The 288,358-nt window shown below is 39.8% G+C and overlaps 2 protein-coding genes and 1 long non-coding RNA gene across 3 annotated transcripts; 2 read left to right on the top strand and 1 right to left on the bottom strand.

The window, feature by feature from the left end:
* Positions 1-60,729: 60,729 nt before the first annotated feature.
* On the bottom strand, positions 60,730-187,361 carry NXPH2 (neurexophilin 2). Its single transcript, NM_174406.2, is given in 2 exon segments — positions 60,730-62,009; positions 187,276-187,361. Coding segments are annotated over 2 exon segments (795 nt in total). The 5' UTR covers positions 187,327-187,361; the 3' UTR covers positions 60,730-61,265.
* A 1,434-nt stretch (positions 187,362-188,795) lies between these two features.
* Positions 188,796-196,508, top strand: LOC107132265 (uncharacterized). The gene is made up of 3 exons (XR_001502297.3): positions 188,796-189,643; positions 191,593-191,723; positions 196,263-196,508. It is a non-coding gene; the product is annotated as an uncharacterized lncRNA (long non-coding RNA).
* A 19,599-nt stretch (positions 196,509-216,107) lies between these two features.
* On the top strand, positions 216,108-217,672 carry LOC101906569 (breast cancer metastasis-suppressor 1-like protein). The gene has a single exon (XM_005202523.5). The coding sequence runs from the start codon at positions 216,439-216,441 to the stop codon at positions 217,318-217,320; it is 882 nt and encodes a 293-aa protein (XP_005202580.2). The 5' UTR covers positions 216,108-216,438; the 3' UTR covers positions 217,321-217,672.
* Positions 217,673-288,358: the final 70,686 nt, after the last annotated feature.

Raw genomic sequence — 288,358 nt, 5'->3', positions numbered from 1 at the left:
TGATACTGCTTCTTCCAACCTCCCATCAGCTTGTTGTTTCCCTTGTAATTAGGAAGAGCCCTGTGCAGTCTTCCAGCAGCAGCAAGTCCTCCCAATCTGTTCCCGGGATCAAACTGTCTAACAAATCAAACTGGCATAGCCTGGGTTCATTCTTTCCAAATCTCTCCTTTTGGAAGGTGGCAATGTTGGCCAGCAGCTGCTCTCAATCTAGGAAGGATGGCTATCTTGATGCTCATTCATCTGGAGAACAGAACAGGCTTTTGGCACTATGACTGGTTCCACCAGATGCAATGGCTTGGCTTCTCTATGCTCTGGAGGCTGAGTCTCCAGGGCCATGTACCTGGCACTGATGTCAGAAGCAGCACTTTCAAAAGGACCCAGGTGTCAGCAGCTGCTTCTGTGGGTAACATGAGGTGTAATCAGTCACTTAGACACACAGATTAAGAGCTGATTAGGCCAATTTTATCCAGATCATTTTTCCCTATGAACAATGGCAGCTACAGAGCACATTTAGGAAAAAGGAAAAAAAAAAAAGATCTAGTCTAAAATAGGAAAAAAAAGATACTGTTTTTTCTTGTTCTTGGAAATGAGAAAATAGATTTGGGCTCAGCTCTTGAATGATTATTTTGTCTCCCTGGGTTTCAATAGGGAGCCTAATATTAACAGTGGGTAGAAAAGAAGCATTGTAGTCTGGAGGGAAGGAGTTTGTCCTCTCAACGAATTGACATCTCTTCTACTCTATATAACACTTGAGCTTGAATATGCAAATGGCCCTCTAGTAGAAATTATCATTAGTCATTCTTTCACAAAGAAATAAATGAAGAACACTGTGGAAGATGACAGATGGCATTAAGATTCACCAATGTTCAATTCTTCGATCTGTCAACTTGTCAGAAAGCAGATGTCTTCTTGGCCTGGCTATTCAAACATTGGACTCTTTCTCCTGGTGCACAGTTGAGTCACCTCTTATAATTTGCTTTGAAATGAACAAGACCTGGCAGCGTAACTCTTCTATTTAATGGGCAATATTACAAACAAGATAAAAAGAAATGGCTATAAAGCTGTTGTCTTTGTAACTTGGATTTGTCAAGAGCTTACTGGACATATTATCAGGACTGATCACTAAACTGGAGAATGACATCTTTTTTTTTTTTTCTTTATAAGTCTTAGTAAATATAGGGGAGATTTTATAATTCTAACACTAATAGTTACAGAGAGTCTAGGATGGATTTCAGCAAGAGATCATGTGGGCCTTCCCTGGCGGTCCAGTGGTGAAGATTCTGCCTGCTACTCTAGGGGGCACTGGTTTGATCCCTCTTCTGGGAAGATTGCACGTGCCGAGGGGCAACTGAAGCTGCATGCCACAATTACTAAAGACTGTGCCCCACAACTAGAAAGTAGCCCCAGCTTGCTGCAATTAGAGAGAGCCTGTAAGCAGCAACGAAGACCCAGCGCAGCCGAAAACAAACGCACACTGTGTGCCTGTGTGCTCAGCTGTGTTGGACTCTTTGCAACCCATGGACTGTAGCCCGCCAGGCTCTCTGACCATAGGGTTTTCCAGACAAGGATACTGGAGTGGGTTGCTGTTTCATCCTCCATGTTATCTTCCCAACCCAAGGAACGAACCCAAGTCTCCTGTGTCTCCTGCACAGCAGCCAATGAGCCACTTGGGAAGCCTGAAAATAAATAAATAATTAATTAAAGGAAAGAGAGATCATGTGATTCACTTTTAGAGGCATATAGAAGGAGTTCATTATTCAGTATAACTTTCAGTGTTAACTTTGATCTTTGATCTTTAAGGTGCAGTTGAGATGATGTTGGGGAATCCACAAATTTGAAAGATTTTAGGATTCTCTCTAATGCTAATGAGTTGCTATTTACTGAGTGGTTACTATGTGTCAGCTATTGTATTGAGTGTTTTCCATTTAATCCTCATAGTGATACAAGATGAATAAGACAGTTGTTTCCATTTTCAAACGAGTAATAGGAGAGTTTTGCTGTGGATGTGACTGGTGATAGAAGCAAGGTCCAATGCTGTAAAGAGCAATATTGCATAGGAACCTGGAATGTCAGGTCCATGAATCAAGGCAAATTGGAAGTGGTCAAACAGGAGATGGCAAGAATGAACGTTGACATTCTAAGAATCAGAGAACTAAAATGGACTGGAATGGCTGAATTTAACTCAGATGACCATTATATCTACTACTGTGGACAGGAGTCCCTTAGAAGAAATGGAGTAGCCATCATGGTCAACAAAAGAGTCTGAAATGCAGTACTTGGATGCAATCTCAAAAACGACAGAATGATCTCTGTTCATTTCCAAGGCAAACCATTCTATATCACAGTAATCTAAGTCTATGCCCCAAACAATAACACTGAAGCAGCTGAAGTTGAACGGTTCTATGAAGACCTACAAGATCTTTTAGAACTAACACCCAAAAAATATGTCCTTTTCATGATAGGGGACTGGAATGCAAAAGTAGGAAGTCAAGAAACACCTGGAGTAACAGGCAAATTTGGCCTTGGAATATGGAATGAAGCAGGGCAAAGGCTAATAGAATTTTGCCAAGAGAACGCACTGGTCATAGCAAACACCCTCTGCCTGCAACACAAGAGAAGACTCTACACATGGACATCACTAAATGGTTAACCCTGAAATCAGATTGATTATATTCTTTGCAGCCAAAGATGGAGAAGCTCTATACAGTCAGCAAGAACAAGACTGGGAGCTAACTGTGGCCCAGATCATGAACTCCTTATTGCCAAATTCAGACTTAAATTGAAGAAAGTAGGGAAAACGACTAGACCATTCAGGTATGACCTAAATCAAATCCCTTATGATTATACAGTGGAAGTGAGAAACAGACTTAAGGGACTAGATCTGATAGATAGAGTGGCTGATGAACTATGGATGCAGGTTCATGACATTGTACAGGAGACAGGGATCAAGACCATCCCCATGGAAAAGAAATGCAAAAAAGCAAAATGGCTGTCTGGGGAGGCCTTACAAATAGCTTTGAAAAGAAAAGAAGTGAAAAGCAAAGGAGAAAAGGAAAGATATAAGCATCTGAATGCAGAGTTCCAAAGAATAGCAAAGAGAGATAAGAAAGCCTTCCTCAGCGACCAATGCAAAGAAATAGAGGAAAACAACAGAATGGGAAAGACTAGAGATCTCTTCAAGAAAATTAGAGATACCAAGGGAACATTTCATGCAAAGATGGGCTCGATAAAGGACAGAAATGGTATTGACCTAACAGAAGCAGAAGATATTAAGAAGAGGTGGCAAAAATACACAGAAGAACTATACAAAGAACATCTTCATGATCAAGATAATCATGATGGTGTGATCACTCACCTAGAGCCAGACATCCTGGAATGTGAAGTCAAATGGGCCTTAGAAAGCATCACTATGAACAAAGCTAGTGGAGGTGATGGAATTCCAGTTGAGCTATTTCAAATCCTAAAAGATGATGCTGTGATAGTGCTGCACTCAATATGCCAGCAAGTTTGGAAAACTCAGCAGTGGCCACAGGACTGGAAAAGGTCTGTTTTCATTCCAATCCCAAAGAAAGGCAATGCCAAAGAATGCTCAGACTACCGCACAATTGCACTCATCTCACACACTAGAAAAGTAATGCTCAAAATTCTCCAAGCCAGGCTTCAGCAATACATGAACCGTGAACTTCCTGATGTTCAAGCTGGCTTTAGAAAAGGCAGAGGAAGCAGAGATCAAATTGCCAACATCCGCTGGATCATGGAAAAAGCAAGAGAGTTCCAGAAAAACATCTGTTTTATTGACTATGCCAAAGCCTTTGACTGTGTGGATCACAATAAACTGTGGGAAATTCTGAAAGAGATGGGAATACCAGACCACCTGACCTGTCTCTTGAGAAACCTGTATGCAGGTCAGGAAGCAACAGTTTGAACCGGACATGGAAAAACAGACTGGTTCCAAATAGGAAAAGGAGTATGTCAAGGCTGTATATTGTACCCTGCTTATTTAACTTCTATGCAGAGTACATCATGAGAAACACTGGGCTGGAAGAAGCACAGGCTGGAATCAAGACTGTCGGGAGAAATATCAATAACCTCATATGCAGATGACACCACCCTTATGGCAGAAAGTGAAGAGGAACTAAAAAGCCTCTTGATGAAAGTGAAAGAGGAGAGTGGAAAAAGTTGGCTTAAAGCTCAACATTCAGAAAACAAAGATCATGGCATCTGGTCCCATCACTTCATGGGAAATAGATGGGGAAACAGTGGAAACAGTGTCAGACTTTATTTTGGAGGGCTCCAAAATCACTGAAGATGGTGATTGCAGCCATGAAATTAAAAGACACTTACTCCTTGGAAGGAAAGTTATGACCAAACTAGATAGCATATTGAAAAGCAGAGACATTACTTTGCCAACAAAGGTCCATCTAGTCAAGGCTATGGTTTTTCAAGTGGTCATGTATAGATGTGAAAGTTGGACTGTAAAGAAAGCTAAGCGCCAAAGAACTGATGCTTTTGAACTGTGGTGTTGGAGAAGACTCTTGAGAGTCCCTTGGACTGCAAGGAGATCCAACCAGTCCATTCTAAAGGAGATCAGTCCTGGGTGTTTTTTGGAAGAAATGATGCTAAAGCTGAAACTCCAGTACTTTGGCCACCTCATGAGAAGAGTTGACTCATTGGAAAAGACTCTGATGCTGGCAGGGATTGGGGGCAGGAGGAGAAGGGGATGACAGAGGATGAGATGGCTGGATGGCATCACCGACTCGATGGACGTGAGTCTGAGTAAACTCCGGGAGATGGTGATGGACAGGGAGCCCTAGCGTGCTGCGATTCATGGGGTCACAAAGAGTAGGACACGACTGAGTGACTGAACTGAACTGAAACATTAACTTGCCCAAAACCAACACTAGAAAAGGTAGTCAGAATTCAACTCTGCCCACTTACCTAACTCTAGAGCCTGCAATTTTAGTCACAGGAGTTAATAACCTAGATCAGAAGAACATTGTGCAGGGAGAACTTCTGTTTAGGGAGCTGACTGAATCTCCTGATTCCCTTGGAGCCGTAACCTAATCTCGATCTCGGGTGAAACACAGCCCCGGGGGTAGACACACAGCGGGCACTTGGCTCTCATCATTGACACAGTCTCTCCCTTTTAGTTGCTGCTCTTTTTGGACAAATAGAAGTTCTGAACCTATGGAAGCACTGAACCTTCTCAAAATGGAAGTATTAGGTGCTTGAAACTGTGATTTATTTATTTGTTTTAAGGCACCTTATTTATTCATATATTTATTTGGTTGTGGCATGTGGGATCTAGTTCCCTGACCGGGAATCAAACCTGCATTGAGAACGCAGAGTCTTAAGGACTGGATCACCAGGAGAGTCTGAACACTGTGTGTGATATATATTAAGAAATATTTATTTGGCCTTCACCCCCTCTCCTGGCAGAGCTCCTAAAACTCTTGGAATTCCCATGTGAAAAGAGCAATAAAGGTATCTTAGTATTTATAACAAATCACTCACTTTCAACCACACCTGAACTTATGTTAATAAAATGGCTTTTAAAAAGGACCTGAGGAGGGGTGTAGTTGATTAGAGGCTTCAGTCCAACTCCAGACCTCTGCGGAGGGAAGGGGGCTGGAGGTTGAATCAGTTGTCAAGGCCAGTGATTTAATCGATCTTACCTACATAATGAAGTCTCTATAAAAAACCAAACAGAGAAGGAAATGACAACCCACTTCAGTATTCTTGCCTGGAGAATCCTGTAGACAGAGGAGCCTGGTGGGCTGCCGTCTATGGGGATGCAAAGAGTCAGATATGACTGAAACGACTTAGCATGCATGCATGCATAAAAAACCAAAAGGATGGCGCTCAGAGAAGTTCTGGGTTGGTCAATACAAGGAAATTTGGGAAGAGGGGTGCCTGAAGAGGGCCTGAAAACAGTGCAACCCTTCTCACACACCCTGCAATTATGCATCTCCTCCATCCAGCTGTTCTTGAGTTATATCCTTTTTATAAAAAACCTTCTTTAAAAAGATTTATTTATTTATGTATTTTATAACAAATAACCATTTGTTATTTGTTATGTATTTTGTTTGTTATGTATTTGTTATGTTATTTATTGTGTATTTTATAAAAAATATACTTTTTATAACAAAGTGAAGTGAAGTCACTCAGTCGTGTCCGACTCTTTGCGACCCCATGGACTGTAGCCCACCAGGCTCCTCCATCCATGGGATTCTCCAGGCAAGAATACTGGAGTGTGTTGCCATTTCCTTCTCCAGGGGCTCTTCCCAACCCAGGGATCGAACCTAGGTCTCCCGCATTGCAGGCAGACACTTTAACCTCTGAGCCACCAGGGAAGCCCTTTTATAACAAATCTTTTTTTTAAAAAAAATATTGATTTATGTATTTATTTAGCTGTCTTGGGTCTTAATTGCAGGACGTGGGATCTTTAGTTGCTGGAGCATGGAGTCTCTAGTTGTGGTGTGCAAACTCAGTAGCTGCAGCATGTAGGCTTAGCTGCTCCACTGCATGTGGGATCTTAGTTCCTGGAACAGGGATCAAACCTATATTCCTTGCCATTGCAAGGTGGTTTCTTAATCACTAGACCACCAACCAGGGAAGTCCCAACAAACCTGTAATCTTGTAAGTATAATGTTTCTCTGAGTTCTGGGAGCTGCCCAAGGATAGGGTTGTCAGAACTTCTAATCTATAGCCAGATACCCAGAATCACAGGTGACAACCTGGACCTGGCAATTGGCATCTGAGTGTGGGGGAACAGACCCATGGGACTGAGCCCTTACCCTCTGGAATCTAATGTTATCTCCTCTCCAAAGAGACAGCGTCAGAATCGATTTGAATTGTAGAAATGTGTCACACACAATAGTTTGTGTCAGAGAACTCCTGACACCATTGCTGGACCAAGTGCAGCCAAAAATAAATAAATAAATAAAGCAGTGTGTGCATGACCCCCCCACCCCCTGCCACCAAATTTTTTTAAAGAAAAAGCAAATGTTTGTTAGATTATCTTAAAGATGCATTTCAATATACATTTGGTGCAGACAAATACTGTTTGATTCACATATATGAGATTTCTAGAATAGTCAAATTCGTAGAATCAGAAAGCACACTGGTAGACATCAGGGGCGGAGTCAGAGGAAAGCGTATGGGTGGTTAGCAGTTAATGGGAACAGAGTTTCAGTTTAGGATAGTGAAAAATTTGAGAGTTGGATGATGGTGATTGTGAATATACTTAGTGCCCCTGAGCTGTACAGTTAAATATGGTTAAAGTAGTATGTTTTATATGATATGATTTTTACCACAAAAAAATTTTTTTAAGAAAAAAAAAAGCAAATACTTGAAAGGCAGAACCATCACTGCTCAAAGATATATGGTTGGTTAGAATGCATTGTAAACGTGTAAGTCAAAAGATGGATAAAGAATGCAGGGTTTGGGTGTGAATGCAGTGACACCTTTGGAGCCAGAGTACCTGATGATCAGCCTAGTTGGAGTACAGTCAAAGAAAACTTTGTTCAGCCTTATCCTAAGTGAATGTGCCCCCAAATTCCATAACGGATGTGATCCCTGGGAGTTCTCATCTATACCATGGTTATAATTCCCATCTACATCTCCATTTGAATCCTGTCTGGTCCTTTCACTTGAACAATATTCTTTGGTTTCTGATGCATAACAACTTCAACATCTCAGTTGTTTACAGCAATGCTCACAGGTCTTCAGATCAGCTGAACAAGGTGGCACTCAGCTGAGTCAGGCTGGATCCAGGCTTCAGGTTGTGTTCAGGTCAACTCCATATGGCTTCATTCTGGGGTTTAGACTGGAGGGCCAGGGGATCCCCAAAACATACTCTTTCATGTTAGATCAGAAGAACACAAGAAGTCAAGCCAAATGTGAAAGTATCTGTTTACAGCTTGTCCACCAAAATTATATTGATCAAAAAAAGTTACATGGCCAAGGCCAAGACCAATGAAAGAAATATGCTCCTCCTTCTGGGAGAGTCACTTCAAAGTTACATGGCAAAGGGCGTGAGTATAAAATCCTATTTCAGGGGAGTGAAGAAATAGGAATCTGCCACCAGTATGCTCCAGCCCCATCTATCCATCTACCTAATAGAGACAAATGCATTTGAATATTGTTAAGGCACTTATAAATTCAATGTGAGCAAAACCAAACCCTTGATCTGTCTTCTCCTAACCCTATCCATGCCCACAAGGCCCATTCCTCCTCCAGTGTTTGCTGTCCTGGTGAATGGCACACCAGCCATCCACCCACCCATGTAAGCCAAACCCCGGAAGTCATCCTTGGAGTCCCTCTCTCCATCACCCTCCCTAAGTCATCAATCACCTGATCCTGTTGACTGATCTAAATGTCTCTCAAGTCCATCCATTTTTCTCCATTTCTAATCCTTTTGCCTCTTCTTAATATCTTCTGTTTCTGTTTGGTCCATACCATTTCTGTCCTTTATTGAGCCCATCTTTGCATGAAATGTTCCCTTGGTATCACTAATTTTCTTGAAGAGATCTCTAGTCTTTCCCATTTTGTTGTTTTCCTCTATTTCTTTGCATTGATCATTGAGCAAGGCTTTTTTATCTCCCCTCGCTATTCTTTGGAACTCTGCATTCAAATGGGTATATCTTTTTTTTCTCCTTTGCCTTTCGCTTCTCTTCTTTTCTCAGCTCTTTGTAAAGCCTCCTCAGACAACCATTTTGGCTTTCTTTTTCTTGGGGATGATCTTGATCACCGCCTCCTGTACAATGTCACAAAGCTCCATCCATAGTTCTTCAGGCACTGGGTCTATCAGATCTAATCCTTTGCTCTTTGTCATTTCCACTGTATAATCGTAAGGGATTTGATTTAGCTCATACCTGAATGGTCTAATGGTTTTCCCTACTTTCTTCAATTTAAGTCTGAATTTTGCAATAAGGAGTTCATGATCTGAGACGGTGACTGTAGCCATGAAATCAAAAGACTCTTCCTCCTTGGAATAAAAGCTATGACCAACCTAGAAAATATATTAAAAAGCAGAGACGTTACTTTGCTGACAAAGGTCCATCTAGTCAAAGCTTTGGTTTTTCCAGTAGTCATGCATGGATGTGACACTTCTGAAACTATTGAACTTTTACTACAGAGCACCTCGTAGGGCACCTTCCTGGGCAGAATCTTCAGTCTTTGTATGATGTGGGGAGGGGGTGTTGAAAGAAGGCTTTTTATGGCTCAGATGATCATATCACTTTTCCTCAAGAAGACATTATTTTGTTGGACTAAGACTGTCTCTTAGTAACATACATACTTAAATGGACTCTTAGGAAGACACTGAGGATGCAAAAGATAAAATCACCCCTCAATGCCTGACACGCCAATGTTCTAGTACTTATAGCAAGAGTTGAAAACCAGTGACCAGCCATGAAAGCGTTAACCCAGATCTAGAATCTCAGAGCCTACAAAACCATTTGATCACCCTGTTACATTTCTCTTGTATCCCTTATCATCATCTGAAATTATTTTTTAATTAGTCTCCTTGGTTATTAACTGCTTCTTCCCTTAGCATGTAGCACCACAAGAACTAAGGAGTTGTCTGCATTCATCATTTATCTCCAGAGCCTAAAAGAGAGGCTGTCATAGAGTAGAGGCTCAATAGCATACTTGCTGAATGAATGAATGAGTGATACAGAAATGCCACTGTCCACAAACATGGGCACAGCATCTGGAGAACTCAAGGCTGGATGGTGTGGATGAAGAATGTCACCTGCCGAATACATAAGCAAAGGATGTTGGGGCCATGTAGCCAGCAGCACCTGAAGCCACCCCGGAATGTGCACCCTGAGGGGATTCTGGACCTAAAAAGCAGGTCCTGGCCCTAGAAAATTAAGGTGTGTATGAAAGGAATGATTTCAATGAACCTAGATTCCTGCATCTTTCCATATACTGAAAAGCTCTAAGTTCACTGACTTGTGATGTCTAGTTTTCTTTGATCAACAGTAATATTGATGTTCCAACAACCTGGTTTTTGTTGCAAAAATTCCTATATCCTGGCTTCTCTTTGGAGCAGTCCCTCAGAGCTATTTGAAAAGCTGTCTCCCTAGCTTGAGTCCTCAGCAAGTCCGTCAAATAAAGCATAATTCTCCCTTGTAAGTTGTGCATTTATTTTTCAGTCAACAATAGTTTTTTTAGTGTCCCATGTCTATAGATGCTACAAGAATTCATAAGTGTGCCATTTTGATGTATTGCTTTGGACTGTATTTTCATGAAAAGTAATACAGAAAATGTACCCAAATTTTTGTGAAGTAAAATAATCCCTGAAATACTTAAATATTGTGTTCTGAGCTGACACCTCTAAGCACCATTTACATTTCTTTTTTTAATAATTTTTAAGGCTTTAAAAATTTTTATCTATTTTTGGCTGCACTGGGTCTTCATTGCTGCACATGGGCTTTTGCTAGTTGTGGCTCACAGGCTTCTCACTGCGGTGGCTTCTCTTGGAGCACAGGCTCTAGGGTGTGTGGGCTTCAGTAGCTGTGGCACACTGGCTCAGTTGCCCAGTGGCATGTGGAATCACCCCAGACCAGGGATTGAACCTGTGTCCCCTGCATTGGCAGGCAGATTCTCAAGCACTGGACTACCAGGAAGTCCCACTTAAGTTCTTGGAAGCCTGGCCTTCCCATGAGGCTTCGGGGCACTAGGTTGGCCCCAGAGGCTGCTTGTGCTCCATCTCACTTCACACAGGTGTGACCTGACAGCTCTGCCCTGGCTGGGCTTCCTCCTGGCAGAGCCTGCGACGCTCAGGCAGGCACAGCTGCCAGTGATGGGGGTAAACACCAAACTCAGATGCAAACCTTTGACCAGTGAGAAATGGAAGTGGAGAAGCAGTACAGTCTTCTTCCTTTCTCCTGCATGTAGTGGACAATCTTGAATCTCCATCTTCTGAAACACTTCTTGGAAAAGTACCCTTGAGATGGAGCAGGTGGTGGCTGGCTTCTCCCCTCCACCCCACCCTTGTCTCTATTCCTGTTCCCTGGAGATTTTAATCTTTGATAAATATTAGTCCGTACATTTTGCCTCTGGCGCTATCACCTGGGAACCCAGGATAAAACACGGTCTAAACATTTTCTCCCAGAAATTATGATAAACATCAAAAGAAAAATATGGCTTGAAAGTTAAATATTTATTGTGTGCACATTTTTTTTCATGTTGATGCCAAATAGTATAAAGAAAGGTCAACTGCTTTGGGGAGCCTTTGGAAGTTCAGTGTAAATAAAGTCCACATTCCTGCCAGCAGAAGCACTCCCATGGATTTGGTAAATAAATATATGAAGAAGAAATTAATGCCTTTCATCAGTAAGTTTTATAGAATTTCAAAGCTCTTTCAGATTTTTATATATTTTAATAATTGTATAATGTAATATCTTTATATCTTTAAATAATTATCTCTTTATAGCTTTAAAAAACTTTTACACAAAGAGAAATGGAAAATGGGAGTTTTAATCAACATGTTTAAAGTGAAATAATAACGAAGAGCTGGAACAGGATATAAATAGTCTAAGTTTTCTCATCTTCAATAAAGCTTTCTTTCCCTGTACCTCCCTGCTTGCTTCTCCAGACCTAAGTCTGTTAAAGAGCACACGGAGAAGGCCCTCTCTGGTGGTCTGCTGGTTAAGACTCTGCCCGTACACTGCTTTCAAACTGGGGTGCTGGAGAAGACTCTTGAGAGCCCTTGGACAGCAAGGAGACAAAACCAGTCAATCCTAAAGGAAATCAACCCTGAATATTCATTTAAAGGACTGATGTTGAAGCTTCAGCTTCAGCTTCAATACTTTGGCCATGTGGTGCAAAGAGCCAACTCATTGGAAAAGACCCTGATGTTGGGAAAGATTGAAGGCAGGAGGAAAGGGAGGTGACAGAGGATGAGATGGTTGGATGGCATCATTGGCTCAATGGACATGAGTCTGAGCAAACTCCAGGAGATGGTGAAGGACAGGGAAGCCTGGCATGCTACAGCCCATGGAGTTGCAAAGGGTCAGACTGAACAATAACAAGCAACTGAACAATAACACGGAGCAGGCAATGGCACCCTACTCCAGTACTCTTGCCTGGAAAATCCCATGGATGGAGGAGCCTGGTGGGCTGCCGTCCGTGGGGTCACTAAGAGTCAGACACAACTGAGCGACTTCACTTTCACTTTTCACTTCCATGCATTGGAGAAGGAAATGGCAACCCACTCCAGTGTTCTTGCCTGGAGAATCCCAGGGACGGGGGAGCCTGGTGGGCTGCCGTCTATGGGGTCGCACAGAGTCAGACACGACTGAAGCGACTTAGCAGCAGCAGCAGCAGAACAATAACAAACATTTACTAATCAGGAGAGGGAGGGGATGCAGAGACAAGGGTGGGTGGGGCAGTCAAGAAACTCTAGTGCAGCCTCGGGAGCAGGGTCCTTGTTCTTCCTCAAGAGATATACATAACAATATCTTTGAGCTCTTTTGAAGAACTAAAACTCCCAACAAATGGAAGATGTTGGTTAACTGCTTACTGAAGCATTCTTCATTCCAGAAAGAATGTCATAGGTTTGGTAACCTCCAGAACCACAGAAGCTCACCAGGAGACCATCTGAGGCCAGGTTAAAGGAGTGCAGACCCTGCACATACCCCAATCTTTATCAGCAACCCCTCCTTGGAACCATTCCTGTAAATACTCACCAAATCCCCCCAGGACGGGGCATATAGATTTTGAGGGCAAGAGCTCCCTGTGTCCCCCTTTGCCTGGCAAAGCAACAAAGCTATTCTTTTCTACTTCACCCAAAACTGTCTCTGAGATTCAACTTGGCATTTCTGCACAGAGGCCGAGTTTTAGCATCAATCTCTTATGAATAATCGTTTAGATGAGAATTCACATGTATCTCTCAAGAACAAGCCACAGTTTCCAAGTACAGGACAATTCTATTCTTGCTTTAGGGTGAAGAATTTATTTAACAATTCAGGGACATTCTTTGCTAAAACATAGAATTTATTTTACTAGTCTGTTTGCTTAATATTTCAGTCTACATATATGCCTTGCTACATTCAAGGCTCTAGGGATCAAACCTGGATCTCTCACATTACAGGTAGATTCATTACCATTGGAGCCACCAGGAAAGCCCAACTTTTTTACTTAGTATTTCAGTCCACATACAAGCCTTGCTACATACAAGACTCTCCTAAAGAAACTATCTGGATACTCATCTGACATTTGCATGACAGAAAAGGGTCATTTCCAGAAAGAAAGAAGATAGGCCCCAAGGATAAAGATGGATTCTGGACCAATATAGCAGAAAAACTGTGAAGAACCAAAACATAACAGGTTTTCAGCTTTTAAAAAACCTGATGCTTCCGTCCCTTTGAGTATAACTCATGTTCACCCAAACAAGGGCATTGGGGAAACCTTCATTGTAGGTGGCTCAGGGTCTTTCCTTGTGGTCCAGTAGTTAAGATGCTGCCTTGCAATGTAAGGGATGCAGGTTCCATCCCTGGTCAGGGAACTAAGCTGCCATATGTCATGGGGTGTGGTCAAAAAACTAAAAACTAAAAAAAAAATAGATGGCTCAAAGGAATTGCTCCCTTTCCTTCACATCAGACCCTCAGAATAGCTCTAAGTTTGATGATTATTTTGGGTATCTACCCAGGTTGATATTTAATAATTTTATGCACCCAAATATTTAGTTGCTTATAGCATGGTTGATATTCCAGATGTTTTTCTAATTCTGACACTAAGTATAGAGCATATGCCAACTCTTTTTTTCCTCACTATTTAATTTCTGTTCCTTTTAGCTGCAGTAAAGATCCATGCAATTATGAAGAAGGAAGAGGTTTATGCTTCTATAGTACCTGTTTGGCAAAATGTCCCATCCAGCTGCCTGTTACTAAATGAATTTTGACAGGAAGTGGGTAACTTCCAAATTGAGCCTCATCTGAGAAATCTTCTCCCTATCTACAGGAAAAAATCAGCTGAGTTACTCTCTGATTTGTACAATTGGACATATCCCTCTGGCTATAGCAGTTAAGTATCAACTCTTTAACCTTTTTAAACTAATCTATGCGTCCCAGTGGTAATGAATCCACCTGCTAAGGCAAGAGTTGCAAGAGACACAGGTTCGAGGCCTGGGTGGGGAAGATCCCCTGGAGTAGGAAATGGCAACCCACTCCAGTATTCTTGCCTGGAAAATTCCATGGACAGGAGCCTGGTAGGCTACAGTCCATGGGATTGCAAAGAGTTGGACACAAATGAACACACACACACATGCCTGGGATACCATCTCTTCTGCTTCATGACATCAGTGAAAATCCTACACAACCAAGTTACCGTATACTTCTATTTCTCACTTTGCCACCCCTAAATTTTAAACTAGCTTTTCCAAAATAAATCTAGATGCCTCACATAGGAATCTCAAATGTATGTGTCCCACATCAAGGTCACTATTGTCCCTTACAAATGGGCTTCCTCTGATGCACTTATGTTACTTAAAGGTGAATTAATCCATTTACTCATCTGTCAAGTGTCCTAATGCCTCTGAGATCCATCTCCTTCACTACTCGTATTTACTGTATAGTCAAGGCCAGGTATTTCTCCTTGTTCCCTCTCTCTCTTGAGGCCCCCCCTATTAACCTAAAGAGTCCATGAAACCAAAGACCTTGTCCATCTTCCAGACCACTCCATGCTGGAGCCAGCCCAGAAGAATGTATGGTGAATAACAAGTGCTTAGTATTGTGGAACGAATAAGAATTCAATGTTATTATGTTATCCCTTCAATCTTTTCTCTTTTTTATTATAAAATAAAAATAAATTTATGAATTTTTATGAATTTTGTATGAATATTTATTTGAGGTTTTACTGGGTGCAATTATTTTTAGGACTTTTAAACAAAGTTAGCAAGACTTCAACACGCAGTTCTTTTATAAAAAAATTAATTTTTATGGAGTATAGTTGATTTACCATGCCATGTTAATTTCTGCTGTACAACAAAGTGAATCACTTACACATATACATATATCCCCTCTTTTTTAGATTCTTTTTCCATACAGGTCATTACCTTTTTTAGATCCTTTCTCTGTCTGGTTTATTTCACATGGTATCGTGACCTGTTGTCACAGAGCATGTAGGTTTTTCTAACTTCTTTTCCCCTTTGCTATGACTGAGCGACTTCACTTTCACTTTTCACTTTCCTGCATTGGAGAAGGAAATGGCAACCCACTCCAGTGTTCTTACCTGGAGAATCCCAGGGACGGGGGAGCCTGGTGGGCTGCCGTCTATGGGGTCGCACAGAGTTAGACACGACTGATTTGACTTAGCAGCAGCAGCAGCAGCTGGAGCCTAACTGTATCAGACAGGTGGAAAGAATGCAAGAGAAATAAGCCTTCCCTATTATAAGCCACTATGATTCTGGGGTTAGAAGGCAATGGCACCCCACTCCAGTACTCTTGCCTGGAAAATCCCATGAACAGAGGAGCCTGGTAGGCTGCAGTCCATGGGGTCGCAAAGAGTCGGACATAACTGAGCAACTTCACTTTCACTTTTCACTTTCATGCATTGGAGAAGGAAATGGCAACCCACTCCAGTGTTCTTGCCTGGAGAATCCCAGGGATGGGGGAGCCTGGTGGGCTGCCGTCTATGGGGTTGCACGGAGTCGGACACGACCGTAGCAACTTAGCAGCAGCAGCAGCAGCAGCAGCTTATCCTGGCTGACCATTCAGAAACACACACATGAATCTCTTGCATTCTATCAGCTGCAGACTAAGGGCATAATGTTCTTAGTAAAACATACAAGGATCTTTAAGATTTATCCATAGCTTACTTCCTCAATCTAATTCTGCCTGTCTGTCCTGAGACAGGACTCTGTGCTAATTCATACATAACTTTTAAACATCTCTTAAATATCAATCTGAAAATTGGTAGACCTGTTTCCACCTCTCTCTGAAGTCCTGTTTCTTCTTAGCAACTGAATTAGGAAAAGAAGAACTATCTCTTGACTCTAGTGATCTTAAAGCAGGATTCCTAGCTGATTGTTACATGGTTTACAGAATCACTGGGAGGATGCAGGGAACTCACTGTAGGCAAAGCTTCCAAAGAGACTCCCAAGGCCATAGTCCAGAATCAGGCTGACAAAGGAGTAGCTGGTCAACCACAATTATTAAACTGTCTTTCTCATCCAGAGGCTACCTCTCCAGCTGCTTGCTGCAAAACCAGGCCATTCCTGTAACAGCTGGCACCAGCAAAAACCAGGCTCTTCACTACAACCAAGCCCGCACTCAAGTCTCTCATAAATGTATGTGACTGGCAAAACCCAATCATACCAGACCACCGGTTGCAAGGTCATCTGAGGCATGTCATTTTTAACTTCTAGGCCCTACAGTAGACTAATGAATCCTAGAGAGGTTGGGATAAATGCTGATCAGATCATTCCACACTCTTTGACACATGGGTAATTTCTACAGTGCTTCGCCTTGAGTATGAACTCAATGTATCCCTGCTGTCCTTGCCCCGCCAGTTCGTACGTTGATGCCCTAACCACCAAAGTGATAATATTTAGAGTTGGGGCTGGGAATTTTCTGGTGGTGCAGTTGGCTTAATCACTCTATATTTAACCACTTAATCACTCCATGTTAAGTGGTTAAGCTTCCACTGCAGCGGTGAGGGTTTGATCCCTGGTTGGGGAACTAAGATCCTGCATGTGGGTGGCCAAAAAGTAAATAAATAAAAATAAACAAATTGAGCCAAGATACATTAAAAAAATATTATTAGAGATGGTGCCTTTGGGAGGTCATTAAATTTAGATGAGGTCATGAGGGTGAAGGCCCTATGATGGGATTAGTGTCCTTTTGGGAAAAAGAGGAGACCAGAACACGCACATTCTCTCTCCTTTGATGTGAGGGAATAGCAAAAAGGTGGCTTTCTGTAAGTCAGGAGGAGAGCCCTTACCAATAACTGAATCTGCCAATACCTTGATCTTGGACTTTCCAGGCTTTAGAACTGAAAAGAAATGAATGACTGTTGTTTAAGACACTGCCTTGTCTCCAGTATTTTGTTAGAGTCACAGGTGCCAAGACAACCTACAGAAATGAAACTTCTTGCATCTCATCTCATGGTGACCCCTTGAGCTTTGTAGAGCCAGTATCATTATTCCCATCTCTGAGACTAAGACAAGTCACACAGTCAAACCAAAGCCAGAACTCAGTTGTCCTAGATGCTGGTCCAATACGCCTCCCAAAACACTCAGGAATCTCAATTTTCACTAAGTCCTAGCATCTGAGAATTTGAAAACGAGAGTGGCCACTGTAGCTGCTGCTATTTCTCTGTGTGAGGCAGTATTATCAGTGATGCAGGAGCATTGCTGGAGGGAGAGCCCGCCTCTGACAGGGTTGGGGAGTCAGCTCCAGGAAAAATATCAATCATTAATCCTTGAGTCTCCTGATTTCTATTAGGATAGCGTCTCTCTCATTTGTTATCTATAAATGAAGTGAAGGGGGAACTATCAGAAAAGTGTGCTTCCTCCTCTGCTTGTTGGGAAATTGGGGGAAGCAAAAAATATTTTCCACGTTTTGATTTTCACTGGAAATTTTCACTGGGAAAGTAAGATTTTGTGGGCCATTCATATGCCTAGTAAATCCCACTTGCTGTTTTACAAGTCTGACCAGAAAAGAGAATGATTGATTTTCCTGGTAAATCATGAAAAGTTATTAAGGCCTTTATGCCTACGTGCATTTAGAGTGCCAGTATGCAATGGCACCCCACTCCAGTACTCTTGCCTGGAAAATCCCATGGACAGAGGAACCTGGTAGGCTGAAGTCCATGGGGTTGCTAAGAGTCAGACATGACTGAGCAACTTCACTTTCACTTTTCACTTTCATGCATTGGAGAAAGAAATGGCAACCCACTCCAGTGTTCTTGCCTGGAGAATCCCAGGGATGGGGGAGCCTGGTGGGCTGCTGTCTCTGGGGTCGCACAGAGTCAGACATGACTGAAGCGACTCAGCAGCAGCAGCAGCAGCAGCATGAATATATTATTCTCATAAATGGCACTTCTAGAAAATGATTCATTCCAAAGCCAAAGAAGAAACAGATTTGAAAATTCAGGGGTCTGAAATATTAATTTCATGTTCTCGAAGTCTAGAAATTACTGAATCTTAGAATGTTTGAGCCAGAAGAAATCTCAGAAATGATCTGTCTAGTACATTTTTACCAAATTTAGAGCAAGAAAAATTTTGTTCAAATGAGATGTTATGGGAAACTCCCAACAAGATACAAACAGAACTGTTTTGAATGAAATGAGGCAAGATCGCCAGGTCTGATGCATGTGGCCACTTTCTCACAATGCCCCCACCCACACCACATCTCCAAGGAAACCAAAGCTTCAGAGAACACATTTCAGAGGCCATGAAGATTGCCCAACTGAAGGTCAAGTAGATAGTGCCAGCACTGGAATTTGAACCTGGTCTTTCTGACTTCCGTATTCTTTCCTTGAAAATTCTTGGGACAACATTTTCTTTGTTGACATCTGCAGATTTCCCTTGATCACATTCTCAATCACCCACACTTGCTTCTCACAGCAGCTTAAGGGGCAGTCCCTTTGGTCAGTAGATGGGCTTCCCTGGTAGTGCTAGTGGTAAAGAACCAGCAGGCAGAAGTCGTAAGGGATATAGGTTTGATCCCTGAGTCAAGAAGATCCTCTAGAGAAGCACATGGCAACCCACTCCAGTATTCTTGTCTGGAGAATCCCATGGACAGAGGAGCCTGGTGGGTTACAGTCCATGGAGTTGCAAAGAATTGGACACTGAAGTGACTTAGCACTCACACATGGGATGACTCTGCTCCTGAGGATCTTATATTTCAGAACAAATACTGTGTAAGCCATCAGGGATGCACTGATTCTAAGACCTTGCCCCTGACCTTAAAGAGGAACAGTATGGGTTGTTAAAAGGGAAAGCCAAGAGAGAGCCAGAGGAACAAAAAGATAAAGACATGGATTTTGAGCAAATTCGAATTAATCTTGGAAACTCCTGGGACCTGACTCTTCTTCTAGGGATGGAGCCAGGACAAATCACACTTTCCTTTTCTACCCGTTTCTGTCTCCCTCACTCAAGCACTGCTCTGAATCCTTCAAGGCGATTGCTCTCAAACTAGTTCCAAGGTTGAATTCTAACAGCGATGTGCATTTGCATAAAAATTAATATAATTGATAGAATCTTCTCAAACTAAAGTTTATCTCTCAAAGTACTTTTTAAACTTTGGTGTCTACTGCTGCTGCTACTGCTGCTGAGTCACCTCAGTCGTGTCCGACTCTGTGCGACCCCATAGACGGCAGCCCACCAGGCTCCCCCATCTCTGGGATTCTCCAGGCAAGAACACCGGAGTGGGTTGCCATTTCCTTCTCCAATGCATGAAAGTGAAAAGTGAAAGGAAGTTGCTCCGTCGTGTCCGACTCTTCGAGACCCTACTGCTTGTCTATCACTGAGTGCTAACAGATGGCAAAATTAGATGATTTGGGAGAATGGCATTGAAATATGTATAATATCATATATGAAACGAGTTGCCTGTCCAGGTTCAATGCACGATACTGGATGCTTGGGGCTGGTGCACTGGGACAACCCAGAGGGATGGTATGGGGAGGGGGGAGGGAGGAGGGTTCAGGATGGGGAACACGTGTATGCCTGTGGTGGATTCATTTCGATATATGGCAGAACCAATACAATATTGTAACGTTTAAAAATAAAATAAAATTAAAAAAAAGAGAAGAAGAAGAAAAAAATAAACATATAGCAAAAGAATATTTATGCAAAACCTAGAAAGAACTGATTCTGCTCAGCTTAGCAGCTTCTTTCTTTGTAGACTCATGGGCTCACACCTTTATGCTATATCCATTCATATAGTAGAGGTTGTTGTACGTTTGGTGAAGATAATTGTTAACAATTCATGTAACAATAAGAATATCAATGTTTATGCTTACATATGCTCGGGATATCTGTGCATCATTGCCAAGAAGCGGGTCATGGTTGTGGTGTCTGAAAAGATAATAGATGTTGGACTAAGAGGTGGGAGGAGACTTACTTTTCATTCTCTATACTTTTTTATACATATAAATGTTTCTCATGTGCATCTTCTCAGTTTTCAAAGAAATTAAAACGGGAATATATGTGCTTTAAATGATCTGATGCTGGGGTCTCAACCTCACAGATCCTGATTTAATTGGTCTGGAGTGTGACCTGGGCATTGGGTTTTTAAAGAGCCCCCCAGGTAATTAGAATGTACAACCAAATTTAAGAACTACATCTCTAAGCTATTATCAGTTCTCTTACTGTCTTACGTTGATAACTGTAAATTATTTAAGGCAGGCATTCCTAGTTTTTTGAGCAGGGAAGTTTCACAGTTCCTCACACCACAGTTGACCCATTTTTTTGTATATGTTGTGAGAAAATATCGAATATGCAAAGTTACTAAGAATTAATCTCATTAAAATTGATATACATTTAAAAAGTAGTAGTAAGTGTACAAATGTAGGTGAGATGCAATACCAATGCTCTTTACAGGTAATTCTATTTAGGCATTCTTATATATTCTTATAGGATTTGCATATGTAGAAATTCCCTGGAGGTCCAGTGGTTAGGACTCCATGCTTTCACTGCTGAGATCCTGGGTTCAATCCCTGGTCAGGGAACTAGGATCCCACAAGTCATGTGGTGTGGCCAAAAAAAAAAAAAATTGCATATCTACAGGTATAAGGGTCCCTTGCAGGATCACTGGCTCCTTTGCAAAGGTTCATAGGAGTCACTGAACTTAGGAACTGCTTTTCCAGAACAGGGCTGTAGAGAGATATTTTGACCTCTTGAGCTATAGACAGCAAATAGCAAGTGTTGCCACAGCGTTGGCTTGAGATGAGCTTGTTTGTTACTCATCTGTTTAAATTTCTACCTCTGTCCTGATATTCTCTAAACACAAACTCCACCATTTGTATTCATATTTACAAGCTTTGCCTACACATGCACCAACCTTTTCTCTCTTGGTAGTTTGACTGGGGCCACTTGTTTTGTTGGGAACAGTAGCAGAGCCTGACACTGCTCTCTCTGACCCTTGCCTCCTCCAATATGGTGATGCCCTTGCTCAACCTAGCTTTCAGTGAAAACCTCTCTTCCAGTCTTTTGTTATCACTGTGAGGTAACTAGCCCTTCTGCTATTTCAAGCTCCCTGATGTTCCTCTTTGAAGGTGAAGGTTAGGAGGTCTGTTCCCTTGCTGGGTGTCAGAGGAGAAGCACTGTAAAGACTTTTCAGGGCTGCTGTTTGCTTTAGGGAGCCCAGGGAAGTTTTGGACCTCTTCTGTAAAATGAAGGTATGACAAAAGACCTTCATCTGAAGTTCATTCAAAAAAAAAAGAAGTTCATTCAAGGAAGGAATAGTGACCATCCTGAAAGCTCCATTTGATGTTACCCCACATTTTGTGGTCATGGATTACATTGACTCATTTAATCTTCAATCAACAATGAAGTTTTATGCAACCAAAATTAACATATGCTAATCTAAGGAGAACTATTCCATATATTGGATTTTTTTCTTAGATAGATTACCAAACTGTGGTACTTGGCATGGGTTTTGCTAAACCTTATATTCTTGTCAGTTCTGAAAACTATGGATTTTTTTCCTCCCTTGTGGATATCTGACTCTCCTTTAAAGTTAAAAATCATTAAAGAAATAGGAAAGCATTAGATTTATTATATGTGCAATAAATATATAATTCAAATCCTACCCATTTTGCAAGCAAGCAGGACTCCAACCATCAATCAATCTGTAGTCACTTTTATTTAATTGTATTTTAAAGGCAAATGAGATGACAGTAGGAGCTGGAAAAATCCTGTCTCCTCTAAGCTGCCACATCATAGTTAACTAATAGTGCAAGTGTTAGTTCTTGCACTAATTCTGCAAGGTTCTCCAGAATCTGCTTCCAAGTCCTCAGGAAGCCTGGATTGTTCTTTCATAGGTTTTCCTCTGTCTCTTCCTCATCATCTTTGTGAACTCCTGTCTTATAATGAAGTTCTTCCCTCTTTCTTTTTTTTTTTTTAATTTAATCATAAAAGTAATCCATGCTTAATTATAGAGCATTTTGGAAGAAAAACATGTATTAAAAAAATCTTTTAGATCACCATTACATCTTATCATTCAGAGATAACCACTCTTAACATCTGGTTACATTTCTTTTTCTCTTTTTTCTGTGTAAATGTGTGTGTGTGTTTATACATATATATACACAAATTTATAAGCAAAATAGGAGCATACGGTATGCATACACATGTTCGTCTTCTGCATTATTAGTACTTGTGGCCCTATTTCTCAGGTCTTTTCTTTTCTGTTCTCTTATTTGTTGCCTCAGTTCCAGATCTCAGATTCTTTCTTCCAGTTTATTTCAGTAGCCTCTCTCCTGGTCGTTTTCTTAGTCCTTACCTTCTTTCCCCGAAATCTATCCTCAGTGCTGCAGTCAGAGACATTTCTCTGCAGTCTGGTGCCAATCACATCACTCCTCTGTTTTAAAGCCTTTGATTGATCCTCTTTGCCCCATAGGGTAAATCCAGTATCAGTGTTAGTCGATAGTCACTCAGTCGTGTTGACTTTTTGTGACCCAATGGACTGCAGCCTGCTAGACTCCTCTGTCCATGGGTATTCTCCAGGCAAAAATTCTGGGATGGGTTGTCAAGCCCTCCTCCAGGGCATTTTCCCAAACCAGGGATGAAACCCATGTCTCCCGCATGTAAGGCAGATTCTTTACCATCTGAGCCACCAGGGACTTTACCATCTGAGTCACATAGGGACTTTTAAACAATGCAAAATCTTGTGTTACATCCTGAATCAGAAACTCTAAATATAGATCCAGGATGCTGTATTTTTAATAAGCTTTCCAAGTAATTTTTGAATACCTTATCACATGAAAACTTCTTTTCTAAAAGCTTCTAATAGAAAAAATGAAAATAGATTGTTTAAAGGCACTCTCCGTCAATTATATACCTCACTTGGTACTCATTGCCTTGCTCTTACATCCATTTTACTATTATGCTACTCATGCCACAGATGAGGAAACATACAGGTGAACCAAGGACTTGAAGAGATTCATCCAATGTACATAGCCAGTAAAGTCTGGAGATAACATTCAAGTCCACTCCTTTCAAATCTGAATCCCATGAGCTGTCCACCATACAACGCAGCTTCCTGCTTTGATCTGAGAAGACAGTGCTGTGTTTTATGTGCCTTTGGTGGATATGCTCACCCTCCAAGGTTGTAACAGACGTGGTAGGCGCCCTTACCATGCTCCCCCAGAACTCACCTTTCCAGTACAGATGGTCGATCAGCATTCTACTGCACTCACCTACGATTCTCTGCTGGCCCAAGCAAGAGGTGGAGACGTGCCAGGGAGTTAGAACTGCCAGCTGCCAATGATACAGGGTCTAGAGGTAAATACTCTGGCTTCCTTACCTGGAATGGGGTGCTGCTAAGCTAAGTCGCTTCAGTCGTGTCTGACTCTGTGCAACCCCACAGACGGCAGCCCACCAGGCTCCTCCGTCCCTGGGATTCTCCAGGCAAGAGTACTGGAGTGGGTTGCCATTTCCTTCTCCAATGCGTCAAAGTGAAAAGTGAAAGTGAAGTCGCTCAGTCGTGTCCAACCCTCAGTGACCCCATGGACTGCAGCCTACCAGGCTCCTCCATCCATGGGATCTTCCAGGCACTGTACTGGAGTGGGATGCCATTGCCTTCTCCAGGATCGGGGTAAGCAGACACTAGATGTGTTCTACAGAGAAGCCCAGATATGTTCACAGCGATGCACTGCTTCCTAAAGCAGACTTCCTTCTGCTTTTCAAATTTTGATATGTCATACATGCTATTAGCATAGCAATTAGTTCATTGATTTCATTCACCTTCTGTTTACAGTAGGACTAAGCTTAAACTAGCTGTTATTCTTGAATCTGAGCCTCAGGAAATCTCAGAGAGCTGACTGACTCCAAATTGGGGATCAGCATTGTTTCTTACTTACATCATAAGAAATGTCACGTCTCCTCCCCATATCCAAATGCCACCGCTGCCTATCCCCCTGCTCAGAAGTAGAGTGCTTTTCACTCCTTCAGATTATTTTAAAATCTATTCAACTCACTAATCTCACAACCCTGAGAGAAGTCTAAAGCAGTGCCCTGCATGTATGATTTGTGAACCTTTACTGATCCATGTAAGCTAAGTACAAAAATTGAGAATAAGAGGACAACAATTTGAAAAAGTAATTTCTTTTGTTTCTTTCATATTCTCCATTACTATTTATTATAGGATATTGAATTTCATTCCCTGCGCTATTCAGCAGGATCTTGTTTTTTATCTATTTTATATATAGTAGTTCATATCTGCTAATCCCAAACTCCTAATTTATCCCTCCCCCAATCCTTTTTCCCTTTGGTAACCATAGGTTTGTTTTCTGTGAGTCTGTTTCTATTTCGTAAAGAAGTTTATTTGTACCATATTTTAGATTCCACATATGAGCGATATCATATGGTATTTGAAAAGAGTAATTTTACATCTATTGAATCTAATAATAAAATATTGAGACTTTACTTTGTAGGTATTTTTATTTTTTCTATTCTTTTTTAGAGTTATAAATTATTTAATGAGGAATTTATGGCTTTTCATTTTGCAAACTGGTAAATTGCATAGACATAAAAAAAATTTGTTACTCCAAAATGAAAATATAACCTTTAAAAAAACATATAAACCTTCTGAGCTCCATGTAAGAAGGATATATTTGCTAGCACAGTAACAGAGTAAGGAATAATTTCAGTAAATTACAAAAGGTCAGGCGTGTTGGGTCTGGCCTCGTATTATTGGACTTTGATTTCTGCTCCTCCAACTTGTTAACTATGGTTTGTATAAATTACTTACTCTGTGCCTTTTTATTAACTATTCACTAATAATAATATAGTCATCATCATCATCAAATGCTTTATAGGATTTCTATGAGTATATGAAAATTGCTTGAAAGAAACTCTGGCATGCAGTAGGTAATAAAAGTGCTATTATTTAATAACTTTTAAAAAACAATTAGTCACAGCAAAAGGGCAATGCAATACCCAGATTCCCTTACATTAAAATGTTCCAATTATTTATTAGTATTAATTAGAAAATGACTTTTTCAGAGTCATGTTGATCTTTGCCACCCTGGATTCTATCCTAGTGCCTGGCATGTAAACATGCCTGCAGTGCTCCTCCCTGAGACCTACACCCACCAGTCTCTTCCTCCCATCAGATCTCAACTTTCAAATCCTTGCCTCAGAGATCCCCCTTCAGGGACCACCCAGTTAAAAGCAGCCCACCATGCTCTATCACTCTCTGACTCGTTACCTGGTATTTTCCCCCCACATCTCTTGTCACTATCCCAAATTATCATTTTCTTTATTAGTTTACTTATTTACTAATTCTTTTCTTCCCATTGGGGTATAAGGTTTATGGACTCAGGAAACGTCTTTGTGTTTTATTTGCTATTTCATCATATCAGTGCCCACAATAGTGTTACTGTTTTCATTCTTTTTGTTGTTTTTTGTTGTTGTGTATGTGTGTGTGTTCTTGTATTTCAAGGATGTTTCAATTCACAACCAATGGAAAATCATAAAGATGAAACAACATGTAAGACACTAACCTAGTCCTTCACCACAGACAGTTGAAAAGACACAGGTGTGATGAATCATATTTACCATTTCCATTTTCACACATATATAAACTGAGTCATAGGGCTGCTTAAAGGTCAACAGATGCTTAAATTATGGGACCCACTTGAAACTTGCATCCCAGGATTCTGGCCTTGAGTTCTTTGTTCTTCTCCTGTTGCAGAATCCCTTGCCTCTACCAGGATAATACACTGAGCTTCCATGGTTGTACAGGTGTGTGATTTGTTAAACCTCTTTTTTAAAAAACAAACAACCAAACCAACAAACAGCTGTATAGCACAGGTGGCACAGTTGCTAAAGAATCTGCCTGCTTGGGGCTGGTGCACTGGGACGACCCAGAGGGAGGGTATGGGGAGGGAGGAGGGAGGAGGGTTCAGGATGGGGAACACAGGTATACCTGTGGTGGATTCATTTCAATATTTGGCAAAACTAATAAATATTGTAAAGTTTAAAGATAAAATAAAATTAAAAATAAATAAATAAAAAAGAATCTGCCTGCCAATGCAGGAGACACAGAAACTCGGGTTTGGTCCCTGGGTCAGGAAGATCTCCCGGAGGAGGAAATGGCAACCCGCTCCAGTATTCTTGCCTGGGAAATTCCATGGACAGAGGAGCCTGGAGGGCTGCCATCCATGGGATTGTAAAAAGTCGGACATGACTGAGCACGCGCACACGCGTGTGCATGCACACACACACACACACACACACACACACAGGACAGAGAGCTCTACTCAGTGCTCTGTGGTGACCTAAATGCGAAGGAAATATAAAAAAGAGGGGATATATATACACATATAGCTGGACAATGTTGCTGTACAGCAGAAACTAACATGACACTGTAAAGCAACTATACTTTGGTAAAAAATAAAGTCAAGCTCAAAAAAATAATAATTTTTACTATTTTTTGGCTTCCCTGCAGGATATGCAAGATCTTTGTTCCCTAACCAGGGATTGAACCCATTCCCCCAGTGGAAGTGCAGAGTCTTAACCACTGGATTGCCAGGGAAGTCCCAGTTGTTAAACTTTTGATCACAGGTATCCAGCTCTGAATGCTTCCCCAGTTCTGTGCAACAGCTGACACCCCAAGAATTGTGCTCAGACAGTAGGGTTCTTTCCCTGATGCTTGAGCAAGGCCAGAATTTTCATTAGCCCTGGATTTGCCTTGCTAAGTAAACATGCTTATTTGGTTTTAATATATTAGGCTCTGCTGTTCAGAACTAGATTAAAGTGTCAATCACCTCCCTCATATTTCATATTGTTTCCTCTGGGTAGGGGCACGTGGAGTGTTACACATGTCTCACCAATAAAACAGCCCTCTGGATTGAAATCTGTTCAGGACATATAGTAAGATGTCAAATTAATTGTACCGAAATAATGAGTTAGCACCAAATGCTAATTAAATATTGATGAAAGTCATACTTTCAATTATCTTCATTATGGCCCCATGTTTTATGTAGGCATTAAATGGTTGCAGGACGGGTACGTCTGGTAATTAGCTGTGTACGATTAAAAAAAAGCCCGAGTTATGGCCCTCCATTTTAAAAGCACTTAGAAACCACTTAGAAAACGGAAACACTGAACAAAGGTTTTACTTTTTTTTTCCTGAAAATGTTTGAAATTCTATAAATTATGTACTTCCTGTTTGTAGTATTGTATTTTGTTGTTGTGTTGCTGTTTAGTTGCTAAGTTGTGTCTGACTCTTTGTGACTCCATGGACTGCAGCATGCTAGGCTCCTCTGTCCATGGGATTTCCCAGACAAGAATACTGGAGTGGGTTGCCATTTCCTTTCTCCAGGGGATCTTCTCAACCCAGGGATCCAACCTTTGTCTCAGAGCCATGGAGACCATGTGGACTTGGAGTCTGGAAGCCCTGGCCATATCTGATGAATCTTGACTCTACCATTTACTGGCTGTGTGACTTTATTTAAGATACTTAACTTCTCTGAGCCTCAGTGTCATCATCTGTAAAATAAAGGACTCTACTGCTGAGCCACCAGAGCCTCCTCTTTTTCTGACTAGGTGGATTAGAAGTAAGAAGGCTCTTTGAAATTTCTGCTAAGCTCTCTCAAGCTGACTTTTGACAGCCTCTTCTAAATACCTGAAATACCTTTTATACTTTTCCTGCCTGCAGTTGAAGTGGCTTCCTCTGGCAAATTTGACTATTATTACCATTTATTAAGCTGATTAAGATAGTTCTTGCAGTAGAATCACCTGGGTTACTACTTAATGTACAGATTCACCAGCACCCCCAAAGGTGCCCCAATAAAGAAGGAGGAGGTCAGAGATGTGGAGGATAAACTTTGACAATGAATACATAATTCAGTGTTTTTAATCCTGACTTCACAGCAGCATAGACTTGGAGTCTTTTAAAATTTAGTAATTTACCTGGTCTCAAGTAGGGCCATGGAACATATGTATATGTGTGGACACACGTGCACACACAGATGCACACACATCTGATTCAATTCTAAAATGAAGTGAAGGTGGGGACCCAGCATCACAGTCTTGAAACAGTACGTACCCTTGTTGTTCTTTCTGCTTGGAAATTTCGTCTCCCTTCTGTCCTTGAAAATATTCCTTTTCATTCATTGTTAGTGATGTACTTTGTTTTGAAATGTGAACATTCTGTGTGCTGGTCATTTGCCTGTTTTCAGATCCATTCTTTTCAATATAAAACACATGGAGGGGAAGAAACAGGTGCAGCTGGGTAGGTCTGTCAGGGAACCGTGGAGGCTGTGTCGACTTGGAGTCTGGAAGCCCTATCCACATCTGGTGAGGCTTGCCTCTACCATTTATGGGCTGTGTGACTTTACTTAAGATACTTAACTGCTCTGAGCCTCAGTTTCATAGTCTGTAAAATAAAGGTAATAAAATCCATCCAGTTCCTAGTTGTCATGAATTACCAAATGGTTGATCTCCAGTGAAGGCCTAATGAAAAGAGGCTGCTCTTGAACCACCTGTCACCTGTGAAAGGGCTTGGAAGATCATCAGAGCAAATGTTCCGTAAATGTCATTTAAAATAATTAATTGAGTTCTAGAGTTGTTCATATTCATTCACTGAATTGAAGTATAAATAGAAGAGAAAGAGAGCATTGGAGAGAGTTGGTTCTGAATGTTTGGTTGGTTCTGAATGTTTCTGCTTCCGGGCATAGGCTGAAATGTTCTGCGCCAAGAACGTAGCTCCTGTCACTCTCTGACTCACAGTACAATGTTTTCCTTCTTGCTTTGACACTCAGAGTAAAAGCCAGCTCCTCCCTCACGTGGTCTAGCATCCATTCCTACCACACTCAGCTGGGTTCCAGCCTCAGCAGTCTTTGAGCTGTTCCTAGAACAAGCCAAGTGAACGCACTTCAGGGTTTTTATGACTTTTTAGTCCCTCTGCCTACAACCCCCTTTCCTCATCACCATGTTTACGGCCATCATCTTCCTGACTCCACTCCTTGGCCATTCTATTCATACATGAAACAGCAGCCTGACATCTCTCCTCCTCACCCTGCTCTATTCATTTTCTTGCTGCTTAGCTAGAGTACTGTCTGTGTATTTTGTTGTCTGCCTACTCTTTTGGAAAGTAAACTCCACAAGAGCCGTGATTTTGTGGGTTCACTGATGTATCTAGAAGATTGCTTGGCATGTTTTGAATAATTAATGAAGGAAGGCTGGGAGTGAAAAGAGAAAGTTGAACATTTCCTCTACTGGGTCCTAAGCCAGGCTTCATAGTCACTCTTAAGGAAAGTAATGTCCTCACCATGGCACACGCGGGCTCACACTCTGTGGTTACAAAGTCACAATGTCCAAAGTCATAATCATGATCTTTCTCCTCAGCCTGCCTTGCTTCCAGAGAATCTTATCTCAGTGAAATGGCAGCAGCATCTTCCGAGTTGTTCAAATTAGAAAGTGAGGAGTCTTCCAGGGTGTACCTGCTCCTTCATTGCCTAGATCCAATCCATCACAACGTCTTACTGATTCTGCCTCCTAAATATCTCTCAAGTTCATCTGCCTCTCTCCATCTTTATTGTTAATGCTCTTGTCCAAGGAATTCTTATTTTTCACTTGGAATTTGCAATAGCTTCCTACATGGTTGACTCCCCTTTTCTATGCTTTTTCCTCTAACAATCCATGCTCTTCATGGAAACCTGAGTAATCATCATAAAATGCAGAACTGATTATACCCTGGCCTCCCTCTCTTGCTTAGGTATTGCAATGATTTCCCATTGTTCTTAGCATAACACCGATGTCTAACCTTGGCTCACCTGGTTGGGTACCATCTTGCCTCTCTTCATCACTTTCCACTCTGTTTACTGTGTGCTGGCCATTCAGGCTTGTGCCTTGTTTATTACACTGCAGGCGCCTTCCCAGCTCCACCCATGCACTCTCATCGTCCTTCTGCCTTGTTGCCTTGTGATTAATTTCTCATCCTTTAAGTTTCAGCCCAGTTATAGTTTGAAAATGTGTCCAGATCGCACAGACTACAGATTGATGTGAAGCATGGTATAACAAGTGACTTCTCTGTCAGGGACTGTGTGTCACAGTTAAAACCAAGGGATCGTGAAATTTTACCTATCTTTCCTACTAGATTATAAACTCCTTGAAATAGCATCCTATACATATTTTTAAAAATTTCACTGAACTTGTAGGAAATCATGTATTTATTATTTTGTTTATGCTTATAGAAAAGATAATACATTAAGTTAATTTTATTTTTTATTTTTGGTTGCACCACGTGGCATGTGGGCTCTTATTTCCCAGACCAGGGATTGAACCCATGCCCCTTGCAGTGGAAATGCAGAGTCTTAACCACTGGATTGCCAGGGAATTCCAAAATTTTTGTTTAAAATACTTGAGGCTATGAATTAATGACAATGAAGAAATAACATGTACCAACTCCTTTCACATGCTGTCATATTTAGTTCTTAAAGATGAATGAAGCTGGTTTCTTGCCCATTTTGTAGCCAGAGAAACTGAGCCTCAGAGGGGCTAAGTATCTTGCCCAAGATTCCTTATATACATTTACTTTATAGCTGTTTTTCCATCACTTAGAATCACACAGGGAGAAGGCAATGGCAACCCACTCAAGTACTATTGCCTGGAGAATCCCATGGACAGAGGAGCCTGGTAGGCTGCAGTCCATGGGGTCGCTAAGAGTTGGACACGACTGAGCGACTTCACTTTCACTTTTCACTTTCATGCATTGGAGAAGGAAATGGCAACCCACTCCAGTGTTCTTGCCTGGAGAATCCCAGGGACAGGGGAGCCTGGTGGGCTGCCATCTATGGGGTCTCACAGAGTCAGACACGACAGAAGTGACTTAGCAGCAGCAGAATCACACAGAGAAAGCACTCAGTAAAAATCATTGAATTAATGAATGTGACCTAATCTTGAATGGTGGACCTGATAAGGTTAGATCCTGGCTTTGAACCTGAGGCTGTCTGACCTATTCTCACCAACATTCTTTCCAAAAGTGTCCCAGTCCAAAGCCTACCAAGGGCCAGAGAGGAGAGGAGAGGAGGACTGGGGTTCTAGCAGACTGAAAAGTTCTGCCTGAAAGTAGAGGTTGGGAGGCAGCCACCTGTGGGGCCACTCTTGCTCCAGGTCCACAGAAGTGCTGTGTTCTCAGCCCTCATCGTCAGCCTCCAAGACTGGTTTCAGTTCTCCTTGTTGGAGCTTACATTTGATTTCTCACTTCCCTCAGCTTTTGAAGCCGTGACAGAATATCACCTTTCAGGAGGTGCACTGCCTCATTTGGAGCTGTTAAGATAAGCTTAATTGATGGGAGAGAGACAAGACAGGTGCTGTGGTACAGCTGAAAATGAGGTGTGAGGCAACTGGATCTACGGTGACAGCAGCAGCTCAAACAGGGCCATGCTGCTAAAAAGCAGGGAAAACCCAATCATTCATTCATCACTCATTCATTCACTAGCAGCATTCACCATTCAGTACTGATGGAGTTCTTACTGGAAGCAATGCACTGATCTAGCACAAGGTATACACAAGGTATCTCACAAAAAGTAAAGAAAATAAAAAAAAAAAAGAATAGCTGGCATTGTTCTAATGGGTCTTATATTTCAGTGTGAGAAGACAACAAACAAATAATAAATATATACCCACCTTAGCTCACGATATACACTTTGAAGAAAAGTAGTGTGTGGTAAGGGGATGGTAGACAGGGATGGAAGAGGGACTAGATTATTTTAGATGAATAATCATAAAAAGCAGACCTTTTGGAGTGGATGGCATTTAAATAAAGATCTAATCGATAGGCAGTATTAATACAGAAAGGTTTCAAGCAAAAGAAGTAAGTGACACAGCAAGAGGTTTGGTACCTAATTTAGTTAGGCGAGGACAATGCTTTAATAAATATCATTCACTCCCACCATGGAACCTCAGTGGTTTAATACAGGCTTGTGAAGTGAAGTGAAGTAGCTCAGTCGTGTCTGACTCTTTGTGACCCCATGGACTGTAGCCTACCAGGCTTCTCCTTCCATGGAATTCTCCAGGCAAGAATACTGGAGTGGGTTGCCATTTCCTTCTCCAGGGGATCTTCCTGACCCAGGGATCGAACCCAGGTCTCCCGCATTGCAGGCAGATGCTTTAACCTCTGAGCCACCAGGAAAGCCCACTAATACAGGCTTAGTGGTTTAAAATAGGCTTAGTTCTTGCTCATAGCAGAGGCTAGTGCGTATTTAAGGGATGTGCTTTCATATAGGGCTTCCCAGGTGGTGCAGTGGTAAAGAACCCACCTGCCAATGCAGGAGATGCAAGAGGTATGGAGTTGATCCCTGAGTTGCAAAGATCCCCTGGAGGAGGGCATGGCAATCCTCTCCAGCATCCTTGCCTGGAGAATCCCATGGACAGGAGAGCCTGGCAGGCTGCAGTTTATGGGGTCGCCAAAGAGTTGGACATGACTGAGACGACTTAGCACGCATGCACGCACACACTGTGCAGCACAGGGAACTGTGCTCAGTGTCATGTGGCAGCCTGGATGGAAGGGGCATTCGGGGCAGGATGGATACATGTATATGTATGGCTGAGTCCCTTTGCTGTTCACCTGAAACTATCACAACATTGTTAATTGGCTATACCCCAATACAAAACAAAAGTTAAAAAAATCTAAGTGTTAAAAAGAAGAAGTTATTAGATTAAATCCATATTTTTTCAGTGAAGGCATCAAGGTTCAAATGATTAAGTTGCTCATGTCAGATCCCATGATTTGTGCTGACAAATTAACTGACAGAATTAACTACTATCCAGATGTGGGGGCTGCTTCCCACTGCTTCTTCATCTATCTTATAATCAAAATAATAATTTTGTAATTATCCAGTAAAGGATAAAAGGAATCTATAAGATGAAAGAAAAAAAAGAGGGAAACAAAGTGTGTTGGATAATATTTTCCCCTCTATATTTGCTCTTCACCCTTCTAGTAGGTGCAGAGCACATTCTATGGAAAGGAAAAAGTATTCAATCATGTTTGTAATATTTCAACTAGGAAGGGACTGGGAGAGTCCTGAACAGTACCCAATACCATAGTATTGTGTCAAGAAACACATTTCAGATTGAATGGGGAAAGTAGGATGAGCTGTTGGAAGAAAATGAAGGAAAAACTCTACTTGTTATCCTTATATTGGGAAGCAGAAATTACTCTGGTTTTGCCTCTGCTTGAGAGCTCTAGACCTGGGCTAGACTTTGGCTGGAGGTGAGTGAAGGTGGCTTCCCTGGTGGCTCAGTGGTAAAGAATCTGCCTGCCAATGCAGGAGATGTGGATTCAGTCTCTGGGTCGGCAAGATCCCCTGGAGTAGGAAATGATAACCTACTCCATTATTCTTGCCTGGAAAATTCCTTGGACAGAGGAACCTGGTGGGCTACAGTCCATGGGGATTAAAAAGAGTTGGACGCAACTGAATGACCAAGTGCGCACGAGGAAGGGTACAAGAGGTCAAACCCACAGTGGAGGTGATGGATGTGGTGACAAAGGGTAAAAGCTTCAAGGGGCAAGTCCCATTTAACCAAAGTGTGAAGAGGTCAAATTCAGGGGCTGAAAAATAACTGTAGATGGTGGGGAAATAGACGGGACTGACCAAAAAAATCCATAATAATAAATAAGGTACATACAGTACCTTATTACAAGAGAAAGATGAACCTCACCAGAAGAGAGTAAGAACAGCTCATCTATCTGTCTATTTACCCAGTGGTGGAACCAGGCCATATGAGACAGAGATCTTCTAGCTCCATCATCCCTTTTGGATTTATGAACTGGCAATCTACTGTAGGGTGGAATTTTCTCTTTTCCTCCATTTATTGATTTGTTTGTATCAGCATGTACTCAATGCTTTCTATTTCACTCAAGGAGTTACAGTATGTTACAGTTATCAAGTTTATATTGAAATGGACATGGGCTTCACCAGTGGGAATCTATTTAAACCGATTCGTGTGCCCTTCTGATGTCTCCATCACCCTTCAGCAATTCATTACTTTCTGGCACAAAAGGTGTTAGTCATCTAATGCATTTTTCTTGCCCCAGTCCTGGAGAGAGCCATTTCTTCAAGAAGCCCAGGTTCCTTTTAATGGAAAATAATATTAACAAAGCAAGATCAGTTTTCAGAGTGTTGTTGCTTCCAGGGCCTCTGAATGTTTGTATCAATCATTGTATGTATGTACACACACGCATCTATACCTGTTTAATCCATTATCTACCTGCCTACCTACCTGTCTATCTATTACGGGTCAATTCAGGCCAGTCCAACAGTATGTGATTAACATTCCCATTTTCTTAATAGTAACTCCTTTATTCTATGATGAAAAACCGGAATCCCCTTATTCTCAATGCATTATTTGTTCAATCTCCTGACCACACCAGCTGAAAACTTGATGCTGGGCAACATGGTCCCTCCCATCACACTTCAGCCCCACCAAGCGCTCTAGCCAACAGCTTGGAGCCGATGAAGGGAAGGTAGTTCTCTGCCTCTTTCCACCTCTTGGCCCCAAGGCCCCTCAGCTTGAGCTCAGGGCTACCGGGTTCCACCAGCTTCTGGTTTTTACCCCTTATGTCTCCCCAATACTTCCATTACATAAACAGTCACATGAACAAAAGCAATTCTGTTTCTGGTCCTCCCATTTTGCCACAGAGACGCTAGCTTAGTTTCTTGGCTGAATGCAGTGTGATGGTTTTCTGTTCCTACTTTCTTGGCACCTCCTCAGACCTTTCTCATCTACTCCCCACTCTTCTAGCATTCAAATTTTACCCTCTTTTCTGAATAACAAAACATGCACCAACCGTATTGATGGGTATGAATATATCCAGTAGGAAAGAGGGTGGAGTGACATCAGATCCAGAGCTCAGTCCACCCCAGGTGCCCATCTCCCTGATCTGATGATCTCGTGCTGCTTTTAGCACCCCAAAGACAGGCTGACAGTGACACGGAAGGGAGGGCTTCTCACCTCCCATATCCAGCCAAGCCCTGTGGTACTTTGGAGAGAAAATACATTGCTCCAAAGCTGGGCCAGCCCTAAGCAACTCACACTACTATAGTGGGCCAGGCTGAATGGAGCAACAGAGTAACATCCCCAACAATGTGGGGATTGATGGGTCATGCTTGGATTACGCCATGAGGGTGGGTGGCTTCCAGGTCTATTCAGTTTAAGACACAGTTCTCAGTATGTCCTGCATTCCAGACATTGCTAATTGGCGAGGTTACAGGGTTGAATATTAGTATTAAAAATGACAAGAAATAGTCCTTTTGACTGACATGTACACATTGCTGTATTTAAAGTAGATAACTAACAAGGACCTGTGTAGCACAGGGACCGGAGCTCAACATTCTCTAACCTAAACAAGAAAAGATTTTGCAAAAGAATATATACAAGTATATGTATGATGGAATCACTTTGCTGTGCCCCTGAGACTAACACAATGGTGTGAATCAACTATTCAAATAATATTCAAATATTAAAAAAAATTTTTAAAGAAGCAAATAGTCCTTTTCCTCGAATGATTCACTACCTAGTTTAAGGGACAGGGAAATGAACAAATCATTGTAATGCATTGTATTTGGTGGGATGTCAGAGTATGATAGAAAGGTAGAACAGAGAGAAGCTGTCAGATTGGTGCGGATATGTGCTCTCCTCAAGTTCACTGTAAGGGGAGTAACAGGAGCCGGGCTGACTTTATAATAGAAACAAAGGCATGAAGTGACAGAGAACTTGACATTTGGTGGGTGGGAAGGGGACATGGGGTTTGTGTTAAACAAGAAAATTAGGAAACCAGCCCAGCCACACACTCAAGGTCTGCTGTAGAGTCCAAATTGGTATAATCTTCCCAGAGGACAATTTATATTTCAGCAGCCTTGGTCTTTGACCCATTAATCTCACCTTTATGAATTTATCCTAAGGAAATAACCAGAGAGGTAGGAAAATACTTAAGCACAAACTGTGTTTATCTCAGTATTATTTATAATAGCTATTATAATAGGTAAATAAAGTGCCCATGGTGAAAAGAAAGATGAACCTTGCAAAGGAAGAGACGGAGAATAATCGGTGAAATAATAATATTTCAAAACATTGGAAATGACTTCTTTGTCTAATAAATTATAGTGGCATATTCATGGGTTCTTAAAATGGAACATTACACTAAGGAGACTGTGAAGACATCAGATGCAATGTTTTAGCACATGATTACATGAGGTGGGGAAATGCTCACAGTTTATTATTGTAGAGATACAATACAGTAAGATGTGGTTTTCCAGGCATCCATGTCTCTGCTCCTTCTGCCAAAGTCGCTTGCTCTTTGATTTATAAAGTCAATCCTTCCCTAGGCAGAGCAGCCATGGAGTCTGGGGAGAAGAGACCCCACTCCCCAACTGCCCACTCCAGGATGGGTTCTCATGGATTCAAGTCCATCAGCTCACCCAATTTGTCACTTGGAGGACCACTTCCCCTCAGTGGGGCCTTGAGAATGAAACTATGGGCTTCTTCTTAATGATTCAGAGAGAAATCTTCTCTTGATTCCCTTCTGGATGGTGTGGAATATGAGTTCCAAGTTTGAAACAGAAATGGTTATTTTTGCTGCTATAAACAATGAAGTGAGCCTGAGAATGAAGCCAGCCCATGTGAATGGCAGAGGTGACCAAACTGCAGAAAAAGGGAGCTGGATTTCTAAAAAAGCCCTACATTGGGCATTTTCTATTATTGGAATAAAGAAATGTTTTTGATGGTTCCAGCCAGTCTGATTTGCAATTTTAATTACTTCAGGCTTCCCTGGTGGCTCAGAGGGTAAAGCATCTGCCTGCAATGCGGGAGACCCAGGTTCAATCCCTGGGTTGGGAAGATCCCCCGGAGAAGGAAATGGCAACCCACTCCAGTATTCTTGCCTGGAGAATCCCATGGATGGAGGAACCTGGTAGGCTACAGTCCACAGGGTCGCAGAGTCGGACATGACTGAGCAACTTCACTGTCACTTTCACATATGGAAACACCTTACCCGATACAATTAAGTGAAAATAGTAATAAATGAAGCTGCAAACACGCATAATTAATTTGCTATTTTTGTACCTAGTGTGTTCCCCAAGATGTTTTTAGAAGTCAAGTAATAGGAGGAGATGACATTTAAATGGATGCAGGAAGTTTTGATGTGAGTTGGTGGAGGGAAGTGCAGAGGAGGGAGTGTGTGGACAGATGTGGGTTAGAGACTTCTGATGGGAAAGAGAGGTGGAGCTCAGGAGAGAAGTACAACCAGTGTGGATGAGAGGAGGCGGTACAAAGACCGCCTGGGAAGTCTGGGAGGGTCACATCGAGCCAAAATTATCCTTTAAGTCAGGAGGAGTGTCAATTCTCAGAGCAAATGGAAAGTCAACAAAGATTTTAAAGGAAGTTTGGGTAGCAAAGACTGGGTGGGTCTTGAGAGAGGATCACATTTAGATTTTGAAGTGGAAAGAAGATTCTCTCTGTAGAGTAGAGAATAAATTCAAGTGGGGAGGTCAAGAAGAAATGAAATGATTATTTAGTACTCAGGTCAGTGCACACAGGAGTGGGTGATGGCTGTGTCATGGCATGGTGGGTGGATGATTTGGGAGTAAAATCAAGGAAACTTTCTCATCAAAGGAACATGGTGAGGTAAGAAGACTCAGTCTTGTGTGTACCATATTTAGTACTTATTATCGATACAGGCATACTGTTTTATTATGCTTCATAAAAATTGAGCTTTTTACAAATCTTCAATTTGTGGCAACCCTACTTTGAACATGTCTATGAGCCTTTTTTCAAAAGCATCTGTTCACTTTCCATCTCTGTGTCACATTTTGATGATTGTCACAATATTTCAAATGTTTTCATAACTACATTTGCTTTGATGATCTCTGATCAGTGATCTTTTATGTTACTGTTACTGTTGAAATCTACGATTTCAGCTTGCTGAAGGCTCCAATGATGGTTAACATTTTTTAACAATAAAGTTTATTTTTTATGGCTCAGTGGTAAACAATCTGCCTGCAATGCAGGAGATATGGGTTTGATCCCTGGGTGGGGAACATCCCCTGGAGAAGGAAATGGCAACCCATTCCAGTATTCTTCCCTGGGAAACCCCATGGACGGAGAAGCCTGGCAGGTTACAGTCCGTGGGGTCACAAAAGAGTTGGACACTACTTAGGGAAAAAGATTCAAAACATGAAACTACATGGCAGGATATGTTAGCAAAATTAATACACAGACTAGGGACAACACTGAAGCTGGAATGGGCTAGGAGCTGGAAGGGTGTGATAGGCTTTAATGACCAGAGTCTAGGGAGGAGGAGGGCCCTGAAGGAATAGAATAGTTCAGACGGGTGATGCAGCTGTGTTTAAAATGCTGAACTCTACTCAATGCTCTATGGTGATCTAAATGGGAAAGAAATCCAAGGAAGAGGGGATATATGTATACGTGTGGCTGATTCACTTTGCTGTATAGCAGAAACTAACACAACATTGTAAATCAAACATAATTACATTTAAAAATAAATTATTTAAATTGTTAAAATTTAATTTTAAAAATTAGTTAAAATGCTATTATACAATAATAAAATAAAAGCTTTTTCATGCTTAAATTAAAAAAAAAGTTGTAATGAACTTCTTGCTATCTCAAAGGGATCAGAGAGTGACTGAATATGAGACTGACTGCAAAAGCTATTGGATCAGTCTGAAATTTCATCCAGGGGCGAGAGAAGAAAACAGTTTGTAGAGCAGACTGGAAGGCAGTGAGAGCAAGCATGAAGCTGGTTTCTGCTTAGATTCTACTCTGTTGAGCGTATTCAAACACTGATGGCTTTTGGCAGAGCTAGTGACTTGTGGTAATCTATATCCCAGGATTAGTAACAAATTTGTTGGGATTTTATCTACAGCAGGGGTTGACAAGCCACAGTCCAAGAACCAAATCTGGTTCACAGCTGCTTTTGTAAATAGAGTTTCAGTGGCTTCCAGTCATACACTTTTGTTTAGTATTGTTACCAGTGCAGATTTAGCAACATGGTGGGAAGGTTGAGTACTTGTGACAGAGATCCTTTGGCCTGCAAAGCTAAACATATTTGGAACTTGACCTTAAAGAAAGACAGTGCTGATAGAAATGAGAAGGTCACTTCCTAAGGCAGCGTAATTTTAGAGAGAGATAGATATACTGATTTAAATGAAAAAATTTCAAACAGTTTTTATTAAAGAGTGTGAGAAGTCAAATAATACATTTAGAAAAAAAGAAGTGAGGTTTTATCCACATCACTACCACAGTCTTATTCTACTATTCATTCCATCTTTCATTCATCTAATAATTGTGTATCAAGTATATACTATGCGCCAGGCACACACAGCTGGCTGGGAAAAACCCCAGTCACATCAGAGCTTTATTCTTAAGAGTGGGGAAGGATTGATGGAAAGATAAAATAAAAATGAAAGTAAAAATGTGTAGAATGTTGATGGTGATGCATACTATGAAGAATAATAGAGCAGGAAAGGAGGAAAGTGAGGGTGGATGGGTATTTAAAATAGGGTGGTTAGGGAAAGCCTCGTTAAAATTTTTTTTTAAATCGATGTATAGTTGATTTACAGTGTCATGTTAGTTTCAGGTGTATAGCAGAGTAAATCGGTTATACACATACATATACCCACTCTTTTTAAGATTCTTTTGCCATATAGGCCATTACAGAGTACTGTATATAATTCCTTGTGCTATACAGTAGGTCCTTATTATTTATCTATTTTATAAGAGTAGTATGTATATGTCAATTGAAATCTCTTAATTTATCCCTCATCTCTCCCCTTATTTTACCCTCTAGTAACTGTTTTATTTTTTCTTTACGTCTGTGACTCTGTTTCTGTTTTGTAAATAAGTTCATTTGTACCATTTTTTTAGATTCCACATATAAACAATATCATATATTTTATATTTTTCTGTCTGACTATCGTCACTCAGTATGACAATCTCTCGGCCCATCCATGTTTCTGAAAATGACATTATTTCATTCTTTTCTATGGCTGAGTAATATTCCATTGTGTAAATGTACAATACCACATCTTCTTTATCCATTCATCTGTCAGTGGACATTTAGGTTGCTTCCATGTATTGGCTATTGCAAATAGTGCTACAATGAACACTGGGGTACATGAATGCTTTCTAATTCTTCCCAGGTGGTGCTAGTGGTAAAGAACCTGCCTGCCAATGCAGGAGACATAAGAGACATGGGTTCGATCCCTGGGTTGGGAAGATGTCCTGGAGAAGGACAAGGCAAACAACTCCAGTAATCTTGCCTAGAGAATCCCATGGACAGAGGAGCCTGCAGGGTTACAGTCCATAGGATCACAAAGAGTTGGATACAACTGAAGTGATTTAGCATGGCACAGCATGCTTTCAAATTATATGCCCAGGAGTGGGGTTGCAGGATCATATGGTAGCTCTATTTTTAGTTTTTAAAGGTACTTCCACACTGTTCTCCTTAGTAATTGTACTAACTTACATTCCCAATAAAAGTGAAGAAGAACTAAAGAGCCTCTTGATGAAAGTGAAAGAGGAGAGTGAAAAAGTTGGCTTAAAGCTCAACATTCAGAAAACTAAGATCATGGCATCCGGTCCCATCACTTCATGGCAAATAGATGGGGAAACAGTGGAAACAGTGGCTGACTTTATTTCTGGGGGCTTTGAAATCACTGCAGATGGTGATTGCAGCCATGAAATTAGAAGATGCTTACTCCTTGAAAGGAAAGTTATGACCAACCTAGACAGCATATTAAAAAGCAGAGACATTACTTTGTCAACAAAGGTCCATCTAGTCAAGGCTGTTTTTCCAGTGGTCATTTATGGATGTGAGAGTTGGACTATAAAGAAAGCTGAGCACCGAAGAATTGATGCTTTTGAACTGTGGTGTTGGAGAAGACTCTTGAGAGTGCCTTGGACTGCAAGGAGATCCAACCAGTCCATCCTAAAGGAGATCAGTCCTGGGTGTTCATTGGAATGACTGGTGTTGAAGCTGAAACTCCAGTACTTTGGCCACCTGATGCGAAGAGCTGACTCATTTGAAAAGACCCTGATGCTGGGAAAGATTGAGAGCAGGAGGAGAAGGGGATGACAGAGGATGAGATGGTTGGATTGAATCACTGACTCGATGGACATGGGTTTGGGTGGACTCCGGGAGTTGGTGATGGACAGGGAGGCCTGGTGTGCTGCGGTTCATGAGGTCGCAAAGAGTCGGACACGACTGAGCAACGGAACTGAACTGAACATTCCCACTAACTTGTAGGAGAATTCCCTTTTCTCCGTACCCTCTCCAGCCTTTATTGTTTGTAGATTTTTTGATGATGGCCATTTTAACCTGTGTGAGGTGATACCTAATTGTAATTATGATTTGTATTTCTCTAATAATTAGTGTTGTTGAACATCTTTTCATGTGCTTTTTGGCCATCTGTATGTCTTCTTTGGAGAAATGTCTATTTAGATCTGCCCACTTTTTTGATTGGGTTGTTTATTTTTTCATATTGAGCTGGATTAGCTGTTTGTATGTTAATCCCTTGTCAGGTACTTCATTTGCAAATATTCTTTTCCCATAGGAAAAGCCTCACTTGATAAGGAGACATTTGAATTGAGACCTGATGGAGGTGGAGGAAGACGGCAGTGTGGCTCTGAGGCTGAAGCCCCCATGGAGGGAGCCAGAGGGCAAATGAACATGCCTGCTGAGTTAGCAGAACCTGAGCAAGGAAGTGTGCCTGCAGTGGGGTAAATAAGGTGAGAGGAGAAATAGCAGTCAGATAATGAAAGACCATTGTAGAGACTTTGCTTTTTCTTTGAATGACAAGGTGGGACTTGCAAAGTTGTGGGCAAAAGAGTAGTATGACCTGACTTAATGTTTTAAAGCCTTTTTCTGCCTGTGACTTGAGAACAGACTGTCAGAGCCTGAATAGATGGAGGCTAGCCAGTTAGAAGGCAATAATCCAGGCCAGAGGTGATGTAATTTAGAGGTGATGTGATTTAGAATCCAGGCCAGAGGTGAGCAGTTGAATGGGCAGCTCTAACAAGATTTGCAATTGGGTTGGATATGAAGTATGAGAAAAATGCACAGCACAAGTATGACTTCAAGGTTTTGGGGATGAGTGATGGGAAAGATGATGGAAGTCTGTGGGAGAAGCCAATTTGGGTTGAAGATTAGGAGACTGAATTTGGACTTATTAAGACTGAGATGCCTATGGCATCCACATGGAGATGTCAAATAGATAGAGGAGGTGCATGTGTCTGGAGTTCAGGGGAGAGGTCCTTTTTTTTTAGTCCTGGATATAGCTGTTCCAAAAATTTAGGGAGACCACAGGTTTGAGAAGGGCAAGATGCTATTGAATATGATCAATTCAAAGACTTTCAGACTTAAGGTTAAATAAAATTTGACTTTAGACACCTAGAGGTAGAGATTTCTTTCTTTTAAAGGAACAGAATTTTGAAAATCATTTAAAACTGATTTTACCCAACTAATATGTCTCAATAAATATGATTTCAATATCCTATTGCTTGAGGATATTGAGGATATTATCCTTTCCTAAGAGGCCTTGTAGCTAAGAAGTTAAAGAAAAAAACAATCAAACAAGCAAACAAAAACCAAACCAATTGATGGCATTCAGGGCAAGCCATTCCCAAGTATACCACTTTGGCATTTTGATTATTTTGAATTAAAGTCACTTAAGAAACAGCTGGTGCAAGGATACTCTGAAGCTCCTTTGTCCCCTTGAAAGCAGAAGATAAATCTCTCATGTGAAGTGCATGCTCCTGTACCAGGGGAGAGGAATCATCCTTATCACCAGGGACAGGGAATTCAGGTCCTGGAGACTCCATAAACAAATTTTGTTACCTTCTCCCTAATTTATTACCCTAAGCTCAGACTTCTCTGTCTTACCAATTCTTCACAAATTTATTGTTCCTTTGTCTAAAAAGTATAAAAAAAAACTGCCCGCTTTGTCACTTCTTTGAGTCTCATATGTTTAATGTATATACAACATTAAATTAAGTTTGCTTTCTCCTGTTAATCTTTCTTTCATTATAGGGAGGGGGCGGTCTTCAGCCAAAAACCTAGAAGACAGAGGGGAAGTAATTTTTCCTCTCCTACACACCTAAGCAAAAACAAAACCAAAGTGCAGTCTAAAGGGTTTTTGCAAAACTTAAATCATGTTATAAATTTCTCTTTAAAATGCAGAGTAACAACTTGTAGAGAACCCAAGTTTAGTAGTCCTTTTTTTAAAGTGAAAAAGAGATGGTAATGCATGGTCTGGTGAGTAATGTTTAGAAAACCATACAAGATTGCTGTCCACCTGAAACTCATACCTTCCTCCCACCCTCTGTCTTGAATTAACTTCCTTCTTTCCTGCCCCCGTGCCTGCCTCTCTCCTTCCTTCCTTTGAATTGCAGGTTCATGTTCATGGCAGATGCTGTATTCTCCCCTTCATTTTTAGTGAAACAACTTCAGTTTTATTCAGGGCTCAATTTTATTCATTTTATTCAACTTCAATTTTATTCATCTGCCAAGTTAAACTACAACAACAGCAGTATCAGCAGTGGATTTCTCAGCCCATCGTGCATGTGCGGTCCTAGCTCAGGAGATGTGGATTCACTGGGAGGGGCTTCGAGGAAAGCCCTTTAAAATGGGGAAGATAAGCCAGCTTGTTACATTTGTTTTCTGGCTTTGCCCTGTCTTTTCTCCTCGTCCTCCCTGATGTACGAGTGCATTGCTGCAAGCCTTTTCACTGTGTGGTGAGGAGAGGAAGGACGCCTGCAAAGCAAGGCCCAGCAGGAAGAGTCTGGTCCCTATTGGTGAGATTACATCCTGATGCTTCCACAGCAGCTCCAGATTTCCCTACTTACCTTCAGACTAATTTTACACAAAAACAACAATATGTTTGCTTAAGCCATTCTAAGCCAGGTTTTTTTTTTTTTTTAGGTGCAGCTGATGATGTGTTCTCTGTCTCTAATTATGAAGACTACTGCTGCTACTGCTAAGTTGCTTCAGTCGTGTCCGACTCTGTGTGACCCCATAGACGGCAGCCCACCAGGCTCCCCCGTCCCTGGGATTCTCCAGGCAAGAACACTGGAGTGGGTTGCCGTTTCCTTCTCCAATGCGTGAAAGTGAAAAGTGAAAGTGAAGTCGCTCCGTCGTGTCCAACTCTTAGCGACCCCATGGACTGCAGCCTACCAGGCTCCTCCGTCCACGGGATTTTCCAGGCAAGAGTACTGGAGTGGGGTGCCATTGCCTTCTCCAATTATGAAGACTAGATTTTGGTTATTAATGTAGAAGAATTCTTTTGAGTTAAGAGGGTATAAATACTTATTTAGTGAATATTGCCAAATATTTTCTAGTTTCTCATTTCTTTAAATGTATTTTTGTATAGTCTGTTTTGATATTTTTAAAAATTCAATTATCAAATTTATCAGTTTTTTGTTTTATAGTTTCTGCCTTAGTGTTATATTTGGGGAAACTTTCTCCAGTACATGATTTATTTATTTACTTATGTTTTCATTTAAAACTTAAATTTCATTTTTTTAATGTAAAAAAGACTATGATGATATATCTGTTTTCCCTGCCACACTCATGACAAACATTGCTAATTGATTGTGTTACTTATTCTTAGTGAGCAGCAAGGCAGGCTGCAAATCCTTTTTAACACCATTTCCTGGGCCTTCACTACCAAACAATAAAATTTCATGTAGCATAAAAGTCATCTGTCATCTCTGATTTATAGAGATGACAGATTTTATATTTTGTATTAAAAAAAATATCTTTCCCTCTAAGCCACTTTAAATAATTTTTGGACAAGATGAAACATGAGTAAATAGACTGATTTACTAGTACTTTTAATAATGTTGGTCAAGCATCACTGAGGGCAGATGACCGGCTATTAATATTTCATAGACTAGAAAAGAAACAAAGAAGAAACATTAAGAAAAGTTATGTAGCTTCCAGTCTCAAAAGAAAGTCAATGCAATTCAAATGATGATATCCTTCAAATGATAAAATCCCTGATCTATCTAAAGAAATCAACAATTATTTAGATAGTTTTTTTTTTGCCTCTCTTCTAAAATATAGGCTAGTTTTTGGTATTCTAAGTGTTTGTGGGAGAGTCTAGGTTTCTGGGGTATTTAGAACAATGCCAGTTTAATGGGAGACTTAAGAGAAAGATGAACATCTTTGCACAATATCTCCAAAATAGGGAGTAGTAACTCAATAATTAGAAACAATAAATGCAAATCTTTAGGGAGCAAAAAGTTCTTCAGCAAGATTGGAGGAGCTAAAAGTAAGGGGAACATTGTCAGTGGACCCTAAAAATAAATTGTCAGAGACCTTTGGGAGTCATGGTGATTTTTCTTTGACCTTCAACTAGGCCCATTCCCTTCACACTCTCTCTTGGAACCTGCCTGCCTACTAACTAACAGAGAAGGTGCTGATACCTATTATGACTTTCCTTCTTGCTCTCTCCGCCAAATGCAAACCAAGGGGCACTGCGGATGTAGATGCATATAACATTGAAAGGAAATAATTCTTTAAAATATGCTTTCTGTAGTTCTTTCAGGGTTTAATTTATATTATTAGATGCTGAAAGGAAATGCCTAGACAGCCTCTAAAATCCTCCCTCTAGCTAGTGTCTGCCACAGAGCTACTAACTGAAGATGAGTGGCTGGCCGCTCTGAGGTTATCGATGGTGATACCACAGCATAAAGTAGGAAGAAATAAATGGGACCGGGCTTCATTGGTTTAACCTCTAGAAGAATCATGGAGCTAAGAAGAGAGGTTGTGGGAGGGGATCAATAGATGACAAATGAAAAGAGTCTCAGTCAGTTGGAAAGGGCATTTATTTTCCCATGATGTAGCAGAATAAATCACTTGTAGAATCCCACAACTCAGGATTGTCTTTTGCAAAATAACACTATTTTTTGTTACCTAAAATCTTTGAGAACCACAGCACAAAGTTTCTTTTTATTCTACATTAAATAATAGGGAAAACAGAAATACAGCTCTTTAAATTCATGCTGGAAGAGAAGCAAATCTATCATCATTGTCATTGTCCTGATCCAGTACTTATGTAATGTATAAATTATGGGTAACAACCTTAGGTACTGTAGAATCAGCTTAGATAAAATATGACTCCTCTTCCTATCAAGTTATTTCTTTTCAATAAAGTAACTTATAGCTTACTAGTAACCTATGGACTTTGAAGAAAGCTGAGTGCCAAAGAATTGATGCTTTTGAACTGTGGTGTTGGAGAAGACTCTTGAGAGTCCCTTGGACTGCAAGGAGATCCACCCGGTCCATCCTAAAGAAAATCAGTCCTGAATATTCATTGGAAGAACGGATGCTGAAGCTGAAACTTCAATTCTTTGGCCACCTGATGCAAAGAACTGACTCATTTGAAAAGACCCTGATGCTGGGAAAGACTGAAGGCAGAAGGAGATGACAGAGGATGAGATGGCTGGATGGCATCATCGACTTGATGGACATGAGTTTGAGTAGACTCTGGGAGTTGGTGATGGACAAGGAGGCCTGGTGTGCTGCGATTTATGGGGTCTCAAAGAGTTGGACATGACTGAGCGACTGAACTGAACTGATGGTCTCTAACTTCTTTTCTATTGAATGATCTCAAATCTTTATGTATCTCTCATTAATTCTTTGTGTAAGTAAAATTTATCTTTTACATTTGTAGGATTCTTGGCTCAGTTCAGTTCAGTTAGGTTCAGTCGCTCAGTCATGTCCGACTTTTGCGACCCTGTAAATTGCAGCATGCCAGGCCTCCCTGTCCATCACCAACTCCCGGAGTTCACTCAAACTCATGTCCATCGAGATGGTGATGCCATCCAGCCATCTCATCCTCTGTCATCCCCTTTTCCTCCTGCCCCCAATCCCTCCCAGCATGAGTTTTTCCAATGAGTCAACTCTTAGCATGAGGTGGCCAAAGTATTGGAGTTTCAGCTTTAGCATCAGTCTTTCCAATGAACACTCAGGACTGATCTCCTTTAGGATGGACTGGTTGGATCTCCTTGCAGTCCAAGGGACTCTCAAGAGTCTTCTCCAACACCACAGTTCAAAAGCATCAATTCTTCAGTGCTCAGCTTTCTTCACAGTCCAACTCTCACATCCATACATGACCACTGGAAAAACCATAGCCTTGACTAGACGGACCTTTGTTGGCAAAGTAATGTCTCTGCTTTTTAATATGCTCTCTGGGTTGGTCATAACTTTCCTTCCAAGGAGTAAGCATCTTTTAATTTCATGGCTGCAATCACCATCTGCAGTGATTTTGGAGCCCCCCAAAAATAAAGTCTGACACTGTTTCCACTGTTTCCCCATCTATTTCCCTTGGCTATGTGACACATAAATATGTTTGAGTGTTTCAGGAATTAATCTACACTTGTCCTTTTTGGTTTCCATCCTTTCACTGCCATTATGGCTAATGGCTAGTGTCTGCCATCTTGTGTTGCTCTATGCTCTGGGATGCTGAGCCCTCTGGACTTCTTTTCATGGGTCCTCTCGCTGAGTGACTTCTGGTTGACTTTGACAGTGGGAGATGCTGTCGAATATGAACAAGGATAAGAGGAGGGAGAGACCTGGATATTCGTTTCTTTCCTCTGCTCTTCTTTGAGCAGTGGCTACATGTCCTGGACCACAGCTTTTCCTGAGCTTTCCTCATTCCTGCAGCTTTCATTGGCTCTCAATATACTACTTCTTCCTTTATTTCTTAACCTAAGGTACTGAAAGCCTCCAGCTATTGTTCCTCGCTGTATTTATCAGTTTTTACTGTGGCAACAAACAACTGCAAAGTTTCAGTAGCTTAAAACCATTTGTTGTTGTTCCAGTCACTCAGTTTTGTCTAACTTTGCAACCCCATGGACTGCAGCATGCCAGGCTTCTGTGTCTTTCACCATCTCCCGGAGCTTGCTCAAACTCATGTACTAAGTTGTACATGTATGTACAACATGAGTTGTAGTTATGCTATACTAAGTTGCTTCAATCATGTCTGACTCTTTGCAACACTATGGACTGTAGTCCCCCAGGCTCCTCTGTCCATGGGATTCTCCAGGTGACAACACTAGAGTGTGTTGCCATGCCCTCCTCCAGCGGATCTTTCCAACCCATTGAGTCAGTGAAGCTTAAAACCATAGACACTTGTTTTTGGCTCATGTTAATGCAAGGTATGAGTCAGCTGTGGCTCAAATTCCAAGTGTCTTCTCATTTTAAATTCCAGATTGAAGGGGTATGATGCTTTCATGACAGAGGGTAGAAACTCCAAAGACAGCCAACACAGCCCCCACAATTACATGGAAAGCTTCTGCTTGGATAGGACAGAGGTCAAGTCTATTCACATTCAAGTGGCCAAAGCATGTAACATGGCCAAGCCTAAAGTCAAATAAGTCAGGACATTTACTTCTTCCTTAGGACCCTCAGATGATCTGATCTTTATTTCTTGCTATGACTCTGGATAATAGAGTTATCTAAAGGGGGGGAAAAGAACATTTATTCAAATGATACATAATCTCTCTGAACTCAAAGGCAAGGATTGCAGGTAGCCCCTGGGAATGAACTGGAATTCATTCCAGTTCAGACTAGTGTGCTGGCTATTTCTCATCTGTTTCTTTCTGTTTGCTTCCCTCTTTCTGTTTCTGTAAGATGGTTTCATTTGCTTCTTTACTTGCATGATGGGAACATCATGGCCAGCAGTCCCTAAGCGTCTCTAGGTCCTACCTTGTAAAGGTAGGACTTATGACAGGCTTAGAGTGCAACAGGTGCTCATTTCCAACACTATTGAAAGACTCCAACTGGCAAGACCACGTTGTAAAAAATAGCTGCTGGGATCCAGCAATGTAATTACATTGATTATAGCAAAGTAAAATTGATAGGAGATGGTGGGAGTGGCAAGACCATCCACTAGGTGCTCACTATACAGATAATGTTTTGGTCATAGGCTTTCCTTTAGTCATCAATATTTTGTTAAACAGCATTTATAAATAAGTAAAATCAATTTACTTTTGCTTTATCTTTTAGTTTAGTGAAATATCTATTCCCTACTTAAGAAATCTGGACTTTAAGAATTTAGCTGTCACTTGTTTTTAAAATCAACTTTCTCTGTGCAGGGCACCATGTCTAAATATTCAACTTCTCCTAAAGGAAGAAAAGAAACATCTTGGGTAGATATCTCTCTGAAGATGCCTGAGAAGTCCAACTACTTGTTTCCTGCATATATTACTTTAAGCCTGGTATTAAAGACATTTTCACTGATATACCAAGTACTTTGGAGGGAGAGATTTTGAATAAAAACAATGAAATATAATTAGTTACACAAGCTTTGTTATGACTGCATTTTATAAAAGTAATAGAAAATAATTAAAAGAATATTGTGCTTTAGGGTTCTTAACTCTCTGTTATGTTTCATAATTTATGTGAAATTTACTTTCACCTCAACACTGCTGTGAACCAGGTATTCTAACTCCATTTTGAAGATGAGAAAACTCAGAGAAGTTCAGCAAATGACTCAAAGTCATGCATGCATGCGTTTATGCGGTACTAAGTTACTTCAATCATGTCTGACTCTTTGCAACACTATGGACTGTAGTCCCCCAGGCTCCTCTGTCCATGGGATTCTCCAGGTGACAACACTAGAGTGGGTTGTCATGCCCTCCTCCAGGGGATCTTCCCAACCCAGGGACTGAACCCGTGTCTCTTATGTCTCCTGCATTGGTAGGCAGGTTCTTTGCCACTAGTGCCCACCAGGTTGCACAGCTATTAAATGGCAGGCTCAAGACACAAATCTAGGTTGAGCTGACTTCAAAGTTGGTACTTATTTGAAAAGTATCTAGGATGGTGTCAAACCCATGTGTCAAGTTGTGTTAGTCATGTCTGACTCTCTGTGATCCCATGTACTGTAGCCAGCCAGGCTCCTCTGTCCATGGGATTTCCCAGGCAAGAATACCAGACCCATAGTAAACATCAATAAACACTATCTCTCCTTTCCTATATAGACTCTTTCACTTTGTTATACTGTGATTTGAATGGTTCTTTCAAGAAACGAGTGGAGTGGGACTATGCTAATGATAGACTACATTTGCCTCATTAGTGCCAGCGGGGATCCAAGATTGAGCTGGCTTCCCAGATGCCATTGAGCTTAACTCTCTTAATGAGGGTTTGTAATTTCTCTTTGGCCAAATTCTGCAAAATTGTTTTATGTTTTGGGGACTAGAATTATTCCGTGGGACCTCTGTTTGTTATAGTGTGGATGACAAGAAAGAGAAAGTAGAGATGGTCCCATTACTCATACAATCCTGGGGTTATTCCATTTTTGAGGACATATTGAGCCATACAGCATTTCTCATATGATTTACCGAGGAAATGTATTTAGTGTCTTTATATTCCAGTAAAAAATTTTGTATATAAGATATAATGGCATATTTATCATGTTACCATACTGTACCTATTGCAATGACATAAAAACTGTGTATATATGCATGTATACACACATATCTTTATATATGGGTACAGATAAGAAAAATATATTTAATTTATTGGTGATGAGATTCTTATTATTATTTTAAGAATATTTTAAAATTAATACTTTTTGCATTAACAGTATTTAATATTTTTAAATTATATAGAATCTAGAAAGATGATTCTATTTGTAGGGCTGCAAAGGAGATGTAGACATAAAGGACAGAATTTTGGACACAGTATGGGATGACTTGAGAGAATAACATTGAAACATATACATTACCATAAGTAAAATAGATAGCCAGTGGGAATTTGCTGTATGATGCAGGGAATCCAAAGCTGGTGCTCTGTGACAACTTACAGGAGTGGGGTGTGGAGGGAGGTTCAAGAGGGAGGGGACATATATGTATGGATGACTGTTGATTCATGTTGATGTATGGCAGAAACCATCACAATATTATAAAGCAACTATCCTCCAATTAAAAATAAAAAGTAAATTAATAAATTTAAATTAAAAATACTTGATATTTGAAAGTGATTTGTTGAATTAAAGAAGGAAACAATAACAAATAAACATCATAAAGCTTCAACTAAACAAATGCACACAAAAGGGAGAATCTGGGGAAACTGAATAAAACATTTCGAATCATTTAAAACACTTCTGAACATATTCATTTATCTCTGCCAGGGTACACATGGTTTTTATACAATAGTTTTCCTTTGGAGAGGAAGCAGAGTGGTGGGAGTGAGTACTTCATTGTGTATCATATTGATACCTTTGGAATTATGAATCTATGTAAGCATGTCACTGACAAAAAACAAAGACAGGAAAGAAAAATATACTCTTCTTTCCTGTTTTATTAGGTGAAGTAGAATTAGCATAATTCTTAAAATGCTGTTTTATTATCTTTTAAGAATTCTCCATCTTTATTTTTTAATGAGTCATTAAAGCAAATGTTTTAAGTACATAATTTCCTATGTTAACTTTTAAAGCAGTATAACATCAGCTAGAAATTACTTAAAGGGCAATAACTTTATTTGGGCATTGTGGGACATTCCAAAAAAGTATAAAATATGATTATATTTATATATATATATATAATATATATATATATATTTTGGTGAACTTTGGTGAACTTACTCTTTTCTTCTTTGATGATGGAACACATGAAATATAAACAGTAAGGCAAGATAAAAGTTGTGTGTATGCAATTATTACTGTAATGCCTGAGAGACTGAAATAATTCAAATAGAGATCCAAGTGGGCACACAGATAGAGATCTTATGCACCATTTGTATTACTGTTACTGAAGAGAGTGTTATGTGTTGGTTCCTGCTGCTTTGCTGCTCAAAATCCCATAAATATTCATTGGTTAGCTCTAGTAATTTTCTTGTGGAGTCTTTAGGGTTTTCAATGTAGAGGATCATGTCATCTGCAAATAGTGAGAATTTTATTTCTTCTTTTCCAACCTGGATTCCTTTTATTTCTTTTTCTTCTCTGATTGCTGTGGCTAAAACTTCCAAAACTATGTTGAATAGTAGTGGTGAGAGTGGGCACCCTTGTCTTGTTCCTGACTTTAGGGGAAATGCTTTCAATTTTTCACCATTGAGGATAATGTTTGCTGTGGGTTTGTCATATATAGCTTTTATTAAGTTGAGGTATGTTCCTTCTAATCCTGCTTTCTGGAGGGTTTTTATCATAAATGGATGTTGAATTTTGGCAAAGGCTTTCTCTGCATCTATTGAGTTAATCATATGGTTTTTATCTTTCAACTTGTTAATGTGGTGTATTACATTGATTGATTTGTGGATATTGAAGAATCCTTTCATCCCTGGGATAAAGCCCACTTGGTCATGATGTATGACCTTTTTAATATGTTGTTGGATTCTGTTTGCTAGGATTTTGTTAAGGATTTTTGCATCTATGTTCATCAGTGATACTGGCCTGTAGTTTTCTTTTTTGTGTAGCATCTTTGTCTGGTTTTGGTATTAGGGTGATGGTGGCCTCATAGAATGAGTTTGGAAGTTTACCTTCCTCTGCAATTTTCTGGAAGAGTTTGAATAGGATAGGTGTTAGCTCTTCTCTAAATTTTTGGTAGAATTCAGCTGTGAAGCTGTCTGGTCCTGGGCTTTTGTGTGCTAGAAGATTTCTGATTACAGTTTTGATTTCCATGCCTATGATGGGTCTGTTAAGATTTTCAATTTCTTACTGGTTCAGTTTTGGAAAGTGATACTTTTCTAGGAATTTTTCCATTTCTTCCAAGTTGTCCATTTTATTGGCATATAGTTGCTGATAGTAGTTTCTTATGATCCTTTGTATTTCTGTGTTTTCTGTTGTGATTCCTCCATTTTCATTTCTAATTTTGTTGATTGATTCTTCTCCCTTTGTTTCTTGATGAGTCTGGCTAATGGTTTGTCTATTTTATTTATCTTCTCAAAGAACCAGCTTTTGGCTTTGTTGATTTTTGCTATGGTCTCTTTTGTTTCTTTTGCATTTATTTCTGCCCTAATTTTTATGATTTCTTTCCTACTAACCCTGGGGTTATGCATTTTTTCCTTTTCTAGTTGTAAGATATAAAATTAATACACAGAAATCCCTTTCATTCCTATACACTAACAATGAGAAAACAGAAAGAGAAATTAAGGAAACAATTCCATTTAGCATTGAAATGAAAAGAATAAAATACTTAGGAATAAATCTACCTAAAGAAACAAAAGACCTATATATAGAAAACTATAAAACATTGATGAAAGAAATCAAAGATGACACAAACAGATGGAGAAATATACCATGTTCATGGGTCAGAATGATCAATATAGTGAAAATGAGTATACAATCCAAAGCAATCTATAGATTCAGTGCAATCCCTATCAAGCTACCAACAATATTTTTTCACAGAACTAGAACAAATAATTTCACAATTTGTATGGAAATACATAAAACCTAGACTAGCCAAAGCAATCTTGAGAAAGAAGAATGCCTGACTTCAGGCTATACTACAAAGCTACAGTCATCAATACAGTATGGTACTGGCACAAAGACAGAAATATAGATCAATGGAACAAAATAGAAAGCCCAGAGATAAATCCATGCACCTATGGACACCTTATCTTTGACAAAGGAGGAAAGAATATACAATGAAGAAAAGACAATCTCTTTAACAAGTGGTGCTGGGAAAACTGGTCAACCATTTGTAAAAGAATGAAACTAGAACACTTTTGAACACCATACACAAAAATAAACTCAAAATGGATTAAAGATCTAAATGTAAGACCAGAAACTATAAAAATCCTAGTAGAAAACATAGGCAAAACACTCTTCAACATAAATCACAGCAGGATCCTCTATGACTCACCTCCAAGAGTAATGGAAAAAAAAAAAAAAACAAAACTCATGGGACCTAATTAATAAAAGCTTTTGCACAATGAAGGAAACTATAAGCAAGGTGAAAAGACAGCCTTCAGAATAAGAGAAAATAATAGCAAATGAAGCAACTGACAAAGAACTAATCTCAAAAATATACAAGCAGCTCCTGCTGCTCAATTCCAGAAAAAAAAAATGACCCAATCAAAAAACAGGCCAAATAACAGATATTTCCAAAGAAGACATACAATGGCTAACAAACACATGAAAAGATGCTCAACATCACTCATTATCAGAGGAATGCAAATCAAAACCGCAATGAGGTACCATCTCACGCTGGTAAAATACTGCTATCCAGAAGTCTACAAACAATAAATGCTGGAGAGGGTGTGGAGAAAAAGGAATCCTCTTACACTGTTGGTGGGAATGCAAACTAGTACAGCTACTATGGAGAATAGTGTGGAGATTCCTTAAAAGACTGGAAATAGAACTGCCATATGACCCAGAAATCCCACTGCTGGGCATACACACTGAGGAAACCAGAATTGAAAGAGACACATGTACCCCAATGTTCATTACAGCACTGTTTATAATAGCCAGAACATGGAAGCAACCTAGATGTCCATGGGCAAATGAATGGATAAGAAAACTGTGGTACTTACACACAATGGAATATTACTCAGCCATTAAAAAGAATATATTTGAATCAGTTCTAATGAGGTGGATGAAACTGGAGCCTATTATACAGAGTGAAGTAAGTCAGAAAGAAAAACACCAATACAGTATACTAATGCTTATATATGGAAGTTAGAAAGATGGTAATGGTGACCCTATATATGAGACAGCAAAAGAAACACAGATGTACAGAACAGTCTTTTGGACTCTGTGGGAGAAGGCAAGGGTGGGATGATTTGAGAGAATAGCATTGAAACATGTATATTATCATATGTGAAACAGATAACCAATCCAGGTTCCATGCGTGAGACAGGGTGCTCAGGGCTGGTGCACTGGGATGACCCTGAGGGATGGGATGGGGAGGGAGGTGGGAAGGGGGTTCAGAATGGGGAACACATGTATGCCCATGGCTGATTCAAGTCGATGTATAGCAAAAACCTCTACAATATTGTAAAGTAATTAGTCTCCAATTAAAAGAAATAAATTAAAAATTTTAAAAAGCCAATAAATAGGCCAGGTTGATGGAAAGGAAAGTTTGTTTTATTTCAGATGCTGGGAACATGAGGAGGAGGGTGGGGGACATATGTCCACCTGACTCTCCCCCCTGCCCACAAGCAAGGGGTGAAAGACATCTTGTGGGGCAGGGGCTACATAAAGAAACAGCAGATCATCTAACAGTCATCTTCAGATTGGTCATTAGTGGTCTGACCAGCATCATCTTGAATGTTTCAGGTACAGTTAATCTTCAGTTCCAGGGTCCAATTTTTCCCATTTCTTTGCGGTCAATTCTTGGAATTGTGGCAACTCAAGTCCTGGGCACAGTCTGGTCATCATGTAGTTAACTTCTCCACCTGAGGCTTTAGTATCCATAAGACAGCTCACAGAATATGGCTCAGAATATTATCTACAGCCCTTGAGAAAGAACTAAAGGTCTTTGCCAATGCTTAATGACTACATTATTATTATTTAGTCTCCTTTGACTGTTTTCCTTTGTTTCAGCATTTCTCACTTCTCAGATTAAACTTGTTCTTTGAAGTTTTCTACAGGCAAAAGGCAGGCAGAAGACACAGTGGGGGGGGGGGGGGGAGGGGCGGGCAGGGTGCAAGGACCATACAGTCCTGCTCCATTTTATTAGTTAATTCACGCTAAGATGCAGTAACAAATCCATCCCAGTAATTCAATGGCTTAAAGAATAATATACATGTTTATTTCTCCTGTAGAAGTCCAGGGTGGGCTTTTGGTTAGCTGGGTGGCTCTCCTTCATGGTTGGAAAGACACTCAGATGGACAGTTGCTTTGCCCTCTTTACTGGGCAGCATCTCAGGTCCTTTTAGTTATCTATCTGAAACAGTTGAAGGGACAATAGCATGGACAAGTCTGATGTGCTTTTACATAAATTGACACATCCCTTGCTCTCATATTCTACCAGCTCTAGCTCAGCAACCAGGCCACATACCTCACTGCTTTAGGGGTAGGGTTATGCAGTCTAGCAGGCTGGCCACACCCTTGACCCTCCCACTTCAATAGGAGAAGGCAGAAGCTCCATGCTGGTGGCCAGCTGACTGTAACACAAATACAGAACATCAGTAATTTGGAATAATAAAGAAGAGAAAGAATGGCTTTATCCAGGCAGGAAGAACAATATAAATAACCAGGCTGTTAAACCTCACCCGGTTCCCAATTCTTTCTTTTTTTTCTTTTTTTGTCCTCTGCTTCTTTCTTTTTAAAAAATGTTAATTAATTAATTAATTAATTGTTTGGCTACACTGCATGGCATGCAAGATAGATCCCTGAACAGGGATTGAACCCATGCCCCCTGCAGTGGAAGCACAGAGTCTCAACCACTGGACTGCCAGGGAAGTCTCTCCAATTATCTGATAAACAAAACCTATTCTAGATCACTTCCAAACATGTTTCCATCTTTTATATTTCTGTGGTTCTGGGAGCTAGCATTCAGTGAGTATCACATTAGGCTGGAGCAGTGTCTTCATCTTGGAATGGTGCAAGAAAATTCATGTTAGGTGGGTAAAGTGAGTCTTGAATAGTCACTGTTTTTTGTAGGAGATTTTTTAAAAATCAAGTGACAAATAATGATCAAGTACCTACTATATACCAGATACTTTGTCCTGTGCTGTAGAGGGCACAGTCAACTCATTCCTTCTGAGAAGAGATTACAGACTATTTATGGGGGAGCTGAGAGGGATAACAAAAAGGGAAGATTACAAATGAAGCATAATGGGATATGTTTCCAGGGTTCCAGACCTTGCAGTAGGGGTTAAGACATGAGGTGAATATTAAATGACTCCTGAATATATCTTACAAGATTTTTATGAAGGAAAAAAAAAACCTCTAGCAAGAGTTTGTTTGCCTGAAATTTGTCACTGACAATGGGAGACATGAAATTTCCATTCATTGAAAGTTCTGATTAACTTGAGGTCAACTATAGTTTTAACTGCAAATAAAAATGCATGATGCCACCCTCTATTTTATAGGCAATGAATTAATTTAAAATTCTTTATTAAGTAAAGTTGGACCTTTAGGCTATGGAGACATTCCACCCCATTTACCTATTTCTATGAAAATATATTCTCAGGTGTTAAAATCTGTTGAAAATTCTGTCAACTCCCATGCTCTACTGCTGTTAATTCTTAGCCAGTCATACCTCTAATACATCCTAGGATGCTCATCTTTGGACAAAATGACTTTATTCTGACTTTACTTTTGTGTAGTTTAAGCTTTAAAAAATTTGTTTTCATAGATGTATCACAATCTTGAGGATTTGCAGAGAGAATGTTTCCAGACTTTTTCATGTTTAGTTTTGGCTTCTGGGTTATGTCTTCTTATAAACTCACTGCAATTATTTTTTGTTTTGTTTTGAATACCTGCTTCAACTTACCTTTCTACTGTAACACAAGACCTGGGACAAGGAGGCAGGAGACTTGCATTTCAGTTGGCTTTGTCACTTACTCAGTGGTCATGTCCTTGACTCTGATGGGGCCCTGGTTTTGCTTATCTGTCAAATGAGAAGTCTGAACCAGAAGATAGTGTAGGCTGCACTCTCTTTGAAATACTATTCTTCTATACATTAATATTGGTTTACTTTTCTTTATTTTGTTATCAATCTACTCATTTAATTTTCATTTTTCAAAGGGTCTATTCCTTCAGCCATTTTCAAAAGTATTGTCAGAAGCCCATTTGAACCACGGTAACCAGTTTCTTAAGATGCAGATTTTTAATTCCTAATTTACTAACTCCATTTACTAAATCAGAGTTTCTAAGGAAGTACCTCTCTGTCTTTAATGTAAATACAAGTCATGTGGTGATCTTGTTAAAACGAAAACTCCAATTCAGTGTTGGAGGCAGGACCCGAGAGTGTATTTCTAACAGGCTTATAGGTAATACTGCTAATGTGACAACTGCACTTTGAGTATTTAAATATGGACTCCCTAAGCCATAATGGCAGCTCCCACCCAGCAGAACCATGTCTCTAATGGAGATAGGTTTAGCCAGTTGCAGAATGTTTAAGATGTAGTAGTTGTGCCTAAAATGTAGCATGTAGCATTTGGGTCATATAAAGTTCTTCAAATAAAGAAGAAAGGTGTTGCAGAATAACAGTGTTGGACAATAAAGATTACAGGATATAATATGCTATGAATCAGCTTCTCTTATGAACAGACATGTTAGAGGACCATACTCATTACTGCCGGGGTATTTTAGATCAGGAGAATGTGTTGAAATTTCAAGTACCAAGTAGAAGAATGAAGGAAAATTGTTTTCTTTTCACTGATTACTGCTGTGCTACATGGTGTCCAAAAGTTTTGTCTTTTTTATTTTTTAATTTCCCCTCCCCAGATTTTACAGCAGCTATGGGTGGTATGATCACCTTGTTCATAGTCATGGAAATACAGCCTCCTTCCTGATTCTGTGTGGTGATGAGTAATAAGATTGTTTCTGCAGAGGGGTGAAAAGGTCTTAAAACTAGTTTGCTTTCTCATATATAGAGAGATCCTGAGAAGATGCCTAACATCTCCCTGAAGATTAAATTTCTGCTAGTGTTTTAAAAAAATTTTTAAATTAATTTTTTATGGAGGCATAATTGACACACAACATTATATTGTTTTCAGGTGTTCACTCTATTAGTTTAAATCTCATTTTAAAAGGGTCTGTTTCTTTATATTTTGAACAGTTTGTGATTGGGCATAAAATTAGCTCACGTGAACATCCTTTTCCTCAACTGCAGTACTCTAAGGCAAAAGTGGCTTTGTAGGAATGTGTGCATTTGCATGTTTAAATGGGATCTGATTTATATTGTGCCAAGCACCATTACTGACAATTATGTAGGCTTTGAAATGAAATTATGTCTAAAAAATATATGTGGCATATGTTCTACGCCAATTAAAAAACATGCCTGAGGAACTTTCTTTCTTTATTTTTTAATCCCACAAATCCTGCTAAAATCTAAGAATTTTGCAAACCGATTTAGTTTTTTCTTTATATAGATATAGTGTTTATACCACTCAACTTTTGAACATTAGACAATTTAAAACCACCTTTCATTTGTAATAATAAATCTTAATGGAAGCTCACAGAATTCTTACCAGACACCAAGCTATGTGCCAAGTGGTTTGTATGGATTATTATTTTACTCTGCTTTATAATGTCCCTGGCCTTATTGCTCTGTTTAATATGAACATATGGAAGATCTGAACGCTCAGTTGATAATGCATACACACACGAGCACACGCACACTAAACCATTGTGAAGAAAAGAAACAAGAACAATCTTTAAAAAATCAAAAACTTAAAGTCATGTGACAGATTTAGGAAATTCTTTTTATTTACATAGAAATGTGTACACATACTTTCTCTGTACACAGGAGATCTAAGTGTATATACACATATGGTTCCCACATATTTTACAGTAAATAGTAGTTTAATCTTGTTCCTAGGTTAAAATAAAATGATGTCTCAAAGTATTTCACACCAACCACAAAATTACAAAAGCACCCGATGAACTCAGAGCAAAAATTTCAAGCCTGTATTACCACACACTAAGCCTAGTACAATTTTTACAAAAGACAAAAAACAAACACTGTGCAGGTATCACCAGGAAAAGGAAAGGACTAGAGATGCAAAATAGACGAGAGCTGTTGGCTTTTTGAACAACGTAGTAAGAGCATTTTACAGTAAGAGCATTTTGTTCTTCCTTCGGTTGTCAATCCAGTGTTTTACTTTGATATTTTACAGATAAGAAGGGGGAAAAACGTTGACAGCTATCGTAAAAGGAGTAACCATTCCATGAGTCTTCCAGGTTCTAGAAACACTTTTTTTACTGGCCAGCCAGATTCTCTCTCTATGCTAATTCAAAGATCATCCACTTCTATGACACAGATGACATTTGACCCCCTCAGAGAAGATGAAGAAGAGGTGGTTATGAGGCAACATTCATTAGAAGTTATCCCAAAAGCCTAGGGAGTCATGTGTCTTGGTTATTAGCATGATAATAACTAGCATTGTTTAAATAAACTCCTTATTTCCACAATTTGATCCTTAATTTAAATAGCTAAATGCAAGGAGAACTTAATCTAACAGGCTAGAAATAATGAATACATCATCCTGGAATTTCCTCCCAATTCCAATCTTTCTCCCATTCTAGCTAGCCTAGGAAACAATTGCTTTCTCTCAATTTCAAAGTTGTTCTACACAGGTATACAAAAATCATACCACCAAATGAATAGAATTAGGTTACAGGGGGAAAACAGAGTTGTGATATTTTTGACAATCTCACATCATTGAACCTGGCAAAGTAATCTAAAAACATCCTGATCGTCATCATTGTTGAACTGACTTACAATACATCCAGATTTGCTTTTTTAATATACCAATATTACTACTCAGATGAGAATCCTAAGGATGGTGACCAACCCAAGGGTAAGTGTTTAAATCCCACTCCACTCAACTCTAGCTCAGATAATAATGTGTTTCATTCCACTGGGGCATTGTAACTTCACACATGAGTTTTGAAGCAAATTTTACCCCTTCATCTCTCATATCACTAACAGCACAGACATGGGAAAAAAGACAGCAATAAAAAAGAATTCAATGTCAGAAATGTGATTCATCTATCAAATACAATCTTTTCAGTTACTTTACTGGATCTGCTATTTTTAAGGTAACTTTCCAAAACATACTTCAAAGGCAGGCCCATTTCAAGAGCAATGTTTATCACATGCATTATTTGGTTCTTTCCTGTTCCATGTTGCTACTACCATCAACTCTTAGAGAAATAAGAATAGCTGGAGGAGTCAGCCTTAGGAGAGAGATCTTATGAGAGAGTGATGGTTTCATACACAGTTTGACTGTTTAGATTAAGGTACTTATGATCATAACAAACACATTTCAACTTTTAAGATGTTTCTTTTTCTTTTTTAAATGTGAAAACCTTATAGGGAATGAAGGTTCACTGCCAGAAACAAAAGGGATCCTTTGCCATGGAGAGCTGAGCTTGGTTCTTGGTGGTTCTATTAATAATTGAGTATATATTTATCCTTCCTTTTATTGGCCATGTGAAGATTCAGCCAGAAGATAAGTAGGGAGTCTCGCTATGGTAATTGTAGTCAGGACAGACCTTTTGCACAAGTTTATAATCAACACTGTAAAAGGCAATGTAGATGCAAATGACCTTGAAGGGCTTGGAACACAACCAGGATACGTGGCTCTGAGTCTGCTCCTGGTAGCAGATCTTGGATGGGTCAAAATTGCATAGGGCGGTCTTCTTGGCCCGATCTGTTTTTTCATACTCAATGCGACAGTTGAAAGATTTGGATTCCTTGGTCTCCAAGGTAGACTGCGGGGAAACTTCAAACTCTACCACTTTGGAGGGGGGTACCAAGCTCACTGAAACGTTGCCCAGGCCGGTGGAATTATGTCGGAAATAAACACTGAAGGTTCCATTTCCATGGTCAACGATTTTCCCCGTGATGAGGAGGTTGAGTTTCACAGTTTTAATGTTGGAATGGAAGTCACCCCATCCAAACATTTTCTTAAATTTTCCTGTTTTCACTATTGGCCTCCTTTTAGTTCTTGCCAATGGCTCCTGAACTTCCGTGATGTTGGCCAGCCAATCCCAAAAGTTCTCCATGCTGTCCGCATAGGCCAAGTGTCCAGGCTTGGGGACTGGAGACTGTTTAACAAACAGGCGCAGAGGGTTGATGATCCGCGAGTGCACCACGTTACCCACCAGGGTCCCTGTGGCATCTTTGTCTTCCCAATCCAGTCCCTCCGTGGCATGCACCACCTTCTCACTGTCACAAAACAGCTGTTCGAAAGGAAGAAAGAAAAATATACTTTAGGTTGGGCTGAGAGTCCACACATACCAAAGCCAAAGCACTGGGGCAATTCTTGTAGTATTTCGCTTCCTGCTAAATACCATTTCACATACACAGTGGGGCTCTGCAGTGTAACAAGATGACCATGTCATTCAAGCAGTATAAATCTGTGAGTACAAACATGGAAATGATGTGATTAGGAAGAGAGGACAGTTGGTTTTTTGTATACGCAGGTTCTGAATCCACTGGATTCAACCAACACTGAATTGAAATTAAAACTAAACAAAAAGTCCCAACTGCCCCCAACTCAAACACAGAAATTTCCAAAAAGCAAAACTTGAATATGTCACATTCTGGCAACTATTCACATTGTATTAGGCATTATAAATAATCTAGAGATGGTTTAAAATATACAGAAGTATGTGCATAGGTTATATGCAAATACTAAACTATCTTATATAAGGAATTTAAACATCCCTGGATTTTGGTATCCAAGGGGATCTTGAAGCCAATCCCCCATGGATACCAAGAGATGACTGCATTTCATTTTAATGGGTTGATGTGGCTTTAGTCTCTGTCTCCTAATCTTTACAATTCTATCTTCCCAGACCGGGGGATATAGTATTTTTTGGTCTCTTATTTGACAAAAACATTCAATTTGTAAGGTCTTTTTTTTTTTAGGTAGAAAATAACTTTAGTAAGCTGAGATTTCTACCATGGAGCTAGAAGCCATCTGAATATAAGGTATTGATAAGACTCTTAAAATATATTTGTAGATAGCAAGCATATTATTATATTCAAAAGCTTATGTCATATAATTTCATAACTTGATATAATTCAATTTTAAATTCTGTAATTAAAAGTAGCATGAATAATAATATGAAGTTCTATAAAAGATTTAGTTGAAAAAATGTAATCTCAAATTATCTGCCTTTATAGAAGCAGAAATAAACTGGAGATGTATATTTTGAACTAGTTAATTGTTGATAAATACATTTTATTACAACTGAATAATACCCTGAAAGATAGAATTGCTAAGAAAGAATCATGTGCCTGTGTTTTATGGATTCCACAGTATTTTGATTCAAATCATTCCCCTTGAAACACAGCACTTTATTTGCATTTGATTTTCTTCTAATTCTCTTTGCAGTGTAAGAGTCCTCATGATTTCTAAAAATCATTTAGTTAAGTCAATATGAATTTTGAGAGACAGATTCATAATATATGAAACTGGTGCTTGGAGTGGATATTTATAGATGAATTATAAAGTCTGGAAAATAGAGGTTTCTAGTGGAAACACAGATAGCCTCTTATCTCTAATGGCACAAACCACTCTGGTAATGATTCTCTGGAAAACTGTCAGCGTGATGGAAAGGATGAGAAGGAAGTGGGGCTGTTTTTATATACTGTTTCCCCAACCCTTTCAAACTTGGTGAAGTACCTGGTAAAACCAGTCTCAGATTATTACAAGAATTATTGCTTTCAATTCAGTTTTGAGAAAAAAAAAAAAAACTGGCATAGCTTGGATTGTAAATTTTACACTTGACTCTATGGTAGAGTTTAATAATATGAGGTTATATTTTATACATTCATCAAAGTTTAAGTCCTAATAGAGTTTCATGAGAAGTGTTTTCACCTATAACTTGTCCCTGAACACTTTAGAGGAGGAATGCAAGGACTTAAATGTATGTGTGGATTTTTCTTTTTTGTTTTCTGCTTTGGTGGGGAGGGGGCACATAATATATATTGGTCCCATTGATTAATTCCCGAAGGCTTTTCCCACTCATGTCTAGTATTTCCCAAAATTCTCTTCTCTAAATTACTGAGGCTTGGCAGAAGGGCAAACTGATATTCTGCACATTCTTATTGTTTTGAAAACCTGAATTCATACTCTCTATTCCTAGGGTCTCGCACATCCTGAAGTCAATACTTCTTTCTCTCTCCTGGTGTTGAAGGACTGGCATAGTCACCAGAAAAAGAGGGATCATTACTCAGGATTTCTGGCTCAAAATATTCTGGGTATTTCTGATACTGTCACTAGTTTTCTGACTTTGAACACTCTTCATTACAATATGCACAGAGCCTCATTGAGATCAACTGGTCAGACAGCCCATGGAAGTCAGTACGGGCTACAGATAGGACTTGAGGTTGCTAAGAGCTAATGCAACCTGGTCCAGGTGACTTGTCTTGTCCTCTCTCCAAGGAGACAGTCAAGGACACATGGACAGATAAGAAACCCCTTGCTGATCAAGGTCCAGTTTCTCTTTTCTGTGATTATGATTCTTGCTATTATTTGTTTTCACCTTTTTCCAATATTTCATGAGATGTGCCTTGCTTGGTCAATGTTGACAGCCTCACCTACCAATCCTGAGAATGGCCGGTACTAAAGAACTTAATTTCCTGATCTCTATTCCCCAATTTGTCCAATTTCCTACCCTCTTCCTTCACTCCTGTCTTTCTTCCTATCTTTCACAAGATAAATCCCTTTTAGCTTGCTTAAAACAAAACAAAACAAACAAAAAAACCCCTCAATTCTTACTCATACATAATATGCTTGTGCTCAAGTGCTTAGTCGTGTCCAACTCTTTAGAGACCCCACAGATTAACATATAGACACTAGTGACAGTGACAGTCACTCGGTCATATCCGACTCTTTCTGATCCAAAGGACTGTATCCCAGCAGGGTCCTCTGTCCATGGGATGTCCCAGGCAAGAATACTGGAGCAGGTTGCTATTTTCTACTCCAGGGGATCTTCCTGACCCAGGAATCGAACTCCTATCTCTTGGGTCTCCTGCACTGGCAGGCGGATTCTTTACCACATTCTTTACCTCTGGGCAGTGTTCCCAATTAATACTGTGTTAGTAGAATAAAGATCCATTTTCCATTCAAAAATACTTTTTTTTACACAAGTATGACAACACTCTGTACTACCAGCACCAATATGCTCTTTTTATCTTAAAATGCTTGTTTCACATTGCACATTTTTCTGAGTTTTTTCTGCTTGGGTCATTTTTCTTGATGCTTTGCCTGATTTTCTCCTTTTTCTGTTATTGAAAACCTATCAGTGTTAAACTTATTGTACAGTGACAAGTTTTCAATCATGTAGAGTCTCAGGCTAACTGATATTGGTGCATTTTAAAATACAGGATGAGTTCTATCGTGAGATGGACATTATGAGATCCTTCTCTTATCTCTAGGACTTCTGATGTGATGGTTCTGAGATGACTCAATATTTACTCAAAAATTCACTTATTAATTTTCAAAAATACTACAGATTTTCATTGTAGTAACTGATGTTGTAACAATTTGACCCAAATATAGGTAACTCACCCTAAGAAAGTGAAAAAAAGAACACAAAACTTACCAAACAGATAAATTAGAGGTAATTATTTGCTTTTAGAAACACTCTTCTATTCTTCAGGAAAGATTCTACAGATGAGGATTGAAAACGAAATTTGATTCTTAAAAAGTATATTCTAACACAATACTCTTTAGGTTCAAATCTGCTCAAGTTGCCTTTGATTTAAGGTTTGCCTATGTAAAAATAATGCAATTTAACTCTTAAGCACAGATCTATAATTGTTCTCTGTTTCAGTGAAAACTGTCATTGAGGATTCCTTAGATAAAAAGTAGATGTATGCATCTTTTACTTTTTTTGCTTTACTATTAAACAAATTGAGAAAAGCTGGGTAATGGCAACCCACTCCAATATTCTTGCCTGGAAAATCCCATGGATGGAGAAACCCAGTAGGTTACAGTCCATGGGGTCGCAAAGAGTCAGACACGACTGAGTGACTTCACTTCACTTCTTCAACTTATTTATTACTCTAAAATGTATGGACAGTTCTTACAAGTACTGATTTCCAAATCTAAACTCAAATTTCAAAAAGCTATTTGATGATGATATATATAGGTAGAAGAGTATAATTAAAAAAACAAATATATGTCTAGTTGTCTTAAAAAGCTGCTAGTTGTACCTCTTCTCCCAACTTTCTCTCCCTGTGGTATAACTTGTTCAGTCTTCTCCCTAGAATGCTGCTTAAATGCGGGCATCACTACTGAGAAGACACCCTCTCCTAAACAGGTCTACATAGATAGTTGTGTGACCCAAGTTCCCAAGGCTGATGCTTAACCTCAAAAGACCTACTCAGGGATGACTGGGGTTTGAATGAACCACAACCCCATACACACTCATCCAATATACTCCTAATATGGAAGCAGCATGGTGGAAAAAGCATAGGATTTGCTGCCTGATGACCTCATTGTCCCTTGACATGAGCCCCAATTTTCACACCTATGCCTCCTTTGTTGGTTGATTGTAAGGACTAAATTTAAAAAATGGATGGAAATTACTGAGCCCAACCTCTGGCAAAAGGCACTCAGAGACTGATGGGTCTTACATTATCCAATGGATAGTTCCATGCCTCCTATTCAAAAATTGTCTTCAAAAGATGATATGGATTCTCAGGTCTCCAAGGAACTGATTAGTGATCAATCAAGCAACTTGTTCAATGCCATAGGATAAGTTAATGAGTAGAAATCAACCCTAGAGCATCAATCAAATGCTTCTTCGTGTTCCAGTCTCACTGACATCTGAGTCATATCCAGATCACAGGGACAGGTGAGCATTCTTTGCTAATAAAATGTGTTTGTGGATCTTTGATTTCAGCCTACCAAATGAGTCAGCAAAGGATCTGAAAGTGCAAAGTGTCTGGCAGGAACGCTCATTCCTCTGTAGACAATTTCAGTGATATGACATGCTGGGAGAGGACTGAAGTGGATCTGAACCTGTTGGCAAACCAGTCTGTTCAAGGCAAGGTTGTTAGATGTTATCTGCAAAACACAAGGCTGTATCCCCCATTGCTTTTGTACTTTCGGGGGTTCTCTATGCTACTATCAATATCACTGCTGTCTTTTGTCCCATCATATTACAATAATAATGCAAAAACATTTAACTGCTTGCACGAAATGGAGTTTAAAAAAGGGAGAAAAAGAGGAATTTCTGTGCTTTATCTGTTTGAACATTCCCTGATTTCAACACATTTATCAAAGCTTAAGTAATTTATGTCTTGGCAGGGTGTATCAATTTCACAAAGCACACACATTAGCTAGATACAATGATATCATATTAGCTTTTTCTGCATCTTACAGAGGAGCTCAAAAAGATTAATAAAAGCTCAAACCTTCATCAATTAAATGAAGCAGGTGGAAGGAAGGAAGTAAAGGAGGAAGACTGTATTTCATTTCATTTCTTTTGTTTTTAGGGAGAAAAAAAAGCTGACAGGTTCAAATCATTCATCATAACAAGCTGGAGTTGAATTTCACTGATAATTAAATGCATTTTTTTCCCCAAGAGACAGAGAAGCTGCAGTGAATTTTATAGTAGCAGATGTGAGAACTGTCACAAATTATGGAAATAATTTATAAACTAAAAAGCATCTTTCTCTGCAAATACTATATCAGAAGATCTTTTAAAAGTATATCTGTTATGTATTTTTCAGGAAAACATTTTACATTAGACTAGTTTTAGTTTGGAGAAGGCGATGGCACCCCACTCTAGTACTCTTGCCTGGAGAATCCCAGGGACGGGGGAGCCTGGTGGGCTGCCGTCTATGGGGTCGCATAGAGTCGCACATGACTGAAGCGACTTAGCAGCAGCAGCAGCAGCAGTTTTAGTTTACTGGACAGTTGTGTGGTACAGAGTTATAATGTATCCTGTACCTAGTTTCCTATATTATTAACATCTTATATATCTTACACGTGTTACAACTAAAGATCTAACACATGCGCTCATGCTCACTCACTCCAGTCGTGTCTGACTTTGTGACCCTATGGATGGTGGCCCGCCAGACTCTCAGTCCATGGGATTTTCCAGGCAAGGAGGCTGGAGTGGGCTGCCTTGCTCTCCTCCAGGGGATCTTCTGACCCAGGGATCAAACCTGTGTCTTATGTCTCCTGCATTGGCAGGCAGGTTCTTTACCACTAGTGTGACCTGAGAAGCCCAAAGATCCAATACTTACACCTTATTATTAACTAAAGTCCATGCTTTATTCAGATTTCCTTCATTTTTCCTTAATGTCCTTTATATGTTCCAAGATCCCATCTAGGATCCCACATTATATTTGATCATCATGAACTGTTAAGCTTGTTTTGGCCGTGACCATTTCTCAGTTGTTCCTTGTTTTTGGTGACCTTGAACATTTCAAGGAGCACTGGCTAGGCCTTTCAGTTTGAGTTTGTCTGATGTCTTTCTGATGATTAGAGTAGGCTTTGAGGAGGAAGAACACAGAAGTAAGGTGTCATTTTCATCCCTTCATCGAAAGGGTACGCTCTAGCAACAAGACTTAATCACTATTGATGTTAACCTCTGATTTAGGCAGAGAAGATCTTTTTAAGTTTCACTTACAGAATTCTCACAAGGCTTGTACATTTTTGTTACCATAAGCTTAGTCTAATTTACATTTAATTCAGTGGGACTTGGTTTAGGATTGATTTTTTGTTTTTAAAGTCAGGAATTCAAGCATTTCAATTTATAAGTCTTTACTGCATCACTGAATTCTCTCAAGTAACCTCAGAGTTGCTTAGGAATTCCTATACTATTTATTTATTTATTTTTTAAAATATAAATTTATTTATTTTAATTGGAGGCTAATTACTTTACAATATTGTAGTGGTTTTGCCATACATCAACATGAATCCGCCACAGGTGTACACGTTTCCCATCCTGAACCTCCCTCCACCTCCCTCCCCATACCATCCCTCTGGGTTATCCCAGTGCACCAGCCCCAAGCATCCTGTATCCTGCATTGAACCTGGACTCGCGATTCATTTCATATATGATATTATACATGTTTCAATGCCATTCTCCCAAATCATCCCACCCTCTCCCTCTCCCACAGAGTCCAAAAGACTGTTCTATACATCTGTGTCTCTTTTGCTGTCTCGCACACAGGTTATCATTACTATAACAGTAGTTACTTTCTAAACTATTTATACATTATTCTAGCACTATTACGTGCTATAAGTATGTCTGTCATCATCAATTATTATTGTTGTTATTTCACATTCATTTAGTATTTATTTCTTAAAAATGGTGCTCATTTAGATAATTGATAATTCAATAAAGAAGAGCTTCAGTTCAGTTCAGTTCAGTTGCTCAGTCATGTCCGACTCTTTGTGACCCCATGAATCGCAGTACACCAGGCCTCCCTGTCCATCACCATCTCCTGGAGTTCACTCAAACTCTTGTCCATCGATTCGGTGATGCCATCCAGCCATCTCATCCTCTGTGGTCCCCTTTTCCTCGTGACCCCAATCCCTCCCAGGATCAGAGTCTTTTCCAATGGGTCAACTCTTCGCATGAGGTGGCCAAAGTACTGGAATTTCAGCTTTAGCATCATGCCTTACAAATAGTTATGAAAAGAAGAGAAGCAAAAAGCAAAGGAGAAAAGGAAAGACATAAGCATCTGAATGCAGAGTTCCAAAGAATAGCAAGAAGAGATAAGAAAGCCTTCCTACGCAATCAGTGCAAAGAAATAGAGGAAAACAACAGAATGGGAAAGACTAGAGATCTCTTCAAGAAAATTAGAGATACCAAGGGAACATTTCATGCAAAGATGGGCTCGATAAAGGACAGAAATGGTATGGACCTAACAGAAGCAGAAGATATTAAGAAGAGATGGCAAGAATACACAGAAGAACTGTACAAAAAAGATCTTCACGACCCAGATAATCACGATGGTGTGATCACTCACCCAGAGCCAGACATCCTGGAATGTGAAGTCAAGTGGGCCTTAGAAAGCATCACTATGAACAAAGCTAGTGGAGTGATGGAATTCCAGTGGAGCTATTTCTAAAGAAGTGCTTAGTCTTTAAATATCTCACATGGAGTTGGAATTACCTGCTTAATGTATTAGATTCAGATATTCTTCTCAGTTTTGGATCAGGTCTATTGTACTTGACTCTATACATCCAATGAGTCAGTATCAACATTTACATGGGGCTTTCTTTGCAGGTCTGTTTACCAAGTGAATGAAGCTAAGGAAAGTCTCACAAAGCAGTGTTCTACCTTCACAGTAAGCTGTGTGCTGTGGGGCCATGACCATTACTAGGGTTCCCTTGGGATTGGAGACAGTCAGACTTTTGCCATAATTATGGGGTAATCATCTTCTACATGGGCTTCCCAGGTGGTGCAGTGGTAAAATCTGCCTGTGAATGCAGGACATGCAAGAGAAACAGGTTCGATTCCTGGGGTGGGAAGATCCCCTCGAGTAGGAAATGGCAATCCATTCCAGTATTCTTGCTGGGATAATCCTATGGTCAGAGATGTGGGCTACAGTCCATGGGGTCATAAAGACTCAGACATGACTGAGCATGCATGCTATGCTATGCTACATCTATATATCCATCACTGTGATAGCTTTGCTTCTTCTCTGTTGCTGCATGTGGGGATGGGTCCTAAACTGCATGTGATGGGGTGTGGGGGTGGGGAGAAAAGGAGGAGGAGATGATTTGTCTACACCTATGAGTAATACAAAGGAAGTGAAGGGCATTTAAAATGTGAGCTTCAGTTCAGTTCAGTTGAGTCGCTCAGTCGTGGACTCTTTGCGACCCCATGAATTGAAGCATGGCAGGCCTCCCTGTCCATCACCAACCCTCGGAGTTCACTCAGTCTCACGTCCATCGAGTCAGTGATGCCATCCAGCCATCTCATCCTCTGTCGTCCCCTTCTCCTCCTGCCCCCAATCCCTCCCAGCATCAGAGTCTTTTCCAATGAGTCAACTCTTCGCATGAGGTGGCCAAAGTACTGGAGTTTCAGCTTTAGCATCATTCCCTCCAAAGAAATCCAGGGGCTGATCTCCTTCAGAATGGACTGGTTGGATCTCCTTGCAGTCCAAGGGACTCTCAAGAGTCTTCTCCAACACCACAGTTCAAAAGCTTCAATTCTTCGGCGCTCAGTTTTGTTCACAGTCCAACTCTCACATCCATACATGACCACTGGAAAAACCATAGCCTTGACTAGACGGACCTTTGTTGGCAGTAATGTCTCTGCTTTTCAATATGCTTTGGTCATAACTTTTCTTCCAAGGAGTAAGCGTCTTTTAATTTCATGGCTGCAATCACTATCTGAAGTGATTTTGGAGGCCCCCAAAATAAAGTCTGACACTGTTTCCACTGTTTCCCCATCTATTTCCCATGAAGTGATGGGACCAGATACCATGATCTTCGTTTTCTGAATGTTGAGTTTTAAGCCAACTTTTCCGCTCTCCTCTTTCACCTTCATCAAGAGGCTTTTGAGTTCCTCTTCACTTTCTGACATAAGGGTGGTGTCATCTGCATATCTGAGGCTATTGATATTTCTCTTGGCAATCTTTATTCCAGCTTGTGCTTCTTCCAGCCCAGCGTTTCTCATGATGTACTCTGCATAGAAGTTAAATAAGCAGGGTGACAATATACAGCCTTGACCTATTCCTTTTCCTATTTGGAACCAGTCTGTTGTTCCATGTCTAGTTCTAACTGTTGCTTCCTGACCTGCACACAGGTTTCTCAAGAGGCAGGTCAGGTGGTCTGGTATTCCCATCTCTTTCAGAATTTTCCACAGTTTATTGTGATCCACACAGTCAAAGGCTTTGGCATAGTCAATAAAGCAGAAATAGATGTTTTTCTGCAACTCTCTTGCTTTTTTGATGATCCAACAGAAGTTGGCAATTTGGTCTCTGGTTCCTCTGTCTTTTCTAAAACCAGCTTGAACATCTGGAAGTTCATGCTTCACGTACTGCTGAAGCCTGGCTTGGAGAATTTTGAGCATTACTTTACTAGCATGTGAGATGAGTACAATTGTGCTGTAGTTTGAGCATTCTTTGGCATTGCCTTTCTTTGGGATTGGAATGAAAACTGACCTTTTCTAGTCCTGTGGCCACTGCTGAGTTTTCTAAATTTGCTGGCATATTGAGTGCAGCACTTTCAGAGCATCATCTTTCAGGATTTGAAATAGCTCAACTGGAATTCCCTCACCTCCACTAGCTTTGTGAGCTTATGGGGTTCAAATCCAGTTCAATGTACAGCGTGCCATTATCAGTTCAGGATACTCTATCCTACTGCAGTCCCAACAGGGGGTGTTTTTTATTATTTGAAGAAACACCTGTGGATGAAATAAGAAAACCAGTCTTGCTGTTCTAGTCCAGGGTTTATCAATTCTAACTGACACATTTTATTTAACCCCATTGACTCTTCACTTGCAAGGTTGGAGTTGCACTTTAAGGAGACAAAGGAGGCTTTGAGGTAGAAAGTGATCTAGAGTGAAGTGGTCCACGCACAGGAACACCTGTAACAAACATTGTGCAGTTTAGGGGAGAAGTGGGGGGCGGGTCAGGAACTTTGGTCACAAATTCATGTGTCCTCTTTTTTTGTTAAATTGAATTACAGTTGATTTACAATACTGTGTGGTTTCAAGTATTATAAAGTGATTCAGTTTTACATAATATATACATAATATATGTAATATATAATTTTTCAGATTCTTTTCCATTATAGAGTTATTGCATGCATGTGTGCATGCTCAGTTGCTTCAGTCATGTCTGACTCTTTGCAACTCTATGGTCTGTAGGCTCCAGGCTCCTCTGTCCATGGGATTCTCCAGGCAAGCATAGTGGAGTGGGTTGCCATGCACTCCCCCAGGGGATTTCCCAATCAAGGGATTCAACCTGTGTCTGCTGCATCTCCTGCACTACAGGTGGATTCTTTTACTGTTGAGCTGCCTGGGAAGCCCCATAGGTTTATTAAAATATATCAAATACAGTTCTCTCTACTCTACAGTAAGACCTTGTTATTTATCTCTTTTATATATAGTAGTGTGTATCTGTTAACCCCTCCCAACCTTCCACTTTGGTAACCATAGCATTGTTTTCTATGTCTGTGAGTCTGTATATATTGTAAAATAGTTCATCTGTGCTGTATTTTAGATTCCACTTGTAACTGATATGGTATTTGTTTTTTTTTTTACTTACTTCACTTAGTATGATAATCTCTAGATCCATCCATGTTGCTGAAAATGGTATTATTTCATTCTTTTTTATGGCTGAGTAATATGCCATTGTGTATGTATGTGTATACACACACACACACACACATATATATATATATGCATATTATATATATACCATATCTTCTTTATCCATTCATCTGTTGATGGAAATTTAGGTTGTTTTCATGCCTTGGCCACTGTGAATAGTGTTGCTATGAACATTAGGGTGTACATACCTTTTGAATGCATTCATCTTTAATCACTGATTTAACAGGTATCTATCACATGCCTTTTAGGTACAGCATCTGTGCTCTGCACACTGGGAACATACTGCTGAACAGGGCAGATAAAGTGCCTGCTTTAATGTGATTTACAGAAAATTAAGGAAAAGAACAACAAGACAGACAGGTCATGGTGGAGAGGTCTGACAGAATGTGGTCCACTGGAGAAGGGAATGGCAAACCACTTCAGTATTCTTGCCTTAAGAACCCCATGAACAGTATGAAAAGGCAAAAAGATAGGACACTGAAAGATGAACTCCCCAGGTTGGTAGGTGCCCAATATGCTACTGGAGATCAGTGGAGAAATACCTCCAGAAAGAATGAAGGGATGGAGGCAAAGCAAAAACAACACCCACTTGTGGATGTGACTAGTGATAGAAGCAAGGTCCAATGCTGTAAAGAGCAATATTGCATAGGACCTGGAATGCCAGGTCCACGAATCAAGGCAAATTGGAAGTGGTCAACAGGAGATGGCAAGAGTGAACATTCTAGGAATGCTCAAGTCAACATTCTAGGAATCAGTGAACTACAATGGACTGCAATGGGTGAATTTAACTCAGATGACCATTATATCCACCACTGTGGGCAGGAATCCCTTAGAAGAAATGGAGTAGCCATCATAGTCAACAAAAGAGTCTGAAATGCAGTACTTGGATGCAATCTGAAAAATGACAGAATGATCTCTGTTCGTTTCCAAGGCAAGTCATTCAATATCACAGTAATCCAAGCCTATGCCCCAACCAGTAACACTGAAGAAGCTGAAGTTGAACGGTTCTATGAAGACCTATGAGACCTTTTAGAACTAGCACCCAAAAAAGACATCCTTTACATTATTGGGGATTGGAATGCAAAAGTAGGAAGTCAAGAAACACCTGGAGTAACAGGCAAATTTGGCCTTGGAGTACAGAATGAAGCAAGACAAAGGCTAATAGAGTTTTGCCAAGAGAATGCACTGGTCATAGCAAATACTCTCCCAACAGCACAAGAGCAGACTCTACACATGGACATCACTAGATGGTCAATACCAAAATCAGATTGATTACATTCTTTGCAGCTAAAGATGGAGAAGCTCTATACAGTCAACAAAACAAGACTGGGAGCTGACTGTGGCTCAGATCATGAACTCCTTATTGCCAAATTCAGGCTTATATTGAAGAAAGTAGGGAAAACCACTAGACCATTCAGGTATGACCTAAATCAAATCCCTTATGATTATACAGTGGAAGTGAGAAATAGATTCAAGGGATTAGATCTGATAGACAGAGTGCCTAAAAAACTATGGACGGAGTTTTGTGACATTGTACAGGAGACATTGATCAAGACCATCCGCAAGAAAAAGAAATGCAAAAAAGCAAATGACTGTCTGAGGAGGCCTTACAAATAGCTGTGAAAAGAAGAGACGCAAAAAGCAAAGGAGAAAAGGAAAGATATACCCATTTGAATGCAGACTTCCAAAGAATAGCAAGGAGAGATAAGAAAGCCTTCCTCAGTGATCAGTGCAAAGAAATAGAAGAAAACAATAGAATGGGAAAGACTAGAGGTCTCTTCAAGAAAATTAAAGATACCAAGGGAACATTTCATGCAAAGATGGGCTCAATAAAGGACAGAAATGGGATGGACCTAACGGAAGCAGAAGATATTCAGAGGAAGTGGAAAGAAAACACAGAAGACCTATACAAAAAAGATCTTCATGACCCAGATAATCACGATGGTGTGATCACTCACCTAGAGCCAGACATCCTGGAATGTGAAGTCAAGTTGGCCTTAGGAAGCATCACTATTAACAAAGCTAGTGGAGGTGATGGAATTCCAATGGAGCTATTTCAAATCCTAAAAGATGATGGTGTGACAGTGTTGCACTCATATGCCAGCAAATTTGGAAAACTCACCAGTGGACTGGAAAAGGTCAGTTTTCATTCCAATCCCAAAGAAAGGCAATGCCAAAGAATGCTCAAACTACTGCACAATTGCACTCATCTCACACGCTAGTAAAGTAATGTTCAAAATTCTCCAAGCCAGGCTTCAGCAATATGTGAACCATGAACTTCCAGATGTTCAAGCTGGTTTTAGAAAAGGCAGAAGAACCAGAGATCAAATGGCCAACATCTGTTGGATTATCGAGAAAGCAAGAGAGTTCCAGAAAAATATCTACTTCTGCTTTATTGACTATGCCAAAGCCTTTGACTGTGTGGATCACAACAAACTCTGGAAAATTCTTAAAGAGATGGGAATACCAGATCACCTGACTTGCCTCCTGAGAAATCTGTATGCAGGTCAGGAAGCAACAGCTAAAATTGGACATGGAACAACAGACTGGGTTCCAAATTGGGAAAGGAGCACGTCAAGACTGTATATTGTCACCCTGCTTATTTAACTTCTATGCAGAGTACATCATGAGAAATGCTGGGCTGGAGGAAGCACAAGCTGGAATCAAGATTGCTGAGAGAAATATCAATAACCTTAGATGTGCAGATCACACCACCCTTATGGCAGAAAGCGAAGAAGAACTAAAGAGCCTCTTGATGAAAGTGAAAGAGGAGAGTGAAAAAGTTGGCTTAAAGCTCAACATTAAGAAAACTAAGATCATGGCATCTGTTCCCACCACTTCATGGCAAATAGATGGGGAAACAGTGACAGACTTATTTTTGTGGGCTCCAAAATCACTGCTAACTGTGACTGCAGCCATGAAATTAGAAGATGCTTACTCCTTGGAAGAAAAGTTATGACCAACCTAGATAGCATAATGAAAAGCAGAGACATTACTTTGCCAACAAAGGTCCGTCTAGTCAAAGCTATGGTTTTTCCGGTAGTCATGTATGGATGTGAGAGTTGGACTATAAAGAAAGCTGAGCACTGAAGAATTGATGCTTTTGAACTGTGGTGTTGCAGAAGACTCTTGAGATTCCCTTGGACTGCAGGGAGAGTCACCCAGTCCATCCTAAAGCAAATCAGTCCTGAATATTCATTGGAAGGATGGATGCTGAAGCTGAAACTTCAATTCTTTGGCCAACAGATGCAAGAACTAACTCATTTGAAAAGACCCTGATGCTGGGAAAGATTGAAGGCAGCAGAAGGGGACAACAGAGGATGAGATGGTTGGATGGTATCACCGACTCAATGGACATGAGTTTGAGTAAACTCTGGGAGTTGGTGATGCATAGGGAGGCCTGGTGTGCTGCAGTCCATGGGGTCGCAAAGAGTCAGACATGACTGAGCAACTGAACTGAACTAAAGGAAAACAAACATTACATAAATAGTCATAAATAATATCCTACTGACTTAAAGTTGTCATAAGCATCTGAAATATGTGTATATAATATATATATATATATATATATATATATATATGAATATAGATACATCAAGCAGGTGGCACTAGTCCTAAACAGGGAGGCAACAGAGCAAAGAGTGAGCAGAATTGAGTATGAAACGAGTTGCCAGTCCATGTTCAATGCACGATACTGGATGCTTGGGGCTACTGCACTGGGATGACCCAGAGGGATGGTATGGGGAGGGAGGAGGGAGGAGGGTTCAGGATGGGGAACACATGTATACCTGTGGCGGATTCATTTTGATATTTGGCAAAACTAATACAATTATGTAAAGTTTAAAAATAAAATAAAATAAAAAAAATACAAATTCAAAAAAAAATACAGTCAGAAAAAAAAAAGAATTGAGTAATTAATATCTTTATTTTGATGGTAAAAATAAAACCCAAGATGTATTCATTGATCATTGAAAATGAATGAATTCATGACAAGGAAATGAATTCATGACAAGGAAATGAATCGATCTTGGTATTTATATTCCTCCTTACCTAGTTCCAAATTGTATATTGATTTGTTTATAATTACTAATGAGTATGATAACATTATAAGACAGTAGTTATATTTTTCCTAGTAAAAGACTCATTTTTTCTTTTCTTTTCCAGCTTTATTGAGGTATAATTGACAAATAAAGTTGTAATATATTTAAACTGTACAACATGTTTACATTGTGAAAGCATTCCTATCATCAAGTAATTAAATTAACACACCCATCCCCTCACACTGTTACCCCCTCCTTTTTTGGGAGTGAGAATCCGTAAGAAAGGGTTCTTAGTAAATTTCAATCAGGACTTATTCATCTTTTGATGAATTGAAAGTACATGTACACCTCTCCTAATGATAAATAGGGTCCAAGGATCAGTCAGTGCTAAATTTCTGACTTGGAGGTCTTGTGCTCAGGGTGGCAACCCGAGCAGCCTTGTGTTTCACCCTTAAATCTCCTAAGAGCTTTTGAAGGTTATAACAGATATTTTTGGGCTCTGAGACAGTCAAACCTTTGTTATAATTGTGGTATAACTTTTTTCTATTATCTTATGTAATTATTACCATATATATTAATGTTTCCTGATAATGAACCACATATGTTCTAGGTTAAATTACATTTTGAATAATGTAGCTTGTCTGCATATTTATGGGTGTCTTATGATATGTTAATAGACAACAAATCTGGCTTTTGTCTATGATTTTCACAAGAACTGATGAATACTCTAAATGAAAGGTAAAACACAGCTGAATTTTGTTTTTCTTTCGGTAATCAGAGCACTGAAGAGGCATCTATACCTCAAGTGGATGTTTTCAGTTTTTCGTGTTTATACTGAATATAAGGTATTTATAGCCCAAACTAGTGTTCTGTGACATGCTTGCCATAATAGAAATAACTTACCAAGGACAGATTGAAAAGATCACCCACCATTAACAAGAAGGCCACACCCTTAACTATTCTATAGTACATCAAAAATATGTAGTCCTCTTCTGTCAAAGAAAAAATGTATGGTTTTCCAGGATCAAGCAGAATAAACTGAATGCTCCAAACTTGTGAATTTATATCAAGCTGGGAGGGTTTGCTTTTCCTTGATAACATGACTGGCAGATGCTACTAGACATAAATTGATACAGATATGTACAAATATTTTTAAAGATGGCTGTCTTGCTCCACTTGGATATCCTGAAAGGATTTATTAACTTTTTTTTTTCCACAGAGACAATCATTGCTAAGTGCCAGTTTGGAAGAATAACTGGTTTGTTTAATAGATCTGTTTATTGTGTTGTTCCTGATGAACTCTGGATAGTTAGCCATTAATTATTTCACTGAGGGTATCAGTTCAAGCTAAGAACCCCCAAAGTGACCACTGTTACAGTGTGGAGGTGGCCAGCAGATCCCATGCTAGCTGAACAACTATAGAACCAATAATGAAAAGTGATCTAAGGCTTCATTTATGCTGTGTGTGTGTGTATATATATATATATATATATATGTGTGTGTGTGTGTGTGTGTGTGTATGTATATATGTATGTGTGTATATATACATATATATCTTATATAATTGGACTGCTTTAACAATTCTGTCCTATATCCTGTAGTTAAAATAAAACAATGATCTGCTCAGCAGGAAGGAAAAAAAAAACTCTGTTATGATCAAACTTAGCTTCCCATTAAATTTTCTCCTTGTAAACAAATCTTGGAAAGCATTTTCTCTGGGTAGAAATTTTGCAGACTATCATCTCTGCTAACAAAAGAACACGTATTTCTGGACAACATAGAACACTGTATTGATGATTAGTAATATGGCTTGCCCTCAAATCATATTTCTGGGGCTCCATTACAGAACTGTCACAGCAGATTAAAAGAAGGATGATATAAAGGGGATGAAGAATGACAGAATCAAACATGTATCAATGTATTAATTGTACCTATTAATATTTTGTGTCATAATGTGGCAGTGTTTCAAAATTCATTTTGCAAGTTGAAAAACAAATGATTGCTTAGGAGAACAAAGCTAAACAATGGACAACCTTTGTGCTGAGAGCAGCAAATTCATTTTACCTTCCAGATATCCTTTAATAACTACCCTTTACATTTTTCTAAATTGATACAGGAACTAACAGGAAACATAAATGTGAAGACAGAAATCTTAGCAGTAAGAGCCAAAAAGCTAGATTGCAATGCTTGGCAGTAGTTTTATTGCTAAGGTTAAATATGGCAATTCTTATTTTATCTTGAAGACAGTAATCTGGAAAATCAATGACAAATGACATAACCTCTGCAAAAAATCTTACACACAAGCACACATCCTGACACGCAGAACTATCATGTGTAAAAATGCATGTGTGCATGCACATACCATAATTTCTATAAATATTTCAAAGAAATGGTGTGATACTAAGTGATGGAAGCCAGAGTGAGAAAGACAAATACAATATCACTTACATGTAGAATCCTAAAAAGTTGATACAAATGAACTTAACTCCAGAACAGAAACTGACCTACAGACATAGAAAACAAAGTTTTCTACAGTTACCAAAGTGGAGAGGAGGGGAGGAATAAATTAGGAGTTTGGGATTAACAGATGTACACTATTATATATAAAATAGATAACCAACAAGGACCTAATGTGTATATAGAACTATACTCAACACGTTGTAACAACTTATAACAAAAAAGAATCTGAAAAAGAATACATATTATATACATATTATATATAACTGAATCACTTTACTGTATACCTGAAACTAACACAAAATTGTAAATCAACTATATTTCAATAAAAAATTAAAAAAAGAAATGGTGTGAAAGAAGAAGATTTCATTTTGTATTTGCAAGCTGCATAAAAGGGGCTCTTTAACAAATTAGGAACAGATTAGAAGTAAATGGTAAAATGCCCTGTGGGAGGGGGCTGCTAAATGCTAGGCTACAGCCACAGGTCCCAAGTAAAACAGAGTCAGAGTGCAATCTCGTTTAACTTGAGTTTTGCAAAGTTAAAAAAGGTATTCTTTTGATCATCTAATTGAAACAATCCTTTCTCTGTTTAGGAATAAATGGCTCAGCATGGTAAGTGGCACTGGCTTTTTTCACCCCTTTGTCTTCGGACGCCCTGTCCAAGTCTTCAGTGAGAGAGAAGAGCTTTCCATGATAGGAACACAAAAATGATCCTGAAATATAACGGCCTGGGAGAGACAACATGCACCTGTTTCTTGACCCCTAAAAGTTGGCATTTGAAAAAGAAAGTTGCAACAGAAGAGCAGTGAATGGAGAAGTGGAAATGGCAGATACTGTACGACAGCTTAAGCAGCTTCAATGCAGGATGAGGAAACGTGGACAGATGGGAGGGTGGATGGGGCAGGGTTTTGGAGTGGTGCAGTGTGTATGACTTTGTACTTTACCATCATATCCATTTGATATTTCAATCTTCAAGTACTGATAACCTAGCAATTAGCACATACTGCCTGTGATGGGTAGTTTTAATTTCCAATTTGGAACACTAGTACTCAGTGTTCAAACTCTAGGTGCAAATGCCAGGTGCTGTGATGAAGATATTTTGTAGATATGGTAAATATTGCCCATCAGTTGATTTTTTTTTTCAGTTTAAAATGTCAGCACTTACTGATTACATCTTGCATCTAACATGAAATTCAGTAATTTTAAATATTTTTCAAATTGTCTTAGATATAGAGTGTGATATTTTACTTAAATGTAAACAATCATAGTCTTTTGGAGATTTTTACAGGCTCCTACATAAATGTGGTGCTTTATGATGACCCAATATAACTATGTTTTGTAAGATCAATATTCAGTTTTCCACACTATAAAACACTTTCTTAATAAAAAACCCAATGCATATTGCTTGTGTATATGAAACAGGTAATTGTGTCAAAATTATTTTTTGCAATAATCATTCCTGACATTTATACTGAGAATTACAGAGTCCCTGTAGCCTTATTGAAAAGCAGAGACATTACTTTGCCAACAAAGGTCCGTTTAGTCAAGGCTATGGTTTTTCCAGTGGTCATGTATGGATGTGAGAGTTGGACTGTGAACAAAGCTGAGAGCCGAAGAATTGATGCTTTTGAACTGTGGTTTTGGAGAAGACTCTTGAAGAGTCCCTCGGACTGCAAGGAGATCCAACCAGTCCATTCTGAAGGAGATCAGTCCTGGGTGTTCTTTGGAAGGAATGATGCTGAAGCTGAAACTCCAGTACTTTGGCCACCTCATGTGAAGAGTTGACTCACTGGAAAAGACTCTGATGCTGGGAGGGATTGGGGGCAGGAGGAGAAGGGGACGACAGAGGATGAGATGGCTGGATGGCATCACTGACTCGATGGATGTGAGTTTGAGTGAACTCCGGGAGTTGGTGACGGACAGGGAGGCCTGGCGTGCTGCGATTCATGGGGTCGCAGAGTCGGACAAGACTGAGGGACTGAACTGAACTGAACTGAGCTGTAGCCTTAGAGAATTTAAGAGACTTGTCCAAAGTCCAAACATTGAGAGGCAGCAAAAAGTTTTGCTTTTTGTATCAAAAATGATACAAAAAGGTCTTTTGTATCAAGTCACTGCTCTTTCCACACTAATACTGTAATATATCTGACACATAAAAAAGCTTGAGCAATGTAATATAAATAATAATACAATAAAAATAAAATAATATAAATAAAATTTTTTATCATTACAAGAGGAAGATTACTTTAGAAAATGAAGCTAAGAAAACTGAGGAAAATTAAAGTCAGTAGTTGCTAATATTTTAATATTTATTAATATTTCCTCCCTATGTAATACAAATAATATAGATCATATATTATCTTTATTTCTGAGGAAAATACTATATTGTATTTTGTATTGTATTTTGTTTGATGGCAGCTTCTGTATCTTCCTCAGCTTTATGTCTCCAACACTCATCATAGTGCTTGATTCACACGAAGTGTCTAGTAAAAACTGAATACATAAACCTGACTGGCACAAATGCATAGAGTCAGAAAGTACATTGGTAGATGCCAGGGGCCGGGGGCAGGGGCGGGTGGGGAGGCATATGAGAGTTACTGCTTCATGGGGACAGAGCTTCAGTTTAAGAAGGTGACAGACTGGGGAGATGGATGATGGTGAGAGTTGCACAATGTGAATGTACTTAGGGCCACTGAAATGTAGAGATAAATATGGTTAAAATAGAGTGTTTTATATTATGTGACTTTTACCATAATTAAAAAAAGCCTTAAAAAATCTGACTGGCAGTGTAGAGTATCCTGGACTTTTCACACCTTTTTATATCTTTAGGCTTCACTCAGGCCATTTTGGAAAATGTTTTACATCTCAAATAAAACGTGGTCAGTAAAGCAGTCAAGTAGGAAAGACAATGGAAATGGAGAATAAGGGGTTACAAGTTGGGGGGAATGGAACTAAATAATAAATAATGATAATTGGTTAAAAGAAAATGAACCTAAATCAAAACATTAAAAAATAATATTTGAAAAAGTAGCAATTATTAAAAGAACTAATGTATGCAATGTTATAAAAAAAAAAGACTGAATTGTCTTATTTTCAAGAGTTCTTCATTCTTATGACCTCGATCTAATACTTATAAGCTGATAAAAGTTCACAGGACCCCACCTTCAGCCCAGACTCTCTCTGAAGTTCACTACTCGTACATCTAGTTTCTTAACAGACAGGCTGACTTCAATTGAACCATGAAAAGTATACAGCACCAGTTCTGCATTTTGTAAAACATAAGGTGATGCCTTCGTGGGTTGGCAGTAGCAGTTAACAGTGAGGCTGGAAGAGGAGTCAAAAGACTTGAGTTCTTTGTTAGAACTCAACTGACCGCAACGCTTCCTCATCCGACCTTCGGGCTCACCTTCTGTCTGCACAACTCCTGGACCTGTACCTTGCTGACAACTGGCACAGCCAGGCATACATACTGGGGGCTCTCTTTCAGTCATCTGATACTTGGTTAGGATCAATTGTGGCTTCTTTCTTGGCATCTACCAGCATTTGCAAACAAGATCAAAATCAAAGTCTCCTCTGTTCCTCTCCCCTCAACTCCCCTGAGTACACTTGGTTCAGAAGTCCTGGGAAAGGTCGAACAGGACTGTCCTGGGATGAGAAGCTGGTTCAAACCACAGGCAGTGGGCCAGGCTCTGCCTTGCAAACCATTTCTTGTCGGACCATATCCATCAGATATCTGGCCTGGTGAATTTTTTAAGATCTGACTGTGAGTCTTTAAATAGCTTTTGATTACTCAGAGCTGTGTTTTCACACTTTCATCGATATGGAACCTTTTCCCCTTAAAGTAAGTTTTTGTAGAATCTTAATATGTAAAGAGACAATAATGCTATTTACATGCATTCTACAATTATACATGAATTCAAATGTGTTCCCACTATTATTTTAAGCTTCATGAGTGAGTGTAATATGAATCTGAAAACAAACATGAAATCAGTGGTAACAGATGATTGTTGCAGTCTTATCAGCCTCAAAATAGCTCATGCTAGCATCTCCTCCATAAAGTATCTGTGATGATCTGATGGACTTGGATGCTCTCCTTTTGGGCCCCCCACCATTATACTCCTAAAATAGCACCCAAAGTGGTTGGTCTCCCTTCATTAGGCTGACTTATTTGAAGATAGGGACATTTTCTTATCCTCTGTTGTATTCCCAAGGCTCACCACAGTGTCTAAAATAAAGTACATATACTTGGTAAACCTATGTTGCTAAAAAGGTGCAACCCTTCCCGTACAGCACTATCATTTCAGTGGGCTTCCCTGATGGCTCAGTGGTAAAGAACATGCTTGCCAATGCAGAAGACGTGGTTCAATCCTTGGGTCAGGAAGATTCCCTGGAGAAGGAAATAGCAATCACTCCAGTATTTTTGCCTGGTACATCCCATGGACAGAGGAGCCTGCTGGGCTACAGTCAATGGGGTTGCAAAAGAGTCGGTCACAACTTAGCAACTAAACAACAACACAACATAAATTTCAATACTGACTAAATGTCTTGGTTAAATTTCCCTTGAGATTTTTTTTGTTGCTTTTTGGATGGGGACCATTTTTTTAAGTCTTTATTGAATTTGTTACAATATCATTTGTTTTATGTTTCGTTTTTTGGCCGAGAGGCATGTGGGAATCTTAGCTGCCCAATCAGGAGTTAAACCTGCAACTCCTGCATTGGAAGGCAGTCTTAATCACTGGATCACCAGAGAAGCCCCCCTCCTCACTGAGATTTTATACATTGGAAAGTCATTCTTGGCTTGTACCCAAATAACCATACACAATTTTTAAATTATTGGGAATCAAATATGTCAAGTTTAATTGACTGTGGTTTCCATAGACAGCCTTCATAGAAAAGCCATGTTTTAGGAAAGAAAATATGGGCTGCTACAAGCAATTCCTGAGGTGTCCAGGCCACTCTGGCCCTTGGAGACTCAAACATAATCCCAGCCTCTGGGATCCAGAAGAGAAGGGACTTGGTTGGGGGCATGGTCAGATTCAGGAAGGGACCTGGCAAGCGGTGCTGTGGCTTACCCTATTTAAACAGGAAAAGGGAGAAGATTCCTGTGAAGGGTATCTTCCTGGGCATTGGGGGAGAATTAGTAGAAGATCCACTGAAGTATCAAGGAGCTTGTATGTGAGCTAAGTAGTGTCTGACTGTGACCCCATGGACTATAGCCGCCAGCCTGTTCTTGCCAGGAGGGGTTTCCAGGCAACCATACTGGATAGTGTTGCCATTTCCTTCTCCAGGGGATCTTCCCCACCCAGGGATCGAACTTGGGTCTCTTGCGTGTCCTGCATTGGCAGGTGATTCTTTGCCACTAATGCCACCCAGGAAGCACCCACTGAAGTAACAAGGAGAGAGCATACCATTTCTATCCTTTATTGAGCCCATCTTTGCATGAAATGTTCCCTTGGTATCTCTAATCAGCTCATTCTCTCTGTGTGAGCTTAAATGCCACCCCAGGTCAAAGTAAAGAACTAAGGAAGATATTATTCAGGTAAGTTACAGTGTTGTGGAAAGATCTGATGATTTCAGACTGAAAGTGATCTGAACCTCATTCATATATATCCCATTTCTCACTGTATTGTGCTTGGCTTTTGCAGACATATTTAACAACCCATTAAGTAAGGCAGAATACTTAATAAATCATGAAAACCTTTTCAATGTGTTACTAGGGAAGGAGGATCAATCAGGATTCACTAGATCTTTATGTGCAAAAACCTGTTGAGAACTTTTCAGTCTGTTGATTAACTTCAGTTCAGTTTGGTGCTTACTGAGCAACTAGGATGTGCAGACCACAGGGTAACAGCCCCTCCTCATGAACTTGCAGTGGAATCAATGGGGCTGCTCATGTGGGAAGGAGCTTGTGGGAGTGGCAGAGGGAGAAAGTGGTCAGAAAGTAAAGTTATCCAGAGGCTGAGAAACTCAATCCTCAACAATGTAAACTTATCCTGTAAACTTATCCTCAACAATGCCCATAACAGGACCAGTTACACTTATTTCCTTTCTGATTTTCCTCCTGCAAACATTTCCTGCCTTTGCCATTTCCTCACTTTGCCACTGAATCTCTCCATCTATTTATTCTCCATCCACTAGTCACTCATCCCAGCTCAGTTATTCTGAGCCCTTCCTTGTTCTCACCCTCCCACAGCTAATTCCACCACTCATTCCTATAGTGTATTCCTAAATCTATTTTAAGTCTGTCTACCTGTCTCCACTTCCACTGTCTCTTCCATCAACAATGAGATCTCTCTCCTGGACATCTTAGGAACCTTGTGTCCAATCTTGCCCCTTCCATGGCTCTCTGTGTTTGCCTAAAGAATGACCTTTAGGCAATCAGGCCATGCTCAAACTTGTCAGAGAATTTCATTGCGCTGAGAATAAAATTCAGACTCCTTAGATGGTGACTGAGGTCCTCTGGCTCTTCTCCTCCTGCCTTTCCAACAGCACTCCACTCACTCCCATGCAGTAAGTGACCTCTGCTACCTTCTTTAAATTCCTCTTGAAAACCATCAGACAACTTCATTTACAGTTTTCTAAGGGCACATGAACATTCTGCCTTCTTTTACCTCCTCTCCCTGGATTACAGGTGACTTGGGTCTCCTATCACTTCCATTATGCACATATTTTGGGGGTACTCCTGTGTTCCAGGCACTGGGATGCAGTGGTAGAAAAGAGAGTGACAACTCCTTCTTCACAGAGCGTAGAGTGGAGTGGAGGTGATGGACAGAACATGAGTAAACAAACACACTTACAAAATAAACACAAACTGTGGGGAGTGCAGACAGGAAAACCAGAAGATTCATCAGAGGAGAGGGTGAGTCACTTAAAAGTGGGTAGCACGAGGGGGTGGCATTTAAGCTCACACAGAGAGAATGAGCTGATTAGAGATACCAAGGGAACATTTCATGCAAAGATGGGCTCAATAAAGGATAGAAATGGTATGGACCTAACAGAAGCAGAAGATATTAAGAAGAGGTGGCAAGAAAACACAGAAGAATTGTACAAAAAAGATCTTCACAACCCAGATAATCATGATGGTGTGACCACTCACACTCACGTTGGGCCAGACATCCTGGAATGTGAAGTCAAGTGGGCCTTAGAAAGCATCACTACGAACAAAGCTAGTGGAGGTGATGGAATTCCAGTGGAGCTATTTCAAATCCTGAAAGATGATGCTGTGAAAGTGATGCACACAATATGCCAGCAAATTTGGAAAACTCAGCAGTGGCCACAGGACTGGAAAAGGTCAATTTTCATTCCAAACGCAAAGAAAGGCAATACCAAAGAATGCTCAAACTACTGCACAATTGCACTCATCTCACATGCTAGTAATGCTCAAAATTCTCCAAGCCAGGCTTCAGCAATACGTGAAGCATGAACTTCCTGATGTTCAAGATGATTTTAGAAAAGGCAGAGGAACCAGAGATCAAATTGCCAACATTCACTGGATCATTGAAAAAGCTAGAGAGTTCCAGAAAAACATCTATTTCTGCTTTATTGACTATGCCAAAGCCTTTGGCTGTGTGGATCACAATAAACTGTGGAAAATTCTGAAAGAGTTGCAAATACCAGACCATCTGACCTGCCTCTTGAGAAACCTGTACGCAGGTCAGGAAGCAATAGTTAGAACTGGACATGGAACAACGGACTGGTTCCAAATAGGAAAAGGAGTATGTCAAGGCTGTATATTGTCACTCTGCTTATTTAATTTATATGCAGAGTGCATCACGAGAAACGCTGGGCTGGAGGAAGCACAAGCTGGAATCAAGATTGCCAGGAGAAATATCAATAACCTCAGACATACAGATGATACCACCCTTATGGCAGAAAGTGAAGAAGAACTAAAGAGCCTCATGATGAAAGTGAAGGAGGAGAGTGAAAAAGTTGGCTTAAAGGTCAACATTCAGAAAACTAGGATCAGGGCATCTCGTCCCATCACTTCATGGCAAATAGATGGGGAAACAGTGGAAACAGTGGCTGACTTTATTTTTGGGGGCTCCAAAATCATTCCAGATGGTGATTGCAGCCATGAAATTAAAAGACACTTACTCCTTGGAAGGAAAGTTATGACCAACCTAGATAGCATGTTAAAAAGCAGAGACATTACTTTGTCAACAAAGGTCCATCTAGTCAAGGCTATGGTTTTTCCAGTGGTCATGTATGAGACTGTATGAGTTTTTCCAGTGGTCATGTATGAGACTCATCATGTAGATATGAGAGTTGGACTACAAAGAAACCTAAGCACTGAAGAATTGATGGTTTTGAACTATAGTGTTTGAGAAGACTCTTGAGAGTGCCTTGGACTGCAAGGAGATCCAACTAGTCCATCCTAAAGGAGATCAGTCCTGGGTGTTCATTGGAAGGACTGATGTTGAAGGTGAAACTCCAATATTTTGCCACCTGATGCAGAGAGCTGACTCATTTGAAAAGAGCCTGATGCTGGGAAAGATTGAGGGCAGGAGGAGAAGGGGATGACAGAGGATGAGACGGTTGGATGACATCACTGACTCAATGGACAGGGGATTGGGTAGACTCCGGGAGTTGGTGATGGGCAGGGAGGCCTGGTGTGCTGTGGTTCTTAGGGTCGCAAAGAGTCGGACACGACTGAGTGACTGAACTGAACTTATCTGTAGGGACAGTACAGAAGGGTGTTGTAGCACAGGGCAAGCATGTGAAAGATCAGAGAAAGCTCAGGGAATGGCAAGAATCAAATGAAGACAATTGGTGGGAGTAGGGTTGGGGTGCTGGATACAGGGTGAGAAGTAGGCAGAGGTCAGATCACACGGGCACCAAGTTGAGCATCTCCCTTATGGGAAGTGTTGAATAAATACTTGTTGAGTTTTCATGAGATGAATATACTCCAGCTGCAAACTTATACAGGTTAGGAAATTGAAGGCCTTAAAATGAAAAAAAATCTAGTACTGATACATTTTCCAGTTGAGTGCTCTTTCTAGTATCACTTGTCGTTCAGCCAATAACTGAAACATGAAGAAGCTGTGCAACTCTGTGAGGTGTCAGAGTAGCATCCATAATGTGCAGGTGCTAAAAAGACAATCATAACTTTGCCCAGGAGATGAGGCTGCACGTGAAGTGACTTGCAGAATCAACCTAGATGGTTCAGTCTTGAGCTGTTCTGATTTATGGATTCCACCTGAAGCCCTGGCTTCCCTGGTGGTTCAGCACGTAAAGAATCCATCTACAATGTAGGAGACACAGGTTTGATCTCTGGGTTGAGAAGATCCCCTGAGGGAGGGAATGGCAACCCACTTCAGTATTCTTGCCTGGAAAATCCTGTGGATGTGAATGCAGTCATGAAATTAAAAGACACTTACTCTTTGTAAAGAAAGCTATGACAAACCTAGACAGCATATTAACAAACAGAGACATCACTTTGCCAACAAAGGTCTGTATAGTCAAAGCTATGGTTTTTCCAGTAGTCATGTATGGATGTTAGTGTTGGACCATAAAGAAGGCTGAGTATGAAAGAATTGATGCTTTCGAATTGTGGTGCTGGAGAAGACTCTTGAGAGTCCCTTGGGCTGCAAGGAGATCAAGTCAGTCAATCGTAAATTAAATCAATTCAATATTATAGGAAGGATTGATGCTAAAGCTCCAATACATTGGCCATCTGATGTGGAGAGTCAACTCTCTGGAAAAGACTCTGATGCTGGGAAAGACTGAAGGCAAAAGGAGAAGGGGGTGGCAGAGGATGAGATGGTTAGATAGCATCACTGACTCAATGGACATGAATTTGAGCAAACTCAGGGAGATAGTGAAGGACAAGCCATGAGTGCTATAGTCCATGGGGTTGCAAAGAGTGGGACATGACTTGGTGACTGAACAAGAACAGAAAGCCCTGGGGTCTGCCTAAACTTTGCCTAAACTATGAAATAGTTTAGTCCTTGTTGAAGAAGGTTTTAAAAAGTCCAGACCCAATACCTGGGCTCTCCTGAACACAATGTCTGGAGTCCAGACTGCTGGTATGACTGCCACAAGATTCTAAGGTCATGGAACCAATGTTAGTTCTTCAGTGGCTACTGGTCAGTTTGTAGATTGCAACAAGATTCAAGATATGTGAAAGAGAAGCTTGTGTAACTATCCTCCAATGCTAAGTAACCATCTCTCTATTTTACTTTGCCTAATATTTCCTATGTCTTGGATCTTAACTGGGAAAATTCTTAAAGGTTAATTGACAGAAAAAGAAAAAAAAAATACCAACCAAGTACTGTTAAGCTAACAGAGAGCAGATGAAATTCATGATTGCTGGTTTCTATTTACTTAATAGTATACTCACAACCCTGGAGAAGGAAATGGAAACCCACTCCAGTATTCCTGCCTGGAGAATCCCATGGACAGAGGAGCCTGCCAGGCTACAGTCCATGGGGTTGCAAGAGTTGGATACGACTTAGCAACTAAACCACCACCACCACCACCATACTCACAAGCAACACCATTTTTTACACATAGCTTATATGATCATTAGCTATATCTCACTTCTCTTCTAGATATGACCTAATTCTAAAGTGTGGGTGCCTCAGAATACTTGGAGATCTGTAATTTTTTATAAGGGAATCATTTCAAGGACAAGAGAGGAGAAAACAATTAGAAGCAGTCTGATTTCTTAAGTCAGTTGTCAGAACCACAAGGCCTTTTTTTGAATAGATTAAATTTTTTTCCTTATTATACAGTGCATATAAGTTATATTTCCATTTCATGAATATTCTTTTCATAAGAAATTTCCAACAAGGAATTAATGATTAATAATACCTAACACCTTGCTTGCCTATTTTCCATATTACCTCCTTTTTAATAACTTTGGTTGATTTGCTTTCATGCTTTGCCTCATAAATGCACTTAAGCTTCTCAGGCTCTGTCTCTCATCATGGCTGAAACACTTAGGAGAGACCATCTGTTCTGGCCACCACAGTCAATTAAAAGAAGGATAAAAAATAGAAATGCTGATCACCCATTTCCTCACCAACTATGCACCTATAGGAGAAAACTCACTCTTACAAAGGTGTGACAGTTTATTACTAGCCTTTGCTCAGGCTAAAAGTGTAAGGTAAGGTCCATCCCTTCGAGTTTCCATATACTTTATGGATCCTTATTTGTGGCCATTTCTTGATTTTTGTTTTCATCAAAATGTGACTATCTCTAAACAGTGACCTATGAGAACTGTTTGTATCTGAAGGGTTGTCCAACAGAAGCCAGGTGAGACTTGTAGGGGTTTGTCCTGGGTATAAGGATGGAGACAAAAGGTAAGCAGACTGGGGGACTTCCCTGGTGGTCCAGTGGTTAAGAGTCTGGCTTCAACTGTATGGGACATGAGTTTAACCCCTGGTCAGGGAACTAAGATCCCACACGCCACAGGGTAACTAATTTGCTCCTCACTAGAAAAGACCCAGTAATGAAGACCTGTAAATGAATGAAGACCCAGTAAAGCTGAAGAAAGGGGGAAAAAAAAGGTTTGCAAACTATGGATGGTAGAAGGAAGTGGTATGAAGACTGCTCATCATTAGAACAGCCTACTCCTATAACAGTGTTATAAGTTGAGTTGTGTCTTCCTAAAAAGATATTCTGAAGTCCTAACCCATGGTACCTGGGACTATAACTGTTTAGAAAGAGTCTTTACAGATATAATCAAATTATGGTGATCTCATTAGAGTGGGTCCTAATTCAATAAGTCTGGGGTATTTACAGTCAGCAAAAATAAGACTGGGAGCTGACTGTGGCTCAGATCATGAACTCCTTAGTGCCAAATTCAGACTTAAACTGAAAGTGGGGAAAACCACCAGACCATTCAGGTATGACCTAAATCAAATCCCTTATTTGATTATACATGATTATACAGTGGAAGTGAGAAATAGATTTAAGGGCCTAGATCTGATAGATAGAGTGCCTGATGAACTATGGACTGAGGTTCATGACATTGTACAGGAGACAGGGATCAAGACCATCCCCATGGAAAAGAAATGCAAAAAAGCAAAATGGCTGTCTTAGGAGGCCTTACAAATAGCTGTGAAAAGAAGAGAAGTGAAAAGCAAAGGAGAAAAGGAAAGATATGAGCATCTGAATGCAGAGTTCCAAAGAATAGTAAGAAGAGATAAGAAAGCCTTCCTCAGTGATCAATGCAAAGAAATAGAGGAAAACAACAGAATGGGAAAGACTAGAGATCTCTTCAAGAAAATTAGAGATACCAAGGGAACATTTCATGCAAAGATGGGCTCAATAAAGGATAGAAATGGTATGGACCTAACAGAAGCAGAAGATATTAAGAAGAGGTGGCAAGAATACACAGAACTGTACAGAAAAGAGATTCACAACCCAGATAATCACAATGGTGTGATCTCTCACCTAAAGCCAGACATCCTGGAATGTGAAGTCAAGTGGGCCTTAGAAAGCATCACTACGAACAAAGCTAATGGATGTGATGGAATTCCAATTGAGCTATTTCAAATCCTGAAAGATGATGCTGTGAAAGTGATGCACTCAATATGCCAGCAAATTTGGAAAATTCAGCAGTGGCCACAGGACTGGAAAAGGTCAGTTTTCATTCCAATCCCAAAGAAAGGCAATGCCAAAGAATCCTCAAACTACTGCACAATTGCACTCATCTCACATGCTAGTAAAGTAATGCTCAAAATTCTCCAAGCCAGGCTTCAGCAGTACGTGAACTGTGAACTTCCAGATGTTCAAGCTGGATTTAGAAAAGTCAGAGGAACCAGAGATCAAATTGCCAAAATTCACTGGATCATGGAAAAAGCAAGAGAGTTCCAGAAAAACATCTGTTTCTGCTTTATTGACTGTGCCAAAGCCTTTGACTGTGGATCACAAGAAACTGTGGAAAATTCTGAAAGAGATGGGAATACCAGACCACCTGACCTGTCTCTTGAGAAACCTGTATGCAGGTCAGGAAGCAACAGTTAGAACTGGACATGGAACAACAGACTGGTTCCAAATAGGAAAAGGAGTATGTCAAGGCTGTATATTGTCACCAGGGTTATTTAACTTATATGTAGAGTACATCATGAGAAACACTGGGCTGGAGGAAGCACAAGGTGGAATCAAGATTGCCGGGAGAAATATCAATAACCTCAGATATGCAGATGACACCACCCTTATGGCAGAAAGTGAAGAAGAACTAAAGAGCCTCTTGATGAAAGAGGAGAGTGAAAAAGCTGGCTTAAAGGTCAACATTCAGAAAACTAGGATCAGGGCATCTCGTCCCATCACTTCATGGCAAATAGATGGGGAAACAGTGACAGACTTTATTTTCTTGGGCTCCAAAATCACTGCAGATGGTGACTGCAGCCATGAAATTAGAAGATGCTTACTCCTTGGAAGAAAAGTTAGAACCAACCTAGACAGCATATTAAAAAGCAGAGACATTACTTTGCCAACAAAGGTCTGTCTAGTCAAAGCTATGGTTTTTCCAGTAGTCATGTATGGATATGAGAGTCAGACTATAAAGAAAGCTGAGCGCCAAAGAATTGATGTTTTTGAACTGTGGTGTTGGAGAAAGACTCTTGAGAGTCCCTTGGACTGCAAGGAGATCCAACTAGTTCATCCTAAAGGAAATCAGTCCTGAATATTCATTGGAAGGACTGACATTGAAGCTGAAACTCCAATACTTTGGCCACCTGATGCAAAGAACTGACTCATTTGATAAGACCGTCGTGCTGGGAAAGATTGAAGGTGGGAGGAAAAGGAGATGACAGAGGATGAGATGGTTGTTTTGCATCAGAGATTCAGTGGTCATGAGTTTGAGTAAACTCTGGGAGTTGTTGATGGACAAGGAGGCCTGGCGTGGTGCAGTCTGTGGGGTCGCAAAGAGTCAGACACAACTGTGCGACTGAACTGAACTGAAATGAATCCTGTTGCAGAAGTTCTGACCAATTCCATAGGGCACAAAACAAAATAATCAGAAAAACTCCTGGCAATGAAATGACTAAAGTATTATTACCTGATAAGAAAAATATCTTGGATAAACAAGAAATCCAAGGAAATTAAATGAAAATGATTATAAATTTGTACCAGTCCAGCACAATGATTAGATATGAGATAAATAAGCAAAAATAAGCAGATTTCTATATTTTACTACTAATAATATTAGAATGTAATTTGAAGAAGATGCTGTTCATAGTAACAATATAAAGTTCACATATGTAGAGGTTGCCTAGGACTTCTATGAGTAAATTTACAGCACTCCACCAAAATAAAAAAAGGAAGTCTGCATTAAATGGAGATGTACCATGTGCTTGACTGGGAAGAATGGACAGTGTGAAGGTATTGCTATACTCAAATAAATGTATATATTTCATGTAATTTGATCTAAGAATTCAAACAAGATTTTTTGGAGAACATAAAAAGTCCATTCATAAATAAAATAATAAATGTTATACATCTCTTGATATTGGAATTCTGACTAATGAAATTAAAACGCAAACAAACTGATAAACTATTTGGAATAAATACATAGTACAAAAAAGCTTCATAACATTATTATGTGGGCTTCTTAGGTGCAGCTAGTGGTTAAGAACCTGCCTGCCAGTGCAGAAGATACAAGAGACATGGGTTCTATCCCTGGGTCGGGAAGATCCCCTGGAGGAGAGCATGGCAACCCATTCCAGCATTCTTGCCTGGAGAATCCCATGGGCAGAGGAGCCTGTAGGGTTACCAGTTGATAGGGTTGCAAAGAGTTGGACACCACTGAGGCAACTTAGCATGCATACACAACATTATTACATATAGAGATTTTACATATCACTAAGAAAAAGGTAAAAATCGCAATGAAAACATACACGAAGGATAAAAACATATAATTCACAGGACAAGACATACAAATAGGCAATAAATATTGTGATAAATACACAAATATCGATACACATATAAAAATATAAATGCCCATTTAAAATAATGACATAATATTTTCCACAAGTTAGGTTGGATTTCTTTTTAAGGGAAACAACTAACATTGAAGTTTGGGAAAGTGCCTGGAAAAATAAACAGATGCAATCTTTCTAGAGAGAAATTTAGGCACATGAATCTGTAACCTTAAAAACTATGGTAACCTCAGTTTATCACAGCTCAAACCCAATATTCCATGTTTTTGAATTTACCCTAAGGTAAAAGGATGCCCCTCCCTGAAACCTGGGATGCCCTAATTTTCTGACACATGGAAAGACAAACAGAGCAATGAAACAGAAGAGAATTCCCCCCAAAAAACTCATAAATATATGGTCAATTGATTTTTGATCAAAGTGCCCAACTAATTAAATGGGAAACAGTAGTGTTTTCAACAAATAGTGCCGAAGTAGCTCAATAGCCACGTGGAACAAACAAACCTCTTATACCATACATAGAATTAGTACATTTAACTGCTGGATCCAATGGATCTTAGGCCTAAATGTAAAATTCTAAACTATAAGACTTCTTGTTACAAAACAAAATAATTTTTAAGACCTTGGCATAAATAAAAATTTCTTAGATAGGACTTAAAGTGCAGGAACGATAAAAGACAAAAGGAAAATTGCATGTCATTAAAATGACATACAATAAAAATGTAAATATGTAAATAAAATATGTAAATAAAAATGTAAATAAAAGTAAAAATCTGCTCTTTGAAAGATGTTTTTGAGAAAATGAAGGACACAGACTGGGAAAACATATTCACAATACATTTATCTTACAAGGGTTGTATCCAGATTACAGTAAAGAACTCATTCAATTCAATAATAAGAAGACATAATTTCTTAAAAGAAGAAAAATAGTTGAGGAAAAGAGGATATATTTCACCAAAGGTATACAAATGTCCAATATACTCATTATAAAATACACGTTAGTCATTGGGAAGATTAAAATGAAATCCACATGAGATAGCACTACTTACCCACTAGAATGGGGATTCTCAGATGGTGCTAGTGGTAAAGAATATGCCTGCCAATGCAGGAGACTTAAAGACATGGGTTCAATCCCTGGGTCAGGAAGATCCCCTGGAGGAGGCCATGGCAACCCACTCCAGTATTCCTGCCTAGAGAATTCCATGGACAGAAGAACCTGGTGGGCTATAGTCTATGGGGTCGCAAATGGTCAGACACAACTGAAATGACTCAGCACGCACCCATGCACCCACTAGAATGGCTAAAATGAAAAAGACTGACAGTACCAAATGGTGGCGAAGCTGTGGATTAACTAAAACTCTTAAACACTGCTGATGGAAAAGGAAACCATAAAAGAGCAGTGAGAACAGATGAATAGGATTCAAGGTCTAAATAGGTTCAGGGAGCTAACCCAAAGAGGGGTGAGTAGGAAGGGAGATCTTGCCGAGCCCAGTTTCCAAGAGGGATAGATGCTACCAAGAGGGGCGTTTTCTGCTGGGATTAGATTGAGTCAGAGCTTTAATTGAGCAAGCATCCTACCTGATCCCAACCCCTCTCCTGTACTATGTTCTTATTAATAGTAACCTTTAATTCAAAATCTTTCAGGAGGTCAAAATATATTAAGATACAAATTAAGGCTCGTGTGCTAATATGTGCACCCTTGTGTAATAAATGTAATGCTGTTCCATTCCTGTGCGGGGTGTGTCCTCGCACTGGCCGTGCATTTTAAGGACATCAGCGAATTCTCTTTTTGCTATTTCCCAGTAAGCCAAGTAAGGGAAATAGTAATAATCTCATTTTGCAGATGAGAGATCAGAGTACAGAGAGTTTACACAACTAATCCAATGTCCCCAAGCAAGTGAGCCCTGGAAAGTAAACACAGACCAGCTCCCTTTTATTACCCCTACAGGGATGCCTTTAATTGTCCGTTTTAATCCAGCAGTCAGATGATTTTTTAAGCCTTTTCTTTTAATTGAGTAAGTTGTATAGTGTCCAAGTCCATAGTAAAATATATGGTTAGCATTATAAGATAATCAGGGCTTCCCTGGTGGCTCAGTCAGTAAAGAATCCACCTGTAATGCAGGAGACCTGAGTTCGATTATCCTTGCCTGGAGAATCCCATGGATGGAGGAGCCTGGTGGGCTACAATCTATGGAGTCACAAGAGTCTGACACAACTTAGTGACTAAACCACCACCATGATAAATGGTAACAACTTAACAAGCTTTCCCCCTACTCACATCTGGTTTCTAACATTTCTGTTTTGCTGAAACAGTTTATGATATTGCTAACAATTACTGTTGGGTATCAGACCACATAAATATTTAATGATGCCATTAATTACTGAAAGGAAAAAGGGAAACCTTGACATCAGGTTTAAATGAATGAGGAATTTATTTCCCTATTTTTGTGCTGATATTTAATTTGAGGTGCTGGGGTTGAAGCTTCAGATCTATGATTGATTAGAATTTGACATGGCCCTTTAGGTGTTTCTGTTCACCTTCAAACATGGACTTATCCCTGCCTGGTGCAGCACATAAGAACTGGACCATTCAGCTCTCCATCACATCAGCACCTGCTGACCATCCGTTTGCTGGATTTCTTAGTTAATGTCCTCTCTACTGCTCATTTCTTGAATGCCTGGGAGATTGCACTTTACATTTGCTAAGACTGGTTCATTAAAATACTAATTTTAAACTGTAATTATCTGTTGGTTCATATCGGCAGTTGAACCACAGTGGCGCTGATATCTTTAAACTGCAGGAGAATTTCACATCTGTTCTCATCCCCTGGAGCCTCCAGCAAGAGTTACCTTGGCACTCAAAAGAAAGCAGTTTGAAAGAGAGGGAGAGAGCCATGTTTCAAGAAAAGCAGCACAGGCAGGCAGGAAGAATTGTAAATATGGTTAATAGACTTGATTGTAAAACTATTCATGATAATACCTTCTGGGGAAAAACAAAAGCAATCAAATTGGAATCGTAGCAGGTAATAGCCCGGTTCAGGCTGGGAGGGTTTTAACTGTGCAACAGCTAATCTAATTCCTAGAGGGTCTACAATCTGCTGGCCCAATAGGTGGGAGCCAGGTGGGGGTAGGATGAGTTATTCTTTCTTCTTGGATAAAGGTCATTGATATCTTTAGCCTGGAACAGCATCAGCCAGACAAGGGAATGCCCTTTGGTTGGCAGAACTGAGCACAATTCTCAGACTTAGGGTATAAACATGTGCATGCGTGCTGAATTGGGATTAGCACTCTGTCCATCAGGATTCTCCAGGCAAGAATACTGGAGTGGGTTACCATGCCCTCCTCCAGGGGATCTTCCTAACCCAGGGATTGAAACCATGTCTCCTGCTCCCGCATTGGCAGGCAGGTTCTTTACCACTAGCATCACCTGGGAAGCCCATAAACATGTGAGAAAGGTGGGGAAAAGGCAAACTAAATGAAATAGAAAGTGTTTTAAATAGAAGAATAGGAATAAAAAGATGGATGGATAAAGCAAAGAGCAAGAGGAACATCCTAGAGAGCTGGGGCAGTAATTTTTGAACAAGAACTGCACATAAGGAGACAGGTTAAAGAGGACCATTCACTGAATGTTTGTGATATGCTTGGTGCTTTGGGCTTTTGGGTCAGATGGATATTATCTACATTATACAGATGAAGAAGCCTAGCTCAGGCTAGGAGAGATCAGAATCTGGGTTTGAGACCCTGCTTATCTAACTCTATATCTTTTCCATGATGAGACACTGTTCTTCAATATTTCAGAGAGGTACAGAAATAAGTAAGACAGGAATCATTCCTTCACAGAGCTCATGGCCTATGAGGCGTGCATGTGTGTTAAGTCACTCAGTCATGTCCAACTCTCTGTGACCCTGCAGACCGTAGCCTGCCAGGGTCCTCTGTCCATGGGATTCTCCAGGCAAAACTACCAGAGTGGGTTGCCATGCCCTCCTCCAGGGGATCTACCAGGCCCAGGGGTCTGTCTCCTGCACTGGCAGGTGGGTTCTTTACCACTAGTGCCATGTGGGAAGCCCACAGCCTATGATACAACCTGTAAAGCCAGTGTCGTTCATATACTACAGAAACTTGCCTCATTTAACCGAGGGCTCTGGCCTGCTTACATAGAATCTGTCCTAGGCACTCGGGGAGATTCACCTGATAGCCTTTCATTTCTGCGTGAATGTCACCCCTACACACGGGCAGTTTTTGTAAGGAGCAGGTCTCTGGCTGCCCATGATAGGAGAAGAGAAGCGAGGCAAGGTCTCTTTCTCTTGTGTAGGGCAAGGCAGGTGTGGAGGGATATTGGGAGAAATTTCCACGACATGGAAGCTCCTTTGTCATTTTCTACAGGATGTTTCTTTATCTTTTAATATACCCAGACTCAGGTCCTGATGAGTGAAACTATAAAGTTGGCCCATAGAGTCATATCACCTTCTGGTTCCCACCCACAACATCCACCACCAGAATTACAAGAGATTTAAAATTTTTCTTGAGCTACCTTCCAACTCTACCCCCTACACCCCCACATCCTCTGAATAAATTAACCTGAGGAAAAATGAATAATGATGGAAGCATAGCAACAATGCAGCTGCAGGGGCAGACGACTTTGACAGGGAACCCCCAGTGCTTCAAATCCAGTGCAAAATGCTGCTGCCTTTGTCTACAATTGAGAAGTCTCCAGGTGCTAAGAACAAAACAAGCAAAGGATCTTTTTAAATCTCTGAGCAGACAAATAAGAGCTGCAACAATGGCCAACCAAAGAGAAGATACAGAAGTTTAGGAGGACCAAAAAAAAACCTCTCCTTTGTTCTGAGTGTAGAAGAAGGTAAGGCAAGTGAGAGTTAAATCAAGGGATGCTCTATTGACAAATTAATTTGGAAATCATTTAAGAGAAATTGTGCTTCAGCTCTTATTTATATCTGCTGGAGAGAATGGGCTATGATCTCTCCCCTGTGTTAAATAACAAGCATTTAACCCAGGAACTCACAGTCCATTTTTCTTTTATATCTCTAGGACCCAGGGACTGTATTGTTAATAATTTAGCTAATTGAGTAAAACCTAATGCTTCAAATCTTGAAGCAGGGAAATAAAAATTCAAGATTTCCTGTAGATATGGGATGCATAATATTTAATGCTTCAGAGATCATTAGTAAAAGAAAATATTACAGCCATACACACCCTCTGAGAGTCTAATGAACGTCTCCCAGCTGCTGTTGAAAAATCATCAGCAGCATTGGTACCAATTTCAAGACAAAGCACAGCTGACAGATGTTTGAAGGGATAAATCAGGCTATACAAGGATTAAACTAATAAGTCCCCAGTGCCTTCTGAAGGCAGAGGTGCCTCAGCAGACTATTTTCAGCCACTTGAGTATGACTGAAAGATCCTAGGGGTCATTAGCTAGCAGTCCAGTAGGTGTCTGAGTGGTTTATTACTAAAACCCAGCACAGGTTCTAAGCACACATGATTTAAGTAAGAAAGCTTTTACTGTTACCTCTGTTTTAAAGGAGTCTCAAGGATTCTACTTCAGTTACAATGTTTGGGATTAAATATGAACCATCAGCCAATATAATAAAACAGGGAATTCCCTGGCGGTCCAGTAGTTAGGATTCTGTGCTCTTACTGCCAAGGGGCAGAGTTCAGTCCCTGGTCAGGGAACTAAGTTGCATAAGTTGCGTGGCATGGTCAAAATGTAAAGAATAAAATAGAATAAGAAATATATAATAAAACACAACTGACAGTGATTCTTTGTGTACATTGTTAATGATGCTTATCATGGTTATACAGCTATCATAAAAAAAAGGATGGTAAAGATGTAGTCTTAACTGAGAAATGTGTACTTGTTGGGAATCTATTGTATGTGTATTCCTATTTACTATTTATAAGGTGGGTTAGTGAGACTTTATAACAAATATAAACCGTTAGGGCTTCATTCCAAACTATGGAACACTTTAGAACTCCAGGCTTCTACAACAGCTCCCAGGATATGACTTTATTACACCATTTACTAAATTGCACTGTAGTGGTTTGAATGCAGGCTAGCTACATCCCCCTTGCCAGATTTGAGCCTCTTGAGGGCAAAACCTGGATCGGAATCACCTTCTGTCCCTCAGAGTCTTAGACAATGCCTGTAATACAACATATCTGATAAAAGCCTTAGTAGTTTTCTGTGTGTCATTGTGTGATGGTTAATTTTATGTTCTATTGGACTAACCCATGGACTGCTTGGACAATTGGTCAAATATTAATCTGGGTGTCTCTGTGAGAGTTTTTTGGGATGAGTTTAGCATTTAAATCAGTAGACTGAGTAAAGCAGATTGCTCCTCCTAAGGTGGGTGGGCCTTATCCAATCAGTTGAAGGCCTGAATAGAATAAGAAAATTGACCTTCCCTGAAAGTGAAAGTTGCTCTGTCGTGTCCAACTCTTTGTGACCCCATGGATTATACAGTCCATGGAATTCTCCAAGAAGAATATTGGAATGGGTAGCCTTTCCCTTCTCCAGGGTCCCTGAGTAAGACAGAATTTTTCCTGCCTGACAGCCTTCAAACTGGAACAATAGATTTCCTCTTTGCCTTCAAACTTGAACTGAAATACTGGCTCTTCCTAAGTCTCGAGACTGCTGGTCTTTGGACTGAAACCACATCAGCAGCTCCTCTCCTGGATCAGTAGTTTGCCAACTCACCCTGCAGACCTTGGAACTTGCCAGCCTCCATAATCATATGGCCCATTTATTGTAAGGAAACAATAAATGATCCTGGCTAAAAAATGTCTTCAGGCTATTAAAGTATAAAATATAAATAGTTACAAGGAAGGCAATGACTGACAGACAGTCCAGGCTCTCTAAGTCTGTGATTCATTACTCTGGCCTTGTATTAGAATCAGTGCTTCTCAGAGTATGATCCACAAACTGTCACCAATCCAAGATAAATACTTCTGTGCTTAGACACTTTTCTAGCAATTTGCCACTTGCAACAACATCCAATCATGTGGTTTTTCATTTTACCAAAGTATCAGATTGGAACTTGAAACAAGCAGCAGCAACAACTGCTCGTTTACACAGATGGTTTGAGAAACCCTGACCTAGGAAGCTTCTGCCACCTCAGACCAATTAAGTCAGAATGCAGGGTCTGTGGAGATTGAGCATCTCCTGGGCATTAACTTCTTCAGGGGATTCTAATCTGGTGATGGCCTCTGGGTCAGGTGCTCAGTAGTATCTGACTCTTTGTGACCCCATGGACTGTAGAGTCACAGGCTCCTCTGTCCATAAGATTTCCCAGGCAAGAATACTGGAGTGTGTTGCCATTTGCTTCCTCAGGAGATCTTCCTGACCCAGGGATTGAATCCGGGTCTCCTACATTGCAGGCAGATTTTTTACCATCTGAGCTACCATAAATAGAACTAACTGGCTCAGCACAGGTGCTAACCAATCAGAATGGTGGCCAGTTAGTGTCCACCAATCAGAACAGACACAGGCTATAACCAATCAGCACTATAGTACCAGCTGAAGAGCAGCCTTTCATGTTAAAGGGTCCAAATGGAATGAATCCCTTAATGAAGAAGTCTGGGTTAATCTGGATTGATGCAGTCACATGTGAAGGGAAGATATTTTTCTTATCCATATAGATGGGCTTTAAAGGGATTAAAATTGGAAATTTATGGGTACACACTGGCTGCAAAGTAGGGTAAAACTCCATGATGGAATGGAGCTAAGGTACAGCAGGGCTCAAATTATGTCCCTCAAAATGTGACAGCTCTCTTGAGTTACAGACTAACATAATGCAGTGTCTTGTCTTCTAATAAGAAAATAAAGAGATATCTATGCTATTAGATTGCTATCCTCTGACAGCTATAACCATGTCAAGTGGATTTTATTCAACAGGATAGAATATAGCACCATATTTTCAAAGTAAGCACTATTGAGCATAATCAACCTAATGTATTTCTTTTCTGATTTACGTCATTTTAAATTCACATAACAAATTTTTGTAGAGATGCAAAATAATCCTATCCCAGAAAATATTATTATTAATAATATTAATAAGATCTGTGTTCCTTTCTCCTTGATTTGAGATATGGAATGCTCATCCTGTAAGAGCCTCTCTCTCCATATATGTACACATATGTGTGTGTATATATATGTGTGTGTGTGTTAATACATATATATGGGCTTCCCTGGTGGCTTAGCAGTGAAGAATCCACCTGCGATGCAGGAGCTGCAGGATAAGTGGGTTCGATTTCTGGGTCAGGAGGATCCCCTGGAGGAGGGCCTGGCAACCCACTCCAGTATTCTTTCTTGGAGAATCCCAAGAACAGAGGAGCCTGGCGGGCTACACTCCATAGGGTCACAAAGAGTTGGACGCAACTGAAGTGATTTAGCATGCATGCATGCATACATATAGATGTTGTTGTTGCTGTTCAGTCACCAACATATATGTTCCCTGTCCCTCACATATGTGTCAAACATTAGATATCAGATGTTAGATATCAGACACCTTAATAATCATTATTCTAAAAAGAAAATGTTTTTTTTTTTTTAAAGTTAAATGAAGGAATGACACTTTAGACTGCCCTCATTTTGGCAATTTGATAGCCCAAGGAATGTCTTATGCCTAATTTTAGTAGATTTTCCTCAGTTACTGATTCCCCTGCTTTTTCATTACAATTTGAGAAGTTACCATTATCTAATTGAATTCCCCACTTTATTCTGAATGTGTTCTATACCAACACTGCCAAGTTGGTCAGCCTGCCTGTGTTCGAACATGTCCAGTGACAGCTATCTCCCAAGAGAGCCCAGGTCATATTTAAATTCTCTAATTAAATTCATACTGATATGAGCTGAACATTGCCTGCCTATAATGTTATTCAGTGGTCTGTGTTATCTCTCTTTCTCTCACATCTCTCTCTGGAGTCCTAGAGAAGCAGCTTGGTGAATCTATATAATAAATCTATTAATAACATCAGCAGACATTCATATCACTGAAGCAACCCCTCTTAAGACTAAATGCCTCCACTGGCCTCAATCATAAGCCACCCTTCAGTCCCCATAATCATCCTGGTGATTTTGTTCTTTTTGATCCTGTTTCACAGAACACTGACTGTTCACCACTAGTGGGCTCTTCTCCTGAGTTGTATGTGAAATAGCTGTTTGTCCTCATCCTGTTGATGCCTCTCATATTGGTCATTTTAATTATATAATTTAATACAATATTACATAAGCTGATGAAATATGAGTGAGAAAAGAGTTACTATTTATACGAAAATCAACTCGAATGCTTGAGAAACTTGCTGCAGATGAGTCTCTTAAAATATTTCTCTTGAAATAAGTGAGAGCAAGAAAACTGTAAAAGGAAAAAATGTAAAAATTCTAGGAAGATTTGAATTGATTGAGAGTTGTCTTTAGGTAATTGCTCCATTAAAAAGAAAGAAAGGTGGGAGGGGATATATGTATACATATAGTTGATTCATGTTGTTGAACAACAGAAACTAACACAACATTATAAAGCAATTATACTCCTTTTTTTTTTTTAAAGAAGCATCTAGAAATCTTAGATAATTAAGGATGGGTTTGTTTAAATGAGAAAATGAAAAACTCCAGTCAGGGGACCTAAACGCAGGAGGATGATATTCCAAATATTATTATAAACAATAGGAGCACACACCTAGCAAAAGAGAATGGAGACAAGCCACAAACCACAGCTATGGCCATATGAGGGCATTCTGATGGAAGGTCCGCTCCACTAGCACAGGAAAAGGCTTGACCCTACACCAACAGTTTTGTAAAGAATGAATATTTACAGCTCAAGTTAAAAGGTTTACTCTACTTTTGATAGTTTTAGGAATCACTTATTAAGAGTTGCTATGATAAGCTGGAAATGGGATCTGATAAATGGTTGTCTGACCCCAAAGACCATTTGTCTGACATCTGTGTATATTGCCTGCAAATGCTTTATGCTATCGCTTTTCTCTTACTAAATACCATGCTCTATTAACACAATCTAAGGTTGTATAAGCATTCTGGAAAACTTACGCACATTTGGAAAGCTGTCGCCATATTGGTGTGTCACAACTTTATTTCAACCAAAACTTTTTGTACTTGCTTACCATATATCCTTTATCCTCTGGTGGTGCTGTTCTTTTGTATCCAAGTGCCAGACCTCAAAGTGATGTCTTTGAACTTTCTTCTTTGTAGCTTTGGCCCATCATTCTAGCCTGCTGAGATCCTTTTGAATCCTGTCAACCAACATAGCCCGCCCCATCTCTCTGAGCCTCGTGTCATCAGCTAATTTAATAAGTAAGACTTGTGTCTGCCCTTTTAGAATCTGACCTTGTCAGAAGGCTCCCTGGGCAGTCAAGCTGATGTCTGTAGATACTTCTTCCATTTCTTTCTCACTGGAATCATTTGTGATTGCAGTCAGTACTCTGGCTGTCCCTAGATGCCAGGGCTGTCTGTCAGCAAAGCCTCATATGCATTGCTTTCCCCTTCTTGTCCACAATTGCATTTAGTCTAATACACAGAGCATTTAACTTATTTAGATCAGAGAATTTCATTCTATTTCTCTGGCACAGGATGATAAGGAAAGCCTGGCTGGAAAAATCAAAAACAAAAAGAGCTGCTACTTTCTCCGTCTATCATATATACAAACTGCTCCGAAGTGATCCCCAAAACCATGAAGCTAAACTTGGGAGAAGAATAAGCATCGACAAATTAAGATGTTTTAGAAACTCTCCGAACATAGAATTGAGCCAGCACTGTTTCTTACATCAGATCTGAATATTGCAAAAGACTGTATTGATGGCTGAAATCTAAAAATAATTTCATTAATGGAGGCAGATGTAATGTGATTTAATATGCAAATGATGCTGCATTCACTGAAAAATATTAAATAACCCCATTTAGCAATTTGATGGAAAATCACAAATAAAATTCAAGACAGCTTTGATTTCTCCCTTCACAATTTTACTAAAAACTCTTCAAAGACAATAAATGTGTCCTGAATATTCCACACAGAGTTCTAGAAATAGGCCCTAACTAATGTGAGGTAGAGCGCTTATTATTCTTTGACTGTTGTTCTAAATTAAGGAGACAAGTTGCAGAAAAGTTAACTGCTATGAACTGGAAAACCTCCAATTAAGTGGTTGGATTCCAACCTCTCCTTGACTCAAAGGCTGGAGGGCATTATCAATGCGTAGGGAAATCAAGATAGAAAATAAGGGCTGGTTTAGACAACAGAAAACTCTGATTCACTCTCTCCATGTTGACAAAACTCTTTATACCCACAAACCTAGGCTGTGTCCACATATACACATACCAATGAGAAACAAAAACAAGTGGGAGCGTTTAAATTTAGACCAATTATGACAGTAAAAGCTGTGTTTGCTGGCATTCTACCAAACTCAAAGCTGCAGAAACCAGCACTGGGCCCTGTGTGTGTTCTAGTGGCAGGACTGGTGGTGGAGCTAGTTCCAATCAACAACAAAGCTACTCAGATCCCAGAGGACTGACGGCGAGAGTCACAGGGGAAGCTGGGATCTGGGCTGGTAGTTCCAGTTGTGGTCTTGCAGCATCTCAGGAAGATAGTACAGGCCGTGGGGCCCAGCATCCCTGAAGAAGAGAGGGAGGGTCCCTTACGAATTGCATTTTACTCTCACTCTTAAATCCTACAAGCAACCTTTGCAGCTTCTCTCTTTTTTAAAATAACTTTATTTATTTATTCATTTATTTATGGCTGCACTGGGTCTTTGTCGCTTTGCATGGGCTTTCTCTAGTTGAGGAGAGTGGGGCTACTCTTTGTTGAGGGCTTCTCATTGCGGAGGCTTCTCTTGTGGCACACAGGCTCTAGGCTTCAGTAGTTGCGACTCCTGGGCTCTAGAGCACAGGCTCAGTAGCTGTGGTGCACGGGCTTAGCTGCTCCTCAGCATGTGGAATCTTCCTGGACCAGGGATCGAACCTGTGTCCCCTGAATTGGCAAGTGGATTCTTCTCCACCGTGCTACCTGGGACGTCCACAGCTTCTCTTTTTAAAAAAATATTTTAAAATTGTGGTAAAATATACATAACAAAATTTACTAGTGATTTTTAAGTGTACGATTCCGCAGCATTGAATACATTCACATTGCTGTCCAACCAATATCATTATCTATTTCCAAACCTTTTCATCACCTCAAACGGAAATTCTGAGGCCATCAGGCAATGAATCCCTATTCACTCCAAGGCCCTGGTAACTGACTTTCTGGCTCTATGGATTTGCTTCTTCTAAATATTGTGTATAAGCAGACTTAGAAAATATTTGTCCTTTTGTGTCTGACTCAATTTACTTAGCATAATGCTTTCAAGATTCATCCATGTTGTAGCATATATCTGAAATTCATTCTTTTTTATGGCTGGATAACATTCTATCATATGTGTGTAACATGCTTTGCTCATTCATTCATCTGGTGATGGATACTTGGTTTATTTTCACCTTTGGCTATTGTGAATAGATTCTTCAACGAACACTGGTAGATAAGTATCTGTTTGAGCCTCTATTTCCAATTCTTTTCAACTTTGTTTTTCAATATCTAGAAGTGGGATTGCTGGATCATATGATAATTCTATGTTTAGCTTTCTGAGGAACTGCCAAACTGATTTCCACAGTGAATCCATCATTTTACACTCCAACCAGCAGTGCACAAAAGTTCCAATTTGCAGCTTATCTTGAGACCCAAGCGGAGTGGTTAGTTCAGCTAATGATTACCTTGAGGTTACCTGGCATCCTGATTTTTACCTCAGAGTCTGTAAGATAAATTTTACTGCAAGCTATTACAGTTTACCAGTCCCAGACAGACGCCTGCCCTCTTGAGTTTCCTTCACCAACACCTTTTTTCCCATGCTTTAGTCTAATTACTCTCCCATTAACACAGCCTTCATTCACTCCCTCTCTGTCTCCCTCTCTGCTAAAACAGTCTAATCTATCTCTGACTTGACCTCATCTAAACCACCCAAGACTTACCGAAGTTGGCACCACCACCACCCATTCCTTAGCCTCTGCCTGACCCCACTTGGGGCCTTAGTATTTCCTGCTGATATCCTCCTTCCTCAGTGAACATTCATCTTGCTGCCATCTTCCGAGGGCTGAGTCTCTACTTACCAAGAAGAGGTGAGATGCTTTTAATTTAATGGAGTCTTATGACTGGCATTAATTGAATTCTATGAAAAACTCTTAGCCAGAGAAAGAAGGCTGACTAATTAATGGACGCTCCTATAGGAATTTGCTCCACTTTTTTCTAGCATTTACACTTTCCTTTCAGTCACCCATCTGCCTCCATCCCACTTGAGGCCATAGTTATCTCATGACAACAGCTTCCACACTCGTCTAAACTTGTCTCGCTGCCTCTAAATCGCACCTCAGTCAAATCCAGCTTGTCAACTGCAATCACAGTATAGTTCTAAAAACAGATTCTTTTACTCAAACCCTTTGACTGTTCCTTTGTTACTACTCAAGATGATTCAAACACCTGGTTCCAGCAGGTCAGACCTCGAATGATGGCCCAACCCACCTTTCCCACACTATCTCCCACTGTTTCCTAGAAGCTCTTGTTTGTGCACCTCCCTCTGCCTCTGGCTTAGGACTTGGCCTCTGGCTACTCGTTCACCAAGGCCCTTTGCCTAATAAACCTCTGTATTTGTTCAAGGATAGTTTCCATGATGACTCCAGCTAGGTGTGAAATGTATATGGGTATTGTGTAGTTTATGGCATTTGGTTTCTATTTTAGTCTGATCTGAGAAAGTATTCAGTGAGCTTGGGGTGTCATAGAAGAAGGCAGATCACTCAATCAAGTCACCTTGGGACAGGCTGTAATCCTTAAGCTGGTAGGGGGGAATCTGACTTTGAACAGAGTATGCTGGGCAGAATTTTTTCTAGGAATAGATACCCCATGACCTAAGCTCATGGAACTAGTGTGTGTGTGTGTGTGTGTGCGCGTGCATTGTAGGATGCCATGACATTAATTAATTTACAATGACGACTATAACCTACATGGATAGAAGAATGCATGTCACATGAGTAGAAGCATCTCTTCATGATGGATAGACTGAAACTAGAAGCCAATTGCTAACCAGAATATTAAGTGACTGTAGAATCACAACAAGTGGCTGGTTAATGACTCAGAGTGGAGACTCCTTTGTCTCAGGGTCTGAAAGGTTCATCTCCTTAGGCCAATAAGCACTTACTACTCTCTGGGCTGATAACCTTCTTTTGATTCAGTTTTATTTCAAACAGCCTGAATACAATTCACTACAATTTCTCCTCTCCTAGCCCTAGCATATTCTATGAGACATTCAGGCAGCTGTGAGTGGAGTTTTACTTTTCCCCAAATGTGCAGCAGCGCGGCGTCTGTGGTTTAGACCAAGTTCAACTGCTGTGAATCTAAATGTACCTTTCTAGTTTAACTCTTAGAAGGCAAATCACCCCCTACTCCCAACACAACTTTTTCTAAGTTCTTAGGAAGGACTTGCTGCTCTGCCTTGCACTGGTTATTCTGTGGCAATGAGGACTAATTTAATCCATAAGCACTACAAGTACTTGGACTCATCCTTTATTTCCACATCTGGATGGAAGACTCTTTGAAGACTAGTCCGATGTCTTGTAGGTCTGTCTATGCCTTCCATGGCTTACCACACAGCAAGTATTCAGCTAATATTACTGAGAAAAAGAGGGCTTCCCAGGTGGCACTAGTGGTAAAGAACCCGCCTGCCAAGGCAGGAGACGTAAGAGACACAGCTTCGATCCTTGGGTCGGGAAGAGCCTCTGGAGAGAGCATGGCAACCCAGTCCAATATTCTTACCTGGAGAATCCCATGGACAGAGGAGCCTAGCAGGCTACAGTCCATAGATTTGCAGAATTGGACACGACTGAAGGTACTTAGTATGCATGCATGCATTGAGAAAAGGAACAATCTTACAAATACTCTGTGATAAATTCCCTGCAACTCTTCCTTCTCTCAGCTGTGTATACTATTTGCGATTGTCTTGAGACAGTTTTATTTTTAAGAAAATTTATTTATTTTTTAATTGGAAGATAACTGCCTTACAATATTGTGTTGGTTTCTGCTGTATGAGACGAGCTTAAATGTTGGTTCTTCTGAAAATGCTCTGAATTAAAAAAAAAAAATTATTCAATGTTTCCAAGTCTTCAATAGTTAACTGTAGAGAAACAGTCTCTGCTAAGTTTAAAGGGCTTCTTTTGGGGAGAAAATTGGATTTGGAAGTTATTCCGGATCTGCTTCTGTAACCAAAAGTGGGGTCCAGCTGCTTGTTGCTCAAAAGTCATTAAAGAGGCCAGGTTGATGGAAAGGAAAGTTTGCTTTACTTTGGATGCTGGCGACTAGAGAGAGGGCAGATAGCTGTCTAAAGGCTGACTCCTCCCCACTCCCAACAATCAGGGGGCAAGAGCTTTTCTAGGCTGAAGGAGAGGGCAACATGCAGAAACATCATAGTCAGCTCTGACAGTCATCTTGAAATTGGTTATCAGTGGACTAACCAGCATCATTTTGGTTCTTTTAAGTACAGTTAATCTTCAGTTCCAATGGCAGTTTGTTCCAATTTTCTTGAGGCCAATTCTTGGAATTGTGAAGCTTATATCATGGCTACAGTCTGGGAATCATGTAATTCACTTCTCTACCTGGTGAGGGTTTTCATATCTATAAGACAGTTCGAAGGAAATGGAACAGCCCTTGAGGAGGAACTGAAGGTCCTTGATTATGCTTAATGACTAAACCATTATTTTGTCTGCTTTATTTTCCTTTGATTCTGCATTTTCTCACTTCTCTGATTAAACTTATTTTTGGCTAACTATTTTTCACAGGCAAAAGGCAGGATACAGACATGGGAGGCAAGGACCATGGGGTCCTGCTCCATTTCACTTCCATCCTCACAAGTGGTTCTTACTTGGAGCTGGGACTAGGCCCTTGACTGCTATTGTGAGAATCTGACCTCTGTCTGCAAGTCTCAGAGTTACAGGAGAACGTGGTGAATTTCTGTGGCTGTGTTGCTGACCCTAGCAGACTGAGAAGGAACCCCTCTTCATTGGGAGTAACAGGTATTTTTACCCCCTGCTATCTTTAGGTGCTTCAAAGGCAGGAAAGCAGAATACAAACAGAATGAACATGGCTCCCAGCTTTGCTGCCCGGTGCTGGGTCATCTGGGGTGCCAGGACTCATCTGCTGATGTCCATGAGGGAAAGGGAATGAATAGGAATGGAGAACATCAGAAACAGTTCCTTCTAAAGACTGAGTTTCCCTGCACTTAAACTGTAGAAACCTTTAAAAAAAAAAAAACCTGCAAAATTGCTGCAAGTAAAGTCTCCACTTGCCCATCTCCCAAGAGAAATGCATGTTCCACGATGAGGCGCTGGGCCAGACAATGGGCCTGGGACTGAACAGTGGGCACAGAGATGCTTGCCAGCCTTTTGTTTCACACAGAGGCACAATGGACCCATCAGGGGAACCCAATGTGTTCCTTATCGAGCCTTTCTGTTTTCAGTGTGAATTACCGAACAATCCTCCAGATACTGATTTTTATCTCCTCACAAGATAAATTTCAGCTTCTATTGACACATTCCTGTTCAGTGTGCTGTTCTCAAATTATGTTTTTTTTTTTTTTTAAACCCTACAGTTAGTGGAACAAAATAGGCCAGAAAAGTCAGTGAGAAGAGCTTCTTTCCTTTTTATTCTTGTTACAAACTGTAGGAGCTTAAATATATGTCCTAAAGTAAAAGATCACTCCTTTGGATTATAATTACTGGTTATTTCTGGCCTTAAAATCATACTGGAATAAATTAAATTTATTTTATATTCCTGCTTCTCTCTCTTTTGTGTATATATATGTGATGGGGGGGGAGCATATTAAATGAAAAAGCAAATAAAATCTCACCATTAGCTCACTTCTAGGATGATATCATTGGTTCCTTTTTTTAAAAGTATAGCCATTCATTTTTTTCATTTATTCAACAAATATTTATCAAGTGCCTGTCATGCATATACCTCATTTGATGCTGTTATACTCTCATTTGGCTGATCTTCCTATCCTTACATTTTCTGAATTCCTAGAAATGAAGTAACCCTTATCACATAAATATAAGACTTCCTTATTCTGAGCATGATAGGAAGCATGTTGGAGTCTTTTTGAAGATGATGTGCAAGGTGAATGCTAGATTCTTCTAAACACAGAAGAATCACTTGTATTCACTTCCCCACACACTGGAAATAACACACCTTGCTGTCAGTTAAAGGGAAAGTTGCTCAGTTGTGTCCGACTCTTTGTGACTCCATTTCATGGAATTCTCTAGGCCAGAATACAGGAGTGGGTAGCTTTCCCTTCTCCAGGGGATCTTCCCGACCCAGGAATCTAACTGGGGTTTCCTGCATTGCAAGCGGATTTTTGACCAGGTGAGCTACCAGGGAATGCTGCCAATGGCCAGATTAAAAAATTTGAGATGAATAGTGAAGAACTAGGTCAATCTCTGAGATACTGGTGTTAAGACATGAGAATTACTTTATTTATATCATGTTTTCTCCCACCACAGTATCTAATTTGTTTCAATGCTGCTGCTACTGCTAAGTTGCTTCAGTCCTGTCAGACTCTTGGAGACCCCACAGACAGCAGCCCACCAGGCTTCCCCATCCCTGGGATTCTCCAGGAAAGAGCACTGGAGCAGGTTGCCATTTCCTTCTCCAATGCATGAAAGTGAAAAGTGAAAGTGAAGTCTCTCAGTTGTGTCCGACTCTTAGCGACCCCGTGGACTGCAGCCCACCAGGCTCCTCCGTCCATGGGATTTGCCAGGCGAGAGTATACAAAATAGCATAAGAACAAGGTCTAAAGAAATTAGATCACATGCTAAAGCAAACTGCTGCTACTGCTAAGTCACTTCAGTCGTGTCTGACTCTGTGCGACCCCATAGATGGCAACCCACCAGGCTCCTCTGTCCCTGGGATTCTCCAGGCAAGAACACTGGAGTGGGTTGCCATTTCCTTCTCCAATGCATGAAAGTGAAAAAGTGTCCATAAGACTGATCTATATATCAGTGTCTCTTTTGCTGTCTCGTACACAGGGTTATTGTTACCATCTTTCTAAATTCCATATATATGCGTTAGTATACTGTATTGGTGTTTTTCTTTATGGCTTACTTCACTCTGTATAATAGGTTCCAGTTTCATCCATCTCATTAGAACTGATTCAAATGTATTCTTTTTAATGGCTGAGTAATATCCCCAAATTAGTGTAACTATATGAACATTAATCAATAAATTTTAATATGTAGAGCAAAAAAAAAAAAAAAGAAAGTGAAAAAGTGAAAGTGAAGTCGCTCAGTTGTGTACGACTCTTAGCGACCCCATGGACTGCAGCTTACCAGGCTCCTCCATCCATGGGATTTTCCAGGCAAGAGTACTGGAGTGGGGTGCCATTGCCTTCTCCATAAAGCAAACTACTTCATGCCAAATATTATAACCTCTAAAAGCAAATACATATACAAGATAAATAGATGCTGATACTTTTTTAAAATTGTTGCTGTTCATTAACATTAGCTCTGTGAATCCTTTATCCAGAAAAATAAAAAAAATCAGAGAAAGCTTGCTGCTGCTGCTGCTAAGTTGCTTCAGTCGTGTCCAACTCTGTGCGACCCAATAGACGGCAGCCCACCAGGCTCCTCTGTCCCTGGGATTCTCCAGGCAAGAACACTGGAGTGGGTTGCCATTTCCTTCTCCAGTGCGTGAAAGTGAAAAGTAAAAGTGAAGTTGCTCAGTCGTGTCCGACTCCTAGCGACCCCATGGACTGCAGCCTACCAGGCTCCTCCATCCATGGGATTTTCCAGGCAAGAGTACTGGAGTGGGGTGCCATTGCCTTCTCCAAGAGAAAGCTTACATATGTGCAATAGAGCCAGCAAAGTTACTTGCAAAGTTAGTTACAGGCTTATTAACACATTTTTCTCACACTTTTTAATGAAAATCCATAAAACACTGTGGCTAAGAAAATTAATTTAGGATTTAATTAGAGATGTTAGAAAATAGATTCTGGACTAATACAAAAGATATCAGAAAGAAACTTATTTTCACTGTATTAATATGATAACCAGCTGATTACAGTTTATCTGAACTAACCAAACAGACTGTTTCATCCTCTGCTCATTTACTTTTGATATAATCACTAATGGCTTCCCAAAACATTGCTAAAGCTATTTCATAATGTAACTGAACCAGTGTTGTTGTGAGGGCCTCTTCTGCTGTAGAAAACAACCTTGTGGGGGCATGCTTTCTGATTATAATAAAAACACAAACCATGAGATGCTCAGAACTAAGCGTAGAGGGAGGGTACAGGTTTGCCCTGAGGTCGGATGCTTACAGAAGTGCAGTAAGTTTGATATTGAACAGTGGGCCAACAACAGCACTGACAGGCTGAGCCTGACAATCCTATCTTAAATTGTGACTCTCAGAAGGATCAAATTGTCCTGATTGGTGCAGACTCTTACTTTACAGAAGAAGCAGAAACAAACACTCTTCCGAAGAAAGCATCCCCTTAGGATTCCACTGATGAAGAATAAATAAGATCCTCCAATTAAAAATGGAAAACAGGGACTTTCCTGGCAGTCTAGTGGTTAAGATTCATGCTTCCAATGGAGGAGGTATGGGTTTGGTCCCTGGTTGGGGAACTCAGATCCCACATGCCACAAGTTACAGCCAAGAAAAGAAAGAAAGAAATCCAAAAACCTTATTCAAAAATAAAAAGAAAATATCAACAAGCACAAGAGAAGGCCAGTTCCATGCGTGAGAGTCACAGAAATGACAAGGAATAGATCTGGGTCTTCAAGGATGCAGACACTGATACTGTCAGGTATAAAATAGTTACCTATTTTTTAAGAATTTAAAATTAAAATTAATTTAAAGAAATAATATAGAAACTAAAAATGCAAGCAAGAAACATATCTTTATCAGGAATGACCACATCAGTATGTAAAACATAAGCTTTCTATATAAAATCAGATATAAACTCTAAACATGGAAAATTTGGTGTAGGGGGGACATAAAAGGCAAAGTGCTGTTTGGGTAAAGCTAAAGAGGGCACCAGTGGACAGAAAGGTCTGATGAAAATACTATCAGAGGCAGATAAGAAGATGGAAACGTGAAAGTTTCAAAATATGGAGTGAGTGAAAGCGCTGCTGCTGCTGCTGCTAAGTCGCTTCAGTTGTGTCCGACTCTGTGCGACCCCATAGACGGCAGCCCACCAGGCTCCCCCGTCCCTGGGATTCTCCAGGCAAGAACAACAGAGTGGGTTGCCATTTCCTTCTCCGTGAAAGCGCTAGCATCTGTTTAATTAGAATCTCAGAAAGAGAGTAGAGAGAGGATGGAGAAGAAATTTTTGAAGAAGTAATGCCTGAGAATTTTCCAGAAATGGCATCAATCTAGAAATACTAATCCAAAGAGGACAAGTAAAACAATTCCATAAGTAGATACATTGAAATTCCTGAACACCAATGACAAAGAGGAGATGTGAAATTTGAAGCAAAATATAGATTATTCACGGATTACACTAGTGATGGAGATACTGGTGTTCTGTAGACTCTAGATACACTCATCTCAAGATGCTGAAAAGGATTCCATTGCATTGTAGGTTTGCTACAGGCACTTTGTTTTTTACTTGAGTCCCTGTACATTTATTATAATTGACTATAAGCTAATAGCTTTCTTGGGACAAAAGTTGTTATTAATCATGTTGATGTAGAATTTGATTTTTCATTCTAAACTCATTTTTAAAAGAGCAGAGATAATTTTATACTGTGCTGTGCTTAGTTGCTTGCTTGTGTCCAACTCTTTGTGACCCCTATGGACTGTAGCCTGCTAGGTTCCTCTGTCCATGGGGATTCTCCAGGCAAGAATACTGTAGTGGGTTGCCATGGCCTCCTCCAGGGGATCTTCCCAAGCCCAGAATCAAGCCCAGGTCTCCCGCATTGCAGGTGGATTCTTTATTGTCTGAGCCACCAGGGAAGCCCCACAATACTGGAATGGGTAGCCTAACCCTTCTCCAGGGGATCTTCCCTACCCAGGAATCTAACCAGGGTCTCCTGCATTGCAGGTGGATTCTTTTTACCAGCTGAACTACACAACTATTCAGTTTAGCTGTTCAGAGCAAGGTTTCTCAATCCTGGCTGCAAACTAGAATTACTTAGTGAGTTTTTTTTTTTTTTTTTTTTACACATTTATTTGGCTGTATCAAGTCTTGGCTGCAGTGTGAGGGCTTCTCTAGTTGCAGCACAAGGGCTCCAGAGTGCAAGGTCTCAGCAGTTTCGGTGTGTGAGCTTAGTTACCCCACTACATGTGGGATCCCAGTCCCCTGACCAGGGATCAAGGCTGTGTCCCTGCACTGAAAGGCAAGTTCTTAACCACTGGACCACAGGGAAATTCCCACTTGGCAAGCTTTTTTGACATATATAATATTGCACAAACTTTACATGCATAGATGGGTGAATTATAACAAAGTGACACACTTGGGGTGCAGGATGGTTTACCAAATGCTTTTTCTCCCAAATTACAGGGCAGAATTAATCAGTGACAGTGTTCTGGTCTGTTTACAGTTACATGCTGGTTTGGAGCAGACAGGATGCTGGGAAACCACAGCGGTCAAGGGAAGAAGCCCTTACTCTGGTGGTAGAGGGCTTTCCTGTTTTTATCCCTGGACAGAGAAGTCTCTTATATTTCCCTTCGCTCTTAAGTAGAGGTCTGCATGAGTGCATGCTAAGTCACTTCAGTCGTGTCCAACTCTGTGTGACCCTATGGACTGTAGCCCTCCAGGCTCCTCTGTCCATGGGATTCTTCAGGCAAGAATACTGGAGTGGGTTGCCATGCCCTCCTCTAGGGGATCTTCCTGACCCACAGATCAAACCCGCATCTCTTAAGTCTCCTGCAATGGCAGGTGGGCTCTTTACCACTAGCGCCACTTGGGAAGTAGAGGTCTAGGATTACCTAAATTTTCATTTCTTTTACTCTGCAGGTCCAGTACATTTTCTGGGGCCCTTTCCCTATCTCATTAACCATCTATTCATCAGAGAACCGGTCTTCGGTATTAAGGGCAAAATGTTCCCCAGCTAGCCTGTGGACTGGCTGTTCTAAATTTAGTTATCAACTTAAAAAATACTGGTGTTAATGCTACTCTCCTACTGTGACCCACCTTCCCCTTCTTCACTTGTGTCCACAAGTTAGTTCTCTACATCTGTGTCTCTACTGACACTATTCTGTGAAAAACAGCTAGTTAGTGGGAAGCTGCAGTATAGCACAGGTTGCTCAGCCCAGTGCTCTGTGATGACCTAGATGGGTAGGATGGAGAGGTGGGAGGAAGGCTCAATAGGGAGGGGATATACATATGCATGGGCTTCCCTGGTAGCTCAGCTGGTAAAGAACCCACCTGCAATGAAGGAGATCCTGGTTTGATTCCTGAGTTGGGAAGATCCCCTGGAGAAGGGTTAGGCTACTTGGGCTAACTCTAGTATTCTTGGGCTTCCCTGGTGGCTCTGATGGTAAAGAATCCTCCTGCAATGAGGGAAACCTGGGTTCAATCCCTGGGTTGGGAAGGTCTGCTACAGGAGGGCATGGCAACCCTCTCCAGTATACTTGCCTGGAGAATCCCCATGTACTGAGGAGTCTGGTTGGCTACAATCCATAACGTCACAAAGAGCTGGACACGACTGAGCGACTAAGCACAGCACAGCATATACGATACATACAGCTGATTCACTTTGTTGTACAGCAGAAACAATACAACATTGTAAAGCAATTATGGTGGTGCTGGTGGTGGCTTAGTTGCTCAGTATGTCCAACTCTTTGCAACCCCATGGACTGTAGCTCACCAGGCTCCTCTGTCCATGGGATTTTTCCCAGGCAAGAATAGTGGAGTAGATTGCCATTTCCTTCTCCAGGGGATCTTCCTGATCCCGGGATCAAACCCAGGTCTCCTGCATTGCAGATGGTTTCCTGCATTGCAGATGAGTTCTTTACTGACTGAGCCACCAGGGAGGTATAAAGCAATTATACTGCAATAAAAAAAATCTAAAGAAAATCTTGATGTTTGCCTGATGATCTACTCTTTCCTTTGTCCTAACTGTACTTGCAGTTTCTTTGGACACCGACTGGAGAACTGCTTATTTCTGGTGTTCCTGGCGGTCTCTCTCCAAAATTTCCTTAAATATTCTGGGCCACCACCAACTTCATTTTTATTTTGTTTTGCTTTATTTTCATATCGTTGTTGCATTGTCTCCATATGTATATATCTTTTAAAATTATTTCATGAGTCCATGGAAAATAGGAGGTAGCTATTTAGTCTTTTCCAGATACCAACTCATGATATAATGAATAATCTCTGGTAATCAGTTTCACCAAATCGCCAGACATAGCTGTAGTAGTTGTTAATAGGACACAGTGAAAGAAGTGTCATATACTAGAAAAAATGCAGGAGTGAGTGACACAAAGCACAAAGTTCCATTTTGCATACTGGCATAAACTTGTTAGGTGACTATGATCAAGTCATCTCACCTCTCTAGGGTTGTTTCCTCCTGTTTAAAATGGAACAACAATTTGTCAATATTTATCAAAATTGAAAACACATTTAACTTTTCAGCCAGGATTCCATCTTTAGAGAATTTATTTTGTAGGTGTATAAAATGATAGATAAGATTATTCATTGCAGCATTAAAGGAAAAATTCTTCTCCCTAATATCTGAAAAATTGCAAGAGTTTCACATCAATAGGGAAGTAATTAAATAACTATGGTACAGCTACACAACAGAATACTGTGAAGCCCTAACAAAGGAAATAGGTTTTTATACCCTGATAAGGATCTACAGGCCATGTTATTTGACTGAAGAAGACAAGGTAAAGAAGCACGTGCATAATCATTACCTCCACTGCCTGGTAGAATACTGCTGTGACTTTACTCCATATGAGAATCACCTGCAGACATTTTAACACCACTGATAGCATGGCACCTCGGGTCAGCCTACACAGTTCACAAATATGAACAAATAGCAGAATATCAACAGAAAGGTGAGGAAACAGAAAGGATCCCAAATGACCCTAAAAATTCTAAATATTATCTGTAGAAAAATTAGAGAGGCTATTACACCTTCCAAACAAACAAGAATTTTAAAACATGATTACTGAGATAAAAAATTCAATGGCTCACTACACATTATATAATAGAGTTAAAAACTAATTATTGATTTGGAAGCTCAAGCAAAGAAATTTGCAGCAGTCCAAAACAACAAACAAAAATGACATGAGAAATAAAAGACAAGATTTAAAAATACAGAGAATGAGTCCAAGAAACTCAATTGTTGACAAAAATAAGTTCCAAGAGAAAAAAAACAGATTTGAAGGCCAGGGGAATAATAAAAGAAACAGTAGAATAAAAATATTCCAGACTGAAGAAATAAGATCCTTCATATTGAAAGTCTCATTGAGACTAAGTGAAGTAGATGGGAAAAAAGATCCATACTGAAACATCCTCTGTTGAAATTTCTGGAAAGACAATTTAAATAATGTCCAAAATGAGAAAAAAAATGAAGTCATCTATAAAGGAAGGAGAATCAGATTAACGGCAGTTTTTCCATCAGCAATTCCTTTCATTTCAAAGGAATGAAAATTGTCGGAAACATTTGCTGGGATAATGACTCTAGATTTAGAATTCCATATTTAAACTATTATTTTATGTAACATTTTCAGTCATACCAGTTCTAAGAAAGTTTATCAACCTCACAAGCTGTCCATAGTATTACTCAATAAGGCTCTCCAGCAGATCAAACAAAACAAAAAAAAGATAAATTTAAAAAGACCTAATTAAACTTATAAGTTCTTGCACAGCAAAGGAAACTATAAACAAAATGGGAGAAAAATTTGCAAATGAATGGCCAATAAAGGATTAGTCTCCGAAACATACAAATAGCTCATATAGCTTTACGTCAAACAAACAACCCAATCAACAAATGAGCAGATCTAAATGGACATTTCCAAAGAATACATACAGATGGCCAAAAAGAACATGGAAAGGTGCTCAACATCACTAATTATCAGAAAAATGCAAATCACAATTATAATAAAGTATTACCTTATGTAGGTCAGAATGGTCATCATCAAAAAATCTATAAACAATAAATGCTGGAGAGGGTGTGAAGAAAAGGGAACCCTCCTATCATGTTGGTGGTAATGTAAATTGGTACAAACACTATGGAAAACAATATGGAGATTCCTTCAAAAAACAGAGATACTATATATGATCCAGGATCCAGCAACTCCACTCCTGGGCACATATCCTGAGAAAACCATAATTCAGAAATGTACAAGCACCACGATGTTCACTATAGCACTATTTACAAGAGCCAAGACATGGAAACAACCAAAATGTCCACTGATAGAAGAATGCATAAAGAAGATGTGGTGCAATATACAATGGACTATTACTCGACCATAAAAATGTTGTTTGCTGCAACATGGATGGACGTGGAGGTTTTCAGACTAAAGGAAGTAAGTCAGAAAGAGAAAGACAAGTATCATATAGTACCACTCATCAGTTCAGTTCAGTCACTCAGTCATGCCTGACTCTTTGCGATCCCATGGACTGCAGCACACCAGGCCTCCCTGCCCATCACAAACTCCCAGAGCTTGCTCAAACTCATGTCCATTAAGTCTGTGATGCCATCCAACCATCTCATCCTGTCGTCCCCTTCTTCTCCCACTTTCAATCTCTCCCAGCATCAGGGTCTTTTCAAACGAGTCAGCTCTTCGAATCAGGTAGCCAAAGTATTGGAGTTTCATCTTCAGCATCAGTCCTTCCAAAGAATATTCAGGACTGATTTCCTTTAGGATGGACTAGTTGGATCTCCTTGCAATCCAAGGGACTCTCAAGAGTCTTCTCCAACACCACAGTTCAAAAGCATCAATTCTTTTGCACTCAGCTTTCTTCACAGTCCAACTCTCACGTCCATATATGATTACTGGAAAAACTATAGCTTTGACTAGATGGACCTTTGTTGGCAAAGAAATTTCACTCATATGTATAAGTAATATCACTCATATGTGGAAGTAATATCACTCATATGTGGAAGTAATATCACTCATATGTGGAAAAGTAATATCACTCATATGTGTAAGTAATATCACTCATATGTGGAGTCAAAGTAGAGTACTATCACTCATATGTGGAATCTAAGTTTTTAAATGACATAAATGAACTTATTTACAAAACAGAATCAGACTTACAGATTTCAAAAACATGGTTACTAAAGATAAAGTGTGGAAGGGGGGAGGGATAAATTAGGAGTTTGGGATAGATAACCAACAAGGGCCTAATGTAAAAGCACAGGGAACTCTATTCAAATATTCTCTAATAACCTATATGGGAAAAGAATCTGAAAGAGAATGAAAATTTTATATGTATAAATGAGCCATTTTGCTGTACATCCAAAACTACCACAACATTGTAAATCAACTACATGACAATAAATTAAAAAAAAAAAAGTATACCATGAGCCTCAGGAATACCAGCTAAAATTACTTAAAGAAAAGAAGAAAACTCAAAAGAAATTGGAAGAGAAGCCACTACTGTCATGCTTGAAGCATCATCCTTTGAGTGGTTGGAGATTAGTGTCTTAACATTATATTTGTTTCTATCTAAATCCAATAACATAACTGGGTTGTGCAGTGAATATTTATAAGAGCAAAATCTTATTAAATCCTCTTAAACTGGGGTTAAAAGTTTTGCATTAACCTATGGACTAACCACGGAATACATAGTCATAGACACAGAACAGTAGATGTAGGGAACTAGAGGAGATAAGAGACACACTCTCATCAAATATACAATCTAATGAATGTATAATTTCCATACCAGGAAGTCAACAGCTACTCTATAAAACCGATCCCCCCCTCCAAAAAAAAGAAAAGAAAAATCTTATGTATTTATTCCTGGAGAAGAATATTTGAAATCTAGTAGAAGATATCCTCGGAGAAGGCAATGGCACCCCACTCCAGTGTTCTTGCCTGGAGAATCCCAGGGACGGGGGAGCCTGGTGGGCTGCCGTCTATGGGGTCGCTCAGAGTCGGACACGACTGAAGCAACTTAGCAGCAGCAGCATCAGAAGATATCCTGACTTTTCATTTTTGACTTTCTATATGATTTGACTTTTAAAAATACATTAAATATCTCCTTTATCAGAAAAGATTACTTAAAGAATTTGAAGTGGAATCATCTAGAGAAATACTGGATAGCATTTGGAAAGAATGAGATTTGTCAGTATATGTTTTTATACAAAGTTGTCCACAATTGCATGTTTTATGTAAAAAAAAGAAAGGAATTTTCAAAATAACATCATGTCACCCCCACTGAAGTAAAAAAAGAAAGTCTGTGAGCATGTATATTGAACACCGAAGAATTGATGCTTTTGAACTGTGGTGTTGGAGAAGATTCTTGAGAGTCCCTTGGACTGCAAGGAGATACAATGAGTCCATTCTAAAGGAGATCAGTCCTGGGTGTTCATTGGAAGGACTGATGCTGAAGCTGAAACTTCAATACTTTGGCCACCTCATTCGAAGAGTTGACTCATTGGAAAAGACTCTGATGTTGGGAGGGATTGCGGGCAGGAGGAGAAGGGGATGACAGAGGATGAGATGGCTGGATGGTATCACTGACTTGATGGATGGGAGTTTGAGTGAACTCTTGGAGTTGGTGATGGACAGGGAGGCCTGACAGGGAGGCCTGGTGTGCTGCGATTCATGGGGTCGAAAAGAGTCGGACACGACTGAGCGACTGAACTAAACTGAGCGTGTATATATGTAAATGTCAGGGAGGAGAGTCTATAAACTACTACTACTAGGGAAAGGAGGGAATCTTTCAATGTTCACTGTTAAAACTTCTGGACTGTTTTAATGTTAGGAATATGTAATCTATAATATGGAATATTAAATATTATTTATTACATTATATAAGGTATATACATAAGGTAATATGTATTATAACAAGCAAAATGTAAACATATAAATGTATAGTGTTCTTACTTTCTTCATCTAAAACCAAATTGTTTAAATATATCATAACATTCAAACTATTTTTTTGCTTTGATAGCCAAATACTGCCAACATTATTTATTAAATAAATTCTAATTCCCATGACATAGAAACACCCTCCTTATCATACAGTAACATTCTACATTTACTTATATATGTTTCTCAATTTGATTTTGTTCCCTGCTATGTTTGCTTTTTCTTGTGCAAAGAGCATTTTTTTTATTACATTAGCTTTAAAGTAAATTCCAGTACCTCATACTACTGTAGCACCTCATTATTCTTTCTCCCTCTTACATTCTTGAGAATTCTTGCATTTGTTTTTCCATATGAACTTTTAAATCATTCAGTTCAGTACAAAAAATAAATCTGTTGAATTTGCGGGAGATTACATGAAACATGCATTATAAGTGTAATAAGAAAAAGTTTTTAATAAAGCAAAAGTAGTATGGTTAAGTCAACGGAGGTCATCTCCCCCACAGGGAAGACAACGCAAAGCAGGTCTCCTACTGATTGTATGAAGAGTACAAGCAGTGATGTTAGAGGACCCCATCCTCACCCGTAAAATCCAGGCTAATAGAAAAGGTAAGTATGACTATAAACGTCCTTATTGGCAGAGAGCAACAACTCAGACGTGCATGTGGATGGCTGTAGTTACCTGAACTGAATGAGTAGACCTCAGTGAAGTACACAGCTTTTCTTAGCCAGCTTTGAATGAGTGGTGAGGGACAAGAGCACGTGGTTAGAGTAAGGGCTAACGGGTCTAAGACTGGTGCTGCAGACATAATTCCCAGACATGGTCTTTTACACAGACAATTAATCCTATTTATGTAACTGTTAAATTGATGACCCAGGTCACAGAGGCGCTACAGCTGCAAACAACAACAACAAAAGCTGTCACTGGAAAAGAAAAAAAAAAAACTCTGTCACTGGGGGGCTTGCCATATCTTAGGGGAAGATACTGTCACAAGGGTGGATGTGTGGTGCCCAGGAGAGTGGGAAAATGATGGTCAAAGGAGCCATTACAAGAAAGAATGACTCAGATGCCAGCTCTCCCACTGTGTAGTCATGGGGTCTTGGACTCTTTTAGTTTCAGTTCCTTTATCTGAAAAGGTGGACAGAAATGCTTGTGAGCAGGACTGTTTTAAGCATTAAACAATATATTAGGTTGGCAAAAAGTTGGCAAACCATCCATAAGATGGTTTGGAAAAAAGATGTACAAACTTTTTGGCCAATCCAATATAAAGCACCTTGAACACCACCCAGTGTGTGGGCTCTCAATAGATGCTAGATATAAAGGACAAGCAGAAATGTACAAGAGGCAAAAACTGGGCAGAAATGGCAATATTTCAGAGTGTCTGGAGCAGCAAAAAGTATTTAAATGTGAAGCTGAATAATGTATGTGAGGCATTATTAAATACTTCCACATTGTGAAATTAAAAGTTGCCAGAGGGGAGCACAGGAATTCAATTAGAAAGGGCCTCGTAGGCTTGCATGCCAGGTTGAGAAATCATGATTATACAGTATAACATAGCAGTTTGTCTTTTTCAAAATGGAGTGAAATAATAAGATTCATGTTTTATAAAGACCTTCTTGATAATAGTATAGAGGATGTGCTAGAGGAATTTAGAAGTAATGCTGGCAGTAACACTAAAGCCAGGAGGATCACATGATTTCAACAGAAGCACTGAACTTATTTTTTAAGTTGCAATGGGTGAGATATAATGTGAGTAGAAAAGAGCTTAAAAAAAAAAAAAGTACGTTGATACTAGAGAAGTGACACAAACTCCGGGAGTTAAGGAGCCCCTTGTTAAGTTCCATCTTGCTGTCTTACCTTTTTTCCTTCTGCTGCAAACCCAGGGATGACAGAAGCTTAAAATTCCCTATGCTGAGCAACCTTGTCAGCAAGCGGATAATGCCTGTAAGTTTGCAGGATTTAGATGCAGCAGGTAGATATGAGAGTGTAACTGAGCTCTGAGCATTCTGTCTTTACTGAATGTGTGGACCTGCAATAGCAATGGATGGAGCTTGGCTCTTTTTGCTCCAATCCCTGGTTGATTTAGCAGAGAGAGCAGGGGCAGCAGAGACAGTCGGACTGGAGGTTGTGGTCTAGTTACTCATTTACAGCATGGGTAAGTGAGTTAATTTCACCCAGAGACTCAGTCTCATCTGTTAGTGTGTCTCTCATGAAATCTGTGTACTAGTGGAAGCAGAGGTGACATCAATAAACAAATACATTCCAAAGATGGTATGGGTAGTAAAGAAGAACACAGCAGCGCCAGAGCATAAGAGAGTAACTTAAGCTTTTTTCTTAAGGTGAGCAATGAAGGTGTCCATGATAAGGTTTTGAGCACACACCTGCAGGAAGTGAGGGAGTAGCTTTGAAGATGTTGGAGAAAAAGAGAATTCTGGGCTTAGGATGCAGCAAGTACAATGGCTCTGATGCATAAATAAGCCGGGCACAGGGGAAGGCATGTCAAGGAGGCGGGTGTGGTGGGAGTAGAAAAGCGGTGGGGATGAGACCAGGGAGGTGGTGCAGGTCAGACAACAGTGGGATCTGTAGGCAGCGTGGAGACTCACCCAGGAAACACAGGTAGGCATCCAGACCAGCATCTCCTCTGAGTGCTCAGAGATGGGAAGGCAACCTGAGCAGAAGAGGAGGCACCACCTGACTTGCTTGAGCCTCACGGGTTTGCGGTGTTCAGTACAGACTGTAGGGAACGTCAGGAGCAAGATCATTCCCACAATGAGGAGATACTGTAAGGACCGTAGAGAAATGAAGAGGGTCTAGATTGGACTAGGAGGTAGAGTTGTGAAGTGGTTATACTCCGGATTTTTTAAGAGGGTGGTGCTTATAGGATTTGCTGATGGATGGCCAAAGTGTGATCTTTGGCTCAAGAATTTTTGGCTGGTATTATAAGAATGTGTTGTGAGTGCTATGTCGATTCAGTCATGTATGACTCTATGTGATCCTGCCAGTCTCCTGTGTCCATGAGATTCTCCAGGCAAGAATATCCACATAAGAATAAAGCAAAGTAAATACAATGCCTAGATTCTGATACAGGCTCAAAAACGTGAGTTCCCTTCCACCTTCCTTTGAGGTTCTTTACCCTCTCCAGCTGCTTGGCCTTTGAAGAACACAGTCCTGAGTGGCACAGGGGAAAATGGATAAAAGAACGGTATGAAAACCTGTATCAACCAGATCTGGGTTAAGATTTTTCATCAGAAGTTCCCTCCTTATCAGTAAATACCCAAATCATAAATGACATGGGAAAGGAGAATAAAATAGTTGTATAAGGTATTTCTCAGCTATTATCTACTGCTTCTGTGTCCTTGATTACTTGTTTTTTTGGTGAACAAAAAAGACAAAGTTAAGTGCCACATTATTTTATAGCTATGGCCAGGGCAAGCAGAGACAAGAACTCCTTGAAACGAGATATTTTCTTTCTCAGAACAGCACCGAGGAGATTCATTGTGGTTTTCACATTAAGGCAGAGCCAAGCAACAGAAATAAACACGCAAACTGTGTTTCTCAAGACTCAGTGCTTTACTCCAAGTTGCTTTAATGAAGCCTTGAAAAGCAACAATCAACAGTGGCAGAGAATTTAGCTGCAGCAGGAGCAAAGAAAAAAAAATTCATTGAGCATTATAAATATTGAAAAATGGAAAAAAAATGGATGGAAAACAACTATGGTTAAGTGTACTTACCAGAATACCTGGCATTTGAGGAGAAGCCAACCCCTTTGGCCCAAACCTGTTCTGGGAATCTAGTTTTCAATGATTAAGCTGTAAGACCTCTTTTTTTTCAAGTGAGGTTTTCATGTTAGGCCAAGTGTTAAGGGAGCAGCCTTGGTTTCTTGCTATCCTGTTTTTCTAGCTGACTCTGCACGTAAAACACTACCTTGTCTGTTCATTTCCTAGGGTCAGGCATCTAAGAGACTTAGGTTTCATATCATGAAGGGAAACCAGCTTTTATTGGTCTTTGGAACTTAGTTTAACTGTCTCAGTATTGCTCTGAGTTGATTATTGTTATTTCTAATTTTCACAGGTGGAACTTGAGACTAAGAGAGGCCAGGTCACTCACCCCAAACCCACAGGTGTGACATTATGGAGCTGCTATCTTACTGAGCTGAAACAGACGGCCAGGCCTCTCCTCCTTGGCTTCAGATGTCCTTATTTCTCACTGGCTAGTATTTACAGCTCCTGGATTATTTCATCGCTACTCCTAAACCATTCATTACATGGCTTATTAACCTTAGGTAGATAGAAAATTTTTATCTTTAGGGAGTATGGCAAGTCCCCTACATACAAATGAGTTCTGATCTGAGAGCATGTTCATAAGTTCAGTTTGTTCCTAAGCCCAACAAATTTAGCCTAGGTACCCAACTAACACAATCGGCTATATAGTACTGTATTGTAATAAGTTTATAATACTTTTTACAGAAATAATACATTAAAAAAATAATAAAGAAAATGTATTCAATCTTACGGTATAGTATCTTGAAAAGTACAGTAGTACAGTACAACAGCTGGCATACAGGGGCTAGCATGGAGTGAACAGACAAGAAGAGCTACTGCCTGGAGGAGGGAGATAAGGCGGGATGTGGTAGAGCTGAAGGATTGTCAGCAGCAGGAGATGGAGGGCAAGCTGCAATTTCAGTCACATCTGATGTGATTGGATATGTGAAGGTGTGAAGGTACATTCTCATCTCTGAAAGTTCACAACTTCAAGGTTCTTACGTAGGAGACTTACTGTACAGCATCACACGGCATGATGGTTTTCCTCCATGTCTTCAGAGTTGACGTAAGTGATGAGGCTATAGCAAGGAATGAACTCAAGTCAGACCTAATTTTACCAAACTACTGCTTATGCAATGGGCTGACTGTGTGTGTGTGTGTGTGTGTGTGTATACCTACAAACATTGTATGAAGCTTTCTATACAGCTTGATGGGCAGAGCTCAGATCATTGCTTACTGTTGGATACTTATCCCTTTCATCCTAACCATTTCCCCTCTTATATGATTTATTGTTATTTTTGCCTTTAAGGAAAGCACAGCCTCACCAAGAAGAAACACTGAGCAGCCATAATATATGACTGCTTCAGTACTAAGATAATTTGATGAAATAGTAAAATTCTACCAGATAATTGTGTGTGTGAGAGTGCTGTGTGTTTTGTCCAGATGAGTCTGTTAATGGCTTGAGAAGAGGAATATTATAATTGACAAATTAAACAAACAGCAACAGAGTGCTTATTACGCAGCAAACACTATGCTACATGCTTCCTTCAGAACTACACTGTCTGAACACAACAGGATCACACAGAGTTGAGAGTTAGTCTATGAGTGGAAGAGACACACTGACAGCAGTCACTGGGATCCCCACTGTTGTTATAACAGAGCCCTTCTTCTGGAGTTCCATGCATGGACAGCTCACTGTGTTTTGTGTTAACAAATGGCAGTGGTGAAAAAGATGAGCTAAGGCATAGCACGATTAAAATACAATTTGCATTTGCTTTGAAAATGTAGTCTGAAATATAAACATGGATTAGGTCAAATCCATAACAAAAGAGTGAAGAGGCCAGTTAATTATTGGAATATTTTATCCTACTACTTCAAACCTTTGTAAGTTTTAAAATGTGCAGGTATTTGAGGTAATGCACTACAAATATTTACTAAGTGGTTGATTTCTAAATTTTTCATTTGATGCTCTGCTAAAGGACTCTGCATCCCCAAATAAATAAGACAGGCTTGCATATTTACCCACCCTCTGATCTCAGATTTTACCTATTTACTAGTGTCCCAATCATTGATAAATATTAGGTCCTTGGGGGAGGATGGAGAAAAGAGATGGATCCACAAAGCTATGATTTCTTATGTGATAAGACTGTCTGATTCAGTAAATGCTTGTTCACTGAACACTTTTTCAAAGCATTTCCATTTTTTTATTTTTTAAATTTATTTTTATGTATTTTTAATTGAAGTATAGTTGATTTACAATATTGTGTTAGTTTCAGGTGCACAGCGGAATGATTCAGTTATATATCAATAATTTTTCAGATTATTTTTCATGGGCTTCCCAGATTCCCAGATTCAGTTAAGAATCTGCTTGCAATGCAGGAGACCCAGGTTCTATTCCTGGGTTGGGAAGATCCCCTGGAGAAGGAAATGGCAACCTACTCCGGGATTCTTGCCTGGAGAATCCCCTGGACAAAGGAGTGTAGCAGGCTACAGTCCATGGGTTCACAAGAGTCAGACTAGGCTTAGCGACTAAACCAACCATAGTTCCGTGTATGTGTGTGTGTGCATGCTCAGTTGCTGCAATTGTGTCCAACTCGTTGTGACCTTATGAGCTGTAGCCCACCAGGCTTCTCTGACCATGGGATTTTCCAGGCAAGAATCCTGGAGTGGGTTGCCATGCCCTCCTCCAGGGGATCTTATCAACCCAGGGATTGAACCCAAGTCTCCTACAGCTTCTGCATTGCAGGTGGATTCTTTATTGATGAGCCACTGGGGAAGCCCATAATTTTCTGGGTTATATAGTAACTCCTTGTTGATTATCTATCTTATGGATAGTAGTTTGCATCTGTTAATCCTATACTTCTAATTTATCCTTCCTTCCCTCCCTTGCCCCTTTGGTAACCATAAATTTATTTTCTACACTATTTACAATAGCCAAGACAGATGAACACTTGTTTATTGAAGGCAAAAAATTAATAAACACTAAATTGTGACTCTTTGTTTTAGGTAAATTTCATGCAAACTTTCTTTCACAGATAGTTTTAATTCATGATTATGACAACAGGATGTTACAGATATAACTTATGTTCCGCAATATTTGGCATTATAGACAAACTGCTTCTGATTCTTGAGTTTAACACACATTTCTTCCACCAAACTATGTATATAGTTGTTCTTTGTATTTCAAAATAGTCTTCTGACAATGAGTTGTATTTTCTAGCTTCAGTGATCAGTGGCTTTCTCTGACTGTCTGTGCCTTTTTTATTTTCCTGCATTAAAAAATTCATTTACTCTGTGTAGAGTTTTCCAGTGCACAGGTAAGAAGTATTATCATTGTTCCAGGATGCCTGCTTCTAGTATTTACTGCCATTCACATTATCTCCATTTATATTCTTCTTTCATAGATGTATGAGTTTTGTCTCTTCTGGGCTACAATTTCCTGACTATATCTTGATATTGTAACTATTTGCATATTGACTTTTCCTCCTCGGCACCATTCATAATATCTCTCTTGGTACCGCCAACTTAGAGTTTAATTAACATAATGCTGATATATTTCCCCCTAGATTACTAACCAAGATGTAGAAATCTCATTGCTGAAATTAACTACTATTATTACTGCAATACTTTCCTTAGGATTTCTAGAGATTAAAAATATTCAATCCATACTGAAGTAAGCTGCTTAATTTGTATCAATTTGAAATAAAGAAGAAACAGACATGCATAAAATATCTCTAACACAGCACCAAGACCAAATTTTATTGGTTGTGTATATGAGGCATGGTTTTATATTACTTGACCTAGATAAATTTCTGCCAACTGTATTTACTCCTAATTGTTGTGTACCCTGCCAAGGTTTCTGAAAGACAGACACAGATGTTACTACCATAAGGCTAAGTGAGTGAAAATATACGACTAGTTGGAAGCTCAACACTCTATAGTTAGGCAGCCTGGGTTCCAAACTTAGCTTGAGTATTTCCTGGGTATGAGACTCTGGTAAGTCCCTTCATACCTCCATTATGCCCCACATTCCCCCAGAATTCTAGGTTGAAGCTCTAACTCCACAATGTGACTGCATTTGTAGAAAGTGAAAATGAAAGTCACTCAGTCGTGTTTGATTCTTTGTGACCCCGTGGACTATACAGTCCATGAAATTTTCCAGGCCAGAATACTGGAGTGGGTAGCCGTTCCCACCTCCAGGGGATCTTCCAGACCCAGAAATCGAACTGGGGTCTACCTGTATTGCAGGTGGATTCTTTACCAGCTGAGCTACCAGGGAAGTTGTTGAAGCTACCCAGTCTGTGGTATTCCTTCTACTGGGGTTGAGGTGAGAAAGTAAGGGCTTGGGGGCTGGAGGTGATCTTCCTGGTATTCGTCTTCGATCGTTCCAGGTATTTCCTTCCACTCTGCTTTTGTTACATGAGAAAACTGTGGATAATAATTAGGAATCCTTTTTCATTTCTGTATTATTGTTATAGGGGAGATTTGCCAAACCTCATTTAAGGAAATTTCAGAAGATACTTGTTGGATCCAAAATACAACTTTTGATTTATTTTCCTCTTCCTGGCCCAATCTCTATATCCTTGGTTTTTCCAATCCTCAAATTTCACCCTTTGTTTCTCAAGCCAGTACCTGGTCAGATCAGATCAGATCAGTCGCTCAGTCGTGTCCGACTCTTTGCAACCCCATGAATCGCAGTACGCCAGGCCTCCCTGTCGTGTTCCCGGACATTCACTCAGACTCACGTCCATCAAGTCAGTGATGCCATCCAGCCATCTCAACCTGGTAGTGATCCTTTATTCCCTCAGTTCCCTCCATTAGCACATTCAGTTCTTCCTCAAATCTTGTCAGTTTCACTTAGAAACCCTACTTTGTGTCCATCCATCATCCTCTATCTTCACTGCCACCATCTTTGTCCAAGCCACCAGCTTCATTCACCAGACTGCTCAGTTAGCTTCAGAATCAGACATGCTACTTCTTCCTGTCCCCTTCCTTACAGTTACTTTAGTGCCTTTAAAAAATATAAACCAAAACATCATCTTCCCAATTAACCTTCTGAATCTTCCTGCTGCACTTAGGGCACACTCTGGATTCTTTGCATGGCTAAAACATCCTCAAATAGTGGATCCCCTGCCTACCTTCTGACTTGACTTCTCCTGTGGTGCCTTGTCCACTATGGCCTGGCCTCACTGGCCTTTTAGTCTCCCTAACTGCCAACTTTATTTCAACATGTCACAGTTTTAAAACATGGGTTCCATAAATTTGATAGTCCTGCCATGAAGAAGTGGGGTCCATGGCTTGCCAGTTTGACCCTGGGTGGGTTTGGGACTGCTCTGACTGATACATCAGAAGAAAATATCAGAATACATCAGAAGTGATGGTTTCTGATGTATGAGTATGCTCAGGCTGCTGTAACAAACATTATAGGCAGGGTGACTTAACCAACAGAAATATTTTCTCATAGTTCTAAGAGGCTGGAAGTCTAAGATGGTTTGCTCTAAGGCATCTGTCTGTTGCTTGAAGACAGCTATCTTCTTAATTGTGTCCTCACATGGTCATCCCTTTGTTTGTCCTAACTTCCTCTTACATGAACATTGGTCATATTGGAAAGGTGCACTCATAAGATCTCATTTAACCTTAATCACCACTTTAAATGTCCTACCTCCAAATACAGTCACATTCTAAGGTACTGAAAGATAGGACTCCAACATACGAATTTTGGGGGATACATTCATTCCAGGGTACACTTTAGGGCTTCCCTCGTGGCTTGGATGGTAAAGAATGCACCTGCAATGCAGGAGACCCAGGTTTGATCCCTGAGTCAGGAAGATTCTCTGGAGAAGGGAATGGCTACCCACTCCAGGATTCTTACCTGGCGAATTCCATGGACAGAGGAGTCTGGTGGGCTACAGTCCATGGAGTTACAAAGAGTCAGACATGACTGAGTGACTAATATAGGGTATATTTTATACCCTTCTGAGGCCAGGGTATAAATGGTTAGACATCATCCACGGTTCACTCTCCAGGCCCTGATCCACCAGGTAAGAAATGTGACTACTCTGGGGCACCATGCGAGGAGGAAGACCCAGCCACAGGCCAGGCCATATGTAGATGCTTGGGTTCGTGACCTTTTCATTTTTTATTGATGAGTAACTGATTTACAACCTTGTGTTACTTTCTGGTGTACAGCAAAGTGATTCAGTTATATGTTATTCTTTTCATATTCTTTTCCATTATGGTTTATTACAGGATATTGAATATAATTTCCTGTGCTATACAGCAGGATCTTCTTATCTATTTTATATATAGTATTTTGTCTCTGCTAATCCAAACACCTAATGTATTCCTCCCTCACTTCCCTTTGGTAGCCATAAGTTTGTCTTCTATATCTGTGAGTCTATCTTCTGAAAATATGTTTATTTGTATCATACTTTAGACTCCACAAATAAGTGATATCATATATTTGTCTGTCTCTTCCTGATTTACTTCCTTAGGATGATAATTTCTAGACCATTTATGTTGTTGCAAATAGCATTATTTCATTCTTTTTTATGACTAAGTAGTATTCCTATGTACCACATCTTCTTTACCCATTCATTTAGGGCTTCCCTTGTGGCTAAGCTGGTAAAGAATCTGCCTGCAATGCGGGAGACTGGCTTCAATCCCTGGGTTTGAAAGATCTGATGGAAAAGGGAAAGGCTAATCACTCTAGTATTCTGGCTTGGAGAATTCCATGGACTGTATAGTCTATGGGGTTGCAAAGAGTCGGACATTACTGAGTGACTTTCACTTCACTTCACTTCATTTAGGTTGCATCTATATCTTGGCTATTGTGCATAGTGCTGCTGTGAAAACAGCCTAGTGTTTGAGTCATGCTAGCATAAGGGTCAGACATGGGAGTGAAGTCTTAACAACTGACTGATTTCAGCCTCTAGAGATCCAGTTGTCCAGGTAGTTTGAGTCTTCTCAAGATGCTCCATACTTTGGGAGCAGAGACAAGCCACCCCACTGGACCTTATCCATATTACTGACCCATAGGACCCATGAGCACAGTAATTGGTGATGTCACTAATTTTGGGTTAGTTTTTATGCAGCAATAAGTAACTCTAACACCATCTTGGAGGGAGGGATTCACGTGGGCTCTTTTCTCTCCCTGGAGTGCTCTTCCCTCGGCTCTTTATCATCATCCTTTGATTCTTGCATTAAGTATCACCTCCTTAGAGAGGTCTCCTCTAACTACCAATGTAAAGCATCCCTTTTCATTTGTCTTAGAGTTCCCTGTTCTCCTCCTTCAGAGTTTCCATTAACAGTATCTAATTCTTAATTTTAATTTTTCAGTCTCTGTCTCCTCCGTGATACTACTTGCTTTTTAAGAGCAGAAACCCCTTTTCATTTATTCCCTGAGCATAAGATATGCTCTGTGTGCTCCTAATAAGAGGATGGAGAATATCTGTTGAATAGATAAATGACTATGTGTTCAGTTTTGCTCTGTTCTCTTTGAAAAAAAAAATCACTGAAAGTAAACTGATCAGATTTAGGAAGAGGCTTGGTTAAATTTAAGCAATATGCAAGCACCTGCTCTTGCTAGCTCTAATCTAGGAGCTGATGAAGCAGTGACGACCAAGGAAACTTACACGTTAAATAAATCCTGTAGGGGAGAGAACACTGTGGCAACTCACAAATAGTCTGCTTTTTGGCATAGTCTCTCCAGGGCTTTGGCAACTTAAGATAGAAGTCAAAGTGATGAGACTACTGGGCTAAAAATGCTCATCCCTATCTGTTCTTGGTTGGTGAAGTTGTTTCTACCCTGTCCCATAAATGCCAGGCTGAGACTTTAGAAGTCTGTGGACACTAAAGATGAAATATTTAAGCAAACTTGTAGAGAGATCTGTTAGAAACCAGGGAGGTCAACCCATGGTAGGGAACTGAAGCTTAGGGATCAAGGACAGGGCTGGAGCCTGGGATCCAAGATCAGCATTCTGGTCTACTGTGAGCAGAGTCATCAAACCATCACAAGGAGGAGGTGGCAGCGTAGCCCTGACAAGCCCAGCTTCACAGTTTCTAAAAGTCACTTCCTTTCAAAATGGGACCTCTTTTTTGCCCTAAAGTTTTACAGTTGTTTCTAGTTATTCCTCTAAGTTCTCATGAGTTATACGCTGCCTCAACCTGTGATCTGCGTGTGTGCACCTTTGCCAAAGTCTGAGCGTACTGTCTGCGTAGGCTGCTCCGAGTGGGCAGGTGTGGATGGAGACGAGGATTAAGAGGAAACAGAAATAAGACAAATGTGACTAATGTGGCAAAGTAGGTTAAGGAACTGGCTGATTGCTCTCAGAAATCTTGGTTTAAATCCGGAGTGTGTCAAATCGGAAAGAAGAAACAACAGACTGCACTGCTCTCCAAGTCTGCTGATCTCATACACGCTGTGTCAGAAAGGGGGGCTCTGGGATTAGGGGACGTAATCATCTCAGGCATCAAAAATATTTTTAGCATTCCGTAGAGAAGTCTGGTCCATTGAAGGTCATAGAGGAGAGGAGGGGGCGGGAAGCTCCTCAGGTGACCTGTCATGCAGACAGCACTGGAAGAAGAGGGGAAAAGGCACTATCATTCCAAAGTCCCCATGGGAGGAAGGGGACGTGTTTCACCAGAATTTCACGTAAAACTCTGTCAATGTTATACTGGAGTCTGAGGACCTCTTTCCTACACGAGGGGAGCTCCTCTGGCTCTCTCAGGTCTGGTGGGCCCACCTTCTGATTCCTGCCCCTCCAAGCTTCCTCATGTGGGCCTGACCTATTCGACTGCCTTGTCACCTTGGCTTTATCCTATGCTGTAATAATCTTTGACCTCCCTTTCTAAGCTTTGGGTCTTTTTAAAAATTCCATCTGCTGGTATACTGATTCTAGTTTGTGGTTTTAACCTTTCATTTGAAGTCCTAATAACCGACTCCCCATAATTCTGAATAATATGGCTCTTCCTGGTTCCATAGCTTATTCTTTTTATTTTACTTTTAGAGGTTTGCTCAATGCCATTGGACTGAAATTGCTTGTATACTAGTCAGTGTCTATAAAATAGTGACGTGATTTTCAGGCACAACTAACAAGTAGAGGACTTCTTTGAATTATTATGTGATGTGTCATCTTTGGAGAAGGAAATGGCAACCCATTCCAGTGTTCTTGCCCGGAGAATCTCAGGGACAGAGGACCCTGGTGGGCTGCCGTCTATGGGGTTGCACAGAGTCGGACACAACTGAAGCGATTTAGCAGCAGCGGCATCATATTTGAAAGACACTGTCAGTCTAATTTGTGAGGAATAAACAACCCAGGAATCAACACAAAGGAGGTATTCTATTGTCTTGTTAAATGGAACATCTTCATTCTCATATGTAGACATAGTCCGATAGAGATTGGTTAAGGTTTGGGTTCCAAGTCTGACTTAATTGCTTTCTGAAACTTTTCTTTATCTGTAAAACGTGAATGTTATGTAACTAATGGAACTGTTCTTATAATTAAATAAAATGAGGAAGAAACACACTCTTGGAATAATACAAAACATTTGGTGAAAAGTGAAAGTGTTAGTTGCTCAGTGGTGTCCCTGACTCTTGGCGACCCCATGGACTGTACCCTGCCAGGCTTCTCTGTCCATGGAATTCTCCAGGCAAGAATACTAGAATGGGGTGCCATTCTCTTCTCCAGGGGATCTTCCTGACCCAGGATCACACCCAGGTCTTCCGCAATGGAGGTAGAATCTTTACCTTCTGAGCCACCAGAAAATATCCCTAACATTTAGTGGACTCACCCCCAATATGGTAATTACTATTTCTAATTTTATTTTGGAAAACATTGTGTTCAGAAATCTTTATCTAGCCTTTAGAGATGTAACTTTTACTTTGGTCCACAAGGATGGATAAAAGACTAAGAAAAAAAATCACATTGTGGTTATTCAAAGGACAGTCATGACACTGATAAATCGGTTCTTTGTCCAATATAGATTTCCTCCATCACCTTGGTGCTCATTGTAGAAGCACCTCTGTCCTATTCTCTCTTTTTCAGTTTTGTTCCAACAATAAAGGAAATCAAAGCTCCCAAGTTCAATGCAATGCAGTGCAACTTTGATCTAACTACGTTGAAACAAAGAGTCAGAACCGAGGGGACTGTCTGAATTTGCTCCCCTTGCTCTGCCAGGCTAGTTCTGCTTAAGGGAAAATATGTTATCGCTCAAGGCATATGTTGTACAGCATCAAAGGGGAACAGAATCAGGTGAATTGGGAATTTTATCTCTCATCAGCTTTTTGGGGGGATGGACAGGCTTATAACATCATTCTCAGAAACCTTGTCTCCTTGCAGCTCATAGGCACTCTAGACAGTACAATGAAAGTTTGCAAACCCTGAAAGACATCTTAGCTCTAACAATTAATGAACTCCCGGGAAACAGCATCTATTTTTTTATTTTTTTAAGAGGAGTCCAATGCTTAGTTGCTCAGTTGTGTCCGACTCTTTGTGACCCCATGGACTGTAGCCCACCAGGCTCCTCTGTCCATGGGGATTCTCCAGTCAGGAATACTGGAGTGGGTTGCAATGACCTCTTCCATGGGATCTTCCCAACCCAAGGATTGAACCCAGGTCTCCTGTGTTGCAGGCAGATTCTTTATCATCTGGTCCACCAAGGAGGCCCTTTATAAGAGAAGAAACTTGTTACAACCACGGGTTTAAGTCCACATTGGATGTAGGATGGTGAATAAGACTGCAATTATCATTACCATGGGAGCGTTTTATAGCTTGAGGAGCAGAAACAACAAAGCACTGTATCAATGATAAAAATAAAATATCCACAATAATAACCATAATGACCACCACCATCATCATCGTCATGTGCTTTCATTCATACCACAAGTAACTAACTTCCATCTTAGAGTCCATACTACATTGCTTTGCTAGGTGGCTCTGGGAAGAAGGAGGACACTGCTCCTGGGTAATGAAGCAAGTGGACATATACGAACACCCACAATAATTGATGCCAAAATTTCATACACACACATATTCAGAAGATGGAAAAGTAATTACTGGTCATGATGATCAAGAAAGGCTTCAAATGGGAAACAGCAATGCCATGTGGAGAGGAATTATTTTGGAAATACTGAGATGAGCTAAGGCGCAGAGGGGGCACAAAGGAGGAGGAAGGGAACAGGTGAAGAAGGAAATGGCAAGTCCCAGGTGCCCACCACGTGCGGTGCCCACAGTGGGCTCATGCCAGGCAAGGTGGGAGGAATATGGTAGGAGCAGGCTACAGAGCGACCTGGATGCCAGGCTGAGGGACTGTGATTCTCTCCTGCAGTTTAGTTGATGGGAAGCCATCTGCTCTCCAGCAGGGAAATGACATGTGATCAAAGGTGTGACACAAGATGAACCCAGCAGTCGTGAAGCTGCCTTGGGACCTGTTGTGGAATAAGACAGGCTTCCTTAGTAGCTCAGATGGTAAAGAATCTGCCTGTAATGGGAGAGACCTGGGTTCAACCCCTGGGTCAGGAAGACTCCCCTGGAGAAGGGAATGGTTACCCACTCCAGTATTCTTGCCTGAAGAATTTCATGGACAGAGGAGCCTGGCAGGCTACAGTCCATGGGGTTGCAGAGAGTGGGACAAAACTGAGGGACCAGCACTTTCACTTTAATAAAGAAAGGAAACAAATATATATGTAAAATATAATGGCACTGTACAGAATGAATTATAACAAGAAGAGAAAAACAAACAGAAGCAAGGAGAACAGATAGGACGCAGATGGAAATATGTAGTTCTTGACTCTAGAATTATCTGGATGGACAGTGTCTCTGGTGTTTTTGTAATGACTATGGTATTTTTGCCCTAATCCATCTATAATCTTTGCTATAATTATCTTGTGTGAAATGCTACAATTTTGCACAATGGTAGTCCATATTCCCAGAACAGCATCATGCAGGCTCACGCTCAGGTCTTCGTTTTAGGATGCTTGTGGCACGAAGGAGCTGAGCAGTTGGAGATCAGCTGCAACGCTGCAGCAGAAGAGTGTGGGGGGCAATTCAGGAACCAGGGGAGCTGTTGGTAACTGGGTTCTAGTCACCTTAAGAAGATAGGGACCACAACCATGGAAGTCTTAGATGAAATCTGTCATTTGGGTTGCGGGGGAAAGAGTTACGAGCATGAGATAAAGTATTATTTTCAATTTTCCTGCTGTAAATGCTGTTTTTCCTGTTTCCTCCTTTACCCACTCCAGTATTCTTGCCTGGAAAATTCCACGGACAGAGGAGCCTGGTGGACTACAGTCCATGGGGTCGCAAAGAATTGGACATGATTGAGCGACTGAGCACGAGCACTCTTATTAAATATGCCACACAGGTGTCCAGTTGTTCCTGAACTTTGCTTGTTTGCTTTGAACACCTTTTCAGAAAATTATCAAAATGCGATGAGGGCTTCTAGTCATCCTGAAATAAATCAGCTAATTAAATTAATTTTATCTCGGGTATGCTGCTCAGTCCAATTAAGTTACTAAGCCAATCACATCAGAATAAATCAACCATATTGTTACATAATTCTTTTTAATAAACAGAGTTATAATTATATGGAAGCAATTCTGAGGATACCATATGCTACAAAGCAGGGAACCTAATTTATTTCCTTGATTTGGAGAGACAAACTCACTCATGTGTAATAACTTTTATCATCCAAATTTTAATTCTTATTGCATTATAAAGTTTAAAGTATCCTGCTTGCTTAATGGATCACAGTAAGGATTTTGTTCATGATGGGGCTTGAGGGGAAAAGGGAGGCTATGTTATAGAGCTGAAATGATGTGCCTAACTGCATGCTGCAAACTCTGTTAAAACAGTGTTGGAAAGAGCACTGGTTTCTCCTGCACTTTAGAACAGCCAATACAACTCGAGCTGTGAGTAGGGGGCTGGGTGGGAAAAATACCTCTTGAAATAGATCCTTAAAGTGAAGAGCCATGTTGGGACAACTCTCTTACTTCTCGCTCCCTGTGGGTCCCCCCTCCCCCGCCATTTTCCTGGCAAGTCACATGCACTATATTCACTCCTGGTGAAAATGACTGATTTTTAAAATAGAACAGAAATCCACTTTAACAGATCAGAGAAAGGGAATGAAAACACCTTTGTTTGACCACTTGGCCGGACTCTCCATGAATACTGTGGATGTTTCAGCTTTGTTGCTCATGGGGACGAGTGAAGCTGGTGGAGGAATCAGTCCACAGAAGCATGATGTTCACAGGCAGTTACTGTCTCAGGCCAAGAGAGTGTTGTCTGAGTCCTGGACACCTGTGGTCCAAGAGATGGATGGCCTGCACAACCTCGAACACATTCATCCAGCCACTGAGACAGGGATGGACAGGTGAAGTCCAGAAATGGTAGAAGATTAAGTGATTTTCAAAAATACTAGAAAGATAGGAGGTCATCCCCAACTCCCCTTGCCCATATTTCTCATTAATGAAATTCTGAAATTGTAGGATCTAAATCCTAGTGATTTCTGGAAGAGATAAACAAATAACCTGATTTCTCAATTGGGGATAGCCCTTAACTAATTTCCTTGTCTGCAGAAACAGTACCACTCATAAGGTTCTTGGAGTCTTAAGATGAAATAAACTAGACACAAAGCAGAGTACCAACTACTATGGCAAAATGAAATAAACTAGACACCAACATCCAAATTTAACTGGATAAAAATCTAGATTAAAGTAATATACACTGACTTGAAACCAAGGTACTTGGTGTATTATGTACTTTCTGCAGTGATTGCACCTCACGCTACCCTGCATTGCTGCTAGCCTGTGTGTGCTAAGTCTCTTTAGTCATGTCTGAGTCTTTGCGGCCTGTGGACTGTGGCCCACCAGGCTCCTCTGTCCATAGTATTCTCCAGGCAAGAATACTGGAGTGGGTTGCCATGCCCTCCTCCAGGGGATCTTCCTGACCCAGGGATCAAACCCAGGTCTCCTGCATCTTCTGCATTGCAGGTAGATTCTTTACCGCTGAGCCACAGGGGAAGGCCGTATCAACCACATTCACTTCTATTTCCTTCTGCCCTTATATAATTAACTGGATGCAGAACAGATAGAAAAAGAGGATCTCCAAAGCAGAGAAAGCCCGGTACTGGGCTTGATTTGGGCATTAACAGGGAGAATGATGTCATGGTAAAATAAAATGTATTATTGCTAATTCATGGTTACACCTTCCACAGAATCTTAGAGTGCTTGCAAAGTCAATCCCGTGCCATCATTTGCCCATAATTCTGGCCAACAATCAGTATTCCAAGTGAAAGAGGTCAGCATAAAATTTGGCTCAAATTGAACCAGTTCATTACTGAGGTATTAATCCCAGGAATAATAAGTCTTGGGCTCCGGAATCAGATTGTTTTTATTTATCCACAACAACTTCAGAGATGGCTGTCTGACAGTCTCACAGATGTGAGATGCTTCTATCTTCAGGTACTTTGCTCCTTTGATGAGGAGCTGGAGCCCTGAAACAAGAGTGTGTGTGTTTCTGGAACCTACAAATATTGAACTACTAAGGAATCCTGAGATAAAGCGAGGACTTTTTAATAAAGCATATTGAAAAAACAAGCAGTTGCTTTTGATAATTAAGAGATGAATTTGAGTTTTACTAATATTTTTGGTGAATATTCATTTCAAAATACCTGGTACCATCACATAGTTAGATAAGAGGAAAGGTTTTGCCTCAAGGTTTCCAACACAACGTGAGCAGCCACTGATGACGGTGGATCTCATGATGTATGCATGTGACAGGAGTGTGTGTGAGACCCCAGCAGGACACATGCAGGAGCGGTGCAAATCTCCCACATGGCTGAAACTACATTCACTCCTAGGGAGCACACATCTGTCCTTGATGTTGGGCCCAGAGCAAGTCAACTTTATTAGATGAACTCAAATTTAAAAAAAAGTGTGTGCGTGTATGTGTGTGCGCTCAATCACGTTTGACTCTGCGACACCATGGACTAAAGCCTGCCAGGCTCTTACGTCCACGGAATTTTCCAGGCAAGAATACTGGAGTGGGTTGCCATTCCCTTCTCCAGGGGATCTTCCTGACCCAGGGATCGAACCCACTTCTCCTATGTCTCCTGTATTGGCTGGCAGATCCTTTACCACTAGTGCCACCTGGGAAGTGACTTACTATAAATCTTGACTCCAGTTTTGCAATGTCAACAGTGTTTCTGAAGTACAGGTTCCAAAGATATCTAGGAGGCCTAGAGACTGGCCTTGAACAGAATGATTTATAGGACAGTAGAGATAATGGCATCCCATTCCAGTACTCTTGCCTGGAAAATCCCATGGTCGGAGGACCCTGGCGGGCCACAGTCCATGGGGTCGCTAAGAGTTGGACACGACTGAGTGACTTCACTTTCACTTTTCACTTTTATGCATTGGAGAAGGAAATGGCAACCCACTCCAGTGTTCTTGCCTGGAGAATCCCAGGGACGGGGGAGCCTGGTGGGCTGCCGTCTATGGGGCTGCACAGAGTCGGACATGACTGAAGCGACTTAGCAGGAGCAGTAGCGGCAGCAGCAGAGATAAGGTAGTGGTGAAAAAAACAACCAGTATTACTTGGATATGGCAAACACAAACATCAATTATATTTTAACCTATATTTTCACTTCTAAATCCATGCATATTGGTATACTTTAGTGAGGTCATTTCTTATTTGTAGGACTGTCCTCTCTTGTAAACACCTGTAACTCACATTTCAAAAAACTTGTCAAAAGAAAACATTAGCAAATGTATTTCAGGAAAGTTATGATAGTATCAAAGTAGGTGTGTTTTGATTACATGTGACAAAGGCAGTCTGCATTGATTAAACAAGGTTTCCCGATGCAGGGAGAAATGGATGTGTGTGTGTGTGTGTGTGTGTGCTTAGTTGCTCAGTTGTGTCTGACTCTTTGTGACCCCATGGACTGCAGCCTGTCTGCTCCTCTGCCCATGGGATTTTCCAGGTAAGAATACTGGAGTGGGTAGCCATTCCTTCTCCAGAGGAGTCTTCCAGCCTCAGGGATTGAACCCAGGTATCCTGCATTTCAGACTTACCATCTGAGCCACCAGGGAAGCCTCTTTGAAGTCAAGGTCATCTGGGCAGGATCCAGCTCTAGTAGAAATGGACTGAAACTAATGTCCATCAATTACTGAATGGATAAGCTAAATGATGTATATATTTATATATTCATATGATGGACTATTATTCACTCATAAAAAGGGATGAAGTACTGATCCATGCAACATTGTGGAAGGCAAACATTATGCTACTTGAAGGAAGCCAGTCACAAATGACCTCATTATCATATGACCCCATTTGTGTGAACGTCCAGAATAGGCAAACCCATATGAGAAGTAAATTCAAGTTGTCTAGGGCTGGAAAGGAGGGAAAAGATGGACATATGGCATATTCTTCAGAGTGATGAAAATGTTCTAAAATTAAAATTAGACAGTAGTGATGGTTGCATTACTGTGACTACACTAAAACCCATAAATTGTACATTTTGAAAAGGTGAATTTTATGGTCTGTGAAATATATCTTAATGAAACTTATAAAATGACTGAAGCCATCCTGTTATTTTAATTAATTTATTTTTTGCTATGTCTTTACCCTACTCCAAGAATATTAGTAGAGAACTGAACTGGGCTCCAAAATCACTGCAGATGGTGACTGCAGCCATGAAATTAAAAGACATTTACTCCTTGGAAGGAAAGTTATGTCCAACCTAGATAGCATATTCAAAAGCAGAGACATTGCTTTGCCAACAAAGGTTCGTCTAGTCAAGGCTATGGTTTTTCCTGTGGTCATGTATGGATGTGAGAGTTGGACTGTGAAGAAGGCTGAGAACTGAAGAATTTATGCTTTTGAACTGTGGTGTTGGAGAAGACTCTTGAGAGTCCCTTGGACTGCAAGGAGAGCCAACCAGTCCATTCTGAAGGAGATCAGCCCTGGGATTTCTTTGGAAGGAATGATGCTAAAGCTGAAACTCCAGTACTTTGGCCACCTCATGCGAAGAGTTGACTCATTGGAAAAGACTCTGATGCTGGGAGGGATTGGGGGCAAGAGGAGAAGGGGACGACAGAGAATGAGATGGCTGGATGGCATCACCGACCGGATGGACGTGAGTCTGAGTGAAGTCCGGGAGTTGGTGATGGACAGGGAGGCCTGGCGTGCTGCGATTCATGGGGTCGCAAAGAGTCAGACACGACTGAGCGACTGATCTGATCTGATCTGATGCTTTCAGCAGGCAGAATATTATGAATTTGTTGTGACCATTAGAATGTGGGGTTTTATTTTTCAAGAATTTTCTTTCCATAAATAAAATAGGCAACAAGTTTTCCCTCTGATTAGTACAGACTAATTTGTGAATTGATGAGTGGCTTAATAATTTAGGATCTCTTTTTTGTCGATATGAAGGAAAGTTAAAAAGAGTGGGGCAAAAGAGAGGCTTTTGCAGAGGGAGAGAGAGGCAGGGGGGTAATTTATTGTCATCTTTGGTACTGATCCTACTATTTCACATTAGTCCTTAGAGACTTGTAATATAAACTGGCTATTCTATGAGTGTCCAAAACCACCTCTTAGACTAATCTTTCCCTTGCTTAACTCAATGTTTGGGCAGTAGTAGGTGTCCATTTGATCTTCCTGACAGTATTACTGATGCCCTTAATGTGCTACCCTTTGTTGCTATCTTCCCTATGTCTCCTTCCTTCAGGTTCCAGCCCTCCTTCCTCTTCTTGAATCTTCCTTACTTAATTTAATTAATTAATTTTGATTGGAGTAAAGTTGCTTTACAACATTGTGTTAGTTTCTACTGCATAGCAAAATGAATCAGGCATACATATACATATATCACCTCTTTTTTAGACTTCCTTCCCATATAGCTCACCACAATGCATAAGGTAGAGCTCCCTGTATTATACAGTATGTTCCCATCAGTTGTCTATTTTATTCATAGTGTCAGTACTGTATATGTGTAAATCCCAATCTTTCAATTATGCCTACCCCACCCCTTTCCTGTTTGGTATCTACACAGTCGTTTTCTATGTCTGTCTCTACTTTCTGTTTTGTAAATAAGGTCATCTATACATTTTTCTAGATTCCACGTATGTGTAATATACAACATTTGTTTCTTTTTCTGGCACACTTTACTTTGTATGACACTCTCTAGGTCCATCCATGTCTCTACAAATGACCCAGTTTCATTTCTTTTTATGGCTAAGTAATATACCATTGTATATACGCACCACATCTTCTTCATCTATTCCTCTGTTGATGGACATTTTGGTTGTTTCCATGTCCTGACTATTGTAAATACTGCAGCTATGAGACCTCCGTTACTTTAATAGACCAACCTGAACATGCTTCCCAGTTACTTTCTCTTGGGTGCAGTTGTGCTCCTTAAGCTCTGGCTTCTTCCACTGTGTGAGGGGAGGAGTTCGTCCTGGCTCCAGGCTCACCACATGAGAAATGAAAGTCTAGCTCATGTCTTCTCTGGTTGGGTGAGGGATCTCTGAGTGCAGACTGCTGCTTCCAGAGGCTTCTTCCCATCCCCATCCCTTATGCAGTGGACAATTAAGTGGTGCGTGTTCCTGGAAAGTTCAGGACTCAACCACATAGCTTTCAGAGTGCACATGGAGAAACTGTGTGCCCAGCTGCTACCTTTCCACACGTGACTAGAGGAGCTGGGGGGATGGCTGAAGCTGCTGCAGTGTTGAAAAGCAAGCCTCAGTCCCACAAGCAAGTCAGTCCCACACCCTGACTCTTGTAGCTCCAAAGACTGACAGAGGAAATCTTCACATTGCCCTGTTCTTCGCTCTGCCTGCAACTGGAGCTGGGCATGCTAGACACCTAGTATGCTGACCAACTGGAATGGACAATGATTCTTCTTATGGTAGAAAGGAGAGGCAGAGAGAAGAGTCATCTCCTAAAAGTGGACCAAGGAGATCGTAGGGTCTGCGCTGGACAATAACCAATTATTTTCTTAAGTGTTTTGCTCCAATTTACACTCTTGATAGTGCTTAAGAGTGTCAGTTTATCTGAATTCTCCCAACATACAGATGGATATAGAATAGAATCTTCTTGCCAGTGAATATTAGTCTGGTTGAAAATGCTTTCACATATGTACTGACCACTGAAGTTTTCAGTTTTATTGATTGTTCAAGTTTTTACATTCTTCATTATATAATTCTTTATTTCTTAAACTGAATTCTTTGGATCTGTTAAGGATTTGAAATCTTATGTAAGGAAATTAATTGTATAATACTTTTGAACTGAGAAAAAAATAAGAGAAACCTGAAGGTGAAAGGAAAATTCTTGGAAACATAATATTGGGTTAAACAGTTGCAAATGAACATTCATTGTATGACATGATTTATGCACATTTTTAAAACAACAGAGAATAGTCCTAAATATTATAATAAACTTATTTATATGTATTAAAGCATTTAACATGTCAGGAAAAGCCACTGTACAATTTCAGGAGCAATTTCAGTGCTATTACATTTGGAGTGGGAGAGGAATTAAATTACAAGGTGGTATAGATAGGAGGGGAGTTTGGGGGAGAATGGATACACATATATGTATGGCTGAGTCCCTTTGCTGTTCATCTGAAACTATCACACTATTCTCAGTTAATTGACTATATCCAAATTTAAAGTAAAAAGGTGTAAAAAAGAAAAAAATTACAAGGTGGAAGCATGGACAGTAGAAAAGGGCTTTAATTTTATCTATAATGTTTTGGGTTGATATACTACATAATTATAAGATGATTAAAGGGTCATAACTCCATTTAGTGTTAGCACAGGCATCTAGCATGCATGGGACAACATAGCTGGCAGCCGACTCCACCAGGAGATGGTCAAATCGTTACTGGCCATGTGAAATTCTGGTGGAAGTCATGGGGATTGGAGTGAGGAAGGTGCAGCCCACATCAGCTGCATTTCCTTCTTGTGTGGCTGTCTGATTGGATGAAGGTGGTACTTAGGGCCCATTCTATAAAGGCATGAAGGTGATGACGTATGCTGAGCCTGCTGTAACAGCCAAGCCCACCAAATTCTCCAGTCTCATTAATTTCAACACAATAATAGGAGACACCCCTGGGAACCAATGGAAGCCTCTTCGTGGGCCCCATCAACCCCTCTGACATCTGCCTGTTTATCCCTCATTGGGATCTCAAGAAAGGACCAGCTGTTAGAAGAACCACCTGTGTACTATGAAGGGGCAGTTCAGTTTGTCAGCAAATACCTGGTAATACAACTTGCACAACTAAGAGCACCCCTTGGGGAGAAATTGGCCAAGACTTTCCAACTCCCTCACTGTAACGGACTCCAGTCTTACAGAGAATAAAAGGTGACCTGTGTCTGACTGTAGGGTGGTAGCTGTTGCTCTGTGATAGCCCTTGGGGCAACAGGGAGCTTTGCTAGTCAAACACTGCCCTATATGCCCAACTGCCTAGGACTGCCCCAGTGGGTAAGGATGTCGTTGTTCAGTCACTAAGTCATGTCCAACTCCTTGAGGCCCCATGGACTGCAGCACACCTGGCTTCCCTGTCTTTCACTGACTCTCGGAGTTTGCTCAAATGCATGTCCATTGAGTCAGTGATGCTATCTAACCGTCTTATCCTTTGCCACCCCCTTCTCCTTTTGCTTTCCATCTTTCCCAGCATCTGGGTCTTTTCCAATGAGCTGGCTCTTCACATCAGGTGGCCAAAGTATTGGGGCTTTCGCTTCAGCATCAGTCCTTCCAGTGAATATTCAGGGTTGATTTCCTTTAGGATTGACTGGTTTGATCTCCTTGCTGTCCAAGGGACTCTTCCAACCCAAGGATCGAACACTGCATTGCAAGAGGATTCTTTACCATATTAGCCACCAGGGAAGCCCCATGAGTAAGGATATTGTATTACCAATCTTCCTTGTAAACAAAAATATTGAACTAAGCAGATGGGAAAGCAACAAAAGACTACTGCTCTCTTACTCACCCCTACTCACCCTGCCCTCTCTTACTTAAAACCCCATGACTGGATTGTCTCTGAATAATTCCCCATCAATCACATCAGAATTCTGTTGCTAGCATTGTCTTTACCTCAAAGAAGGGCCCGATGCCACTCTATTACTTCCTTTAGCGCCTCCCCTGACCCAAGATTTCCTACAAATAAAGATGTTTTTAGACCAGGAGACACTAAAGATGAATAGCTATGATAGACACAGTGCTTGGCCCTTCCTTGTAAGAAGTTTCTCTTTAAATTTTATAGATGCCAACCTATTTCAGGGGTTCATTAAGCACACTATATTCTCTGCCTACGTAGGGTTAAATACTCCACTATGAAGATAAATCTCAAGTTATCTGAGCAGTCTCTTGTTGAAAATTGTTCCTAATTATTTGCTGTCATAAACAGTGCTGTGATGAACATTCGTGCACATTTATCAAACGTCCTCAAGCTCGACAAGGTTATGACAATTCAGTTTCTATTAAGTCTGATGGAGATCTGGCAGGGAGAGAAAAATGGTGCCCTTGCCTAACAAGCCTGGCTGAAATAGTGAGTGTCTTGGGGCTGGTTGTGCTGGGTGCAGAGTTTTATGGAGGGCCTGGTTTATCAGGGCTGTGCTCTAACAACATCTGGATGGATCACTCTTAAGGAACACTGAAGGTCCAACTGAAACTCTTTAATACAATCACAAAGGCTGCTGCGGACCCCACATGGTATACTGGGCCCCAGATTATGATCTTTCCTCTGCCATGGCCGTGAGACCATCGTAGTATTGATGGATTCTCTCTGGAATATGGCACCATTGCAATATTGGAGGCCCTGCTATGCCCTGGCTCTCTCAGGAAAGAGTGGGTCAGAAAGATGGCTATACATCTCATCACATACACAGATCAGCATACTTCAAGAGATTTTACTTGAAATCAGGCAAACTCTGGCTGGGTTCATCCTTCCTGGGACAGAGGCCTGACAAGGAAGGATGGGACAGTAACTCTCCTGCCTGAAGTTGACCCAGCTTCATCACACAAAACATATGCCAACCACTCATAAAACCACAACCATGTCTCCAGAATTTGTCAAGACTCTTTTTTTCTAGTTTCAACCGATTGCCTCATCTATCCTGACTTGGACTTGTCTTTACCTATATATCTCCCCTTGTTCTTTGTCTTCTGCCCTTCCTGCTCCCATCTTTGTTTCTGGGCTTGTAATCAGATACCATGGATTCCCTTATGGCTTTGCCATTTACTGGGGCAGGCATCTTCTTAACGTTTTACAGATGCTCTTATGTGCCAGGCACCTTACTAGGTGCTATCAACATTGCAGTGTGTCAAGAAGGAAGAAGGATGATGAACAATTGCATGCTCAGTCACTAACTGTCTGACTCTTTGCGACCCCATGGACTGTAGTCCGCCAGGCTCTTCTGTCCATGGGATTCTCCAGGCAATAAAAATGGAGTGGGTTGCCATTACCTTCTCCAGGGGATATTCCCAACCAAGGGATTGAATCTGGGTCTCCTGTATTTCAGGTAGATTCTTTACTGTTTGAGCCACCTGGGAAACCTGATGAACAATTAACTTTTGCTTAATCTCTCTGGCCTCAGTTTTCTCATTCATTATACAGGAATGAAATGGCTATACTGATCTCAGAGGACTGTTGTAAGGACTGCTGTGAAGCACAGTGTTGAGAGTGAGTGCTCATTAAAACTTAGCTCAGTATCATCATTTACATCCTCCACAGGTCAGCACTGCAACAAGGCATCCTGTTACCCAATAAGACCACTTCTGGGCTGCCTCCCCATCATAGTCCAATCATCGTACAGCAGAAACAGCAAAAAGGTGGGCCAAAATTAAAATACAAGATCCCAACCCAGGCATCCAACCCAGGTCTCCCACACTGCAGGCAGATGCTTTAACGTCTGAGCCACCAGGGAAGCCCATAATACAAGACAGAAAGATGTATTACTGAAATGGATAGAAATGGCCCAGAAAAGCAAAATGCATGCATTTGAGATTCACAAAATTACACATGCATGTGCACACATGCACGCACACAATAGTATACTGTGGGCAATGTATTTATTGTGGGAAGAAGAAGAAATTGCCATAAACAGCGGAGATGGGAATTTCTGTTTACTACTGGATTTGTTTTTAGAAATCAAAGATGGCATGTTATTGTACACTAAGAATAAGAGGAATCAATATACAAAACAGCACTTAAAGTTAGACTAAAAGTAGCACTTTTTCAAAAAAAGAAAATTGTGCATTGCAGTAAGCAAGCTTAAGGACTACTCTGGGATTATATAATAAAATAGAACAAAAGAAAAATAGGTTTCCATTATCACTTCTACAGTTACTTGTCTTATCAAAAGACCACAATTTCTTTTTTTTTTTTTAAGAGCACAATTTCTTATGACTTAGTTCATTTTGTCCTAAATTTTCAGGTTTGATTAAGTTAATAATAATGATAATACCTTATATATTTCTTTATTTCCATCAAATCCCTTTCAGACACTTCACCCTATTCTATCAATATGTTCTTAAATTTTCTAATGATGGATTTTAAGCATGTAAGACATTCACAGAATAAACTATTAAAGGAAAAAAAACAGAAAATTTAGTACAAGTTCAAGAATTAGAGGTTTCCCTACATGTTATCTTTTAACTGCCTCTTCATCCTCAGCAGAATTCTTAGTTTAAAAAAAATAAAACAGCCAGAAACATTCAAAGGTTTGAGGATTGTTGCCTGAACTACAGGAAAAAAAGAGTGATGATTTTAAATCACAAATAGTTAAGAGTACAGTTTATAATGTCAGGATAAAATAATAAATTCACTGACATGCAATATTTCTTCTATGAACACACCACAGTCTAAGTTTTGTTCCTCATAAGGGATGAATTTAAATGAGCAAACATTCCTCTACCAACTTAATTTAAGACCAGTGCAAGCATTTCCTGGTATCTAAATCAAACCAATAGCACAGAATGTTTGGCTTACGTAAAAGCCTTATTTTGTTTTTTCGTTTCAAAAAATGCTTAGAAATCAGGCTGCAGCCAGGAACCCAGGGCACTGGTGCTTGTATTGCCTGTGGGTCTCAGGGAAGACGAGAAAACAGCATACTAGGTGTATTTCACTGATTAGAGGACATTTCAGTTAAATAGCGTTTCCTCTTGGCCCTAGACAGAAAACACACAAGTGATACACACAAGATGATATTCAGAGTGACACGAGGCTTCTATAGAAGGAAAATAATAATGCAGTCCTTCGTTACCTCCAAAACACAGGTCTTCTCATTTTTTTCTTTTCCATGGTGAAGACTGAAACGATGTTTCTTTTTATAGCTCACCATTTACTATGTTCAAAAGAAGCATTTTGTGAATGCGAAAGTCCTGGTGGGCTCTCCTTTTAGTGTCTTTCATGGATTAAAAAAAAAACAACTTAGAATATATGCAAATAGTTTAATTCTAAACATTAATATACAATCCAAATATAGCTGGTGATACAAACAGTTGAAGTATTAAATAATTCATCATTTTGGGGATATAAAATAAAAGCAGCTCATGAAATAAGAAACAGTTCTATCTACAGTATCTAGATATTACAAATATCGTGGATCTAGCCGAGCAAGCAAGGCTGTCAATGTGTAGCAGCAGCATGAAGCCCCTCATTCATCTGTCTAGTCATTCCTTCACTCATTCATTCAGTAAACATTTACTGAGTGCTACTGCAGGGTCATGACTTCTGCTTATATATTAGAGAAATAAAGGTGAATAAGACATAGTCCTTGAGTATGAAGGCCTTATAGACAAGTGGATGACGACAAATCTACTGGACAACAACATGACTTCAAAATTAAATAGGAAAAGGTGATGTATGCACAGTCCCAGAAACTATAAGACAATTTTAAAAAGTCTAAATATTACAGGCTGTTCCACACTGGCATAGGATAGCTCTTTTGGTTAAAGGAGCTGGCAAGTCTGTTGAGTGAGAACATTTTGTGGTGTGGCCAAATGCACCCCCTTGAACATGATGAAAATAATTGAAAAGACAAACATGTGTAGGTTGTTAAGAAACTAACCTAAAGTTAGTTGATACTGAGTTAAATTAAACCAAGTTTATTAAATATTTTCTAACAAATGCTCTGTTACTTGCAAAAAAGTATAAAATAAAGTAACCACTACTAACACCCTCCTCCCTCCAAGAGGGCTTCCCATGTGGCTGAGCTGGTAAAGAATAGGGCTGCAATGTGGGAGACCTGGGTTCGATCCCTGGGTTGGGAAGATCCCCTGGAGAAGGGAAAGGCTCCAGTATTTTGGCCTGGACAAGTCCATGGACTGCATAGGACCATGGGGTCGCAAAGACTCGGACACAACTGAGCGACTTTCACCTCCCCACAGGAAGCACTAGGCTTCTTTGTTAGAACTGCAGTCAGTTTGGGAATATATTTATTTGGTGAATGACATAATCTTAGAGTAATAACACAAAGCTCTCTAATTCTAGGAAATCTGTTTCAAAATCTAGCCTCTTGTCAAATTAGGCAAGAAGACCTCCTTAAATACTCCTTTCTGGGGACTTCCTTGTGGTCCAGTGGTTAAAAATCCGCCTTCCAATGCAGGGGACACAAGTTTGATCCCTGGTCAGGGAACTAAGATGCTGCATGCCATGGAGAAACTAAGGCCACGTGCTGCAATTACTGAGCCCATGCACACTACAGCCTGTGCATCATAATTAGAAAAGCCCCATGTCCCAAACTAGAGAAAGCCTGCAAGTCACAGCAAAGACCAGTGCAGCCAACAATTAAAAAAAAAAAAAGCTTCTCTATGCCAACATCTAAACCCTGCCATTGGCTATTCACAGGTTATTTTCCTCATTTTATCTTTTAGTTCAGAGGTGATTTCCTGTAAATAAATTAAAAGTATAGTTAAAATTACCACACCTTTTCCTTTTTCTTATAATGATAGGACAGTTACTTTACTGTGTTCTTTGAATACTGCATTTCAATATTATTTTTAGCTTTAAACATTTTATTTTTAATAAATTGCTTATTTATATCTTTCAATCCATTTTTTTGGGAAGAAGAGTGTATGTCCCATAAAAGTCTTTCTCATCTTATGGAAAAATATTTCAAGAAAAACATAAGTCTATTTAGCTCTTTCAAAGACACAGTCTCCAGTTTTATTAACCTATGCTTTCAAAAAGCTGCCTTGTAACAACCTCACCATCATCAAGGGGAAGCAAAAAGGCACTTGCTGAAGCAGACAATGTTAAATGGTATCACACTAGACAAGCCTTAGCATCTTTCCTTTGAAATTTACATCTTACTATTTCAATGCTGCTATTCAATCTCTTAATACCTAAAATAGGAAGTAATGGGCATCAGTGCATTTCTGTACCTTCTTCCTGGATACAGATTCTCTCTCCCCAGCTATTCCCATTTCTGGCTGCTTCATTTCACTCTGGTCTCAGCCTAAATGTCACATCAGACAGGCCTATCTATATATCCATATATACATACGTTGCCTCTTAGCTGTCTAAGATACTCTCAAAGTGAAATAGAATCTGGAATATATTACAATACACATGGACCACATTAGAATATCATCTCAAATAACTATGCGTATAGAATTGCCATTTATTGGTACTATTATGGCTTTCCTCTTTCAGTCAGCTTTTATTAGAAATATATAAATTTTATTTCTGTATTAGCAGTGAAGCTATTGTGAACACTTATTTCACCCCTTGAAATACTCTAAATAATAAATTCTTTCAGAATCTGGAACATGGTAAAGTTTTGTTTTGCCTCTCTAAGAAATTGGTATTTTCCCTCTTCAAAGGAAACATATAATTTAATCACATTCCTTGTCTTCTTGGCCACCAGGTAAGACAGTGGCAGCTTTCACGATGAATTTTAACAACTGTATTAACTTTTATGGTTAGAGTGTTTGTTTATCCTCTTGTAATTCTGTTTAGATGTTTTCAAATTAATTTTATTCTATTTTTCTTTCTAGGGTATCTTCAATTCTTATTTGAAAGGTTGTGAGGAATATTAAATTTAAATTGTAATACAAAATATTACATTTAATACTCAACATTAAATAAAACTAAATTGAGTAACACACATCATTGAAATTGTGAGGCGATAACTTGGAATATTTGAGATGCCTAAATTACTTTGAGCTTGGTCTCAAAGATATATTAAACTATGAAATGGAGTCCTGAAGGGATTAAAAAATAAATTTTGAGAATAGAGTAATAAAGAATGATTTAATTCTAGCTAACAATATGGTTTAAAAGCCCTCCTGGATCTAATGATGTGAAAAGGAAATGTAAAGAGAAAAAGTCCATGCATGCTTTCTTTTCCACTCCAAGCTCAGTCATGAGCTAGAGATTCAGAAAAAACCCTTAGTTTCTTTCTACATTAGTCTCTTTATTCACAGATCTGAAGCAAAACATTATCTCCTTAGGGTTACGGTGTGGACTGGAAGATCCATCAAGTGGAATCCCCAGTCCTGAATCAACAGCAAAGGTTTCCAGAGACGGCTTCTTATCTGAAGGATTAGGCCTGGCACTCTGCCAGTTCAAGAAGCATCTCTATTTGAGACGTGTACACTATATATCATGCACACCTCAAATATTTTTTAAAATAAACTTTTCCCCCTAAACTTTTTATTTAATATTGGAGTATAGCAGATTAACAATGTTGTGATGATTTCGAGTGGACAGCAAAGGGACCCAGCATTCGTATGCATGTATCCATTCTCTCTCAAACTCCCTTCCCATCCAGGCTGCCACATAACATTGCACAGAGTTCCCTGTGCTATATAGGGACCTTGTTGATTATCCAAAAAAATGAACTTTTTAAGTAACATAAATGAACTTCAAGATTATCATATTAAATATGTCAGACAGAGAACAATAAATATCATACGATATCACTCATATGTAGAATCTAATTTAAAAAATGATATAAAGACTCACAGATTTTGAATATAAATTTGTGGTTACTAAAGGGGAAATGTGGGAGGGAGGGAAAAATTGGGAGCTTGAATCCAGTTCCAACACACACACTACTATATATAAAATAATCAACAAGGACCTTCTGTATAGCACAGGGAGCTATGCTCAATATTCTGTAACAACCTAAATGGGAAAAGAATTTTAAAAAGAATGGATACATGTATATGTATAGCTGGATCACTTGGCTGTACACCTGAAACTAACACAACTGTGTAAATCAATTATACTTCAATACAATTTTTAAAAAATTAAAATAAACATTATTGTAGAACATTTTTAAGTTTACAGAAAGTTGTGGCAATACCTGATTTCCCCTATTATTATTACCTTACATCAGTATGGCATATTGTTGTAATTAATAAGCCAATATTGCTATGTAATTATTGACTAAAGCCCGCGTTTTGTTCAGATTCCCTTAGTTTTCCTCCAGAGTCCTTTATCTGTTTCAGGATTTCATCCAAGATACACAGTGCATTTAGTCCTCATGTCTCCTTAGATTCCTCTCGGCTGTGACAGTTTCTCACACTTGCTTTGCTTCTGAGGCCCTTAGCAGTTTTGTGAGGTCCTGGTCAAGTATGTTGAGTAATGTCCCTCTACTGGAATTTGCCTGATGTTTTTCTCATGATTAGACTTTTTTTAGAAGGAATATCACAGAGCTAAAGTGCCCTTTGTGATCCCATTATATCAAAGAAGTAGACTGTCAACATGACATTACTGTTGATTTTGACTTTGGTCACCTGGCCAAGATGGTCTTCGCCTGGTTTCCCCACTACACACACATTCCCCACCCCACCTCAATTCCATACAGTTTGGAAGGAAGTCACTTTGGGCAGCCTGAGCTTGCATGCATGGATGCTCAGTCCCTCTGGCTGTGTCCAACCCTTTGCGACCCTATGGACTGTAGCCCACCAGGCTCCTTTGTCCATGGGATTCTCCAGGCAAGAATACTGGAGTGGGTTGCCATGCCCTCTTCCAGGGAATCTTCCCAACTCAGGGACTGAACCCAGGTCTCTCATGTCTCCTGCATTGGCAAGAAGGTTCTTTACCACTAGTAAAGAACTGGGAAGCCCCAAGCCTGAGCTTAATAAGTGGAATTAGTCTCCCTCTCCTTGAAGGTGGAGCACCTCTACAAATCATTTGGAACTCTCCTACCTGGGAAATTTGTTTATTCTCACCCATTTGTTTATTCAGTAATTTATATCAGTAAGGACTCACAAACATTTATTTTAAATCTTGGGTTATAACTAATACTAATGTACTTTATTGCTCACATCATCCAGCTTTGACCACTGGAAGCTCTTTCAGTTTAGTCAAATTCTAAATAATTTTTTAAAATTTATTTATTTATTTTTTTACTTTACAATATTGTATTGGTTTTGCCATACATCAACATGAATCCACCACGGGTGTACACGTGTTCCCAATCCTGAACCCCCCTCCCACCTCCCTCCTCATACCATCCTTCTGGGTCATCCCAGTGCACCAGCCCCAAGCTTCTTGTATCCTGCATTGAACCTGGACTGGTGATTCGTTTCTTATATGATATTATACATGTTTCAATGCCATTCTCCCAAATCATCCACCCCCTCCCTCTCCCACAGAGTCCAAAAGCCTGTTCTATACGTCTGTGTCTCTTTTGCTGTCTCGCATACAGGGTTATCATTACCATCTTTCTAAATTCCATATATATGCATTAATATACTGTATTGGTGTTTTTCTTTCTGGTTTACTTCACTGTGTATAATCGGCTCCAGTTTCATCCACCTCATTAGAACTCATTCAAATGTATTCTTTTTAATGGCTGAGTAATATTCCATTGTGTATATGTACCACAACTTTCTTATCCATTCATCTGCTGATGGACATCTAGGTTGTTTCCATGTCCTGGCTACTATAAACAGTGCTGTGATGAACATTAGGGTACACGTGTCTCTTTCAAATCTGGTTTCCTCAGTGTGTATGCCCAGCAGTGGGATTGTTGGGTCATATGGCAGTTCTATTTCCAGTTTTTTAAGGAATCTCCACACTGTTCTCCATAGTGGCTGTACTAGTTTGCATTCCCACCAACAGTGTAAGAGGGTCATGAAGATTCACTCTGTGTGCTGCAAAACGGTATGTGCTTTAACAAATGCATTATGTCATGTATCCACCATTATAGTATCCTGTAGAACAGTCTCACTGACCCAAAACTTCTCTCATGCTTTATCATTCAAACCCTCCCTTGTTCCTTCATCTTCTGCCTGTTTCTATAATTTTGCCTTTCCCAAACTGTCATATAATTGGAATGATAAAGCATTGTAGCCATTCAGTCTGTTTTCTCTCACCAGTAAACATTTAAGAATAATCCATATGTTTTCATAGCTTGATAAATCTACTTTTTATCACTGAATAATATTTTATTATAGGGGAGTGCCAGAGTTGGTTTATTTGTTCACTTAACTAAAAGATGTCTTGAGTGGATCCAGTTTTTGGTGATTATGAACAAAGATGCTCTAAACATTTTCATGCAAGTTTTTGTGTGCAGATAGGTTTTGAAATCTGTTGAGTAAATACCTAGGAGCTCAGTTGCTGAATCATATGATAAAACTATATTTAACTTTGGAATAAACTGCCAAACTGTCTTCCAAAGTGTCTGTACCATTTTACATTCTCATAGCAACAAATGAGGGTTCCTTTTCTACAAGGTCCCTGCCAGCAATTGGTACTCAGAGTTACTTGGATTGTAGGCATTCTATAAGATGTGTAGTGATATTTCATAGCTGTTTTAATTTGCAGTTTCCTAATGACAAAGGACGTGAGCATCTTTTCATATGCTTATTTGCCATTTGGATGTCTTCGAGGATGAAGTTCATATCTTTTGCCCATTTGAAAATTACTTTTTATTTCTGGGTTTTAAGAGTTTCTTGTATATTTTGGATAAAAATTCCAAAACATTCAGATACATATGTATCTGATATGTTTGTATCAGATGTGCATTTAGCTAAATATTTTCTTTCAGTTTATGGCTTATCTTTTCATTCTCTCATTATTCCATCAAAAAGTTTCTATTTAATAAAGACAAAACTATCCATTTTTTCTTTCATAGGTTGTGCTTTTGGTTTTATATCACCAACACTAAAGGTCACTTAGGTTTTCTCTTATACTTTTGTTTACAAATTTTATAGTTTTGCATTCTACATTAGGTTTATGATTCATTTTGAGTTAGCTTTTTTTTTGAAAGATGTCTGTGTCTAGGTATATTTTTTGCAAATGAATGTCCAATTGTTTCAGCACCAGTTGTTGAAAAGACTGTCCTTTCTCTGTTAAACTGGTTTTGTTCTTTTATCAAAGATCAGCTGACTATATTTGTGTAAATCAATTTCTGAGCTCTCTATCTTCTTCCATTAATCTTTGTGACCATGTTACCAATTCTACATTGTCTTCATTACTACAGCCTAGTAGTAAGTCTTAAAATTGAGTAGTGTGAGTCCTCAAGCTTTGTTCTTCTTTTTCAATATATGTTGGTTATTCTAGATCTTTTTCTTCCCATGCAAATTTTGGAATCCTTTTCTCAATAACCACAAAATAGCTTGCTAGGGTTTTTACTGGTGATGCACTGAATCTGTAGATCAAGTTAGAAATGACATCTTAACAATACTGAGACTTCGAATCCATGAACACAGCATATTTGTCCATTTATTTAATCATCTTTGTTTTCTTTATCAGTGTTTTATAGTTCTTTCACATACAGATCCTGACATTTTGTTAGATTGATACTTGAGTACTTCATTGTTTTTGGTGCTGTTGTAAATGATATTTTTCAAAAAATTTCCAAGTGCAATTGTTCTTTGTTGGTATATAGTAAAGAAATTGACTTTTGTTAGTTCCAGGAGTTTTTGCCATCACTGTTGTTGACTTTTTAGTATTTCCTAGTTATACAATAATTTCATTTCCCTGGTGGCTCAGAGGGTAAAAGTGTCTGCCAACAATGGGGGAGACTGGGTTCGATCCTGAGTTGGGAAGATACTCTGGAGAAGGAAATGGCAACCCACTCCAGTATTCTTGCCTGGAAAATCCCATGGACAGAGGAGCCTGGTGGGCTTACAGTCCATGGGATTATAAAGAGTCAGAAATGGCTGAGCAACTTCACTCACTCACTCACCTGTGAATAAAAAGAATTTTATTCATTCCTTTCTAATGTGAACACCATTTACTTATTTTCCTTGTCTTAATGCATTACCTAGGATTTCTAATATAAACATTTTAAATTTCGATCAAAACATATAAGTATGTCAATCTTTCATTTTAAGACCAAGAAGACCTTTTTCTGAGAACGGGCCCAATGATGGGAGTTAGCATCATATTTCTTTTAAAAACCAGTTTTTCTAAGACTTCCAGTGCCAATTTTACAAGTACCCTCAATTAACATATTTGCTAAGTAATCTGGGTACAGAATCTGCCTAGAATTTCAGAAAACTTTTTGCTTTTTTTCTCCATCTTCCTTTTTTTTTTTGGCCATGAAGCACAGCTAGTGGAATCTTAGTTCCATGATCAGGGATTGAAACTGTGGCCTCGTGCAATGAAAGGATGGCATTCTAACCACTGAATCTCCAAGGAATTCCTTTTGCTTTTTTTCCCCCAGTTGCCTTGCCCAACTTTATTTTTTAGTGATTTTTAAAACTTAGCCTTTATTTAACTTTATCAAGGCATTTAACTGTTCAGAAATAAAATTTTCATTTGATTTGTATCAGTTTATAACAACAATTAATTAATTATAGAATCACACTAAAATTAGAGGTGGCATGAATAAGTTGGGTACAAAGGAAAACTGACTTGATAACAGCAACTCTAGCATACTGAGAAAGTTCTCAGAAAGGTATCTATTGGACTCAAACTCTCAGTGCTGCCTAGGACTAGTAAGTAAGTTTGACAAAGAGAGAGGAAGCCACTAGTGAGACTGTCAAACCAGCTAAATGGGTTAAAAGGCAATTTCCTGTATTCAATTATTGTTATTGCTCAGTTGCTAGTTCAGTTCAGTTCAGTCGCTCAGTTGTGTCCGACTGTCTGCAACCCCATGAACCGCAGCACGCCAGGACTCCTGGAGTCCACCGAAACCCATGTCCATTGAGTCAGTGATGCCATCCAGCCATCTCATCCTCTATTGTCCCCTTCTCCTCCTGCCCTCAATCTTTCCCAGCATCAGGGTCTTTTCAAACGAGTCAGTTCTTCGCATCAGGAGGCCAAAGTATTGGAGTTTCAACTTCAACATCAGTCCTTTCAATGAACACACAGGACTGATCTCCTTTAGGATGGACTGGTTGGATCTCCTTGCAGTCCAAGGGACTCTCAAGAGTCTTCTCCAACACCACAGTTCAAAAGCTTCAATTCTTCATCACTTAGCTTTCTTCACAGTCCAACTCTCACATCCATACATAACCACTGGGAAAAACCATAGCCTTGACTAGATGGACCTTTGTTGGCAAAGTAATGTCCCTGCTTTTAATATGCTGTCTAGGTTGGTCATAACTTTACTTCCAAGGAGTAAGCATCTTTTAATTTCATGGCTGCAATCACCATCTGCAGTGATTTTGGAGCCCAGAAAAATAAAGTTAGACACTGTTTCCACTGTTTCCCCATCTATTTCCCATGAAGTGATGGGACCAGATCTTAGATGGGCCATGATCTTAGTTTTCTGAATGTTGAGCTTTAAACCAAGTTTTTCACTCTCCTCTTTCACTTTCATCAAGAGGTTCTTTAGTTCTTCACTTTCTGCCATAAGGGTGGTATCATCTGCATATCTGAGGTTATTGATATTTCTCCCGGCAATCTTGAGTCCAGTCTGTGCTTTCTCCAGCCCAGCGTTTCTCATGATGTACTCTGCACAGAAGTTAAATAAGCAGGGTGACAATATACAGCCTTGACATACTCCTTTTCCTATTTGGAACCAGTCTTTTGTTCCATGTCCAGTTCTAACTGTTGCTTCCTGACCTGCATACAGGTTTTTCAAGAGGCAGATCAGGTGGTCTGGTATTCCCATGTCTTTCAGAATTTTCCACAGTTTATTGTGATCCACACAGTCAAAGGCTTTGGCATAGTCAATAAAGCAGAAATAGATGTTTTTCTGGAACTCTCTAGCTTTTTTGATGATCCAGCAGATGTTGGCAATTTGATCTCTGGTTCCTCTGCCTTTTCTAAAATCAGCTTGAACATCTGGAAGTTCACGGTTCACGTATTGCTGAGGCTTGGCTTGGAGAATTTTAAGCATCACTTTAATAGCCTGTGAGATGAGTGCAATTGTGCAGTAGTTTGAGCATTCTTTGGCATTGCCTTTCTTTGGGATTGGAATGAAAACTGACCTTTTCCAGTCCTGTGGCCACTGCTGAATTTTCCAAATTTGCTGGCATATTGAGTGCATCACTTTCACAGCATCATCTTTCAGGATTTGAAATAGCTCAACTGGAATTCCATCACCTCCACTAGCTTTGTTCTTAGTGATGCTTCCTAAGGCCCACTTGAATTCACATTCCAGGATGTCTGGCTCTAGGTGAGTGATCACACCATCATGATTATCTGGTAATGAAGATCTTTTTTGTATAGTTCTTCTGTGTATTCTTGCTACTTCTTCTTAATATCTTCTGCTTCTGTTAGGTCCCTATCATTTCTGTCCTTTATTGAGCCCTTATCAGTTGCTAAGTTGTGTCCAATTCTTTGCAACCCCATAGACTACAGGCCACCAGGCTTCCCTGTCCTTCACTCTCAGACTGCTTAAATTCATGTCCATTGAGTCGATGATGCTATCCAACCATTAATGTATTAGACTAAAGCCTTAATTTTGGACCAATGAACAAAAGAAGCAGCATTCAGTGGGCCTGTGACCCAGTTGTTTTAATAACTAAACTCGTACACTAAACAAAGTGATATAACATATAGTCTTTTTTATTTCATGGAAGTGTGACTGCCTATAGGGAGTATGACTGTAATAGGAAAGACTGAACAGGGTTAAAATACCCCACAAAACAAGGCTCCCTGGAAAAGGGAACTAGCAGTTTACAAGAATTACACTGAGCACTTTCACACAGAGATCCCCATTCATTTGAGCAAGTCATAAAGTTCCTGGGGACAAGAAATAAGCTTTATACGTCCTCATATTCCACAGTGTTGGCTGCATAATGGGTCATTTGGACTAGGCTGGACTGCATTGCTCAGAATTTTCTTGAAGCTGGTTAAGTGGGCTGCAAGAGATTTTCATGAGATTTGGAAGGCAGAGGGAAGGAAAGGGCCATTTTATGGCTCTCATTTGTTGATCTGCTGTACTCACACAAAGTAGCAGGAGGGTCTGCAATCCATCCACCTTTCCTTGGATTCTCCCCCACCTCCTCTCACTCCTGAGTCAGGTGTGTGTGTTTAGGTTGTGATGAAGGGCCATGGCTTCTGTGGGATAGCCCTGTAATCATGTCAAGATTAATGAGGGCTGACATAGGCTGTGGTCCACCCTTGTGGGGTTGCAGTATATCCTTGATGGTTCTACCTGGCTTGTCATTTCTCCTTCCTGACTTCCTGTGTGGCTCTCCTTCAAGCTCCAGCATCAAGTGCAGAGACAATAGCCTTACGGAGATGGCTCACCCAGCCCCCAAAGTAGTGAAGGCCAAGTCCCTGTAATAAACTCATTTATGTGTATACACACACAGATAGATCTCTCATGCATGCATGTGGGTTAAGTTGCTTCAGTTGTGTCTGACTCTGTGTGACCCTATGGACTGCAGCCTGCCAGGCTCCTCTGTCCATGGGATTCATCAGACAAGAACACTGGAGTGGGTTGCCATGCTGTCCTCCAGGGGATCATTCCTGACCCAGGGATCGAACACATGTCTTCTACATCTTCTGCACTGGCAGGTGGGTTCTTTATCACTAGTGCCTGGGAAGCCTTCTGCCTGCTTAGTTGAACCCTAATACACACAGCAAAGAACTTTCTCCCAGAGTCATTTCTGAATGACAAAAGTGATGGCCCAAGCAGAACTACTGTTACGATTTCACCTTCAGCAAGCTTGTGATCAGAGAAGGGAGAGGCACAAGATAAATCAGGGATGAATCTGACTGTCAGACTGATTCAGACTTTTAGGAAAATTTCTATTTCCTAAATCCATAGACAACATTTTATGAAAGAGACCAAAACCCTTTTTAGACAGAGAAGTTCAGAAAAGTGAAAAATCAAAATTGTATAAGATTGTACCTCTTTTGAAAAATCTGTACCTCTTTTGAAATTGAAAATATTATCACCTGAGTTATACCTATAATAATATTAAATAGTATTACTAAACAGCTATCCAGGGACTTAGGAGGCTCTGCTTCAAATCTGGTCTAATCCAAAGGACCACATTCCTCTATCCTTGTGTAATTACTGTAGAATCATAGAATTTCATGTCTGAGCACAACTTTAAAGTTCATATAATATTTACAGGGGAGAACACTGAGGTTTTAGTGATATTGTGACTTGCTCAGAGTCAACAGCTGGTCAAAAAGAATAGTTTAACTTTCAATTTCCTGTCCCAAGCCAGAGTACCCTATACAATACTATTTCTGTGCCTGAATCATGTCTCCACCTGATCAGCCCTGCAGACTCTCATACAAGTCTGGCTGAAATGTGCCTGCCTCCCTTATCAAATGTGTTACGTTTGTTAAGTCATATGAGTACATGTACACATTTCAGTTGTCAAAATGGAAGGACCCACAATTAGAGACCATGGCTGAGAGATCTATTTCCCTGATGGTTTACCACGTCTGGAGAATCCTCAAGTCATCAGACTTTGTTTTGTAACCTCACCAAGAACAACAGCCAGAAGTTCACTCAAAAATGATTCCAAAACATTTTGTTCTTGGTCTGCCATTCTTGGGGGGATGACAGCTGGTTTGATCACAGTACATTTAAGTCATGAAGTGTTTCCTCTGGCTACCTTAGAAGATATAGGAGTCATCATCTCAGGTCCTGAGACATTCTGTGTCCCGCTCCCCTCCCACCTTGAGTTATAAAGCAATTTATGACCATGTATGCTAGGGGAGGAAAATCATCATTTAGGACTTCTTGTATCTCCTGAACCCCATAAAAGTCTGGTGTGTGGGTTTTAAGGATTTTCTTTCTTCCTTTTCAAAATAAACATGTCCCATTAATAATGGTTTACAACTATCTTTGATAATGGGCATTTTTATTAAGGTAATATATTTCACAAAATGTATTAGTATCTTGTATCCACTAGGAAAGCATGTGCTGCTGCTGCTGCTGCTAAGTCACTTCAGTCATGTCCGACTCTGTGTGACCCCATAGGCGGCAGCCCACCAGGCTCCCCCATCTCTGGGATTCTCCAGGCAAGAACACTGGAGTGGGTTGCCATTTCCTTCTCCAAGGAAAGCATGTGGTTTTAGATAAAAACTTAATTACCACAGTGGCTTAAATAGGCAGAAATTCAAGAAAAAGATGTCCTGAGACAGGCAGGCTAGGGCTAGCACAGATGCTTGGCAAAGCTGTAAGAAACCCAGGCTTTTTCATTATTCCTCTTTGCTATTCTCAAGATGTAGCCCTCTGCCCATGCTTGCTGCCTCATGTTAGGATGGCTACGCATCCCCTGGCTACAGGTTTATAATCTAGGTAGAAGGTGGAAAAGGGGCAGAGTGCCAAACGGCATTCCAGCCAAATTTATCCTTAATCAAAAAGGCACACGTTTCCTGGAAGTAGCTCTCAGCAAATTTCTACTCGTATGCCATTGGCCATACCTAGGTCTCATAAGTCATCGTCTGCTGGAATTTTACAAGGAACAAAGGTTGTAGATGGTGACTATGACAGCCAGCCAACAGTGTCTGCCAGACTTCTATGCCACTGTTCTTCTATAACATGTTTAAATTAACGATTATTCTGAAAAAGTCTTCACGTTCATAACCTAAAACTTTCTTGTTCTAAATCAAGAAGTGAAAACTCATCTATAATTTGTTCATTCTCAAGGACAACTGGGAAAATTAACAAACCCAACCCTACACTGAACAAATATCTATACATCTTAGTGACGCAGCAGTAAGCTAAGTGGGCTACCTGCCCCCCAACCAATACAGGGTAATAATAAACTCATCTGTAAACCATTCTCCTTTTACCCTGTTGCATGTTCTGAGTCTGCCTCCATACTCAATATTTGTTTAAGCTTTAAGATCACTCAGTCTGATCTTTTAAAGCAGAAAGAGTGGTCTGTTAGAAACATGCTTACCAACAGTGACACCCTGAGAAGGTACATGTAGAGTATGGGGAACCACATCTTATCCACTGCATGAAGCGTCCCTGATTTGGAAGAGAACAGCTGTCAGGATCCTTAGGTAACAGTCCATCATTAAAAGTCACAATACCCTTAGAGGAATATTTTCTAAAGCAAAGTAGAACCAGTTCCTGTTAGGTTAGTGTTTTTCAAATTGCCTCTAAAATCTGTCTTGGATGCCATGTAAGATGCTGCTTAAAATTCAGGTCCCCAGGTCCCACGTTCAACACCTAAGCATCTATCTACCAGGTATCTATCTCCTGAGCATCAGCTCAAGTCAGTGCATTTTTAGCAGTCTTCCCAGGAGGCTGCATACTCAACGTTGAGAACCACTTTTTCAGGTTAACATAGCAGAGTCAAGGGCCGAGTGGACAGGTTGGCAGAGCTCTCAGGCTAAACATGGACCTTCTGAAACAAAATGCTGGTAGGAGGACAATAATTTCAATTCTTTACAGAAACCATCCTCTGGACAAAGGCCTGAACTCCCTTTGCCAAGCAAATATCCACAGTGAGAGTGGCCACCTGACTAAACCAGGCTCTGCACATACAAGCATCCAACTGATTAATATCAGGACCAGGGAAATGTCTGTCCTGAAGGGATTTTCAGGATGCTGGAGCCAGCTCTACCTGAAGCTCTGAGATCCATAAAGGTCCAAAGCTTTTGACCTTGTGCCAGACCTACTCCTGCCATCTGCTTCAACCTCCCCTCCACTTGAGATTATCTGGGCCATTACAGTCTTCCCTGCCTGGGCTCTGCTGAACCTCAATGTATAACTCCACCAGAGTTGTCTCTAAATGTTCTCTGGCTGCCCATAGCTAATCCCTCTGCCAAACATCCTCTCTGATCTGTATTCCCTGACCTCACCAATCCCCTGTGGCTGATAACTGCTGCAGCAATGGGGGCAACCTTGACACCCAGCTTCTTGGCTGATAGTTGGGAAACAGCCCACACCCAGTCACACTTATGCATCAGAGATCTTCAATGCTAGGTGGCTGTATTTCTTTATAGTTTGGAAATTTCTCTGATTTACTAACACATCTGCTGTGCCTCCTGTTGGTTTTAGCAAGAAGCCGAAGCATGTTCTGTGGCAACAGAAATGAGTGCTATTCTGAGAGTATGTTGGAAATCTGAAGGGGGTTTCCTGTGCCATTTGAAGCTGAGAAAGGAGGATCCTGGCTGGGGCGTTAGTACCCAAGTACATCTTCCTCCACCCCCAAAGTTCACTAAAATAAAGTTGGGAAAGTGGTTTTCCGGCCGCTTGCAGATATGAGAATATTTAACTTTCAAAGATTCTGATTGAAGTACCTATCTGAAGCAAAGTACGTTTTATCGTGCACATTCAAATATATGTATTATCTGAAGATAAAAAAAAAAAGGCTGGCAGATTCAGCTAAAGAGAAACCTAGCAGTTCTGAAATTTAGAAAATTAAAAGCCAGGCATCTGAAGCTAACCATGTAAAAGTGCTTGTAGGTGTTCAAAGAGGATGTCATGGGAGTAGTGCTAAATGTACAAAAAGTCATCACATTTCAGAGTATAGGGTGGCAAAGGTGGAAATCCTAGATTAAGTTTGTTAATCCAGAGTAGCATAAGGGTCAGACACAACTGAAACTGAAGAGAGTTTTGGTGACTCAGATGGTAAAGTATCTGCCCGCAATGCAGTAAACTTGGGTTCAATCCCTGGGCTGGGAAGATTCTCTGGAGAAGGGAATGGCTACCTACTCAGGTATTCTTGCCTGGAGAATTCCATGGACAGAGGAGCCTGGCAGGCTACAGTCCATAGGGCCACAGAGAGTCAGACACGACTGAGCAACTAACACACTCTGTTTCCCAGATCAGAGAAGGATGGTATGTACAAAACTGGGAAATAGCCAGCTCAACATGCGTTCCCAGAGAAAGAGCTTAGAAGGCATTTCTGTTGGAAAGCATATTAAGCAGATTCAAAGCTGAGAATATGATATGTGAGATGGGAGAAGGGAGCACATGTGAGGACAAAGTCACGACTCCTGCTTCTTTTATAATAGCATACCCTTTAGCCTCCCTCTGACACCAGGAGATGAGAGCCTTGAACTACACTCTGTTATGTCATCAACAAGGTCAAGTTGAGATCACAGGAGTCCATGAGCTATTACAGTCATCACGGCACCAAAGGAACCAGACTTCACGCCAATACTGGCATGACTTTCCCCATGATTAATGCTTCACCCAGAAGCCTTGACCATCCAAGAATTCCTAATAAAAACTTCACATCTCTCATTAATAACAGTTGAAGCTGACAGGTTTTGCTCACTGCAGGCACACAGAAAAAACTGTTCTTCCATCGTAGGCATTTCAGCTAGGAACAACTGGGATACAGAGGCTTTGGTCCTACATCGCCCCAATGTAAATCCAAAGACAGAGCAAAACCAAATATAGAAGGAACGCACCTAATTACTTGGTCACGTGCCTTCACTGTACCTACTTTTGGTCTACTAACTCACATGTTTATAGCATATAAGAAGGGCTCATTATACTCTGATATTTTCATTGTCTAGAACTCAGAAGAAAAAGCTTTTCCTGGATGAAAAGTCCCTTCTCTGACAGCCTCTATGGGGTTGCTGTGGACAAACAGAGGATGCCTTTGTCACATGGGGGCTTGTGGGCAGTGTCCTGCTTAGAACAGGAAATACCCTTCAACTGAAAGTAGATCTGCTCCCTTATCTGCTGGTGTGCAAGCGTGCTTAGTTACTTAGTCATGTCTGACTCTTTCTAACCCTTTGGACTGTAGCCCACAAGTCTCCGCTGTCCATGGGATTTTCCAAGTAAGTATAGTGGAGTGGCTTGCCATGCCCTCTTTCAGTGGATCTTACTGACCCAGGGATCAGACTTGCGTCTCCTATGTCTTATGCATTGTAGGTGGATTCTTTACCCACTGAGCCACTACTTATCTGTTGGAAACATGCTTATTTAATATGATGAGAAGAAGGGCCATTCCCTACTGAGCCACGCTTGGCACCTCAGGTCAGGCCAGGCCTACGTACATGTACCATAACGTTATGATTCATCTACTTTTATAGAAGATGGGAGGGTTGGGACATATCTCATTGTTCTAAGAAGTTACAGTGCTTATTGGTAGTAAAGTGATGACTGTTAAAATCATAGCTGGTCTTTGAAAATTGTAAAATAATCTCAATCATGAAATAATCACCTTAATTAACACTAAATAAAAATCTGATTTGCAGTGATTACACTTTGAAAAGAATAAATTAAGCTATACTAAGAAAAAACCCTTAGTATATAAATGTAGGCAAATTAAACCTATGACCTCACACACACACACACACACAAAACAGAAAGAAAGAAAGAAGGTGCTTCGTGTAGAAAAGCACTAAAATATCAGAATTAAAAACCAGACCAGAAATCTTGATCATAAATTTAAAATTGTTGAATGATTAAATTCTTATTTTCGAGGTAGTTTTCTACCTAATGATTGACCATAAACTTTAGAAACAGTTTTTCCTATATTACTTATTTTTCTAATTATATAAATATTGATATATTAAAAAGGACAAGAACATGGCATATTGTACTAGAAACACATGAGTCAATAATGATAGGAAGAGATTGTAAAGCATTACAAAGTGGATATTTGTGGATAAACATCAAATTTTGTGGTTATCTGTATTTCTTTTTAAAAGGGTAAACAATGGAACAAACCAGTTACTTGGCTACTGAGAATATCCTCTCTTTTCCTAAGAAAACAGACTTAGTCTTGACAGAATCAGAACAAATAACAATCTATTTTAGTTTGGCACTTTAACCTAGGTGTAGAAGTTTTGTCCCAAAGGAGTCTTTCGATACTGCTAAGAATGAGACAAGTTAAGGGCCTTTCCCCATATAAATCCAGAGCTCCAAAACAAAGGGGCCTCAAGTACACTTTGAAGGAGGTCAGTGACACTGAACTAGCAGACTAAGGGCTTAGATTTAATTTGCCACTCAAACTTCTCTGTAGTCGATCACAAGTAGTATTCCATTGACTTGGAAGCACAGCCTATCAGGGACATTTAATGAGTGATTTCTCTCAATGGTTCACTCATTCATTCATTTGAGCACTTCCTGGATGCCTACTATGTAGCTGGCTGTGGTATTACACAGATTGACATCCACATATCTCTATGTTCATAGATTTCACTTGGGTTAAGTGAAACCTATGTGTGTGCTTTACACACTACGTGTGTAAAACAGATAGCTAGTGGAAAGCTACCATATAGCACAGAGAGCTTAGCTCAGTGTTCTGGAATGAGCAGTGGGATCAGCGGGTGTGGGAGGGAGGCTCTAGAGGGAGGGACTATATGTATATTTATAGCAGACATTTTGTTGTACAGCAGAAGCTAACACAACATTGTAAAGCAATTATAGTCCAATAAAAACAACTAAGTAAAAATACAAGTGAAAAAACCCCCCAACCCCCCAAAGATATGTACCTGCAGGTATAACGCCATGAGATAAATGCTACAGTGGAAGTGTACATGGCGCACAGGAGCCCAGAGGGATGCACTTAACACAGATGTATCTTTGGAGGGGAGATCTGAAAAGCTAGGTGACCCCTGGTGACCTGAGGCATTCTCCCTCCTGTGTTACTGGTAGTTTAGTCGGTAATAACCACAGCTCTTTCCCTCAGGACTGGCTTACATTCCACTCGCCAGGGGCCAAGGCTCCAACAGCATTATACATTCATAAAGCCAAAGAACATCTAAGAGACCATATACTCTAGGGGTTCCCAAGTCTGGCTGGGCCCCAGGACCACCTGGTGCCTTGGCCCCAGCTCAGAGACACTGCTGTAACATGGTTGGAGGCCCTGAAAATGCTCTCTTGCTGTGGTTGTTGCAGCCGGCCCATGAACCAGCATTTGGGAATCCCAGACTCCACCTACTTTAATTTTCATAAGGAGAATTTTAGAAGAAATTCATACCCACAGAATTGAAATAACTCCATCAAATTTCAGGCACATGAGGACAGCAATGATGGAACATCTGGGCAAATAAATTTTGGGCCCAAACACTTCCAAAAAGCTTTTCCAAGGTGCATGATACAAGCCATATATTAATAAAATAGAACCATTTGTACAAAGTTATGGACTGTAAAGCAGGAGAGAAAAATATCAAGAAAACTGGATTTAATAAAGATATTTGTTGCAATGAGCTATAAATTACCCCGGTTCTTCCTGATAGAAAAAATGCAAAAGGAAACATATTGAGTTGAAACTCCCATTCTCTAAATAAGGATACTTTATCAGAAAAACAGGTTTCTGTCCTTAGGAATATGTTCTAAGGAAAAGCTTATTAGCATAGTGCCATGCCTACAGTAGACACTTTAACTATTGATTAAACAGATGAATGAAAATATGAATGTATGAATGTGTGTGTGTGTGCGTGCTCAATCGTGTCTGACACTTTGTAACCACATGGACTGCAGGCCCCAGACTCCTCTGTCTACAGAATTTTCCAGGCAAGAATATTGGAGCAGGCTGCCATTTCCTACTCCAGGGGATCATCTTGGCCCAGGGACTGAACCTGTGTCTTTTGCGGTTCCTGCATTGTCAGGAAGATGCTTTACCACTGCACCACCTGGAAAGCCTGAACATGTGTCATGAAGAAAACGTTTTTCTATGGCCACAGCCTGCATTAATCCTTGATGGAAGCTGAGCGCATATCAGGAAATAATGGCTTATTTAGGCATTCGTACAGAGTGACAGAAGCATAATAAAGGTCTGTAACTTTCAAGGTAGAGACGAGACAGCCTCTTGCAAATGAAAAGGTACTGCTTTTAATGCAGTGGGGAAATTTCAGTGGGAGAGAGTCATCTGTGTGTATGTATATGTATAAAGGCAGGGGCTAGAATGCAGGACTCTGGCCCTGGGGATCCATAACACATTCACTCTGAGATCTACAGGAGCCAAGGCAGAGACCCATCTCTCATAGACATAAAGGGATAAATCCCTTCACATACCCATGCAGCCCCAGATGCAGTCCACTGGGGTTCTCAGATTTTATTCCAGTAAGTAAGGTCATTATTTACATATAGCTTTAATTTCATGAAAATATACTCTATTTCAAATTTTAACAGCAGCTGGGGTTCTGTTTTCTTTTTTATTACCATGTTTATCTCTGGGGTAGAAGATGCAAGTTTTATAGTACCTTTATAGATAGAATTTTTTACAAAATGTGAATTGCCTAAAAGGAGAAACTTAATTAAAAATGCATGCAATGGAGAAGACAGTGATTCATATACCATTTATAAAAAATAGAGAAACTCCTAGTTTACATTGGTAGACTTGAAAATCCCCAATTTTCAATAAAAAGGAAATGCATTCTAGTCTTCTAAGAGTTGAACTGCATAGTTTTAGGGTACTTATTAAAATCTCAAAAACTGTATCAAATTTCCCATTCAAAAGTGCTGATATCCCATTTTGATATCCATAGTGCAGCATGGATTTGTGATAAATTCTTTGAAGATTGTAATCCCACTATATTTTAATTGTAACAAATATGAACATCAAGGGTGATTTAGTTCCCATTATTACTAACAAACTATTATTCATGATTATTATTTTCAGTTTTTTTTTTGTTTTCTTCTACAAAGTAATGTTTTCTCATTATTGCATTTTAAAATAAGGAAATTTGAAAGCTTTACTAAAACTCTCAGAGCCAGCCCTAACAACTGGTAAAGATGTGTACCTGAGATAAAATGAAATGTGTGAACTATTGGAGGGAAATCTTATCCAGGAGAGGAATATCAGTGGCATCACTCATCAATCATGTCCCTCAAAAAGGAAAATTTATCAAATAGAGATATATGCACCAGGCATATTGCCTGATGGAATTGGCATTCAAAAACATTGACTGAATTAAACTGAACTGAAGGAAACTCGTCTGAGATGGAAAGAAGTATTAAGAAATGAACTAGGTCTTTGCAAAATGCTGATCCCTTCCCAACAGTTCAAAGTATTTAATTTGTTGTTCAGTCGCTCAGTGGTGTCTGACTCTTTGCAACCCCAGGGACTGTAGCCCGCCAGGCTCCTCTGTCCTCCACTACCTTCCAGTTTGATCAAATTCATGTTCATTGAGTCGGTGATGCCATCCAACCATCTCATCCTCTGCCACCCTCTTCTCCTTTTGCCTTCTTTCCTAGCATCAGAGTCTTTTCCAATGAGTTGGCTCTACACCTCAAGTGGCCAAAGTATTGGAACTTCAGGATTCATCCTTCCAATGAATATTCAGGATTGATTTCCTTTAGGATTGACTAGCGTGATCTCTGTGCAGTCCAAGGGACTCTCAAGAGTCTTCTCCAGCACCACAGTTCAAAAGCGTCTTTGGTGCTCAGCCTTCTTTATGGTCCGACTCTCACATGTGCACATGAATAATGGAAAAACCATAGCTTTGACTATGCGAACCTTTGTCAGCAAGGTGATGTCTCTGCTTTTAATATGCTGTCTAGGTTTGTCATAGCTTTTCTTCTAAGGAGCAAGTGTCCTTAGAAGTGTCTTTTACATATTTAATTGGAAGAGGCCAAAGAGCTCACCTGTGCAGCTTCTCAAGCCAGGAATCCCCTTCACTGGTGGTTCTCAGTTGAGATATGTTTGCTTCTCAGGGAACATTTGTCAACATCTAGAGACATTTTGGGTTGTCACAATTGGGAAAGTGTGCTACAGGCATCTAAGAGGGTAGAGGACAAGGATGTTGCTGAACATTCTACAGTACACAGGGCGGCCACTTTTCTCTCACCCCTACCCTCCCACACAAGTAATTGTTTGGCCCAAACATCAGTAGTGCTGTGGCTGAGAAACCCTTCCCTAAGGGATGACCCAACAGATCACCTCTGCTTATCTCTTTTTTTAAAAAACCACTTTTTTTGAGGAATGATCAACATGGAAAAAGCTATTTAATGTATACAACTTGATGAGTTTGGAGATAAGTACATATCTGTGAAAAAAATCATCGCCACAATCTGCAACATAAACATAACCATCATCTCCAATGGAAGGCACACTCATGGCCACGCCCTGAGCACATCTTTAAAACGTTGGCAGTAACCTCCAGTGAACAGACCTCCTTGATTCTGAAATTCACAGATGAATAATATTTGCCAAAAGCACTACAGAAGAAGTACACAAATACAAAAATCACATATTAAAGTCAAAAATGCCTTTTCCATATTTTAAAAAAGTATTTATTTATTTGACTGTGCTGGGTCTTAGTTGCAGCATGTAGGGTCTTGTTCCCTGGCCAGGAATCAAATGCAGGCCCCCTGCACTAGGAGTGACTGGACCACTAGGGGAGTTTCTCCACGTTAATCTTATGTTTTCTCATCTATTTCAATGATAGAAATTAGAGCACACGGTAAATAAATTTACTTGCTGAATTTTTGTTGGTTGTGTCATTTTTAATTCCATTATTTGGTAGCTTTTAAGGCTTCAAATCTGTATTTTTTTTTCTCTATGAAGATTTTTTAATTTTGATTTTTTTACTACTATGTTTCAGGTTAAACAATATTCCTGACTTCTTTTTATGAGGGTGATGACTATGCTCATCTCTTTCCAATTCTTGGTTTTGTCTGGTTGTGTTATTATTCTTCAGTCTATTTCTTAATATATTAACATTAGACAGCTTAAATTCTTATTATGAAAAATAAGGAAACTGGCATGCTCATATAGCTTCACCTCTTGTATTTCCTTTACCTCCAATATTTTATTATTTTAGTTCATTAATATTTATTATAGTTACATTCCATTCTTAACTGTACTTAAATCACTCATGCTTTGTGTACAAATCCATTTCAAAGACAGCAGATGAATAAACAGGGTTTATAAAAGTGAAATGTTTTAAATGAAATCCCTAGTGGAGACACAGTGTGTTGGGACCACAGAGAAGGAAACAGAACCCACATCTTCCCCGGGTCAGAGGCTAACACACCCTTCTCCAGCTTCCTTCACATCTTCTGAGTCACTCTCAGACACCATACTACCCATCATCCCCTTGTGTTATATGCTTTCTTCCTTTGCTGATGTACCTCTTCAAGGATTATTCCATACGGCGTGAATGAGAACTCCCCTGAGACACTTGCATGCTCCAAGTGTCCACGTTTATTTTCTCTGATTTTCTTTTTCTCCTTCCTTTTCCTTCCATGTTTGATTGATAATTTGACTTGGTTCAATATTCTTTAAAATATTCAGAAATTTGAAGGCATTATTACATTGTTTCTAACATCCAGTGTGGTTGATGAGATGTGTTTGTTTTGTGAGTCATCTCTGAAAGCTCTTAGGGTTTTCTATTTTCTCCTTTTGAGTCCAGGAATTTCCATTCAACACCATTCCTTTGACTGTGTCCCCTTCCTCACGGCCTCCATTACACGTTTCTGGGGCTCCTCAATGGATTATCTGGGTTTGTTCTCTATGTCTTGTCATTGTTCTTCCATATTTGCTATGTTGGTCTTCTGGTTCTGTCATGGCAAGTTCCCTTGACTTCACCTTATAGTTTGCCAGCATGATCTCTGGCCCTGTTCTTCCTGACCATTTATCAGTTATATACTTCATTCTAAGAATTCCTTCTTATTATCCACTTGATCTTTCTGCATAGCAGAAAGTTATGGAAATATGAAATATGAAAAGCTCTTATTTTCAGGATTCTATATCCCCTTGACTCTCTGAGAATCCTAACTAGGAATATTTAAAATTGAAATCTGTCCCCTGTGTTATTTGTTTCTTCTTGAATAGGTTCTGCTAGTTTCTCCTTGTCCTTCTATTTTGCTAAAGACTGTGCTTACATGTCTGGTGATCTTACTGTCCCTATCTATTTATGAGTGAAGAACACGATTAATATGAAGAATTGGAATGGGTCTTCTCTGTGGGTGCTTGGGTCTCTTTAACTGAGCCATTCCTATGGTGGGAGTTCTGATCACAAGTACTTTAACAGGAGCATACAGTGTTGATTCCCTAGACTGTGTGGAACTGTTCATCAAAGGGTCCCAAACTTCTCAAGTTAAGGTATGTGACCCAAGCCATTGAGACTCTCTCAACCAGAACATGACATCTTAAGTGAAGCAAACAAAAACTGAAGAAAAAAACCCCTGACATTTATTCATCATCTTGGCTAACTGATACTTTGCTGAAACTTAGACCCTTGACTTTGCTCTGGACATGCCTGATTCTCCAACTTTTCCTGTGAGCTACTCTGTTGTCTTGAATTTTTTCTCTGCCTAAGTTTGCCAAAGTCAGTTTCTGTAGCTTGCACACAAAGAAGCTAAGCTGTTGAAGGTAGAAAGGAAAACTGATCTTTGTTAAGCTAATGTTAGGTAATAGGCATTTCACATTTTGTATATAATCATCACGGTGATGGTTTAGTTGCTAAGTTGTGTCTGGCTCTTGCGACCCTGTGGACTGTAGCCAGCCAAGCTCCTTTGTCCATGGGATTTTCCAGGCAAGAATACTGGAGTGGGTTGCCATTTCCTTCTCCAGGGTATCTTCCGAACACAGGAGTCGAACCTGAGTCTCCTGCATTGCAGGCAGATTCTTTACCGACTGAGCTATGAGGGAAGCGTGATCATCATAATGCTAAGAAATAGCTATAATTACCATTATTTCTGAAAAAAAAAAAAAAACCCAAAAAACAAAAAACTGAAACTCAGCATATGCATTCTTTTGTCCAAGGCACCAGAAAAAGCACTGGAATCCAAGTCAGTCTGACATCAAAATCTTAGCTTTCTCTTTACTCTGAAGTATTCATGGAGTATGATACAGACCTGGCTGCAGTTAAGAGGATGGGATGAATACAGGATGAGAGATTTAAGGCTGGGAAACCAGAAAGAGAAATTTAGACTCAGTGTGTTAAGGAAAAGGGAATCACAGTCTCATCCTTAATAGTGGAGTGGCATAATAAATCAAAGAAGAATTTAAGAAAGATGATCTGTGACATGTGGAAAGCATTTAGAGGGCTCATGGTGGAATAAAATAGACCAGCTAGGACGCTGCAGCAGTGATGAAATGGCAGCAGGTGGAGAGAAAGAGACAGTTTACAGATGGATTTGGAAGGAAATTTCACAGGATTTTGTAACTGAATGGATATTGTAGGGGATGAAGAAAGATGAGCCAAAAATGACTAAAAGATTTCAAGTTGCAAAGAGGAAAGCTGAGTGAATGTATTCGCCTTGTCTCCCTCCCAGATTTCCAATGAAATAAACTAGGAATTCAAAAACAAGAATGCTTAATGGTGCAACAAAGAGGAAAGAATGCCAAGGGTCCACAAAATGTTGGACTCTCTGAAAGATGTAAAGAAGAGTGAATCAGAATGATGGAAAAGCCAAGAGTGCTGAGCAGCCAGGAACCAAACAAAGGCCAAAGAGAACAGCCCCTGAGCTGAGGGTTACCCCTGCATCCCCAACAAGGTCCCCTCTTCCCATCACCAGAAGTAGTACAGGTAGAGCTGGGAGTGCAAGCAGGTGCTGGGCGGCTACCGGAGGATGCAAGTCCTCCACTAAAGCAGAAAGAGAGCTGAGGTCCTGAACCTCACCTCTTAACTCCAGGCTTCATTCAGCTTAGACCACTAAATCTGCCACTGCTGCTAAGTCGCTTCAGTCGTGTCTGACTCTGTGCGACTCCAGAGACCGGCAGCCCACCAGGCTCCACCATCCCTGGGATTCTCCAGGCAAGAACACTGGAGTGGGTTGCCATTTCCTTCTCCAATGCATGAAAGTGAAGTCGCTCAGTCGTGTCCGACTCTTAGCGATCCCATGGACTGCAGCCTCCCAGGCTCCTCCGTCCTTGGGATTTTCCAGGCAGGAGTGCTGGAGTGGGGTGCCAGCAGTAGACTTAGAAAGAAAATAAGGCAGTCCTTTAGCTACTACTGTTCCAAAACAACTAACACAAACTTGGGAAAAAATATAGCATAAAGCACAGGTATGGAGCAAATTCTTAAAAATTAAGGTGACAGTATTATAAGTTTATGCTAAGTAGATGTGAAGATACACAAAATGCATGATTTTCTTTAAAATTTAATAAAAGAGATTCATATAAAGGTTGAAGAAAAAACCTGAATGGATAAGTGCCATAAAGGAAATAAGGTATTTTTAAAAGATCTCCTCTTCTAAAACAAAAAGGTTCAAATGGATTAAAACCCAACAGCCTTCTAAGCCTTCCAATTCATAACTATTTTAACTTCTCCCACAACTGAGGGGAAAAAATAGAAGTCTTTCTAATTATGATCCTAGAATAAGCCTGATGCAGAACCTGACATGTTTCACTTTTGCTATATTTTACTTATGAATATGACATCACAGTCCTAAATAAAATACTAACAACATAAAACACAGTGTATAAAAATACATATAATTTAACTTTGTTTCAAAAGTGTAGTATTAGGAAACCAATTCATAAATAAGAAACATAAACGGGTTAACACTTTAAAAATCTATCATCATTTTGAGGGATGTTAAAAATGAATATGAAATCAATCTCTATGATCAACATAAATTTATTTTAATATATAGGAAATATAAAAGTATATTCTTAATTTGAATAGGTTATTTATTAGAAACTAAAGCAAACATTATATTTAGTAAAATCTACACTAAAGTTGGAAATATGAAAAAATATTCACTTTCACAGTATTAATAATATTCTGAAGGTTCTACCCAGCACACTACAGGAATAAATTTTAATTTAAGAGGCATAAATGTTTAATTAGACAGAGCCAAATATAAAACTGTTTACAGGTAATTTAATTACCTATACATAAAATTCAAGAGAATAGAATTAAAAATGATTAAAACTAATAGTCCAGTTCAGAAATAGAACTGATACACTAAATAAATAGCTTTCTTTAAATTTCAGCAAAAAACAATTTAAAAATGTCAGGCCTAGAAATGGTAGTCACAACAACTCCATAATGTATAAAATATCCAGGAATGATAAACAATAATTGTGCAAGAGCAATATAAAAAAGAACTATAAAATTTAAAAGCTGTTAAAAAAGAATCACGAAATGGGAAATTATTTAAAAAGGAAAAAAAACCCACAAAATAAATTCAAAGGGTTATTAAATATAAGACCATGCCTCACCTTCCTAATATATAATACATTTTAAAAATAATGAAGTGTTTTCCTCTAATAGATTGAGAAAGTTAAAAAAAGTATACCACCAACTAGATAGGGATATAGGTATGCATATCCATTGTGAATGGTACCATATTTTGGTATAGTCAGTATACTAAATTTATATTTTCTAGTGAGGTGGATGAACCTAGAACCTGTTATACACAGTGAAGTAAGTCAGAAAGAGAAAAACAAATATAGTACATTAACATGTACATATGGAATCTAGAAAAATGGTATCGATGAATCTATCTGTAGGGAAGGAATGGAGATACAGAGGCAGAGAACAGACTTGTGGACACAATCGGGGAGGGAGAGAGTGAGCCGAATGGAGAAAGTAGCATCAACATATACACACTATCAGGTGTAAGATGGATAGCTGGTGAGAAGTCGCTGTGTAGCAAGGGAGCCCAGTCTGGCGCTCTGTGATGACCTGAGGGTTGGAGGGAGGGTATGCATGTGTAACTATGGCTGATTTGCATTGGTGCATGGCAGAAACCATCACTACATTATAAAAATTAAAAAATAAAAAAAAATTTTTTAAAGCAAGGTTCAGAAAAAAATTCAGTGTACATTCCTAGCCTTGAACCAGTATTTTTGATTCTAGGAATTAATTTTATAAACATACTCACAAATGTACTGAAGAAATTCAAGGCAATCAACATATTAGACTATCAACATAGTCAAACCCCAAATTATTAATAACAAGGGGCTGATTCAATACATTATGGGACATCAATTCCGTGAAATACTAAAAATCTTCAAAATATTAAGCTGCTGTACATTGTATAAAAATGGTCATAATATATTATTGTAGTAAAAACATGTTTCAGGACATTACATTATGTTGATATAGTTATGATGAAAGCATACATAGCCATAATTTCTGGAAAGAGACACATTAAACTAGTAATAGTGATCATCTCTTGGTGTAAGATGGCGCAGAGCAGGCAGAGGTGAGAATACCTGCTTTAAATATTTCTGAATATTGAAAAAAAGTTAAACAGACACCTGTGGTTGTGTTCCACAGAAACAGACACCAAGAAAAGAATGAATGCAAGTGATTTATAGTGAAGCGCATGCAAGGGAGTCTTGTCGGGGAGTGGGCAGCAGGTCAGTGAACAAGAGGAAGCTGTGGACATGTGCTGTGTTATCTCAGGCGAGGTTTCCGTTGCCTGAGGGAGCTTTGACACAGGGACACTCCAGGGTGTATTCCTTAAACCTATGAGCAACAGAACTGAGCCTTTTATGCTCTGGCACCCGTCAGTCATCTGTCAAGAATAGCCCCAGAGGAAGGGAACTACAGTCTGACTCAGTACTTTCTGGCAAGGGGGAATCCTCTGAAGGAGAGTTACAAGTGCCCAGTGTTAGAAGGAAAACCGAAAAAGGTCAGGGCATATAGAAGTACGTAAAAAGGGATGGTAAAAAGGGATCCAAAGGGATCTGGGTGGAGAGCCAACAACATCCACTACGGTATACTGTTTCTATAATATTTCTAAAAGTATTTCTATAATGCACACACATGCATGTGTGCATGCTCAGCTGTGTCCGACTCTTTGCAACCCATGGACTGTAGCCCACCTCGCTCTTCTGTCCATGGAATTTTTCAGTCAAGAATTGACTGGAAAAAGTTGCCATTTCCTACTCCAGGGGATCTTCTCAATCCAGGGATCAAACCTGTGGCTCCTATGTCTCCTATGTCTCCTGCATTGGTAGGCAGATTCTTTACCTCTAGTGCCACCTGGGAAGCCCATAATAAAGCTTGCATTTTCATAAAAAGTAAGAAAGGGAGAGAGGGCAAGAGCAAGAATGCAACTTGTAAAGCAAAATTTTCCATGAATGCTCACAAGTTCCACATGAGTGTCAGAACCAACTAGATGCCCTCCCACCCCACTGGTTCCTTCTCATAATTCTACCTGTCTATTAAAAAACCAAGATTAAGTAGCCCTTCATAGAAGTTAAGCCCTTTTTCTCTCTTCTTGTTCACCTTTTCCACCTGAAGTGAGATAAGTTGAGATCTTGAAGAATTAGAGGAACTCGCAAACCCTCTGCTGACGCTAACTGGAACCACACAACTGAGCCATTCATTTAGCTTTAATGCTACAAAAGCTGGAACGCCTGGCAAATCAATTCTGAAGCTAAAGTCTAAACAGAACTCCCAGTTAAGGGACAGGCTCTAAGAATCTGTTTGTTCTGTTCAACTTGTTTGACTTCATGACAAATTTGTTTAAAACATTCCTAAAATGAATGAGTTGAGGTTTCTGCCTCAGCGTGGTCACTGAGCAGAAAAGAATGTCTCAGAAATGTCCCTCAAGCCTTATCACGCTAGGTGTCTCTGAAGGATATCACAACCTTCTGCTACAGACAGCTGCTGCCTTGGCCTCAGGGCTGGACTGGGCGTACAATTCAAGTTGTGCCTTTTGTGAGTCTGTATAAAGTCCACCTTGGAAACCTTCCATGCCTTTGTTTCTTCATCTTTAAAATGGATGCAGTAACTATTGCTCTGTTTACCCTCCCGAGCTGATGTGAAGATGAACCATGAGACCACACACATGAAAGAATCTTGTAAACCATATAATGCTTTATATCAAGTCACTTGTCCCAACACAAAGATACCAGACATGAAAATGGGGAAAGAAATAGGATCTTCAAGATCTGATTCCATGAATGTTGGAAGGTACTTGTTCAGGAAAGGTGTGTATGGCTGTGGATGTATGGAGTGTGAGTTGCAGTAAAACATCCAAATCAAAGAACACTAAGCTATGGAGAGAAGGCCTGAGAGCCTGAACAGTAGGGTAAGAATTGAGGTACAGATTTTGGAGTCATCAACATGGGAGCAGCAGGTGAATCCATGACTTTGGAAAACACACCTTTGAGAATTTCACCTCCCTTTTCATTTTTGTAGCCATATAATTCTCATACCAATCCCAGCTGTCTTTCGTTGGGGTTATCAAAATGCACAACTTTATTAAGAAAAAAAGATTGCTTTCATTGCTGCAAAATGTTAAATGGTTCTTTTGAGTCCCTATTCTCTTACTGTATACATTATCCATTCAAAATATCATGAAGATCAGGGGCTTTTCATGGCCATATAAACTACACATGTGGTCTCTTCTTTCATGTAACCTAAACTATTTCCTAAGTTACTGTTTTGAGTGCATAAATATACCTACCGTATAATTTAAAGTAAACAGTGAGATTTTAAAATTGTCAATATATACGGCAATATTTGAAAATCACAATCTTTCATATTCTTGAATAAAGAGATTTACTTAAGTGTTTTTTATGACCTGAGAATCCCTTTATTTGGCCCAAAACAGCACTATTGCAAAGTCAAGTTTTTTTTTTTAAGACATTTATGTTGTTTGAAATGTAGCTGGGACTGAACTCCAGGACTTGTCAGTCTGTGTCAGTTGCCTTTCCCCTGATGCTAAAACCATTAACAATTTCTTCCACCTTTGACAGTTCTCACATACCAATTCATTGCTGGTTTTCTTTTTTAAAATTTCGTACCATTTACATTAGAACTCTTGAGACCTTTGGAGTTAGTTAAAAGTATCCCTGCTTGAAATAGGTTAGATTCTACTGAGACTATGAAAGTCACACATTAGTTTTCTGAAGTACATTATTAAACTGCAATGTTGCTTATCTTAATAATTAGAATTTAACTGAGAGTCAATTTACTTTTTATTTAAATTAAAGGAATGAGTAGATGCTAATAGTTTACAATTTAAAAATGGTATAAACGGGGAAAAGCCCTTATTGTACCATTTTAATTTAAATTTTATTGATTTTGCTGATTATATGTGTTAAATAAGTATTCATCAATCCCTTTGCCTAGTTTCACTAAATTTTCCTTTTCCATAAGAAGATACAACATTAATTAGTCATATAGCATTTTAAATCTCTTTCTAAATATGTGTATCATTTGTGATAAGGTTAACAGCACAAACTTCATGTAAAACATACTTAGAGCAATTATGTTTGTAGGTAAGACATACTTTAAACTGTACAGTAACTAAAGATGTACATAATACATGAAAAGAAAAACCAGAAACACTGTACATTAAAAAAGGAGAGAGATACTAGAAATCATTTTTCATTCTCTTTATCATTAATGACGTCATGGTACAGATGAGGGATTTGGGGTTTTTAAATGACCAGCCCAAGACACACAGAGACACGTGTGTATGTATGTACACACACACATATGTGTCCTTAGAGCAGTTCCATTTTGTTTACTGCTATGTCCTCAAGGTCTGCTACAGTCTCAGCATAAAGTCAGGGACAAAATAGTAAATATTTGTTGAAAATGCAATTTACTTATAAATAAAACTCAAATCTTTCCATTGTTCTTTCCAATACACAAATGGAAACATTTAACATGTCATTCTTGCAAATTTATTGGGAGAATAGAATTGATAAACTGTGTGAAAGAAACTTGAAAACACGTAAGTATATACAAATCTAAAGCAGCATTATTATTGCAGTTTAAATTTATAAAATCTCCCACTTTTCTTACTGTAGGTCCATAAATTGAAGAAAAGCAAAATTTACAGGAATGATAATTTTAAAGACAACTATTTTAATTTCTTGAATGATCTGGCTAGGAAAAAGCTTTTGGGTCTAAATGGTGAAGTATTCATTTTTAATGGTAGTTCTATAAAGGAAAAGAATTCCTTATTACATACAAATCTTACAGCATAACAAACCAGTTATTTTTCATAAATTAAAAATAACATCAATTGGAAGTTTTCAGTCAATCATATCTTAGAATTCTTTCTATAATATGAAAATCTATACTGTAAATTGCTTTATATCCTTTTCTATTGAACATAATTTTGAAATAAAGAAAGCAATTGTCATCAACACCATTGGTCATATGACAAGTAATAAAATATTGAAATAGATTGTTAGCAAATAAAGATGTACAATTGTTAGTAAACAAAGACTAAGGCATCTGAATTGGGCACAATTAAAATTATTTAAGATGAAACACTGTTTCAAAATCTTACAGTGGTTCAATAAATAGGTTAGCTGGGAAGAGACTATTGAAAATAATTTAAACATAGTACAATTTAAATTATAACCAAGAAGAATATAGAAACTAGTTTGTTAAATCATCATTACACATACTATAAGAATACCTAGAGAATGAACTCAAAATCATTTGGACCAATTTTTTAAAGCAGCTTTAATATAATTGACTCCAAAATCAAGATATTAAATGCCAACTTCTAACCGGCAATAATGCTTATGGCTAAGATAGAAATGAGATTCTTTACAGAAACGCTGACACAGCCCTAACTCTAGGCACTTGAGTGTGTGGCTATAATTCTTTTTTCAAATCTTACCCAGCAAAGCTTCAGGTAAAAGAGTCCACAGAATATGTAAACAGTAAGAGACAGCCCTGGAGCCTTTACAAAGCCACAGACCTGTGACACATTTATATTTATCTCTGATTGCTTACTACTAAATAATGAAATCTTTCACAATGTATTGATTAGCTTTTTAATAGATAAAAGGTGGGCCGCGTATTGTGAAAATCAACATTTTTTAATTCGTTAGACTTGCAAGAGCTACACATTTTAAGCTGACAGTGTAAAACCTCTAAAAGGTTTTTCAAAAAAGCTTTGTGCCTTACTTAGCATTTTGACCACTAATCAGAAACAATAAAAAGAAAATTAAGGAAAAAACTACAGAATGAAAAGTAACAATGCCTTTCTTTTCCATTCGGAAACCTATTGAGCTATAAACTAAGTTCCCAAGAGCAGTCAGCTTCCCATGTGGAAGGCATTTAAAACTGAAGGACACAACATAATCTTAGAACAGGCCAACGGAACACCATTTATACCGGGAGGTGACTGGCTGGAACACAGGATCTAATTGTCTAATACCAATTCTCATTTTAAATAATGTCTAAGATAATGACGCTTTTAATGAGGAGTCCATTTTAAAGCCTAGCCAACTCTAAGTTGTAACCATGATATGGTGGTATTTTTTTTCTCCTCAGCACTGTCATCTAGGCAACAGACAATTATTGATCCTACACTAGGAAACACTGTTTTGATGTTTATTGATCCAAACTATATGAGGGGAATTGTGATTTCTGAATGGAAGACAGTCATGAATTATCACTTCTTGTAAATACAGAGCTGTGGATAAATATATGTTATGACTATCACACTCAATAACTATCATAATTAACAATTTATTAAAATAAAAATAACCTCAATAAGCTCATGCGGGATAATACTGTATAATGATGAGCTTAAAATTGTAACACTTTGCATCAGAAATATTCTGATTTTATAGGTTTCTAAAAATTTGCTAACTTGCATCACTTTTTTAATTTATATTTTACTTGATAAACTCATCATTGTATTACAGAAAAACAAGTTGAAATGTATAACAATTTTTTAAATCACCACTAAATTTTATCTTAAACTCAAGCTAATCATCCATTTATTTCAAATTTAATCTGTTTTACAATCTGCATTTTACTTAGAGGCAAAAATCACACTTATTATGAGTTACCAATAATAATGCAAATCTGAAAGAAGTTGTCAACTGGCGAAGTTTTTACCTTGTATCATGTCACAAAATAGCACTCATTTTATTATAATGTTAACTCCAAATGCTAATTCTCTTTTCATTCGATGGCAGATGAGAAATCGTGTGCTATTAATGTTTTTATAAAGAATATGTTGCTGTACAAGAATTTTAAAGAAAATAATACATTCGGGTTTGCTACTTAAATTCTGCAAATGCCTAGTAATCTTACTTTGGGTATAACAAAACACTGAACACAGGCCAGGAGAACTGGGCAAGGACAGGTCACAGACACACATACTTCATAGTTTACCTGCAATATTTATCCATTCAGCTTAGTGTTTTCTTAAAAATGGTAAATATCTCCCAAGTAAGTAAAAACCTGTACCAGTGTTATATGATAGCGACTTATTTGGGCTCAACTCCCTCTGACTATTTTCATATGAATCAGACAAATTTCTTAAAATTAAAATTTCAATATCCCCAAATGAATCCACTACTCATTTAAACATATTTAGCATTTTATGATGGCAGTGGGAATGGAAGTAAAATCCATTGCCAACAATAATCCAGCCTTGTTCCCTCTGCCTCCCACCAAGGGCAGATGAACTAAGTCCATCTGGTTCCTAGAAAGTGAAAAAATTAGTTTTCAAACATTTGATCCACTTGTTCCTGGGATTTAGCAAAGAAGTTCAATATTAGCTGAAAAGGTAGAATAAAATTAGAAGCCATTTGAAGAGCCAATTTATTACTTTTTTTTTTTTTTTTTGCTGGGGTGGGGCGAATGTTGGGATTGGGGGGTGTTTCATTTAGATTTACCCAGCTCAGCTATTCTGTTTTCCTTTCACATTCTAACCCCCTTGTGTTATAAGGTTGGAAACAGCTATAAGATTGTGGAGAATGTAAACAGCTTTTTATTGTCCAAAAGGATGGCAGTGTAAGGAATGTGTGCTTATCACACAGCTGCAGCTCCCCACCTCACTTACCATGATAAAGTGCTCCAGGAAAAAAACATTACAATCCAAGCACAATCCAAAAATGGATTAGAATTTGACATACACTTCCTTAAAAACTAATCAATCAATCCATGCTGTAATATTAGAATCTAGCTCTTAAGGAAGGTATACAATCCTGTCAAGATGTATTTTTTATTCCCTATTGACTCTGGTTGTGTGGAGGAAAAAAAAAAAAATCTAACATTCCCCATAGAGTAGCTGATAGGAGAACTTTTCCCAACACATCCCCCAATATGGTCCCTCATCTTTAACAGTCTAATACAGTGGAACAGATACACAGTTGATGATCACTGAATGCAAAGTTAAATGAATGAAAAAAAAAAAAAGAATGAACTAAGAGATCCTTGAAGATCCTACCTAAGTAACCTAAGTACCTTATTTCCCCAGACTTCTATAGTTTAACTTAATATACACCATACAAATGTGCTTTGTTAGATCATCTTGTATTGGCATCCAGATCAAGCATTTTAAAAAGCAAATGATACTGAAGACTAATGTGAAAAATATGTGGCACGCTTAACGCCTGGCATGCAAAATGTATTTTAACATGCAATATTGTATATAGCCAGTATGTGCTGGCTCATTCAAGGACAACGTCGGAGCATCACTGCATTTTCTTCTTGATGCCATTGAAGAATTTCTTGGTTAATGCTGCGCAGGTGAAGCTCATCTCCGTTGTATAAAGAATGGACAGGCCTTTCGGTGTCCTCACCCCTTCACTAAGAGCGTTTCGAGTTCCTTCCATCCCCAAACTTGCAAATATCTCTGCGTCTACAATATGATATGTATCATACAGAAACTTTAATAAGTTACTTGGTTTTTTCCTCGGAGAAGTGGGAGAGAGAGAGAGAGAGGACAGATGGAAAGGGAGGAACACATTATCATGCTTGTGTTCCTTACCCCTGTTTTAACAGCCCAGATTCAACTGGGTAAAGTCTTAAGTATGAGGACCAAAGAAACCCTGGCTTCTGGCGAAAGCCCTCTTAATAGCACGGTATTAAGTGCCTAGAGAGCAGGAGAAACCCATCACAGACGTGGACTGAGCCACAGCAATCCCCTTACGGAATTTTACTTTAAAAGTTGTTTTCTTGAAGATTTTACTTAGGTTCTCCCTTAAAGAGAATTATCTAGCAACCCATACATCATACAGGTAATTCGGAAGGAGGATAGCGTGGCGCCAAGCCTCCAAGCAAGGAGGGATGAGTGTCACCCCTGGAGCTGTCGCCGAGAGCCTCTCTAGTGGACCCTGCGTCACCTTCTAATTCCCTTCCTATTCCTCAGCTCCCCCTGAGCCTCCCAGAACCGACGGGAGAGGTCTTTGGGAACAGAATGCTTAGAGATGACGGGGTGGAGTTGGACTTGAAAGTTACATCCTGCCTCCCCCGTCGGCACAAAACCCCATCCTAGTCCCCAGCGCCAGATTGGAAAACGAAGAGAAATACAATCTGTCTCCCAAATCGGTCTTTCGCCTAAGTTTTTCCCCACCAAGGAGCCACTAATCGGTCCCGAGAACGAGGATGCACGATGCAGAGGTTTAGAAGTGTTTGCGGGCATCCGTGCAAAATAGCACGTGAAAAATAAAAGCCACAAAGCCTCTCAAACTCTGGGTCTTTCAGCCCATCTTCATCACGTCCGTCTAGCCTTCTCCCCTACTTCCCTCCTCGATCGCTTTTCAATAAACCTCTTCCTTCTCTCGCACCTTCTTTCCTGCCACTTTCTGCCCTTTTCACTCCAGTCCTCCAGTCTCAAGCCAACAAAAGCCCCTCACCAGCCTCAGGGTCCTCTCTGAATCCCACTCCCTGATTCTTCCGCTTCAACCTCTAAAGCAAACCCCCAAACTCCCTCGGCTGCGCGCGCCCCCAGCACCAGGTCCCAGCAGCCCCAGGCTCCGCTTCTGAGTCGGCCACCGGCGCGGTTTTCCCGCCGAAACGCGGCCCTGGCGCGCGGGGCGTGGGGCGCGGGGCGCGCGGCGGGCCGGGCACTTACCAGCTGCAGCAAGCCGGGGACCACCACGAGGGGCAGCGGCCGCAGGCGCATGGTGCCGGCTGGCGCGGCGTCTCACGAGCTGCGCGCCCTCGCCTGCCACTCGCGCATCTCCACTTCGGGGGGCAGGACTGAGGACGCCGGGGACACAGCGCGGCGCTTCCTTCCCGGAATCCGAGCGCAACGCCGCGCCGCGCGGGTCGGGTGGGCGGGCTGGGAAAGGGGTGGGGGAGGGCGAGCGGGAGATGCTTCTGGGGCCCCCGCGCGCCCCTCCTTGGAGGGGGCCGGAAAAGGAGCGTGCGGGGCTGCTGGCGCTCCGGCTTGCTGCGAGGGGCTCCAGCGGTGCTGGGGGCTCTGGCGTCCCCGGGTCGGGGTGAGCGCGGGGGTCTCCGCGGGCGGGGAGCTGCGGCTCCGGCGCTTTGGTGCAGGGTTCCCCCGCTGGGCTGCTCTAGGCGGGCAAAGCGGAGCGCGCCCGGGAGCCCAGCGAGGCCCGGCTCCTTCTTCGACCCCACCCAGCAGAGGGCCAGTCCCGGTGGCTCAGTTGGGTCAGGCGCTCTGCCCACTGACCAGCTCTTCTTTTGCACGGAAAGAGGCAGCGGGGATGGGGTGTGGGTGAGGTTTCCCTGCTTGGATGCCGAAGAAGTGCGCCCGGAAAGCACCCAGGGAGTTCGAGGGGAAGGAGACGGCCAGGTCCTGAGACGGGGCGTGGGGGAGCTGCTAACAGGAAAGCCTGCGGTGGGTGGTGGTTGAGTGGGGCGGGGGTTAGGGTAGGGGGGCTGAATCCCAGGACGTCTCGGAAGGGCGCCCCACTCCGCGGCAGCACTGGCTATCTCGGAGTCCAAGGCAGGGGGTCCAAAGTGCAGCTGGCGGCTGAAAGAATTTTCGGACGTGGAAAGTAGTGGAGACCTAGAGGGACCTTGAGGAGGGGTAGCGACAGGGCTGTGAGAAGCCGAGCTAGCAGTAGGGGGCCAGGCTTACTCGGTTTTGAGGATGCTTTGAACTGCTTGGTGTCCAGGTTCCAGATAGAGCTGCGCCCGGGCGCCCGGGGGGAAGACTTAGAAGAGGAGACCCCGCTGCAGCCTCCCCATCGGCAAATCTTCGAGAGGGATATTTTTGAGGCCAAGGCTGGACAAGACTACAAATATGCTGCCTGGCATCCTCACCCCCATGTTAGCAAGTCTCCATTTGAGAGATCCTTAACCTTTAACTATTTCTGTGCTAGACACTCAAGTCAAGGGCCAGTGGGGCTCAGGGACTCCCCCATTTACGGTGGATGAAAATTTAGACATCATCCATCAACCCCTTAATGAACAGATGGGCAATCTAAGGTCTAAAGAGGTAAAACTGCTTCTCCAGAGATAAGTCCCTAGGCAGCTACTTCAAAAGAACACGCAAGGATAGTTCCTACCTCTCTTGGAAAAGAAAAACACGTTGAGGCGAGGGAGTGGAGTTGCGATTGATTTTCAACCTTTAGAAAATAAAACACAACAAAGTGAAATTTGAGTTGGAATTGTAGGGGGAAAATGTTTCCATCTCCTCCTCGCACCAGGACTGAGGTGGGTAAGCAGGGTCCCACCCTTCCTTTCTTTGGGTGTGTCAAGATTTTGCCGACAGTGTGCTTGTCCTGTGCTCAGTCCTGTCTCACTCTTTGAAACCCCATGGACTATAACCCACCAGCCTGCCTCCCTCCGTGGAATTTTCCACACAAGAATACTGGAGTGGGTTGCCATTTCCTCCTCCAGGGGATCTTTCCAACCCAGGGATCAAACCCTCCTCTCCTGGAGGTCATTCCAGACTGTTCTGGGCCCCTGTGTGACTTTGAGAGGTGTTGTCTCTGAGGCTGTGGGTGGGATATACAACTCCATTCCCTGTGGAGGAAGAGTCAAAAAAGGATTATATATCCTTCCTAACTCTTGGCCAAGGGTGACTGGTGAATTATAGGACCCATGCAAAGGCTGCAGTAGCAACAACCCACTTCTGCTTGTCCTAAGACTTAAAATCATTATTTGCATATCTAAATATATAACTCACCTCCCTATAGTTACCCTTCCCCTTCACAAATATTCTTTACCAAGACTGGGAGCTCGCTTCTAGAAAGTTATTCTATCCTGGATGCAGAAATAAGATCATTGCAAAAAATGGGACAGATGTAAGTTGATCGGCTTGTCCAACTTTGTCTTTGCATTTCATTTACAGACAATCTTTGGAAAGCGATGAATAGGGAACGGATTGGCAGACATTAGAGGAACACCTTTATGGAGAGGGGCTGCTAAAAGAAGAAGAAAGGCAAACAGTATTGCAAGAGGCAGTACCTCATTTAGACTTGGTGTTTCTGCAGGAGTCCCAGCTGACTCATCTCTAAAACTAGAAGGTGAGGTCCCGTCTTGATTTAGTGGTCTCCAATTCTGTTATCACTAGCTCTTTCAATGAGGAGTGCTGGACTTAACACACTATTGAAATGAATAAATGACTTAATGACTCTTTTCTTTAAATTTGGTCCTATTTCTTAGACCATTTCTGCACTTTTGGGAAATTTATGCATAAAATTTTGAAGTGAAACCTCAACTTGGACATGTGTCCTAATACTAAGTATTTTCACAATGGAACTTGTTGAAGGGTGTTGGATTCCAAGCTAAGAGCTAAGGGACACAGGAGAATGTGTGTGTCCCGTTGCTTAGGCTGTGGAAGAGAAGCACCCAGGATCCCCCAGTCTGCTATTACTGTGTTTATTTATAAGGTGATTGCTGCTAATTTAGTGTATTCCTGAAATTTTACTGTACGTATTATGGTAAAGTGAAAGGAAGGAAGAAGGGAAGGAAAGGAGGGAGAGGAGCGGGGAGGGAAGGGGAAAAGATAGGCAAGAATGATAGACTTTGCTGGCAGTCCAGTGGTTAAGACTCTGCATGTACGGAGCAGGGGTCATGGGTTCAGTCCCTGTTTGAGGAACTAAGATCCCAAATGCCTACACAGTGTGGCCCAAAAAAAATTTTTTTAATTAAAAAAAGAAGCATGCTAGAAGCATTAAGTGCATTGACTCTGTCATTCAGAACACTCAGTGTAAACAGGAGCATGCCACAAACGAGACAGTCTGGGAGAGTTGAAGTGTTGCCCAGGACAGTTGGAGGAAGGGCAGATCCTTGGAAACCAGCATGACTGCTTCATAGCAGAGATGAAATGTGAGCTTCTGAGAATGGCCGGATTTAGTTTATGTAGGAGAAAATAGGTAAAGCCATTCCATGTGGGAAGAACGACATGAGCAAAGGCCGAATGGAGGGACTTCATGTGACTTCACTGATGGATGGAAAAGAAAAGGAGAGGAAAAGTATGTTATAGGTGAGATGGTAGGGATCTGGGAATGCCAAGCTAAATAGGTTACCTTGGTCTGCAGGAAATAAGGAGTCTTCCAACTTTTTGGAGTAGGAAAGTCAGACATCAAGTGGAATAGAGATATATGCAGTGGTAACAGACAGGATTGTCTAAAGCAGGAGACTGCATGAGGAGATGGTCATGGTTGTTTGAAAGCAAAGAAGGAAGAAATGTGATGCAAGAGCTGCTACAGAGGAACAGGGAACTGAACTGGCGGTTGGAATATTGTAAAAGTGTCTCGGCATATTAGAGGAATTTTTTTTAACATCGTCCCTTTCTCAGAGGCAATTTAACATCTAGAGAATCAGATCATTGCCTTTTTCATTTTGCAAGTGTGGTTTTCCCAGTGTGAGGGGAGTGAAAAGGGTCTTTTCATGTAGACAAAGTAGCAAAAAATAGAACCTACCAAATTTTCCTGCCATATGATTCCACTGTAGTCTTTTTAAAAGGCAACTTATGGGTATATTCGGAGAAGGCAATGGCACCCCACTCCAGTACTCTTGCCTGGAAAATCGCATGGACGGAGGAGCCTGGAAGGCTGCAGTCCATGGGGTCACTGAGGGTTGGACAGGACTGAGCGACTTCACTTTTCACTTTCATGCATTGGAGGAGGAAATGGCGACCCACTCCAGTGTTCTTGCCTGGAGAATCCCAGGGACGGGGGAGCCTGGTGGGCTGCCGTCTGTGGGGTCGCACAGAGTCGGACACGACTGAAGTGACTTAGCAGCAGCAGCATGGGGATATTGTCAATGCTTTGAAAGCCAATCTGTCAACTTGTGGCTCCCTTGGACCATTTGCCTTTTCCTTGTGCTTCTCCTCTGCACTTACTTTCTCACCACTTACTGTTCATTAGCATCATAACCAGAATGTGTATAAGAACATCATATGCCGTATAATATTTGAGAGCTGTGGTGTATATCAGACACTAACCAACTTTCTCACTTTATATTTAAGGAAATGGAAGCTCGAAAGGTTATGTGACTTGCTTCAGGTCATCTGGAGAGAGGCATGGGCACATCTGAAACTTGATTCAAAGCCTTCAGTTTCTTTGTGCAGAGTCTTTCCAATTCATCACTCTGCCTCAGGTATTTTTCAACTGACCAGCAGTTATAAAAGTTGTGATGTAGTGAATGAATGAACCTTTAGTGAGTAAGAGTTGTGGGAGTGATCTATGGATGCTAAAAGCCCCAGAGTCTATCTTATTATCAGGAAAAGAGGTCTGACAGTACCAAGCCTGAAGCATTGATGAGGTAATAATTTTAGAAGGGTGAGAGGATATAGAGAATTGCATGGCACATGGCTCTGCAACCCTCTGCGGAGGAGTAATCAGGACTCGGGAACATGGCAGTATTACGCCAAGGATACAGGGAATTCTCAGGGAGCCTTTGGACCTCTTTGAAAGCTGGTGGGCTTTTTGGTAGGAATTCGGAACAACAAATCCTTTTGAGTTGCCACTCTTGTTGAGTAATTGAATATTCTTTAGTCACCATTTTATTAATATGATGCTGTGTTACACTGACTCAACCCTGATGGCACTGGGGACTTTAACCTCTTTAAAAGTGTACTTAAACAGTGACATTTTTCACCCAAGAGATTTCACTATACAGCCATGGTTGAAAACTGCTGCTCTACAGAAACTTACTTTTCCCCCCTCCCTTTCCTTCCCCCTCTCTCCCTTCTTCTTCTTTTTTTTTTTTAATTGGAGAGTAATTGTTTTACAATGTTGTGTTAATTTCTGTCTTACAACAGTGCAAATCAAATCCTTTCTCCCTTCCCTTCCCTATAGAATTGTAGCCTCCACATTTGGAATGTACTAAGAACTTATTTATATTCTTAGTTCTATGGGACTTTTCAGGAGAGAACTGGACATTTTCTTGGTAGATGGGTCAGCATGTTTGGGGGATTTATGAAGTTTTATCACATAAATGTTATCAGTTGCCCTAAGTTCAAACACAAATCAAAGAGTTCTTCTACAGTGAAGTTTTTTTGCCACAACTATATTTCTTCACTTGGATGTTAGAAGGTGCTACCAGCAAAGTACTGGTGGCTGAAGCCACCATCAGCAGCCAAGAGGAGAGGTTGGAGGGAGGGGAGGAGAAGCAGCCTGTGGGTCCTAGCCAGTCCTGTGATGATGTGGGTGAATATCAATCAAGACTGACAAGGTGGGAGAGAGCATCTCTACCGGTCAGAGTGCGTTTTGTAAAGTTGTCGCTGTGTTTCAAAGTGTGTTGCCATGCAGTGTTCATATACGCATGATTATTTGACTGAATGGTCACCTTTTTTTTTACTGGTATATCAAGTATAATGGATGTCATTGCTAGGAAATCAATTAACTTCCTTCAAATGTAGCTTCCTATATGGAAAGAAGGCAGGAGAACAGAGCTATAGAAGATTAGAATTGGAGCATTTTGCTTAACCCTTCAGTTTATAGATGAAAAACCTGAAGCCCAGAGATGGAAAGTGATATTCTCAAGGTCACACAGCCAGATGATGGCATAGGAAGGTTAGACTCCAGGGTTAGTGCCGGGGGAGCTCACGCCAACCTCTTTTCATCCCAGATGTCTGTCTGTCTTCTTCCAGGAACTCTAAATATTCTCAGATTGGAATCTTTTCCTTTGATTAGTTAAGGTAGTGTTCTGTAAATGTGTTTTTCCCTTGCTGTCTTTCTGTTAATTATTGTGGACCAGATATTAGACACTCCACAGCTCCATCCTACCCCCAGAGTCACATCTGACTCTTCGCAACCCCATGGACTGTAGCCCGCCAGGCTCCTCTGTCCATGAAATTCTCCAGGGAAGAATACTGGAGTGGGTTGCCATTCCCTTCTCCAGGAGATCTTCCTGACTCAGGGATCAAACCTGGGTCTCCTGCATTGCAGGCAGACTCTTTACCATCTGAGCCACCAAGGAAACCCAGAGTAAGCCTAGCACAGTCAAAAAAGCCTTTTGGTTTCAAATACACAAACATAACTGAAACAAGTTGAACAATTACAACAGAAAGCTATTTAATGACTCATAGGAAGGTCAAAGGCTGAAGGTAGTTTCAGGCAATTTGAAATGAAATTCAGAAATTTTTGAGTGGGATATTGGGTTAGCCATCCTGAGGGTGTGAGTCCATTTATGATGGGCTGGGAGCACAGCTGCAGAAAGCTTAAGGTTGGACCTTAGAGAGCAGGGGTTGAAAATCTATCCTCCAAGAAACTGGCTTTTTAAAGAGACTGACCACCTCCCAACCACCAACAATTTTCTGCAGATGGAATTTGAAGTTGTTTTCTGTAGTTTTTCACTGATTTTCCCCCAGATATCTTTTTCCCTTGACATGTTCTTTCCTTGCTCAGATGCCTCCAGTTTTTCTTTCATGGATATTTGAATGACTCTCATCTCCTAACTTCTCATACTCCAGCTTTTTGTGTCTACTTGAACAGCACCTTGATGACCCTCACCTCATTTAACACAGACCCTGTATCAGATGAACTGAGCTTGAAATATGTGAAAAATGGTTCAGAATCACAGGACCAGGGATTTCACTGGTGGTCCAGTGGCTAAGACTCTGCACTCCCAATGCACAGGGCTTGGGTTCAATCCCAGGTCAGGGAACTAGATCCCACATGTGGCAACTAAGGATCCTACATGCCTCAAAAAGATTGAAGATGCTGCTTGCCATAGCCAAATAAACAAAAATAAAAAACCCCAGGAGCATCCCCATATACCACTTTCTGCTTCTAAAGTAATATGAGTTGATTCTTTTGTATGATGGAAGCCATCGCTTATAAAAGCATAATGCCAGTTATCCTTCCTAGTAGGTCTAACTATGCCAAGGCACTGTCCATTGACTTCAAGCAATTGCAATTCATTTTTTTGTTTATAGCCAGGTTGTTATTTTTGTAAACATTGCATTCTGAAATACAGGTGGCTTTTGAACTAGCAGGATGATTGAGGCACAAGAAAGTTTTGCTTTTTGAGTTCTGTGCAGTGCAACCAACATGTTCTACCTGTGGTCTCTCTGGACATCAACATTACCATCCAAGTGCTGCTTTCATGTTTTATATCAGTGTGTCAAATGAGTGGTGCTTTCCTTGTCTTCCAGCAGAAATTGTGTTAGGAAATGAGTGGGCTAGCTTTCCTACCCAAATCGGTATAGATTTGTGTTACGTGGCTGCTGAGGTTTGGTACAAAACTCCCCATTTCTAGGCATTTGGGCCATCTCTTTTTCCCCTCTGCTGATCTAAAATGAACTTGTCTGACTTTCCCTGGCAGAGTAATAATTGCACGGAGAAGCCTTCTCTCCGTTTATTGAAACATCTTGAGTGCTATCTACTGGTCAAATGTGGCATTGCCTCAGAAAGTGAGCGTCAGGCAAATTGTCATGGGTCTTCTAAGGATAACTTTTGTCTACTGGCTGAATATATGCTGAACAAATGCCGTATGTTTTAGCACATCCTGAAACATACTAAGGACCTGCATTCTTAAATTATATCATTGCCAGGGAATCACTCATTGCCTTCTGGATCAAAAGACCCCTTGATTAAGAGGCATACAAATTAGAGTATAAGTGCAGTGTAACCACTGGGTAGGTGCCCACTTGTCCTTCCTTGAAATGAATAACTGAATAGTTTAAGTCTGATTCTCAATTTGCTGAGTAATGTCAATGGATAAAACTAAACCTTTAAAATGAGCTTTATGGAGTCAGTCAATAATGCTATGTCTTCATTGTATAAAAAGGAAGACAATTTACACTCAGTACTAGGTAATAAGCATATGCCAATACTAATAATATTGATCAGAATGCTTAAAAGATAACAGTTAATATTTAGTATGAGTTAAAATTCATCCAACTTATTCTAACCAAACTATATTTTCTGCCCAAGGTCTTTTGTTTCAAGCACCTGGTAACTTATCCAGAGAGGCATATTATGCTTTAGTCAAGATCCCAAAAAAGAACATATGAGGAGGGAGTGCAAAGCATTGAACAACTGAGAATCAATGAAAAGTGATCTGAAAGTCAAGCGGTCTTCTTCTTCTAGCAAAATGAATAATTTTTGCATTTAAGACAAATAATTGTAAAGGAAAGACCAAGTACAGGGATCACTATTGATTATCAGGAAATAATGATGAGAAAGGGCTAATGTGTTAACATCATTTAGGCAAAGATCCAGATGATGAAGCTGTAGTTAACAGGAACTTTATAGATACACATTGATTTAACAGTATACATGGAAATCCTATCATCATTTTTAAGTTATTAAGATACAACTTATGCTGCCTTTTACTTATTTTAAATTGTTTATTCAGTAATTTGGCATTATTTATGTCACTTCATATTAATACCTATATATTCTCCTGAAAATTATAATTTTAAAAATTGAATACCCTAGATTTTGAGACTGTGTGATTTTTGTAACATATTCAGTTATCTGTATGCTACTAAATAATGACAGATAGAAACATTTTGATTTATAATGAAAAAGAGAACGAGTTAAAATATGTAGATAAAATTTAAAACCATTCTGTTTCAGCAATAGAATATTAAAATATATACATATATTTATAGGCATAGGCAGGAATCTCACTAATACTTATTTTTCAATCATTCCTAAATTTAGCTTTCTTTTTTTTTAACACCAGGTGCTGTACATATATTATCACATATAATCATTACAACGATCCTGTAAGGTGGGTATTATCTGAAATTTGTAATGGCAAAGCTGAGGAATACAGAAATCAAGTATTTTGCCCAAGATGACTTAGCCCTCATGTAACAGAACCCAGGATTTGGACCCGGAAACTCCAGAGCTTTCTCTCCTAACTGTGACATGACACTGTCTCCAACTGTGTTGCTGTTTACATCTTGTCAATAAAGTTCCAGGTCTGTGCAAACTCTTCATGATTTTCCTCTCACGGTGACCAACAGAAATGAGAATCTGTGCAAACTCTTCATGATTTTCCTCTCACGGTGACCAACAGAAATGAGAAAAAGTAGCATATGGTGTGTTGCTACTAGAGAAGTTGTGTTTATGTGGGGGTGTGTATGTGTGTGTGTGTGTGTATGTGTGTGAAAATATTTGGCACCTTGCCTGACACTGAGTGGGCTTGTTAAATTTGAATCATGTGAATACTGGTTTCAAACTGAAAAGAAGTAAGCTTTTTTTCATTTTACTAGTAATCCCTGTAGACGTTTGCTCTGTGATGCCGTCGAGCTGAGAATGACATTTCCCAGTGTCCTTTTCCCTGTTTAGTTGTGTTGGAGTTGGCCAAAGAGATCTGATCTGCATGAGATCTAGGAGGCTGCCACTAGGTATGGGCCAGTCATTCCTCTCTAAAGCTCCTCAATTTTCAATGAACAGATGCAGATTGGACCCAGCAGTTCCAGCCTGCCCATGCTGTCTTCCATCTTCCTAAGGGCTGTGCCTGCCAGCCAGCTACTCCAGGGCCACCACTAGATGCTTCGGGTAGATCCGCCAGACAGGTAGTCACACAGACGCTGCATCACCCCATCTAGCATAAAACAGCACAAATATCATTGCTGAGTTTTCCCTGGCTTTTCCTTCCTCTGCCTAAAGAGGATTCTGCCTGGGTCTCTTGATTGTTTTCTTCTCGTTTTCTCTCTTAATGTATGGTGAATTTAAAGTTCTTGTTTCATTGCAAAAGCAGAGATGGAGTGATAGGTAAGAAGTGGATTTAGTTAAAGAGAAACACACTCCAAAGACCCCTAATACAATTATATAAAGTTTAAAAATTAAATAAAATTAAAAAAAAAAAAGACAAAATCTGGGTCATCTCAGGAGGCAAGTGAAGTGAAAGTTGCTCAGTTGTGTCTGACACTTTGCAACCCAGTGGACTATACAGTCCATGGAATTCTCCAGGACAGAATATTGGAGTGGGTAGCCTTTCCCTTCTCCAGGGGACCTTCCCAGCCTATGGATTGAACCCAGGTCTCCCGCATTGCAGGTGGATTCTTTACCAGCGGAGCCACCTGGGAAGCCCAAGAATACTGGAGTGGGTAGCCTATCCCTTCTCCAGTAGATCTCCTGACCCAGGAATTGAACTGGGATCTTCTGCACTGCAGGTGAATCTTTACCAACTGAGGTACCAGGGTAGGCCTCAGAAGGCAAGAGAGCTCTGAAATATGATGTACTTAGTTTTTATCTGCTGGGTAATTTCTTAGGGTGATGAGTGGGAGGATTATTCCAATTATTTTGGGGAAGGGGCAGAGATTTCCAGAAATTGAGCCACCATCCTCTTTCTGGTCTTTTATGGTTAGGCTTAGAACTGTCATGGCCCTGGTGGGTGTGTCATTTGGCTAATATATTATAATGAGTGTATAATGAAGCTCAAGGTCTAGTGGAAGTGGAATCTTCCGCCATCTTGGACCCAGTTGGTTTTAACCAGTCTTTGTCATGTCCTATGGCTATATCATTCTTTTAAAGGTTGTGCCTGGACTACTTCCTTTCTGTTTCATGAGGAAAGTCCTACTTCTTCTTGAACCTCAGCAGTGGCAATTCTAGAATAAATGAGGAGTGAAGAAGAACCAGAGGACATTTGAGGTAGCAAGGGTTGGAGAATCCTTTCAGATGTGGTTAGAAGAGAGAAATGGATGTAGTTTTAGTATACAAATGCAACGGAAAGGGAAAAAAGGGGATTCTAAAAAATATTGCTGGGACTGTACAGTCCTTTCATAGTAATTAAAATTAAGAACTTGAGTTATTTTGAAATTAGTTTTAGTTGCATGGATTTGGTTCTTTAAATTGTGACCCTTCTTTGGAACTGGACCATGTGGACTCTGGCTTCATAAGGGTTATATGTATGAAGAAATATTCATGAATATCACACAGTCTCCAAATTGGCAGTAAAAAAATTTCACCCAAATCTGTCAAATTTCTCAAGATTTATCCACTTTTTCTGAATCTAAAATTAATCTTTTAAGTATTATCCAAAGTGTTAAAGTGTATTCCAACATCTCTAAGTGTTTCTCAAAGTGTATTTTTATTAAACCATCTCTGAAGAAAGTTAATATTGGATATTTACATGAAGAAAAAAGTCTCAGTTCAACCATGTTTGGGAAACACTATGTGAATCAAAGTTAAATAGATTGATTTACTCAAAGCCCTTAATTTTTTTCTTAGAACTTTTTGAGTACCTCTCTTGGGACTAACATAATCAAAAATACACTTAGAAAGACCCAAAGGGGACCATATAGTAGCCATGTCTTCCTGCACACAGGAACTCAATGGGATCATTGGCACAATGCCCAAAGCTCAACTTCTCTGTACAATGGTGCTGGATCCAATCTCAGAGACAATTTTGGGTGAAGTAGAAAAGGATAGCTTTACTACTCTGCCAGAAAAGGGGGCCACTTTGGGCTCCTGCCTCGAAAAACTATGTGTTCCCACTTGGAAAGGATAGTGAGAAGCTTTATGTAATGGTTCAAAGAGGGCATGATCAACTTGCGGACATTATTCTGATGGGTTGGTTGGTAGTGAGGTAAGTAGAGTCAGCATCATCAACTTTTAGGTTCCAGCTGGTCTGGTGTCTACTTGTCTGTAGGCAGCATATTCTCATTAATTGTTAACTTCTCCCACCTGAAGGTGGTTTGTTTCGGTATTCTGCAAAATAATTCAAAGGTATTGTTGTGTGCGTCTGTTGGTGGGGAACCAGGACCTTGCCTAAAGGGTCTACTACCGTTTCTCTTGACTATTTGTTTCTTCCTAGTCTCTCATCCCCTCCCTTCCTTAATTAGCAATTGCTTAAATCTGCTTAAATCCCTGAGTTGGAACTTAAATCCTGAGTTGGAAGGTCATAGAAGCTGAATGAAGTCTATTTCTATAATCAAAGAGATGGGGGACACAGAAAGGCTTCGTGCCCAGGTGTTCCACAGGACCCTGCTCTATCAGGCAAAGACTTTGTTCTTTTCTTTCTTGGAATTTCAGACTTGTCTATTCTACTTCCCTTGCATTCATACATTTTAGAATCAGCATGTCAGTATCTACCGGTAAAAGCTTTCTGGGATTTATATTGGGATTGCATTTTGAATCCAGGTTGATCAAACCTGGGGGAAGAGATGAGGAATGGAGTTTTAATCATTTCTTGACTAAGACAACAAACAAAATCCACACCTTTCCTTACTATTAGAAAGTAAAGCCTGAACACCATAGCTTAGCACTGAACGTTCTCTATCATTTAGCCACTGATTTTCCTCAGCCTTATATTTTATAACTTTCAGCCTAGATTCTCACCACCAGCCAAAACAAATCATTGCCCCTCCAACATACAGTGGTATCCTCCTGCCCATTAACTCACTCCTTTACCTCCTCCAAAATCCTGCCTCCCTATTTATTTCAAATTCATTTTCAGCATTTGATGCAAGTGAAACTTTCACTGCTTCATCCAACTGAAAGTTCTCTCTCAGTTTCTGAGTTCCTTCCACAGATTTCTGTGAGCACCATTCGTTAGGTATTTCTCAAACCTTGTGATGTATTGTTAGTGTTGTTTTTGCCTGAGAATTTTTTCATCACTGGAGTGAAATCCAATCATGTTTGAAAGTGAAAGTGAAAGTGAAGTCACTCAGTCATGTCCAACTCTTTGCTATCCCATGGACTGTAGCCTACCAGGCTCCTTGGTCCATGGGATTTTCCAGGCAAGAGTACTGGAGTGGGTTGCTATTTCCTTCTCCAGGGGATCTTCCTGACCCAGGGATCGAACCCGAGTTCCATGTATTCAAGGGGAAGATTATACGATGGTCCTGTCTTAGAGATCTGTCTTCCAGAGATATGGAATATGGTGTATGGATGAGAACAATGTAAGGGTTATGCATGAGAACATCACTGGAGCATTGAGAACAAACTAACTTTCAATGTTTGCTACACCAAATATAAAATAGTAAGGCTTCTAATAGGACTCCAAATTTAAATATTTAGGCTGGAAAGTGTTTGGCCTTGGCTTTTGTTTATGTACTTCATCTTCACAGTTATAAACTGTTATTTTCTCCTCATATTCTTTCATCTCCCCCACTCCCTTGTCATTTGGGTGAGTTCACCTGGTACTTGAGAAGTCCCATGGGCTAGGTTCTCTGTGTAGAGCCAAGTTTTCTGGGGCTTTGCTTATTTCATTTCTTTTTTTTTTTTTTTTGGTATTTTTTAAAAACTATTTTAATATTGTAATTTTTATTTTTTGTCCATGCCATGTGACACATGAGATCTTGGTTCTCAGACCAGGGATTGAACCTTTGCCCCCTACGTTGGAAGCTTGGAGTATTAACCACTGGACCACCAGAAAAGTCCTTTATTTCACTCTTTTGATCAAACATTTTCCCTCAGCTGTGCTGTGTACTCAAAATTCTGTTCCTTCCTAAGTAATACATGGAGATCTGAAAGAGAGAGGAGATTTTGATCGGAGGGGTTAATCTTTGATGGTGCACCAACAGCATTCAGATTAGAAATTGTAGTGAAAAGTACCAGGTCTTTGACATCAGATAGTCCTGTATTCAAATCCAAACTCTAACCAGTTTTATCTTGTGACCTTGGGTGAATTGTGAAGTTTAAATAAAAGCACATACAACATTTTTAGAACATGAGGAGAACAACATACATTAGTTTCTTTGCCCCTGTTTTTCTATAATCCTTCCCTCAGAATACAGAAATATCTGTTATTAATGATTTAACATTTTTTGTATGCCAGGCACAGTGCTAAGAGATTTACACACATTTTCTCATAATCCTTAAAGCAACCTATTTTCTTCTTTTCTTTTCCTTTTTTTAAGTATTACCATATACCATTTTTCACAAGAACAAACAAAGACTTAAAGAACATTTTGTAAGGTCATTAAATAAGAAATTAGTGACACTGGTCTTTGAACTTGAATCTAATTGCTTCTGAGACCTAGATTTTTAGTTACTATCCCATATTTTGCTAGTTATATGCTCTGTGTCTTCTTAGGAATTTCATGGGTGAGGTCAAGATGGAGAATGTTTACCACCTAGCAAATTTGTGGGAAATATATTTTAAGTTGCACAGACTTTTCATCTGTCCTTTGGACCATACCACAAGAAGCAGTTACTGTAACATTAATTTTTAATTTGAAAAATATATTGTAGTTGGGCTAAATATATTTACATATTCATAGCACTCTCTTGGGCTTCCCTGGTGGCTCAGACAGTAAAGAATCTGCCTACAATGCAGGAGACCAGGGTTCAATTTCTGGGTTGGGAAGATCCCCTGGAGAAGGGAATGGCTACCCACTCCAGTATACTTGCCTGGAGAATCCCCATGGACAGAGGAGTCTGGTGGGCTACAGTCCATGGAGTTGCAAAGAGTCAGACATGGCTGAACAACTTGAACTCACTCACTGGCACTGAACTGGACTCTTTCTACCCTGACTCCTTATAGCTAGTTAGTCAAGAAGCACTGTGAAGTCTCTCATAACACTGTTGCTGATGGTATTCCACTGACACTTCAAATATGGTCCAGCTTGATTAGAGCAAGTCCACCTCTCTTTGAGTTAAGGTGGAGTTGGTGGTTTGGGGAAGGGAGTTGGCTATTCATGGTCAGAGCGATGCCCTCACTTCTGCAGCAGTTCTTTTCTGGGTTCTTTCCCTTCCAATGACCCTTGTGCTGTACTTCCTATATCCCTGGAAGCTGCTGAGATACCAGGCATCTGTGAATCATCAGCCTCTAGAATCTGGTTCCTTCTCTGCGCAGCAGAGTAGTGACTTTTGCTTCTTGTGACTGCCTCTTACCTCAGATTTTCAGATAAGTGCAATGGATAGTTCCTTATGCTATAGTTCTCTCTTTCTTCTCCTCCTCCTTCTACTACCTTTTAATTTTTTTTTACTTTTCTCAAAGATACAGATACTTTCAAAAGCTTACTATATAAGGTATGTTATGGAAAACAGTAGTCTCATGCTTTCCTATTGCCCTGTTATATCCCCACATCCCCACACTTAACCACTTCTGAGTTTATCTGAGAATTTGGTATTTATTTCTGTTTCTTTTTTTCTATTTTTACTATTTTCTCTATTTCTATTTTTGCCATCTCATTTTTCTTAAATAAAATGATTACATTCCCATTCCTTAATTTTCCTATGGTTCAGTTCAGTTCAGTTCAGTCACTCAGTCGTGTCCGACTCTTTGTGACCCCATGAACCACAGTACGCCACGCCTCCCTGTCCATCACCAACTACTAGAGTCCACCCAAACCCATGTCCATTGAGTCGGTGATGCCATCCAGCCATCTCATCCCCTGTCGTCCCCTTCTACTCCTGCCTTCAATCTTTCCCAGCATCAGGGTCCTTTCAAATGAGTCAGCTCTCTGTATTAGGTGGCCAAAGTATGGAGTTTCAGCTTCAATATCAGTCCTTCCAATGAACACCCAGAACTGGTCTCCTTTAGGATGGACTGGTTGGATCTCCTTGCAGTCCAAGGGACTCTCAAGAGTCTTCTCCAACACCACAATTCAAAAGCATCAATTCTTCGGCGCTCAGCTTTCTTTATAGTCCAACTCTCATATCCATACATGACTACTGGAAAAACCATAGCCTTGACTAGACAGACTTTTGTTGACAAAGTAATGTCTCTGCTTTTGAATATGCTGTCTAGGTTGGTCATAACTTTCCTTCCAAGGAGTCATCTTTTAATTTCATGGCTGCAATCACCATCCGCAGTGATTTTGGAGCCCAGAAAAATAAAGTCAGTCACTGTTTCCACTGTTTCCCCAACTATTTGTCATAAAGTGATGGGACCAGATGCCATTATCTTAGTTTTCTGAATGTTGAGCTTTAAGCCAAATTTTTCACTCTCCTCTTTCACTTTCATCAAGAGGCTTTTGAGTTCCTCTTCACTTTCTGCCATAAGGGTGGTGTCATCTGCATATCTGAAGTTATTGATATTTCTCCCAGCAATCTTGATTCCAGCTTGTGCTTCTTCCAGCCCAGCGTTTCTCATGATGTACTCTGCATATAAATTAAATAAGCAGGGTGACAATATACAGCCTTGATGTACTCCTTTTCCTATTTGGAACCAGTCTGTTGTTCCATGTCCAGTTCTAATTGTTGCTTCCTGACCTGCATACAGATTTCTCAAGAGGCAGGTCAGGTGGTCTGGTATTACCATCTCTTTCAGAATTTTCCACAGTTTGTTGTGATCCACACAGTCAAAGGCTTTGGCATAGTCAGTAAAGCAGAAATAGATGTTTTTCTAGAACTCTCTAGCTTTTTCGATGATCCATCGGATGCTGGCAATTTGATTTCTGATTCCTCTGCCTTTTCTAAAACCAGATTGAACATCTGGAAGTTCACAGTTCACATATTGCTGAAGCCTGGCTTGGAGAATTTTGAGCAGTACTTTGCTAATGTGTGAGATGAGTGCAACTGTGCTGTAGTTTGAGCATTCTTTGGCATTGCCTTTCTTTGGGATTGATATGAAAACTGACCTTTTCCAGTCCTGTGGCCTTTCCTATGGTAACCATTTTCTATTGACTTCCAACAGTGGAAGATAAAGCTATATAAGTTTCTTTTGCTATTTTGCATCCTTTTTCCCCTTTATTATAGTTATATAAAAGCATTGTGTATGTACTCCATTTTTACACTATTATGACTATTACAGTTGATTTTTGTAGGTAAGCTATGTGGAAGACCATGATTACCTTTTCTTTCTTTAGGAAAAGCATGTTGTTTTTCCTAAAAATAATAATAGTGTCAGATTTTTGTTTAATTTCTATGTATTTAATGGCAGTCCAACCACAAATTTTCCCCCAATAGTTTAATATTTTCTCTGTACAAAGATAATTATAGGAATTCACTTGCATTTTCTTGGGAACACCTCTCTGGGTGTCTTGTGACCTCTTTCATATGCTCTTTCCTCTTTTCCTATGGCACAGAGGGCACCCTGGGGTCTCCCTTCCTACTGAGCTGGGAACCCTTCAATTCTTTCTTATGATACTACTTCTGTTTCCTTCCTGTTTCCTGTATGCCATGCCTTTCTCTTTCTTGGTTTACTCTCCTTCACTGGTAGAACATGTCTTCCAGTAACTTCCTGAGAAAATGTATATGGAAGGCAAAATATTAGTGTGTTAAATATCTGAAATCTAGACAGCATATTAAAAAGCAGAGACATTACTTTGTCAAAAAAGGTCCATCTAGTCAAAGCTATGATTTTTCCTGTAGTCATGTATGGATGTGAGAGTTGGACTATAAAGAAAGCTGAGCACCGAAGAATTGATGCTTTTGAACTGTGGTGTTGAAGACTCTTGAGAGTCCCTTGCACTGCCTTGATTAAACCAGTCAATCCTAAAGGAAATTAGTCCTGAATATTCATTGGAGGAACTGCTCCTGAAGCTGAAGCTCCAATACTTTGGCCACCTGATGCAAAGAACTGACTCATTGGAAAAGACTCTGATGCTAGGAAAGTTTGAAGGCAGGAGGAGAAGGGGATGACAGAGGATGAGATGGTTGGATGGCATTACTGACTTGATGGAAATGAGTTTGAGCAAGCTCTGGGATTTGGTGATGGACAGGGAAGCCTGGAGTGCTGCAATCCATGGGGTCGCAGAGTTGGACATGAGTGAGCGACTGAGCTGAACTGAACTGAAATATCTGAAACTCATTTTAATCATCATGATGCACTAATCGTTTTTCAGAATGTAAAAATCTAAGGTGAAGTGAGTTCCCCTCAGCATTTTTAAGGCATTGGCCTGTCGTCTTCTAGCTCTCTATGTTGTGCTTGAGAATCCTCAAGTCATTTTGAGCTTTAATTTTTTATTTGTGACTTCTTTTTGCATTCCCTGGAGGCTTAAAACTTCTCTCTTTGTCTCCAGCATGTCATGATGACCTGCCCTGAATGTGGATTTACATTTGCTCACTATGCTGAGCACACAGTAGGTTCTCCCTATTGTGGGAAGTACATCCTTCAGGGCTAGAAATTTTTCTTGAATTACCTATTTTATTATTTTTTCCTTTTTTTCTGTTTTATTTATTTATTTATTTTTCTCTCTGAAAGGCTTATTATTCAGATGTTGGTCCTCTTAAGCACTTATTTTCTCATCTTATCAATTCTATATTCAATCTCCTTGTCTTTTTCCCTTTAGTCTTTGAAAAATTTTCTTAATTTTGTCTTCTAAACCTTCTGCTGAATTTTTAGTTTATGTTGTACTGCCATATTAGCTCTCATCCTGTTCTGGATGAAATAACTTCCCATATTTTTCTGAGAATATGGTTTTATTTTAAATTTTCTTCTGCCTGTAGTATCTCTGGTTTTCCCAAAATTGTTTTCATCTCAGTCTTTCATGGAAGGGCTTCCCTAGTGGCAGAGTGGTCCTTGCGTGCCTGCGCATGCTGAGGAATGAGTCCCTGGAAAGCTGATTGAAGCCATTGCTTATACAAGGTGTAACTCTCAGCTTCATTGAAAATGAATTTGCCATGATCATTTCCTTGGAGAACCCAAAAGTAAAAATCTTTAGCATTTTACTGTTGGCCCGGTCAGGATACTTAGAGAATAACCTTCCAGTGTTCTTCATGGAAGCCACAGTCCTTGCTTCCACTCTTCTAGTAGCTGACTGGTGATCAGAGCATGCAGGGAGTGGTATCAACGTTTATGAGAATTTCCACTTAATTTCTTTGTGCTGGTCATATGACTCCCAACTTCCAGGGTGTCTGATATTCTCTGGTCCAGAGAATCTCTCTTTTATAGTTTTCAGGGGTGTTCAGTTCAGTTGAGTTCAGTTCAGTCGCTCAGTCGTGTCTGACTCCTTGCAACCCCATGAACCGCAGTATACCAGGCCTCCCTGTCAGTCACAAACTCCTGGAGTCCACCCAAACCCATGTCCATTGAGTCGGTGATGCCATCCAACCATCTCTGTCATCCCCTTCTCCTCCTACCTTCAATCTTTCCCAGCATCAGGGTCTTTTCAAATGAGTCAGCTCTTCGCATCAGGTGGCCAAAGTATTGGAGTTTCAGCTTCAACATCAGTCCCTCCAATGAACACCCAGGACTGAGCTCCTTTAGGATGGACTGGTTGGATCTCCTTGCAGTCCAAGGGACTCTCAAGAGTCTTCTCCAACACCACAGTTCAAAAGCATCAATTCTTCGGTGCTCAGCTTTCTTTATAGTCCAACTCTCATATCCATACATGACTACTGGAAAAATCATAGCCTTGACTAGACAGACTTTTGTTGACAAAGTAATGTCTCTGCTTTTGAATATGCTGTCTAGGTTGGTCATAACTTTCCTTCCAAGGAGTAACTGTCTTTTAATTTTATCCACAGTGATTTTGAAGCCCCCAACAATAAAGTCAGCCACTGTTTCCCCATCTATTTGCCATGAAGTGGTGGGACCAGATGCTATGATCTTAGTTTTCTGAATGATGAGCTTTAAGCCAACTTTTTCACTCTCTTATTTCACTTTCATCAAGAGGCTTTTTAGTTCCTCTTCACTTTCTGCCATAAGGGTGGTGTCATCTGCATATCTGAGGTTATTGATATTTCTCCCGGCAATCTTGATTCCAGCTTGTGTTTCTTCCAGTCCAGCATTTCTCATGATGTACTCTGCATATAAGTTAAATAAACAGGGTGACAGTATACAGCCTTGATGTACTCCTTTTCCTATTTGGAACCAGTCTGTTGCTCCACGTCCAGATCTAACTGTTGCTTCCTGCCCTGCATACAGGTTTCTCAGGAGGCAGGTCAGGTGGTCTGGTATTCCCATCTCTTTCAGAATTTTCCACAGTTTCTTGTGATCCACACAGTCAAAGGCTTTGGCATAGTCAATAAAGCAGAAATGGATGTTTTTCTGGAACTCTGTTCCTGTTTTTGATGATCCAGCTGATGTTGGCAATTTGATCTCAGGTTCCTCTGCCTTTTCTAAAACCAGGTTGAACATCTGGAAGTTTACGGTTTACATATTGCTAAAGCCTGGCTTGGAGAATTTTGAGCATTACTTTACTAGCATGTGAGGTGTAGAAGGGGAATTTATCCGTCAATATGGAGTTGAAGAGACAATTTGAGGAGTATTTATTTTTTAAACACATTTCAACTGATCTTCCTTTTTTTATTGCATTTCCCAGTCAGTTCAGTTCAGTCGCTCCGTCGTCTGACTCTTTGTGAGTCCGTGGACTGCAGCACACCAGGCTTCCCTGTCCATCACCAGCTCCCAGAGCTCACTCAAACTCATATCCATTGTGTTGGTGATATTTCCCAGAGCAATCAACTCCTGAGCCTTTTTGGAGAACAATGAACCAACCATTTTTTCCTTCTGCTTTAACATGATCGGCTTGGGGTTCAACTTTCTCAAGTCTATGGCAATGGTTATTACAAGTTCTTCTGCTTTCCCCCAATTTGTGTTTTTAAGCCTCCCTTTCCCCTTTTCTTTATGACCCTTGAAATTAGCCTTTGAAATTTAAAATTATCAAAGATTCCACTTACGGTTATTTTAACAGGGATTTGGAATGGAGGTGAACTAAATGTATGTGTTCTGTTTGCCTTTTTGAAAACAAAACAAAACAAAACTAGAATTCCACTTTTATTCTTTCTTGTCTCATTTTGTCTTCTCAGCTGAACCTTGCTATTCTGTTCCTTTCAAATCCCAGACCAGCTGCTTAGTCTGGCTTGCTTTGCCAGCCCCCTTCACCGATCTGGCGTCCCAGGAGCCCTATTGCTGCTCCTTCAGGTGCAATTTCTTCTGTTTGTGTCTGAACCCCAAAGAAGCGCTGGGTTCTTTTCCTCTCCTTCAGAGTTTCTTGTTCACATGATCCAGAGATGGCCTTTCAATGGGTGGCCTGTTTCCATATCTCTAAGCATTCTATCAGTTTGATCTGCAAAGTGTTTTCAGTTCCGTGTTTGGGTCTCCCAGAACAGCAGATGAAATCTGCCAGGGCACACGGAAGATAGACCAGCTCCAAAGAATCTCATTTCATTCCAGGCACATTTTATTAGTTAGATAATTTTCATATATGGTGTCTTTATATTTACTGGGGTTACCATTTACAGTTCTAGAAATGTGTTTCCCACTTGGTCACATTGCTTTCTTTACATTTTTTCTTTTCTATCTTTTAGGGAAAATTTTTGTCTGATGTTACCGTTTTATTTCTGGTCCATATTTCTTTTTTCAAATAACTCTACTTTTTGTAATTCTAGCACCTTACCATAAATATATGCTCTTTTAGGGTATATATAAGGTAACACAGCTTTTTACATAAACCACAGCCTTTACTTTTAAAATATGTTACTATTTTTCTAATTGGGCTTCCCTGATAGCTCTATTGGTAAAGAATCTGCCTGCCATGCAGAAGACCCCAGTCTGATTCCCGGGTCAGGAAGATCTACTGCAGAAGGGATAGACTATGAAATTAATGTATATTCATTCTGAAACATGAAGTTCAGTGAAATTAAGTAATTTGCCTAAAAGTTATCCATTTAATTAGTGTCAAATACAAATGATTAACACTCTTATACTATCTTTGATTAACCTAAGCTGTCTTTTGCAACAAAAGAGACATCTAAATCATCATAGTATATAAATGATTATAAAATTCCATCAAAGTGATTTTCTTTTGGTCTTATTGATAGTCAACTACAAAGCTTATTATACAATCAGCCAGTATTTTCTCACAATAGTTAATTTATTAATAAAGTATTTCAACATTTGATAGATATTACATAAGCACCTCCTATGTTCCAGACTGTGCTAGGGGTTGGCCAGTCATTGGGAAACAAGAATTTTAGGGTGAAAAATTCTTGATTTTCTCATTTTGGATTTTGGACATGGGGCCCTCTTTATCTTCTCTACTCAGAAGAGAGATTCTTATTAATAGATGCCAAGAGTTTCTTTAGCTGTAACATTGGGAGGCAATTCCTTTTTCAGTCTCCCCAGTCCTGCAAACTCATGATAGGCCGTCTACCAGCAGGCACTGCTAGAAATGACCTATGAATTATGATAAGTCTGGCTTAGCAAATCAAACAGATATCTTAAATCAACAAGTCTTTGGCTGATTCCCAGCTGTAACAGGACTCGTTCCAAATCATCATCTGTAGTCACTAGTGAAAAATCAATGAGCAGCTCACTGGGATATGTAATGAGGAAAAGACATGAATTGAAAGGAAAACAAACAATAAAAACATTCAATATTTAGTGTGAAAGAAAATCAACTGCCTACAGTGTTATCAGCAATTTATAGTCTTAAATTTATGTACCATCTTGTTATTTAAATTAGTGCCTTCCCCTAAAAAACTACCATAACAAGATGCACTTGAGTCTAGTAAATTTTGGCTTGCAGACATAAGGAAGCAGGCTTAGTTTGTGCTGCAGCTTTTATGGTTTTGCCAGCATGGGGCATGGGCTTTTCCAGGGGTAAACATGTTCTTTCTTTCATTATTTGTGAAAGAGTAACATAGAACTAGCTAACAGATTATTTTTTTTTTTCTACTGAACAACTGTGAAACAGTTATATTTTGCTCAAACATCAACCTTTGGGGAACTTGGACTTGAAGCAGTAATTTGTAACTGGCTGCAACTCAGTATCATCTGTAGAGGGTTTAAAAACTTCAGGTGCCTGGGCTGTGTCCCTGGATATTCTGAAAAGTTCACAAGTGAGTGATTCTGTTGGTTCATTGGGATTGGGGAGCCCCAGGCAGCAGCATGAACCCAGTTGGAGGGAGCTATGTCAGGGGTCCCTGCGGACCCTGAGAGTTGGGTAAAGGCTGAACTAGACATATCCAGATAAAGAGAACAAAAATGGAGAACTCAGTTCATGCTGGAAATGAAGAGAAAGGATACAAATGCCTTTAATAAATGATGCAAACAAAATGTTAATTTAATATGTTTTAAAAAAAGATCTAGACTAATGCTGTCCAATAGAAACATATGTGAAGGATGTATGCCATTCAAAATTTAAAGAAAAAAAGAGGACAGAGGCAGAATTAATTTTCATAATATATTTTATTTAACCCAATATATCACAAATATTATCACTTGAAAAGTTAATGATATGAAACATTATTAATGAGAATTTTATTTATTTATTTATTTTAAAGTTCAAAGTTTCAAGGTTCAAACAACTTTATTTATTTGTTATTTTTGCCATACCGTGAGACATGCAGGATCCTAGTTCCCTGACCAGGGATCAAACCCATGTCCCACTGCAGTGGAAACAGTCTTAACCAATGGACTGCCAGAGAAGTCCTTAATAAGATATTTTAATTCTTCTTTCCTGCAGGGTCTTTGAAATCCAGTGTGTATTTTACACCAACAGCACATCTCAATTTGGACTCCTCCCATTTCAAGGGCTAACTTTGAAGTTCACCCATGGTTTTCATATTGGACAGTGCAGGTCTAGGAAGATGAGTGCTCTAAATATATTGACAAGCAATGTCAGAGCTCCAGCAGAGAAGATAATCTGACCTAGAACTTAGACTTTTCTTTGGGAAGTTCTCAGGGATCTAGGCCTTAAGGAAGAAGTTTTGGAGGATTGTAGCTGAATGGAATTGTTGAGAAAATTAGTGAATAAAAGGGGAAATTGGTCACTCTGCAACCATGCAGTAGAGAAGAAACAACTTGTTGTAGCCTGCCAGACTCTTCTGTCCATGGAATTTTTCAGGCAGGAATACTGTAGTAGGTTGCCATTTTCTCCTCGAGGGGATCTTTTGGACTCAGGGATCGAACCCATGTCTCCTGCATTGGCAGGTGGATTCTTTACCACTGAGACACTGGGAAGTGGTATACCTTCTCTCTTCTTCTTATGATCTCTGTTTTACAGTGAGCTGCCTTTGTCAATAAAAAAAATTTTTTTTTTACTGTAGTATTATTGTTTTACATTCATTTCTGATTTAAATTGTTGTTTTTCCACTTAGAGAAAAAGGGAAAGAGTAGGATACTCTATTCTCTATCCTCAAGCTCTGCTTTTTGCCTCTCAGAGTATTGACACTTCCTACTTTAATTTTAAATCTAATGAAGTTCCATCTTACTGTACTGCCTAGGTAGGATTTATTACTGAATCCAGCTAGTTATTGATAACTTCTCAGGCCTGAAAACCATAAACAAGCAAACAACCCAAACAAAAACAAATAGTATATCTCAACTTTATATTGTAAGGAGAGTTGATTTTTTTTTTTCCCTCTGAATTTGTTGTGCTTAAAACCCAACAGTCCTCAAGATTCTTCTTTTTTGTACTGTGGGTAGTTTATACTAGATAAAACTCCAGCATAAAGAGAAGGACAGATACTAGGCTTTAAGCTGGGATGTCTGCTAATTCTTAAGTAGTTCTTAAACTCTAAAGTTAAAAGCATGGGTCTTTTTATATTACCTCACACTATCAGATGACATGCTTGCCTATTTTGAAGGGCATGTCTCAACATCTCCACTACACATGTTCTCTTGGACCCAAGGACTCTCTCAAAATACACTGTGTATTCCTGAGTTACTGCATGCGAGCAGTGGACTTCTTCAAATCATTCTGGAAAAGTGCATGGAGAAGGAGTTAAACTGTGTATTTGTGTGTTATGGAACAGAGAACTTAGTAAAATGAAGAAGACAAAGTTAAGCTTCTAAAAACACTGGAGGGAAAAAAATCAAGAATGTGTTTTGATTGTTTATTGTTTGTTCTTATAGTTACTTTTAAATATTTAAAACCAATATGTATTTTAAAATTTCCATTGGTGTGATGATATACTTATGAGTTGCCATAATACTACTACATCTGGTTTTACAACCACTCTCAATCAGTAAATTCCTAAGGAATGCATGTTCCTGAGCTGATACCATCGGCCATTTTTGGTTCTTTGGGACCTTAGATTCCTTATGTGCAAAGCAGGTGAAAAATGCCAGAACATAGGGTTGTTGTGAAGATTAGAAATAACATGTATAAGTGGTTTGTCTTGGTATCTGGAAGGCAACGATGGTCAATGGGAGTTCCTTTTTCTTTTTAAATAAAATGTTTGATCTAGTTGGGCAAATAAACATATGTACAAAAATAAAAATATGAAGTAATGCTCAAAATTCTCCAAGCCAGGCTTTAGCAATACGTGAACAATGAACTTTCAGATGTTCAAGCTGATTTTAGAAGAGGCAGAGGAACCAGAGATCAAATTGCCAACATCTGATGGATCATTGAAAAAGCAAGAGAGTTCTTAAAATATCTATTTCTGCTTTATTGACTATGCCAAAGCCTTTGACTGTTTGGATCACAACAAACTGGAAAATTCTGAAAGAGATGGGAATACCAGACCACCTGACCTGCCTCCTGAGAAACCTGTATGCAGGTCAGGAAGCAACAGTTAGAACTGGACATGGAACAACAGACTGGCTCCAAATAGGAAAAGGAAGGAGTACATCAAGGCTGTATATTGTCACTCTGTTTATTTAACTTATATGCAGAGTACATCATGAGAAACACTGGTCTGGAGGAAGCACAAGCTGGAATCAAGATTGCCGGGAGAAATATCACTAACCTCAGATATGCAGATGACACCACCCTTATGGCAGAAAGTGAAGAAGAACTAAAGAGCCTCTTGATGAAAGTGAAAGTGGAGAGTGAAAAAGTTGGCTTAAAGCTCAACGTTCAGAAAACTAAGATCATGGCATCTGGTCCCATCACTTCATGGCAAATAGATGCAGAAACAGTAGATGACTTTATTTTTCTGGGCTCCAAAATCACTGCAGGTGGTGATTGCAGCCATGAAATTAAAAGACACTTACTCCTTGGAAGGCAAGTTATGACCAACCTGCTGCTGCTGCTGCTGCTAAGTCACTTCAGTCGTGTCTGACCCTGCACGACCCCATAGATGGCAGCCTACTAGGCTCCTCTGTCCCTGGGATTCTCCAGGCAAGAACACTGGAGTCGGTTGCCATTTCCTTCTCCAATGCATGAAAGTGAAAAGTGAAAGTGAAGTCGCTCAGTCGTACCCAACCTAGACAGCATATAAAAAGTAGAGACATTACTTTGTCAGCAAAGGTCCATCTAGTCAAGGCTATGGGTTTTCCAGTAGTCATGTATGGATGTGAAAGTAGGACTATAAAGAAAGCTGAGCTCCAAAGAACTGATGCTTTTGAACTGTGGTGTTGAAGACTCTTGAGAGTCCCTTGGACTGCAAGGAGATCCAACCAGTCCATCCTAAAGGAGACCAGTCCTGGGTGTTCATTGGAAGGACTGATGTTGAAGCTGAAATTCCAATACTTGGCCACCTGATGCGGAGAGCAGCTGACTCACTGGAAAAGACCCTGATGCTGGGAAAGATTGAGGGCAGGAGAAGGGGATGACAGAGGATGAGATGGTTGGATGGCATCACCGACTCACTGGACATGAGTTTGGGTGAACTCCAAGAGTGGGTGGCTGAAGGGCAATTCATGCAGAAACAAGAGTACAAAAGTTAGAATAGTACCATTTATTGCGTGATATTACATAAACCAATTGACTAGAAGAGATTTATGTTGATATTTATGAAGAGGTAAGATTGGCAGATATTTCAGGTAAATTTCAGAGAGCCTTGAGTGCCAGGCTCAAGTGCAGTTGGTAACAGAAATTACCCTTTGAAACTGCTCTAATCCACAACCACCTCATACTGGAAAAGCCCCTAAACAGAGGAGAAACCTCCCTATCTGTTACCCTGCCCTCATTTACATTATAAAACAATTGCTGAAGGTCTGTAAGCAAAGATGTAGAGATGCTGCCTGTTTTGCACGGCCTGATGCCAGGAAATCTTCCAGCCCAGCTGGGAGCCCTAGTCAGAACAGATCGCCTGCCTTTAAATGCACAATCAAAGCCAGGTCAAATGTGTTCCAGAACAGACTGAAAAACGTGAAGCCAAATATGATAAATTGTGGTGAGTAAGTTGGCTGTGAAAGAATTTGGCTCTGTGTGTTTTTTTTCTACACATGGTTCAAGGGGGTGGTTTGTTGTTGATTTTTGGGTGCATTTTAGAAGCAGAATCCTGTCTCTTCCTACAAAGGTGGCTGATAACTCTTCTCTGTATGCTGCATTATTCCTTAGCGGCAAAAAGGGGCCAGTTAACGTGAGCATTTGGTGTTGTCTAAATTGGTCACAATTAGGTGCAATCCAATTTCTGTTATATTAGCTGGAAATAACTCAGTTAACCCCTCACCTCCTCTAATTCACTTTTTCAATTTCCTTTTTATTTCTCTGCTGTGACTTGATGTCCTAAGCTTTCTTCTGGATACCACATACTTCCAAATTCTCTTCATTCTATTCTTTCCTTTTTGTTTTTATTTATTTATTTTTAGCTAATTTTATTTATTTGTTTATTTTTGGATGTGCCGGGTCTTCATTGCTATTGAGGGCTATTCTCTAGTTGCACAAAGCGGGGGCTACCTCTTTAGTTGAGGTACGTGAGGTACCTCTCTAGGTGAGGTATGTGGGTTTCTCATTGTGGTGGCTTCTCTCGTCATGGAGCGCTGGCTCTAGGGCATGTGGGCTCAGTACTTGTGACTCCCTGGCCCTAGAGCACAGGCTCAATAGTTGTGGTGCATGGGCTTAGCTGTTCCGCAGCATGTGGGATCTTCCCGGATCAGGGGTTGAACCTGTGTCTCCTGCATTGGCAGGGGAATTCTTTACCACTAAGCCACCAGGGAAGTTCTATTTTTACTTTTAGATCATAACTTTATTTGTGTGTTAAAGAGCCTAGAGTGGCTCTTTATGTGAGAGTTGCAGCAAGCGATTATGTAGAACATTCTAACTTTCTATTTATCTAGATCTTGGTTGGGTTGTCATGTAAAACTAAATATGAGGGACATAATAATTTTAACCTATCTGATGCTCATCCTCAGTGACACATTTCAGAGTGTGTCCTAAAAGATATTTTATTGAAAAATTATTTGATTCCAAGATTAAATTGATCTGGGATAGATGAATTTAAAAACCTGGCATCTACCTTTCTTAACAGCTGGAAGACTCTGGCAGACCTACTTTTGGATCATTAGAAGTATTTAAATATACAACAATGCCAGAACCTGGCTGTGCTTCTCTGCCCCCATGCTAATAAACTGATATTCTGGACAGCTGCTACTGTTTTGATAGTAGAATTAAAAACTACACATCATTTTAAATGCAGATAGAAAAAACCATTTATAATAAAAAAAGAAAAAGGGTTGAAGAACACAGAAACAAATGTCACAGAAAAAGAAGGGACTAAACCTCAAAACATTATTTAGAATATTTAGTTATTTTTAACATAGATATCATATATTCATAGTTTATTTCCCCCATTATTTGTGGTCATTCTCAGCAGTGATTTTTATTTTCTTCAACACATATGTCTAGATTCTTTTCACATTCTGTACAATAATGTTGTGTTTTATAATCATAAAAGTGCAGTATTAAGTAAATCATTAGCTTTGAGAAAGTTCTGTTAGGTTTGGTGCTTTGCATTGGTACTATTCCTTACCTGTGATGTTGGGGCTAGGGCGTGAAGAATCTTACTAAGCTAAGACTAATCATGGTTAGATGACCTGGAGCAAGTCATTTAAACTCTCTAAGGCAGAGATCATCATCTCAAATTAACCGAAGCTTCTCTGTCCAGTATAGTACACGCTACTCACATTAGTGAATGAACTCTTGAAATGTCTGTGGGTAGGCTGAACTGAGATATTATGAATGTGAAATACACATTGGGTTTCCAGGATTTATTATAAAAATGTAAAATATTTTTTTATAATTGTTTTTATATTGTTACAAGTTGAATGATATTTTAGACATTCTGGAGTAAATGATATATTAAAAATTAATTTCAGAGACTGACGAGCTCTCGGTGTCTTTGTCCTCGGAGCTGCTCCCCTCGTTTTCGGCGTAGTCCACCTCCATCTCATCGTGATGGTTCGTCTCCTTCTTATCCCGTCGGTCTCTGAGGATGGAGATAGCTCAGAAATGGATGATGAAGACTGTGAAAGAAGAAGAATGGAATGTTTAGATGAAATGTCCAATCTTGAAAAACAGTTTACCGATCTCAAGGATCAACTTTATAAAGAACAATTAAGTCAGGTGGATGCAAAACTACAAGAAGTCATAGCTGGAAAAGCACCAGAATATTTGGAACCACTGGCAACTTTACAAGAAAATATGCAAATTCGTACAAAGGTAGCAGGAATCTATAGAGAGCTCTGCTTAGAATCTGTAAAGAACAAATATGAATGTGAAATTCAAGCTTCTCGCCAGCATTGTGAGAGTGAAAAGCTTTTGTTATATGATACAGTACAGAGTAAGTTAGAGGAGAAGATACGAAGGCTTGAAGAGGACCGGCACAGCATTGATATTACCTCAGAGCTGTGGAACGATGAGCTTCAGTCAAGAAAAAAGAGGAAGGATCCTTTCAGTCCTGACAAAAAGAAGCCAGTTGTTGTGTCAGGTCCATATATAGTTTATATGTTACAAGATCTTGATATTCTTGAAGACTGGACAACAATAAGGAAGGCAGTGGCTACACTTGGTCCACATAGAGTGAAAACAGAACCACCTGTGAAACTGGAAAAACAGCTGCACAGTGCTAGATCCGAAGAGGGAAGGTTATACTATGACGGTGAATGGTATATACGTGGACAGACAATATGTATTGACAAAAAAGATGAATGTCCTACAAGTGCTGTAATTACAACAATTAACCATGATGAAGTTTGGTTTAAGAGGCCTGATGGAAGCAAATCTAAGCTTTACCTTTCACAGCTACAGAAAGGAAAGTACTCAATTAAACATTCGTAATCATGATTAAAGTGTTATCTAAATCTACCTTATTAGTGTTACCAAGTATGATGTGCCATGGGAATAAAAAAATGTATTCAATAACTTAATATTCTCATTGAATCATGAGAGACTGTATTTATAGGTAGTACTCTAAGTAAACCTCATGTTGATATGTTATTAAAAGAGACAGTAATAAAAGTTTAGTCATGATCATTACATTTATTTGCCTTTTTGATCCAATGACCAATAGGTGTATATGGTAGGGGTTTCTTACTAAACTTTTTCCTTTGGTTTTTATGTAAATCTGTCTTACCTTTAGTGAACTGTGTTAGCAATGGCTACATTTATCTGCAGTTTTTTTGATTTTCAAGATCTTTTCTCTGATCATGTATTTGTAAATAAGCCTGATAAAATGTTTCCTATAAATGGTTTGTAATAGCACATTCATGTTAAATCAGAACTGAAATTTATTTTTTTTTTTCATTTTTTTTTCCCTCTAATTTTATTTTATTTTTAATGAAATTTAAACATATATACGTGAGTATGTATAGACGGCTTCATCAGCTTATTTATAACTGATGGCCTTACTTTACAATCTTATTTTACCCCAAATTAAGCTATTGGTCTTGAAAGCGAAAAGGAGCACTTTTGTAGACTAGCAGCTTTCCTTCTCCTCTTCCTTGATTATATGGTGGTGACCTATTTTTACAGATCATACTTTATGTTGATTAGCAAAATTAGTGTCAAGTAATAACATGCTTCTTACTGTGTTTCTTGTGAATCTTTGGAGGGCAGGTATTGATGCCTGGTATTTATGATACAGTATGTAAGTGGGTGGACAGTAACTGACAGTATTGTGGTACTTGCTGTACATGTCTGATCTTTTGAAACAGATTTTTAGTAAGCATTTTCCAGAGGTAAAACTAGGTTCATATCCTAATTTTATTTCTAGGGCAAAATAGACAGGGATGATCTCCTTGAATCTATTCCCAAATTAATATTTTTATCTTTGGTGTTTCTACACTTTAAGGCCACTTTGTGCAATTTAAAAAGTATTGGCCTCTCTTCCCCTAGTCACCTTCAAAATTAACTTCTAAAACCTCAGGAACAGTACAGAGATCGAAGCCCTCAGTATGGCAGCACAATTGGCTGTAGTATGTATTAGGGCACAACTGAATCAGGTATTCCTGGTGGTCTTATGCACTTTAATTTCTGTTATATTGAGACTTAAGAGGATGAAGAAGAGATCTACTTATTAACACTTAGGGCAGGAATATCTGCATTTTTCCGTTTGTTTTCTCACTGTTTTACCTCTGCAGACATCTTGCTGTGCAGATCACTACTTCAAAGTTGCCAAATGTTAATTAAAATATTGACTTCTGAAATTCATTATCAGCAAAGTTATGAATGTTGTTCTGTTTCTAATTAACCTTAGCAAGTGTACATAATGTCATAATCTGATAGTATTTGACAGTACTTATGTATACGATGTTTCATAAGCATTTTTAATAAGATTTGTATTTTTAAATTTAGTATATAATAAAAAGATGTGTTTGAGTGTCAAAAAAAATTAATTTCACATGCTTCTTTTTCACCTTCAAATATGACAGCTAGAGAATTTAAATTTACATATATAAATTTTATTTCCATTGAACAATATTAATCTAGAGGATGTAAGTGTTTAATTATCTTTAAAATCCTTCTAGATGGACCATTCTGTGAATTGAGAAGAGCATGTAAACAATGTGTCAAGATATAAGGTAGGATAAAGACGGAGCATATCATCTTGGGGTTGGTGCAAAAGTAATCCTTGGGTTAAGTTATAGGAATAGGAACAGTGTAACTTTGCATAGTTGCATGAAACTACCTGAGGAAAAATATAAGTGTGAAAAATTGTTGTTTCTGTGAAAAATCAGTTCAGTGCTTTAAAGCCAAGTGTTAAAGCATGATATCAAGATATGGCTAGAAGTTTTGGAGGGAACCATAAAAATCTACAAGGATTCTGTACTTAGTTTGCTTTACAGTGTTATCAAGAGCTATGAAAAACCTAGAATCTGTAAATAATACATTATGAGGTAGTTTATGCAGGAAAGAATGGAGAATTCTAACTGTTTTTATATCAAAAGATAATTTATCTAAGTAGATCTATATGTCTGTTTCTGTGCAATACCATGCCATTTTGATTATTGAAACCTTGTAGTTTAGTCTGAAGTCTGGATGAGTAATGCCTCCAGCTTTATTCTTTTTCCTCAGGATTTCTTTGACAATTTTGGGTCTTTTATGATTCCATATAAATTTTAGAATTATTTGTTCTAATTTTGTGAAAAAATGTCATGGATAATTTGATAGGGATTACATTAAATCTGTAGATTTCTTAGGGTGGTATGGCCATTTTAACAATGTTAAAACTTCCAATCCAATGGTGTAGGATAGCTTTCCATTTTTTGAATCATCTTCAGTTTTCTTTATCAATGTTTTATAGTTTTTAGCATACAGGTCTTCATCTCCTTGGTTAAGTTTATTCCTAGGATTTTTTTTTTTTTTTTTTTTAGCATTTTCTTTGTGATATTTCATGGTTAGTGTAAGGAAATGCAACAGATTCCTGTATGCTAATTTTTTATTCTGCTACCTTGCTGAGGAGACTTTAGGGTTCTCTAGATAGAGATTGGGCTTCCCAGGTGGCAGTACCGAAGATGCAGGAGACACGGGTTTGATCCTTGGGTCAGAAAGATTGCCTGGAGTAGGGACTGACAACCCATTCCAGTATCCTTGCCTGGAAAGTTCCTGACAGGCTATAGTGCATGGGGTTGCAAAGAATCACACATGACTGAGCATGCACAGATAGAGTATCTGGTGTGCATGCGTGCTGAGTTGCATCTGACTCTTTGTGACGCTGTGAAACAAAGCCCACCCGGCTCCTTTGGCCATGGGATTATCCCAGCAAGAATACTGGACTGGGTTGCCATTTCCTCCTCCAGGGGACCTTCCTAACCCAGGTATCAGACCTGCATCTCCTGAGGCTCTAGCATTAGCAGGTGGATTCTTCATCACTGTGAAGCCGCCTGGGAAGCCCAAGAGTATCATGTCATCTACAAACACTGATGGCTCTACCTCTTTCCTTCCAGTTTGGATAACTTTTATTTCTTTTTCTTGTCTAATTGTTGTGGCTAGGACTTCCAATACTATGTTGAATAGAAGTGCTGAGAGTGGGTGTCCTTGTCTTGTTCCTGAATATAATGGGAAGGCTTGTTCACTTTTCCACTGTTAACTATTATGTTGCCTATGGATTTGTCATAAATGGCTTTTATTATGTTGAGATATGTTCCCTTTGTACCCTCTTTTATTAATGTTTTTATCATAAATGGATGTTGAATTTTGTCAAATGCTTTTTCTGTGTCTGTCAAGATGATCATGTTGTTTCTGTCTTTCCTTTTGTTAACATGGTGTATCACATTGATTCATGTATGCTAAACCATCCTTGTGACTCTAGGATGAATCCAGTTTGATCATGGCGTATAATCCCTTTTACGTATGGTTGGGTTCAGTTTGCTAATGTTTCATGGAACAATTTTTGCATCTACATTCATCAAAGATATTGGTCTGTAATTTTTTTTTGGGGGGGGCACTGTCCTCTCAGGTTTTGCTAGCAGAGTGACAGTGGCATCATAGCATGAATTTGGGAATGTTTCCTCCTCTTCAGTTTTTTGAACTATTTTGAGCAGGTTAGTAATTCATTCATTTATTTCTATACATACTTAATGTACACATGTCATGTTATATAATTTCCTGCTCCAACCACTTTTAAAATGTGACTCAGTATTGCTTTGGGCCATGTTGACTAAGACATTTTCTAACAGTCTTGAATTGTTCTCATTCCCCTTGATGCTCTATAAATGATTATTCCCCACACCCAATCCTATTACTGTCAGGCCTAAATCTGTGGTGTTTCTCGACAGCCCTATCTTGTGACATATTCAGTGTCCGACTCTTTGAAGCCCCATGGACTGTAACCCACCAGACTCCTCTGTCCATGGAATTATCCCATCAAGAATACTGGAGCAGGTTGCCATTTCTTCCTTCAAAGAATCTTCCTGACCCAGACACTGAACCCAGGTTTCCTGCAACTCCTACACTGGCAGGTGGATTCTTTCACACTGAGCCACCTGGGAAGCCCCATCTTGTGACAGACTTAACTTTTAATTCTAGAGCCTGAATCCATTCTAGGCATGATCCAGTCTCAACTCTGCAGCTTTATTCCCTCTTCAGCTTCTCTGTTTTCCTGAGAGACAAACTAGTTGCCATTGGTGTGCAAGTCCTATAATTTCCTATCTTTGCTCCTCTTACCACACTCACATGGCTAGACTATTCTTATCCCTTTTGTATTATTTAGGATTATACTAGTTGTCAACAGTGTAACTTTGAAAACACCACCCATCCTAGCTGGTAGGATTGTTACGGGGGAGAATGAGGTCATGTGTATAATCCACGCAGCACCGTCCCTGATAGATAGTGTTGGTCCCAAGTATCACTTCCTTTCCTTCTAGGATGAGGGTTTCCCACTGGAAGGAATTGTCTCTTTAACTCTCTTACATTTTATCTGTATTAATGTACAATGTATGTCTCACTTAAAGTGGCAGAAATTACTAGTTTCTTATTCTAACATCTGTCCCCCCTCTTTCTTAGTAATAGAAGCAGCCGTGCATGATTAAAAGCCCCCTTCTGCATAACTGGTCATATGACTAAATTCTGTCCAAAGCATGTATGCAAAAATGTTGTATGGGACACCTAAGATCTATATAAAAGCCAGGAGGCAAGTAATTCTCTGTCACTTTTTCACTTGTGCTGCCCATGAGGTATTTTGGACTAGGAAGTGACTTTGAGACCTCTTTTGATTAAAACACAATTATTTTGATTTTGTTCATAAGCAGATAAACTTTAACTGATGATTGCAGAAAAATTCTTGGTCTAACTCAACTTTATATATTTGATAGCAGGATTTCTCTAATTTTCTATGATGAGGCACAGTCCTCTTATATCCCTGTCCCCTGCTACCTAAGTCCAAACCATTAGGGGTGGGTGCTAAACTAAAAATTAATTGCTAGAAAATGAAATAAACAAAACATATAAAACACAAGTCCCAATTTCTTATTAGATTTAATAGGCAAGATTATAGTTTAATAGCTGTAATTAGAAAAAGCAACATAAGAAAAAAGAAAGAAAATTGAAAAACTGTACACTGTTCTTTTAAATGTTCTTCTTATAGTGTGACACTGTTCTTATAGTGTGACTATAAGATGATTTATATAGAAAATCGCTGTATGCTCCTATCTTTTGGTCATTTTCCAATATAATTTAACATAAAGTTATGAATAAAATGCTGACTTCATATATAAAACTGTAGTTTATTCCTTTTGAATGGACACCACATATATCATGGTGTCCATTCAATTTTGTCCAAATATTTAAAAGTTTTTCATATGACAAAGAATCTTGCTTACCAATTTATTAAATCTAGATTGAATGGATAACATTGCAATTTTTAGGAAATAACATACAAAAGAATACTGATGGGAATGGAAAAAGGAATTTTAAAGCAAATTTTATTCAATTTTTCACTCAGTTTTTTTAGTTGAGGTGTACTTGCTTTACAGTGTTGTGTTAGTTCCTGCTGTACAATAAAGTGAATCAGCTATATGTGTACATGTGTCCCCTCCCTCGGGAGCCACCCTCCCACCGGCCTCCCCATTCAACCTATTTAGGTCATTACAGAGCACCAAGCTGAGCTCCCTGTGCTCTGCAGCAGTTTCCCATTAGCTATCTGTTTTACATATGGTAGTGTATATATGTCAATCCCAATCTCCCAATTCATCCCACCCGTCCCAATGTGTGCACATGTCCATTCTCTGTTTGTCTCTATTCCTTCCCTGCAAATGGTTTTATCTGTACCATTTTTATAGATCCCATACATATGCATCAATATCTGGTATTTGTTTTTCTTTTTCTGACTTACTTCACTCTATATGACAGACTCTAGGTCCAATTTCTTACTATAAGATTTAACAGGCAAGATTATAGTTTAATAACTGTAATTAGAAAAAGCAACATAAGAAAAAAGAAAGAAAATTGAAAAACTATACACTGTTCTTTTAAATGTTCTTCTAATAGTGTGACTATAAGATGATTTATATAGAATATCACTGTATGCTCAATTTCTTTCATTTTCATGGCTGCTCATTCTATTTGTAAGTGGAACTATGCTGTTGCCTACTTCTTGGTATAGTTAAAACTTGGGTTCTGGAATCAATTTCTTTGGCTCATACCTCCATACACTGTTTACTAAATATCATTCATTGGGTTTGTTGGGGAAAAAGAAATTTTCCTTTACCCTTCTAGATTATTCTGCCTGATGTAAGAATTAAAATGACAAGAGACAGATTAACAGGAGAAAATCAAACAAAAGTTTAATAATATGTGTACATGAAAAGGACACAGGAAGACTGAGTAACTCACCAAAAATGACCCTGAAACACTCACCTTAAATATCATCTTTGGCTAAAGGCTAAAGACAGATGAGAATGTGAGGAGGAGAGGTAGGGGTTTGGCAGTTCAAATGGGAGGAAGGCAGTTCACGTGGAGATGGAAAGCAAATCTCTGGTAAACAAATATTTGGGCCATTCAGAATGAGACAAGAGGACACAGAGTGGACTCTGATTCCTCTGCCTTGCCTGAGTTTCCACCACTCCACCAGCCCATATTCTTTGCTGGTCACTGTATTGATAGCTGTAACAGGCCCTCTAGCAGCTCTAACAGTCCTTTTAAAGTATAGGAATGGGCAGCTGGGGAGGAGGTCAAAGTCTCTTCAGAAGTCTTTTGAGGCTTGATTGTTTTCAGTTTGAAATAGTCTGCATGACAAAGAGACAATGTAAGATGGTCTGTTCTGCTTCCCAAGTTCAAAAAGAATAGCAAGGAGAGATAAGAAAGCCTTCCTAAGTGATCAATGCAAAGGAATAAGTTTAGTTCGGTTCAGTTGCTCAGTCCTGTCTGACTCTTTGTGACCCCATGGACTACAGGACGCCAGGTCTCCCTGTCCATCACCAACTCCCGGAGTTTACTCAAACTCATGTCCATTGAGTCGGTGATGCCATCCAACCATCCTCTGTCATCCCCTTCTCCTCCCACCTTCAATCTTTCCCAGCATCAGGGTCTTTTCAAATGGATCAGTTCTTCGCATGAGGTGGCCAAAGTATTGGAGTTTCAGCTTCAGCATCAGTGCTTCCAATGAATATTCAGGACTGATTTCCTTAGGATGGACTGGTTGGATCTCCTTGGAGTCCAAGGGACTCTCAAGAGTCTTCTCCAACACCACAGTTCAAAAGCATCAATTCTTCGGTGCTCAGCTTTCTTTATGGTCCAACTCTCACATCCATACATGACTACTGGAAAAACCATAGCCTTGACTAGACGAACCTTTGTTGGCAAAGTAATGTCTCTGCTTTTTAATATGCTGTCTAGGTTGGTCATAACTTTTCTTCCAAGGAGCAAGCCTCTTTTAATTTCATGGCTGCAGTCACCATCTGCAATGATTTTGGAACCCCCCAAATAAAGTCTCTCACTATTTCCACTGTTTCCCCATCTATTTGCCATGAAGTGATGGGATCAGGAATACTGAAGTGGAAAAGGTCAGGTTTTATTCCAATCCCTAAGAAAGGCAATACCAAGAATGCTCAAACTATTGCACAGTTGTACTCATCTCACACGCTAGCAAAGTAATGCTGAAAATTCTCCAAGCTAGGCTTCAGCAATATGTGAACCATGAATTTTCAGATGTTCAAACTGGTTTTAGAAAAGTCAGAGGAATTAGAGATCAAATTGCCAACATCCACTGGATCATTGAAAAAGCTAGAGAGTTCCAGAAAAACATCTATTTATGCTTTATTGACCATGCCACAGTCTTTGACGGTGTGGATCACAATAAACTGTGGAAAATTCTGAAAGAGATGGGAATACCAGACCACCTGACCTGCCTCTTGAGAAATCTGTATGCAGGTCAGGAAGCAACAGTTAGAACTGGACATGAAACAACAGACTGGTTCCAAATAGGGAAAGGAGTACGTCAAGGCTGTATATTGTCACCTTGCTTATTTAACTTCTATGCAGAGTACATCATGAGAAATGCTGGGCTGGATGAAGCACAAGCTGGAATCAAGATTGTCGGGAGAAATATCAATAATCTCAGATATGCAGATGACACCACCCTTATGGCAGAAAGTGAAGAAGAACTAAAAATCCTCTTGATGAAAGTGAAAGAGGAGAGTGAAAAAGTTGGCTTAATGGCATCTGGTCCCATCACTTCATGGGAAATAGATGGGGAAACAGTGGCTGACTTTATTTTTCAGGGCTCCAAACTCATTGCAGATAGTGACTGCAGCCATGAAATTAAAAGATCCTTACTCCTTGGAAGGAAATTTATGACCACCCTAGACAGCATATTAAAAACATGAGACGTTACTTTGCCAACAAAGTCCGTCTAATCAAAGTTATGGTTTTCCAGTGGTCATGTATGGATGTGAGAGTTGGACTGTTAAAGAAAGCTGAGGGCCAAAGAATTGATGCTTTTGAACTGTGGTGTTGGAGAAGACTCTTGAGAGTCCCTTGGACTGCAAGGAGATCCAACTATTCCATCCTAAAGGAGATCAGTCCTGGGTGTTCATTGGAAGGACTGATGTTGAAGCTGAAACTCCAATACTTTGGGCACCTGATGCGAAGAGCTGACTCATTTGAAAAGACCCTGTTGCTGGGAAAGATTGAGGGCAGGAGGAGAAGGGGACTACAGAAGATGAGATGGTTGGATGGCATCACCGACTTGATGGACATGAGTTTGTGTAAACTCCGGGAGTTGGTGATGGACAGGGTGGCCTGGCATGCTGCAGTCTATGAGGTCGCAAAGAGTCGGTCACAACTGAGCGACTGAACTGAACTGATGGGACCAGAAACCGTGATTTTAGTTTTCTGAATGCTGAGCTTTAAGCCACCTTTTTTACTCTCCTTTTTCGCTTTCATCAAGAGGATCCTTAGTTCTTCTTTGCTTTCTGCCATAAGAGTGGTGTTATCTGTGTATCTGAGGTTATTCATATTTCTCTCAGCAGTCTTGATTCCAGCTTGTGCTTCATCAGCCCAGGGTATGTAACATATCTTCATTACCTGCACCATAGTTTGACCCCAGGTAAATAACAGGGAAGGAACACAGCCCCACCCACCTTTAGAAAATTGGAATAAAGATTTACTGAACATGGCCCCACCCATTAGAACAAGACCCAATTTCCCCCTCAGTCAGTCTCTACCATCAGGAAGCTTCCATAAGCCTCTTGCCCCTCTCCATCAGACGGCAGACAGAATGAAAACCAGAATCACAGGAAACTAACCAATCTGATCACATGGACCACAGCCTTGTCTAACTCAATGAAACTATGAGCCATGCCTTGTAGGGCCACCCAAGACGGACAGGTCATGGTGGAGAATTCTAACAAAATGTGGTCCACTGGAGAAGGGAATGGCAAACCACTTCAGTATTCTTGCCCTGAGAACCCCATGAACAGTATGAAAAGTCAAAAAGGACGCTGAAAGATGAACTCCCCAGGTCGGTAGGTGCCCAATATGCTACTGTAGATCAGTGGAGAAATAACTCCAGAAAGAATGAAGAGACGGAGCCAAAGCAAAAACAACACCTAGTTGTGGATGTGACTGGTGATGGAAGTAAAGTTCAATGCAAAGGAATAGAGGAATATAATGAGAAACTACAGTTCTCTTCAAGAAAATTAGAGATACCAAGGGAACATTTCATGCAAAGATGGACACCATAAAGGACAGAAATGGTATGGACCTAACAGAAGCAGAACATATTAAGAAAAGGTGGCAAGAATACATGGAAGAGTTATACAAAAATCATATTAATAACCCAGATAACCACAATGGTGTGATCACTCACTCAGAGCCAGACATCTTGGAGGGGTGTAAAGTCAAGTGGGCCTTAAGAAACATCAATACAAACAAAATTAGTGGAGTTAATGAAATTCCAGTTGAGCTATTTCAAATCCAAAAAGATGATACTGTTAAAAGTGCTGTGCTTAACATGCCAGCAAATATGGAAAACTCAGCAGTGGCCACAGAACTGGAAAAGATCAGTTTTTCATTCCAATCCCAAAGAAGGGCAGTGCCAAAGAATGTTCAAACTAGTGCACAATTGCACTCATTTCACATGCTAGCAAAGTAATGCTCAAAATTCTCCAAGCGAGGCTTCAGCAGTATGTGAAACTGAGAACTTCCAGATGTTCAAGCTGTATTTAGAAAAGGCAGAGGAACCAGAGATCAAATTGCCAACATCCTTTGGTTCATAGAAAAAGTAAGAGAATTCCAGAAAAACACCTACTTTGCCTCATTTACTACACTAAAGCCTTTGACTCTGTGGATTACAACAAACTGTGGAAAATTCTTAAAGAGATGGGAATACCAGACCACCTGACCTGCCTCCTGAGAAACCTGTATGCAGATCAAGAAGCAACATTAGAACCAGATATGGAACAATGGACTGGTTCAAAAATGGGAAAGGAGTACCTCAAGGCTGTATATTGTAACTGTACTTATTTAACTTCTATGTAGAGTACATTATGCTAAATGCTGCGCTGGAAGAAGCACAAGCTGGAATCAAGATTGCAGGAGAAATATCAATAACTTCAGATATGCAGATGATATTGTCCGTATGGCGGAAAGAGAAGAGAAGCTAAAGAGTCTCTTAATGAAGGTGAAAGAGGAGAGTGAAAAGGCTGGCTTAACACTCAACAGTCAAAAAAAATGAAGATGATGGCATCTGGTGCCATCACGTCATGGCAAATTGATGGGGAAACAATGGAAACAGTGAAAAATTTTATTTTTGGGGGCTCCAAAATTACTGGGGATGGTGATTGCAGCCACTAAATTAAAAGATGCTTGCTCCTTGGAAGAACAGCTATGACAAACCTATACAGCATATTAAAAAGTAGAGCCATTACTTTTCCAACAAAAGTCCATATAGTCAAAGCTATGGTGTTCCCAGTAGTCATGTATAGATGTGAGTTGGACCATAAGGAAGGCTGTACGACGAAGAATTGATGCTTTTGAACTGTGGTGTTGGAGAAGACTCTTGAGAGTCTTTTGGACCGCAAGAAGATCAAACCAGTCAATCCTAAAGGAAATCAATCCTGAATACTCATTAGAAGGACTGATGCTGAAGCTGAAGCTCTAACACTTTGGCCACCTGATGTGAGGAGCAGACTCATTAGAAAATATCCTGATGCTGGGAAAGATTGAAGGCAAGAGGAGTAGGGGATGGCAGAGGATGAGATGGTTGGATGGCATCCCTGACTCAAGGGACACGAGTTTGAGCAAGCTTTGGGAGATGGTGAAGGACGGGGAAGCCTGATGTACTGCAGTCCACGGGGTCACAAAGTGTCAGACATGACTGACCAACTGAACCACAACAAAATGATATGTTTCTTATTTTCCTTGTGAATAAAATGAGAGTTTATAACCTCTATGGAGTTGTCCTCAGGACAACTAAGTTAATTTATATGAAGAATTTTGAAAATGTTCTCCAATTTTTGCTCTTTTATCAGAGTGTAAATGCAGAAAACTGCACCTGATCATATAAAAAAAAAAATGGGAGCAGGAACGAGAAGTTGTTTTATTATTTTTTTAAATGTTTTATTTATTCAGCTGCACAGGATCTTAGTTGCAGCAAGCAGGATCTTTAGTTGAGGCATGTGGGATCTAGTTCTCTGGCAAAGGACTGAAACTAGGCCCCCTGCGTTGGGAGTTTGGAGTCTTGGCCTCTGGACCACCAGGGAAGTCCCAAGAACCTGTTTTTTAATGAAACTCTTCTAGTGTATTGCTGGCACTGCAATGAAACGAAGGAGGATGACTTCCTTCCTCCATCCTTCCCTTGTACTTGTTGACGGCGGGAGGACCCTGCTGAGATCAAATGCCCTTCAGTAAAGGACAGTGGGAGGCCTGTTTGTAGACCTCACTAACGTGCTGTTCTTCGCAGTCCTTCCTTGGCCTGGACCACCTCCCGATGCAGTTGCTCCTCCAGTTCTCTCACTCACCAAGAAGCCTTCTGCATTTCCTTTGGTTTGCCTGGGACATCTTAAAATATGATTTGCTCTTTGTGGAGTCCTATACCAAGGTCACAGGTGTGGAGCCCTGTACCAAGGTCTCAGGACAAAAATCTCTGAAACTGACCAAGCCCCATAGCAACTGTTGCCACGAGCCTCCTGATCTAAACCAGCCTGTTCCCTGACCCCATGTTAGGTAAAATACCCCTATTATCCACCCTATAGCATCCTAACCCATCCCCTAATGCCACCATTCCAGTAGGAATTTTCTCTGTCTTGAGGCTATAAAAATTGGCTACTCACCTGCAAAGGAGCTGACTTTCCCTTGAGCTGGCCTGCTGTTCTAGCAGCTTTTCCCACTCTAATAAATTTTATTCTCCTTTCATTCTGCCTCATGTCTGGAAATTCTTTTCCAACCCACACACAGACCATGACAATCTTAGCTGAGGCTTAACTGCTATGATTGGTTTTATTAGGACTTTACATCTTTTGTTGAGTTTGTCACTGAGTTTACAGCCGGTGGGTGCTGAAAGACTGAACTCTGGAGCTCTGACAAGTGTTGCTGAATTTCTCATTTTCTTTTCCAACCTGGATGGTCTCAGCCCATGTCTGCCAGGTGTCTGCTTCCTCGTCTCCTGTGCTCCTCACTAGGGTGTTCTGCCAGCCTCATCTGAGCCCAAACTCCCCACGTTGGTCTCTTCTCCACAGTCCATTAAAAGTGTTGTTGAATTAAAATGTACAGTGTGAAAGTTGTGAGTCAAGTTTTATTTCAGGCAAAATGAGGACTGCAGCCTGGGAGAGAATGTTTCAGACAGCTCTGAGAATCTGCTCTGAGGAGGCAAGGGGGGAGCTAGAATATATAGGAATTTTGCAACAAAAGGCAAGTATTTCGGAACATCAAAGATGACTGTTAATTAAAGAAATAGTTTATGTCAAGTTAAGGAATTTAATGCTTTTCTGTGTCTGGGAAGATGCAAGAGTCTGGACTCACTGAAATCATTCCTTTGATATGCACTTCAGCTATCTGGGGCCAGAATCCCATATTTTCATATTCTCAGTTTTGTCAGGGCTCACCCTAGAGAATGGCTATAGTCTGATTGCTGCTATTAATAGAGGGTAGGTATTCTTTCCTTCCTGAGTTCCTCCAGGGCTCACCAGCCTATCATCCATGGTGGCTGCAATCGTTGATAGTGACATTCTTTGTTTACTGATATGGCAGGAAATACTCCATGTGTCAGTGCGCATATTTCTTTGGGATGTGACTTCCTGATATGGAATAATAAAGAACATCCAAGTAAATATCAATACAAAGTCCTTGCAGATTTGCCATATCTGACTGATGGGAAGTCCATATTTTTCTGGGGCTACTTGAATTTTGGAAGCCTCTGGCAGACTGATGGGGAACGGTGAGTGCTACAAATCCATATCCTTAGACTACCCTGATAGATGGTCTTCCCTCGTGGCTCAGTGGTAAAGAACCCTCCTGTAATGCAGGGGATGTGAGTTTGATTTCTGGGTTGGAAAGATCCCCTGGAGGAGGGCATGGCAACCCACTCCAGTATTCTTGCCTGGAGAATTCCTTGGACAGAGGAGCCTGGTGGGCTACAGTCAATGGGGTCACAAAGAGTTGGACTCCACTGAAGCCACTTAGCACACATGCACCCTCATAGATCATGGATTACCCAGGATTTGACACTCATGAAATTGTGGTAACGTTTCTTTTAGAGTCTTCTCTTGAGTGTGAGTGGTCAGACGGTGACTTCATTGGAGATTTCTTCCGCTCAGAAAGCCCCCATATCTTCTTGAGGCCTGAGTGGCCCGACCTTGGCTGGTGTTACAGGCCCTGTTGTTTTTGATGTTGCCTCAGTCCTCTGTCACCTGTTTAACATGATTAATGTGATTTTGTTCTGATTACCTGGAGCTGTATTTATAGACACTGGAAACAACCCTCTGATTAATTCAGTCCCCAAACCTGACCGCTTCCATGAAAACATCTGTCAGCTGAATTCATCTAGTTCTTCCAGGTTTCCACTCAGTAAAAATACTTCTCATTTATATGGGACTTTCAATTTAGAAATACATAATAAATATTTGAGTCAAATGTCATTCAAATCCCCCTATTTATTTTAGAGGTGAGGAAGCTTGAGACTTTGAGACATTGCGTGATTTACCCAAGTTCATATATACGGTTTGGAGAAGGAAGTGGCAATTCGTTCCAGTATTCTTGCCTGGCAAGTCTCATGGACAGAGGAGCCTGGCAGGCCACAAGGAGGTCGCAAGAGTCAGACATGACTTAGCAACTAAACCACCACCACCATATAGATGGTCAACAAAAAGGCCAGAACAAAATTCATATTTCCTATCAAATAATAGCCAAAATATATTGAGCAGGGAAAACAGACTAAATATATTCTAGGCCTATAAGTTAGTTCTTACCATTGTGTATGTGTGTGCATGTGTGAGCACATTTAGCCGTTCAATTATGTCTGACTCTTTGCAACCCATGGACTGTAGCCTACCAGGCTCCTCTACCCATGGGATTCTTCGTGCAGGAATACTGGAGTGGGTTGCCATTTCCTTCTCAGGGGATCTTCCTGACCCAGGGATCAAATGTGGGTGTTCTGCATTGCAGGTGGATTCTTTACTGTCTGAGCCACCAGGGAAACCCAGTTCTTACCATTAGATCTGTATTTTGGTGGAGATAACTAAGCCTTAGAGAGCTTGAGTAGTTTATACAGAGTTGAACAGTTAATGGCCTGGAACTGGGTTCAAGCCTTCAGTGATGGTTGCAGAACCCATCATTGTATTACCAGATTCTGTTGCCTCAGTTTATCTCCTGACACCTGGTACTTGCTCTTAGTTTTCCTCCAGTCCTCATCACACCTCTATAAAGGAAGCATAGAAGGACATCTTATTGCTATTTTACAAGTGAGAAAATTCAGGGCCGGAAAACATGACCATCAGGGAGGAAACTGCAAGTCACCCCAAGTCTCCTGGCAACCAGCTTTTAGGATTCTTGTTGTTTCAAGCAAGAGGGATAAGATTGAATTCTCAAAAATAATAAAGAAATGAGTTTCTACAAACAGGGGCTCTGTATCAACCTAGAGTGGTGGGATGGGGAGGGAGATGGGAGGAAGGTTCAAAAGGGAGGGGATATTTGTATACATATGCCTGATCCATGTTGAAGTTTGACAGAAAACAAAATTCTGTAAAGCTATTATCCTTCAATAAAACTAAAAAATAAACTTTTTATAATGTTATTAAAAAAAAAATGAGTTTCTATATTCAGTGCTAACTGGTCAGGCAACTTTCTGATAACTGGGGGCTCTGTGTCCTACCAGCAGTTAAAAGTTCTGGTAACCAAGTAATCAGCAGGAAGCACTTAAGCTTTTAGTTTCTTTCCCGTAACTGATCAATAAAGAATGTTCAAATTCACAAATGTCCTTTTTACTGCTTTCCAAGTGATGTTGGTGAGCTAGCCAGTGGGTAAAAAGTATAATTTGCTATTTGCAATATTAGTTTTCCCTCTGGACAACCATTGGCTGATGTACAAGATATTTGGAAATGTTATATTTGTCAGTTGGGTTGAACTTCACTTACACAGCTAGCTCAGATTCTGTATCAGAGACGCCCTACTGCAGTAACAGCATTAACTCTGCTCAGCTGAAGTGAAGGTACATCCTTGAGAATGGTGGCTGTATGCTGCCATCTGCTGGAATTCCAGAGAAATGCCTTCCTTGAGAATTCATTAGAAAATGCTGTAAAACAATTATTTAATAGAGAGCTAGAAAAATACAAAGAAAGAAACAAATAACAGATGTTTATGGACTGGAGAAATAAGCTTGAGATAATTTCAAAATCAAAATGACTGTAAGTAAACGTAATGAAGTTATGCTATACTTTCATTTTCAACATTTGTTGTGGTTGCTGTTAGAAGCTTTGGATTAAAATCAAACACTGGCTGTAGTACTGAATCAGACTGAAGTTGAGCATTATCTCCTGAAGATGTGCAATTTTCTTCTTGGATAAAATCAATTTAAAAATAAGAAAGGCAATAGGGAAAATTCTTCCAAGATTCAGCAGAGAAAGATCACAGTAAAAGGGAATTCCTGAGATAAATGAAATTTGCAGTCATTAAGAATGGCTCAAAAAACACTGTACTTGCTATGAGTCACGGTGTTACCAGAGGTTTCATCTCCTGATTCTATAGGTACTGGAGAATGAGAGACTTAAATCTTTTTCAAGTTCGGGACACCAAGAATATCAAACACTTTGGGAGCCCTTTTGTTTTGAGGCTCAAACCTCAGAAAACTGAAAACCAAGCTAACTGGAATTAAAATTTTTTAAGATTTCTGTTTAAGGTGGAGTCAAATCATAAAAGTTAAGTGCAACCGAAATGTTTAAAAATCATTGTAAGTGCTCTTTCTTCCATTTGGTTTTTGGTTAAACATCAGTTCCCCAAGTAAGTGTTCCCCAACTGCCAAGCAGAGGGGACGCTTTGTTGTCCTTTGTCCGTTGTTCACTGCTTTTGTGGCTTTGAACATAGTTGTCTGTAATGACAAATATTTATTTGTGTAACACTTTGTTAATCCCTCCCCAAAGTCATATTTGTCTTCCATGCCTAGCAGAGGATAGATATTCAATAATTATATTTTTTAATGAATTAATGGTCTTTTGGTCTATGTACTGGGGTCATTATTACTGTGCTCCAATCCCTCTCAGGTTCCTCGTGCATATCCACGGACAGTTGGAGTATCTGTGACAAATTCCCATCCACTAGTTCTGTTGCGTTTCATGAACACCTGAAGTAAGTACTAAGATGGGAAGTTGATTCATCCCATTTCAAAGAATTCCAACCATACAGGTGGAAATATCAAAGGTTTTTGGAGAATCAAATGTCCAGTAAACCAAAGCGTCCTATCCCCTGGGATCTGGTTTGTAGGGTTGTTAAGCAGATCCTCTCCCCAGTGCTCAATAAAACAGTATCTCACCCTCAGTTGGCATCAGTGTCAGGTTACCGTCAGCTTCCAGTAAGAACGAATTGTGTCTGCACTTGTCTGTTGTGCTGTCCTCCCCTAGGTCCATCATCCATCATGGAGATTCTTTACCTTTTGAGGAAGATATGTCATCTGAAGCAGCATGCAGAGACCCTCTGAAAGTCCACAGTACCCTCCAAAACCACAATTTCGTGTTAAAACCAGTACAGTTAACGGTCTTGATCAGGGTAGGTGGATAAGTTGCCAAAAGCTTTCTCTTTTCTCTGGAAGACTTGTGTCCTGCTAGTCAGGGCAGCAGGTCCCCCCTGGGGACAAAGCCAGGTCTCTGTTTTAAGCTTGCTGATCAGACTTAGTCTGTGTGTCGCTTCTCATTCAGCTTGCAAGTGCACGGCCCTCACAGACCTGGAAGTACATTGATTCTTGCCGGGTGTTGTTTATTTTTGCTTCTGAATAGCATGATGGACATTTGAAACTCTGTGTACAAAGAGGTCCAGAAAAGCCCGTAGCTTTGTTTGAAAGCGTGTTCTGATATTTGTCTGACTTTCCATTTGATTTCAGGTCCTTACTGAAGTGAGGGGTGGTTTCCTGATTCTCTGGCAGGAAAAATAAAATAGAGTTACTCACTAAATAAACCTGGGCATTTGAATAGCCATCACATTTTGACCGTTGACGTCCCCTACAGGTAGGCTCCTTGACCCCATTGCAGCGGTGTTGTTCTCCGAGTTTCCGGAGCTTAAAGGACACCAAAGAGGTTGGTTGCTTCAGAGGCTAAAGTCAAGAGGAGGTTAGGCTATGGTTTTATGAATTTTTACCTCAGAGAATAAGAAAAATAAAAATGCTGCAGGCAGAAGAGTGTTTCATAGTGTTTTTGTTTGCTCGCTCTTTTTGATTTTTTTTTTAAAGGAAGGAAATAATCCCATTTATCCTGTTACAAGATGATTGTCTTTTAAGGCTTAGTCCACTAGACAGTTGCTTCTCTAGTGTGGTTTATTTATTTTTTTAAAAATAATTTAATTAACTTATTTCTCTTGGCTGTGCTGGGCCTTGGTTGCTGGGTGGGCTTTTCTCTATCTGCAGTGAGCAGTGGCCACTCTCTAGCTGTGGTGTATAGCGTCTCATTGCTATGGCTTCTCTTGTTGCAGACCACTGACTCTAATGGGCATGGGCTTCCGTAGATGCAGTGTGTGGGCTGAGTAGCTGTGGTTCCTGGGCTCTAGAGCACAATCTCAATAGCTGAGGTTGTTCAGTTGCTAAGTCATGTCTGACTCTTTGCAACCCCATGGACTACAGTACCCCAGGCCTCCCTGCCCTTCACTGTCTCCTGGAGTTTGCTCAAACTCATGTCCATTGAGTCGGTGATGCCATCCAACCATCTCATCCTCTGTCATCCCCTTCTCCTGCCTTCAATTTTTTCCCAGTATCAGAGTCTTTTTCAGTAAGTTGGCTCTTTGCATCAGATGGCCAAAGTATTGGAGCTTCAGCTTCAGCATCAGTCCCTTCAATGAATATTCAAGGTTGATTTCCTTTAGGATTGACTGGTTTGATCTCCTTGCAGTCCAAGGGACTCTCAAGAGTCTTCTCCATCCCCGCAATTCAAAAGCAATAATTGTTCAGCACTCAGCCTTCTTTATGGTTCAACTCTCACATCCATACATGACTACTAGAAGAACCATATCTTTGACTATGCATACCTTTGTTGACAAAGTGATATCTCTGCTTTTTAATACACTGTTTAGGTTTGTCATAGCTTTTTTTCCAAGGAGCAAGAGTCTTAATTTCATGGCTGCAGTCACTGTCTGCAGTGATTTTGGAGCCCAAGAAAATAAAGTCTGTCACTGTTTCCATTTTTTCCTCATCTATTTGCCATAAAGTGATGGGACTGGAGGCCATGATCTTAGTTTTCTGAATGTTGAGTTTTAAGCCACTTTTTTTCACTCTCTTTATTCACCTTCATCAAGAGGCTTTTTTAGTTCCTCTTCTCTTTATGCCATTAGAGTGGTATCATCTGCATATGTGAGGTTGTTTATATTTCTCCAAGAAATCTTGATTCCAGCTTGTGATTCATCCTTGGGTTTAGTTGTTCCACAGAATATGGGATCTTTCTGGGCTGTGGATTGAACCTGTGTCTCCTGCATTGGCACGCATATTCTTTACCCCAAGTCACCAAGGAAGCTCTCCAGTGCAGTTTAGATGATGGGGGTTTGCTCTCATATTGATGCCTTGTATTCCTCCAGCTTAGCAAAAGCTGGCAGCTCCTTTATCAGGACCTTTGCTTTTAGCTTTTGTCTCTGAGCTGTTTCCAGTCCTGTGATGATTTTTTTTTTTTTTAATCAACTTGACTGGAACATGGGACAGCCATTATTCTGGGTGTATCTGGGAGAGTGTTTCTGGATGAGATTAGCCTTTGAATCTGTAGATTGAATAAAGCAGGTGGTCTTCCCCAGGGTAGGTGAGCCTCATTCAGTCCTTTGGAGGCCTGAATAGAACAAAAAGCAAAAGTAAGGAAGAATTCAGTCTCTGACAGTTTCTGAGTCAGAATGTTGGTTTCCTGTACTCAGACTGGAATTTATACCATCAGTTCTCATGGTTCTCAGGCCTTTGAGCTTGGACTAAATATGCTCATCAGCTCTTTTGGATCTTGAACTTATAGATAGCAAATCATGGGACTTGTCAGCCTTCTCAGTTTGTGAGCCAATTCCTTATAATAAATTCCAGTCTCTCTCTTTCTCACTATACACACATACACACACACATATATATATATATACACAGAATATGCAGAAATGCAGGCGTGAGGATTAGAGCTGGAGCTATCTTGTAATATTATGTGAAAGGAACATGTAGAAAAAGGTGTATATACTTTTACACAGAAGGTGTACACATAGCAACAAAGGAGAAAGACCTGCATTCCTGATGCTCACGGGGCTGCCATGTCAGCCCTGGACCACCTACATGGACAGGTACATGGTTGAGAAATAAAATAACTTTGAAGACACACCATAATTTTGAGGCTTTCTGCTCTATGTTATGGTTTCTGATCTTACTGGGTATGTGATCTTACTGGAAATAGGTACTAGGCTGAGGAAGGTAGAGTTATATGAAGGTTAATGGTGCAAATAAGACTTTGATTCAATTCTGGCTCTGTTGCTTGCTGGATCTGTACACTTCAGCAAGGTACACTTCATTCAACACTAAAACTTTGTGAGTCAATTTATCTCATCTGTGAAATGGAGATATGGTAGTACCTAGTTTTCAGGGTTTATATTGGGTCATATGAGACTATATGAGAAAATTGCTCCACACATAGTAACCATTCAACTGATTCTGCTATAATTACTATTTTTCAATTCCTTTTTCTACTGGCTATCAAGCATGCTTTCATATGTAATTTGCTCTCTTATGTATAGTGGTACCTTCTCTGTGTAGCCAATTTCCATTTTAAATTAAAAGATTGGCATTCTAATATTTAAATAAATCATTTGTTGGTTTGGATAGTATGAAACAAATAAGCTTTAGTATCTTTTGCAAAGATGAAGATCAGGCCATGAGCTAGGTGATTTTCTAGTAAACCAATAATTTTGTGGTTAACAATGATACCAAAAAGATGATAATAATAAAAGTAATAATAATAAGTAAAATTGATTGAGGACTTTTGCATGCCACACTGAGTACTAACTTTTTAAATGTGTCATCTCCTACAGTTGTATAACACTGATATTATTATACTCATTTGAAGGATGAGAGAAACTGAGGATAAGTTAGTTACGTTCTTAGCACCTTAGCACTTAACCATTGGGAATTAGGTGAGTAATCTCAACTCAGTTATTATCATTAATATTTTAAATTCCAAAGCCTAATTATTTTCCATTAGGTCACTGTGAACTCCTTGAACTCCTGTGCTAGGAAGCATTCAGTCTGTCTGCAGGGTTTCCATTTACCAGTTTCCCACTTTTATGTTTATTAGAGATTTTGAGATTGATTCTAGGCCTATTATTTTATCCTATATATTAAATACACTCTTTTTAAAAAGATAAGAATGAAATTGCTTTAAGTTGGGATTTGAGTAAGACGAAGAAAATCTTTTTTTTTAATCTAGTAGATGGCAGGTTGATTGTTTTTTAAGGTATTGTAACACATATTTCGGGCTTCCCTGGTGTCTCAAATGGTAGACTCTGCCTGCAATGCAGGAGACCTGAGTTCGATCCCTGGGTCAGGAAGATACCCTGCAGAAGAAAATGGCAATTCACTCTAGTATTCTTGCCTGGAGAATTCCATGGACAGAGAAGCCAGGTCTCAAAGAATCAGACATGACTGACTAAACTTTCCTTTCAACATATATTTAATAAGACAGCTGATGTCCTAATAGGAAATAGAAACATAAGGAAGGTGGCAAGCTACTTCTAAACTCTGGGCCTCAGTTTCCCCATCTGAAAAAAATAAATTTGGTTGAACCAGATTGTTACCAGCTATTCTAATTATATTATTTAGGTAGAATCTCTCTCTCTCTCCTTCCTCTCAAATTTCGACCTTCCTTCCTTAAATTCATCATATTAAAATACTTTACTTAGCTTTAATCACCCTGAATGGCCCATCTGCTTCTGTATTTCATCAAAAAGAAGAATATGATCATGGCTGCTAGAGAATATTTGCATTATTTATTTCATAAGCAAATGAATCTGACATTTATACCACCATGGCCTAAATTCTCCTAAATCTTGTCTTATATGTGAAATGTGTATGATACGTAGAGTCTTAGAAAGCTCTTAAGAAGGTTTCCACAGATGGACAAATCTCTTTGATCTTCTCGGGACTTGAAAGCTTCAAGAACAGAATACATGAATATTTTTGAAGTTCTCAAAATTACAGGTAATTCAAATTGAGTCTCAGGATTTTAATATGATGAATGAGTGATGTGCATATCAGGTGGTTGTCATTTAACTGTTACTGTAATGCACTGAATCTACCAAATTAATCCTGTGAATATTTAGTTATTATACAGGATTAGAAAAAGACTCTCCTTGTAGAGTCAACTGTAGAAAATATGATACAAGTAAATTTATGTTTAGACAATTCAGTGTCATTTGAAAAATGACTGTTTTTTTAATGCAGTCACTTAAATAATTCACAAAACTTCACATGATGAGTTTAATTCTATTTAGTTTATTTAATACCCTTCCCTTAGAGAATAAGAATTTACTGAGAACTAATCCTGAACAGAATCTTTTGCAAGATTCTGTATATATTTGTTAAATGTGAAGCTGGTAGAAAAGGGAAGAGATTAACAAAAAGGATTTGTTGACTCTGTCCTTCAAGTACTTAAAAGAGGTGGAGGGAACAGCCATGTGGCAAACAAATGGCAGAGAAATATTATAAAGGAATATATAAATGTGGGCAAAATAAATGTTTTTTACAGATGTAAATAAATTCACACTTATCTGTGATTTAAATTTTCAAAAAAAAAAAAATAAAAGGACAGGAGAAAGAAAGGAGGGAAGAGAGGAGAATGAGAAAGGAAAGAAAGGAGGTAGGCAGATAGGAAGGAAGGATCATTTAAAGTCATTCACACCCAAGTCACCTCTGTTAAGGGGTTGATGAGGCTCCCCAGGGAAACATTTCAGAAAGAGCTCCTTGCCTATGTGTTGCCGGAAGATGAACTTGGGAAGTGAACAGCACTTTCCTTTTGATGTATTTTCTTTATTCCTTCTTCACCTCCCTTCCATCTTCATCCTTAGAGTAGATTTTAAATCCATGCTGAACTTCATAAATCTCTTCCTTTGAAATACCCTTGGATCTTGTATAGCTAAGGACTAAAAGCGTTCTTGATGTACTGAAAAATATTTGGATACAAGGCCAGTGAAGAATCTGACAGATCCTTAAAAATACGGTAAATAAATGAATATATTGGTAATTCATTTTGGAAGTTAATTTCCTATAGGAAACTATACAGTGGCAGACTCAGAATTCTGAATGTACTTCTGTAAGTTGATGCTTTTGGTCTTTAGGCTAGTGAGAGAATAAGGGCACAGACATCACTTGGTGTGCATGTGTGTATATGTGCATGCATAGAAGATCGTTAATATGAAGAGGTCCACGGTATTGGTCATAGACGAGAGGACTGGGCAATCTTGAATTGATAGCCAAATAGGAGCGAGAGGGCTCATTTTGAAAACCTGGTCGTATTACCACCATATGTATTTTCTCCTTATCTGTAGCCACTGTTGTAGATCTTTCTTGACTTCCAAGTTTTCTGTTTCTGTGACCCTTAACCAGTCCAGTAACAGGGTTTTTCACATGCTAGCAGCTTAGGACTAGAGAGTGAAAGCTGGTTGAAAAAGAATGAACCATAATTTTCTATATTAAACAGACTTCTGCAAAGAGTAAGGGGAGAGAACTAGCGCTTTCAAGTTATTTTTCCTTACTTGTTATTTCTTCCATTTTTGGGACATACAGTTGTATCTCCCAGACAGTGGGGACCACAATGGTGGTCCTTAGATCCTATATTAGGGAACATTTCCTCTGACCTTTTTAGTATTAGAGTCTTGATGTACAATCTGAGTGCCAGGATGAGAGTCAGAAGAAATAGCAGCAGACTTTGCTCAGTTTTTTGTTTTTTTGTTTTTGTTTTTAAATCTCAAGTAAGTTTCAAGTGCATCACTCTAAGCACTTGCTGGGTTGAAAGTATAAAAATGCTAAGACTCACAATAGTTATGTAATTCATGGATGGGGAGGGCAAGGCAATAGGGAGATTTGATTTCCTCTTTGTATCTCCTGAATTCTTGAGAGACACAAGAATCGTATGACAGAGCTTATGTTAGTCCAACAGGCTGGCCAGTCTTTCCATATATTTATTCCCAGCATTTATGAATTAAGACCATCTCTAAAAGCACCCAAGAAGTTGATTTTTAATATAAAAAGTAAATATTTTAATATAAAAAGTAAATATGCAAAAATTAAATCAAGCTTTCAGTTTTAGCAACACTGTGTATATGAAATATCTGAAAATGTTTTCAACAAAATACTTGGATAAGCTGTTAAATCTTTTTAATTGTTCAGAATACAAGAATGAGCTTTAATATAATAAAGGAAATTTTCACTAGCCAAAAAAAAAAAAGTAAATATTTATTTACTGCTTATTTCTTGTCCTTTAAATTTTTGATTGGTTTGAATATTTTTATGTATGGAGAAGCTCTGAAAATGAATTTCTACAACCAAATAAAAATAAAGAAAATGCAGTTAAATAAATGTTTAAATAATGCTTATGGTGATCAACTCTAATACAAACACTTAAATTGTTTTGATGATAGACTGATTTTCTTCACTGTTTATAAAGATGTTCAGTTTTCTGTATGCAGCCTTCATTGACTTTAACAGCAAGATGCTACTTAAGTCTTATTTGTAGGTTTGTGGACAGGCTGCCTGGGAGAAGGGAAAATGGCAATGGGAAAAGAAGGTTGAAAAGTTTTGAAGCTAAATTTTGAAGTGTATGTTTCAGTGGAGTTTATTATTATTGACTATGGAGGTATCACTACGAAGAAAGCTAGTGGAGGTGATGGAATTCCAGTTGAGCTATTTCAAATCCTGAAAGATGATGCTGTGAAAGTGCTGCACTCAATATTCCAGCAAATTTGGAAAACTCAGCAGCAGCCACAGGACTGGAAAAGGTCAGTTTTCATTCCAATCCCAAAGAAAGGCAATGCCAAAGAATGCTCAAACTACTGCACAAATGCACTCATCTCACACGCTAGTAAAGTAATGCTCAAAATTCTCCAAGCCAGGCTTCAGCAATATGTGAACAGTGAAATTCCTGATGTTCAAGCTGGTTTTAGAAAAGGCAGAGGAACCAGAGATCAAATTGCCAACATCTGCTGGATCATCGAAAAAGCAAGAGAGTTCCAGAAAAGCATCTATTTCTGCTTTATTGACTATGCCAAAGCCTTTGACTGTGTGGATCACAATAAACTGTGGAAAATTCTGAAAGAGGTGGGAATACCAGACCACCTGATCTGCCTCTTGAGAAATTTGTATGCAGGTCAGGAAGCAACAGTTAGAACTGGACATGGAACAACAGACTGGTTCCAAATAGGAAAAGGAGTAGGTCAATGCTGTATATTGTCACCCTGTTTATTTAACTTCTATGCAGAGTACATCATGAGAAATTCTGGACTGGAAGAAGCACAAGCTGGAATCAAGATTTCTGGGAGAAATATCAACAACCTCAGATATGCAGATGACACCACCCTTATGGCAGAAAGTGAAGAGGAACTCAAAATCCTCTTGATGAAAGTGAAAGTGGAGAGTGAAAAAGTTGGCTTAAAGCTCAACATTCAGAAAACGAAGATCATGGCATCCGGTCCCATCACTTCATGGGAAATAGATGGGGAAACAGTGTCAGACTTTATTTTTCTGGGCTCCAAAATCACTGCAGATGGTGACTGCAGCCATGAAATTAAAAGACACTTACTCCTTGGAAGGAAAGTTATGACCAACCTAGATAGCATATTCAAAAGCAGAGACATTACTTTGCCAACAAAGGTCCGTCTAGTCAAGGCTATGGTTTTTCCAGTGGTCATGTATGCATGTGAGAGTTGGACTGTGAAGAAGGCTGAGTGCCAAAGAATTGATGCTTTTGAACTGTGGTGTTGGAGAAGACTCTTGAGAGTCCCTTGGACTGCAAGGAGATCCAACCAGTCCATTCTGAAGGAGATCAGCCCTGGGATTTCTTTGGAAGAAATGATGCTAAAGCTGAAATTCCAGTACTTTGGCCACCTCATGCGAAGAGTTGACTCATTGGAAAAGACTCTGATGCTGGGAGGGATTGAGGGCAAGAGGAGAAGGGGACGACAGAGGATGAGATGGCTGGATGGCATTACTGACTCGATGGACGTGAGTCTGAGTGAACTCTGGGAGTTGGTGATGGACAGGGAGGCCTGGCGTGCTGTGATTCATGGGGTCGCAAAGAGTCGGACACGACTGAGGGACTGATCTGATCTGATCTGATGGAGGTATACTTCATATACCTCCAATGTACTCACACACATTGATAAAGGTATAAAACACCCACAAAAACACTGGTGGTGGTGGTTTAGTCACTAAGTCGTGTCCAATTCTTGTGATCCCATGGACAGAGGAGCCTGGCAGGCTACAGTCCATGGGATTGTCAAGGCAAGAATACTGGAGTGGGTTGCCCTTTCCTTATCCAGGGGATCTTCTTAACCCAGGAATTGAACCCAGGTCTCCTGCATTGTAGGAGGATTCTTTACCAACTGAGCTACAAGGGAAGCCCAAATATTTCTTTGAGCTGCTTTTTGGAGGGGGGTGGCAAGAATACTGGTGTGGGTTGCCATTGCCTTCTCCAGGAGATCTTCCCAACCCAGGGATTGAACCCAGGTCTCCTGCATTGTAGGCAGATGCTTACATTGTAGGCAGACCATCTGAGCCACGAGGGAAGTCTCTGCGGTCAAAATATGTCCTGTTTTGACAACCACAAAAGATTGCTTTGCCCCTTCCTAGTCAAGTTCCTTCACACTGCTATTCCTAAGCAACCACTGACGTTCCTTCTGTCATTATGGATTAGATTGTCTTTTCTAGAGTTTCAAGTAAACCTAACAGCATATGCTCTTTTGCGGAGAAGGCAATGGCACCCCACTCCAGTACTCTTGCTTGGAAAATCCCATGGACGGAAGAGCCTGGTAGGTTGCAGTCTGTGGGGTCGCTAGGAGTCGGACATGACTGAGCGACTTCACTTTCACTTTTCACTTTCATGCATTAGAGAAGGAAATGGCAATCCACTCCAGTGTTCTTGCCTGGAGAATCCCAGGGAGGATGGAGCCTGGTGGGCTGCCATCTGTGGGGTCACACAGAGTCGGACATGACTGAAGCGACTTAGCAGCAGCGGCAGCAGCATATGCTCTTTTGAATCTAGTTTCTTTCACTCCACAGAGTGATTTTGAGATTTAGTCATATTGTATGTATTTGTTGTTTCATCTTTCTTGTTGCTAAGTACTATATCATTATATATACATATATTACCATTTATTTGTCTGTTTACCTGCTGATAGACATTTGGGTTATATCCAGTTTGGAGTTAGGCTGCTATGAACAGCTAGTCTCTGTATGGACATATAGTTTGATGTCTCTTAGATAAATACCCAGAAATGGAAAGATTGGATCATATAGGAGGTATATGTGCAACTGTTAAATAAACTGCCTAGCTGTTTTTCATAGTGATTCAACCATTTCACATTCATGCTAGCAAAGCTTAAGCATTCCATTTGCTTCACATCCTTGTCAACATTTGGTATGATCAATCTTTTTTAATTTTCGCTATTCTTATAGGTGTAAGAACTTATTACAGTTAAATCTTGCATTTTCCTGATGAATGGCAAGCCTCCTTTCATGTCCTTATTTGCTACTCAAATTTATTCCTTTGTGAAGTATCAGTTGGAATTTTTTTGTGCTCTTAAATAAGTCGTCTGCTAATAGAGAAGGAAGGTTTCTTCATATATGTTAGACATGAATTCTTTCTCATATATGTGCTATAAATATTTTCTCACAGTCAATGATTTCTTATTATGGTGTCTTTTGAAGAGCAAATGTTTCTAATTTTGACCAAATCCAAGGATTTTTCTAATATGCTCTGAGATTTTTTATGCCTACCTCAAGATAATAGTATTTCCATCCAAAAATTTTATAATATTGTTACCTGTAGAGCTATGGTTAATTATTGTGTAGAATTAATATTGTGTAGAATGAAGTAAAAATTGAGGTTGTTTTTTTCTAGTTGTTCCAAATCATTTGTGGAGAAGATATTCCTTTTTCATTGGTAATTTGTGAAAAATGAATGTTTAGATATATTTTTGGATCCTAGATTTTGTTCCATTTGTCTATTTTTATATCAATGCAACATTGTCTTGGTTAGCATAGCCTTAAGTAGGACTTGAAATTAGAAACATAAGCATTTGAACTTGGTAGTTTAAAGTACAAAGGGCACTAAAGTGCAGGGAACATGTGTTTGATTGCTGCTCCTGGAAGAGTTCACACGCTGCGCGGCAATAAGCCCATGTGCCACAACTACTGAAGGCCCGTGTGCCTAGAGCATTTGCTTTTCTGAGCCTGTGCAACAAGAGAAGCCACCGTAATGAGAAGCCCAAGCACCGCCACTGGAGATTAGCCCCTACTCGCTGTAACTCGAGAAAACCCATGCACAGCAACAAAGACCCACTACTGCCAAAAATAAATAAATAAAAATTTAAAAAGCAAGCAAATTCAGGGTGTTACCTCTCATCTGAACTTTATTCTAGTAGGGGGAGGCCTTTTGAAAACTGTGATAACTCAATTCTTTCAGATGGTAAAAATCAGGCCCACTTTATACCAATTTTTTTTTTTTTTTGTCATTTGCATTAGCACAGAAGTATTAAGGTTTCAATTGCAAATAGGCACCACCAGTGTAAGTTTGAGAAAAATAAGAAATATTTGGTAGCAACTGAAATATTAATAATGTGTATATAAGTTATCCCAGTAAGGAAAGATTTCTTTGGTTATAAAAAGCTCGATTAAAAAGCTATGAAGCAGTGACTCAGACCAACTTTGGTAAATCAATTTATAGAACATTCCCAGCCAGAACTGGCTCCTTTTTGGGCAGGAGTGTTTTTATCTGACTTATTTGAAGTTGAAGCCAGCAGTACTCAGGATTTCAAAGGCCCCTAATGTTTCTCCACATTGGAGCAAAGCCTGGAGCTGTCCACAGATGGACCAGGTTCTGCAATAACAAAATAGTCTGCTAAGATAAGTTTGCTTTTTTTTCATGGACTGCTAGGCAAGTCTTTCCTTTCCTCACACTGTCACTTCATACAGGGTTCCTACCTTTTAAGCTTATTGTCTCTCCAAAGCTATTCCTCAGAGACTATTGATTTACATGAACTCCTTACGAATAATAGTAATTTTAATAAGGAATAGCATTTTTTGAGCATTTAAAGAGTCATAAGGTCTTTAAATGAGTTGCTTTGTTTCATCCATACAGCAATCCTTTGAATTATGTATTTTACTATTTCTTCTTCTAGGAAACTGGGACTTAGAGAGAATAAATAACTTTCCTATAGACCTCCAGCAAGTGACAGATTCAGAATTCAAATCCAGGGTTCTGGAGCACCAGAGCCTGTGCTCCTAAGTACTACACACACTATGTGCGTGGAACCAATGGGTCCTGGAGTTTCCACTTCATCTAGAATCAGGGTGGTCATATTTCCAAAGTAGTATAGTAATTTATTGGAATCATGATACATAGATATATAGATACACACATCAATACACATATATTTACAACCATACACATATATACACTATATATATATATATGTATATATATACACACACACACAGATGTCCGTAGAACTACCCATGAAGTGATACTTCCATGGCAGCCCCCTGCCTCTGTCACTTCCTGTAGCCTTCCGATGTCTTTGCATGAATCGATGTTTATATCAGGACTTTCTTTTGTTCTTTCCATGTTCAGGTAGTTCACCTCTCTACAGATTTTGGGTTCAGGTAAAGCCCTTCATAAACTTTGGTATAGATAAGGTAAACAAAGAAAGGTTGCTTTCCTCTCTCTAAGATATAGCATGTTTAAAATAAGGGTTTTGGGCCCCTATGTCCTGTCATAACAGGGCTCAGCCAAGTTGACATTCAGAGTCAACCATTGCAACTTCTAAGACAGATGAGTACACTTGTCATCTGACAGTTCTCTGAATGTTGGCCAAGCATACAACAGCCACAAAACAATGTGTTCATACGTTTTCCAAAAGGAAATTCTTTAGCCAGCTCTACTTACTCTCTGTTTCTTGGGCTCGTATGATGTCCACCCTGCACTGTGAAGGGTGATCAATCAGATTATGATTGGTTGCTCTACTCTGGGCATTGCCTTTAATGCCTTTTAATGACATCAGTCCTTCCTTTCACTTTGTTGTTCTATATCCCTGAGCCCCAGAGCAGGAGCTGCCATTCCAATTCCTATATCAGGGAAGGGATACAGATTGGGGAGATAGATAGCTGTAAGTGGAGATGGATTTACAATCCACTTGTCAAATAGCTCCTCAGACTGCAGATGTCCTCTCATGAGGCGATAAGCTGAAGGAGGTTTGGATCTAGCTTCCTGGGACCCCTCCCCTTCTCATCACTTCCTCTCCTGCTCTTACTCAGCCAGTGTTATACAGTTGACTGGAGAATGCTTACACAATCGAGGTGAAGTTGAAAGTAGAAACAGTTGTTGTTGTTTCCAAATTCTGTACATTCATGGGTGTCATTCCACCTTGGTTCCTAACTCATCTCTCTGTGCAGTCCATGGCTTTCTAGGGTCCCAATACTGTGGTACCCCCATAGGCCATGAAGTTTACAGGCTCCAAACATACTCCTTACTCTGTCCCAGTTAGCCTATATCTGTGCTGTGTGTCTGTCATTCCTTGAGGGTGATATCCCCACCTGGGACATGGATAAATGTATTCAAAAGGAGGTGTTAATAGCCTATAACAGCTCTGACGGTCTTCCTAGATAGTACATGTAAGGGCTGTCTTCGACCTGGCTTCACCTATTTGCATCTCTCTCTCTCTCTTTTTTTAAATATTAGAACATATATTACTTCTGATTTTGGATGAAATCTCTACCAGTTTCCTTTTCATTCAGTATATTTTAGCACAAATCTTCTGAGTGCTGAAAGCATATCAATCATCACCATACTTAGAGCTATCTGAGCTCTGAAGATGACAACACAAAACCACGCCATCAAGAAGCTTTCACTCCAAAGGGAAGTGTAGATGTAGATACACAAATCTGTGTAATCCGAGGGAAGGTTTAATGCCATATTAGAATTACAAATGGCTCTGAGATCCCTGAGGAAGGAGTCATTAATTCCAGCTGGGATGAAAGCTCCAGTTTTACAGGTTCAGTTGAGTAGAATCTGAAGTATGAGAAAATATCTGCCAGATAAAGATATGCCTATTTCAGAGCTGCTTCTGTACCATACACTTAATATGCAACTTTTGTGCTGCATGTTGTTGAGAAGACACATCCTTCAGTCCTCAATGAATGGAAATGGTTCACACTACTTCCTGGGTAATTCAGACTAGGTTATTCAGGGCAAACTTCCTGTTTAAACAATAAAAACAAAATGTGGGATTAAAGCCACTACCACCATCAACAAAAACAAAATCCATTTCTTTAAACAACATTGACAAGTTAAAAATACAGTGGCTAGCTGCCAAGCTAGTTTTGGAAAGATAAGTTGAATCAGATATGTAAGTAGGATATCCAAGTACCAAAGTCATTTGTTTGGGAACATCTGTCCCTGCTGCACATGTACGTTTTATCAGCAGCCTTGAGGTAGAAGGGATCATCAGGACAAGTATGGATAAGAACTAAACCTATTATTAGAATTGTAAGATAGGATACAATGCATTCGGTTAAACTAATTTCAGCTAAATAATTAAATTATTTCATTATTAATTATGCTCTTTGTAATATTTGGGATATATTTGTATTTTAAAAATGGTTCATTGTTAATGTGGAATTCAAATGTAACTGTGTGCTTTACTTATGAATGCTAAATCTGTAAAATGTCATCAGTACCCGACCTTGAACCTTGAACTTCAAATAAAGCTACCCGGCTTTGAGTAGGGCAGAAGAAGAACAAAAGAAAAATCATCTTTAGGATTTTGTGGCCACAGGTACATGGCTGGAGTTGGTCAAGGAACTTCTACCCATGCATTTAGTTGAGAAGGCAACTTCTGTTAGGGGTCCAGGGTACCTTGGAAGAAGCAGGCACACTGTCTCACTGGTAGAAGACAAAGTAAATTCTGGTCCCGGAAGACCCTCACAGATAATTGTCCAGGAGAAATAATTAGCAAGCTATGAAAGATAACCAAGAATACAAGAAAACAGGCAACCTGAACAAGAACCAGCAGAAACAGGAGTGATGTCACCAGAATGGCAAAGTAGGAGACCCCAGCCTCCATCCCTCCACAAAGATCAACAATTAGAGAGCTCTGTGAGAAACTTCAGCAACATAATGAATGGCACAAAAATGAGAACAACTGTATAAAAAGGGAAGGAAGAACAGCTTCATTTTGTTTGCATCATCTCATACCCCAGACTGGCAAAGGAACTCTCCAACTATAAGGAGTTCTCTTTGCCCAGAAAAGGAGAGGAGGATGTGACCAGCTTCCCCAGATTTGGGGGCACTACATGACAGACCCGCCTTATTCCTACCCAGAAACCTGCAAAGCTGAGAGGTGTAGAGACAGCTGGGAGTGAGTAAGAAGAGCAGGGTCACCAGTAATAGCCACATTGCAGAAGCAACCACTATACTGAAGAAAACAATGCCTAACATGACCACTGTGGACTCCCTGCAGATTTCACCAGTTTTACCCTACAGGTGTTTATATTCACAGACATTAGCCACCTGAGTCCCTCCCACCTCTACCTCTTCACCTTCACCCCTGCTGGGATCTATACTGGCCACCAGCCCAGGCCTCTGCCACTGCATGAGTGCAAGAAGCCAGCTTAGACTCCTGTGGCTGACCATCTCCACTGTGTGTGGATCTGGGGCTGTGTACCTGCATGCTGCTGGCCTGACTCCTGTCACTGGCCTCTACTGCTGTGTACCTGCCAGTGTTGAGATCATGATGCCATGGGAATTTATGATGATGGCCAATGCCCCCACAAATGCCTGTGGGTCTAGATTTGGCCCCATCTCTAGTCATTGACCTGTACCATTGGGCTGATCTACAGCTAGCCCCTTCAGCTGCACATCCCTGGCCTGATTCCCTGCACTGCCTCCACTGCCATGCATGCACCAGTGAGGAGACCCTGAAGATACAGGAGTGCACACCTATAGCAGGACATCCAAGCTTCCAGTGTGCCAGAATTAGACCCTGGTCCTACCTCCTTGATCACCTGCTGGCTCACACCACTATGTAGGTGTCTGAAACTGGCCTCTGCCACTACACAGCCACCTGCAACTAGCCATAACAGCAGGTGTGTGTAAACCATCAGCTCCAGACAACACTGCTGCCTGCCCAGATCCCTCACCACTGGACCTGAAGTTGCTGTTGACTCCAACAGCCCCTGCAGCCACTGTGGATCCCCTACAGTGCTACCAAGAACCGCCCAGTTGTTGGTGCTACGGATCCCAGCAGCCTGCACCAATGAGACATCACAACCCCCAAGACCTGGAGCCATCACACCCCTCTGCCCTGGTGTCCTCCACCACTAGACCCTGGGTTACAGCATATTCCAATATGCCCTATCTTCAGGTGAAGGTTTTTTCTTACTAAAGTCAGTCCATGAAGTTGGGGGAAGGTGACAGCTTCTTCAAATGTGCAGACACCTGTGCAAGGCTATAGGGATCACAAAACAATCAGGGAAAGGTGATACCACTAAAGGAGCATGGTAAATCTGTAGTAACTGAACCCAAAGAAATGGAGACCTGAGAATTCCCAACAAAGAATTCAAAATAATTATTTTGAAGATGCTCAGAGAGCTACAAGAGACACAGATAAACAATTTAATGAAATCAAGGAAATTAAGTAAGAACAAAATGAAAAGTTCAACAAAGTAATATAAAACATAAAAAAGACCAAACCAAAATTTGGAGCTGAATACAATGGACTGAACTGAAGAATTTAATAAAGAGTTTCAACAGCAGACTCAACCAAACATAAGAAAGAATCAGTGAGCTTGAAAACAGGTTATTTGAAATTATCCAGTCAGAAGGGAAAAAAGTAAAAAGAATGAAAGGAAAACAGTGTTTAGGATTTATGAGACACCATCAATAAAGCAATCTAGGCATCACTGGAGTCCAAGTAGAAGAGAGAGAACTTTTCTAAAGATAAAATTTCCAAGAACTTCCTAAATCTGGGGAGATTCCAGTTTCCTAAATCCAAATTCATGAAGCTAATAGGTCATCCCATAATTTCAATCCAGAATGAACTACTCCAATATGTATTATAATAAAACTGTTTAAAACTGAAGATAAGGAGAGAATTTTAAAAGCAGCAAGAAGAATTCTCTCATAAAAGGGAAAACCACCATAAGGCCTTCAGTGGATTTCTAGCATAAACCTTGCAGGCCAAGGTATGAGTAAGATTATACATTCAGAGAAAAAATGAAAAACCCACCAAGAATACTTTAGCCAGCAAAGTCGTTCTTCAGAAATATAGGTGGGATAAAGGCTTTTCCACATGCATATCCAAAAGAAATGAAATCGCCATGTTGAAGAGATGTTTGTACTCCCGTGTTGTACATTACAACATTATTCACAATAGTCAGGACACGAAGACAGTCTAAGTGTCCATTGATGGATGAATAGGTAAAGAAAATTTTCTTTATATATATATTGTATATATACACAATAGAATATTATTACATCATAAAAAGAAAGAAATCCTGCTATTTGTGACAACATTGATGGACAATGAGGGCATTATGCTAAGTGAAATACGTCAGAGGGAGAAAGACAGACTCTATATAATCTCACTTATAGGTGGAATCTAAAAGCATCCAACTTAGAAATTGAGAATAAAAATGGTGTTTGCTAAGGACTAAAAAGTGGGAGAAATGGAGGGACGTTGGTCAAAGGGTACAAAGTTTCAGTTAAAAGATCGATTAGTTGCAGGGATCTAATATATTCCATGGTGACAACGGAGAAGGTGATGGCACCCCACTCCAGTACTCTTGCCTGGAAAATCCCATGGACGGAGGAGCCTGGTAGGCTGCAGTCCATGGGGTCATGAAGAGTTGGACACGACTGAGCAACTTCACTTTCACTTTTCACTTTCATGCATTGGAGAAGGAAATGGCAGCCCACTCCAGTGTTCTTGCCTGGAGAATCTCAGGGACGGGGGAGCCTGGTGGGCTGCCGTCTATGGGGTCGCACAGAGTCGGACACCACTGAAGTGACTTAGCAGCAGCAGCAGCATAGTTAACAATATTGTATTGTATACTTGAGAGTTGTTATGAAAGTAGAGCTCAAATGTTCTCACCATAACAACAAAAACAGATGGTAATTATGTGAATGGAAGGATGTGTTAACTAACCTTATTCTGGTAAACACTTCTCAACATATGCATGTATCAAATCATCACATTGTACATCTTAAAACTGCACAATGTTACATGTCAATCATATTTCAGTAAAGCTGGAAAATAGAGAATCTGCAGAAACAAAAGGCATTAGAAAATGCCTGATGTATAATTCAAATGCTGGAATTGTCATACACAAATTCTGAATTACTCAATTTATTGTATTTATAGAAAAATTGATGAGCTTTAACATATTTTCAAGGTGACTTAGCAAATTTGGAAAAAAGAACCAAATAGAACTTCTATAAATGAAAAGTATAACATCCAAAATTAAAAGCTGTCGGACTGCAGATTGGTCTTAGTAATAAAGATAATTAGAAAAACTGAAATCAGGTTAGAAATGATCAAATTTAGCACAAATCCCACATGTACCTGCATTTATTCATCACTGTGACTCTCAAAAAATGTGACAAATTTGAAACATAGAGGCATTCCTCCCCCAAAGAGTAACTTATACCCAATCTTAAAAAAACTGGTTCACAGTTGATTAATTTCAATGATAGAAAAAAATTCATGAAGCAAAATTTTTACAAAGTTAGAGGCTAATTATCCTTATTTTCAAGAGTCTGATCCTTGACCTAAAAAAAGAAAAAAGGGAATATACTGAAACCCACTATTAATAAATGAGACTTTAGTAAAGTATTGATGCAAGTGAACTATCAAGAGCATTCTGATATATTTAAATAACCAGTTAGAAAACCTATAATGTGTGTACTAATGTAATTAATATGGTATTTATGGGAACTATGTGTGAAAACTACTGAGCATCATGCATTTTATGTTTTGAGGTAGAAAGTATAAATAGTGTGAATATTAATTTTCTACAAATGAATCTATATCATTATTTAATCCAAATCAAAATTCCAATTTTAAGTCAGAAAAAGATTATTTATAAATGTATACCTATATATTTGTGTATATGTGTGTATAAATGTGTATGTATACATAAACATACATATATATGTATGTATATATGTTTGTAAATATGTATGTATATGTGTATAGATACATATATATAGAGAGAAGACTGCTGTAGGAGTATATGAAAGTTAGTATGTGACAACGGAGAAAGCAATGGCACCCCACTCCAGTACTTTTGCCTAGAAAATCCCATGGATGGAGGGGCCTGGAAGGCTGCAGTCCATGAGGTCGCTAGAGTCGGACACGACTGAGCGACTTCTCTTTCACTTTTCACTTTCATGCATTGGAGAAGGAAATGGCAACCCACTCCAGTGTTCTTGCCTGGAGAATCCCAGGGACGGGGAGCCTGGTGGGCTGCCGTCTGTGGGGTCGCACAGAGTCGGACATGACTGAAGTGACTTAGCAGCAGCAGCAGCAGTATGTGACAAAACAGTCCATTCATATCAGTGAAGAAAGATTGAATTTGTCATTAGATGAAGTTGGTTATGCTGACAAACAATTTTTTTTTAGAGAGAAAAATAATTTCTCTCTCTTGCACTTTTTAAACAAAAATATTTATTTGGCTGCACTGGGTCTTAGTTCTGCATGTGGGATCTAGTTTCCTAACCAGGGATCGAACCCCTGCTTTGGGAGCATGGAGTCTTAGCCACTGGACCACCAGGGAAGTTCCCCTCTTTCTTGTACTCTTACATAAATGAACAAAATATTAAAAATTTTTTAAAAAGCATTGATTTTTATTATTATTGTTTGCTAATACATGTTTTTATACAATTTTTTTTATAACCTTGGGGTTTAGGAGAACTTTCTAAGCCTGACACAAATATTAGAACAGGGAGAAACTTTTATAGATGTTACTAAATAATAAATTAAAAAATCAGAAATAAAAGATGAAAAATGGAAATTTCCATATATATAACCAAGAAAGGGTTATATCAGTTACATCATGCAAAATGCCAAGCTGGATAAATCACAAGCTGGAATCAAGATTGCCAGGAGAAATATCAACAACCTCAGATATGCAGATGATACTACTCTAATGGCAGAAAGTGAACAGGAACTAAAGAGCCTCTTGATGAGGGTGAAAGAGGAGAGTGAAAAAGCTGGCTTAAAACTCAACTTTCCAAAAACTAAGATCATGCTATCTGGTCCCATCACTTCATTGCAAATAGAAGGGGAAAAAGTGGAAGCAGTGACAGATTTTATTTTCTTGTGCTTCAAAATCACTGTGGACTGTGACTGCAGCCATGAAATTAAAAGATGCTTGGAAGGAAAACTATGACAATCCTAGACAGCATATTAAAAAGCAGAGACATTACTTTGCCAAAAAAGGTCCATCTAGTCAAAGCTATGGTTTTTCCAGTTGTCATGTATAGATGTGAGAGTTGGTCCATAGAGAAGACTGAGCCCCGAAGAATTGATGCTTTCAAATTGTGGCGCTGGAAAAGACTCTTGAGATCCCTTTGATGGCAAGGAGATCAAAGCAGTCAATCCTAAAGGAAATCAACCTTGGATATTCATTGGAAGGACTGATGTTGAAACTTAATCTCCACTGCTTTGGCCACCTAATGTGAAGAGCTGATTCATTGGAAATGATCCTGATGTTGGGAAAGATTGAAGGCAAAAGGAGAAGAGGGTGGCAGAGTATGAGATGATTAGATAGTATCCATCACAGACTCAGTGGACATGAATTTGAGCAACCTCCAGGGGATAATGATGAAGAACAGGGAAGCCTGGTGTGGGGCAGTCCATGGGGTCACAGAGTCAGACATAACTTAGTGACTGAACAACAACAACAAAATAAAATCTTCTTCTAATTATTGAGAAAAAGATATACATATCAACAGGAATATTTTAAAGATGAAACAGAAGTAAACATAAAACTAATATTCAAGTTCACTTTTAATCAAATAAAAACATTTTACAGTTTGGCAAAATAGAAAACTATTTTAATAGTTTAAATATAAACTATTTTTATAGTTTGGCAGTGTTGGGATATGGTCATTCTCATTCTCATTAGTGTGGTGACAGAAACCATCTAGGAGTTGCTTTGATGATATGTATCAAGTTGTTAAATATACATACATTTTGCTCAAGATACCCTACTTCTAAGAATCTGCATCCTATGGGAATACCTGTGTGCAGAAGGCATGTGCAAAAAACCTCTGTGGACACACTTGATAGCCAGATCATTTACAATAGGAAAAACTAAAAACTAACCTAGAATCAATATTCTTGTTTAAATAGATTAGGAAAACATTCGAAATCTCTCTTTTTCAATGTCTATTATGTAATGTTCCACATATAAAGCAGGTCAACAAACATCATCAATATTAAACAGTACTTTTAAAATTGTATTATTCTGTGTATTAATATCCATGCATGTAAAAATGCCTGGATGATATATCTAAAGTGTTAGTAATGTACTTAGGTAATAATATTTTACCTATTTCTTCTTTTATCGTGTTATATGATTTATTTTTTCCCCCACAGTGAGCATGTCTTGCTTTTGTATAGAAGAAAATGAAGAATAAAATTATGTAGAAGAAAATTTTAAGTTAAATAATAAAGCAGAAAATGAGAATTAGGGCTTTAGGAGGCAGACCACAGTTCTCTGGAAAATTCATATCCCAGAACTCTTGTTTGCTGACAATGGTTAAATTAACAAAGCTTTATTGAGTTTTGTGTGGATAGAACCAGCTACTGAAATAAAAAAGTAATAAGCCTGCAAGAAATATTTTCAAGTAAATATCAGGTTAACAGCTTTCCAAATATTTCTTGACTTTTTTTTTTTTTTTTTTTTAGGAGAATCACTTTAATTAAAGGCCTCCCAGAAACTTTTGCATATTTGTCTTCTCAAGTATAGGTAACTGTCTGCTTTGCATCAAAGTTTGTTGCGTATGTATCTTTCTATCCTATTGAAATGTCACCTCTTCACCTAGTAAATGAATAAATAATATAAGTATAATATGTTTCCCCACTGTAGTATATGTTAGGGGCTTCCCCTGTGGCACTAGTGGAAAGAACCTGCCTGCCATTGCAGGAGATATAAGAGACACAGTTTCTATCCTTGGGTCGGGAAGATACCGTGGAGGTATCTGGCAACTCACTCCAGCTTGCCTGGAGAATCCCATGGACAGAGGAGCCCGGCAGGCTACAGTCCATAGGGTTGCAAAGAATCAGACATGACTGAAGCAACTTAGCACTCACATTTTATGTTAAGGCATTTGCCTTGAAGCTGAAATATATTGTCCAGGGAAGTGGAAGGTAGATTCTACCCAGAACAGAACAGTCTCGTTAGTCTTTGAGTTCAAGTAGAGTTTTTAAAGTTTTAAACCATAGCTAGATAATAGTCTCAAATTCATGCTTTTGATTTTCAGTAGCCAAGTTTCATTGGGAGCTGTGGCTTCTATTATAAAAGCCAAGCCAGAGGGAACAGAACTTTGATATTTCTAGACATAGTGTAGGCAGAGAAATATTAGGTATAATTTTTTTCTTACTGCTTAATAAGGACTAAAGCAATTTCTGGGTATGAGAGAAAAAGGAAAACTAATTATACCCCAATGTCTTGGCTTCCGGAGAAGGCAATGGCACCCCACTCCAGTACTTTTGCCTAGAAAATCCCATGGATGGAGGAGCCTGGTAGGCTGCAGTCCATGGGGCGCTAGAGTTGGACACGACTGAAGCAACTTAGCAGCATCAGCAGCAGCAGTCTTGGCTTCTTTTTCTTCTTCTTCTTCTTTCAGAATTACAAATACCCGTCATGGTATTTCCTCCTCTTCCTTAAATGGGTTCTAGTTAAGCCAAGGTCCGGATTTCCTCAGCCTTTGGGAGGCTGGTTGGAGATTACAATGTCAGGAACCCTCAGATCTTTTTTCATGGGTTGTGAATATCTCATCTATATTCTTCATAAATAAGACTTTTTATATTTGTGTTTTATAAATACAACTATTTTCAATGAGTGTGAAATGAGCATGACCCAAGAAAGATGGGGAAACACTGCCCTAAAAATAAATGTGAACCAGTTTAATTATGTGGTTTGGTGTTTTGAAAGGTTATTCTCTAGGTCTAGTGTGCACTGACTAACATCTAAGGAAATAGGGAGTTTATTAAAAATTTCAAATTTTTGGTTCCATTTAGTGATGAAAGGAGCAAGGTGAGCTGAGAATTCTTTTGCTTCAAAGAATTCTCATGCAATTGGATTCCCTGTCAAGTATGCTTGACTTCATCTACCTGGAAATGAATTTCCACCTGATCCCACCCAAGAATGATATCATTCCCGTGTTTAATCTGAAAGGAACCATGTTGATGTTCAGTTGCTCAGCAGCGTCTGACTCATTGCAACCCCATGATCTGTAGCACACCAGGCATCCCTGTCCCCCTCTATCTCCCGGAGTTTTCTCATATTTATGTCCATTGAGTCAGTGATGCCATCCAACCATCCATCCTCTGTTGTCCCCTTCTCCTCTTGCCCTCAACCTTTCCCAGCATCATGGTCTTTCCCAGTGAGTTAACTCTTTCTGTCAGATGGCCAAAGTATTGGAAATTCAGTTTCAGCATTATTTCTTCAATGAATATTCAGGGTTGATTTCCTTTAGGACTGATTGGTTAGATCTCCTTGCTGTCAAAGGGACTCTCAAGAGTTTTCTCCAGTACCACACTTCAAAAGCATCAATTGTTCAGCACTCAGCCTTCTTTATGGTCCAACTCTCACATCCATACATGACTACTGGAAAAACCATGGTTTTGACTAGATGGACCTTTGTTAGCAAAGTGATGTCTCTGCTTTTAAATATTCAGAAGTATATTTTCCAGAGCCCTCGAATGAGCATTCTACTTGAAAAATGTCATTAAATCAAGTTCTTCTGCTATGTTATAGTCTTGATCAGAAGGTGGATAAAAGGTATATTCTTTTTTTTTCCCCCAAATAAAACCCCTGGCTTGGAGGTCTCAGCCAGAAGTGTTGCAGGTTCACTGTGGCACTACTGATATTCACAGCTGCACATGGAGTATCACAGGTGGGTAATTATTACTCTACTTCCCCTGCATATGTTCATTTCCCTGCAGATGTGTGCTTTTCAAGACCATGAAAGCTCTTCTGAAATTTGGTTTACTGTTACTCTGTGAGTGAGTTCTTTTGTGTCATGGGAGATTAGGCATCTGTGGATTTCTAACAGCAAGATTAAAACGCTCTTTATCTTTGCAGACTTTGTAAGATGCAGGAATCCGGGTTAGAGGTATCCTTTATGGTTTTCTGTGGGTAGATACTCTTTCTTGAAATGATGAAAATGTAATCTAAAATCTGTAAAACACAAAGTTTGACTTATCTTCTATTTTGCCTAATGAACATATTGAGGGCTTAGTTCAGAACCATTCCCATGTGTGACATCTCTGAATTCTTTAGTCTGTGATGATTTTTTAATTATTCCAGGTTGGATGGATCCCTGTACAGGTTACGTGGATACCTCTAGGGGTTCTTATTACATTACATGTTTTGTACTCGTGTGTGTGTTGATTGCTTAGTCATGTCCGACTCTTTGCGGCCTTGTGGACTGTAGCCTGCCGGGCTCCTCTGTCCATGGAATTCTCCAGGTAAGAATACTGGAGTGAGTTGCCATTCTCTTCTCCAGGAGATCTTCCTGACCCAGGGATTGAACCCAGGTCTCCTGCATTGCAGGCAGATTCTTTACCATTTGAGCCAGCAGGGAAACCTGTACTTTGTATATGATTCTTGTATACTTGGGCTTCCCTGGTGGCTCAGTTGGTGAAGAATCTGCCTGCAGTACAGGAGACCACCTGTAATGTAGGAGACCCAGGATCGATCCTTGGGTCAGAAAGATCTCCTTAGAGAAATAATTGGCTGCCCACTCCAGTATGCTTTCCTGGGAAATCCCATGGACAGAGGAGCCTGGCAGGCTACAGTCCATGGGGTTGCAAAAGAGTCGGACACGACTTAGGGACTAAACCACCACCGTCACACTCTTCTACTTGTATTTTTATGTGATATATATCAGACAGCAGTAAGACGGTCCCTGTAAGAGGCACAATTTTCAAATTTACACAAAAGCAAAATACGGACTGTTTTATTCTGACTTTTTATAGTACTTGGAATGTGGATAACAGGATGCTACAATGCACTTTTTCATTTTAAATCAGGAAATTTGTAAGTTTCTTTTTCTATTGAAAGTAGAAGTTTCTTATATTAGAAGGTTACATTACACATATATTCTCTTTTCAGGCACAAATAAAAAGTAGGAATGTAATATGTTTTCAATAAAAGATCAGTAAACTGAGTCAGAGGCACATAGAGGATTCATGGTGGAAGAGACATCTGTAATGCCCAGATATTTAGACTTTCTGAGATCAAGCAAAGTGAAGAATTCTGAGGATAACATTTTTACTTTACTGTCTTTGATTTATACTTACAAAACAATTTAGATTTAATTTGTGAACTTTGAGTTTTTCTCTGGGAATTTATTAATGAAGATCATATTTTTCAAACTTTCGGCATTTACTAGCCTGATAATATATTTGTTAGGCATCGTTTTTAGCTCTACATAGAAGAAACCTATGGCAGTAGCTTAAAATAAGGATCCATTTTTCTTGTATCATAAAGACTGTGGGTAGGCACTTCATGGCTGCTCAGCTGTTTAATGAAAAGTCTTCTTTCCTGTTCCTGCTCTGTAATCTTTAGCATGTGGGTTTTGTTCCCATAATTGCAATATGGTAGTTGCAACAAAAAGTATCATTGTCATGCTGCGATCCATACAGGAAAACTAGGAAGAAAAGAAAGAAATGAGTTGGTCAGTTTTAAAAGGATATTGCCAGAATCCCCTTTCAAAATTTTTCACTTAAATTTTGTTGACCAGGACTAGGTCATATGACTAACCCTCTTGTGAGAGTCTGGAATGGTGAGGATTTTAAATTATGCATATTAGAATTCTGTTGGAAAGGAAGAGAGAAAAAAAAGGATATGCTGGAAGCGTGTTCTGCCCTGCCTGATATTACAGCTTTTATTTTTATAAATATTTATTTATTTATTTATTTTGGTGGCTTAGTCAGTAAAGAATCTGCCTGCAATGCAGGAGACTGAGGTTCAGTCCCTGGGTTGGGAAGATCCCCTGGAGAAGGGAATGGCAATCCACTCCAGTATTCTTCCCTGGAGAAGTCCATGGACAGAAGAGCCTGGTGGGCTACAATCCATGAGGTTGCAGAGTCAGACACGACTAAGCAAAGAGCACACACACACACTTAATGTTTTTTTAAGTGATCTTTTTGTCTATGTAATTATTTATGGCTGTGCTGGATCTTCCTTGCTTTGCACTGGCTTTCTCTAGTTGCGGAGAACAGAGATACTCTGTTATGGTTCATGAGCTTTCCATTGTGGTGTTTTCTCTCACTGTGGCTCCCCGGGCTCTAGAGCTAGGCTCAATAGTTGTGGTGCACGGGATTAGCTGCATCTGCTGCATGTGGACTCTTCCTGGACCAGGAACTGAACCCAAGTTCCCTGCATTGGCAAGTGAACTCTTATCCACCAGCTAAGTCCCTGGCTGGGTCTTAATTGCAGCGTGTGGAATCTCTAGTTGCAGCTTGGGAACTCAGTTGTGGCATCTGAGATCTAGTTCCCTGACCAGGGATGGAGCCTGGGCCCCTGCATTGGGAGTGATGAGTTTTTGCCCCTGGACCACCAGGGAAGTCTTTGATATTACAGCTTTTAAACATATTTTTATGGTGTAGTTTGAGTGTATCTTCCCAGCCACATTTAGATATTTGTTGCATTAGACAGCTGTCTAGAGGGAATTTGAATGACTGGGGAGTAAAGCTTGGACAAGAGAAAAAAGTGAGCCAAGTCATAGAATGAGTTTGGTGATACTACTGTATTGGGTTGGCGAGAAAAACCCAAACAAACTTTTTGGCCAACCCAATAGGTAGTAGGGCCCTTTGACAGGCCCACTCTGAGAACTCTCAGGAAACATTGTGTGTCTATCTGTAACATGCCTTCAACTACTTATTTGATGGCAATTTCCCATATTCCAACTATATTTACATGTCAAAGATTTGAAGCTGATGCACAGCTGGCCAATGGAAATCAAGACAGTAAGACTGGTTGCACTGTTTACAAGACAGGCAAAACCTTCTACTACATACGAATTTCAATCATTTTATTTTTGCATTTTATTTTATTAATACTTCATTTTCTTTATAACTTTCTGTTATGGGAAATTTCAAATAAACAGAAAAGTAAAAGGATATAGTAGCACAGTAAATGTTGGAGAAGACTCTTGAGAGTCCCTTGGACTGCAAGGAGATCCAACAAGTCCATTCTAAAGAAGATCAGTCCTGGGTGTTCTTTGGAAGGAATGATGCTAAAGCTGAAACTCTAGTACTTTGGCCACCTCATGCGAAGAGCTGACTCATTGGAAAAGACTCTGGGAGGGATTGGGGGCAGGAGGAGAAGGGGACGACTGAGGAGAGATGGCTGGATGGTATCGCCGACTCGATGGACATGAGTCTGAGTGAACTCTGGGAGCTGGTGATGGACAGGGAGGCCTGGCATGCTGCAGTTCATGGGGTCGCAAAGAGTCGGACACGACTGAGTGACTGAACTGAACTGAACTGAAACCCCCATGTGCTCATTACTCAGTATCAACAATTGTTAATTTATGGCCAATCTTGTTTCATGTATAGCAATACCCATTCTTTTCCCCAAATTATTTTGAAACAAGTTTAGAAATCTTATTATTTTCACAAATATTTTAGTATGTATCTCTAAAATTTAAGCATCTTTATACAATCTGTGGGCTTCCAAGGTGGTGCTAGTGGTAAAGAACCCCCCTGCCAGTGCAGGAGTCATAAGAGATGCAGGTTCGATCCCTGGGTCAGGAAGATCCCCTGGAGGAGGGCATGGCAACCCACTCCAGTATGCTTGCCTGGAGAATGCCATGAACAGAGAAGCCTGGTGGGCTACAGTCCATAGTGTCTTGTAGAGTCAGACACGACTGAGGTGACTTAGCATGCATGCACACATGCTTACAATCTGTATTCAGATTTCTCCACTGTCTAAATTTTGTCCAGGTGTTTGGAATGAGGATCCAAAAGGAAATGTACATTTTAATTCATTGCCATGTTTCTTAAATTTCTTTATAGAGTGTCTCCACTCTTTTCCCCTTGCAGTTTATTTGCTGAAAGATTCAAACTCAACAGCTTTCCCCATAGTTTGCATTTTGCTCCCAGCATCTCCATGCACATGTTTCTTTTCTGGCATGTTTATCTTGAAGCTGGTTGTTAGAACTGAAGGCATGATGAAATTTAGGTTCACATTTAATAATTTTTGTTTTTAAGGAATTAAAATCATTCTATAAGAATAAGTTTAACTATTAGTTTTTCTACATAAAATGTTCTTTGCCGCTTATACCAGCTTATACATTAAAGACAAATACTTTGAGGGAAAGGGTAACCATCTCAATGCTCAAGCAGTTTGAAATTTTAAGTCCATATACTGTAACTTTGTTGTTGGGTTTAATTTTATTCTTGGTCATACCCAACAGATATTTTCCAAAGAAAACAAACATTATGATGAGAAAATATTCTTTTTTCTTTTATTTTTTTAATAGAAAAAAATTAGAACAGTTTTTCTTAACTTCTTATTTGTTTGTTTATGGCTGCACCGAGTCTTTATTGTGGTTCATGGGCTTCTCATTGTGGTGGCTTCTCTCGTGGCCTAGCATGGGCTCTAGAGCATGGGCTCAGTTGTTGTAGCGCATGGGCTTAGTTGCTCTGAGGCATGTGGGATCTTCCTGGACAAGGGATCAAACCTGTGTCCCCTGCACTGGCAGGAGGATTCTTAATTACTGGACCACTAGAGAAGTCCTAAAATATTGTTTTTTCCATCTCTCCATTTAGGGCTTCTTAACATACTGTGGCCACTCGTATCTGATGAAAGTGAAAGTGAAAGTCGAAAGATGGTAACGATAACCCTGTATGCAAGACAGCAAAAGAAACACAGATGTATAGAACAGTCTTTTGGACTCTGTGGGAGAGGGAGGGGGGGATGATTTGGGAGAATGGCACTGAAAGATGTATAATATCATATAAGAAACGAATCGCCAGTCCAGGTTTGATGCAGGATACAGGAAGCTTGGGGCTGGTGCACTAGAATGACCCAGAGGGATGGTATGGGGAGGGAGGTGGGAGGGGGGTTCAGGATTGGGAACACGTGTACACCCGTGGCGGACTCATGTTAATGTATGGCAAAACCAATACAATATAGTAAAGTAAAAAAAAAAAAAAAAAACTATCCTATTTTAGACATATTGAAATGTCTTTTAATTTTATAAAAACTAACTATACATATACAACTGTCTATTAACAATAAAAAAGGACTCATCTCAATTTCTTTAATAAAAATTACTTGTATGCAAAGGTAACCTGAATCTGAATCACTCTTAAATCTTCCCTCTTGACTACTCAGTTTTTTTCCTTGCTGAACTATTTTATTTTCCCCACACATAGTGAAAAGGTCAATGTGATCATGATTTAAGTCTCAATTACCATAAATTATCAGTGTATGTGTGCTCTGTTCATCCAACTAATATTTAGGTGTCTTTAAGTGACATTTGTACTTTTTTTCTAGTTATAATTTGGGTCATTTTATGTAGTAGTCTGCAAACTTTTTTGAACCATGGAATCTGTTTTAGGTAAATATTTTATAAATATAAAAAATATAATGTAATGCAAAAATATACTGTAAAATATAATATGACATAAATATAAAAGTGTAATATAAATATAAAATGTATTTGTATATAAATATAAAAATAAAATACAATATAAAAATAAATATAGGGAGAGTGAGTATACTTGAAGTAGGGGCTAGGGGCTTGGTGCCCAGTCCCTTTGGTAGCTACTGCTCCTCTGTAACTACCCAGAACATTTCATATACTTCCTGATGCTTGTTGGAGCATCTTTTGAAAATAATGCCTTGAGGTATCCTGGGCACCATGTTTCTCTGTTATTTTGGATGTGAGAATGAATGGAGAGTGTGGTTGGAGGAGACAGAGTAAGCCAGTGAGACAGCAAAGGGTCTAAGCTTTTTGAGTAAGCCAATGAGACAGCAAAGGGTCTAAGCTTTTTGTGCTGGGCTCATCTCAGGTCTGAACTTTCTACATATTTATTTCATAGGAATAAGGCCTCCTAGTGATATCTGCTTTCTAACCTCTGCTCTAGAGTTAATTATGAAATGTAAATTTGCGCTTGCCAATCTTTTGAGATATTTTATGTAAATTATAAAATTAGTTGTGATTTAGAAATTCTTGTTTAATGACTTGTTTTGAATGCTTTTGAATGAATTCATCCTGTAATACCCTAGAGAAAATCTCCATAACCTGGTTGTCACTGTGCATTGTGAGTTTAAATACCCGTTAGGACTCTTTTGGTCAGCAGGCCCAAATTAAATTAAGCAGCCATTCTAATTAAGACAGAAAGGCAGGGCACTTCATGTAATTGGTGACTTGTAACTGAAAAAAGATAATTAAATTTGAAGTCCATCTCTAAAATTGAACTGGCAAACTTCGATTCCCCACTTTTGAACTTAACACATTTTGGATTTAGGCCTTATTTATTTCCAGAGCTACTCAGCTCCCTCCTTATTTTATATTTCTTATTTGTGTTTAAGATTTTCTTCTCTAATTTATTCAGAATACCAATTTCAAAGAAACTTTACTTTTAGTTAACAGTATTTTTACATTGGATTCCTTGTAGCTCCCTATAGGTAATCAGACCAAATTTAAGCTTTCTTAAGACTGTGTCAGCTGGCTTTATACTCAGATCTTAGCTTCCCTTATCATGGGCCTACCCTTCCACTTGCCTGATATTATTATTATTTTTTTTTTTTTTGTGCTACACAGCTTGTGGGATTTTAGTTCCCCAGCCAGGGATCAAATCCCAGCCCTGGCATTGAAAGTACTAAGTCCTAACCACTGGACCACCAGGGAATGCCCTTGGCTGATAATCATATTGGTCCAGAAGTGATATTTAAAATGTTTAATAATAAGCATAGCGTGGGCACTGAGCAATCAGAAGAGAAACTACTCATAAAATTAGATCATTTTTGGAGGGCCAAAGAGGCTAGAGTTGTCCAGGCAGCAGAACTGTGGCTGATTATATCAGACACAGTAAGAATCCTTCAGTATTTTAACAACTGGTGTTGTGGATGCATCTGTGAACCTTTGCAGGGATTATCTCAGTTGAAAAGAGCCATGCCTTTCTGGGATTGTTGTTATTGTTGTCACTGAACTGTCCGACTCTTTGTGATCCCAAGGACTGCAACATGCCAGGCTTCACTGTCCTTCACTATCTCCTGGAGTTAGCTCAGATGGTAAAGAATCTGCCTGGAATGTGGGAAACCCAGGTTCGATTCCTGGGTTGGGAAGATCCCCTGGAAAAGGAAATGGCAACCCACTCCAGTATTCTTGCCTGGAGAATCCCATGGACAGAAAAGCCTGGTGGACTACAGTCTTGGGGGTTGCAAAGACTTGGACACAATTGAGCAACTAACACTTTCACTTTCCGTGTCCATTGAGTTGGTGATGCCATCTAACCATCTAACCCTCTGTTGCCCCCTTCTCCTCTTGCCCTCAAACTTTACCAGCTTTAGAGTCTTTTCCAGTGAGTTGGCTCTTCGAATCAGGTGGCCAAAGTATTGGAGCTTCAGCTTCAGCATCAGTCCTTCCAATGAATATTCAGAGTTGATTTCCTTTAGGATTGACTGGTTCGATCTCCTTGCTATTTGAGGGACTCTCAAGAGTCTTCTCCAGCACCACAATTCAAAACCATCAGTTCTTCGGTGCTCAGCCTTCTTTATGGTCCAACTCTCACAGCTTTACATGACTACTGAAAAAACCATAGCTTTGACTAGATGGATTTTTGTTGGCAAAGTGATGTCTCTACTTTTTAATATACTGTCTAAGTTTGTCATAGCTTTTCTTCCAAGGAGCAAGCCTCTTTTAATTTCATGGCTGTAGTCACCATCCGCAGTGATTTGCGAGCCCAAGAAAATAAAATCTGCCACTGTTTCTGGGATTGCCCATACTCAATGACTGAAGGGTGCTGTAATTCACATGTCCAGCCTTTTTCTGTTCCTACTAGGGATAACTCTGAGTGTGGGTTCTGATTCAAGAGACTTCAGTGGTACAATTGTCAAAGTATCATTTGATCTGTATTGTTAGTTTTATTTTTCCTTCTGCCCAATCCTGCTTCTTTTCCCTTAATTCCACAAGTATGATCTCAAGGGCCTTCCCTAAGGAGTGACTTGCCTGTCGAACCCCATCTCTGAGTCTGCTTCTCAAGGAACCTGACCTGAGATAACTGGTATGGCAAACCATGTCGACATAATATTTGGACTGAATATAATCTTGTAATGAGTAGTGAAAAACGGGGGCCCTCAATAAATATTTGTCAATCATTTACACAATTGAGTTCCTTGGAATAAATCATCTTTCCAACAAAGTGGTTCACTATTTTGTGACTTGGTGACAATTAAATTGTGTCTCTGCTGAGTACCCTGTTTGTGCTTATAGTGGAAGATCGTTTAAGATAAAAGACTGCAGTGGCATGATTAGATATGGTTATTCATGTGGCAGTATAGACACGAGAAACACTCAGACTCTTTATTCCTAAGAATCCTCCCCATTGACCTTTGGGAGAACTGGCAGTTCTGTCATCTTGGTCTACTCACATTAAGTTTTGTATTTTCTATGATCTTGGGTAAGTGCATATATTTTGGGAGATATCTTCATTGGTGTTGTCAATCTTTTTCCTCATGTGAAAAAATGGAGTTCAATCTAGCCAAGTTCTAAAGAAAAAAGTTTATACTGTTGAAATAGGGATCTTGTTTGGAGAGTCTGGCCTGTGTGAGATGTCATGAAGGAAGATTCTATCATGTAATAGCAAAGAATAGCCAGCTTCTGGAGTCAAAGAAATGAGGGCCAGAAGGAGAAGAGAGATGGAAACAGAGGGCAGTAGTTATAAATGGGCTGAGAACCAGCCAAGAGTGTGGTCATAGACTGAGAGTCTTATTGGAAGATTAAGAGGAGAAGGGTTATGGGATACAAGGCTGGAAGAATAGGTATCACCAAAGCCAACTTCATGGACATATGATCTGTGCAGTCACATGGGAACCCTGTTTCAAAGGAGCCTCAGCTTGAGAAGGGTTACACGATCAGAAGGGCCCCAGGCTTGGTTTAATGCTCTTCTCACCATCTTGCAGTTCTTAATATTTTTTAAAACAAGGAGTCCCACATTTGTATTTTGTTCTGGACCCACAAATTATATAGCGTCTTGAGTGTAATAGGTATGGCATCACTTCTGCTCCATGAGAATGAATGAGACTGTCCCTATGGACAAAGGCCACCAGAGCCATACTCACCCCCAAAACACACGCCAGCATTGAGAGTCATAGCAATTAAATGCCTAATTTACAATCCGGAATATCTCCTGCCAAGAGGCTCTGTATTACAATTTGTCCGTAATTTTTCATCAGAAAAATGAGATGGCAAATTGCAAAGAGCCTAACTTCATTTTAAGGTGCCTAAGAAAGCAAACAAAGCTTTAATTCTTGTTGTCAAAACATGGGACTTCTTTAAGCAGAAAATATCACCTCTTGGGATATGGCCAAACGCATTGCTTTTTATAGCTAAAGGCACAGTGTGTTAAGCTTACATTATTTTCAACTCCTCTTTCTCAGAGAGGGGAAAAACCCCACTCCACCTCTCAGTTGCACTGAGGTATGGGGGCAGGTTGCTTTTAGAACAGTTTTCTCTCTCTAGATGATCCCTGTCTGCCTGGGTTGTTGCACCCACCAATGGGTTTATCACATATTTGTCACCTCTCTCTAACATGTCAGGTTTACAAAATATTTTCATGCTATCTAATAAATGCTCCTTGAATTGAATTGGAACATGTTCATAAACATTTTAGAGTCTGAACTTTCAGGAGAAACTCATCTAAGTTCTGCTCAAATTACAGCCAAGGTCTATAAAGCAGCAAAGATTTCAGACTCCAGAATCACTTATGATTTGCTATCAGCCTATGAAATAGTGTTTTGATGATTTAAAGCCCATCTGTCTCCTACTCTTCAGGGCCTTTGAAGTTTTTACAAATGCCTGGAGTTTCTGAAGTATGAAGAATGACTTCAGACTTCAGTATTAAAAGGCCACTTTTCAGTTTAGACCAAATAGAGAGGGAGAGACTCTACTTCCCATTGGGTTAGGTGCCCCAACATCTTCATTTGGGTTTCTTCCCCGCTCTGGTGAAGTGATGGGAGAAAATGATCTCTTTCCATTTGCCAAAAGGATGTCTTCTTGGAGGCTGCTTGATTTTGTAATAATCAAGCAGGTAAGGTGAGAAATGTCATGCTCATTCTTTAAAGAACATGTGTCCTTTGTCATTATAGAAATTTTCAAATAAAGAAAAGTCAGAAAAAGAAAATGACTTACACCTAGCTCGATCATCTAATGATCTAAACATTGTTGATCTTTCGGTGATTTTTTCCTGACCCTTTTTTCCCTAGCATAACTTTTCATATGTATTGTATACTTGTGATTATGTTCTTTCTCTGTGATTTTATATTTGTTTTATTTGTCATTGAACCAAATATATTTCCATATTATGAATTATTTATAAATATATTTATATGATTATATAAAATCCTTTAGACTGATTTTAACAAGGTTATTATGCATATTCCACTGTTTGACAATTCAGTTATTTCAAAATTTTGCATTATAAACAGCTATGCAATAATATACTTTTTTAGAAAGATTTTTTTTCTTTCCCATGCATGTCAAGCAACTAAGGATAGATATCTCAAAATGGGAGCTGTTATACAAAGAATATTGTCACTTACACTTGTATTCTTTATAGTCATTACACTGCTGTTTTGCTGATATTATATCTTCAACTATAGAATATGGAAATATAGCCTTCATATCACGCTTTTAATTCTGAATATACTTTTTAATTTTTGCTAATTTGGTAGGTGAAAAATCAATAAGCAAAGAAAAACCAAAAGTCCCATCAAAGTTGATCAATGCATCTTTTTTCAGCACTGGCAACTCAGGCTTTTGGTTTTGAAAACTTACATTTATCTCTGAAGTAGAGAGAAAGGGAAAACAAGCATCAAAGAAGCAAAAAGTGAACCCTTGGAGGTCATTTGTATGTTTAGTGTGGGTACAAAGTAAGTTTCTTCTTGCTGTTTCCAGAAAATCTCCCAGCGCATGGGACTGCCAATCATAATAGATCACAGGAATGGATACATGATCTAGGCTTGATGAATCACTGAATCTTTTCTCCCAGGAAAGAGTGGTTGACTTAAGTGGTAGGTGTATAACCTACGCATATGAATCAGTCCTTTCCTGAAATTCATACATGAGCACAGGAACAAAAAAAGCTCTTTTCTCCTCCTCTTACTAGAGTTGCCAAAGTAAAATCAGAAAACCCTAAATTATCTAACTGTCATCAATCTTAGCTGCATGGAAGAAGCATATCTATTTTAAAAAAGAAAATATCCAACACACCAGTATTGGCATTGATAGATAAAAGAGTCATGATGATGTACTTTGTACACCTAGATCCATCTATACCTGAAGGTATCACCCTTTGACTTCCATTCTTCATAAGTTACTACATCTTTTTTCCCCCTTTTAGTTTCAATGCTGCTGCTGCTGCTAAGTCACTTCAGTCGTGTCTGACTCTGTGAGACCCCATAGACAGCAGCCCACCAGGCTCCGCCATCCCTGGGATTCTCCAGGCGAGAACACTGGAGTGGGTTGCCATTTCCTTCTCCAATGCATGAAAGTAAAAAGTGAAAGTGAAGTCGCTCAGTTGTGTCTGACCTTCGAGACCCCATGGACTGCAGCCTACCAGGCTCCTCCATCCATGGGATTTTCCAAGCAAGAGTATTGGAGTGGGGTGCCATTGAACTATTGAAACAGTTTCAGTAGTTTTTGTCATTTGCAATAAAGTTTATACTTATACACTGATGCATCTAATTATATCTAGGGGACTTACATTAAAAAAACTGATAGAGCACACACACAATGGATGATTTTTTTACATTAGTCATGTCATAGTTAACAATATTAATTAGATAAGGTTTGAACTAATTTTCTGCTATTACTACTGTAATTGCACACATTTTTCTGCCACCCGAGAAAATAAAATAGAAAAAAAAAAAGACTTTGAGAAAACTTGTGTTGTAGGAATAAACTTCCTTCTGTTCTAATTTAGAAAAAGATCATTCACAAACTAATGTATTTTATTAACAAATTCTCTAGGACACACAGATTAATTGAGCTGTCCAGACTTGTGTTGTGACCTAGAGGCTGGGGTACTCTGGCTGTGTTAGACGGTAGCCCAGGGGCTGGAGCTCACAGCAATTTTTTTTGAGGGTCTGGGCAGACAGGCATGTGGGCATTTTTCAACTTCAGACTGATGTGGCCTTGATGTAATATGGTAGGGGCAAGCTGCTCTAATGTGGGAAGTTTAATCCAGTTTGCTCTAAAATTCAGAGCTCTGCATTCTTCTCTGTGTGTGTGTTCATGTGTATATGGTAATTGATTTTTTTAAACTTAGTTTTGATTTTTATCCAAGTTATACATGAACATGATTTATTCTACAGAACATTTTTGATGGCAAACTCCCAAAACATCTTTTATATTTCCCACTCTTTAAACATTTATAGAATTTTAATCTATATCACTAATAATCTATATCTCAAATAATCAGCCTCTTAATTTTTCTGTTGTATTACCTGTTGACTTCCATTGCTAAAGGGGGTTTAACACATTTTCTCACACCCGTGACATATTATGTTTTCAGTTATGTCCAATAAATTCCCATTATAATTATAATTACACTAATATGCAGGATTGACATTATTCTGTGTAAATATGATTACTAACTGAGCTCTGTGGTAGACTATGATGACTATCGTAGTCTTCATCAACTTTTATGTCTCTAGAGTAGTAGTTTTCTTGTTTTATTTATTTTTTATTTATGAAGAGTAATTTATTCCCCTATCCTCTCTCAGATGTATAAGAGCAACCCAGTACATTGAATCATCATAAATACTCTGTCATTTTCACTTTTCCTGAACCTTCTTATCTGCTGCAATCTGCTCTGACCTTTTCTAGTGCTCTGCATGCTAAGTCGCTTCAGTCATATCCAACTTTTTGAGACCCTATGGACTGTAGCCCACCAGGCTCCTCTATCCATGGGGATTCTCCAGGCAAGAATACTGGAGAGTGTTGTAGCCCTCCTCAAGGGGATCTTCCCCACCCAGCGATGGGACTCAGGTGTCTTATGTGTCCTGCATTGGCAGGCGGGTTCTTGACCACTAGCGCCACCTCCCGGGCTTTCCCCTCAGGTCATCCTGAAGTCTCCTCTCTCCTTATTGGATGTCCTGTTGCTTGAATCCGATGTGTTCCCCTTTCTTGGGTTTTTCCTGAGGTAGTGTCCTGAAAAAGAATGCTTGGCAGGTAAATTGTGAGTGTTCTTTTAAAAATCAGTCCCACATTTAATTGTTTTGCTGACAGTTAAATTCTAAGTTAGAAATTATTTCCTCTCAAAATTTTGCAGACATTGCTCCTCCATTGTATTCTGGTTTCTAGTGTGGCTCAGTTCTTTGTATAAAATACATATATTTTTCTCTAGAAACTTGGAACATCTTTTCTTTGCTTCCAAGTTCTGAAATTCTTTAATGATGGACTGGTGTGTGTGTGTCTATTTTCGCTTATTGTGCCGAGTGCATTGTATAGTGGGTTCTTCCCTTCTGTAAGTACATGTCCTTCAGTTCCTGGAAACTGACTTCATTATTTTTTGGATAAAATTTATTCAGTTTTTTATTCTTTGTTGTTTCTGAAATTCCTATGACTCAGATATTAGGCCTTGAGGACTGATAATCTATTTTCCTTTTGTCTCCTACTCTCCCTTCCTCCTTACTTCTTTCCTTTCTTTCTCTCACCCTCCCTACCTCTCTTCCTTTCTCCCTCTAGTCCTCTGTCCCCACTCTCACTGCTCTTTTCTTTCTTTTGAACTTTTTGGAACAGTTACTCAAATATATCTCCTAAACATTCTCCTGAGTTTTTAATTACTTCACTTTATTTATTTATTTATTTATTTTAATTCTTAAATCTCAATCTGTTCTCTGAATATGGGTTATTCTGGTATTCTCTTCTCTTGTGACTGCAATGTTTTCTTATCTCTGAGGACAATAATAAGAATTGTTTTATGTGAGTCTTCTGTTTTCATTCTAAGTATCTTCTTCAGGTTTTCCCCTCTTTCTTTGTTTAGGCTCTGTCTCTAATATTTGCCTCCTCCTGAAATTCTCAGCCAATGTGTAGTCATACTTAAGAGAGAATCATAAAAAAATGCTAAGTTTTGTGTCTATGCATTGGGTGGGCTTCCCAGGTGGCTCTAGTGGTAAAGACTTACCTGCCAATGCAGGAGACGTAAGAGACACAGGTTTGGTTCCTGGGTCAGGAAGATCCCCTGGAAGAGGGCATGGCAACCCACTCCAGTATTCTTGCCTGAAGAATCCCCTGGACACAGGAGCCTGGCGGGCTTCTGTGTCCAGGGGAGTGGAGTGTCCAGGGGAGTGGAGTGACATAGAGTGTCAAAGAGTAGGACACGGTTGAAGGGACTTAGCATGAACACATACACACATGGGATATTTTGACTGTGGTCTTTGCTGTCGATTGGTGTAACCAACATCTTTCATTGTTGAATCTTCAAATCAGAATCTTTATACTTTTTATTTTTCTCGTGAGCTGACCCCTGGTGTTTCCCATCATAATGTTTCAGATTTCAGTAAAATTAATTAAATATCTGGCTTCAATATAGGATCCTTGACCTTTGTTGTCTATTTGACCCACTCCAGATAATAAACTTCTAGTATTCTGCTAGGGTTACAAAGAATAATCTCTTAAAATATATGTATTTTTTAAAGTAGATAGATAGTAGATAGTAGAAGAAACACCTTATTGTGATCTGAACACTCACACAATGGATTTACACAGTTAACATCGAAATGAATTTACTTTTGGCCAAGGCTAGGATTAGGAAGGCTTTAATGTACAATTTTAACTATTTTGAAGGATAGGTTGGAAGAAAGTCAAGAAAAGGACATCAGAGGAAGGTATGAGACCAGAAAAAGACCATAGAAACAGTCAAAATCCTTGTGGTTTGGGTAGACTGTGAGGACAACACTTAGATTAGAGTAGAAGAGTTAAAATATGACTCATTTGAGAATAAGTTCAAATAGGTGAAAAAAAAGTGAAAGTGTTATTCATTCAGTGGTGTCTGACTCTTTGCGGCCCCATGGACTGTAGCCTGCCAGGCTCCTCCGTCTTTGGAAATCTCCAGGCAAGAATATTGGAGTGGGTAGCCATTCCCTTCTCCAGGGGATCTTCCAGACCAAGGGGTTGAAACTTGAACCCAGATTTCCTGCATTTCGGGTGGATTCTTTACCATGTGAGCCTTTACCGAGAGAAGCTGTTAAGTCTAGATAGGTAGTTGTTTTCTAATGCCAGGTTAAAGATGCCACTGAATGGTTTTCAGTAGGAAATCTCATGATACAATATGTACTTTAGGCAGATTCATTTGGTAATAATAAGCAGTACAGATAGAACTGAGGAGGAGGGTGATTAAACCAATATGCGTGGTATTTCCTCACCCAGACTTAAGGTGATAAGGTTCTCCAGCCAGTTGATAACAGTGGGAAACGGAAGTTGTGAATGGAAGGATTAAAGCAAAGGCAGAATTGACAGGATTTGTTGAGTGATTTCTTAGGGGGAGACTTAACCCCTCCTGCCTCCTTGCAGAGGGAGGCAGTCATTCCGGGGAGCTGCCACACTTGAGTTATTGTGTGCTGGAAGCTGGGCAAATTCCAGCTAGAGGTTAGTTTGTCCTCCACTGGTCTGAGGCAGATTACCGCAAATTAAATTTCATGCTAACCTGCTCTAAGCCAGGGACACATCATTAACTTTCAGGGTTATCTAGTTGATCACACTAAAGAAAATCTATTTCCACTGTTCCCTTGATGACAGTTGTGAAAATATTTCAATCGCAGTATGAAATAATTTGCAATATTTCACCAAGGCAATTATGCAGCCTCTGAAATGCAATGCTGAAAGAGGCATGTGGGATGAAGCCGTTACTTCTTGGTTAGCAGAATGCTCCAATTTCTAGGAATGGCCTTGACAGGGCTGCTCAAATCCAAGTTCACCCTTTAAGTCAGGTCTGTACCAGTTAAGTGAGGTGGAGAATTGAATTACCTTGGTAGAAAATTAATACTCTCCTCCCTTTCCGTCCTCCTATGTCTATCTTGATCTTTCTACTTCCAATAAAATTTGTACTGCTCTGCAGGGTCAGTAATATTGGAGCCAGTATGAGTTCAAATGGTGACATGAGGGAGACAGAAAAGAATTGAAGCAAACGTGTGTATATGTTTACCTGGAGATAACTGAAGAATGCAATTGGCAAGCAATACTCTTGACATTTAGTCAGGGATTTAAAAGTTTACCAAATGTGTGTCTTGATGTCCAGAATTCATTGTTAAGACTTTGCCCAAAACCTATCTGAAAGAATGCAATGAGGAAAAATTGTATGATGCTCTTGTAAAACTGTGAAGAAAAAGGCAAATGATGACTAACTCGAGGATCAAGAAATCAAAGCCAGATATTTTTTTAAAAACAGTATTTATTTATCTATTTATTTATTTGGCTGTAGCAGGTCTTCCTTACAGCATGCAGAATCTTTAGTTATGGCATGTGGGATGTAGGTCCCTGACTAGGGATTGAACCTAGGATCCCTGCATTTGAAATGTGGAGTCTTAGCCACTGGGCTACCAGGTAAGTCCCAAAGCCAGGTATTAAAAAAAAAAAGAAAGGAAATCAAAGCCAGGTGGCCAGGTGCATCAAAAGGAAAGAAGAAAATACAAATTATCTGATGAGGAAGACACCTTGAGAGGATGAAGCTTCTGTGTTTGTGTGCCCTCCTTTAGTAGGTCATAGATGAGGTGGCCCTCCTGGATAGATAGGCAAGCACGTATGACCAAGTAGTGGGCAAGTGAAGAGCTATGGAAACATCAGAAGTCATTTAACCTCTAAATGACTGTGAATAGTGATGAGAGTCAATATACCCAGATTGTATTAGACTGCTAGGAATGCCAAAATGAAATTCCACAGCCTAGGTGGCTTAAGAAATAAGAATTTATTTTCTCACAGTTCTAAAGACTGGAAGTTCAAGATCAAGGTGTTGGCAGATTGGTTGTCTCAGGACTCTCTTCTCGGCCAGGTAGCCACCTCCTTCTCCTGGCCTCTTCTCTGTGCATGCTTGTCTCTGGCGTCTCTAACTCTTATTTTGAGGACACTGGTCTGTTTGGATTAAGGCCTGACCATTATGATCTAATTAACCTTAATTGCCTTTTAAAGTCCCAATTTCCAAATACAGTTAATTCTAAGGTACTGGGGGTTAGGGCTTCAACATATGAATTGAGAGGGGGCACAATTCAGTCCATAACACCAGAATTCTTATTTATTTGTTCATTTACCTATCTACTTACTTACTGAAGTATAATTGACTCAAAACACTATGTTAGTTTCAGCAATAAAATGTAGTGATTTGGTATTTCTTTCCATTACAAAATGATCATCAGGAGAAATCTAGTTACCATCTGCCACCAAATTTCTTATAATACTATTGACTGTATGCCCCATACTGTGAATTTCATTCCTGTGACTCATTTATTTTGTAACTGGAAGTTTGTACCTCTGAATTTCTCTCTCCTATATCACTTTTTCTCCACACCCATCTCCTTTGGCAGTCACATACATATTTATTCTCTGAATCTATGTTTCTGTCTTGTTATATTTATTCACTTGTTTAGTTTTTTAGATTCTGTATGTGAGTGAAATCATATGGTATTTGTCTTTCCCTGTCTGACTTCTTTCACTTGGCATAGTAACTTCTGGGTTTATCCATGTCATCAGAAACAGCAAGATTTCTTTCTTTCTTTTTTTTGGCTGAGTAATATTCAACTGTATATATTAATACATATATACATAAAATCTTTATGCATTTGTCTATCAATGGACACTTACGCTGCTTTCATATCTTGGCTATTATAAATAATGTTTCAAAGAACACAGTGCTGCCTTTTTTTTTGATAAATAGTTTTGTTTTTTTCGGACAAGTACCTAGACGTGCAATTGCTGAACTGTGTGGTAGTTCTATTTTTAAATTTTTGAGCAACCTCTACTGTTTTCCATAGTGACTGTACCAGTTTCCATTCCTACCAACAGTGTATGAGATTTTCACTTCTGCTCATTCTTATAAAACTTGTTATTTGTTTTATTTTTGATAATAGCCATTCTAATAGGTGTGAGGTGGTATTTCATTGTGATTTTCATTTGTGTTTCCCTGATGGTTAGTGATGTTGAGCACCTTTTCAGGTATTTTTATCTGTATGTCTTCTTTGGAAAAATGTCTATTTAGGTCCTCTGCACATTTTAGAATCAAGATTTAAAAAAAAAAATTGGTTCTGAGTTATATGAGTTCTTTGTATATTTTGGATGTATCAATTGCAAGTATATTTTCCCATTGAATAGGCTGTCTTTTTACTTTGTTCATAGTTTCCTTTGCTGGGCAAAAGCTTTTTAGTTTGATGTAGTTCATCTTGTTTGGGACTCTCTGTGCTTCCTGGATATCTGTTTTCTTTCCCAGGTTAGTGAAGTGTTCAGCTGTATTGTTCAATCGAGTTCTTTTGCCCCTTTCTCTGTCTTCTTCTGGGACCCCTGTAGGGAGGATGGCAGTATGCTTGATATGGTCCTAGAGGTCTCTTAAACTGCCCTCATTTAAAAAAAAATTTTTTTTTTTGTTTGTTCTGCTCACATGATTTCTGCTGTTCTGTCTTCCAGTTCACTAATCTACTTCTCTGTATCATCTAACCTCCTGTTCATTCCTTCTAGGGTATTTTTAAATTTCAGCTACTGTATTCTTCAGCTCTATTGAGTCTTCTATTTTCTAACTTTATGTTCAAATTCTTGCTGTGTTCATCCACTCTTCTTCCAAGATTATTGAGCATCTTTATGATTGTTACCTTGAGCTCTTTATCAGATAGATTGCCTGTTTCCATTTTGCTTAGTTCTACTTTTGCAGTTTTATCTTGTTCCTTCATCTGTAATATATTCCTCTGTTGCCTTATTGTGCCTAATTCTCTGCTTTTGTTTTATGTGTTAGGTAGGATGGTTATATTTCCCAGTCCTGGAGAAGGGGCCTTATGTAGTTGTCCTGTGGGACTCAGCAGCACACTTCTCTCTGGTCCCCAGAGCTATATGCTCTGGGGTACCCCCACGGGGGCTTCATGGGCCTTTCTGTTGTGAGGCCAACTCCTCTGGGCATGCTGCTTGGCAGAGCTGACTTCATCCTAGCTGTCTGCCAGGCCATGTGTTGTCCAGAGGCTTCTGGACTGCTGGTGGATGGGACCCTTGGTATTGCTGTTTGTGGAGTCCAGAGGGCCCAGGGTAGGTACCAGCCTGCTGTAGGTGGGTAAGCTCTTGGTCCAAACAGGCTACAGAGAGAATTCCATAAAGGTACTTATTAGCTCCAGTGACCTTGTGAGCCCCCCAGAATTGCTGCCACCAATGTCTGTGTTTACATCAGGAGTCCTTTACCTCTTGCCCCTTTGAGGGCTTCAGGATCAGCATGTGGATGTGACCCTGGCTCCTTTCGATAACTGCCTCAGTGCTGGGGCATGGACTATGTGATTTTGCATGCATGCTTTAAGAGGTGAGTCTTTGTTTCCTGCAGCCCTCCAGCTGTCCTGTACACAAGCTTTGCTGTCATCAAACCAGTCATTCTGGGGGCTCATTTTCCCATGCATGACTCCTGGATGGGGAACCCAGTGTGAGCTTGGGCCTCTCACTCTTTTGGGAGAGCCTCTGCGATTGTGATTATCCTCTTATTTGTGGGCTGCCCACCCAGAGGGCACACTCTACTGTGTTTCTGCTCTCCTACTCATCTTCTGTGGTTCCTTCTTTATATCTTTAGTTGTGGGAGATCTTTTATGCTGGTCTTCAGGTCATTCTTATTGATAGTTGCTCTGTAAATAGTTGTAATTTTGCTGTGATCATAGGAGGAGGTGAATTCAGTCTCCCTTCTCCACCATCTTAGCCACACCTTCTTAACACCAGAATTTTTTATTTTTCTTCCCCTCAAAGAGCTCCTTTCCTAAGCTGCACTATCTGAATAAATGGAATTTCATCCTTCTAGTTGCTTAGGCCAAAAACCCTAACTTCAATCCTGACTTCTTTTTTAGTCTCAGTTCCCACATCCAATAAGCAAATCCTGTTGAATTTATCTTCAGGAAACATGCAGAATATGATCCCTTTTTACCACCTTCAATGTTCTAGAGTGATCCATCTCACTGGATGATGGCCTCTTGAAGCAGTAACCTTTTTTTTTTTTTAAATAAGTTTTCAATCCATTTGTAATTTGTGGTTTTAAAAAGATGTTTATATATTTGGCTGTGCTGGGTCTTAGTTGCGGCATGCAGGATCTTTAATTGTGGTATATGGGATCTAGTTCCCTGGCCAGGGATCCAACCCTGGCCTCCTGCACTAAGAGCGCAGAGTCTTAGCCACTGGACCACCAGGGAAGCCTGGAAGTCTCTTAAATAATCTTTTGTCTCCTTCTCTTGCCCCTTTCAGTCCAATCTCCATGTGCCCTATATAAAAACCAGACACTGACTGACAGTGTTTTATTTCACTATAGATCACTTCCTAGTACTTATTAGCACTTGAAACCTATGTGTATCTGTGCTTGTGTTTGTACATTAATATGTATGTAATTTTTATAGTCTCTCTCTCTCCACCAAAATGTGAACTCACAAGAACAAGACTTTGTTGTTTTGTTCCTTGACATGTTTCTACTGCCTTGAACAATGGCACACTAAAAAAATCATGGTCAATAAACATCACTTGGATGAGTAAAACGAACCTGTGCCTGTATCTACATACTGTGTTAGCTACATTTTGCTTCACCTCTCCCACTTCTATCTAAGTTGGTGCTTCCTGGAATAAAAGGACCATTAAGAAACACATCAAGTACCTACTATGTGCCAGAGGCTACAAGAAACAAATAAAGATGCTGGTATAGTAAGGGAAAGGAAGAAATGAAAGTAGAGGTACAAAAATACATAAATGTCAAAGAAATAGAAGAAAGATTAAATATGTGGTCTTTGAGTGAAGGCTATTATTATGGGTCAAAGAACACTTCTCAAAATAGAACCTGGACTGAAGAAAGAAGTCAGATAGGTGAAGGAAATTAAAAGTAATTAAAAAAAAGGCATGTTTTTGTGTCCTTTCCTAGGCTTCTAGACTTGAGTATTTAGAGAGAATTCCCAGGCTCAAGACTGATTTCCTGTTGCAAGAGACAAACACCACCAAGTCTATATTTTTTGTAAAAATGTCTTTGGAAACATACAATTTAGCAGGAGTAGTCACATTGTCATGTAGAGCATTACATTTCATACTGAAATATTGATTGATTTCAAAGTAAATGCAAGGAAAGGAATATTCCTTCCCACAATCCGTTTTAAGGAAAACAAAACTAATTGGAAGTAATTGGAAGTAAACTTTCACTGTAGTTAACTCAAACTTAAAAAAAAAATTAAGTTTATGGAATACATCATTCACACATACCTAAAGAGGGAGAAATTGAAGGACCTTGAATGTTGTCCGAAGAAAAAAGTATGCACAACCAGTTTTGATATGCAGATATCCTTTATTTTAAAGCTACAGATATAAAAATACCTGAATTGGTACAACTGTACAGAATTAAAAGTTTTAAATCAATGACAACAGCTTTCCATGTAGCTCAGTCGGTAAAGAATCTGCCTGCAGTGCAGGAGACCAGGGTTCAATCCCTGCATGGGGAAGATCCCCCTGGAGAAGGAAATGGCAACCCACTCCAGTATTCTTGCCTGGTGGGCCGCAGTCCATGGGGTCACAAAGAGTTGGGCATGACTGAGCGACTAACACTTACTTACTATAGTTTATAAGTGCATATTTGCATATATCTATAAATCAGCATATTGAGTTTCTCTACAAAATTTGAAGACATTGAAAGCATTAATAGAGTGAAAGAACTAGTAAAATTTTTTACTCAGAGATTAAATTATGTTGAAGGTGGTATTTTGTCTTCTTCAACTTTGTATTTCTATCAGTTAACTGTGTTGGCCTGAAGTGGGTCCTCAATTAAATATTACTGCTGCTGTTGCTGCTAAGTCGAGTCAGTCCTGTCCGACTCTGTGCGACCCCATAGACGGCAGCCCACCAGGCTCCATTGTCCCTGGGATTCTTCAGGCAAGAACACTGGAGTGGGTTGCCATTGCCTTCTCCAATGCATGAAAGTGAAAGTGAAGTTGCTCAGTCGTGTCCGACTCCTAGCGACCCCATGGACTGCAGCCTACCAGGTTCCTCTGTCCGTGGGATTTTCCAGGCAAGAGTACTGGAGTGGGGTGCCATTGCCTTCTCTCAATTAAATGTTAGTTGAAATTGAGTGACAGTAGATGTGCTTCTTCAGGTCACATTTGAAAGGGGCATTTTAGTACTTATCTAACAGGCAGCACACTGGACATATTATGAAGAGGGTACAAATACTATGAAGAGAGTGATACTATTGCTTCTGATTTATAAATAAGAAAAATGAAGCATAATGAAACAGAAAAATTCGTATAGCTCAGCAGCAAATCAACAACAATAATAACAAAATTTGGAGGGACCTTTTTCAGAATGTCAGTAATGCCTCCTCTTGATCCTATGTGATAATAAATTAACCCCATTTTACAGGTCAGAAGGATGAGATCAAAGACAATATTCATTGCCTGAGGATAAATTGATAATTAGTAGAATGAAGCGGGGCTGTGTGGAAGTAACATAGTTTTTCTGATATGAATTTTACTCCTCTTTCTATTGGAGCACATCATGTCTTTTGCAAATGACATTTCTCCCAGTATTCTATTTTTCATACATCCTAGGAATTAATATTCTGTATTTGTGAGGATGTGGGTTGCAGCCAGAGATGTATGTACTTTCTTCTTGTTAGACATAAAGTTAGCAAAAGTATTATTGTTGTTGTTGTTGTGAGATTCCATGGACAGAGGAGCCAGTGGGCTACAGTCCATGGGGTTGCAAAGAGTTGGACACTACTTAGCAACTCAACAACACGACAAAGCAAAAGTATTATTGTAGCTCTTCTAGTACTTTCCTAAGATTAGGAGTCTTTAAAGGTATATGCCATCATAGATTTTCAACAAGAGTTCCAAGGCCATTCAATGAGAAAAGAGCCTTTTCAACTAGTGGCATTAGGCAAACTGAGTATCCACATACAAAATAATAAAATTATAGTGCCCAATCATTAACTCAAAATGTATCAAGGACCTAAGTGTAAGAGTTAAAACTATGAAATTCATAGAAAAAAAACTGGGGGTTAGCTTTATGATTTTAGGTTTGGCAGTGATTTCTTTGTGACATTAAAGCATAAGCAACAAAGAAAAATTAGTGAAATTGGACTTCATCAAAATCACAAACTTCTTGTGTCAAAGGAGGCTATCAACTGAATGAAAAGTCATGGGTGAAAATATTTACAGCTGATGAGGGATCTATATTCAGAATATTTAAAAAACTCCTAAACTTAACAACAACCAAAAAACCCAAATAATTGGATTTAAAAATGGACAGAGTACCTGAATAGACATTTCTCCAAAGAAGATTCACAGATGGCCAAAAAACACACAAAATGATAGAGAACATCACTAATCTTTAGGGAAATGCAAATCAAAACCACAATGAGATAACGCTTCACCCCCATCAGGAAGGCTACTTAAAAAAACACAGGAAATGACAACTGTTGATGAAGTTGTGGGGAAATTAGAACCTTTGTGTATTGCTGGTGGGAATATAAAGTGGTGCAACTATTGGGGAAAAGAGTTAGGTGATTCCTCAAAACAAACATGAACATAGAATTGCCATATAATTGAGAAATTCCATCTCAGTGAATTAGAAAGCGTTGAAGAACAGAAATCAGAAACTTGAATAGTTATTCATACCAATATTCATAGCATCGTTACAATAGCCAAAAGATATAAACAACCTAATTATCTAGTGAATTAGTAACCAATGTGGCCACAATGGGGCCATGCGTTGATGTATGGCAAAACCAATACAATATTGTAGGGTAAAAAAAGTAAAAAAAAAACAAAAAAAAATTAAAAAGGAATAAAATTCGAATATGGACTATAACACAGATGCATCCTGAAGTCATGCTAAATGAAATAAGCTAGACACAAAAGGACAAGTATTGTATGATTCAACTTATATGAGATACCTAGAGAAGCCAAATTCATAGAGGCAGAAAATAGAAGGGTGGTTGCAGGGCTGGGAGAAAGGGAGAATGGGAAGTTGGTGCTTAATCAGTACAGAGTTTCAGTTTGGGAAGATGAGAACTTTGGGGAGATTCAGAGTGGTAATGATTGACAATGTGAATGTACTTAATGCCAATGAATTATATTCCTAAAAATGGTTAAAGTGGTAACTTTTACATTATGTATATTTTGCTACAACAAAAAGTTTATGCCATTATAAGGAAAACATAATTTTATATTCTAAACTCTGTTATAGAGACCAAAGGATACATTTCAATGCAGACAAAGTTTACTTTATAGTCAACCAGAAGACTATATCTGCCATATGCTATGCTATGCTAAGTCACTTCAGTCGTGTCTGACTCTGTGACCCCATAGACGGCAGCCACCAGGCTCCCCCGTCCCTGGGATTCTCCAGGCAAGAACACTGGAGTGGGTTGCCATTTCCTCCTCTAGTGCATGAAAGTGAAAAGTGGAATCGAAGTCACTCAGTTGTGTCTGACTCTTAGCGACCCTATGGACTGCAGCCTACCAGGCCCCTCCATCCATGGGATTTTCCAGGCAAGAGTACTAGAGTGGGGTGCCATTGCCTTCTCTGATATCTGCCATAATGGAGACTTAAAATATTATATAGATAATGGCCAATGTCTTTTAGCTATTAGTTTAAAGGCCTAGTTCCACTGTTCAGTGATCAGTGGGAGGAATTAAAATAGCCTTTCTTCTTCTGTGCATGCTCTGGAGGAAGAATGAGCTTTAGCTGCTGTTGAGCTACTGTTCACGAAGGAGAGGGGTGTTTACAGGTTACTCCTTTCTTAACTGGTTGCTTCTTGTTCTCTTTATTTCTGAATCTCAGTTCTAAGAGTTAACATGCATCATGTCCCCTTGCCTCCCTCTTCTCAAATCAGGTCTTTGACCAACGCAGCAGTCATGAAACCGCCAGGCCATCCTTCATAGTGGAGAGACCAGAAAGGATCTGGGCTCCTTTTAGGGGTAAAATCAATAGTAACCAGTATACCTAATCCACTCCTATAATTTTTTATTGAGGTATAGCCAAGTGGTATAGAATGTTCCTGCCATAGTCATTCTATGACCAGAAAAACAGTTTCTTTCAGTTTTATAACACAGCATGACTTAAAGTCACACCTTGAGCCTTCAATCTTGCAATCTGTTTTCCATATCCTCCCTCCACATTCTTTCTAAACTGCATCTTGGATTATGTAATCTTTTCCTTCTGGTAGATAGAGTCTAAATTCTTGGGCACATGCTCTAAAGCTTTCTTGATTAGGTCTCTTCCAGCCTAGCCTAATTTCTCATTGTTACCATGATGGTGTCCCCGTTCTCCAATGATGCTCAATGCAGCACAGCTCTCTAAATGTGCCTTAATTACCGTAGCTCCCACTTTGCCTCTGGAAATGCCATTCTCTCTATGCAGACTACTCAACCTCCTCCAACACCATGTCACCTCCTCTCTGAAGCCTACCTGCTCATACCAAAAAAAATCAGCTGCACTTAACCTTAGTGCTTTCTCAGCATCTTGTATATCTTTATCATAGTACTGATGACATTACTTCATTTGATGATATACCTGTGTTCCCTAGTGGAAAATAGAGACTTTTCTACCTGTCTCATCAGATACATAAACTGGCACACTTTAAGAATTTTTATTTTTAGGAATATTTTTGAGTGGATGAATGAATAAATGAATCTATTTCCCATTGTCTGATTCTTTAACCATAGCAAAATTGGAGTTTATGGGCATCTCATAGCCAAACAATAAGAGAAATAATTTTAATAATGGTAGTAAAAATTCTATAGGGGTGGCATTAGTTAAGCCATCAGCAGCTATTAACAGAGTGTCTATTATTTGTTTATTGGTTTGACAGGTCACCACTCCTGTACCAGCTATGTTTTGTATATCTACACCAAGTGGACAACTGAGAGAATACAGGATTCCACTTAAGAATGCGCCAAGATTCTTAAGATTATAATAGAAAGTCAGGTGGTTGTTACTAAAATAATTTTCTGATTTCTGAAATAGAAGCTTTGAGCAAAAGTGCTTTCCTTCTCAGTTATATGGTTTCAGTATCAAATTGGCTACTTGTGCTCCCCAGACCATCACTCAATTATACTGACCTATTCAGTAGGCTGAAATTGACTTGCACTGGACTGGGACAAATTTCATTACCTTCTCAAACTCTCTGGTATCATTTCAGCAATTCTAGGAATATTAGCAATAGGTACTGCCCTGGTTTTGTCTTGATCCCATTGAATTTCATTCAGGGAAAAGACATTTGGATAATTTGCAGATTCATATAACATTAGCACTAGAAAGAGTCCTTTGTGATTATCTTTGCTCAGTGCTCTCATTTGAAAGATGGGGACCCTGAGTCCAAGGTGAGTCAAGTGATTGCTGAGAGTCCCAAAGCCAGTTGGTGGCAGGCATGCTTTAGAATTCTGCTTGCCTGTCTGTGAGGCCAGTGTTCTGTTCACCACCCTGTTCTGCCTCTCACAAATGATTCAAGGCTTTATGTATTCAATTCAGAGCAGTGCAAGTATATGCAGCCATGTGTACACTGAAGGCTTTCAAATTATATCTTCAAAATTGAAGTTAGTTTAAGCCCAGACTTTGAATTTATTCACAATTTAGGAGAATAGATGAATGTGATATTCTCAACTCGCTGAACTGTACTCCTTCTACAAAATACTAATGAAATACACAGTGTGATCCAGCTTCTCATTTCTCTCCTTACCCTGTGCACCCTCCTTCCATCTGCAGCCCTTTATCTGAAGGCAGTGGCATGCATGTATTTCCTTTCAGATAATCTTCATTAGAAAATGGGCAAGACAAAGACCCGTTGGCCCTGAGAGCACCAAAGAACTGTAGAATAAGATCTATCACATAGAAGAGCTGAAACAAGATGAAAACAGAAATGCATGGCAGTTTAGAAATACCCATCTAGAAAGAGAGCTGAAAGAAAACAAACCCAAGAATGTGTATAATTTTAGTTGACACATGAAATGTAAAGCCCACAACGTCTCAGTACAAAGGAGAAGATGGTAACTGAGTGTCTGAAAGATCCTTAAAGACCAGGGCTCATTGGATTTTGGAGGAGTTTGAGTTAAGGAGGTGGGAAGGGCAAACAACGGTGGATGGAGAGAGTAGATGGCTAGGAATCCCATGCTGGAACTCAGAGCTGCTATGGCTCCTTGTGTGCTGAGCAATCTAAGCCATTCGGAAGGTCGTGAGCCTTGAGTCAGGAGACCTGTGGTTGAGACAGCACTTTTGCTTTGGCTGTGAATACTCACCTGGAAAATACTGGGGCAGGATCAAAGAACTGTATAGTGGTTGCATTCTGGGCTTGTGGAGATTTTACTTCCTCTGAGTTCACATAAGGAACGTGATAAATGGAAATATGCTGCAAGCGTTGCTTTGATTAATTCCTGGTCTTGTATTGTTTACTCTATTTAGCCCTTAGGTTGATGGGTGGGAAGTGGGAATCACAGAGGAGGAGCCTAGAGTAGTTCTTCCTCTATCTACAGGACGACCTAATACAGACCTTCTTCAAATATGCCATTAAGCTTACTTCATACTTGCCTTGTCTGAAATATTGATACTCAGCAACTATGGACCTTGGACAAGAACTTTTTGGATCTTTAAGCAACTAATTCATAATTCTAAAGACTTCTGCTTTCACAGGTGACATAGTAACCAACCCAGCTAGTTAGTAAGAGCTACCAACCTTTCCTCTTAATTTAGAACTACTTTATTGCTAGTATTTACCGAGATCCAGAATTCAGGACCCTGCTCATAGCCTTGTTGCAAAGTTTCTGGGCACAGATTGCCATGCAGAAAGTGGAATGGCCTTTTAGGTATTAGTGGGGCAGCATCAGTATCATCTTGCCACAGTGATGGGTTTCAATGCTGTTTTTGCTTTGTAATTATAAATTACCATTATAGCATCACCATTTAGTTCATGCGTAGTTAATCCTTCAGCATATCATGTGTGTCTGTACTTTTTCTAAATGAAATTCTAAACTGTATTTGCACTTCTGTTCTGCCCACATGCAAGTTTCTAAAGCAGACATACTCATGATGCCCCTATACTTGGCTTCTGTTTTGACAGTTCATTGGCAATTGGCTGACTGTGAATACTTTGCCACATACTATCAAGACAAGCCTTCTGAAATTAACAGTTAACCTTAAGTTCATAGTCATTATTCATTAATATCAATGTATATACTACTATACCTGTTTTAAATCAAGGATAGGTACACTTTTTTTTTTTTTTTCCTGTAAAGGACTTAATGTGAATATTTTAAACTTTGCAGGCCATATGTGTTAGATCACCACTACTCAGCTTTGATGTTGTTGCACAAAAACCACCCCAGACAATATATAAACAAATGGATATGGCTGTGTTAAAATAAAAATCTTATTTACACAAGCAGTTGGTGAGACAATTGGGCCTACAGATCATAGTTTTCTGACTCCTGTTTTAAAAAGTAAAAGACAATCTCTTTAACAAGTGGTGCTGGGAAAACTGGTCAACCACTTGTAAAAGAATGAAACTAGAACACTTTCTAACACCATACACAAAAATAAACTCAAAACAGATTAAAGATCTAAATGTAAGACCAGAAACTATAAAACTGTTAGAGGAGAACATAGGCAAAACACTCTCCAACATAAATCACAGCAGGATCTTCTATGACCCACCTCCCAGAATATTGGAAATAAAAGCAAAAATAAACAAATGAGACCTAACTAAAATTAAAAGCTTCTGCACAACAAAGGAAACTATAAGCAAGGTGAAAAGACAGCCTTCAGAATGAAGCAACTGACAAAGAATTAATCTCAAAAATATACAAGCAACTCCTGCAGCTCAATTCCAGAAAAATAAATGACCCAATCAAAAAATGGGCCAAAGAACTAAACAAACATTTCTCCAAAGAAGACATACAGATGGCTAACAAACACATGTTGAAAAGATGCTCAACATCACTCATTATCAGAGAAATGCAAATCAAAACCACAATGAGGTACCATTTCACACCAGTCAGAATGGCTGTTATCCAAAAGTCTACAAGCAATAAATGCTGGAGAGGGTGTGGAGAAAGGGGAACACTTTTACACTGTTGGTGGGAATGCAAACTAGTACAGCCACTATGGAGAACAGTGTGGAGATTCCTTAAAAAACTGGAAATAGAACTGCTTTATGACCCAGCAATCCCACTGCTGGGCATACACACCGAGGAAACCAGAATTGAAAGAGACACATGTACCCCAATGTTCATCGCAGCACTGTTTATAATAGCCAGGACATGGAAGCAACCTAGATGTCCATCAGCAGATGAATGGATAAGAAAGCTGTGGTACATATACAC

This window comes from Bos taurus, chromosome 2 (genome assembly GCF_002263795.3).
Source record: "Bos taurus isolate L1 Dominette 01449 registration number 42190680 breed Hereford chromosome 2, ARS-UCD2.0, whole genome shotgun sequence".
In the NCBI taxonomy this organism is placed as follows: domain Eukaryota; kingdom Metazoa; phylum Chordata; class Mammalia; order Artiodactyla; family Bovidae; genus Bos; species Bos taurus.
Note: the sequence above shows the minus strand (reverse complement) of the source record. Positions and strands in the feature narration are given on the sequence as shown.

Coding starts and splice junctions, on each gene's coding strand:
- LOC101906569 (XM_005202523.5), top strand. CDS start 216,439: ATGGTTCGTCTCCTTCTTATCCCGTCGGTCTCTGAGGATGGAGATAGC.